Raw genomic sequence first — 264,758 nt, forward strand, 5'->3', positions numbered from 1 at the left:
CATCCTTTAAGCAACATCGACTACGTAAAACAGAAGGGAGAAGAAGGGGAGGTGGGAAAGAAAAACCGAAAGAAACGCCTTAATATAAACAGTTACACTATGGTTAGGCTCTTGCTAGATACACAAAGAATTAGAACTACGTGGCTACGAGACTATGTCAAAACGCTACGAAAAAACGTGGTTTGGAGAGGTTTAAAAAGAGGGGTGGGGGGAAACCCATCGAGAAAATAAAACGAACAAGAAATGGATTTTATATACATACTTTTAAAAGCTGTTGTTTTTATAGTACAGCAGATTCATGAGATGATGAGAGAGATTTTTAAACAACCCAAGTCCGTCGAGTGCCACCTCCAGTTTGCCTGCGTTCTCGGTGATGATGTAGTGCTCAAAGTCTGATGAGATCACCCAAAGCTGGGCCCGTTCAGAAACTTCGCCCCGTCTTGCCCGGACATCCAGAGAGACTCTGCGGGGAGGAGGAGGAGGCGGGGAAGGACACGGAGGAGAGCGGGAGTTAACGGAGGTCACTTGGATTCGGAACAACCCCCCCCCAAGCGTTTACAAAGCCGCGGCGTGCCCTGGCCTGCACCGGGGTGAATCCAGAGTGGTGAAAGGCAGCGGCATTCCTGGGACTGGCCGTGGGAGAGTGTTTAATGGATTTACTGCTCGCTCTTCCCAGCTCCGTCCCCGTGGATGCAGCCTGCCAGCGAAGCCTGGGCTTTGGGCGGGCTGGGGTTAGCCACGGGCTACTGTGGTTGAGGGACGACAAAATGCGACTCGATATATCAAAAGGACAAAATCTGTTCCTCAGGCATCTGTTACGCCAGGACTTTGCAAGGCTTCAGTAAAAGGAGTTTTTTTCTAAAGGCACTGCTAAAGGTAACAACTTTTACAGGGGCACACTGCAGTGGTGGGGATTTATTTTATAACGGAGGCTTCAGCTTCTAACGCTGCTCCTGCCGGTGCTCACTGTTGAGATGGAGAGCAGTGCGAGGGGACTGGCTCTGCGGCCTGGGCACACGTTGTTGGGGGTGACCTCCAAACCCCATCCCCAAACGGCCGTGCCCGAGGTGACGTCCCACCGGCACCCCAGTCTGCAGGAATGGCCGGTCCCCACCCCAGGGACCCACAGCTCGGCCAAATCCATCCTCTACGGCCGCATCCTGCCCTGGGAAGTGGGGGCAGCCGGGGCGGGCGAGGGGCCAGACGCCTCGGGACGTGCCACCGCAATGAAGAGTTCAATCTCAGCGGTCCTTGAGGAATTAATAATAAGGCTCATTTCCTCCTCTCCAAATCTATTTTAATTAGTAATGAGCAACATTAAAAGCACTTTCTGTTTTTAAGTCGTTAATGGTTTGAGTCTTAACACTGGCCAGTAAATGATGGTTACGGTTTGATGTGTTGTGGTGAGGGTAAAATGATTACAAGGCATTAATCTGACGAACGCCGCGGCGTCGTGAGCGTGAATTACGATGTCCTGCTCCGCTCTGCGGCCGCCGTCGTGCACCACCTCGTTACTACAGAGGCCGACGGCCCAGGAAACGTGAAGGGTTCTGACAAATTGATCTGTGAACGCACACCGATACGTGCAAATAACAACTGGGATTAAAGCAGGAGTGCTTATGCTACTTTGTTCTTTCTCATAAAAAATACTACTTGGTGGAGCAAATCAATCGACGGGACAATTTCAGGTAATCGTGGGTGTACGTGGGTAGATGAAGAGTAAATAGAAAACCCCTTTATCCACTGGTATTTAGGTATAAATCTATTTTTGTATTATTTAAAGCCTCCAAATGTTTTCCACAGTTCCCAGCCCCTTGACTAACTGTAATTCTAATTTCATACACTGATTTTGAACGTAAAACATGTGACATGGATCAGATAGTGCTGGGCAAAAGGCAGAGAAATAAAATCTGTCACATCCATTACGTCTGTCTGCATGGACTGAGAGCTCTAGAGGTAAACGTGTGCCATTTAATGGGGGTAACTTCAGTTTTTCATTGACTGACTTTTCTAATCTCTCTGTTCTCGGTGTAAGAATATTTGTTTGCAAAGATGAATGTGCCAAAGGCCAAAAAAATAAAAAAAAATTTAAACATTTAATTAACTTGAGCTTAGTTCAAAGGGTAGGAAACTGGCAGCGATCCAAGGATGCATTACTCAGGTAATGTCTTTAATTTAATTTGCTTAGGTTTAATTTTTTTTTAATCTTGATAATTGCTCTATGGTTACTAGTTACAATGTTATCTTTTAGCTGTAATATTTGGTACAGCACTTAATTAAGAATGATGGTTTCTCCGTAATAAAGCAGTGGGGCTCGTCTGTTTTTAGACGGGTGCCTTGGTGGCAGATCTATAGTCCCCATCAGGATGCTGCCGGACGGCACTTGCTCGTTTCCCCACAGGTTTCTGGGATCACTGGTTTTTCTGTGGGGTTTTTCGCTCTCCAAATTACTGCACCAAGTGTCATGAACATGAAAATGTGACTTTTTGGGGGTTCAGCTCCTGATCTGTCTGCCAGTTTCCAACCCGTGCGATTGATTTGAATAACATAAATCACAGAAAGGAATGATTAAAGGCCAAGGAAAGACGAAATGGAGATTAAAAATTGTTCACTTAAAGTAAATATAGGGGAGATGGCAGTTTAGCACAAAGTACAAATGGTATATACTGTAATACCTCCAAGTGAGATGGCAACCAACCATGTGTAACGTTTCAATGGTATCCATTTGTAAAAGCCGTTGCAATCAAAGGGCCCTAAAATTGCACAATTGTTAAGTTCATCAGTGCTCTATACATGGGAACAGATGATTCTTAATTTTGGCAAGAAATTATCAAAGGACTTGAAAGACTGTGTTGCCAGCATGAATAGGTATTTCCGAGCGCTGTCGTGGTCACCAGCGACTCGGTGTGCTGAACCCTACCGTTACCTTTCCAAGACCATAATCTTCTCATTCCCCCAGTTGCAAAAATCAGCTTTGGGGTTTTCCCTTCTTTATTTGTAAATCAGGGTTAGTAAATTGAGAGTGTTAAATAAATATATATGTAAAAAAAAGCTACGGGATTCTTTGCAGTTATTGGGGGAAATTAAGAGGCTGCCAATCTGCAAGTCAAATAGAAAATCGCTCTTTGGAGAGGTGTTAGTGCAGACAAATGCGGACACCCAGGCTTGTACCTCATATCCTGTTGCTTGAAAAATCAGGATGTTGCTGAGGCCAAAGCGCCCAAGTTTTCAAGAACAAACAGGTCTTTAGGTGAAAAATGGAAATAAGAGGTGTCGTAACTGGTGAGAGGTGGCAGTTTAAATTGATGTAGCTCTTAGGAGAGCAATAATATCCCATGTTTGGTGCTAGAATTGATCCGAAGGGATTGGCAAGTCCCTGGTGTGACCACGGGAGAGGCAGGACCGGGCCGCGAATGGAGCACAAGGGCACGAACGGAGGCAGCAGGGGGTTTTTGTCTTATGCAATAAAAATAACAGCATTTCAGGAACTTTGTCTGCACTACACTCCCGCTCCCCCACTCATCCCGGTCGATCAGAGAGCGACGTTACCCGCTCAGCCTGCGGGACCCGGGGGAAGCCCTCTGTACTGTGCCGTGTCCATCGTACAAGAGGAAACAACATCCCAGCGTTTTAGCACAAAAAAGGGAAACAACTTGGGTTGCAGTTGTTCTGTTTGGGAGACTGACAGCCACCGGAGAGGTCCAACCCCATTCATGCTAACACACACAGGTCAGACAGCGCGCTCTGAACGCAGCATGCAGCTTCGTTAAGCAAATCTCCATCGCCCGTCATTAGTGAGCCTGCGGCCCCTCGCGGCATTACTTTTCCAATGACTTGACGGCAAAGCAGAAGCGACTCGCTTGTAGCCTGCAGATTTGAAGGGCTGTTTGCCCAGGGGGTCCGCAAACGCCAGCACCCACCCCAGCCCAGGGGGACGCTGCATTACAGGGACGGGTGGTGGGCAGCAGGACACCCCTCCTGGGGGGGCTGTGGGCAGCCCTGGGGTCCCGCCGGCCAAATTAATGAGCTGCTTTTTGCTCGTTTAGGCAGGAGCAGGGACTGGTGCATTGTCTGCAATGGGCGCATCAGCCGGGACGCGTGGTTGGGATGATACAAAGCCTGTACAGGTAAGCAGAAATTTTAAAGCCCGTAATTATTAAGTATTTCCTTTTGAAACGTGTCAGGTCTGGGCTGCAGAAGGCACCAGATGAGCGTTTCCAGCCGAGCTGGTAGCTGGAGCAGTAGCTCAGCAGGCCGGGCACAGCTCTCGCAGGCTACGGCAGCAAGGCGCCACGCTCGCCGTCAGGACATAATTAACAAAAAACCCAACATAACCCGCCCACCCAAAGTCATTAAACAATGAACCCCCCCCCCCACCAACCGAGAAACGGGGCGTCGCGCGCGGTACTTACGGCGATGCCGTGGCCGAAGCCCGAGCCCGGCTGCGGGCTGGCGGCGCTTATGTAGTTACCCACGGCGGAGTCCTGGCTGGCCGTGCCGTAGAGGTCCGCGACGGGCCCCGGGCTGTTGGCCCCGGGGAAGCCTCCGGGTCGGGCTGGGTTGGAGCCTGCCGGGGAAGCGGGTGCGCCAAAATTCGGTTGAGCACTGTAGCTATTCAAGACTGGTGTGCAGAGAATAAAGCTGGGTATGAGGCCAGACGCCGGGCATGCACCGTTATTACAAAGCCAAACACCAGAATAAACAGCCTAGGCCCAACTTCTAACACTTAACCAAGGCCATGCGATAGGAGAGCAAGTACTGGAGAAGAGTCAGCCCGTACTACTACGAAGCTTAGAGCTCCAAAAATATATATATGGAGATATATAAAAAAAAAAAAAAGAACAATCATTCAACACACTACTGCAACCAGAGACTGGAGGTGCTCATTTTCACCAAATTATCACAAAATATAATAGATATTTTTCAACATCTGACTTGATGCTCATGCAGTAGTAACAAGTTCTCTAGGTCTGGGCACGCCGAGACAGCATTCACATCCCATGCAAACTACAAAGGAACTAGTTTGAGACTACACATTGTGGTAATATTGATATTAAAATGTTGACAGCAAATAACTTCAATCACGTCTAGGAAAAAATCGTTTTTGGATCCATTCGATACTTTTGAAAAAAAAACCCGCCCTTTTAAATCAGTAAGCTACAATAATTCAATAGTTGATTTTTTTTTTTCCTTTAAATGGTATGGAATGGAACAGTTTGGAAAGGTTTTTTTTAAATATAACCAAGGAGAGTGTTGTTTTATTTATTTTTTTTTTTCCTTTTGATTTGGAGAGCGAAGACCTACCTTCGTCTCCAAAACCATGCTTGGGACATCAACCAAAATTAAACAAATAAATAAAGATCAAAAGCAAAAAAGAATTCCAGAGGGTGTATGACAACTCACCTCCTAATGTGGAAGTAAAAGAAAATTTTACTTTTTTTTCCTTTTTTTTTTTTTTTTGAGACAGAAAAACAAATGTAAATAAGAATGATACTAAAGAATAAATTTAGATATTAAAGCATGTTAGATGATCAGGCTTCTGGCATTTCTCACGGTTGCTCTTGGATGTAAAAATTTATGAGTAAGAAGTTTCAATGCAAAAGAAAAGTTAGCGGACTGGGAGGAGCTGGATGGAAATGGCTTGCGGGAAGCTGGAGCTACACCTGGGTGGCACCTGCAAGGCCCTTGGGGAGCCCACGGAGACTCGCCTGCCCGCCCCGCGATGCCCAACGAGCGCCTCGCCGCATCCCGGTACCGGCAGCACCGCGACACACACCGCAGCCCTCCCCGGGAGCCCCGCGGGCGCCGCAGGTAGAGCCCAGCCAGGCTCCCGGCCCGCGGCTCAGCCCACCCCCTCCCAAGAGGTCCCCGTTTTTAAAACGTATTAATTAACTAGTCAAAAAACAGTCAACCCGGCAGCTCTGCAATGACAGGAAAGTAAATTTTACAAAAGAAATGATTTAATGCAGCTCTGAACTGGTAGCAGGGGAAAGTAAGTAGGACATCTAAGCTAGCAAGTTAAAAGAAATAAGGCATGAGAGAGTAAACAGATTTTGGAATTCGCTGGCAAACAAAGCGCCTGTTTTATTATTAAAGATTAAATGTCAAGATAACATTTGGCCTTCTCGCTCATGAAGAAAAATATCCAGCTGAGATGTTCAAAATCCCTTTATTACTATATGCTAGCACTTTTTTCCCCTTTTCTTCCTTCTGGTTCAATAAAATGGATGTGAGTTTCACTGTCAAGTCCCACAGACAGCCCAGCTGGCCGGTGTGAGCAAAGGCAGGAGCGCGGCAGAGGGACGCGGCAAGGCGAGGGGGGATCCTGCTAGTAAAATACTCCTGCAAACCCCCGCGGCAGCACCAGGAGAGCCCATCACCCTGCCACCGCATCGGGGCCCGGAGCAGGGACCGGCCTCGCTCCCCAGAGCCACCCGCCGCCGCGTCCACCGCGGGAGGAGCCGCACACGCCACGCGCTGCCGTGTCCTCAAACCTTGCAAAGAGAGCAGCAAACGGAGACCGAGGAGCCACAGAGACGCTCTGTCCCCCCAGACATCCCACCCAGCCACTGCCATTTACACCTGTAAGGAGGCTGGGGACACCTGCTTTCATACAGGCAGGAACAGCTGGCGACCAGTTATTCAGAAGTCCTTCGGATGGCGGGTACGTAATGTAAGAAAAAGGTAATTTTCTATCTCCTGAACATCAGCTGAGCTGCTTCCCATGCCTATGGAGATCAAGTGACAGCAGCCAAGAGACGTGGCAGCGAAGAGAACAAGGAATTTAATGTAGGGTTTGCTTCACTTTGAATTTGCTCTGTTTTTTCTTATGGAAAAGGCTCCAAGCCTGTGAATTTTGATCAGTAAGTGAACGTTTGCCTGCTGGCCGGAGGGACAGGCTTTGGGGAGCCTCGAACTCTACCCTGCCCAGCACCACGGTGGTCTGGGGAGCCCTGAAAGCGAGATGGGGCACTAGACACTGAAGCAAATGTGGGTTCATAAACCAGCCCTAGAACAGGGTTTTTTTTTTACTGCAAAGTGGAGCTGTGATCTGCCACGCACACCAAGAGTCGGACCTTGTCCGAAGGGGTGGCTGGGAGAGCTACGGCAGACATCAGCGCTGCCTCCACCTTCCAGAGGCGATGGGAGCAGACAGAGAAATGCCATCGCTGCGGGGCTGGAAACGGATCAAAGGACTCGGTGCCTTGTCACAAACCGCTGCCAGGGTTTGGCACTCACAGCGGTGAGGGTTGGCTGTCTCTGTGCAGACGCGGCAGAGCCAGGCTTTGCTGCCTGCAGTGGGGGCTTGTCTTGGGGATGTGTTTGGTGCAACTGTGCATGTCACATTCACTGCGCCCTCTCCTCAAAGGAGAATCTACTCAAAGACTTTCTGCCAAAATAAATATGAATTTGGAGCGAATTTTAAAACTCATCCATAACCTCAAGACAGTGCTCCAATGAGCAGGGCCGTTTTGTTACTAACTCATCCCTTTAGCAGAGCCGCCTTTATCCACATTTAACGTGCGTGTAAAACGCTTCTCAACGCAACGTTCAGACAAGTGATTTATGTCGAGGAGCCGAGAGCTGGAGCCTGACATGCAGCCTGGGTTCACGCCGAGGCAGGAGGCTCAGGGCTACGAGCTCTGCCGGGAGCGGGGCCGGAGCGCGCTCACCAACCGCCGTGTTAACACAGACCCTGCTCGTACGTTAATCCGTGTTCAACAAGAAAGGTCATCGTGGAAAGATAAGCTCTCTTTCAATGAACTCTTGAGAAATTTCTAAATCAGGATTCATTATGACATTTGCCTTAGTGAACGGCGTATTACGCTAATGAGGATCCAAACGCCTCGCTCCGGGGGTGGAGAGGGCAGCTGGGTAAAGCCCAACAAGTCGGATGCTGAAATCTGGATGCTGAAATCCCACCCAAATAAACACAATTCAGCCATGAACAATGAAGGGAAAGAGGCAGGGAAAGGGAGAAGAAATGTAAGGATTTTGACATTACTGTCCTACAAGGAGGACCTGCAGGGTACCGGGCCGATGGTCAGTCCCTCAGGGCCCAGTGAATCAGCTGTGATGACAAAGCAATGCTTTTAAGCACTACTGAAGTGTGTTGTATTTCAAAGGAAACAAACCAGGTGAAATATGTGCGGAGGTGTAAGGCAGGCGCTGCATCGGGACTGCTGTGCCCTGCACACAGCCCACGGGGAGCCTTCGGTGACAACTCCGTTTAACTCCATTAAAGGCTTAAACACCATTGCTGGGGGAGGACTGGCTCCTACAGTAGTCTCTTCACTGTTAACTACTGTGTTTTTTCTTTTTTTAAACATATAACAAATACGAATACTTCCGAAGTAAAAAGAAAGGTGAAGAATGGTGCAAAACGTGGTTAGAGAAACTCGTGGCTGCCCTCCCAGCCACCGTGCATAGGCAAGAAAAACCTCACGTTTTAAACAAGCCACATGATTTACTGGAGTTCTTCTTTGAGAAGAGGCAGGATACTTCAGGATGAAATATACTGCCCTGTTATCACAGCCAGAAATACATTTCAAGCTTGAGAGAGCAGCTGCGAGCAGAACGGAGCCGGCTGGAGCCGCCCCAGCTTCTCCCCATCCACAGGCACCCACGTCCCCCTCCTGCACCCTGCAGAGATGCGTCTGCGGGACCCCACGCCCCAAAGTGTGCATTGGTCAGTGCTGAAGCAACGCTCCCAGAGACCCATCTAACGACACTCAATCGCTGCCTGCACCTCCCAGTGATCCCCAGGCTCCTGGTCCCTGAGCAACGAGTCGCACTTCTTCCCTCCCAGGTCCTCCTGCATTGGCCCACCGGCCCCGGGGTGGTTCCCGTACAAACAGGCTCCTTCACAACTTGTTGATCCAGAGCTCTAATTTCTGGATGACTCTCTTATCCACCATAAACAGCCACGCACAATTTGGCAGGCATTTCTACCATCAGTGTTTATGATAATAACTACACGTGCTTGAAAGCAGCAGGAAATTTTCAATATAACTATCATTAAGACAAAATGCTTTAAATCAAAGCCATTACCCACCACCAAGACTCAAAGCTCACAAGATTAGGCTGTTTTTCTGTCTTTATGAAAAATTCATTTAACATGCTGCAAACATCATCTTCCAGCTCCAAGGAGTAAATGATACAATAACAGCGAACGCTGCTGGTGGGGATGGGAAGGGGCCGGGGGCATTGGGCAGGGGGTGCCGCTCGGCTCCAGCCCGGTGGGGTGGGCTGTTGGGGAGCAGGTACCCCAGCCCCCTCGGCAGCAGCAATGAGTATTTATCCACATGCACTGCCCATCCCTCTGCCCACGATGGGTTCAGCAGAGCTGCAAAGCAGGGTCCCAAGCAGCCCTGCTGGGACAGGGAACTACACCACAGCTTGGAGACATCTGAGTCACTTGGGATTTACCGCTGGATTTTAAGAGAAGAGTTCCATGGAAGGAATAAGACAGGATGAGAGAGTTGGGGCTGTTCAGTCTGGAGAAGAGAAGGCTCTGGGGAGACCTTCTAGCACCTTTCAGTGCCTGAAGGGGCTACAGGAAAGCTGGAGAGGGACTGTTTACAAGGGCATGGAGTGGTAGGACGAGGGACAATTTAGATGAGATAGTAAGAAGAAATTCTTTGCTGTGAGGGTGGTGAGACCCTGGCCCAGGTTGCCCAGAGAAGCTGTGGCTGCCCCCTCCCTGGCAGTGATCAAGGCCAGGTTGGATGGGGCTGGGAGCAACCTGGTCTGGTGGAAGGTGTCCCTGCCCATGGAAGAGGGTTGGAACTAGATGGGCTTTAAGGTCCCTTCCAACGCAAACCAGTCTGTGATTCTATGACTCTATAATATCACCTGCTACCCAAGCGTTCAAGCCTGCTGTACTGCCTCTGCCACAACCTAGGCACAACCGCTGCAGCGGACATCACAGTGAAACCACGGTGACTGGTGCAGGGGAGATCATGACCCTCCTTGGGGATCCCGTGTGTCCTGAAGCCTGAGCACTAATGGCCACGCTGCAGCGTCCGTGACTAACAGAGCCGCAGTCACAGTGTGATGCTGATACTTTAAATAACCAGCCACGGTATGGACTGTCGGGAAAACTTGAGCACTGCACGCCAATCTTACATCATTAGTGCTTAGAGCCTTCTAAATATCATTAGCTAGCGCTGCACCCGTGTTCCAGATAGCCTGGGCAAAGCTAATTCTTCATGCATTCACGGCTGAACTTAATGGGAGCCTGTACCTTGCTTTTCAGAGGTGCTAACAACCAAGATGTGATTTACCCGAGACTGCATGTACAAATTAATGCCAGTCTGAAATAAGACGTCAGCGCTCCTGGTTCTCCGCTGCCTGTTCAGGCTGCAAAAGCACACAGGCACAGCACTGAGAATTAAATGCTCACATTCAGGCTCTTTTTTCCATACCAATCACCGCGTACAGCTCCAGCTAGAGGCACAAACACGTTTGTTTGTGGTCAGGCTGAGCTATCAGAAGCATCACTTTCTTGTATCTGCGCTTTTACATACAGTGTTGTGGTGTATCTGAGGCAGCACCCGGCACACCTCCAACTCAGATCAATGCTCAAGCTCAAAAATATCTCAGAAATAATGAGCTGGAAACACACAGATATTCTGGAGAGTAACAACGTACAAACAGCTCCCAACTAGCTGAGCCAGAAAGCGGGAGACAAACCAGAAAAACAAACCACCCCAAATCAGAGGTGCCATTTAGCACGTCTCTCGTGGGGACCCGCGAGGCGCAGCGCTCTGCTCTGGCTCTTCCCAAGCAGGCTTGAAAAGCAAACCCCTCTCTGTAAGAAGCCTGTGGCAGACAGAGCTCCTCCGAAGTATTAAGAGCCGCAGATATTTTGCTTATGACAGTCCTGACTCCGGAAAATCAAACCGCGAGCTGTGTGCCTGCCCTGTCGCCCCGACACGGCTCTGTAGCGGGGAGCAGCCAGCCATGGTTAGTGGCAGTGGTTGTCCCTCCCCTGCAGCTATATTGGCCCTGCAGGGAAAAAAAACCAGAAAATAAACCAACTGTCGGGCTCATCAGGAAAATAAGTGGTGATGAGGCCGAGAGACCCTGAGAGCAGCTATCTGCCATAACAAGGTGCTATTTGTACGTTATTTTCTATCCGCAGTCACACTTTAAAAGGCTGTTCTGCCTCCGCAGCCCCTTTGGAAACGGCTTCACACACGAAAATATCGCAGGGCTAACGGCAGGAGCAGCGGGTGGTGAGCAGGTTCCCGGCTCGGCAATTACCGCTGGCAGCGAGCAGAGGCGAGGAGGGAGCAGCGCCCAGGGCCGTCCCTGCCGCCGGCACCGGCCCCGCGCGGGGCGGTGACAGCCGTTCGCACCCCGCAGCACCCTGAGCTGCCAGGAACCGAGCGGGACGCGTCCGGGTGATAATGGCAATTGGGATCTTGGGGCTCTGCAGTGCAGCATGGGACTGCTGCTGTGGCACCAGCACGGACGCTGAGCACGCGGCACGGACACAAAAACAACCGCAAAACCACCTTAGAGGAGCAGAGAGCAAGAGCCGGGTGGTTTGCACAAGCTTGGGCAAGCTAAAAATTCACCTCGTGCACGCTGCAAGCGGCACCTGCTTCTGCTGAACACTGTGGTCAACGCATCCGAAGCACCAGCCACGTCTGGAAGCTGCCAACATGCACCAATTCGCAGCAGAAAAGACACAAAATTCAACATATTCAAGGCCGGCTCTTCTAAGTCCTGCAGTTATGCAGCAGGACAAATAAATGCACTTTCCAGCTTGACTGTAATTTTTCGCGAGCGATCAATATTTATTGCCTAATCACATATTCCACGCGGTGAGTTAGCGGTGTCACTCTCGTGCCGGGCTGAGGGCTACACGGAGGCCACACGAAGCCGCGCTTGTCGAAGCCGCAATCAGGGAGCCAGCTCTTGTCACAGCCTCACAAAAGGATTTCCTCTCGAGCGGCTCATCTTTAATCATTATAAAAGCACAGAAGTTTAATCCATTTTTGATGTAAGCGCTAATAGCTTTGTGTCCTTGAAGTTCAAAGTGGTCTTCGTGCATGTCGCTAATTAGCCGAGCAAGCAGCCATTCCGCTCCCTCTCATGTTTCTAATTAGATCCTTAACAACAAACAAATGTCGACCTTACAAAGGCTCTGCTGCGTTTCCCTCCATTAGTTAAACAGTTCGGGAGGGACGCGGCTCCCACCCAGCCCAGCACCGGAGGGTTTTGGGCTGGGGGCGCTCAGGCACCTCTGTGAGGTGGAACCTCTCCGACGGTGTTTCCTGGGGTGCCGAGCACCCCAGGGCCGCGGGGAGGGGGTGACCACCCCCCAGCCCCCCGTGCCGGCCGTGGCCCAGCGCTGCGCTGCTCCGCTGGCCCTCCCCGCCAGCAAGGGATGCTCGCCGGCTGCACTGAGACAAGCAAATAAAACAGAGGGGTAAATAAACTCTGTCCCGTTAGCCATCTTTCTAACAGGTTGCTTTGGCGACTTAACTGGTTTTACAGTTAATTTAATATCTGGTGGGCTTTAATATTTACATACTTCACACCAAACGCTTGGCACTGCTTTCTTCTGCTCTTTTTTGGTGCGTGATGTCTGGAACGGGCTGCGCCGGAGCCGTTTCAGCAGCACCACGCTCGCACGCTCGTGTGCTCAGGTTTTCGGGTGAGCTCTTCGCTCAAGCCCTGGCTCTGCAGCGGAGCAGCCCCTGCCCTGGGGCACCCCGGAGAAGGCACTGGCACGGCCCTGCACCCTCCCTCGGGCAACACCGGGCTAGGGGGGATAAACAAGGAGATTTCTGCACCAGGGAACCGCGGCCGTTGTGTTTCTCTCACACGTATCTCAGGGCTGCGGCTGCTCGCTGTTCGGCAGGACCTGACCCCAGCGCTGCACCCACTGTCAGTGTCTGCACGTTAAGCTTTAACACTTATTACCATCCATCCCACTGGCGAGTAAGGGCTGAAGCTGGTGATGCTGTGCTAACGCAGACCTCTCACAAATAATTTTTCTATTTAAAATGAGGGAAGAGCTGAGCCAGGCGACGCTGGCGCTCTCACCTCGCGCTGGGTAACACGAAAGCTGTTGCTACTTTTACCGTGGGCAACCACATCTGCATTAATTGTTTACTGCAGCCGGACAGGTCTTTTATTAATATTAATGAGTAACAGGGAACAAAAGGCTCCTTTATTTTTAGCCTACTCTAATTGCGTAGTAATTACTCATCTACAAAACAAATGAGCCGAACTCCATTGCCATAGCAACAGAAACTCTGGCCTCCCACTGTACCACATTAACTGGCTATCACTCCTGTTAATTTTAAATTGAAGCCTTTTGTACAGTAACAGACAATACAGGAGGAAAATTAAACCAAAAACGGGTCTTTGTGTCTGTGCATATTTTAAGTCGCCATAGCAGGAGGGCATTGCCCAGGGGCAGCCTCCCGCCGCCGATAGACCCCCGTGGGCTGGATGGATGCCGGGAGCATAGTGGGGTTATCCAGGTAAGGGAAGAGGAATCCAGCCCACAAACCCTGGTGCTTTCTGTGCCATGAGCCTCTTCTGCAGGAGCACCAACCAACACCCCAGCCCCTCGGCAGGCGAGCGTGTGGGCACAGGCACCTGAGAGTCCTCATAGCACAGAGCTCTGGTCTCTGGTCTCTTTTTTTAACTACCAGGAAATACCCTTAAAAAACCCAGCTGTGTGAGTTTATTATTTTTAAATAGCTCAAGTTTATATACCTGCAGACCAATTTTGCATTCTCTGGCAACTACTAATCCACCAGGCTCCTCAAGCTAACCCAGAGCCAGATGCATGCTAACATCTGCTGCAAGGAAAAACTCCACTGCTTCTTTTTCAGCTTTCTATTTCAGAAAGGAGAGAGAGAGAAAAAAATAACTGTAATTATGTATTTACTGTTAAAGCATTTGGGGAGAGAATCAGCATGAAAATACTCACAATAGTATGTCAGTAAAACGTGCGCTGTGTCCCATTTAGTAGTTGTTCCACTAATGGGTAACAGCCTGCGACTGCTGCCAGACAGGCGAGTTACCCCTCAGCTCAGTGAGTACTTTATGCCTTTAGTGATTAAAATGCATGAGACGTGCTCAAGTATCTCATTGCACTGGAGAGCTCACGCTGAAGGCCCCCGTTTCAAACTCCACAATGGCTCATCTGCATCTTGCGTGGAACAAAGCCTAATTACAACGGCCAAGAGCCCTGTCCCTCTGTTCCCGCTGGGAGAAAGGGAAGCAAACACCGATAATTGGCTCTTGCAGGGCTTTGGGGGGCTGGAGGGTGGCTGCCCGGCGAGGGTGGCGTGGTGCTGTGCACCGGTGAGCTGGTCCCTGCGCGGGCAATGAGCTGGCACGAGGCAGCGGCCGCACCGGCACTGCTCGCCGTGTGTCAAGAGTGGCAGCCGGGACGAGCTCTGCCGAGGAGTATTTTCCCATTCAAAATAATTCTCCTGATTGAAAAGACTATTAAAAGTTAGCCGGTAAATTTGCTAAAGATTAACTTCCACTGTACTTAAGCCTGCACTTCAGAGGTGGTCGCTAATTGCACTGGAGATGATTTATCAAGTGCACAAGATTTTCTATTACAAAATTATTGATTAAAGCTGATGTATTTTAACCACAATGGACTTCAGCCAGGAGCCCTGTAAAACAACGCTGCTGTCTGTGGTCAACAGCAGCAGCACCAAATTGTTGTAGTTCTACTGAATTTCCTGCTCAGCACTGCAGGAACCTCAGAGATCGAAAAAATCAAGAAGTGGCATCCTATGGTAAAATAAGACAAACCGTTTTTGCGCGTAACCTGCGTTCTGGAAAGGACCTGCGTGACTCCCACCCTGGACCAGCACGGCACTTCTGAACTGAAACAGAAATGACTCCCCTTTCATTATTTTTTTCTTAATTTGGGGTAGTAGCCAGGAAAGTAACTGCAGCGCTCACAAAAGAGTAAGAGGACATTATATTTGCCGTTGTGACCACCCCTCACCGCAGCCCCATGCCGCGCGGGGACCCCTCCGCCTCGCCCTCCCCGCCGGGCCGCCCGCGATGCTCTCCAGCGCAGAGTGCCTCTGCTACGAAGACAAGCAAAGCATAAAATCTGATGCAGCCATTAATTTCCCGATGCACCAGCCACCAGGCTCTGGCACGTAATTACCGGCGGTTCCAGCGGAGTGAGAAATTTCAGCCCGCTTGCTGCTCCCAAGTGGTCCACTTGTTAGGTTCTGGCTTTTGAGATTACATAGCTCGGATTAAAACTTTATGTACTTTTATATAGTAGAATAAAAGAGGGAGAGCAGTTCCATCAGAGCCGCTGTGCCACGGGGGAGTCCCCTCAACGGGCCCTATAAATCCCAAATTGGCTCATTGCTGGCGCTCTGAAATGCTCCTCCTTACTGCATTTCTCTGAGCCAGCTCCTCTCCCTCCGCACACACAGACCAACCCTTGTCCCACGTTTTACGGCCGCAATTTGCTAACACTATGGGTGCCTAACGACAAGATTAAATTTTTAGAGCCCCTTCTTTAAGTGTAAGACAAGGCTTCCTAAACCCCATGCAATTTGTCGCTCCGCTGACTTTTAGACACACTCCTCGCTTCATCATACGCCTGGCGCATTAAACAGTGGGTCCCCCCGTCTCCCTGGCAGACTGAGATCTAAGGAGGAATTATTCTCCCTCTTGATGCACAAGTGTTTCAGCTCCCTGGCAGCAATGAGGGAAGCACTAGGGGTGGCTCAGATGCCTTGCACAGGCTCGCGTTGCGTCAGCCCCGTCCCTGCAGCTGTTTGGGTGATTTACTTTATGTTCTATTAGAGGTAAGGAGCGGATACAAATCCTTAATTACATTTTGAAAGCCCATTCTGGATATTTTATTTCCTTTGAAAGCGCGTGCTGGAATAAGTGTGCTGAAGACTGCCCCGGCTATCCCCAGAGGAGCAGGAAGATGCTCCAGCTCGGCACATCTGGTTTGTGGGGACGGCCGGTGGGCGCGGGAGGAGGGAAGGTGTGACCATGCCGTACAGTATCTTTTCTGCTCCCAGCAGGATGCTTTCTGACAAGCAACAAACTAAACAAATAAATAAAAGCCTAATTCCGGATCTCGATTACTATCTGTTAAATTTACTGACTGCAGCTTCATCTGTGAAAGAATTTTAGAAGCTTAGCACAGAAATCTGGGCACGAGAAGCAAAGACACTCGCTGGCTCAATGGCAAAGATGATGAACTTGCCTCAGACTCCTCATGTTGATATTTATGACATGTTAAATCTTCAATTAAAAATGTTCCCTTAAGCTGGGTGACATGGCAATGAGTACGACCCACCACGAGCTCAGAGTCTCTGTTGCATAACAAGATTGAAGGTTTATGACCTAAAAACAATCGCTTTGTGTCTCAGGACAGGCTGCAGGAAGCTGCTTCAGGCACACGGTATTGTTGAGATACCCAAATGGAGTGATTTGCGTTTGGCACATCTGGTCTATGGCCGCCAACGAATGATTCTATGGGCTAATATGGACGAGTAACAGGCTGATGAAGAAACCATGATTGTAAAATGATTTTAAAAATATCTTAAGTTCTTTTTAATACAAAATAAAAATAAGAGAATATAGTTATAGTCAAGTGGTTTAATTCCTAGGGAGTTTAATTTGAGAAAAGAATTTGGCAAATTTACTATCAACATAACAGCATGTGCGGGTTGTTGTACAGAGGGTGTAGGTTGCCTACAGCCGGCTTCAATTTAAACTTCCAGATAATGGGATTTAGCAAATACGGTACTATGGATCCAAGCCGTCAGCAGCTCGCTGCTGCATTGATAGCCCTACGCTTTCAATCAGACCAAGGCTCTGCTTTTAACTGCCACGCTAGTTCACGTTGATGATACCTATAATATCAACTCAACAATGCATGTTCTACAACTACATCTACTGCTACCAGTACGACTACTACAGGGCATGCATTTAGTTCAGTCCCACAGATACATACACTCTAAGAACAGGCAAGGGGAGATGTGAAATGTTGTACGGGACGACAGGTGTTTTGTTTTTTAAGTAAGGGAAATTAATAAAAAACATCAAAAGAAAGAAAGTGTACAAAAAAATAGAGACATTTCTCAAGAGTTGATATGAGTCGTTTCTTGAACCGTTTCGTCCGAACAAGCAAAAAACATGCAACCAGCTGCTACTAACAAGAAGCTGGACACTGAGAGAGGATTAATAGGTGTGGACAAACCTTCCCGCTGAGAGCGCTCAGAAGAGTGTTTGAGAGGAGGTGTGCACGTCCGAGTGTAAGAGAGGCCGGAAAGTATGCCTCAGAGACACCCTCTCTCACAGCAGCCCCAACCAAGCAAGAGAGAAAACAACAAAACATAACTGCTCACACTCACCATCAAGGTCAGTAGCTCACGTTACGAGATTTGTTATAGCTGGCAAGTATAAAGTCCAGTAAGGGGTTGTCGGGGCGCAGGGCTCAAAGGCAGCACTGGCAAGCCGGGACTGGCGCCCACAATCCAGATGTGCCAGGGGTCAGGGTCGGGGTGGGGGGGAGCAGCTCCTGGCACCGCGGCACCGCGCTGTCCCACCGTGCCAACAGCCAGCTCGGCGAGCAAAGCGTGCCCGTGGCAGCCTGCGCCGCTCACCTGGGACAGGCACGGTGCCGGGCAGCGGGAATCGGGCTGGATTACGGACGGCCTTATGGGTTTTGTTTCCAGTCCTCAGGGAGGAACAGTTGGTGGCAACAGGTTGGGAAGTGGAAAAATCTCAGACTTGTCAATGAACCAAAGAGGAAGGAACGAAAACCCTCTCCTGCCAAATTGTCCTTGTCTCACTCTCCTGCCAAATTAATCCCTCCCATGTCAAATGCAAGATAAAGATGTGTGTCCCCCCCCCGCCCCATGATTGTATTTTAAAATAAGCATTTACACGACAAAAATGTTTTACACGTGAAATATGTCAGGTGAATTCAAAAGAAACGTGACATTGATAGTGAAGTTGTCTAGGAGGAGTTTGCAGCATTCAGACTTTTAAGTTTGCTCATTTTCTGTGGCTCAGGTCCCAATTCATTAACAAAAAATACAGGAGGTTGTCAAAACCAGCTGAGGGATTCGGGAGCACAGTCCCACCCAGCGTGAACGGATGTGGCCAGACCCCCCCGTCTGCTCGAGGGACCTCAGCCTTCGCCTCACCACTGGGATGTCGATTGGGCACGTGATTTATAAAGAGCAGCATCGCCACGTTCACCCTGCTGGCACGTGACCAGCTAAGCTAGACCTGGATTTGTGAGTGGCACTGAGCACGAGCAGGGGGAAACGTCCCTTTCTGCTCTGCCAGAGAAGAGACGTTGTTGATGTAGCATGGTAAACTGGTGACTGCATCCTCACACGCTGCAACAGAAAAAGAAGGGGTGCAGGTAGAAGCGGAGCTGGGCGCTGCCCCTGTGCAGGGAACTGGCTGTGAAGCAAACACGCAGATTTCCTAAGAGGAGGAACATCACCCCGGGGAGAAATCGAGCTGCTCAGTGCCCACGCACCGCAGCCCAGGGGGTTGGAGTGGAAGGGCTGCGGCTTCCTTGGAAGACCACGATGCACGCCCGAAGGCGAATGCTCTCCACGGGAGCTCAGCCCCACCGGTGCCTGAGCTCCGGCACTGCAGAGCCACCGTGCTGGCAGTGATGCCAGGAAGGTGGGCAAGTGCCGGCAGGATGGGGCCAGAGAGCAGAGGAGGCCAATTTGGAGTGAGCTGGTGGGGCGGGAGCGCGGAGAAGGGGCAGCAGCGATGGGGAACTCTCCCGCAGCCTCTGGGCTGAGGCTCCCCAGTGAGCAGAGGGGCGGTGGGATGAGCCTGCCCATGTGTTTTCCAGCTCTTTTCCGTTTACTGGCAGAAAGGGGCCAGCAAGGGCCAACTGTGCTGTGCTCCGTGCTTTTGGATTAGGCATGCATGAAGGAGGACTGTGCAAATTTGCAAAGGAAAAAGAAAAACCCAACCGAAAAGAAGAAAAAAAAAACCAAACCCAACCATTTTTCTTGTAATGAATCGGGCCCATAAACTGTAGCACAAGATCGATCGTACTCGACTGCTCCTGAATACAATTCACTACCATTGCTGGATGGACGAGGCGAACCCAGGATGTCCCTTCTGAAAACCGTCTGTGGATGGAAATGACTCTACATAAAACACCACTGTTCCCACAGCACGTCTGGCTGCAAATGCAAGCGGCCATCGGGCCGGGCCGGTGACAAACCCATCTTCCTCCTTGAGATCTTGGGGCTGGGGAGGCAGGGGGGGGGTGGTCTCTTTTGATTCAGTTTTGGGGTTTTGCCAGTTTTGTGCACACAGGCAATTTTGAGGCTTGAAAGACATTTCCAAACACCATACTGCTCTTTAAACTTGCCAGAAAGGGTGTTGTTAATTTTGGGGTTAGATTTAGTTTCGTATTGCAAGTTCAAATAAAAAACAAAAACGAAAAAAACCAAAACAAAACAGAAAACCCAACAAAAGGAAAACCAAAGAACACTCAAATTAAAGACAAATGATTTTCAGGCACAGAATTGATCAATGCTCAGTTCAGTTGTAATGGGCACCAAAAGCACTCCGATTAAAAAAAATAACAATAATAATCAGGGAAGCAACGTTAATCCAGCCAAACCCTCTGTGCCTTGCTAAGGGGCAACTCACCAGGTCTGTTTGCACGTAAAACAAAACCTGAAGGGCAAAACATCAGGAAGAAGCAGAAACAATGAAGTCTGTTTTCCTGAAATCATATGCAAAATCAATCTCTTTTTTGTTTGTTTTTTTTTCCCCTCTTTGGGTTTGTTTTTCCCCCTCCATGAAGGGGTGGGTAGGAGAAGCCGGGAGACGGGGAATCCCCACAACCAGGCTGGCAAGTCACCCCTTAGGCGCTCTCTACATGCCACGAGATGGAACTGGTACAGATAATCCTTTGTAGCCTGCAAGCAGTGCCAGTTTGCATGGAACGGAGTTCTCCTGGTGTCTTTCTTTGGCCTCCATGGCATCAGGCTCGCACTCGAGACACACCTGGGCCTGCACCCTCCTCGTAACCCCTCACGCAGCGGTTTGGTCAGGTCTTTTCGGGAGCCCAGTTAACCCACCAGGGCTGCCCGAAAAGCCACCGAGAAACCCCCACGTCAGGACTGTGCCATGAGTGAGCTGGAAAGCTGCTGCCGCCGCCGCCCCGGCCCCTCCGCCGTGCAGGCCGGCGAGCCGGGCCTGGCGAGGGGCTGGCGGCCATGCCGGAGGCGCGGGGCGGCAGCGGCTCCGTCCCGGCGCGACCAGGGCAGGCCGGGGAGCCGAGGCGGTGGCGGGTGCTGCCGAGCCAACAGCTCACTCATGTCTGAACGCTTAATTACCTGAGCAAAGCACTAATTCACGTGTTGAGCTAAATTTAAAACCTGAGGCAATAACGCTAATTGGCAACAGTTTATTTATTTCCCTTAAGGGGGAAAAAAATAAAAAGTTTTCAGAAGGACAGGAAGAAAAGCGTTGACGTTCCTCAGGAGAGCAGGCCGGGCCGGCAAACTGCCAGCCACGCTTCGGTGCCGGCAACGAGACGCCATCCCCAAGGGGACAGGGGGGACAGGGCCCCCTTGCCGCGGGATGCCCCGCGAAAGCCGACCCTCGCGCTGGCCGTGGCGGAGGAGGCGAGAGCGGTGCCGGGCATGGCGGGAGCGCCCGGGGCCGCCGCCACCACCTCACCCCAACACCAGCTTTCCACGAGAAACGAAAGCTTTTTTTTTTTCAAAACCACAAATTAATTTTTTTGGGGGGTGTCCTTTATAACCTCGAATTTAAACCAAAGAAACAAAGAAACCAACATAATAAAGGAATAAATAGAGAAACAAATCCAAATATCTACCCTGGTTTTGGCAGTTCTTACGCCAATCTCCTGCAAGGTGCTCCAGGCCCCGTGGCCTCTGCTTGTAGTTTGGGTTTGGGATTGGTTATTTATTTTTCATATAATTCCTTTTTTTTTTTTTTTTCCCGATCGTCTGTTTTCAGGTCCCCAGGATAAGTGTGAGGAAAAATCAGAGAAATGATGGAGAGCTGCAGCCACACAGAATACCGACAGAGCTTTTACCTGACCCTGCACTCTGAGGGTTTGCTCTTCCGCGGGCCCCCCTACCTGATCCTCTTGCTGCCGCCACGGCTGCCGCTGCTACTGGTCCATAAGCCGCTGCCGGAAAACCTGGCCGTGGAGAAAAGGAGAAGGGTAAAGAAAGAAGCCAGCGGGTACCGCGAGTGTCTGCGGGGCGGCCGCCGAGGGCTCGGCGTTTCCAGAGGGGCCGTCCCGGCTCCCCGTGCCATTAACAGGCGCTGTTTTTAGAAGAGCCGAGCCCTCGCCAGGTGCCTGCTGCCGGTGGGCTCTGCCGGCACAAAAGCGGCCCAAATCCCCTTGCAGAAGAGGAACGTGGCAGCTGATGGGGCGCCTGGCCACGGCACACCACAAACGCCGAGGTGCCGGGGCGGACAGAGCAGTGGCAGAGCCTGCAGCGCTCGGCTGACGTCTCCGTCCTCTCAAAGGGCTGGGGTCAGCCCCTTCGCAAAACAACGAGGGAATTCTCTCCTTTGCTTATTTGCAAGTGATAATAACGTGCTGATCTACAGACATAGCGGTAATGGAAAATACGAGGAGGTCCTCATGTCAAGATCACAGATTCGCTGGGATCAAGCAGAAAAAACTCACTGGAATGTAATTTTAAAAAGAAAGAAAGAAAAAAAAAAGCTTTTGAAAGCAAAACAGCCGCAGATCAAGGAGCTCTAAGCCATACATACATCCTGCTACGGGGGGACCAAGCCCTTACAGATGAATAAAATGCTGCTAGCAAGAGTGCAGATTTAGTTTCTTTACTGAATTAACATTCAAAAGATCTGCCAGAGGCTCTGACTTTAAATATATGTATTTTAAGAGGTCCAGGTGATCAGCAAGAACCCCAAACCCCCTCGCTGCAATGCCAACAAACCCCTCGGAGGTCCCTGTCCCTGGGGAGCTCCGACCGCTCCTGGCGCCCGACAGGACAACGCCGGGGCAGACGCCACCACAGGACCTGCCCCTTGAGCGGGCTCCAGGGCTTTGATCACAGCTGCTTTGCAATGCTGAAGAATGACAGAAAAACAACTGAGGCAACAGAAAAGAGAACAGCGAGCCAGAGAAACGGAGAGAGACCCAGAGAAACCAGCAGACTACGAGCCCGCTACCTCTAGCACTATCGTCTCAGCTACAGGTAATCTACCAGGGTGAAAGGAGCAGAGAACAACTAGGCTAGAGTGACTTGAAGCTACTTAAAACATCAATTAAAAAAAGACATACTTGCATTTAAATATGGTAATAGGGCTGCTGGGGGAAAAAAGAAATAGCATAGGTAAATGTATGCACAGCTACCCCAGGCTGTGTCTGCTGCTGCTCCCCATGCGTGGGGCCCGCGCACCGCACAGCAAATCCTGCTCCTTAACGCCGACGTGAATCTGTTTGATTTTATTATGTTGATGAACTGCTACAATTTCTGTGGAGTGGGATGCAAGAGGAAGCACATCCAGGCTGGGGGATATTATAACCAAATACCCAAGCACTAAATTCACTCTTGCTGGCGATGGAGCCATTAATCCTGGCTGGGTCCCCCGACTTACGTTTAGGGCTGGAGCTGCGATATCCTGGAGTGAGAAATCTCTGTGTTAAGAGTCAAACCAACCTCCAACCAGCAGGGAAGGCATCTGCAGGCCAAGAGCTGAGCCGTTCTCATGCAGAGCCATGCCTGGGCCAAGCCCCGAGCCCTCTCGCTGTGGGTTAGGAGGGAGCAGAGCTGGCACCATCCCTACAGCCTCTCCTCCTCCGCTCCCTGCCCACCACAGCACACCTCCCGAGAGCAGCGTCCTCAGCGTTCCCATGGCACAGCCAGGACCAGCTGGCCACCAGCACATCTCTCCTTTGGAGGCTCCAGGGGCTCCCTAAACCATCCGTAAGGGATCAGAGGAGCCATGGATTTTCCACAGAATAAAACGCCTCTGCCAAAAACAATCAAATACCCTTCAAATCACCAAGCATCCCCTGGACGCAGCATAAAAAACAGGTCTGTAAAGTTTGTTTCTCTTGTTCAACTGCCAGGGACGCTCAGTATCTATTTGAAATGCAGGACAAAAAGTTTTGCCATGCGAAAGAAGAATGAAATAACAAGGGTGGAGAAGGCACTCCACAGAAAGAGCCTGAACAAAGGATCTGTTATTGCATTCCAGCGGACAGATGTGTGAAAAATTAATCCCTCCACCCCCAAAGAAAGCTATTATCCCAATTCTGAGATAAAAGTGTCTGCGTTATGGCACTCCAAACAACTCAAGTGTGATGGGCTGCTCGTGCTCTGCCCGGGAACGCTGTGGCCAGGCGGAGGTGAGCGGCAGCGGGGCCCTACGGCTGCAGGGAGGTGGGAGCAGGGATTGATTATCACGATCGGCAAAAACCTGCTTACCGATACAGACTCACAGGCTGGCTCCATCACTGGAGGATCCCTAAATCAATCCAACGTACTGAAAGTAATCAGTCCCCCACACTGAAATTACATTTGCCAGGCACTGCATTAATCAGCTCGGTCAGCTGAGAACAGATTTCCCCGTCATCCCGCTGCTGAGTGCATTAGTGCTGCGCGGCAGCTCGCAACCGGGCTAACCCACTCTTGTACTGATGTGCTGGTTTGCTCCCGAACCTCTCAGGAGCTGATGCCATCCCCACGTCACAGATGGGATAAAACGAGGCACAAAGAAGCAAAGTGACTTGAGAAAGACATTTGCAGACAGGCAAGGGTGCAGCCGGGCTCTCACGGGTTCTGGTCTCAAGCTCCACCGCTAATCTCTGTAATTCCCCTCGTACCAACCCCACAGCGTTATTTAAGCACTTTGGTCACACTATATTATTCCCTCCCATTGTTTACAAACGTTTACACCAGTCAAGACTTCAAAGAATGTCACTACAGTGACAGTGCAATTAATACTGAACCTATTCTGTGGACTGCAAGAAACTTCTGCCTCTCTCACCCTCCTGCCTGCGCTGTCACACTGTTTTATTAAAATTTGAGAGCTGAGGTGTCTGCAGCTCTTCAGTGAAGAGGAAGGCATGAGCAGGCACTTTTGCTGGTTTCCAGGCCCCCAGAAGGACCTGCCTCTTGCTGGTCCCCCAGCCCACGCTGACGCTTCCCCTGGCAGCAGGGTTTAAAACAGGGTGAAATGCAGCTGCTGAGTCCCAGCGGCACCTTCCCGGGTGCTGTTCCCTGGGCAGCGGCAAAGGTGGACGCGATCCATCCTGCTCTGACCAACGGGGACCGTGGCACAGGGCTCTGGGGACACCTCCAAGGGCCTGAGCAGGGGGCAAGGAGAAGGGTTAACCTGCAGAGCCCAGCGTCACCTCAGCGATGCCTGGGAAGCGCAGGCTTCTCTGGGAGACAGAGCAGTGGCTTTGGGGATGCCGGGCTGCCGGGCGCAGGGGGACCCCAGGGGCCACGGAGGGATGCAGGGTATCAGCAGGCTCTTTGCACCCTGCAGCCAGCCGCCGAGGGGCTTGCACGCTCCGGGGTCATTTTAACTTGGCGGTAACCGGGTCCCAGGAAGGGGCGCCTGGACCAGCGCGCCTTGAAGCCAACAGGACCATTGGCCACCACGTTCTCTGGATTGCATCGCCGGCCAGGCAGGAGCGCGGCCGGCACCAGCTCCCTCCCTCCGAGCCCTCTGCTCCCTGAAGGCAACTGGAAAATCAAAAGGGGTGGAGAGAGAGATCAATTCATTCCTCATGTTTAAGGCGCTCCGACTCCTGCCGAAGGATCCCTGTCCTCCTTTGTGTATATAACTGCCTGGAGAAAACAAGATACCAAAGCTCTTCAAAAGGAGCAAAGTGCCCACTTCAGGCATTGCAATTAGAAGATATTTTACAATAAATGTTTCGCAACGGGCTCACACACTGTCCAGGAAAGCCCTGAGGATTCACATCAATTTCACGCTCTCTTATTGCTCTGGACCAGCCAAAGCCAGTATTTGGAGTTCAATTTTTCACAGATAAATTTTTCTGCTTCCTGCATCAATAGTTTCACTTTAAATACTGAAGCAGCCTCGTGCGAGGGAAGATGGACACATCTGGTTTTAAACGCTTTGCCCTAAGGTCAGAGATTTCATCGATGGCTGGCTGCAAGCAACTGCCTGCTCCGAGGCACAAGTCAGTCTGGGAAAGTCTCACTCACCACAGCCCTGGCTTTCTCCAGGAGAAACCACTGACTGCTGCGGACCTGCTCCACTCCGTTCAGCCCCTGCAGACCCCACTGTCTTGCATCCCCAAAGGACGCAAGACCCTGTCCTCTACAAACAGCCAGACAACAGGAATCAAACCGAGAAGTCACAAAGATCATGAAATTAGTTCTTACATCAAAAAATACTACGCAAAGAATTTTCTCTGCTTCTAATGGCTAAAGCACTTGGGGCACACGAGGTCGTTATGTTTAGACTGTAGCAATAAGCACAGGGATTTAAAACAAGAATAAAAACGGAAGCTGAGCTGCTCAAATCATCACCTGACTCCAGCAACGGACTTCAGAAAATAACCAAAATTATGGGACACGCATGGAGAATAAAATAAACACCACCATAAAACTACGCCTAGCAAGCAAAATCCTTCCTCTCTCTTTACGGATCGTTGGGAGTATTTGCACGCGTTGGCAGCAGAGCTGAATCCTGCAGAGTCACGTCTCTGCGGGGCGTTTCGGAGGGCCCTACGCACGAGGGGATCGCGCTCTGAGGCCATGTCCCCCCCAAAACACTTCGCCTCTTACGCCGACGGTGCTCCCCAGCGCGCTGATCTGAACACCGGTCATTTAGGAGGTTCACTTGATCTCCCAGGAAAAAAAGCGCCAAGTCTGGAATATAAAATCATCAGCAGGTTGAGTGGGAACAGGAGAGGGGGAAACTGATATCCTCTTTTCAAACAATGTTACCAGCAGCTTTGATCAGCACAGAAAAGCTTCGCGAGGCTCACAGCTGTCATTCCAAATGGGTTCTCGCTTGCATTATTCTTTCCATTAGGCAGCGTTATCCTCTTTGTAGGATCTTTAGGCTTCATTTCAAAAGTATCAGAGACTCAAAACCATGAAGCAGAAGAGCCTGGTAGCTTTTTTTTTTTTGAAGGCAGGCAGGCGTGGGTCCAATTTACTGGGCAAAAATGTAGTCTTTAATGGTGAGCACACACAAGGGAAAGCTCCATCCCCAAACAATCCCTTTATGTTTAAAACCTTCATCTTTCAGGCCTCTCTGTTTCACACTCCCCCTCCCTTTCTATAAGAAAACAAGAATGAGACAGAAAAAAAACGCTACCATTTCAAGCTTTCGATTAACAACTAGAAGCTCAGCGTTTAGAGAGGAAAATATACCCAGAGAAATCAAATTTTCAAAGAATCATAGAATAGTTTGGGTTGGAAGGGACCTTAAAGATCATCTAGTTCCAACCCCCTGCCACAGGAAGGGACACCTTTCCTCTAGACCAGGTTGCTCCAAGCCCCATCCAGCCTGGCCTTGAACACTGCCAGGGAGGGGGCAGCCACAGCCTCTCTGGGCAATTTTATCTAGAAGTGGTTTAAGATTGGGATTCTACCAAATCATTTACATCACGTTATCATCGTTTAGTAGCAATTAACTCTTTGGGCTTTGATTGAAGACTCTACCGAAGCTCTCCCAAAGTCCGCAGGAAGCGAATGCGGAGGCAGCTACAAGCCCTGCTTGAGATGTCTCGTGTTCCCCACCAGTGACCGTGGTTTGTCTTTAAAGAAATGGGATAGCAGCATCCACGCAGCAGGGAAGGGAAGAGCAAGGTGCAGGGCAGACCTCCGTGGAATGAAGAATTCCTTCCCTAAGCTTCTCATCAATTCTACTAACGCTTTCAGCATCTCCAAGCCCGCTCAGAGCCCTTCACTGCGACAGCCCCGTTAAGTGTTTCCCTTTGTCTTTATACGCTGTGTTACATCAAGCTTATTAAAATCTATTTCACCGGGTCAGAAAATTAGCGAACTTCAGATACAGCCCATCATGCATAACGGAAACCTCATTAAGCAGTCCACTGCTTATCCGAGGCACAGTCATCTGCTGCTCGAAATGTACGTGGTGCGGGGCAAGGTTCTGTAGGAGAATTCTCAACGTCAGACACCCGTACTGCGCTCCGCACCCGCGGCATGTTTGCAGATGGATGTTATTATGAACAAATACTTCTGCTTTGGAATTTCAACAAAGCAATAAAAACCCAAATATAGTTAATTTAAAATTTGGCACTTCCTCTTTATGTACAGCAAACGACCCATTTTTCAGCTGTTTACCACTCTCAGGCCACGGTTTTTAAACGAGAATGATGCACTTTTGCCCAGTGATTGCTTTATGCATCAGTGAGACAAAGCCTTGTTTGTCTCCAAATTATCCTTCTGTGTCATTTGAAGTGTAATAACCCTTCCGCAGTTATCTCACTGTACAGAAAACTGGAAAACTTCTCAAAGGCAAATAGTTTATTCTAAGAAAACTATTTATTCAAAAAGACCCAAGCCACAAAGCAAAAGCTGGGAGCTGATTTAGGTTATTTACTCTACTTAAAAACTGCTCCTATTCTATAGCAGCTTCAAGGCATTTGCTATACTTCTCCTATGTGTCCTATGAAAACCATACCTCCCACCATCCAACCCTCAAACTCCAGAGGTAATTTGGATTCTCCCTAATTTAACTGGTGAAACACGGAGAATTATGAGCTTCAAGTGAATGCAGCTGATGTGGATGAAAGAGAACCTCAACCAAATCGCTTCCTAAAAGCAAGTAGTTCTGTTTAATACTAAGTTGATCGCTCCGATGAAAGCATTGCGCATTTTAAAGCCTGAAGCCAAACATCTACCATCGATTTTCAATAAACAAGGTAAGTATAAACGGAATGATCACCACAGGGGGAGAAATACCTGTGAATTCCCCGCGCCAGAGCTGTCACGCAGCACAGAAGCTCTGAATTTCAGTCACCTGCTGCTGAATGCACAAGGGCAGGTTAGGTGGAACCGCATTAGGGGATATATTTAAAGATCAGCAAAGTGGCACTGATTTGCTTCAAGCCTCATTTCAGTTGCTTCGATGGTATAGAAAATGAGCTACTTGGTTAAACCGCTTGCTTAAATTTTTATGAACGATCGAAACTACCTGGATAAGGATTATTAAAAGACAGATCCTTGACAGTGAACAAAGGTATAAGAATAACTCATGTCTGGAGGCTGAAGCTGGAAAAATTCAATGCAGACAAGAGGGAACTATGTAGAAGAGAAGATAATTAATCAGAGGACAAGGTTATCAGAGGGTAGGAAGTTCTCCACAACCTACGTGTGTGGAAGCGGCGAGCGAATGCCGCTCTCCGAGAGACGCTGCAGCTCCCCGAGCGCAGCAGCCGGCACTGGCAGAGACTGGGAACTTCCCACTGCCTCACTGGAGGAACCACCACTGGGTATTTCATCATCCACGTGATAAAAAAGGTCAGAGGATTGTGATGCTGAGCCCAGAAACCTTTAGGGCATCACTGCAGCGACCACATATTACTGCTCTGGGCAAAGGAGGACTTGGAAGCTACTTAATTATCAACTTGAAATCCTACTACTAAATGTGACTGAGAAACATTCATACTTTAGTGGTTTTGTGCTTTAAGGAGACTAATCTCTTCAAGTTCTTTGCAACCCTCAGCTTCCAATTTTTAACAGCTTTACAGGTAAAAATTGTATCTACAGAGGCACAAGGCACAAGCGGGCTAGCCGCCGTGCTCTGGCTATATGGCACAACTGGGCATTAGCAGCCCATGTTCTTCTTTCTATAGGGTTATTCATGTTTTCTTCCATACATGTGTGTTTACGTTATGCCTCTTTACTCCTGTGAATAATTATTCTCATTACACTTCCCAGTCGCTGCAGCTGTGGCCTGTTCACAGCAGAAGCCATCGCTCAGGAGCTCTGTTGCCGCAGTATCACCCCAAAATGCAACGAGCTCCTGGGAGACTGGTAGGTTTGGGTTTTTTTTTTCCTTTTCTCTCCTCTCTGTCCCTTTATGATCACTCATTTTCAGGGCAATGACCCTGAAGTTTTAAAGCCTGTCTCAAACTCCACGCATGGATCAGCGAGCAGGTGAGAACAGGACAATCAGCATTTAAAGTTCAAGATGTTCTTATTGCTCAAGTTATTCAAGGCATCAGTAGAAAAAAACCTAATAGAGGATGTGGGCAGCTCTGGTCCTTTGCCAGACGTGCCATTTGGGGAACCCTCCAGAGCAGCCTCACCCACAGGAGATAAAAAGGGAATTTTACTCAATTCTCTGCAATATTAAAAAAATGCAACTCTTCTCAGAAAAAATGTGCCTAAGAGGCAAAGGTGCTTAAGCTCTGCTCGCACTCAGGGAACAGCTCTAGACACCATTCCTGCGACAAAAAACAAGCTCCTGTCACCTAAGCAGAACGTGAAGGAGTACCTTCTGGCTGGAAATTTACGGGCTTTGCTATATTAAGTTCTCAGTTTGCTGCCTGCAGCTCCAGCTGCTCCTCACTCCACAGATGCACCTGCAATGTGAACGGTCCTGCCCTCCGCCAGCAGAAGAAACCCAAAACCTTAATTTTAAAACAGGTCCAGTCTACAGTCTTTGCTTTCACTGATGGAGCCTGAAACAGAAAGGTTTGAGGAGTGGTAATTAAGGTGGTTTTAGCAGATTTCAAATGCACTTTGTAAACCATTTTATGCCATGCAGATGCAGTGATGTGTTTTAGGTGAAAGAAAGCATGCAGTGCAGGGCGATTAGACAGATTTTAAGCAGTGAATAAAGGGTTAGATAAAGGAGTGAGAAACATTTCCAGCTTTGTTCCACATCTCTTACTCTTACAAAACTTAACTAGCAAAACAGACAATTTAAAATATATTTTGTATTTCCTATTTTGCAGCTGCCAGCAATTTCTCCTTCTTAATCTTAAGTTTGATCATTAAAGTATCATGATGAGACAAACTTTGCTTCCATTATTAAGCGTCTTAGTCTTGTGAAACAGTGCTTTAAAAGAGTGTTTTACAGAGTTGACTCTTATTCATACCAACTTCATTACTCCCTACTGGTGAAGAAACCATGTGTAGGTGGCATCTCCACTTCAAAACCTCTTTACACCACCAGAGTAGTCGGGTGCTTGTGTACATGGGCACGTGGCTCGGGGTCATTGGGAGCCAGACCTTGGCTGATCCCAACTGGCAGAATTACACCCAAGTCCTTCGTGGGGATTTGGTTTATGCTGCTTCTTGTGGGCTGAACGTACCAACTCCCAGACCCTGCCAGACCGCACTCAACACGGTAAAGCTGCACCTCCCGAGTAGGGCCACCGCGTTGTACCCCCACGAGCGGTCAGCTCTGCAGTGTGTTGATGCTACAACCACACTCTTTTCCTCCCGTTCCCACCGTGCTCCCCTCAGCAGGTTATCAACCAGGGGTGAGACCTGCAGGAGCAACGCAACTTGCAGCTTCCAAATATTGCTGAGTGTCCTAAATAACAGAGACAGGAACTTCCTTACCTCACCTCCTGCGCTCAGACACTATGAAAAAGAAGCTTTAAGCAAGTCATTATTATAATAATTACCCTTGTCTTTAGTCCCAGCTCCTTTTCCTGGCTCAGAAAATAACTATTAGACCTACCAGGCAAACATCACAAATAACTTTTACCCAGGAACACCTTCCTTCCCAGCACTGACGGCCAATAAGTGAACAGTTTGTGACTGGTATCAGGAAAGAAACTAAATTAAGCTCTACAGATTAACAGAAAGTTGGTTTTAAATGCTCTCATAATAATGAAAAACATCAGTTTAGACTTTGAACTGATCTTGTGTTGCATTTTCACAGCACCGGGCACTGCAGGAGCATGACCCAAGGCTGGGCTTTGCAGACTATGGAGTACCACTATTAATAAGCCAGTGTATTTCCCTGAGCTCTGAGAAGTTTGTGAAAACATTTGTTTTTCCCACCTCTCCCCATATACAAAGGTTTTAATAAGCTTTAACAAACACAGAAGCAAACAAACCCTTAATTAAAAAAAAAAAATTAAATTCCTGAGCTGGAGGCTTTCAAGTAACTTTGGCAATCGCCAACCACCCAGGTAACGATGGAAGAAAATATAACCGAGATCAGCAGAGTGCTGGCACCGTCCCCATCCCACCATGGGGTCTGCCCCGGCCAGGGCCCTCCTCGCAGCCACACCAGTTACCTGATTTTCCTCTCAATTTCCAAACAGCAGAAAGAGATTCCTGCACGTTAGCGCTGGCCAGTTTGCAACAAGGGTTTTCTAACACGCTCGTGGGTTTGGTGCTTAAGCCCAGCTCGGTGGCTGGCACGGACAGCACTGACCGCAGCGGGGGGAGATCACACTGGGGGATACTCCAATTTTAACAGGGACTCGCTCCTCTCCCCCCAGTTACAAACGCATTGTCGTCTTTTTTGGGGTTTAATTTTTGCTGTAAACACACCTCGTATGTAACCGTTCATCTGCAGGTTCTTCAAACAGCGGGTCACACACTTTGAGTGATGGTTGTTTTATTCTTTTATTACATTGTCATTGGTACTGGTTATTTGGTGCGTCCAAACCGAAATATTTAAAACTGCAAGCTAAGAGAGCAGCAACACAGCATATCCGTTGTAAACAATTTATTATTATTTTCTACCTCAGTTACTTACAAGGAAAAAGTCATAAAAAAGAAAAAAAAGAAAAGCACAGATGGACTATTTACAAAAAATGAGAAAATTCACAATAGCTGAAATGTTTGCAAATCATGCACACTAAGACAAGTTCACAAAAGCAAAGCAATTCATAGCAAAAAAACCCAAACAAAATAATAAGAAGCCATACAGATTAAAAAAAGCTATTGCCTGCAGAAAAGTAAAAAGAAAACTAACCAATTATTACATCAAGCATCTTTAATGAAATGAACAGCATAGCCGTGTATCGTAGAGCCTTTGACACTGACATTTTAAACAAGTGGATTAACAAACATTAAAATGCATTACAGTCCTACTGTAAGCATGCAAGTTACTTCTCACAAACTTATAAAATGGGTAGAAACGCTTGTAAGAAAAACACAATTTAAATATGACGCGCGTTTGCTACCCAAAAGGCCAGAATCTGGTCGTGTTAAAAACCAAGCCCATGGATGGAGGCTTTGTCAGGGGGGTGCGGCTCTCCTGCCATCAGGGTGGGGACCAGGAGGCGCGACCCAGCTCAGGCTGGCAGGGGCAGCTCGGCCTCCTGCCACGATTTCGGTGATTTGCCCATGATTTGTCTGGAAGTGGAAGTGTGAGAGCATGGCTGGCTGCGAGATGGGGTGGCCAGTGGCCGGGAGCCGGGGCAGGGATGGCTGCCCAAGGTGCAGAGGCTGCCCAAGCCCTTCGGTGGCTCCTGGCCGTGGCTACGTGGCTACGGCAGCTCCGAGCGAGCCAAACGGGAGACAACGCGCGTGGGTCTGCTACGCCCACGGCCGCAGGGTCACACCCGGGGTTTGGCATAATTAAACCCTGTGCTGCTAACGATCCTGGGGATGGGGGATGCCAGCCTCGCTCCACCGAGCTGCGCGGCGGCTCTACGTTACAAACCACCAGCGTCCCTCCTTGGGGCTGCTCGTGAGACCCAATCATCGCTTTTTTGCTTCCTTGATAAAATTATTTCTAAAAAGTTTGTGAGAAGTCATGCTGTCATAACGCCCCTAACCCCGATCCTTGTGAGTTACATTCCAAGTGGGCATTAAAAACTCATAACAAAGCAGAGGAAAAAAAATAAAAAATAAAAAATAAAAAAGCAAACTCAAAGCAGTGAGGATATGGAGCCTTTTAAAAAATAAAAATAAAATAAAAAGTCCAGTCAATCAAACCAGCCAGTAAGAGCAGCAATTTTTCAGTGGACTTTGATATTAAACATGGACCACCCAGGCTTTTTCTGTCTCTCTCTCTCATTAGCACTGTAGTAAACCCCGATTAATTTGTTATGCATCTTTAAGAACTAGTTGATAAAAATTATGTCTTGTGAAATCGGCAAATAGTCTGCAAAGTGAAATAAGAACAGAAATTAATAGATTAAACTGAAAAGATAAGTCCCAGAAATTAAAAAAAAAAGAAAGGATACAGAAAGGGAGTGATTGCAATTAAAAAAAAAAAAAAGGCTACGTACTGAGCTGGGCTCCAGCTGCAGCGCGGGAGAACGGGCTTCCCAACAGGGGTGTGCTGCAGGGGAGAGCTCTGCCAGCTCCCCTCCAACCCCCCCAGGACACGGCTCTGTATTTACGTGTATTGTATGTACAGTTACACACACGCGGTGCGGCCGCAACCCGGGGGCAGCCGCAGCTCAGTCGCTGCCCGGGATGCTCCCGCAGGAACGGGCAAGGGTTTTTCTTCCTGAATCACGACACGGAGCATTTGGGCAGGACAACTTATGAGAAAAGCACATCTCAGATTCCTCCCCACCGGGTTCGCACGTGCTCCCATCTCTTGCTCCAAGCCACCTCGTACCACGCGCCCCACGGGCACCTCCGCAAGCGTCAAAGCACGCGAAGGGAAGGGCTGGGGGGTTCGGGCTCTTTTGAGGAGCAGCACTATGTGCTGGAACCACACGTATGCTATTTGCCCCGTGGCACTGAACGCCTTTCCCCACGGCTGGTCGCTCAGGCTGCCCACTCAGCTCCTTCCCAGGGGTGTCCGGAGGAGGAGCGAGCCCTGAGACACGGCAGGACGCAACTCTGTGAGCGGCACCTACTGCACCGCTGTTCCCCTGGCACTGCTGGCACAGCCCCGTCCTCACACCCCAACCCGCTCCCGACTGGTGCTTTTAGTGGTGACGATCCACTTTGGTTTGCTGCTGCATATTCAACCTCTGCAACAGACTGGAAACAACCAGCACATAACTGGGAGGCTTGTTCTGAAAAAACACGCCCTTAATAAAAATATATATAACGAGGGCTGGAGTCAAAGGGTACCTCTGCTGGCAGCCGTGTTCATTTTAGCCACGTTTCTCATTAAAGCCACCTAAGCTCTGCTGACTCCCATCATTTAACTCATCAAAGGTGCCTCCCGTTCAGGGGGCTTCATATGAATCCGCTGGTACAAGGAGTCGCGAGGACCCGGGAGGAAAGTGTGAGACAACACGCAAACGCCTTCTGAAGCCTCCTGCTTACACACAACCAACGCCTGCAGCCCTGCCGGCCCGGACCCCCGCCAGCCCGGACCCCTGCCCACCGGCAGTGCCACGGTGGCACAGCTCCCTGTCACCCCCCGCAGCCAGGTCACCCGTCGCTGCTGCCCCCTGCCCGGCACGCTGCCCTGGCAGCCCCGCTGTCAGCCCCGACACCCGGGTTGTTTGGGACCTGGCTCGGTTTGGGGGGTGCAGCACGGGTGGGAAAGAGGCAGGTGAGCTTCAAGTAGAGCCCCAGCGTTTGTGAACTGAAACTGAAGCCCAGCCCTAACAGCACCGCTTCCCTTGGCGTTACCAGCCCTGCAAAAACCAGCCGCACACAAACCACCGCCCCAAGGACACCGCTTGCCCACAGATGTCACTAACACTTGTGCTTCCAACGCAACGGCCCATCCTCACGCCCCAGTGCCACACACGAGGCCGTGTCCTCGCCCCAGCGTGCCGCTGGCAGAGCCCAACATCCCTCCGCACCCGCACCCCTCCCCAAGCCCTTCCCAGGGGGGTGTTTGCCCTTCCTCCCCGCCCGTCCCGCTCCCTGCGGGGGCTTTGCTGGGTTCCCCCGTTGCCCCGCGCAGAGCTGCGCTCCCACCCCTCCCTCCCCAAGGCACCGAGGAGCGCGGCAGCGGGACCGCTCGTGTGTGGCCCCCACGATGATCACGGCTTTAACACGCAGCACACGGGGCTTGCTGGCCGCCGTGGCCGGGTGGGCTCCAGCGGTTGGGAAGCCACAAACTCGCCAGAGCTGCCCTGTCCCACCGCTGGCAGCTGCCAGCCACGCCGAGGAGAGGGGGGGAACCAAACCGGAGCCAAACCGAACCATCGACACATGGCTGGAAACTATTGCTGTGAAGGTCACCAGAGACACCGACACCGAGCACAGGAAGGTTGGGCTTCTCACCCCAAGACTGTGCTCGCAATGAACACACACTTACCGCAGGACAGTGTGGGAAGGTGTGTGCGAGCCTCTGTGTGCGTGTCTGTGTAGAGCTCTATAATATATATGAAAGGAAAAACCCATCAAAGCGAGGGTAACAGCTCTTAAATTCTCTCTGTCGCTTTATGTTTTAATTTAAGTTTGTTTTCAAATAACCAGTACCAATTTCCATGTTAGCAAAAATGTATTTAAAGTATGTATATATAAGTATCTATTTTAAAATAGTAAAAAAATAATTTGTTGTTGTGTGAGATGCTCCCTGCAGACTTGCCTGTCTCAGCTTGCAGCTATGGATTTAAAAAAAAAAGGAAAAAAAAAATAAAGAAGGAAAGAGGGGGGAAAAATGTAAATCTGCAAATGAAATGTACGTACCTGGGAACTGATAGCTGTAACTGGGGGCAAATCCAGGATATCCTCGGCCATACGTTGCAACAAAATTCGGGTAACCTTGATCACAGAAACATGGGGGGAAAAAAGAGAGAAAGAGAGAGAAGTTTGAAGATTAATAAGGGCTTTTTGTTCGTAAATACAACGCAAAATGATAAAGAGGACGGGGGAGACCTCATTTTATGGAAGGTGTTAAAACCCCAAGATTTATCCCGCTCGTGCCAAACCGCAGGAAGGTTTCGGTCTCACCCTGAACAGCAGCCCCTCGCGCTCGCCTGCCCCAGCGCAGGAGCCCTGTCACCCCGTAATTAACATGCACTTCGGCGTGCGGAGCCCAAGCGCTGTGCACACTTGTTAGCTGGAAGAGTAAATGCCAAACGCCGAGGCTGAACACATAGCCCGGGTTTGCTCTGACATTTGGAGAGCTCACGATGAATGTACTTTGCTTCAGAGCTATTGACAGTTGGAGATTAAGGCAGTAGTAATTCTTTATCCCGGGAGTGTGAAGGACAACAGTTAACACATCAAAGAGTCAGAGGCAGCAACAGCAACGAGCCACGGAGTCAAAGAGCTTTTAATTTTTCAGGAAAGTAAAACCCAGGTATGAGAACCGCTTCCTACAGCAACTCCTGAGACACGCGCCCCACCGCAGGCAGCTTTGAGGGTTTATTACGAGGAAAACACCACTCGAGACCCCGCTGTTAATAAAGATGCCCAAGTACGTGCGCTGATGGCACCTCTGCCCGCTCTAACGCGGCGGCTGGGAGGGACCCATGGGTGCCCAGCCGAGGGCTGTGGTGCTGGCACGGCACGTGCCTACGTCCTGCGCGGGCTGGCAGCAGCCACAGGGTCACACGCGCCCTCGCACCCACCCACAGCTGTCCCCTCCGGTCCCATCGCCGCTGTTTGCTGCGACCTATACAGCCGATGCCACAAGCCGTCCTGCACACTAAGATCTCCTAAAATCGTAACCTCCCTTCCCATCCCCAGCATGTCCTCGCTCAGTTTTCTTACAAACAGGAACGACCCTTTGTGGTTCCAGTGCGATAAACGCTGCGTAACGTTCCCGCTGTCAGCGTCAGCCCGGGCTCCTCCAGCCCCCAGAGCAAGAAACCATCCTGAGAAGTTTGTTCTCACTCCGCCTGCAGTCAGTGGGAATCTCAGCAGTAGCAGGGCTGGACCCCAGGACAGGTTTAGCAGCCGAATGCTCCTTCTGGGGGTCTCCCACCTCCCCTTTTATTTACCCTTTCATATACTCAGCTATCGTACAGCTATTTTTCTGCTCTGTTTCCAATTAGATTTATACATACATATAACGTACTATTAATCATAATCTCAAACTGGAAGATAAAAACGCTCGGATGAATTTTGATCACGGGATTAAGCCGTGCCAGGGGAAGCAGCCCTGCGATCCCCGGGCAGCACGCCGCGGCTCTCAGCGGTATGTACACACCGCTTAGCCCTTGTGTATTTATTTCACGGCTCAACAGCCAGATTCCCTTAGAAATTAATCACCTCTGTCATTAAATCAGATCTTTCAGAGTTAAGCTTTACAAACCTTTTTTCCCCCTTTTTTTTTAAAGAACAACAATACTGATAAATGGATTGTTTGCTAAGTAGCCTCGTTAACACCACGGCGAGCTCCACCATGGAAAACCGCTCTGCGGCGTCCAGCCACAGCCCCTCTCCTCACCAAGGGGAAAAAATAAGTTTTATTCTGATTCAAATGACTCTGAAGCAGATCTGTCAGCTCACGACGGTCAGGGCTTCAGGGGACTGATGTGCAGGGCAGCGCCTGGGGTCTGCGCTGGGGACCCGCAGGGTGGTGGGTGGCAGCCGCCCGTGTGCCCGCGGTGGTTTTGGAGCTGCCAGCATCCATTCGGCTGCCCTGCCCCGGGACGCTCTGCGGGGCCGGGGATGCTCCTGCCCCGGGGGATTTGCCTCCAAGGCACCGGCGGAGCTGCCTGGGGGGATCTCGCCTGCATCGCCAGCGCTCAACGCTCTCCGGGTCAGGCAGATGAAATCATAAATTTATAATACAACATTACTTCAATTTTCCTCTTCATTTGCCGCTGCAGTGCCCGGCTCTGCTCTAACGAGTCAGAGCCCGATCCGCGCGGGGGAAATTGCCTGGCTGAATATCAATAGCGCATTAACACCGTGCCCGTGTGGATGCTTCATCAAGCCGAATTATGGCCACGCTGACCTACCCACCATTTCCATTAGATGCCATTCTCATCCTGCACTGGGCACCAAACAGTTTATTTGCTTCAGCAGTCCTGGGGAATGACCCATCTCTCCAATTATCCCTTGTTGCTAACCCAGAAACCCAGGTTTTGCCTGATCACCTCCTCCCAAGCGCGACCCTCCTGCTCACGGAAGCAGAACTCAAACCAACAACCTTGACACCACCACTGCCACCCAGCCCCTGTGCAACACCAACAGCAGCAGGTCCGACGCACCCACCCCGCGGGCTGGGTGACCTTCCAGGGACGAAGCAAAGGCTCCGCTTCCAGGAGAACCACTGCAAACAGCTAACACCGACCTTTTTACTGCCAGCGTACCTGAGGGCATCACAGCGTCCCTGGTGCTTGAAGCCCATCCTGGTGGGCCCATGGTACAGCTCAGGGCATTCTACAGAAGGGGAGACCAGGCAAAGTGCCCTACCTTCTACTCTGCACAGGAGAACCGTGGCCCTGGAGACCCAGCAGCTTGCCACGGTGCAAGCCCAAGGTCACTGGAGAGGCAGGAGACCCAAGCTGGACTCTTGACTCCCCTCCATCCCACCAGCACCTCCAGAGGGAGAAACAGCTTCTCTGCTCCAAGCGGGGAAGTGTCCACAACCACTGAACCAGGCTATGGAAACATCTTCTCGTTCTTAAAGTTGACAATCTGAGATGGACAAAGCTCATGGTTAATATGTGGGAACACTGAGCACAGTGGGGCCTGGGGACTTCGGCTTTCAAAATTAATTCTAATGTTCCAGTAAACGCAAAAAAAAATATTGTCTCCCAGTGTTGCTCGGAGCAAGGAATGTGAGGTCCTTCACAGGGAAAGGTACACTCCTTCTGCCAAAGCACAGCCCCATGCTGCAACAAAAACAGCTAGGGCCCTTCTCAGAAGAAACGTGCTGTGACCTTGACATCAGCACCTGTGGCACGAGGGAATGCAAACCAAAAATCACCTCCTACAGACCCGGGGGGTGGGCACATACCAGGGAGCAGCTACGGAGAAGAAACACATCTGCTGTAGAAGTTTCTCCCTTGGTCCAGCGAAGCTGACCTGTGTCCTCCTCCTGCGTAGGAGCCCGGGGGGCCGGGAAGCGGTGCCAGCCCGTGCTGACGAAGGGCTCCCCTTCCTGGACCCCGTCTCAGAGGCAGCTGCTGCTCTATTAAACAGAGTCTGATGGAAAAAAGGAATGACTTTCTCTGAAGGGCACGGGCTTCTTTCACGCCTGGGTTCAGCCCACCTAGGCTGAACGCGTGCAGTGACGCAGAGCTGGGACCACTGCGATGTCCCAGACACAGAGAGCTGCTCCAGAGGGGAGGGGAGACAGAGATGACCTCCTGTTAATGCTGTTCCTCATCAGTTGCTTTCTTCTTTTCTCTCTTTTTTTCACGTTTTCAGGTACAGACCTGAACGGAGGGCAAACAGCCGTGGGGCAACACAGCAACACCCACACGCCCCTGGGTGACAGGGCTCCTGGCGTGCACACCAGGACCAGGGGACAGCGGTGAGGCTTCTGGGCTCATGGCAAGCTTCTGGGCCACCAACCTGCTCCCACTCGGCCGCAGCCATGTGCCTTGCCTGCTCAGGGGGACGGGGTGCCTGTTCACGAGCATCCCCGGGGCTGGGGAGCAGCTCCTCCTGCCAGGTGGGCTGCCAGGGAGAGAGGTCACCAAACTGAAACCACTCCGGAGTGGCTAATTAATGTCCCTGATCTCCCCCGGTCACCAAACTGAAACCACTCCGGAGGGGCTAATTAATGTCCCTGATCTCCTCCAGGACTACACGTGTCCCGTCACCAGACCAAGCTCCAGACAGCCCAGAAGCAGCCCTGGCAAAAGGCTCAGCTTGCCCGTGCTCTCGGAGTCAAAGAATCCTTTCAGAAGAACACTTTAATTTTGTTCCAATCAACCAAATCATCACAGAAGCGGCTGCCTACGCACCTTTAGACCCCGGCTGCTGCAGGCTCCTCGGGGAGGCTGTGATTAATGAAAAAGACCAACTTCCCTAATAGCTTTGGAGGGAGCCGCTCCCCGCTCTTCCCTTTGGCTTGTCTCGCGTGTTCATTCCTCTGCCCATGCACCGCATCTGGAGAAGGTGACCTTGAACAAGGGCTTCTGGAAACAGGTATAAAACCCCTCCAAGAGCAGCCCCAACCGCTCTGTTTCAGTCCAGCTTGGCGTCTAGAAGCAGGAACGGGGCAGGGCTGACACCGGCCTCCTGGGATCCCAGCACAGCGCTCGGCCACCGCAGACGCTGCCTCCGGCACGTCGCTGTGTGCGCCTCGTCGTGGGGTGGGTTAATTACGCCGAGCAGCTCCTGGGGGCTTGGGAAGGAGAGACTGGGGCTCCCCAGTGAGCCGCTGCCCACCAGCCCCCTTGAAGCCAACTCTTACAGGCCGCCTTTGAAAGCAGGGATCCATCCAGCCTTGCTCTCGGGTGTTGCAATCCCTTTGTTTAGCGCTTCGTTATTGAACACGGTGCCACTGTAGCGAGCAGGAACTTGGAAGGTGAAAAAAACAGCTGGAGCAGATAATGAAGCATCTGGCCTTCAACACGAATCAATCACTAATTCTGAGCAAGGCACCCTGATTTGAAATCTAGTAAGAGCACGTTGCGAGGCCGGCCGGAGCAGAGCCGGTCAGGGTGACCCGACCCACCCCACCGCGGCAGGACGGGGATTTGCCGACAGGCACCCACAGATCCGTGCACTGGGGGCTTCTTCCCTTACTCCTTACGGCTGGAAATGGTCTTTTTCCAGAGGTGGCCCTGGTGGGAGCGACTCACGCCAGGCTGAATTTTCCTTTCAGGTCACTGGGGTGGACTCCAGCTCCGTTCACTCCTTGCCCGGCTGCGAGGAGAAGGGTTGAGGCAACTCTGCCCTGAGCAGAAGAGGGATGCTCGGGGTGACCTGGGCTCTCTCCTCCAGCAGCCGTGTGGGACCAGCCAAGCAAGGTGGCACGTGCCACCTCCCCACCCCAAACCTCAGGCACCACACGCGGAAAAGAGAGAGAGAAACAACAGGAATAACGTACATGTGCCCGAGCACGCTGGGAACACATAGGTAACGAAATCACAGCCTGACTAGAAGAAGATAAATATTTTAACCATGAAATGTAATTTCCAAACACTCCGGGGCAGGGTGGCGGTGGAGTGCGGGGACAGAGAAATAGATGATCAGCTGGAATAACCGAATTACGCATCCCAGAAATGGATTGCTCCGGCCACACGAGCAGAAGTACTATTAATTCAGAGATAAAGCAAACGTGGCAGGGAAGTTTTCCCTATCAAATCAAGCGGTGCCTGAAGTCAGACACCGCAGCGTGACAGCCTGGCACTCACGGGAACCGAGCCCTCTGCCCTGACGCCCACCCTCCAGGAGCCCCGGGGTCCTCCAGCATCTCACACAGCCCGTGGACCTGCTCAGCCCAGCTCAGGACAAGCGAGCACCAGCTCTCCAGGCTGGGTTTTGAGACCAGCTTCCAGGATCATCTAAAGCCAGGATGGAAACCCAAAGCATCCCAGAGAGGCCGTGTACTGGGGACGCTGGCCCAGGAAAGGCTCATCCCTGCCTGGGAACACCTCCAGGTGCCCACAGAGGGAAAGTCCCATGATACAAAGGGAGCAGAAAGTCGAAAATACGTGGGGTTTTACAAAAACACGTTGGCAATGGATTAGCAGCGTTTTGGCTTAGTAAATCTGAGGACAGAGTATCAAGAGGTTGTCGTGTTATATAGAAAGAAGAACTATCTATGCAGAAACAAATGAGAGCCAATTGTAACTAAACAGACCTCATGCACAAGTAGAATTTTGCCATTAAATATCATTTATCCCATTTAATTTGTATTTTCTGGACACAATACTCTGGACTAAAATACCGTTCCATCTCCTTGAAACTTGTAATTATTGTTGTGACCTACGCAGTTACGCATCTCCCCTCTTCCTCCATCTCGCATGCCATTTAAGAACCAGCAAGATTTTCAATTATCTATGCTGAACTGTCAAAGATACCTTTAAAAGAAGGGGAATAATGTGTGACTCAATTCCTCTAAAAAAGGGGAGAGATCATTTTTAGTCAGAATGAACACACTGCGTCTTTCATCATTCTATTTTTGCGAGTAAGAGTAAAACAGGCTATTTAAAACATCCATTTAAATGCAAATTTTTATATTCCAGGAAGTGTGCGTGTGGGGGGGTTAATCATTTACCACAGACAGGGTTATTTTCCCCACTCCACCCCTGCTAAAGTTTGAGACTCGCACCCACACGGGCGCAGGGATTTGCTCACCCCTAAGGCTTAAGCGTTGGGAAAGGAGGGAGGTGACAGGGGAGCGGCTGGCTCCGGGGGACGGGGGGCTCCGGCACTTACCCAACATTCCCATCCCTAGCATAAAAGCGTCCATGGTATACGGTAATCCACGTGCCCTTCCTCTCGTCCCTGGTGGAAACATCACTTCTTTAGGTTGTGCTTTCTTACATTCTACCTATTGAGCAGAAACATGTACAAATGAGATGCAAATGAATTCCATGTAAATGTCAAATGCAGAACTGATCTACTTAAGGGGGAGTTTTATTTTTAGCGCTCGCCTCCCCGCACCGCCTCCCCCTCGCAGGTGAACTTTCAGAACAGCGTAAACGGATTTAAAAGAGCAAACGTGTATGTCTCTTTAAGCACACATAGCGGAACCCCGCTGGGGAGATGACAGAAACGCTGATTTAAGAAGTTTAAGAAGGAAAACGGGGGCCGCGTTCCCTCTCCGTGGGATGGAGGGAGGTCTCCGGCACAGCCCTATTGCAATTGATAACAGAAAATGACTCTAGGTGATCATTACAAAAAGCTCCTTTTAAAATAGGAATAAAGAATCAATATTTCTACCCAGCAGAAAATTTCTGTAAACCCTATTAATAAAGGACCTGCATTCTTTCACTTCCAGTCACTCCTGCCGCCTTTTGAAGTTGCTGAATGCCACTCGAACCACGCTGCGAGCCTCCGCCAGCCCCCTGGGACAGGCGGGGACCCAGCCCCGCAGGACCCCAGGACCGCTGGGTGCTGGTTCCCACCCTCTTTTTGGTTGGGAAAAGGGAGAAATAAACCACTTTTCCCTGTTCTCCGGCTCTGGCACTGCCAACCTGCCCCCCCAGCAGACTGCCCCACGCTCCCCTTGGTGCCGGTAAGCCAATGTGGAGCCAGCCGGAGCTGTCCCAGCCCATCCCCATGGCTTCACACCTTCGTCCGTGCTCCGAGTGAAAGGAACACGTGCGGATACGAGGTGCAGCCCTGCACAGGGTGGGGGAAGCTCTGAGCTGTGCCACCGTCTGCACGACAAGAATTGCTAAGGGTAAAGGTCTTGGGCTGAACCTAGAGCTTTGAGCTTTATGCTTCTAACTTTGCTCTTCAACCAGTTCCTTGTCCTCTTTGCACATTTACGCTCCCCCAGCCCTTGCCTGGCCAGACCCGAGTGGGAGCAGGGGTGCCCCAAGCTGGGACCATGCTCCCGGCAGACACGGTGGCATGGCCACGCGCAGCCCCGCTGCCCTCCGTGCCCACCGCCCTCCGTGCCCACCGCCAGCAGCTCAGGACCGGGGCTGCTGGCCATGGCAGACCAGGAGGGTGGGCTCTGAGCAGGGTTGTGTCCCCCGCGTCACCTCCATCGCTGGCACAAGCAGGCACGTGCCCCGGGCACACCCGGGTGTGCAGGATAACGCGGCTGAACGTCCCGGTGCCTAATAGCCCGATCAGTGCCTGTGTGTTCATTGTCTTATGAAAACCAACCGCCTGTTCCTAGGCAACCCCATCAGCGAGGATTTCAGGTTTATACGATTTCCATTCAGGTAACAGGAAGGTTAACTGGCTGCAATAGGAGTGTTTTAAACAAACCCACCTACTTCTCCCCGTTCTGCTGCAAACCTCCGCAGACCGGAGTTACTCCACTTGCTCACAACGCTCAGACGCTGCCGACCTGCGCGCAGCACCTCAGCAATACCCTCTCAAACTGTCTTTTGATCATTTTTAGTCCGAGGGGCGTTTAACAGGAGTAGCCAGCCTCATTCCCCCAGCCCAGGGACTGGCGTCACTCCATTTCACGCCCACGTTTTTCGGGTTCACCACCACTCCGAGTGTCGCGGCGGTGGCATTGGTTACACCTCACAGCCACTTGTGCTGCAAGCAGTCAGGATGATAAAAACAATCTAACGGACAATTAACAGGAAAATGAAGTTTGGATTAGCACCGTTAGAAACAATAACCCAGTAATTAGCTTTTGCAACCACAAACAGCCTACTGCTGCTCTCCGAAAGACTCGCGTAATTTACGATTTTCACAGCACACGAGGATACAAAGGGGATGGCAGCGAGCTGCAGAGCAGTTTTAACTGGGATTTAAAGGGGAAGAAAAAGTCACCGGTAGGAAAGCAAAATAATTCCTAAGCCTTTGTAAACAAACATACCCCAATATCGAAGGCTAAACCGTTCTCTGTTATCCAGCAAAGACTCTTTCCCCGTGGCAAGGATGATGTGTAGGGGACGTGACCAGGAGCCCAGCTCTGCGCCAGCCACCCCCAAGAGCTGCCCGACGCGGGGGCTTTGTACGTACATCTGGGTCTGGCACAAAGTTTCAGTTCAGCATTTCTGTACATCTTAATATTTTCCAGATTTTTTCCACCTCCCCTGTATAAGGGATGTGCTTCACTTTCAGCAGCCTAACAAAGAGAGTTTTAACTCTAAGGCTAAAAAAAAAAAAGAAAAAAAAAGCAGGGAAACTAAAATTCCCTATTTTTGTTTAGTCTAGTTTGGAGAATTAACATTACACTGGGGTACTCTGGGGTGAAGGTGAGCAGTCAAAGCCATCAGAACCCCGGACGGCGGCGATGGGGAGTGAAAAGCCTCTTATACCCAGCGCAACAAACCCGGCTGTCAGCTCTCAGCACCAGGATGTCCCCAAACCCCACGGCTCAGCCTTCCAGGGAAACCAGCGCTCTGCTGAGGAAAGCAGAACGCGCACACATTCACAATGCACAAAACCCCATTTTACCACCCAAAGACAAGGCAACTTTGTCTTGCCAGCACCGTGCGATTGACGGTTGAGATTCGATTACCTTGGGGACGCCGTGTCCTTCGTGCCACGGCAAGCCAAAACCACCGCTCCTCTAACAGAGAAACCTGTATTCACAGGCACGACCTGCACCACCCTGCACTACGCTCCGGGTATCACAGAATCAATGAGGTTGGAAGAGCCCTCGGGGATCATCGAGTCCAATCATTGCCCTGACACCACCCTGGCAACTAGACCATGGCACTAAGTGCCACGTCCAGTCTTTTCTTAAACCCCTCCAGAGATGGTGACTCCACCACCTCCCTGGGCAGCCCCTTCCAATGGCTAATGACCCTTGCTGAGAAGAAATGCTTCCTAATGTCCAACCTGAACCTCCCCTGGCGAAGCTTGAGGCTGAGTCCTCTTGTCCTATCGCCCCAACGCAGCCAGCAAACCCATTGCCACCACCAGTAAGACACCAGGTGAAGAGGCAGCAGGATCACGCATGAGGCCCAGCACCGCATCTCCCTTCCGTGGCGTCTAGCTGGCAAAGGACCCAGTGGCTTCCCAGAGTGTCCATGCCAGGAGGTGGTTTGGTGGTTGCATGTTGTGCTTCCTCCGCTCCCGGTTACTGCAGGGACCTCGGGCACGGGTGGTCTTGTGCTCCCTCCTGCCTTCTGCATGTGGTGCACAGCTTAAGTCTTTCCAGGGCTGGAGGTGCCTTAGACCATGAAATATTTGGATGAAAACCCAAAGGCACGTGGTGTGTGATACACACATCTAGAACGTCACCACACAGCGCAGGCTGCCAGGGCGGGGAGAAGCCTGAAGAGTGCTGATACATTAAAAAACCCCACAATAAAAAAAAACACAAAACCCCACCGTGAGAAAGAGAAACAGCCGCAGGTGCTACGCAGCGTCCAAGCCTATTTTAAACCAGCCCAACATTTTTGTCAGCTGTTCCAGGGTCTGACTTGGGCTCTGGCTGCAGCGCAAAGTGCCCGGGCTGGGCTCGGCTCATCCCACCACACCGTGATGGGAACGGCTCTGTCACAGCGGGACCTACAGGCAAATAAATGACTTCATCACATTCTTTCCCAGTTCCTTCTGCACCCCCTTAGAAAACCAGGTTTCTCTTTGTAAAGCAGCCTGCTTGTGTCAAAGGAACAATATTCCGGGAGTAGCTTGTTTGGGTTTCATTTGTCCCCCCCCGCGATGTTTGGAGAGCATCTTTGGCCTCCCACGTAAATTCCAAGTTTCATTTATTAAATACCTCACTGGCATTTTCTTTCTGCTTTCACGCTGCTCGTTTAATATTACATTTGACATTCTAAGCTTTACGGATGGCAACAGAAGCAGAACGGGTGGGCTAAAAATAGCCTGCCAGGGAGACGGGAGGCTGGAAATAGGCTCGTGAACAGCAGCAGCCCCGGTACCCTCTGCCTGCCCCTGCGTTTGGGGAGATGACAGCACTGAGGAGATGAGAAAGAGCGAGCTCGGGGTGGGTTAGGGCCCGCAGAGCCACGGATGCCCCAGCCAAGCAGCCTGGGGATGGGGATGGGGACGGGGCGTCCCGGTCCCAGCTCACCGAGCAGCTGCAAACCCCATCGCCTGGAGCCGGGGCTGAGAGCCCGTCCCCTTCGCAGCTCAACGCTAGAGGGGACATGGTAAAAACGAAGAGGAGCGGTCAGCACTGCGGGAAGCACCTCGGTGCCCAACGCTGGCCCCCAGCCCGCTGCTGTGGGTCACCCCCGGCACCAGCTCGCTGTCCCACACGCCTGCACAAGCTCTCCGGCCCCTGCAGGGGTTTGGTAATTCATCAGCAACGCGATGAGTCCGTCCCAAGACAGGATCGTGTCTCAGCTTCTCCCTCGTGGGCTGCTTTTAAAACTCATGCTGTAGAAGTGACAAGAGGATGCTCAAAGCATCGCGGCACCCGGACCATGCCCCAAGCAGGCGCAGAGAGCCGGAAGAATATACTTTAATTACCCACAACAACAAACCACCAACAGCCTACGCTGTTTCTCATGCTCTTTGTGATGTTCCCGGAGTGTTTTCGCCCTGTCCACCCTCCACATCCCCTGCACTGCTGTCACCTCCCCGTGCAGCCTTTCACCTGGGAAGAAACCCTCCCAACGCCTCGCAGGGTGAGATTTGCTCAGCACAGGAGCACAGACCCTGCCAGGACACACCAAACCACGCGCTCGGCCCCGCTGCCGGGTCTGGGGGACACCCCAGCACCAGGGCTGCCCGGCCCTGCCCTGCCAGCCCACCGCTCCGTTTGCCAAGGGGACCCTCGCTTTTAGTTCAGATCCATATTGCAGTGAGGAACAATATGAGGAATATAATTTCAGTGCCCTGGGAAAAATTAGCAAGTCAAATATTGAATCAGGCTTACAGCATATGCCAAAGAGATTGCTTTGATCTTATCCACACTAAAAGCTCTATTATTGAATTTAAAGTCTGTGAACACATATCAGACCAATATACAATGCATATCTGAATACACATTTGAGAAGCAAAAGGTGTTTTGACAAAGGGAAAAAGAATATTTTAGCTGAAAATATCAAAGTTGCTGCATCGATTGAAATACAAATGCCCTTTTTCATCTGGCTCAGTGGCTTTACTGACAGGGCAACCCGCAACCTGGGACCTGACTGTCATTTAGGAGAAACCTCAGCCCAGGTCTGGCTCCTGCGTTGGGCTGGGTGGAAAGCGATTGCGGCTCGATGGCGGGGAGCCACAACACCCTGGGGCCACGGTCCAGCAGGCAGCTGTCATCAGTGGCAGACTCGGGAGCTCGACCAGGACGGCTATTTCGGGAGCACAGGGTCACGATGGCTACGCCAGCCCACCTCTCTCCTGAAACCCCTCACGCAGCCGGTCAGCCACGGCTCCTCCCCGGAGCAGGGGGACAAGGAGGAGGAGGGCTCCTCCACGGCAGGGCAAGATGCTGGGCAGGTTCCTTCACACCTCGTCAGCCCTTTGGCTTCCCACCCCACAGCGTGCCCCAGGGCGGCCGCCTGAGCCTGCAGATGCCACCTGTGCTCAGTGGAGGACAGGAGTGGGGTCCCAGCAAGCCACGGTCAAGGCTCAGCACCCTGTCCCCATGACACCTCCGCCAGGCACAGTGTGCCCAGCACCCAGTTAACCTCACGGAGAAGGCTGTCCCAAAGGGCCACCACCCCGGCATGGCATGTGTCAGTGACAAAGAGCTCGCCACCGCTGCGGAACAAAACCAACTTACCATTTTATTATTGATTTCGTGGAAATGAATTTCACAGACTTTTTCCACCACGTCTTCATTTTCAAAAGTTACGAAGCCAAATCCTGTTTAATAAAGAAACAAACAAGGGAGGGGGGAAAGGAAGATATTAGTTAAGTTAAACGGATTTCATTTTAATAAAGCACTACTGAGCCATTTGGACTCTGGAAAACTTTCATAAAAATACGCACGTATAAATACACCTGCTGCCCATGAAGCTGCTGCTGAACTTATTACAGACTAATGGAGGGAAGAAGCATTGTCTCAGGGAAAATTAATACGGTTCTGTTCCAGCTCTTCCATAGGATTTAATGGAGAATTAAAACCTCCTTATGGATTTTTTGATCCATCCTGCAGAATTTAATGGATAGTTACACCCCGGTTACACGATGGCTCAGAAACTACAATAAGGCTGTATTTCCTTTTACACCTTATAGGTTTTTAAGAGCAATCTTTACAAAACCCAATTATATTTCTATGGAACCGTATTGATTTTATCTCTTGTTTAATTCCACAGCACTTCTCCATTAGGGCTGACTCATTACATGACCCAAAAAAATAAAAATCTGGGGGGACGGAAGATGATTCCTCATTTACCCCCGGTGAGGAAGACCACACAACGCTGCCCCACACGCAGCACGTTGCGTTGCCATTCGCCGTGAGCACAAACGAACCATGAGCACACACGTGCGGCCACCGCAGCTCCGTCGGGCTCCGGAGGTGGTTATTTGTCCCTTTCTTCCTGAATTACTTCCTCTAATACCTCATCAGGACATCCTGAGGCCTCCAATAACCGCCACGTTAAAGCCTCTGATCTAATCATTCCTCTCTCCTCTGCTGCCGCTTCAAAGGAGCCGTGGGTCTGGGCTGGTTCAGGGTCGTTTGATGCCTGCTGCCTGCCCGTAGCTGTACACTGGGTCTGCTCTGCTGGGGCCACGCAGCAAGCTGGCAGCCCACCACGGTTATTCACATCCATGTTCCCTGCTCCTTCCTTCAAAATAAATAAAAATATCAAGCTAACAAACAAAACCCAACCTAATGTGCTAAACGGGGTTTTCGGCAACCTACAGGTACAAGATACATTTTGCAGCCTACAGTATTTGCAGCTGTAAACTGCATTTCAAGGGGAGGTCTGAGCAGCTCCCAGGAATGCACAGTACACGTAGCAATAGGGAATGCTCCCATCCCTCTTTGGACCCTCTTACTGGGGGAAAACCCACCAGAAATGGTTTCTAGACCTCCTCCGAGGCGTTACACACCACCCGACAGCACATCTCGCTCAAACCCAGCACTCACAACACTATTGTACTTTGCATTTAAAGCAGCTCGAAGAGTTTTTTAAGTCTTTCATTTGCCTTCTAAATCACTCCGTCTAAAGCTACCTTAAACAGACCTGCAGTTAAAACTAAAATTCTTGTGGTTAACTGGTGGCATACGGCATCCCAGGCATCCCGGCGCAGCGTGCTGCGGGGACCCGCTCTGCCCAGCACAGCGGGACGGCCGGGTCTGCGAGTCATTAATTGTTTGAGCACCAGCAACGTCTTCATCGTCAGTAACTCATTAGCACTGCAGTTGAGGGGTTTCTCTTTCAACTTCTGTCAGGTCTCACTGCCAGGATGGAGGAGAGGGAGGGAATTTAGAGGAGATGAGCCTTAATACGCATCGCACCGCGGGAACGCCCGCTGCAGTCATCACACATTTGGACTCGGGAACAAGTTTCCCGTTCTCATCCCCCTCCATATGGATTAAACACAGGTTTGTCAAGAAGTTATTTGTCCGATTAAATCAGATAGTCACCCAGCTTCCTGTATTTACGGATTCTATAACAAGAATAAAATAACAATCCATAGGTGTCAACGCTCATTTGCAGGTTTTTACACGATCTACGCCATTTCGCACAGGCTGGTCCAGCTGGCTTGGCAGGAAGAAACAGTCCTGATGGGGTCTGTAAGGAAAACCACCACCAGCTTTTATCCCTCCTCTCCGGAGCCGGCAGACGGGCAGGGTGGGCAGCTCCGGCGCGCGGGGGGCTGCAGGTTCAGGCCCAGAGCCCACGCAGGGCGCTCGATCCGGAGCTGAAGGCTCACAATATTTACCTTTACGATGACCGACATCTTCAACTGACTGGGAAGCAACCAGGGGATTTTACTCTGCACACATCCAGGCACTTAAAACCCATAGGATGCTATTCAAGAGATGCCATCGCTCCTTAAATGAACAATCCCCAAGAGATCACATGCCCCAGAATTAAAAACTTCACAAAAGTGATGGGTAATTGGTCCTTTTTTTTTTTGTTTCACTTCTTGAATATCAGATTCCAACTTTTAATAATTGCACATACAAAAAATATTACTGCGTGCATGCCTTATTAGTTAGCATAATGAATATATGCTCATTTTTAAATTACCAAAACTCTTAGAAAACCTTCCTGGACTAAATAGACAATTATTTCTTCTGAGAGGCACTAAGAGTCAACAAAAAAAATGGTTCTCAGAAAGTGCATGAAAAAGATTAACACAAAACAAAGAAGGGCTGTTTAAAATGGTGACATAAATAGGATTCCGGTTGTCAAGGAGCACACATTTTAAAATGAAATTATACCGCTTCCTTCTGAATGAAGCTATTATTGGAAGCTAACAAGCTCTATTTAAGAGATAAGCATTTAACAGAGTCAAACGGTTTGGGTTTTTTATTCAAATGAATAAAACTGAATATTCATTTGAATAATCTTTTCTGTAAAAGAAAAGACAAAGAAGAGGGGAAAAATAAAATAAGAGGCAAACAGATGCCCCCAAACGAGGGGCTCCGAGCCAAGAGCGATCACTGAAGGAAGCTGAGATGTGTTCACGACCTTCAGGTGGAAACCCCTCCTTCAGCACCTGCTCAGGAAAAGGAGCCGTTTCACGCCATTCACCCACAGGTTAACGGGCACCAAAACGGTGCATGAGGGTCTCCCGTGTCTGACCAGAGGCCGGGTTTTTGCCCTGGGCCTGCGATTTCAGAGAAATGGCTGAAGGTCGCTCACCCCATCACCAAACCACCTTCCTTCCTACCTCCCCAAGTGCACAGCCACAAGGAGACACTCAGGGCATCCAGAAAACCACCCTGGTTTATCTTCTGCTACCCACGACTGCGCTCATAGCTGCTTTACAGCTTCCAGTCGTCCTGTCCATGAAGATGTGGAGATGCCAACGCTTCATCTCAGAGGGGTGAGGATGAAGGCTGGGGCTTACATTGGATATCAGGAACAATTTCTTCCCCGAAAGGGTTGTCAAGCGCTGGCACAGGCTGCCCAGGGCAGTGGTGGAGTCCCCATCCCTGGGGGGATTTAAAAGACGAGTAGATGTGGTGCTGAGGGACATGGGCTAGTGGCGGCCTTGGCAGTGCTGGGGAGAGAAAATCTGGCAAAATACGTTTCTTAGTGCAAGGCAAGATAAGTCTCAAGTACCAAATAACTCCAAGTTCCCCTGGAAACATTTCCAACGTGCCTGCAGATGCCAGCCCAGGTGCTTGGTGTCCGACGGCACTGGATGCAACCCCCAACACACCTTCGTCACAGCTAAAAGCCTCCGCTGATCCCGAGCCTCGTTAGCCAAGCAAGCTGCCCAGGCCCGGGGGTGGACGGCTCCGTGCAGCAGAGCTCAGCTGCAGCACTTTCTGCCACAGTATTCCGCAAAGAGAAATGCTGTTCAGAGAAAGTGACTGAAACCATAAAAAGATTAAAACAATTTAAAAAAAAAAATCGGTAGAAGCCATAAATAATATTAAGCAGTTGTACTGAAGATGCCAAATGTCAGTGCTCCGATGTTCTGCATTTTGCTTTTTTCCACACTCAAACCAACTATATTTCACACCTTTGTCGTCACTTGAGAGGTTTTATGTCAACTTTGGTAAAATACAGCCGAGATGACGACACCATTGCTATGAAATATATCTACTTTCTCTTGCTAGTTGGCAGCAACGGGTTTTATCTGTGCACAGCGATCTATATTGCAGCTGCGTCCGCACACGCAGAGGACGTCACTCAGCAGCAGAATCACACAGAAGCAGCTCACCGGGTTAAAGGACTCGCTCTTTCAAGCCTGTGCGTGCACAAAACCAAACAAAACCAGGTGACGCATCCAGCGCCAGGAAGGTTTCACCTGGGCTCACGCTGGGGTCAGGCCCCGGCGGGCTCCGAGGGGCACACGGGACCCCGGCCGCAGCGGGTGCCTCGCCCCCGGGAAGGATGCTCTGGTGGATGAAGGCACTGGAACGAGAGCTGGAGGAGCCTGGTCCTATTCCTGGTCTCAGCACCTGACCTGCTCATTTGTGCTTCCCTCTTCTCTTATCCCCATTTTTAAGTCACTTCAGCTTTGAAACAGAGAAAGGTCCAGTCCTGCTGTGGCATTATTTATGCACCTGCTTCCTTGTTTGTACCAGTAGTCCTGGCAGCTGGTCCTGTAAACTGTAATAAAACGCCTTTCAAAAAGTAAAAAAAATTAAAAATGAAGAAATGTGACCAGACAAGCCAGGCATAATAACATTAAAGCCCGTGTCAATTAATTTTTCCTCTTCTTGATAAACGAGCCCCATTCCATCCATTAATAATGATGGAAGAAACAAGAAAAGTTGACACTAGTTTAATTTATTTTCTCAACTTGCCTGGTCATATTTCTCCCTGTTGCAAAGCTTTCTGGTGCTGCTGGGAATTGCAAGTGGCTCCCACACAGTCGATGCACAGATTGGTGTGAATCAATACCGCTCTGCTTTATTCGCACATCCCTTGTAATCAGAGGGGAAAAAGTTACTTAAGAAGCTACCGCGCATCCCAGACTGCCAAGTCACATAATAAATAATAAAAATAATAATAATAATACCACCTGCAGGGGAGGGGTGGAGAGGGGGACCTGAAACCAAGTCCTGTCATCGCTGTCACCAGATCTCCACTTTCCAGACACCCAGAACGAGCCGAGCGGAGGGGCCAGGACATTTTAATTGCTCAGACAACGAACCACAGATGTTTCTAGTTTCTTGCTGTCTGCAAAGGTAATTCAAGTCATTACCCTGAGAGCTGGGAATGGGGACCTGTGGGTTTAATCCTGCCTCTAGGAAAAGCCACTCATTTGTTAGCACCAGAACCCAGCAGCCAGCACTCGAAAGCTCAGCCCCGATTCTGCTGCCTTCTTACGTTTGGACAAGTTGCTTAAATCTTCCTTGTGGTCCAGGTCCCATGCTTCTTCCCTCCAACGTTCTAGTCCCTTCCACAAAGTTTTCACCTGACATACTGCAGCTCAGCTCGTTAAAGCTCAAAATCATCTAGAACAAAAGCTGTCAATTCTAACTCATTATTTCCTCTTATTCCAATTTCCTCTGCTGCAAACACACCCAAGGAGAGGTTTTTGTTTCCCAAGAAGTAACTCCCTCCAGATTCACAGAACACAGCCGTAGTCTGAGACACACACTGCTCAGATTTTACCTCCTTACCTCTCTGGAGGGGTTTGCTGGGAAGAGCGATGGCCATGCCTGAAGGTACCGCCTGAAGGCACCTCCTGCTCCATGAAGAACAAGATCTCACCCCACCCTTGTAACAACCAGCCTGGGAGAGGGATGCACCAGGAGGTGGAAAGGGAAAGAGAAAGTTAACACCTACGGTCTAGGGTAGAAAATACCCTCCTCGTTTAACTGTAAAGCGTGCTCTCTAGCCGTGCCCCCGTGATCGACGCTCATCAAGACGGATGATCAGCCCGCACGCCCGTTTGGTGTTCACATGCATCATGGGTTGGGCACGGAAAACAGTCAGGCTCTCCCAGCAGACACAGGCAGGTATTGCTGCAGTTTAAAGGGTCAATATATACTCCATGACACGAGAGTAAATTCTCAAAATTAAATCAGCAGACAACCGCCTCAGATCAAACCCTCCACACAAGGTGCCGGCGTTTCAATACCGGCGCGGCAGGAGAGCGAAGAGCTGAGGTCAGCCACGCAGCTGGATAAAGGGCACCAGCAAGAGGCTCCTTTGCTTTTGTTCCGGAAAACTGCAAGGCTCAGGCTCCTCGCTCCGTCCTCCCACGACTGCGTGGCATTTGCAAAGGAAGAACTGCTCAAAAAAGAATAATAAGAAAAGGGCACCTTGGGCTGAGCAGCTGCTGCGCCACGCAGCCGCCTGCCCCTCCGAACCGGCGAGAACGACCCGGCTGCTTTTGGGGAACAATTCTCCCCCAAGGAAGGACCAAGGGGACAGCGACTTGTCCCTCTCTCAAATGGCCCATTTTAACCAACGGGGCACTGGCACTGGGTCACGGCGTGTCATGGCCCCGCCACATGTCACCAACCACGCTAATGTAAGCGGCACCTGAACTTTTCGTCATAAATTTTTCATAACAACAAACCTTCATTAAAATTTTATTCTATTAACATTCTGAAATCAAACCAAAGCGCCGAGTACATAATGACGGCAACGCACGCTACACGGCAACTTACTAAATGCCAGTTTTATCATCTTGTTAATTAACAGAAACCATTAATGCATTCACAGATCATTTAGAAGCATTAGCGGTGACCTAAGAAAAATTGCACGTACGTGTGATACACTTACGTCTGCATTTTTTTGCATCTGAATTTTCTACGCAGGAGGCCCCAAAGTTTGCTCCCGACTCGGCTTCTTTCCGTTGGAGACGTCATGTCTCAACGGGAGCATTTTTGTCAGCAGCTTGAGAATTAATGCACAGGGCTGAGATATGAGATACTGAAGGGGAAAGTTATCTCGGGCAGCGTTTGCTTTTTTGTTGGTATTTAACCAGAGCTCCTCCAGCGCTGGGAGCGGACCCACCCGTGCTCCCCACGGGTCCCCCTGCTCCTGCCTGCCAGCCCCGCGGGGCAGAGGACAAGGCCAAGAGGAGCAGGAGTGGCCGCGAGAAGGCAGGTCTCGGCAGCAAGGGCAGGGGCGAAGGGCCAGCACTAACCAGCTAACCCAGTTAGGCTCCCCCGTCAGAAACGAACGCTGCTCCTCACGCTGCCCGCCGAGCACAGAGCCCTGCCACCTTCACCCGTGTGCCTACAGGCGTCAAATCCTCCCTGCCTGTCAATTCCTCCACAGTTTATTACCGAATTTCTAAAATATTACATTTTTTATTATATCCAAATTCACTTTATTGCATTTGACAATACAGATAATCACATACCATATGCTCTAATGTTTTGAACCCAATGCATGTTGACAGCAGTTTTTATTCATGATGCATAATTCTATGCAGGGCTGACAAAGGCGGCGCAGCACCGAGCCTGGCGTTACGGTTTGGTTGGTGGGGGAGCCTTTTTTCCATTTCCTTTTCTTCATTTTGACAACAGATTTACAATACTGGGAGGGAAGATGCTTTGCTTTCCGTAGAAATAGGAAATTAGCTGAAAAGATGGGCTTATCACAGAGATGTCTTCAAAATATTAATAACGGGTGGGGGTTGGTTATTATAATTACTCGCATTTGAAACTTGCTGCTAATGGGGTTAGGGAAGCACGACGGCTCATCTGCGAGCGAGCAGAGGCTGGGGCGGCACGGTGGGCACAAGGCTGGACCCCGTTGCCGCACACCAGCAATGAAACCAGCTCCTGCTCCCGAGGGAAACGCCTGGCGTGTCCTGGGAGCTCTGTCCGCGCGAGCTGCCAGCGCAGCAGCCCCGTGGCAGGGCCAGGGGAGGGTCCCCACGCGAAGGGGACGCCTGTGTGAGTCCTGCTTAAGAGACTGAAAGCCAAAGGTTCCCTAAAACATCACACCAACAGGGCAAAGCCGCCGTTTAAACCCCATGGACTGGAACAAGATGTGAATTAAACACACGTTTAAGAGCTTTTCCAACCAGGGTCATCCGTTCCCATCACTTCTTCCTGCCCTCCCTCGAAAACCACGAGCTGCCAGCAGAGCTGAGGTGAGGAGCGGAGAAGCGCCTCGTCCTCCCCCTGCCCGAGCACATCCCCACCTCCCCGAGCAGTCGAGCTGCGGGGCCGTCGACGCCAAGCGAACGCTCAGCTCCTCGTTAAGCTGCCGGGAGAGGACAAACCCAAGCGAACGCCAGCCCCCAACCGCGGCGTTCAGGCCGTAGATTCCCCAACTTGAAAGATGGCAACGCCGCGCAAACCAAACAGGACGCTATGTCTAAATTAAGCTGTAATGACCTGCTCCGAGGTCTTTATTAGCCAGGTAATGATCATTTAAGAGGAGGTTACTATCTTGAGCCAAGGGCACCTAATACCATTACTGAACTTGTTAAAACCTGCCAAGCAAGTCATTATTTCCAACATTATTTCTTTTCCTCTTTCTGCCTTTCCCCTTGTGATGCTCGGCCATAAATCACAGGAGGTGGCGATCCTGCGGACGTGGTCACCCCTCCCCAGGAGGCTGGAATTAGCTCCCACTCACCGAGACCAGGCTGAATACAAGACAAATACCCTACAAGAATAAAAAGCGCACACTGAAACACTCCGACTCTAAAGGGCCCGCGGAGACAGGCCGCAGCACAGCAGCAGCACATCGCAGCAGGGGGCTTCAGGTGGCCCCAGAGCGCCCATGGCCCTTTGGAAGTCGTTTGCAGCTGGTGTCTGATGAGGTGCCACTCGGCCCTGCACGCGATTCACATGCTGCGTGGAGAGGAGCTGAAACACCACCCCAGCCCTGGCGGATTCTGGGGCTGGTGAGAGAAACAGCAGCCTCAGAGCCCATGTGGGAGCTTGGGGCGAACTCCCCTGGGGACAACCACGTGAGAGGACACTGCTCAGACCTACTGCTTCCCCGGGCCGTGAGCTAGCAGGCAGCGAGGCCAAGGGCAGATCCACTGCTGACTTTGAGGACAAGACATTGAGATGTTTTCCTACTCACCCCAGTTATGCCCCCCAGGAAAATAATACTTAATCCCCTCCATCCCCCCCTTGCCTATTTTCAGCCCTACAGAGGCTCACATAAGGGAAAGAAAAAAAGAAAAAAATTTAAAAAAAAAAGAAAATAAAAGAAAGAGCCCAAAGCAAGCACACAGCTGCTCTGCACTTTGCAAAAAACATCACAGCACGCTCGCACGCGTCTCGAGGCACGGGCAGCTCCCGCGGGCTGACCTCCACCACCCGCAGACACGCCAGGTCTGCCCCAGGGACCGTCCCCAGCGCCGCGGTCTCTGCAGAGGGAGGGAGAGGATCCGGCGCCCCGACCCCGGTGACCCCGGCTGGAAGCAGCGGAGGTGGTTTACAGTAACCCAGCGTGGACGATATCGCGAATGACACCCGCAAGCTGCCAGCTCGGGAGCTCATTACTGTCAAGGTACAACATGGCTGGCTGCCAGGCCCCCAGCTTTCACACTCGCTATGCCAGAACATCCACACACAATTTAATTGCATTATAATTTCAAAAGTGCTTTTCAAACTGGAAAAAGGCATTCACTGATTAACCAGCGAAGAGCAAAATTGTTTATGAAATTGAATACAAAAAGCTACAGAAATGTAATTGGGTCGTTCTAGCACCTAATTTTCAAGCCATTTTCCCACTTATTTAATCACGAGATACAAAAGGAACTAGTGAATTGACTTCATACTAATTAGATTACTCCCCGCGATACTCCAGGCCTATATTCCAACTGGTTGATAGTGCTGCTTTAAAACGAAACAAAAAATGTAGCAACAGCTTGTCTGGGGCCATAACGCATTTGTTTCCCATCAACCCGCTCTTACCGGAGGGCCATAAAATCCCGGGCAGATTCCCCTAACCTGCTGTAGCCAGTCACCCAGAAACCACCAACCTTCCCGCAAAGGAATGAGAAACGTTTGCCAAACGTGGTGCGGGGCCAAGGCGGGGTGCCAGCCCGGGGCTCCCTGCTACGCCGAGCATCCCCGGCCAGCCCCTGTGTGCTCGCAGCTGGGATCAGGGCGAGGGGAACCGTCGGGGGTGATGGAGGAGCTGGTGGGATGCACTGGTCTGGGCAGGGACGAGGTGGTGATGGGTGGCCCTGCTCCCGCTGATGGGTGCAGGAAAGCCCCAATCCACAGAGCTGAACCCTGGGTCTGGCCAAGGGAGAACATCCCTTCTGCTGCCAGGGATATCTAAGCTGTTTTAACAACGTGGTGCGAGCTCATCTCTCCTTGTATCATTGAAGATACACGCACGCACGGTCCCTCAGAGCGTACGGTGGCAGAAGTTTCTCTAAAGCTGCCCAAGACCCACTCTGCACCTGATACAATCTGCTCGCAGCTTTTTCACTGATTTTATTGCAATGCAATTGATTATATAATCAAACGCAAACGTACGTTATCAAGATATTGTAGCACTTCACAGGCCATTTAATCAGCATATCTGGGACTGTGCCAAAATGAATTAGCCTGCATTAAATTTCAAGTACATATTATTGGTTGTATTTGTCTCTATGTTTAAGCAGGCTCTTGCTCTTACAAAAGAAAACTGAAATCCTTCAATTATAGAAATAGATTATTAAAAAAATGGAAGCACACTTCCCCAGAGTTGTTTCTTCTGCAACCAAGAGCCCAGAAAAGCTCCCTCCCTTCCAGAAAATCACTGTGACTGACCAAGGCAGCCGAAGTTTTGAGTACTTATCAACTTGGCAAACGTAGAGCATAAAACTGTGAAGGGCCTTTGTGTTTTGAGGATGCAGTTAGCAAATGCAGCGAAAACAGAGAGTGGGAAGGGCAGGAGGAATGGGATGGTTTCTGCTCTGCTTGTGGTGAGAGAAGGGACAACCAGAGGGTCCCTAGCGCCGAGCCGGGCAGCCCCTGCTTGGTTCCCACGTCCTCGGAGCCGACCAGTCCCTCCACACAAAAAAAAGGGATTTGCAAAGACAGGGGTTTCTGCTTGAGTTCAGCGAGTGGAGAAGAAGCGCGAGGCAGCTCCAGCGTTCGAAGGAACGAAGCCAAAACCCATCACCAACGCTGCTCCTCTCCAACGTACCAGCCAAACCCAGAAACATCTCCTCGTTCCTGCCTCCGAAATTTAATTACCACCGCCGGAGAGGCCAGGGGCACAGCGGCTGCCAGAGGCGCCCCGAGAGAAATGACACGTCTCCAGAATTGACTTCGCAGGGGGAAATTTTTCAAGCGGCTGCGAGGCTGCACTCAAGGTGACTCCTGCCTACCTGGTTACTGCGGCGGCACCGCGCCAGCCCGGGGCCGGGGGGACAGACCCCCCCGCGCCAGGCGTGTATCCCCCCAAAAAAACACAGCGAAGGACATCTCACGGCAAACACGCCGGCATCGTCTGTCCTCACATTAGCACACGCTAAGATAAATGGGAAGGCAAACGGCCGGGCTTTGCCACGGCGCTCCAAAAGCCGGCTGCGGTGATGCTGCTGGCAGCCGTCGCTGAACCCTCAGGCAGAGCACCCGCGTGGGGAAAAGCCCCCCATCTTCATCGGTCTCTATTTCACAGCTGTGGTTTACCCGCTGTATTTGTGTCTCACCTCCAGTCAAACGTTGCTGCGTGCAAATACCGATGCGATACTCGCTGGCGCGCTCTCTCACAGGTCTGCGCGGAGGTTTTACCCACCCAGGGCTGCATCCCAAAGCGCTGCAAGCCCTGGCTAGGGAGGAAAGCATGGACTCCCCACTGCCCTGCTGACTCTATACATCATAATGTGAAAGAATAAAGAATTAGGCACCAAACAACAAAAAACTATTCAAGGAATTAAAATAAATACTGACTGGGGTCAAGGGAAATACCAGCAAAAATGAGCAGCTCAGCCTCAGGTTAAAATAATCCCTTTGAGCTGTGCAGCATGACCCCTCCAGGCTACCGCCTCAGGCAGCACACAACATTCTTGGACGTTATTAATACCCTTGGCCAGGGCTCCATCCCTGCTGCTCACGCACCGTATCAGTATTTGCCTAAGCAAACAACACACACTACCGCAAGACAGAGTGTCTGGCTATGACAGATGCTTTGTACATACGCACCATTTGTTCCTCTGGATACACGTGTAAAGAGCAAAGTATTTGCTGAGCTATTCCTGGGAACCAGCTCCCACCACCAGCACGCTGCTGTCTGGCCCAGGGGCTGCGGGATGCAGCCTCAAACATCCCTGCACGTGCTGAAATACCCGAGTTTTCCCCCTGTGTGCACGGGTTAAAAACAAAAGTTCAAACCCCTCTGGTGTGCCGTTCGCAGGAAAGCTCTGATCAGAAGAAACAGAGGAGAGGGGGGAAAAATGGCCCTTTTTTAATATAAGCTCTGCTTTTCTGTTCAAGACCATGGCCAAAGAGAGATAACATCAATTCCTCCATACATAAATGCTTATCAGAGCGCACAGGTTCGGGTTTAGCACGTGCTCCAAGCAAATGATGAATTACATTAAGATAATCACTTTCTTACATATATATTTAGCGTTGGTATATGGGGGAAAAGCCCTCATCAATTATGTTAATGCCATTTAGAAACTCATGTCAGCTTTTACTTGACACCTTGGGAATGGCCTGTAGGTCTGACTGACAGGGCCTTGTCCCAGAGGCACCTTTAAGGCCCAGGGCAGCGCGGGGTGGCCGTGCAGAGGGTGCCTTTGCTCCCAGCCCCGGGTGACGTCTCATCACTCCACCAAAGCACCAGCATCTCTGCGGGGTGACAGTGTTGAGAGCTGAGACACACGTAAACCTGCCAGCGGTGCCGGCAGAGCGGGCAGGCTGCTCCTCGGGACTTACACACAGCGCTCACCTGTTTACTCCTCCGAGCACCAGCAACCTTATTTCTCCCTTTTCTTTTCCCCTGGCAATATGTGTATCAAAAGGAGACAGACTTCTCTGAGAGACCCTGCGGTCAACTTGCGGGGCCCTCTATTGCAGAAAGCCTGGCTTTCATTTCAGTGGCACTACACTTGTTTTTTTAAAGGCACTATATAAAGAAGAAATCTTCAATCACCGTATACAGACTCTTTTCTTTCCCAGTAAGCCAGACGCAACCTGCTGTGGAAATGCACAGTTTACAAGTGGAAGGCAGGCGAGCAAAGGGCTGTAACAAGCACCTGACATCTGAAGAAAAACAAAGGCCACGTAATACCCCCTTCAAAAGAACTGACAAGTAAATAAAAATATTACACAGCACAAGCACTCACAGAATTAAAACCTGTATGTTCCCCGAGGCTGGAAAATACACTCTTCTGCCAAGTGAATGAAGCCTAAACACAACTGCGCTCTCATAATGCCATATAGGAGGTCCCCTTAATTAGTGTTACCTATCGCAGCACAGCACCCCAGCCACGCGGTGCTGGTGGCCGTCACAGCGTCCCCTCGTTAACGCCACAGACGCTCTCAGCCCCAAAGCTCCGCACTCCTCTCCTGCAACAGGGCACGCAGCTTCGGTCTACAGCAACAGCCCCAGACAGTCAGGAGTCAGCAGATTTCGCACGTGTCCAGGGGCAAAAGCTGACAGTGGCCATGAAAATATATACATACACGTTTTTAATATGGCTTTTTTTATGGCAGACACACTTACCCTGACGTCCATTCACGTGGAAAACCCAAAGCCAGCACCGAGACGCTAAGGGAAGCCTGGAACCACGGACGCTTTCTGCTTTTTCAGCTGTCTGTCTCTCAGAAAGAGCATGGACAGGGCAAACACGCATCGCTCCAGCCTTGCTGGAGAAGAGGGGCTAATCCATTTGCTGGAATCGTTTGTTGGTATTACCAGTCTCCCATTGAACTGACCAGAGTAAACCTAACATATCTTAATCATTTTTTCCACTGTTGGAAGCCAGGTATAAAAAAAAGCCTAGAGTGTGTTTTGGGAGCACCGTTGGAAAGATCCCATTGTTCTTTGCCGCATCAACAAAAGCAGTTTTGCTGTTTGATAGCACAAAGTGTTCAAGAACCAGATGCAACAAAGGAGCAGAACCACCCTGGGAAATGAACTTTTAATAGGGACCACACAGAGCTGAACAGCTCTATAAAACCGATCTGCTGGTAACGGGAAAGGAAAACAAGACTGAGACAGGCACAAAACCCAGAGCCCTTTGCTAACGATGACATCTATCATTTCAGTACGCTTCCTAACGTTCCTCAGGTATGCATAGATGGATGAGGCAAGAGAGATACTTGCTTTGCTGAACATCAGACCTCAACCCACCACGACTTTGTCCTCATCGAGTGCCTTAATGCCATCTTCTAACCCCCCCGACAGCCCGCTCAGGGTGGCTACAGCCAAGTCCTTCCCCGCTGCGGATGCTTCCCTTGAGGTTTGCTCACCTCCATCTCCCCCTGCCCCGATTCAAGCACAAGCACCTTCCCCAGGGCGGCTGCTCTGCTGAGCCCCAGGGAACTGCACGCCCAAGGACAGGCCAACCACACACCTACGGGCTGACGGGCTTCTGCCAAAGCCCCCCGAGGAGCGCAGGCCATGCTGCTGCTTTTTCATGTGCCGCCTTCAGAGGTGACCTTCTCCGGCAGCCTCCCCCCATCCGGACTCCTCCAAGCCCCGTTCCCAGGTGCGTACGCCCAGCAGTGCTTTATTAAAAGCTTTCTTCTCCTCCTCGCAGTTCTGGTGACATTGTTTTATGGATTTCCCCACGCACTCAACCTTTGTTCAAACCGTTGGGGAAAACGCCGAAATCTTTATGCTTAAAAACAAAAAGCGTCGCCAACAGCAGTCACAGGCGAAGGAAAAGGTGAACTAATTATACCCACACCAGAGCAGTCCCTCAAGTGCTTTCACAGCCCGGGCGCTGCTGGCCCAGACCTCAAGCTCTTGCCAGCTGCATCACACCCAGCCCACCGCGCTCCATCCTGGCACCGGGGACAAACACGTGCCACCGACCAGCAGCCAAACCCACACAGACCAAGTGTGCTTCTGCGGCGCATGGAAGGCTCCTGACCTGAAAACGTGGGGGGAGGCACTCGCGGTACTGCTGCGACGGCAGAGCAGTTCAAGTCAGAATACCCTTTGCTTCCTGGCGTTCAAAACGGAGGAAGAAATTGCCTTCGGAGGAGCGGTGTTTGTGCGATGACCTTTTCCTATTGTGTCTGCAGGCACTTGAGAACAAAGCTGCGGCAGCATCTCCCCGCGACTCCTGGGCGATGGGAAACGCGGCCATTTAATCGCTGCTGAGGAGCTGGGGGGTCGGTGCAGGGTCCGAGGGCATCGCGTTGGTGGTATTTTGCTGGGATGCGCAGCCAGTGCTGAGGACTAGAAACCCACCAACAGCTCAGCCTGACCCCCCCCCGAGCCTCACATGCTGCTTCCAGCAATCGGCTCAGGGAGTTAGTGGCACTCAGAGCTTTTAAGTGCTGCTCTCCGACTCCTCGGCTAGTTCAAATCACATCTGTAAAGGGTAAAGCAATCTTCGGGGCGCCGGGATCTGTGTGCACTCACAGGGAACAGGAACTGTTCACGATGCAGCTCAAGCACAGGGAAACGCACCGGCCAGGCTTCATGCCGACTGCTCCTCTACACAGACTTACCCATGCTCGGGGATTTACTGTGCCAGGGCAGGGCACGGCCAGGACCAGGGCTTCAGCAGACCAAGCCCTCACTGCTTCCAGCTCCTCGGTGGCAGGAAAGAAGCGCAGCTCCTGCTGCTGCCTCGGCAGGATGCAGCCCCTGAGCTCGCAAAGCCCCGTCTCCAAACTCACCTCCACAAACCCAGTTATATTTCAACCTGAGAGAGAACAAGGAAACTTTTGGGGCACAGCACACACAGAAGCTGCCTGTCCTACCAGCAAAGTGAAGGCTGGCTGTTCCCAGAAGACTACCCAGTGGGGCACAGGAGAGGTGGGGAGCCCCAGAGAAGCCCATCCCCATCCTGGTCCCCGGGCAAGGACGGAGCTGCCAGTCCCCCGCCCTGGTCATCCACTAACCCCCCACGCGACCTTGGGCAAATCCCTGCTCTGCAGGACCTTCATTTCCCGAGGCAGAAAGGGAGAGGTGCCATTTGTGAAGGGATTAAAGGACCTACAGTATATATAGAGGGAAAAAAGAAAACCCAACAAGTTCAGGAAAGCCTCGCAGCTCTGCGCGGCGCAGCACAAAACCCTTCCTGCCAGTCAATGGGAGCAGACTATTTATAGCCGAGGATCATTAACTGTATTAAAAAAGTTTGATGTTCTCTAACAATCTGTCATTTTACAGCGCTGGCCTTCCCCCCTGGCCGGCTGATAACCGGGTCGGCGGCGCTGAACAGAGGTAATTACACGCCAGTTCAATAGGCTGAGCCCGCAACCACGCCGAGCCCCGCGCTGAACGCCAGCGCGTCCTTTCCCCAGGGCTCTTATTTAAATATTATGCCAGCTCCCACAGCCTACCACGGGGAGAATACTGCTATGTATACTCTCATAAAACTGCATAATTATGAATAATGCCTTGGTTTTTAATAAAATAAATCACCGCGCGCCAAAAAAGTGCTTACTCCAGCCTAGTGCTGGAAGAGATTAAAAGGCCAAGTGAAGCGAAGCATCCCTCTTCTGAAACAGCGACGCTCATCGTTCCTTATTTATTTCTGCTGGCCACAGCAGGTACCTGGCTGGGGAGCGAGGGCAGGACCACCGAAATGCCCAGTACCCACCCCGTTAGAGGGAGGACCCGGACCAGAGGTGCTGAGCACCATCCAGAACAGCGGTTCCTGGGCTCCTCCGTTATCAACCCCCAGACACGCTCTTCCAGCCCCGATCAAGACATTAACAATCAGGCTGGCTCTGAGCAGCCAGCTCAAAGTTTATCAGCTTGTAAGAAACATACGAGCGAGAAACCACAGATAACGCATTGCCGATCGTTATCACCGAGAATATAAAGCTCTGGTGATATGACACATTGAACACACGGTTTTACAGACGTACTGTTTCTATCCACTACACGATGCCACGGCCATTTCAGCCTGGCAGGACTGACAGCCGCCTGACGCCGTCCCTCACCCACCCCAGGATGCACGCTTGACCCTTCGCCAGGGCGCGCAGGACTCGGACATCCCGCAGCCACCGCGGCGGTTTCTGCAAGCCCCGCAGCTCGAGGCAAGCTGCCACCATCACCTCCTTCAACGGGCTGCGCGACCGAGGGAACCACTATAAAACAAACCTCTCGATTGTTCTGACTGTCTCAACATCTCCCAAGCCCAGGTGATGCCATCTCCGTTCAGCCAGACCCACCTAATCCCATGAGCCGCCCCCAGCGCCGTCAATCCAACCGCCCGGTGAGGCTGCAGGAACACCCTGACCCACCACGGCTGGTGGCACCAGCCCTCGCCACGGTGCTCCCTCACCAGAAAAGGGGATGTTTCACCATGGCCAGCCCGAACCCGTCCCGAGCCGCTGGCCATGGGAAGCAGTCACCATCCGAACGCTGCTGGCAGCTGGTGTGACGAGCTGGGTTTCACACGGGTGTCACAGACACCCCAGGCAGGGAGGTAATCGGCCACCTCGTCAGACGCTGGCAGAAGGGAGCTGGAGGCTGAACGGGCAGGAGGGCTGAGGGCTGGCTGATGATCCGTACTGAGAAAAAACGAGATTTCCCCCCCAAAGCAGCAGAGGTGGCATCTACAGCCACCCTGGGAGACGGGCTGGCAGCAGCGGGCAGCCCGCTGGCGCAGGGCATCCGTCAGGTAAGAGCATAAACCAGCAGCTCCGTGGCAGAAATCCCACTGGTGTCGGCACCACCCCAGCCCGGGGTCTGACATGCTTTCTGCCGAATGGTTCTGTATTTTCTTGGTTCTTTATTTTCTTGGTGAGAGGCCAGACACACCAGTAACGCTTCGTGAAGCCGTACACTTACTCCGAGAGCAGCAAGTCTAATTACCCTGCCAAGCCTCTCCGCGTTGTTAAGCACCTTCCCTTTAAACTCTGGATAACAAGGGCTCTCCTTCCAAATCCTCGGCGCAGCTCTTGCTTCTCGAGTTGCCATAGCCACAGAGCACCGCGTGCGGGTCCCTCCAGCCTGGGAGCTGGCTCGTGGCATGTCCTCCCGAAGGCACAGAAAGTTCCCGACCCATCGCCGCGGCTGGCCGGGGGCTCCTGCCTCACCACGCTCCTCTCTCCAGATAAACGTGGTGCTTTTTAAAATTATCTTCTGCCCACAAGCGAGACACACACAAAAGCAGCCTTTCTGCTCGTCAACAGTGGGAACTTTCAATAGATCAGGAGCAGAGATATTTTCAGCATGTTTCGAATCAAGTTCAGGAGGACAGCTGGGGGAAGAGGGGAAAACATTCAGGTGTTTGGAGGTTTTCTGGCATTTTGGCAATTTTTCCATCTTCAGTGTACGAATAAAAGGTTTGTTGGGTTTTTTTAGGTTCTGTATTTTTTCCTCCCCAGAAAACTTTCCCCCAAAGAAGAATTAAGTCTGACCAGAACATCAAGGGAAGTTGCTGTTACCTGTTATTGGGAGGTCAGTACTTCATTCATTTCCACACACGTACCAAATACATCTACCCTGGCTATCCAGGTCCTCCAACTGGAAAAAACTCAGAACTCAGAAAAGAAAATAAAAAAATAATATAAATGAATGCAAAAACGCTGAGTGATTTAAACAACCAGGCAGCCAGGGCGTGCAAATGCTGCCGCCTACGTGCAGCCAGCAGCCGTACCCCACGCATCCTCTCCGGGCTCCCGACCCGGCCGTGCAGGGAACACGGCGTCGGGGAGAACCCCATCCTCTTCCTCGCTTGCAACAGCACCCCGAGCCCCACCAAACTCTGCCGCTCGGTGCTACCAGCCTGAGACTTTGCAGGAGATAATTTGATGCTCAAGGCCAACATTAGCAATGCCTGTCTCTCGGCTAATCAGCAGGCAATTAGCTGGAAGAATTCAGGATGAAGCTTCAGCCGAAGAGTAAACCTTCAGCCACTAAATTCCATCCTCAAATAATGAGACTTTATTCTAATTTCACAGTGATAATACTGCATAACATCTCCTCCCCTTATTTACCTCCAGAAAGTAACATGAGCACTGAAAAAAAAAAAATATCCAGCAACCAGCTTTCACCTATTCCTATATCTCAGTCATCATTTAATCTGAGAATTAAGCTCTGTTAATGGACGCAAACCATCCTTTTGAGCACGCAGGCAGTGTTAATATTTGAACAAGCTAACAACAACAACAAAACACAGAGCACTAATACATGCACGGTCATTCTTTCTAACAGGAAGGATTCAGGTTTAATTTTCACAGAATATTAAAACAAATTTTAATTAGAGTATACTAGTGCCTCCCTAATAAGTGCTTGCAAGGGGAACTCCACCGTGCAGAAATACGCTCCGCAGCAGAAGGGGAAAAACTTGCCAATAAGTAGTTTAATCACTGAAGAGCTTTGAGGTGGCTCTTTTTTTTTTCATTGTACCCTTCTCACACTCTGCAAAGAGGTTGTCAGAGATGTTTAGTCATAATCATTTCTCTGGAAAATGAGAAGTGAGCTTGACAAACAGGAGTGAGATTAGAAAAGAGAAGCGAAGGAAAAAAACCTGTCGATATGTGAAAGACATCCTGTTCCTTCCAGTGACCCAAAACGCCAAGGTTTGCTACTTTAAAAAAATAAAAAGGGAACAATCTCCAAGGAACAGCTTGTACGCGACAGACGCCAGCGCTGCCTCCATTGTTTTCCTTTAACAGCTAATGAATCCACTTGTGCGCTTTTGCTATGAAGGAGAATTTAAAAACGAAACAAGAAAAGCAAAGAAGGTTAAATATTAGCTAAAGCATCCCCCTTCCGTAAGCCAGCGATGCTCACGCTGCGCAGGACGGCCCAGCTCAGCCGCACACAACGTTGCCCCGAGACAGCTCCTGGGTTTATCCCGATGAACTTACGGGTACGACTCGCTCATCCTCTGTCCATCCTTCCCAGGCTGTCTCGCAGCTGAGCCCCGCCGACGGCCCGGCACGGCCTGACGCTGCCTGGCACGAGGACGAGCCCGTCCGAGACGGGGACGCCCAGCACCGCCTCGAGGAGTCGGGTCCTGCGCTGCGCAGAGCATCGTTTACTGCCCCTGGGAAAACTGAGATTCCCACCCACCCGCCCTTCTACATCATACGGGGTAACCGGGAAAACAGTTTAAAAATAATCTCGATTTAATCCAATTCTAATTAACAAAGTCTCACCAGGACGGGGCTGGGGGGAAGGAGCAATCACACCAAGTCCTGTGTTGACACAGCCCTGTGATTAGAGGAGTGGTGGTTCTCAAACACACGCAGTGACTGGAGATCTCCCTCTCCTGCGCATCCCCTTCCAAAGCAAGGCCTTGAAGCCGTGTAACAATGGGGAATTAGGGCAAAAATACAATTATTTTGCCAACTACACTCACACAGCTGCTCCTCTAACACCGCTTCTGCTGCCTGAAGCTGCGAAGGGCAACGTGAGCAAACCCAAACCCAGCCCGTGCTGGACCACGGGCAACCGGCACCGTGGCCACAGGGACCCGGCCAGGGCCAGGACCCGGTGTTGGCACGTGCCAACGTTGGCTGTGAGTGACGTGGCACAGCGGCAGGTCCAGCTCTACGGGCCAGGCACAGGCTGCCCTAAATAAAGTGCATCTCCCCCCTCCATCGTACGTACTTGTGACCAGTGCTCTTTTCCATATATTTTTCTCCCCTTGTTTTTCATTCTTCCCACTTTTTACTCACCCGGCCCCCGTATTTACAGCTCACTACACCACAAATCCTTATTTCATGTCAGCCACTGCCCAAGCTGTCCCCACTCCCTGTTTCTCCCAGACAAGTTAATAAGATGGAAGGCTCCCCGGAGGCCTCGAGCCAGCAAACATTATCACTTGGAAGCAAGGCAGAAATACTGACACATCGGAAATGACTTCAAGCCTATTAATTACCCTTTCTTCTCTGGCAGATCTTTGAGAGAGAGCTTGACAAACTGAGAGGCAGGAGAGATCATCCTTGAGCCCCCACCCACATCAACAAAAGCAAAACGCACACCCCCATCAAAGAAAAAAAAAAAACACATTGTTTTGTTATCAATTAATTCATCACAAATTAGCTGAAACAGAGGCTGCCTGCGAGTGACAGACCTGCCCTTCCTCTCCGTGTCCCCAGGGTGGCTGGGAGCCCCGCAGGCACACGGGCACAGCTCCCCTCCGTTGGGAAAGTGGGTCTTAGCTTGGAGCTTCCCATCACTGAACATCAATAATTTCCTTTAACACGATCAAACCTGGTACCCCAGACACACTTTAAAACCTCAGTGAATACCCCATTCTTCCCCTCCCTCAAAATGTACTTTAAAATCCTTGCCGGCATAATTGATCCTAATTATTATAAGCATTAGATATTAAATGCATTCCTACATGCAACATTGCTTCAACTGCGGGCTTTCACCGCAGTCTATTGTATAAATAAATGACTGGATTCCTTGTTCAAGAGCTTCAGATTTGACACTATTAATTCTGATGCAAAGTAGCCACGCAAGTCTAGATAAAGTCACTACCTTCCACTACGGCTTTATTTTTAAGGTGATTTTCATAATTTCTGGTTTAAAAAAAACCTCTACAAAATAACCCGAACAAAAATCTTCAAGCCATTACCTAGAAAACTATCATTAAATCATTTGTTCATTTTTTTATTGCTATCATTGTAATTAAAGAGAATCATATTTCAAAAACGTATCTTCAACAGCACTTATCAAAACCCATCCCCGCAGCCTATCAATTAGTATTACAATAACCTCGCTCCCTTGTTGCCTTTGCTATTAGCATTTTGATTGAATGTCTGTTGAAAAGTGACTGGTAACAGAAGATTGTGCTCAGAAAGTAATGTTTCTTTATTCGCTTTCATTGAAGCTTGTCTAGTTGTCTCCAGTTCCTACTCAAAAGAGACAAGACAGTTCCAAAAGCAGTAATTTTGATGCAGGATTATTTTTTTTTCTTCTCTGCAAGGTGAGATAGATTGGGTTAGGCTGGACACAAATGCTATTAAACCACTTGACAGCGGATCTGGGGTCTGCTGTCGGCTCCGACCTGAACACGCACAAGCTCCCAGCGACGTGTCATGGCCATAACAGCCCATAAACGTGCCCCCGATAAGCTGAGAAAACACAAACCGTAGGTCTTTGCAAATGACCTTTCAAGAGATTTAATAATAATAATAATTAATAATGCATGAACTTCTCAGGGAAGTTTTTGGCTGCATTTATTACTATTAGTACTGAATTTAAAAGGCAACAATTTATTAGATAACCCTTTGCACTCCGGGAACGTATCACTGCAACTTGAAGAGAGTTGAGTTGAATAAAGCCTCTAACGAAGGACAGATCCGTAATGAACATCATTATGGAGGGGAAGTGGATGCATTCAGCAAGCACCATGAATTATAAAGACAAGAGTTCATTAAATCTACTATATTAAAATAAAAATGACCTGCCACGTCAGACAGTTCTATTTACTGATAGTCCCGCTGCTGATGCCCTCCCCGGATAAATCACACTCAGCAGGCACAACCAACGGTTACCCAAAAACATTTCATCTACTCGGACGTGCTGGAAACTCACAACCAACGTTGGGTCACCCTCTAAAAACACCACGATCCTGAGGTTTGCTTTTAGGCCTTCGAGGGGAAAACAAACCAACCCCACAGCTGAGTCACCCTCCTGCTCTCCCCCGACGCGCTCCCTCTGCTTCCAGCACGGCAGTGACGACAGTTAATTAGATTAATAAGCAATTTAGCAGGGAGGAAAGAGAGGGAAATGTTCAGCATCGCTAGGACGGGGCTGGTACCGACCCCTGCTAAAGAACGGCTCTAAGGCAACGCCGGGCTGGGCGAGGGGGGGACCCCGGCTGCAGCAGGCAGAGGGTCCCGCTGTGCTTCCTCCCCTCCCTCAGCCTCCTCCACCCCACCTGCAGCCAGCCCAGCTCCCTGCGAAGGCTTCTCGAAGCCGCTCTCCCCCTCGGCAGCTCCCGTCGCCGCTGGCAGCCAGCCAGGAGCGTGTAACGGTGTCAGGTAGCAATTTCATTTTTAAAATGCTCTTATCAAAGATTTAAGGTGAAAGATAAGAGCGTACTAAATCATCATAAAGGAAACCCTGGATGAGGCACGGTATTTTGCAAATCAAAACAGTTATCGAAATGAAAAGGGTTGAATATAAAAACAAACGGAGCCAGCGCGGAGCAGGGAGACATCGGTCACATTTCAGGTTTTCTTGGCGAGTCTCAGAGCCTGCGAAGAACGGGAGCAGCGACACTTTCACTGTCATTTTAGAACAGAAATAAAACGCCAGGTACGTTTATACGTGAGCACGCACACACACACATCTGTACACAAACCCGCGCTTATTCATACGCCTTTTCATATAGATAGATCTATAAATATAGACACGTATTTTTCATGCCGTTACCCACGGCTGTTGGGTGCTTTTATCAAAGCCATCTGACCTGGAAAGCATCTGTTGTTAATACCACTGTTTTATTATTTATCAAACCCATTTCTTCACAGAATGACTAATTTCATACCTACAGCTGCTCCCCTCCTCCCTCCGCAGCTGCTCCTTCCCCGCGCAGCCGGGCAGGTTACGAGCCCCCCTCCACCTCCCACCGCCGCCGTGCCGCTCCTGAGCCCCCCCGAGCCCCCGCGCTGGGTTCAGAACCAGCACTTGGTGCTCCTGCCCTGCGAGGGACAGAGCAAACGGAGCCGAAGGGCCGGGAGCGAACCTGCGCAGCCCCGCCGGGGCGGGAGGGGGACGGGCTGCTGGTTTGTAAGAAAACAAACCCCACACTGGTGTCATCTGATTTTTTTGTTTTCCTGCAATTGCAGGGAACTTCCAGAGACTGGAGGAAAACAAATGTTTGTACGTCTCCGTGCCCGCAGGACGGAGCTGGAGGGAAGGCAGCCCTCCGCTCCAGGGACGGGCCGGCAGCGAGAGCAGAGACCTGAGCAGAGGGGAAGGGGCTGGCAGAAACGGAGACATCAGCAAAAGCCAAACCCGCCTCCAGCACCTCTGAGCCATTTTAGCTCATCCGAACTTCCTCGGAGCTGACGGGGGAATATTTGTGGCTACAGTGACGCTCACAGCGTATTCTCCTGCCAGTCTTCTCCCGACGGATCCTGCCCCAATTTTGAGCGCGCCGCTGAACACGTGTGTTCACGTGTGACTTGTGCAACAGACGAGGAGGAGGGTTTCCATCGCCAGAGCCTTGCTGTGACCAAAGCCAACCACACACCTCCCAAAGGACTTACACCGGGGCCGGCGGCGGTCCCACTAGGAGTAAACACGGAGAGACGGTGCCACGGTCAACGCAGGAGCCGCGGAGTCAGACCTGGCTCCGCTCACCGCCCCGCGCCCCCCGTCCCCACACCTTCTCGGGGACAACGCAAGGCTTGACTCACTGTGTGCCCACGGAGAGCTCTGCAGCCCCTCGAGGGAGGGCTGTGCTGGGCTAGTAGGGCTGTACTTGCTCGCTCCTGGCCTTCCTCCAACGCGGAGAAATGCGGAAGCCGTTAGCATCGATAGGTGTTTTAAAGTGAAGAACAATCTGCGAATTATTACACCAGTTGAAGGTACTCTTTCTGGTCCAGAAAACACCCAATAAATTAAAAGAAAAAAAAAACCCCACAACCCAGATCTGCCAACCTGCAGTTTTCTGAAAGCAGCTCTTTTTCAACTTACTTTTCTATTGGAACCAGCGAAAAAAGTGCCAGATGTTCTTACTTCAGCTTACATATACAAAAAACATACAGAACAAGCAAAATCACTCCTTGCCAGTATATATTAATCAACTTGATTAAAGAAATCTTCAGTCAAAACTTAATGTTTTGGGAAAACTGCTACCAAGCACAGGTGAGAGGGCTGCAGAGAACCGCGCTGACCGGTGCCCAGCACACAGCAGGCTCCCCGGGAGCACCCACACCCGCAGAGCCTTGCTCCGGCGCGGCACGAAGCCAGAGCTGATCAGAGGAAACCAGAGAGAAGCCAGGAGGATATTTTTCACCTGTGAAACCCTGGGCAGCCTCCCACGCGAAGCCCCTGCCTGCGCTGGCAGGAGGCGAGGGCGGCTCCGCGGGACCTGCCCTGCGACCAGACACAGTGCTCCTGCAGCACACACTTCACACATCTAACCCAGTAATTTTAACAGCTTCTAATTTGCTAATACAAGAGGATTGATTAGGTGGAACGTATCCACGCAAGAGCTGTAAACCGTTAATTGCAGGGTAGCAATGTCTCCACTTACACACCCCGCTGCCAAGCCCTCCGCTGGCAGCAGAGTCACTTGAAGCTTTTGCCTCGCAAAAACGACCCCGGGAGCAATTCCTGCTCCGCGGGCACGAGCGGGGCCTGGCTCAGCCACTTGCTCGAGCATCCCGCGTGTCTGCGTACCTGCGCAGATGCACCCCGCAGCTCGGACCAGCATCCCCCGCCTCAACCACCAACCCTGCGAAATAAACGCCCAGAAAAGCAGAACTGCAGCCGGGGAGGGGCTCAAACAGGAGGCTCGGGGGTAAAAGCCTTCCCTTACGCTACCAGCATTATTTGTGTAACCCATATTTCTGCTGAATCTTGAGATTCTGGGGATAGGGGACATGTTATCTGTTTGTTTAAACAGATCACCGGGAGGCTTTGCATATGGCAATGACCTTGTGGAACTAAAGGCTTCAGCAGCACCCGGGGCTGGGCATGAGTGAGGTGGCAGCTGATGGAGGAGATTTACTCCGGGGACTGCGCTGGGCACGGGGAGGCAAACCAGCCCCTCTTCTGGGACACCAAACGGCTTCACTCACTGTCTCAGCCTCCCCCGGCTGCTGGGAACATCCTCCCCACCCTCAGTAAAAGCGCTCTAAAAGCCTTATTATCAAAACCAGCAGATATAAAAAAAAAAATACAAAGCACCCCGCAATGCGTATGTGTGGGGACTCACCCAGTCTGCTCTGCGATCCACTGGGAGGAGAAAATAACCCCCCAGGGAGGGAAAGCTGCGCAGTGCATCTCAGTATTCTCCTATCACATTTTTGGGCACGGGCGTGCTGTGAGTAGCTGCCTGTTTTCTCAAGGTCACCACGCTGATTTTAATTCTGCTCGTTGTATTAAGACTGCCCGTCTATGTAAATGTTGCATTTTGTTCTCCTCCTGTTCCTGGCCTTTCCTCAATTAACATTTTCAAATAGTCCCACAAGACTTGGAGCACTACCTGCTAATCACTTCGCTCCTCCGTTCCGGGAAGCAAAAGGGTTTGGGTTTCATCAGCTGAGTAGATTCATAAGCAAGAACTTATTCAAGGCGTTTAGGGCTTCTTTCCATTCACAGATCATCAGGATTTTTGCTAATTTATCTGTCACTCAAACCGGCTGCTCAGCAGTGACAATAACGATGGCAAACCGAAGTCATATTAAAATGACCTCGCTGTATTCTCAAGGCAGCTTCAGCTGGGAAGAGTCCGTTGTCTAACACAAGCGCCGTTCCCGGCAGAGCTCACGCACACCGACTGCCTGCGAGTGCAACTGAATCATCATCATCATTTTTAAAAAGTCCTTAAATATTTGCCCAACTCTTGCTTTATGTTTCCTGAAGAACCTTTCAGAGATGAGAAAGGCTCCTCTGATTTACTTTGCACTCTCCAATACGACTGCAGTCTAATTGCATTAAGTTATTGATACCGTTCAGGACTAAGTGAATGGGAAGATTTTTCTTTTTAAGACAGCGACTGGTAACTGCAGTTCCACAGGATGGAAACGCCCAGGTTCCTGCTCATGGTCCTGCGTACCTCTTGCCCTGGCCACCACGCAGATACCTTCTGCGAGACCAGCGCTGCCATCTCCCACCTTTCTGCATCTCGGCTTTCCCATCCGAGGCACCTGGAGAGCAGCCTCTGGGGACCTGTGAAGCCATCACTTATTGCATCCCCGTCATTTCAGAAAGCTTAACTGATATTTAGAACCATAGAATCGTTTTGGTTGGAAAAAACCTTCAAGATCATCGAGTCCAGCCGTTAACCCAGCACTGCCAAGGCCACCACTAACCCATGGCCCTCAGCACCACATCTACACGGCTTTTAAATCCCCCCAGGGATGGGGACTCTACCACTGCCCTGGGCAGCCTGTGCCAGCGCTTGACAACCCTTTTGGGGAAGAAATTGTCCCTGATCTCCAATCTAAACCTCCCCTGGGGCAACTTGAGGCTGTTCCCTCTTATCCTATCACTTGTTACCTGGGAGAAGAGACCGACCCCCATCGCTACACCCTCCTTTCAGGCAGTTGTAGAGAGCGAGAAGGTCTCCCCTCAGCCTCCTTTTTTCCAGGCTAAACACCCCCAGGTCCCTCAGCCGCTCCTCATAACAATTTGAGAAGCTATTTAACATCTCCTGCATACAGGTGCCACAGAAAACGCGACATTTCCTCCTGCTCGCCTCTCCCTTCCTGCAGGTTTCACGCTCTGGCTGCGATCCTCCCCTCCTGCCGCCGTTCCCACCACGGCACGAGAGCAGGACGTGTCCTCCCGTGTTCGTTAACGCCCGACACCCCCTTTGCAGAGGGGTCGGTGACCCCGACTTGTTACTACCTGCATTAAAGCTAATCGAAAGGAGGCCGGATAAATTACGAAGGTCAAAAAGGCCTGGCTGTGTAGGGCTCTCCCTCCGGGGAGAGGGAATTAAATAATTTGCTTACACGTTAGCTACGAAGACAAGATACAGATGAGTTTAACAAACCTACTGGCCTTTACAATATATTTTTAAGCTGATGTTTACCTTAAAGTCTGATTGTGTAACTGGAAACTTCCAAATTGCTGGGCTGCGTTTGCAACCTTTACTGGAGGTTGGTGGGATTTTTTTTTCTTATTATTATTGCATTTGTTTGTTAAACAAGAAAATAAAAATGTCAGGCCATCTCTGGAGTGCTGCTGGCACGCCGAGGCTCTCCCCTCCTTCCGAGGACGCATTCGCACACGTCTATCCCTCCGGCGCGGCCCGGCCAGCGCAGCTGTTCGCTCCTTCTCCTCCTCTGGATGGGATTTTCATTACTGGTATAAAATTAAGCAATAAGGTATGACAGACAGTGCGGAGCTGGGCAATTATTCCAAGCCTCAGGTGGCGTTCTCCGGCACGAGGCCGGGGGCAGAACGGCTGTAACCACCCGAGACGCTCAATAATCGCCCTGAAAAGCGTGGCCAGGAGCCTGATTCGCTGCTCTGAAACGGAGCCTGCTGGGACGCGGGGCTCACACCGGCTTCAACGCGTTTATTTTTACACCTCACGTAAGGTGCCCTGCTGCAGCAGCAATAGGCGCTGGCCAGGAAATTAAAAGACAAGGAAGACAGGTCCAAGAATTGGCAGCTTTTCTGGTTTGTTTTGTGTTTATTAGCACCGAAGTAGGGAGCAGCAAGTCTGCCGAGCCCGGGGCCACCGCACGAGAGCCACCACCCAGGCCCAGGGTCCCCATCCCCTGGCCCAGAGGCTACAGGGGAGAAACTGATGCCAAATGGGAAACTGGTGGGACGTGGCCACCCGGCCCCGAAGCCACGAGCCCCCTCCCCGTGCTCCACCCAGCAGCCGCAGCCATCCCACCTCCCAGCCCGGTTCTGCCCGGGAGGGAGGTGAACTCGCGGCACGGAGCAGGGAGATGTGAATATCGCTGTTCAGCGCCGCAGCCGTTAATGTGTTTTACGACATGAATATTTATAAGTGAGGATGTAATATTAAAACCACGCACATATGAAATATTAATATGGCACATGTCATAGCTGCAATCTAAACAGATAGGTATGACTGATGGTATTATCGCTCAGCCATCACCACTTTCACTGATAGGTCTGTAAATGGTAAATAATATTAACTAATGAATCTTCACAGCCCTCATGTGAAGCTATAAAGCAAATACTTGCTTAAAAATCACTCTCAAAACTGCTGTCTGCAGCTCCTCCTCCCTCCGATCCGCTGTGCCTTGGCAGAAGATAAACACGCCGTATCTCCAGGCACCGAGGGCTCGGGTCTCTGCAAACCCCAGGGCCCGGGGATGAACGTCACCGGCCGGGGACCAGCGAGGCTGAGCCGCTTCCCTCCAAACAACCGCGCTCTCTGGAGCCCCGTTTATGAAGTGACACAGCTGACAAGGGAATAAAAGCCCATCTCATCCAGGAAAGCAATAACAATAACACCACCTCCATTTATATCCTATGTCACACTTTTCATCCAAAGCCCTTAAAGCACTTTATGCTCTAAAAAAATACCCACACTGTGTTTTGTGGATGTTTTTCCAGAAACCTACGGGTCACACCTGGCCAAACAGCAGCAAAACTACGTGAGCAGGAGAAAGGTTCCCCCCGAGCCATCCTCAAAACGCCCCGTACTATCGCCAGACTGCTGCCAAGAAAAAAGCTAGGCTGAAAATGACCAAATTAGGCAATTATTTCTATATATTTTAAATCCTCTTTACTCAAAACTGCCTGGGAATGCATTTTTAAACGCACACGACCTTGCCTTACTTGAGGGAGATGGCGATAAACAAATAATTGCAGCGGCTCTTAATTATATTTATATCTCATCTATAAAAACGTCAGTTATAACTTCAGAGGTCAACTACAAACCTGAGGTTTTGGCAGGCGGACAGAACACAAAAGGCTGTTTTTCTCCCAAGCCAAGCACCATCCTTCGCCGAGGCGCAGCCGGTGTCTCACCAACAGCGTCGCTCCTGTCTCTTCCAATGAACACAACGCTTACACCAGCTGCTGCCACCTGGGCAATTACTTTCATAGACTGAAATCTGCTGGACGGGGCCAGCGCAAACACGAGGCGCGACCCTCCCGCCCCTCCCCAAGGACACAGCACCCCGCGGCCTCGCTGGCACGAGGCGCACAAACCTTCCCGTGTGAATTCTGTGGTTTTAGATCAAACCCAGACCCCGGGCACCCCAGTCCCATGGGGCTGCAGAGCTCCTGCATGCCCACGAGAAGGCCGCTGTGATGCCATGCGGGGATGTCCGACTCGAGGGCATGGTGGGCAGCCCCTAGGGGCTGCGGGGGCTCAGACAGCCCCCCGGGGAGCTGCCGGCTCAGCCCAGCTTCCCACCCTGAGCCGAAGGGCCGCTGACCTGCGATGCACCCACGGAGGTGCCACCCAGCCCCTGCCCGAGGCACCCTCACCCTCCTCGCAGGCACGGGGATCAACAACTGCAAAAATCCAGGTAATTTTAAAGCTCTGCCACGCTCGACGCCTGTCTTTTGGAGATGTTTTAACCCCTACACACAGGATATTGTTCACATCACACAGCCAGCCTGCCTTTCTTTAATTCTGTTTAGTTTTAAGATTAAAGCAGCCCAAATCACATGCTGTCACTTCCCTCCTCTCTCCCCTGCCATTCCTAACTCTGAAGTTAACTGAGATGAAAATAACTCTGGGGACTGTATGGCTCTGAAAAACACACAGCGTTACATTCAACACCGGCAATTACAGCTGGGGGGACTCAATCACTCAAAATCCTTATTTGCCTTTTTGCCCCTGGGAAGGGCTCAGCCCGCTCCCACACCACCCAGCTCAGGCACTCTCCTCTAACCCTCCCTGCCTCCTCTTATGGCGCTTCTTCTCAGCTCGGATGGACAGAGCAAACAACCCTCCCGCTGCCGGGTTTGGGGATCACCCCCACGGGCAAGCACAAGGGCAAGGCACCCGCCCCGGCTGCCCGACACGCTCGGCAGCATTTTGGTATGCTGGCTGGAGCTCCCTCTGTAACGAAGTCAGAAGGACATCATCATCGTGCCAGGCTCCCTCCACCCCCAAAGATCAATAACTAATGCTGAACTCCAGATTTTATCTGTGCTTTCCAAGGGTAACAAAATAACACCACCCTCTTTTTTTTTTTTTTTTCTTTCCAATTACTCAATCCTTTCAAGATTGACCCAGTAATTTTCAGCTCTATGAAATTTCAGGCAGTGAAGAAAGTGATCTTCCAGAGCGCCTGGAGAACTTCTGTGTGTGGTTTTACTTCTTGTACAGAAGTGCAGCACAGGGCACAGAAACAGAGGACTACCAGCACTTTCTTTCTAAAAAGAAACAACATCTTAACTAAGCTGATGCAGAGATATTTGCCTTCCAAGTGCCAGTTCACTGCGTGCCCACTACAAGTGGCCAAGCCAGAAAGAGAACCCTTGCAAGAAGGGGGTCACTGCACCCCAGTGAAGCTCCTACTGATTGTTTTAGCTACAACACTCCAAAAATGAGCCACTCCTTCCATTAAATACTCACAGATTTTGTAGCCTGCCGTTAACACAGCCAGACAGCCAGGAAACACAATAGCTCTGGGCCTTTTTTTCCTTACAAAACACCCAGGAATAGTTGGGCGTTAAAAAAAAGAAAAAGACACCAGCAGAGGCAACACCATGGTTAGCTCAATGGCACTTTAGTGTTATAAAAGTTACGTGCTCCCTCGCCAAGGCATTAGGTTTTATTTTGGGTGGGGTTTTCAAGCCTTCCCAAGGTATTAACGACACTGTTCAACGATGAGCAGCTTTTAAAATCCCTCTTCCTATGCCTGCTTCAATCTGTGTGTTTCAACTAACTAATCGATGCTGGCCCGGTGCCACGCGTGCAGGCGAGTCACACGCTACCCGGGTACACGCGCACGAGTAACACACACGTGCCAGAACTATGTCAACAAATATTCTCAATTTGCTTGCAAGGAAATTTATCTCACCTTCCAGCAATAGGGACTGAATTTTAATACTTTTTTCCCTTGCCTACGCTGATTATTCCAGGCACAGGCTAACCACAGCAAACCACAGCGGATATTTTACCTGCCATTTCTCCTTCCCTTTGCTAATTTGAAGATACAGATTGCAGCCCGCAAGTGGTGTTAAGAATTGCCATTAACACTGTTGCTGCACGCTGCTGCATTTTAAACACATTTCCAATGCAATCAGAGTGTCACAATTTGTAAAATCTGGGGTGATTTTATAAATGATCGATGCAGCAGAGCTTGCTTCATCACGTCAGCCCACCGGACAGTTTATTAGCCTGATTAGTGGCAGCTCCCTGTACAGAGAAGGAAAAAATGTCAGAAAAGACTGGATAAATTCAAGCGTGAAGATGAAGATGACTCTCTACTCTGCCTTTTACACTTGTTTCTTCCTTTCACCTGTACTTGGCAGGGGTAAAGCCCTTTGTGGAAAACCCAAACGGTTTCATGGCAGCTAAGGTGCCCCTTACACCTGCAGCCCTCAGCTCCGGCAGTTACAGACCTCCTCTCCAGATAAGACAGTGGAAAGATGCTTCTGAAAGAGGAACCATCCTCTGGGGCTCATCGCTCAGGTCCACACCTGATAGCAGGGCCCCCAGTGCGCTGCTCCAGCTGCCCCTGAGAGCACAGAAAAGCTGCACAGGAGCTGCGAGAGCAGAGCTGAGTGCTCACAGAGCACAAACCCCAACGCCTCCCGGTGCCCTCGCGCCTCGGGAAGTGCTGACAGCAGCACAGAGCCACCGGTGGGGACAGAGGAGGGAGGGATCACCTTGAGGTACTGGGGAAGAGACGAGCGTCTTGCTCGCAGGAAGCAAAGGAAGGACTGACACACTGCTGCTCTATTTTTAACGTCCCTGCAGAGTCTCCTGCCTGCCCTGGCAGTGGAGCCCAGCCAAGGCAGGCACAAGCTGTCAAAGAGACCCCCAGTGAGTTTGGTGGGCAGGAACAGAGCTCGCTGCAGAACAGCCAAGAGCCTCAGTGGGAACAAAACTCCAGGATTTAGGACATCTCAGGCAAATGGAGATTTTCCCCCCCTCTCTGGAGCAGAGCCCTTATCCAGGGATGAGGCAGCTGCTGGGGCCACCCAGCCCAGCCGATGGGCCGCAGTCGTGCTGCAGGACAGGCTGACGTCCCTGGGACAAGCTGTCTGCGTGGAGCCCTCTGTGCCTGAAAAACCATCATGCCCCGACCAGACAAATCATCTCTAGTAAGAAAATCCAGATGACGTGTGGCATTACAAGCCAAACAGCCCTTCCTCTGCAACAGCTGCAGGACCCAGGGACCCGTCTCAAACACCAGTGGCTCCGCTGATCTCCCACCGCTGGCTCATCGTGCTGACACTGGTTTTTGGCTGTGCTCACCAGCAGAAGCTGTCACAGAAGGTGGTGTCGGAGCTCCCGTTCTCTCTTACCTCTATGCCTGTTGGTCGTCTTGTCAAACATAAGCATGGCGTCCTCCACCTGCAAGACACAAGAGGGGAGATGCTTTAACACACCGGCTGCACGGCTTGCAAAGGCACAACATGCGGACTGGGAAGGGGAGACAGAGGCAGGAGCAGCCTCAGCTCAGGTGCAAACGATGCCTCGGATCCCCTGGCTTTTGCTCGGAGCCAGCTCTTCCCTTTGGAAATCTGCTGCTTTCAACCCCCGTCCTGGCTGACACTGGATCCTAAAGCAGAAAAGTGAACATTAAAAGTTCTGTTGCCCTAAAAAGCTGAATATCTAAGGAGCTCTTCCACCTCTCATCAGTCCCTGCCCACGCCTCATCTCAGCTTTCTTCCCTTTTGTAGGGAGATAAGGAAGGGCCAAGAGAGGAGTCGTGGATGCAAACCAAGCCCATGACTTCTCCAGATTAGAGTCACTGTCTTGGCTGAGGATTAGGAGGTTTCAAGAAGTATGAGCAGGGTAAAATCTGGTCAGCCAAGAAAGGTATTCAGAGGTTTTCAAAAGGCCTTTTGAAAAGCTAGAGGAAAGAGGGGAGAGGGAGGAGGGAGCAAGTTTAATTCGCATCAGGTTTGGCATTTCCACTTCAGAAGAGAGATGACTGATGAAATGTATTGAAGTGCAACCAAATTGCTTTCAACTTTCATTACTATTTGCATGATTTATTCCACCTCCATTTAATCTGTGCAGCCACACCTAAAATTTTACACTTATTTTAGAAGGATGGTGTGCTGGGGTTTATTTTCCAGCATTATCACACTTTAAACTGTTGCTCAGAGGCTGCAGGAGCTGGGGCTAGTCGGTGCTGCACACCCCAGGGAACTCCCAGAGCAATCTTTTTGAAAAGAAATTACAGACTTGCTATTCCCCATTTTAAACCAGAGGCTGATGAAAACCTGGATCACCGCTAAATTGCGGCAGACGTTGAGGGAAGGGAGAAGTTCTTTAAAGAAAAGGTTTTATTCTTTAAAGGACTGCACTGGTTATCTGTTGGGGTGGGTTTTGGGGGTTTTTATTTGATTGTTTGGGGTTTTTTTAGGGTTTTTTCCCCAGTAATGTTTATGATGCTTCCACGTTCTTATATTCTGGCTTTCTACAAATCATTTATTTTAGGCAAGAGACTTACAACACAGTTACGTGCTCTCTTCACCTTACACAGTGCTTGTGTTGCCTTACCCTGATCCTGGAATTACAGGAGGATTTGAAAGCTCCCACCTGGATAAAATTCATGGTTCAGTTTGACTGTAGTCCCCTCACGCAGGGGAGCACACACCCACCCTGCTTCCGTGCAGAATTACAACCTGTCTTGGCTGGGCAGAGACGTGTTTGGGGAAGGTGGTAAAAACACAGCTTGAACCTGTCTTAACTACTGGACTGAAATACGTTCCAGGATATAGTAAAAAAAAAAATACAGTGCAGTAAAACCTTACGCTATGCCTAAACTCATCTAAAAACCTGCCCTGGGTTAACTTATTCTCAACTTTTTCAGTCCCAGTGGTTTGCAAAATGTGTTAGCAACGGCCCGAGATGCAGGAGAATAGCGTGACTTGATACCCATCTTGAATGAGACCTAAAGGTGCTGATGCACTGAAAAATCCAAACCCCATTAAGCCCAGAGCCATTCGTCCTGCTGTCTGTCTTTACTGCAAGGAAGAAAACTCACAAGTATGTGTAATATCGGAAGGCAGATAAGGACAGAGCCCCCCTTCACCCCACCACCACTGCTTATCTCTGCTCCAGGGTTACGTTTGCCCAGCAATCTTTATTTTTCATTCTCAGAGGTCTTGGCCTCCCTGGAACCAGAAATTACTTGCTGCACCTCATGCTGTTTCCTCGAGCATCGCCACCTCCTCGGCCGCGGTCCACGCGAGCGTGCTGACCACCCTTCCGTCCCCACGCCAGCCGCTGTCGCAGAAGTTTTAACATGCAACTCTCCCTGCGTAGCTTCTTTGCCTCAAATCCCATCCTAGAGCCCAGAGAAGTCCCCCTCACTGCGGGTCTGAACCTCTCGGGCAGCCTCATCCTGCTCCCCCAAGTGCTGCCAGGACAGCGAAGGGACAGGCCCTGGCACGGGAGGGTCAGGGGGCCCTGGGTCCAGCTCCCAGCCATGCCGGGGGTCTGCTCTTTGGGTCGCCTCTCCCACCAGATACGCGTCCCCTGGGCAAACAACGCTGTGTGTCATCTGTACCAGGGCCCCGCTTCGCTGGAATGATGATCTTGGCAGAGAACTTCTTTATGCAAATAAATCCTTATTAGCAGTAACAAACGCAGCCTGCATGGGCTGATCCAGGAGGTTTCCATCGTGCTGGCTGGGGCCCCGGGGAGCACGGACACCCCGGCGGTGGGTGCTCCATCCCTCCAAGCAGTGGTACCTACGTCTGGGATGAGAACGGGGCACGCAGGTACCTACAAAAGGGTCAGCCCCGCCAGTTCAAACCTGAAAACCTGCAAGGGGGCAAGCGGCTCTGCAGCAGAGTTTCAGCTGTGGACCAAGAAAAAATAATCAGTGGGGTGTTCTTTAAGCCAGCTGGTGCCCTTTCAACAGCGTCTAATTGGTTATCTTTTCTGTTTCCGAAGGTCAGAACATTTTATCTCCGTCTCTGCCCTTTCTGGGTTTACCCCACCCTGCGTTATTTTTTAGGGCAGCCATTGTAACAGAAGAATAGCCTCTTTCCTCCATAGTCCGGTGACACAATGAGACTTCTTGAAACCTCCTGAATAGATAAAGTGCAACGGCAAAAGGAAAATTCTATTAACGCTTTGCAAAATAAAACATCTAAGAGCCGGTTAGACAAGCAAGAGAAGAAAATCAATATGGAGAGGGCAGCGCGCTTAGAAAAACTTTTCACCAGTTGCAAAAAGGTGGCGAGGGTATGGGAGGGAGGGGGAGAAAGAAACTTATTAATTCAGAAAACCCATCAATGGTATGGAAATCTGGCAGAACAGCAAGAACTGAAACTAGAAGAATTTGAATATACAAAGGGCTGAATAGAATGAGCAAACCACGCTGCCTCACACACACAGCCCGTTTCTCACGGTTCTCTGTGAATCAAACACAAGCGGCTTGTTCAAGTTTTCATCAAGGAGAAATAAGGGACACAGTCAAGGTAACCGGCAGTAAACCCTGTAGTAAGCAAATTGATCCCTGTTTCAGGGGAAGTGAAAAAAAACCCAACCCACAGATGAAACTCGAGGAGATTCAGTAGCTGTGACTGTCCAAGAGTTAACCCTCTCGTCCAGCCCGAGGCTCCCTTGCTGGCCCAGCATTTTAAAGATGCTCCAACAGCAAGTTTTCCAGGTCTCAACTCAAAACACACAACTAGCACCTTGCTTACAAAAGAGGAGAAACTTTTCTCCAGGGGCAGAAACAGGACTGGAAGGTGCAATCGCCATCCCCAAGCCTTGGCGGGGGCACACCCAGGACTGATCACCACCACGCTCCATCACGGCTCAATAGAGAGGCTTAAAGGAGCTGATGAAACTCAACTAATTATCAGCATCAAATGAGAGTGTATTACAAAGTGAACAGCCTTAGCACTTAAGGTAAATAAAAAAAGAAGACAAAAAGACCTGCCAGATAATACCAGCTACAAATGGACACTTAAGCCCAACAGACTTCTCCTCTGTCCCAGCATACCCCATACATATTTCCAATTTAGACCCAGTTTCTTATATAAAGCCTAACTAATGGGCTTTAGTTTATTTAACTTTTTTTTTTCCAACCCACTTGGGGCTCTGAGAAAAGGAAGAGCTGTATCACTGCTTTAATCACTGCCTGGAAGGAGGGAGAGGGGAGAACAGGAGGAAAGAAAAACCTGGAGGAGCCAAAGGCTTTAATAATCCTAACAGTTCCCAGGGTTATTTAAAATATGCCCAGCCAGTTCACAAAAGGCTCCACAGAGATAAATGTATTTGATTTTCTTCCACTTTAATGGAGGCATACATTTAAAGCAACAAAACCAGGGTGACCTAAATAAAATGACTATTAATTGTACTCAGAAAGGCTCTGAATTTAATGCAACTGATCCAGCCCGGCACAAGAACACACAATATTCTCCAAATTCTTTTTCCCATTTGAATCAAGTTTGCCCACTGAGTAAAACCTCCACAGGGAAACTACCCACTTCCATAACCATACCAAAGGGACCCACAGCAGTCTTTATGCCTCACACTCCTCCTCATCCACCCCGGGGAAGTTTTTCCCAATCCAAAAACTGAGTTTCCAACACATCCAGCACCGACGGGGACGGGGGGGCTGTTTATTTCCAACGCTCCCGAGCAGATTTGGTGCTACATTCTCCACCCCTTCAAGGGAAAGGAGAATCAGGGCAGACAAATGAAATAACGCACAGCAATCGAACGCTGTGGCATTTCACACCGGGTCCTAGGAGACAAGACATTACAGAGGGATGACATTCAGCTACGCACAGCTGGGCTGTGTTTCCACCCGCTCCGATCCCCGACTTATAAACTTTACAGGTCTATCACTTCTGCTGCTCTCCCAAGAAAAGTATGCTGGATATTCTGGTCTAATTCCTCAAATTATTCATACACACTGCACAACTCCTCCAATATTTTGCTTTCTGAAGCAGAAAAACCTCTTAGCTGCTAGTAAACTGTCAGGTGCCATTATTTTAAATGCGCATGTGAAATCTAAGCGCCAGCGACGCGCTTCTGCACATCTACAGCCTCCCCCCATATAAATTAAGACGATGCATATCGTGTGCCAGGCAGTTAGAAAAAACGGTCCCCCCACACCAGGCCTCTGGGTTTGATTACAACGGAATTAAACAAAGAAACAAATACTTCAACCTTCTCCCCTCGTTCTGCCAAGCATGCCCCACCTCGCGTCCGAAGGCACCTGAAGCACACTCACCCATTGCCACAAGGCTGGGCCCCTCCCCACCTTGGCCAGCACCATGTCCTAGCACAGATGACCACGCTGGACCACAGGCTCCTGTCCCAGAGTGTGGCTGGTCCCCGTCCCACCGCCCCACCACACTCAAGGGCTCCGCTCACCCTCGCGGCCGCTGCGTTGGCCAACGCACCAGGGAGCAAAACAGAGACCTCCAGGGCTGAAAGCACGAGCCGCTACAGCCTCGCTGGGTACCCCCGGCTGCGTGCTGAGAGCCTCCCACCCTCCATGGGTTGGGCACCATGCGTGTCGTGCTCCCTGGGGGGCTGGAAACCCATGGTGTGGTCCCTCGCTGAGCAGCGACGACTTCCCAACTGAGAGCTGACAGATTATGCACCACGATAATAATCAATGCCTTACTGTGCAAGAACAAATTCCAGCGCTAGCAATTTTTTCCCCCCAGCAGTCAAGTCTTTAAAAAGTCTTCTTCAGCAATTATAGCTAATAAAACCACGATTTTATTCAACACACACATATCATTGTAACTAATTTTGCTCCATCAGGGCTGAAATTAAAACAGGCATTCAATCACGCTAATCTCAGGGCTTGCTCGCCAGCCGTGACATGGCAAAGAGCATCCCAAATGCTTGCCAAAAGGCACAGCGGCTACTCTTGGACTTCAAAATGCTCCTGCAAACACCCAACACATTACTCAACGCTTACTCTACCAAGGGGGATGTAAGAATGACTAATGCTCTCCAGAAAAAACAGCTTTCCGCAGCAGGACAAATCAAAGATGACTCCACAGACGATTTCTCATTAATTCCTTCTCTGGCATTAATAATATGAAGCATTGATGAAAGCAAGGCTCTTCGCCACTCTCAGCTCAAGTTATAAACTATATGGGGACTCTTGGAGTTTGCCTTTGACCTGCTGTCTTGGCCGAGAACTTCCCTGGTCCCCACCAGATTTCCAGCACACATAAGCCAACACCAAAGAGGGGGAAGACAAGGCTCTTGCAAAGAAAACCCACAAAATAACTCTGAAACATAAAGACAGTTCTTCCTTCAGCATCAGGGGCTGCTGTACCACTGCAGGACCAGCAGCAGAGAAGGCAGGGAAAGCAGGAAGGAAAAGCAGCAAGGCCAGTAAGATGGTGTAAGGCCAGCTTGGGCTGGTAACAACCTCCACCCAGCAGAACAGTTGGCATTGTATGAACCCCAGGGACACTTCTCCAGAAGGTACAATACACCTGCACGGCCAGGATCACCACCGGAGAGGTGTAGGGTCCCTGCAAGAAAAAGGGACGCAGAACAAACCGCTCTAGGAGGATTAACAGCTCATCATTCATCCAGGCACCAGCAGCTCCTCTCTCCAGACGAGGTGGCCCTCACCTCCCAGTTACCTGTAACGGGGCGCTTCAGGGACGCCTTTCACAAGGGACATCAAGCTGGAAACAACAGCGACGCAGAGCCAGCAGGACCATCCCAGTGCTACCCTCCCCTGGGCCGTGGGGCGTGTAGGTGTTTGCCGTGCTTTTACAGAGCCAGAAGAGCCTGCCTCCATCAGAGCAAAGCAAGCTTGGGCTGGGGCTGAGCTCCGCAATCAAGTCCTGCAGCCAGGTCTAATTGCCCAGAACAATTCGTGCCCGCCAGCGCACAGGCAGCTGTCCTCTGGGTCTCCTTAGCTTGATGGGAAAATAGGTTCCAGTGCTGCATTTCTGAAACGGAGTAAGAAAGTCAGAGGAGCCGAAACAAGACCGCATCTCGGAGAGCTCGCGGGAGCCAGCGAGACGTCCCCGATCCTCCTGCCCTTCTCCTAATAATAACCTGGCAGCTCAGTGCTCCGAGATCCCGATGGAAAAGGGTACAGAGGGCACACACGACCACCCTGCAGCAAGAACCAGAGACTCGACTCCACACAGTCACTAGCAACACACACAAGCCCCAGAGGATGGGCTGAGAACAACTTGGGGAGGTTCAGGTTGGCCATTAGGAAGCATTTCTTCTCAGCAAGGGTCATTAGCCATTGGAAGGGGCTGCCCAGGGAGGAGGGGGAGTCACCATCTCTGGAGGGGTTTAAGAAAAGACTGGACATGGCACTTAGTGCCATGGTCTAGTTGCCATGGTGGTGTCAGGGCAATGGTTGGACTCGGTGATCCCAGAGGGCTCTTCCAACCTGGTTGATTCTGTGATTCTGTCCCCGAGAGCTGCTGTGGAGGACGGGGACGTGGGGACAGCAGTGGGAGGACCCCACGCCCCAGGGCATGGCTCCTGCCGCAGAGCTGCTCCCCGCTCTCCTCTCCAGTGTTTCAGATGTCCACCGCCACACAGTCACATCCCATCCTAGACAAGCTGCTCTCTTTAAAAAAAGCACAAGCTCACCTAACAAAGGACAGAACGCAGACACCCACGCGGGTTTCTGGAAGCAGACTGATCTAACGCCACACGTGTTTACACGAAGCTGTAGTATTTAGTTAACAAAATGTATTTGTGAATCAGAGCAGCACCTCCATCACTGTTACAACAACACTCCAATCTGCATTTCTGCCAGAAATCGGTGCCACAGGAATTTCTTCTGTGATCAAAGTTGGTCCGTGCTACAGTATGAGACAAGGAGCGATTGATAACTTTAAAATATACGTCAACAGCTAGAAACACTTCAGTAGGGGTTAAAAAGCAAGAGAAGGAGCATATTCTGCTCTCGTTCAATCTGAAGCCAGTGTTAAATCACAGAGCTCCCACCACCGCCCTGCGCTGGAGAGGCAAGAACAGAATCTGGCTCAAAACATCTGCTGGAGAGCCTCCAGACTCCCTCACAAACATTTAATTCACCCTGCCTCAAAACATCTTTGCGTTTTACCCATCTAACAGCCAAGGAAGAGGGTGGGACTAGAGGGGAAATTAAGCTACAGGGATTTTAAGTGGCCCGTATGTGGCCCCAGAGCCAACCACCATCCTGGAAATCCTTGCCTCCGGTTCCCTGCCGGCATCAGCTCCATCTCCCACATGCACCCTCGTCTATCTATTTATTCAAGACGTCCTGTCTCCCTGTACACGTGCACACCCGTATGCACACATCGTGCATGATTTTCTACAAATTTCCCCAACAACTGAGTAACTTTTGCTAAGTGTTTCCTTGCAAGATCCACAAACGAACGAAGAGCCTGAGCTCCATCCGTCCCGCCCTGTCCCCTCACCAGCTGCCCGAAGGAGTTATCACCAGATGAAAACATAAGACAAACACACACAAAGTGTACTTTTAAATGCACGCACAGTAATTTTAAAATACTCCTTTTGGCGCTCACACAGGAGCCGTCAGGGTTTACGTGTTTAAGTTTCTGCCACTGAAAGGCAGGAGAACTTTTGCTCTTCCAAAAGCAAACGCTGAGGGCTCCGTACAGCCACATCACTCGAAATGAAGCTTAAATCTATCAAACATCACAGAAGTCAGGGCATAACCACAAGACCCGACAACACTAAAGTCCACCTCAGCTCCTTTACTCGACGAGGTGCTCTCAGGCCGGGTCTCCCCACGCAGTGCAAGGCCCCACGGGTGCCACCGGGCAGGGACAGGGCCGCTCTCCTCCACGCTGGCACCACGGGGCGATGCCACCACGGGGACACCGGGCGAGCGTTGCTCCTTCAGCACTCCAGCGAGCCAGGTGCGAGGCGGTTTGTGATTTTACTTTCACGGAACATTAGCTGCCGTCAGCAGAAATAATTCTTCCTCCCTTCACGGTGCTCGTTTGCATGTTAGCACTGCGAAGTTGCAATCTGTTTTCCTTTCCAAGCGACACTGAAGAGGTGCTGCCCGTCAGGCCTGGCCGCCGCAGGGTTTGGGTACGACGAGACGGGTCCAGGCAGGGGAGACGCTGCTCCCACGAACACGTGTGTGCACACAGACAGCCGACGTGCATCCCCCTGCGCTCCTGATGGGCTGAGTAATACCACTACCTGAAAAGCCAACAAATTTAAACCTCTGTCCTCCTTTCTGGGCTGCAGCAGAAGGGACACTGTAATTTCATTTAATTACAACCTCTGCCTATCTCTGCTTGCTCTGCTGCAGCCACAGGATGCAGCTCCCAGGCCAGGAGGGCACAAGGTCCTTTACATATAAGAAACTCAGGTTTTACAGCTGCGGAGCCAGTTAAAGCCCACGCTGGCTTGGACCCGGACCCCTCCAAGTGCCACCCTCCTGCTCGAGTGCCCCACAGCCCCCCTGCCCATCCCAGCACCTCACTGCGACGCTCTTGCAGGCCCTTGGTTGAAGCGTGCTACACACAGGGTAAAACCTCGTCTCTCCCAACCCAGCATTTTCCCTATTCACGCATCACCACAACACGAGCAGCGGGTTTGTTTACTACAAACAAACATGCCAAATAACGTGATGCAGAGAGACCATTAAAAGCCACACGTCGAGAGGAGCACCAGAAACCACCTCTCTGAACACCAAAGTACAACACATCGGACTCCGAATCACACACTGACCATTTCAGGAACAACCCCCAATAAATGGAACCTGCTATAAAGTGTGGCTCAACTCCAAGCACACGGTTAAGTCCACTTAAGTCCTTCCAAGATGTGGTTTCTGAAGAAAACAGCGGCACTTTCACATTTTCCTTTTAAGCACTTTCTGAAGCCAAGACCTAAGGGACTCACTGGTCAGCACACCACGACTCGCTGCGTCCCTGTGTTATCACGTTGCTCTGAGCAGAAAAGAAGTTCCTGTTCACCCAGTGACAAAACCTACAGAGAAAGACCCTAATCACGCACCTCTCTATCACATCTGAGAGTACAAACACACAGCATTAAAGCACAGGTCTGTCTTACCCACTGAACGGACCATAACCACCTCTGGGTTTTCGTTCGGTGCCCTTAAGCCATACAGTAAAAATGAGCTCAGAGCCTTGCCTCTTACAGAGCATGCTGAGAAAAACCCTCTTCACCAGGAGCGCAGGTTCTCCAGGCGCCTTTGCAGTGCAATCCCAACGCAGGACGGACACGGGGAACCAGATCTGATGAAGAGACATCCTGAGCAGAGTAACAGGATCGAGTTTAAAGAGCTTCCTGCTGCCCTTTCGTAAACACCTGCTGAATAAGTGTGAAGATAAGACAAGTATTGCATTACTATGTTTCCTGATGCATGAAGGGCTTTTTTATTGCCCAGAGGTTTTTTTTTTTAAAAAAAAAGTATGAACAATTACCACAGTCAGCTTCAGCAAAAGGCTCAGCTGCAAAATGAAAGTGCAGTTTATTAGCAAAGAAAAACTCATCTAAGTTTCCCTTGACTGTAATGAAAAAAAGTTTCATTTTATTTCCTGCTAGATCCTTTGTCCTTTTATTGTTCTTCTCATATACTGACTTGCATATTAAAGAATATTTTTCCAGGGCTTTTTCTTCTAAGCAGAACTCTCCTCCCTTGTCCTTCAACCCCAAACCAAACACAGCTTGTATCTCTACATTTAGGGATTTTTTAATTTATAGAAAAAACACTCGCACCGCAGACCCTTGCTGTAACAAGCACTGCATGTTGCTGCACTCAAGCACGGTGCCGAACGGCCGGCTCGGGGATCCGAGTCCCCTCGGTACCCCGGGGCTTGGCAGCACGCAGGGGCAGGCAGCCGGGCGGGCTCTACCAGCGCAGTTCCCAACTCCTGACAAGGTGGGCAGTCAGAGGACTGTACTCAAACCAGACTCATTACACTGATGCTTTATCATCCCTTCCCTCTTTGAAAATATGTCAGAAAGTCTCTAGAAGAGAGAAGCCCAAAGCCGCTGTGGGGATGTGCTGTTTAAGGCTGTTCCCTACAGCAAAGCACCGTCACCGGTGGCCTGGGGCAGCAACCCTGCCCCACGGGTTTCACACAACGAGGACGTTGTGCACTGTCCATCGGGATCGCTCAGGCCCTCGCAGCAGCCTGGCCCCCTTTAATCTGAGCTCAATCAGGGAGCCCAGATTGGGCCATTACCGTGGGCTGTCAGGACGCATTGCTAAAGCACCACCTTGATTTCATCCCCCCAGCTCCAGCCCTTCCCACTCCCCGGGCAGGCTCCTAAGCAGGCTGTAATAACGCTGGGAAAGGCAATCCGCCAGCAGGACGGGCTATTAAGGCTGAATACAATATTAAAAAGAAAGCAATTAGTGGCTCGCTCCGCTCCTCTCGCGCCTCGGCCCCTCTCCGAGCCCCTCGAACGCGTCCCGCTGCGCCCCGGTGTCACGTTGTTTGGAGAGAGATTTAATGCCCACGAACGATGGTTATTGGTGGGTGAATTGAGTTTTACACGTGTCAACAACGCGAGCGCTCATCAGTTTGACAGAGCCTCACCCGGCCATTTGAAACCAAGGTTCAGCTGCGATTTTAATTACCCCTGGACAGCACAGGGATTACAGCCATAATCACCGTATCCAGATTTCTGGAACTATGTTACTACTCTTTTAAAGTGTAGTGCAGAAAAAACATTTTCTGTTGTGGGTTTTTTTTTTTGTTGTTGTTGTTTAAAACCACGTTGAAGCCATTCAACCTCCTGCAGCTGCTTGAATCACCAAAATTATTTCTGTGAAAAATAAATAATTCCCTTCAGTTTATAAATTAAAAATAAAAAAGGATCCTCCTCCACCCTTATTGTCCATACGAGGGGGATTCAAGGCACAGGCAGAGGCGACTTTCAGTACAAATGCAAGATGGCTGAATAATGCCACACACATGAAAATGGCCAAAAGCCACCGAGCGAGGGCTCGCTGGGCGGGCAGGACCACGGCGGGGCTACTGACACCGTCCTCTCTCACCAGAACCATTCCAGCGTTGGCCCAGGGGCCACAGAGGTGCTCCCAGTCCCCTCCTGCACGTGCTGCATCCTTCCAGGGTACAGGGAGACCGGTCACGTCCAGGTGAAGCTGCCCCAACGCATCACACTGAGCAGGGGTAAAACCAAAAAAAAAAACCCAAACACCCCGGGAAAACGGGACTCAAAGGCAGCTCCCACCTTTTCACTCCTTTTCCTCCCCTAAGCCCAGGGGAACAAGCGAGCCCTCCCTCCTCCTCCCGTGCAGGGCCCAGCAGCTGCCTCCCAACGTTTTGTTCGGAACCTCTTGGCTTCAAACAGCTTTTCATTTCTTGCCCAAAAGCTATTTGAATGGATTACGTCCCAGTGATGAATCTCTCCTAGAAACGGTACAAGAGACTCTTGAATCATGGCAAACAGGCTCAGTAAATCAAACAAACTGCAAAAACGGGCAAAGAGAGGATTTTGGTGTGAGAATAAGGTGACAGGTCCACGCATCAATCCCGCGTGACTGACAAGACGTCCTTCTGAGATGTGTATATGTGGGTTTTTTTAACTCTGCTTCACTGACTACACTTTGTTATACCGAAACAATGCAAGATACAATAATTAAGCTGCGATCTCAGTGGATTGCTCACAATGATAATTCCACCTTTGTAATTCAGCTTCAAATAAACCCCCTTTGTTCTGTCTTATTACACAGATTCTGGTATCATTCAAGTATATTAACTGCAGCCTATTACTGTCACACAAAAATGCTCCCTGAGCCATAGCAAAAGGCTCCCCAGACAAAACTTTATGTCATGTTAATCCAAGCTTTAATAACTATGAGGATATATAACTGTATTCTAATGGTGCTTTGTGTTTCTGCATACAAAAAAACCCAGAAGATATCAAAAGTGACAGAGGCAGCCGCCTTCAGCCCAGGCACCAGCCCCTCGCCCAGGATGCACAGAAACGCGTTCCCACGCAACACGGGCCAAATCCTGCCCCACGCCAGACCCGAGGCCCAGGCACAGAGGGAAAACTGGGCTGGAGGTGCTAAGGGCTGCGGCTGGTACTGCAACAGAAATTAATACCCTCTAAAACAGTACTTAAACAGGGATAATCAGTATTATGGAAATGGTACACATTTAATTCTTGAGTGTCTGCTGAAAACATTACATGATAAAGGAGGCAGTAAGCAGAGCATTCATTTTGCAGCCAACGCTTAAGACAGGCAAAAGAGAAAAAGGAAAAGAAAAAGAAAGAAAGAAAAATAACCTGGAAACACGCAATGAAAAGATTCACAAATTTAGAATAGTGCATTTTTAAGTACTGGCTGCAAGCTGGGAAATGCTGTGAAGAAAAAGTAGAAGGATCTGTCCCACCGCCCCGAGGCTGAGGCAAAAGTGTTCTCTATGTGTCCCGCTCGTGCTTTCGCTAACCCAGTTTTAAGTGCCCCGAGAAATGAGATTTATACCCCTTCCATAAGGGTACAGTGCTGATCTCGCAGCTCAATCCGCAGCGGGCTGGAAGTGGCCGGATTTTAACCTTGCTGCTCAGCTGTAGGACACAGGCCCTTTCCACTCCTCCTTATTCTCCCGCTCTGCTCATTTTCTACTGCAATCTTCCCCATTTTATTCCTGGACATTTTGCTTCAGTGCTGTAAATTCAAAGCTAACCCAACAAGAAAAAAAAAATGGACAAGACCAAAAAAAGCAGGAGGAGGAAAGCACGAGCAGTGACTCACAGGGCCAGAAGTAAAACGGCCCCCGACGTACAGACCTGGCGCAGGACTCTATTTCCTCCTCCCAGAGGTGCCCATTTGCTTGGCCTTTTCTGTAACACTCAGCAACAACTCGCCTCGTCACTCCCTGTTTAATAAGAGCTTGGGAGACTCTTTAGAGGAACTTACTTCTATAATCATTAGCCAAAACGCCACCAAAACTCAAGGAAACACAAGTTTTCCTTCCTGTGCACCCACCGTCGCCTCCCGAGGGCTTTCCCAGCACTTTAACGCCAGAATACACATAATAGAAATAAATATTTCACCTTATTTACTTGTTACTGATTTGTAACACTTAACTACCACAAAGGGTCATTCTGTAATGTCATAAAAGCAGAGCCCACATTTTACATTAAGCTCACTGACAACTCAAGTGAGACTTTACAGCTCTGCGCATGAGGAGCTCTGATGAGCTCTGCACAACGCCGCGCTGAAGCAAGGAAAGCTGCTGTCCGTCGGGACACAGCCCTTCCAGCTTCTCCCAGCTTCGCATCATCAAAACCTGTGAAACATTATTTCCTACTGGTTTATAAGTTATTCTGGACTTATTATTGCCTCTCCAGCAAATCATTGCAAAAAAGCTGATTTCAGGGACTGATGCGTAGAGTTGTTATTAATGGCGCCATCTTCCCAGGTTTGGTGCTGGCGCTCCCCAGTCCTAGACACAGCATTTTCTTTTAGAGTCTGGCCCATTTCATCACTCTGAAGGTCAAATCAAACCAGGAAGTTCAGAGTTTAAAATTACTGAACGACTCTGATCATCTCGTCTCGGCAGCCGGTTCTCCAAGACCTTTCCGTAGCAAAGCAGGAGAGCAGCTTTCTCACCCTCCCACCCCCGTTTGTCACTGACCCTCTCTTGTTTGATACGGGATCTGCAGCCGTTCTAGATCGACGCTGGGACCCCCAGGAGATCATAAGGATCAAACCCACGTCTGTCTCGAGCGTCAGAAATGCAAAGCCAGCTCCTCCAGCTCCCCAGACTCTAATTAGGTGGCATCTTCCAAACGTTCCCCGGAGTAAGCCCAAAAGGTATAAAGTGCTGTACGTTTTAGTGACAGGAGGATCTGTTTATCGGTGTGAAATAACCTTAGGCAAACTTGGGAAACTTCACTGAGTATGTTAAAAAACATAAAGACAAGTTCAAATGAAACTAAAGGAAACCATGAGAGAACTTTGGGTTTACTCCTGAAGAAGAGATCAGTGCGTCAGGAGATGCACTTAAAAAGCCACCACATTTTAAGTACAATACAGTGGAGGGGTTTATTGGCCTGCTGACACTAGAGCCTCTCGTTCCATATTTTGAGGCTGTTTTCTACAACATGTTTCAGAAATAAAAATGAACAGTCTTGTGTAAATCACAAGACTCCAGAAACTGGAGTATTCAGAAGAAAAAAAAATATCACTGAACAGCCTGAAATTCTTGATAAATCGTGAAATTTGGCAGCACCCATCTGACAATGTTTATTTTTTTTTCCCCAAAGTTGTACTATGCTGAACATTAGATCAAAACAGTTTTCTTTGGCAGACGCAGGTTCTGCTCTGCATTCCCCTTCTCCCCGACACGCCATATGGACCACTCTTAATGAAATATATTTAGAGAGGGATACTGAAGGAGCTCAGCACTGGGGTAAGCACTGCTGCTCTGCAAGTCAGAGACTGAAAAACATGCATTTTTGAACTACCACTTTTGATTTACAAGTCCTTAAAAGTGCAGTCAGTAAGCTCAGATTAAAATAGCAAATAAAGCGTTAGTGATATAGAACACACACACATATATAAAGCAAAATTGCTGCTATTTTTACAAAATGCCTGTAAGTAGCACGCTATAAAAAGAGCCCAATGAAACGAGAAAAACTGCCTTGGACAGCTTCAATACAGAAGAGATAACAAGACAAGCAGAAATTTATGAAAAAGTGAGAGGTGTTTTTTTCTGCAGCAAGGCAGGAAGGGTGTTTCCAAGATTTCTAATAAGCTCAGAATAGACGTACAACGCAAACATATCGCAAGCTTCAAAGGAAAGCTGCACGGTCACAGCCAGGTTATTCGGGGGGAACTGATGGACCGTTACCTTGGGGATGGTCAACAAGCCGTAGGTGCTATGGGTGCCCATGGCAAGCCCAGACCCTGCCCAGCTGTGGCACCCGTGACACGGAGCCCCCGCAGCAGAGCCCGACGTGGTGGTAGACCCAACCTCCATGGGATGCCCCGAGGCTGGCAGGGCTCCAGATGAAAGGACACTGGCCAAGATGCTGCGCACAGGGCTCCAGTGGGGACAGGGGCCAAACCCAAGGCAGCGCAGCACAGCCTCCCCCTGACCCACGGGCTGGAGGGGCCGCGTCTGTCCCCGGGAAGGAAGGCACTGTGCACCCTAACACAAAAGGCTAAAGGAAAGTCTTTTTTTTAGAATGACCAAATTATCCACCCACGAGCCCAGCAACCCCCTTGGGATTTCTATCAACTTAAAGGAAATCTGCCAGTAATCCAATCAGCAGCAACAAGGCAGGGGCCTGTGCAGCAGAACAAATCTTTTAAGGAGCAAAGTGCTTTCATTTGGGGGAAAAGATCTGTGTCAAGTTGCTTTTAGTTTTGCGTTTCCTCTCTCCCTCTTCCTTCCTCCTCCTCGAGGAAGAGGGAGGACGGATGGGCATTATCTAAAAAAAAAAATCTTGCAGCGTAATGTCAAGATCGATATGTTGACCTAACAAGTAATGCCAGCTTTAGCAGTGTCTTAATGATGTGATCATTATCTTCTTACCTGAAGTGCAGCAGCAGTTAGCACGTGTGCCAGCAGGAAGAGTTGAGACTATTCAGTGCAAAAGACCACAAATACTTCCCCATATGCACACAGATACTCTCTGCATTTGGTGTCTCGGGGAAAAAAAAAATCAGCTACCCACGCTCCCGAGCATTCACAGTGGGCTCAATTAACCAAGCGCAGCGGAAAAGCTACCGCTGTGGTGGCAGAGCTGTTGTTTCCCTCGGGGTAACGCAGCCTTACAGGCCCCTGGCCATCGGTACCAAAGGCTCCCAGACTTGCTCAGAGATGGCTGGGGACGAGCACGGTGTGCGGAGGCAGCAGGGAAGGGAAGATGCCAGTCTGGAGCGCTCCCTCTGACTGAACATACTGGGATTTTGTGACCCAGGTGGGTTCACTCTGTCCTACGCCCCATTTGTCTGGGAACACAAAGGAGGTTTGTTAAGACACAAGCACACTGTAAAACTCGTCTTGCCTGGCTGCTGTACTCAGGATAGCTCAAAGGACTCACACTTCCCAAAAACATTGGCTTTGCAATGAAATGGAGTCTCAGCCACATTTTAAAGTCCTTGACTTTGCCCTCACAAATGTTACAGACCGGTTTTGCACCTGCCCTTCCCACCCACCCTTGCCTGGGGCCAGCCCTCTCCCGGGGCGCCCGGGCGCAGCATCGCTGTCCCTGGACAGAAGCATTTTTTTCCATCCATTAATAAATTATTCCAAACCATCCCCCCAACTCAACGGAAAACAAACCCCCCTTCTTGAAACCAGCAGTTGTAGGAAAGTCCATTTGCCCCGAGCAGCTTTCGCTGGCCACCAGAACCAGCCGAGAGCGGGACTGCACGGGCGCCCCAGAAGTCAGCTTTCCAACTGTTGTGACCTGTCTCCAGAGACACACCAGAAGAGATGCTGCTAAGACAATGCCTACTTGAACAGATTTCGAGACTGAAATGTGTGATTTTTGGTCTAAGTCCAGAAAACATTAGCTGGTGTGAAACATCTCTTTCAGTTGTCTGCCTTGGATCTCCCTGGACAGCGCTAGATAAAGAGGCAATTCATCATCCGGCTGAAGGTTGTGTGCGGCGCGTTATCTGCCTTCCACAAAGATCCACGCGCTTGTGCAGCCCCGTGTGTCGCAGCCTGACCTCCCTCCTCCGCTTCGAGATGCCATAGCAACACGAAATTAGCACGCACAGGACTGTTAAATGAATAATTTACTGATTTCGTAAGAACCTGTCCTGCAATTTATAGTTCTATTATCTTTTATCTCCACGTCTTAACTCCTTCTGTAAAAAGGCTGCAATCAAGCTAAATAACATTTGAAAATCCAATAAGCACAGGCAGGCTCCCGCTCTGGGGTGAGGAACAGGCAGGGATCTGCCTGTTCCCGTGCTCACCCCGGGTCGGTCCCCCCGTCCCCCCCCATCCCCGGGGCACGGGGAGGTGGCCTCCAAGGAGCGGTGCCCCTTCCCCTCCCGCTCAGGGAGATGTTTTTCCCTTCCTGGCTGTTCAGGCCCAACCAAGGGAGCACCAAGCAGCAGTCAGAACTATCTCCATCGTCAATCTACCAATTGTCATTTTAAAACCCGCAGCCAGTGAAGGGCAACGCAGGCGGGTAGGGCACGTACGGCTGCAATGACAACTGGGGTATAAAATTTATCTGAAAAGGCTCCTCCAACACTATCAGAGATGCTCTTCTAGTGACTCAACCACATCTTGTCACTCATACTCAATTTGAAAGATTTTTATAAAGGCGGCACGATGAGAGATTTCTTTTCAGACTTATTTATTTGGGTGGAATAGGTTAGATTATTTTTGCTATACGCTCTTCAGCAGAAGGGATATCTCCACTAGATATACACTACAAGCCACAGATGAGTCTGAGAGATGCTGCGGGCTGCAACTTTCCAGCCTTCCACACCACGGAGAGGCAGCGGTTTAAAGAACCAGAGGCAGCATCCCCTGAGATCCCGCTAACCAAACCTGCCCAGAGAGCAGGACAGCCTTCCTTTGATTGCTTTGTTTTTCAGTTTCTATTCCTCCCGGAGAGCTGCTCTCGGGCTGTAAAAATTAAGAACAGTGCAGCTATTAAAAACAGTGTTTCTGAAATAGGTGGAGATTTTCAACAGGAGATTCAGAAAACTTCCCACGAGGAGGGTGGGTACGAAGCCCAGAGGGGACGGGGGGCACAAACACACGCACCCCAGAGCCTGGCCTCACCTGCACCTCCCTAGAACTGCCCCCACGTGCCCGGTACCCACCGGCACAGCGTGGCCAAGGCCGAGCCCTCCTGGGCAGCACAGCCTGCTGCCAACCTGGCCACGAACAGCATCTCCCGCGGGTCCACGGTCACCCAACAGGCACATCACTCGGAGATTAAATTTTAAAAAAAGATGAAAGGAAGGGATAGCACAATATTACTTAGTTGGTGTTTATGATCTGAAACAAAAACAGTGAGGAAATCTCCTTTTATTACACGGGAGCCCTGGGCTTTTTAATGCGAGATGGAACAAACGGGGCAAGAACCAGCGGCAGCAATTCCCAGCCTCCCTCGGCTGCCTCCCACCTGGGGATGCTCCCGAGCGCTCGGCAGAGCAAAACAAGAGACTAAAGCTCACACGGAGAAGGGTTTACGTGGGTAAGATCTACCTCAGTGTGCAACAGCAAAAGACTAAAAGCCAGCTCACGTAACAGAACTGCTGCTCTCTGCCAGGCTCCTTCATTTTCTGATCAACAGTGTAATTAGTCACCCCACCACGGGGAAAAAAACGGGGCCGAGCGGCGAGTAGAAAACAGTGATGCCTTTGGCATTTGCTGCGTGACTCGGAGACAGGATTCTCAAAGCAGCCTCAGCCAGGAAGGTGCCCAGCTTCACACCGAGCTGCGAGTGAGCAAAGTGGGTGTAAACCAGCCAGGAATAAATTCAGGTGATAAATTTGGTGAGCTTCTAGCCATCAGAGCAGCGAGGTGCCAAACAAGCTCCCAACAGTCCTGGAGAGGGTAGGAAAAGCCAAGACCTGCCAGGGCAGCACCGCAGGAGCTCTGCACCGGCCGCACGATGGGGAGAACCTTCGCTCTGAAGCCCCTTCCAGCACGGTGCTCCCAAGGGACCACGGGGGATTACGTGGTAAATACATGGCCACGAGGAGGGTTAGTCATTAAATATAATTACTTCTTTCTCAGCACCCTCAGAACATACAGACCCCCCCCATAAGCACACGTACACATGGATGGAGATCTATGCATAAAAAAGTTAAGCAACAGCCAGAATCCCACCTGCTCGGCGCCGCACTGCCCGCACCCTGCCTTGTTATTGTTACTAATGCAGCTGGGACTAAAAAGCAAAATGTGTCAGATTCCAGGAACACCGGAATAGGAAGAGAAGAAACAGTTCTGTTTAAAATCTGTCCTTCCTTTCACTGTTTATTGTTCCCCATCTCTGTTGCTGCCTCAAGCACAGTTGGACAATAGCAAACAAAGGCCTGTTAAACCCTGCTCGCAGCGTTTTATTCCCCAAATGCCCATCACCTGCAAGAGAGCAAAGATAAAAGCGAGGAGTTTGACCTGACCGCGCTCACAATGCAACTGCTTCCGAACAACATGAAAAGGATGTCAGGAGAGCAGATGGATTGGAAGGGAATTTGGAAAACAACAATAACAACAAGAAAATGAAACCCAAGACCTAAAAGCTGTCTCCGTCCAAATAAAGCTCCTCGCTCCATTCCGGCGTCGGGAGCCAGGGCTCAGGCTGTCAGACACCCCGAAGGGATTCAGGGGGGTAATGGGACCACAGCATTTGCCACAGACACTTCTGAGCACTCACGAACATCACTCACATCACCCCATGCTCCTGCCACATGGGCAGCTCGCCCGGGAGATGGGCACTACAGCGCTCGGTGCTGCCCCTGCCCCATCCCAGCTCCACCAGCCCCCGATCCCCCGGCACTAACCACTGCCCAGAAAGGCCCATGGTTATTCAGGACAAAAGCAGCTCCTTTAGGAAAGGTTTCATATAAAATGGATCTTAGCTTAATTATCTTTCTAAGAAAATACTGTAGGAATGCAAACCATCAAGAGCCTTCACAAAATCACTTCCCTTCAGGGTTTTCAACCAAAATTCTCAACCACTGGTACTAAAACATCTGCCTACTTTTTGCTGATGACTCCAGTGAGTGTTTAATACAGCTGTCACCAGGAGATAGCAGGAGCAGAGAGCGCAGCGGCTCAGGTGCTGCTCCCCCCCGAGCCTTCCCCACATCCCTGCCCCGCAGAGCACCCCGGCAGCATCCTTCTGCCCCTCCGAGAGCTCTGTCCACTCCTGGAGAAGTCTCCTACTGCTGCAGCACAAAGCTTATTAGTGCTCTTTTCTCACCAAAGTCAGCTGCTTCCCCCGGCACCTCAGCACAGACCCAGCACACGGGGTATTAAATCTGCCATCTCCAGCCCAGAAAGCAGATTCCTGTTAAGAACTCCGTTTCTTGCAGGGGTTTCATCAGAGGTGGAGAAGTGTCCTCATTAGATGCTCTTTTCATGCCAATGAAGCAACCTGCTGCACTATGTAATGGCTGAAGAGAAGATGCAAATCACAGTAGATAGCTCTATATGTTTCTGAGTGGCAAACAATTCCAGCTCGTTTGACAACTCTTCTTTGAGATGAAGCTAAACTGCCCTTTTGTGCCAATTAAAGCCTCACCAGAACACAGCCTGAACCTACACTATTGTTTAATAAAAAAAGGAAAGAAACAATTTTGCTTCCCTTTTTAAAAAAATATGAACACCTTGCTGAGGATTCTTCTGACAGGATGGTTTTTAGTTCATTAATACTCTCAAACAATAACCATGATAAAAGACAGTTGCTTCTCCAGGCAGTTCAGAAAATGATCCTCCTTTCAAGGACCCGAAGTCCACACTGTCAACATCTCCTAACAAATAAGGTTTTCCAAACCCAGCGTTGCTACCAGGTGAGGTGCCAACACACTGGAAATCAAAGCGAGACACAGCAACCAAGACAGCCCAACCCTTCCAACCACTTAGTGAAGGAACAAACATCTACCAAAAGTGAGGTGGCAGGTTTACACGGGGTTTGGGTTTTTAATTACTGCTTGTTTTCACACAGCTCTGTTTAAGATGTCGTATCAAAGCCCAGCAGATTTGAAACAATCATAAAATCATAACCAGAACAGCCCTGGAAGAAAACAAACCAAACCAACACCACAACCCCAGACCCAGACCATCAACAGCCTCTTTGCACCCCACCAGAAGTGGACGCTTGGCCGGGGGTCCTCAGATGAAGCAAATTTAAGTGTCTTTGACGCACTTAAACCATGTATGCCTTGTCGTGAGCTCAGCTGATGATGCTGATAGTGGCTTTTTTCTGCCACTTTATACGAGGTTATTTCCATTCCTTTTATTTTTTTAAATTGTTTCATTATGTTTGTCTAAAACATGTTCACGGCTTTCGAAAAACAAAGGCAAGAACAAAAACAAATCAAATCCCTCAATACGTTGTTCTGGAATTAAAAAAAAAACGGGGGGAGGGAGGAGAAAAGGATCAGAAATAAGGTGTCCAGCGCTGAGCCCTTGACAGATCTGCAATTCCCAAACCAGAGGAGATTCTCCTCCACCTTCCCTCACTTCTTGTCACCCCCGGACACCCCAGCCCTGCCCACAACAAGGGCTCAGCTCTGCGCTGGCTCAGGGCAAGCCCAGAGGGTGGTTTTGAATATCTACATGTGCACGTATACACACATCTATTGTATATATACATAAATACACAAACAAATATTATTTTCCTTCAAAGAAAGTAACTCCCACTGGCCCACAGACAGAAGTGCCCCATCTCAGGGAATGTTTGTTTTTATTTTTTGTTGCTGTCAATGAATTTTGCTCATGGCAATGGTTGAAAGCTGGACATATTCCACACAGAAGCTAACCAGAAGCATTTGTTTCTCAAATGAAAGCCTCAATTGGGAACAGGCTATATAAAACATATTTTTAAAAGAAGAAGAATAAAAAAAAAGGAGTCCTTTCTTAGTCATGGAAGACAAACACTACAAAAGAGGAATGAAATGTAAGTGTGAAAGTCATGGGAACTCATCCTGGGAAGGGACATCCTGTCTCTTGCACTCCTGCCCTGTCTGAAGCAACTCTGTATGTTATCCCTTTCACTTACTGATAGTTCAAAACTTAATTTCAACCTCCAGGCTACATCTATTAATCTTATTTCCTTGGTTCTCTTGTTGACTCTGCTCCTCGGTCAAACAACCCTCTGCTCGGGGTACACCGAGGCAGAGGCATCACCCCGCTCTGTTTTGCCAGACTAAACAACTCTTGTACCTCCATCATCTTAACAGCCCGTTGCTGTAACTGCCCAGTTCAGATTCATTTCTCTTAATGATGGGTGAGGAAGTTGAGGTCTGGTGTAATGGCACCAGCACTTCCCTTTCTCCACCAGAAATACCCGGGCATTGGCAGAGCCGGTTCCCCTTCACACTCAAACCCTCCTCACACTCTTCTCCTAAAGCTTTTTTTTTAATGAGTCCCTTACGGTGTTTTACCCCATTAATGCCTCACACTTTCCCATTTCAGTCTCGCTGTCATTTCTAGCTGGTCCTGTGGGATGGCTGGAGCCTCCTCTGCAGCTTCCAGTCACCAGAGCCACCTGCACCAGTACCCAGCAATGGCCCCACCGGCACGCCGCGAGTGCCACCAACACCGGCGGTTACTGCCCGGCCCCACAGAGCTGCCAAAAATACTGCTTTCATTAAAATGCATTTAAAAAAACCCCAAACAATTAATAAAATAACAATAAGTTTCTGGATTTGGACCCCCCCTTAGAAGCTGCGACGCAGACACTGCTCCCAGTAGCGAGGTCTGAGCTGGAAAGCAAAACCTCATGGTGAAATGGGAATGAAATGCAAAATGTAAACAAACTCACCCAATGATACAAAATAAAATTATCAAGTTTTTGGCCGTAATCCAAACTTAATAGCACAGAAGGAAGTGAAGATTGAACTTACGGATTTTTAACCTCAACTGTCTGTTTAATTTTAAAAAACAGCTGCTGGCTACATATTTGCGTGCTACACTTTCACACAACACACACCTCGCCTGCGAGAGTCTCCTGCATTTAAATAAAGTCAGAATGAAAGTGAGAATCAAAACTGCCCTTCCCGAGTCCTGGCTGCTCCCTGCCAGCGGAGAAACCCCCCCGAGGGAGGGCTGCAGCAGGGGATGTACCACCATGGACAACCCTCGACCTTCCTGCAGCTCCTTCCAGGGTACAGCCAGGGAGAGTGAGGAGGAGCGCGGCCACACAAAGCCCCAGCAACGCCTTAACCCCTCCTCACCCTCCACAGGGGACGTGGGCACGCAGAGCACCACGGGGAGAAAAATATGCTCCAAACCGGGTCATCTATTCTGTACCCTTGTTATTTGCAGCTAAGTATAATGGAAAAAATTGACTGTTTGCTTGGTGCAATAGGGCATGACTCTGTTTACACAGAAATAATAGCTAAACAGTGATGGATTCTAAATCTCCATTACAGTGAAAGATTTGAAGGAGTAAAGCAGTTAGAAAAATAATTGGTTTTCTTGTTTAGCTTTAAAAAGCCCTTACACACTGCCAAATTGAGAAGACTTCTCACTTTATTTTGTTTTTTCCTCTAGGGGGGTTACATTAACAAGGGGAGTAAAAACAAGCCCAGCCTCCTTAGGGAAAGAAGGTGAGGTGCTGGGAAGCCCAGGAGATGCGGGACCACAGCCCACACAGCCCCATCCCAGGCGTGCGAGGCACGAGATAACGAACACAGCTTAGCACTCAGGGTTGGGCTGCTGTCGTTGTGGGGATGAAGCAAGTAATTATTAGAGCAAACTGGAAACTTCTGAAGTTTTCAAGGAAAGGAGAAGAGAGAGATTTAACTCAAGCTCTCTCAACCACGCACCAAACCTGGCCAGGGCAGCAAGCGTCTCTCTGTCCTGGTGGAAGAGGTACAGTCAGAGGCCTCAGGGGACAGAACAGGGAGACTGACACAGCCAGGGCCAAGGGCAGAACGAAGCCTTCCCAGCACCTTGTATTTTAAAGCCAGGCTGGAGAACAAGCACCAGCTACCTGGAAATAGCGTAATAATAATACAAACCACGCAGGGCTGCTCTGTAATGGACAAAGGCAGACACTTACGAGCTCAGAGCCCTCTAGGATGCTTCTGAATATTTCAAACACTAGAGCAAGAGACTTTGTTTTCTGAAGGCAGAGACCTTTCCCCTACCCTTTACGTTCTTTAGCAGCACGGTGATTACGTTTGGCGCTGGAGGAGACGGTGGCACCCGCGGAGCGGGATGGGGACACAGCTGCCGGTGACATTTGCGGCACCTCGGTGGAGCGTCTCAGAGACCCACAGCCGAAGCCAGGCTGGGGTGCCGGGGGCCGAGGGGCTCCCCACACCGCTTTAGGTCATATTTACATACAAAAGAGCAGCTGCTGCGCAACTATTATGCTGCAAACTTCTCAGCGGTGACCCGTGGTGGGTGCGGGAGAGGGGGGAGCAGCGGATGCAAAGCACCTATTGAGGCCCCATTAATTTTTCAGGAATTCTCAGGCTTTGGCCTTTACAAAACGCGGCAGGAGGAGGGAAGGGGAGAAAGAGCCTCCAGCCAGGAGGAGAGTCTCCCCCCGGCAACCCTCTCCCATCAAACAGCTTTGTCAAAACAGAGAAATGAATAGAAGCTGCTCTGAACTCCTCGTGTCCCCTAATTAGAAGGGAAAAATCCCGGACGGTGATTGAAGTGCGACGCGGCCCCTCACAGGGGCACAGGCTCACCAGCACGCTGCACACACACACACACACACACAGAAAGAAGTTTCTCTCCGTGGTCCAATTTCCGGAAATTTATTCCAGTTGTAAACCATTAGGTGCCAATTTTTCAAATCAACCTTACGATTCAACAGCCCTGGCTGCCTAATAGACTCTGAAAAATCTTTTGCCGGCTCGCAGCCGAGCAAACGTTATCTAAAAACATCTTAATAAGGCTCTTGCTATTCTTTCACCTCGCTGCTTACGAGAGGAGAGACAGTTAAAGTAGTCCTTACTAAAGGGCTGGGGCAAAAAAACAAAACCAGTTTCTTTGCAGTGTGGGGAAGGGTCTGGAGGGGCACCCACTCATCCCCACTGCCACCCTGCGCTGCTGAAAGGCAGGGAGGTATTTCTCTGCGGGTTCCTTGCCCTGGAGGCACCCTGACGCAGTGGGTTATACGCCTATTTATCAACCCACCCAAGCGCAGAGCACCTATGAGGACCGGGAACCTCAGCTCCCAGCCACGGGACCTCCCTCTCCCCAGCTCTCTCCTCCTCCGAGGGGGAGCTTGGCCAAAAGGGCCCCAAAGTTTTCACTGGGACAGTTGTTTAGGAAATTTAAGAACTGCTACATACAAAAAAAAAGTGACATTATGCAGGCTGGAAAGCTGGTCAGCCGTGACCTTGGCTAACTCAAAGGCCTGTGCTCAGGATGGAGGAAAAAGTTCTAATATCCTATCTCCAGCTCTCTGAAAATTCAGATTATCTGTCTAATGCACCTCCTGATTTTTCCAGCTGTCCCTGGGGCAATCCGATAGCATGCATCTTCACAATACTCTTCTATTTAAATAAAAGCAAATATGCCTACTGGATTCCTTTACGAATTCCTGCACCAACTTAAGGAAATAAACGTCTCATTCCAAAACCCACCCCCAGGCTCAACCTCCCCTCCCTACTTTGCGCGCCGGTTGTATTTAATCGCCTCCCAAAACAATGCCAGGCGGGTCAGAGAAGGGGTTCACCTGCTTTTGTAGCAAGTTCTCAGGGCTTCACAGAACAGCACACACGCACAAAGCTGTAAAAATCAGAGCAGCCACAAGTTCCCAAATTTGTTCTTGTATGAACGCCGCGGTCGAATGCTTTTTGAAGAATGCACGGGGAGAAGAAAGCGCACTCACCGTGCTTTAAGCTCCAAACTAAGTTTTATAACCAGGATCTAAAGCCTCAAAGGGGAAAAAAAAAATTAGGCTTATAATGTTAATGCTGACAGATTTACCTTCCGTGTTAATAGAACATCTCAGTACTTAGGGAGAGACAGAGCCGTGCACTATCACCAACACTTGCACAATATCCACTTGACTGCGTGAATATCCCAACTCTGCTCATGTGAGCAGCTTATAGGAATTACAAAGGCTGAGCTCGCGAGGAGAGAAAGGATTACTGAGGGCCACAGTTCATTCTACTTCTGCATAAACAAACTATGACCTTGATTAAATTAATAATCAAACTTAACACTCCCGTTAAGCTGTTGCCGGAGAGCGGCGCAGGCCAGCGAGATAACCACGCACACTGCTCCAGCCCCAGTGGACAAATGGACATGCTCAGCCCTCCCATCTCCAAAAAGCCTAAACAACTGCTTAGCAGGATTAATTTTTAATAACTCAGCACTTTGTTTTTATGTACTTATTAAAATTTAAGACACCGAGTCATTGACCCCTGTAATTTTTCAATTGTTCCAACCATGAAGTCTGGGTTGGCTAATTACGCCTGAACAGCTGTTGGAGACGACCTTGCGATCAGTGGGGAAAAGTGATGCAATACGATCGGTTTACTGAGCTCCACAACGGTTCCTCTCCTCCTCCCTACCCCGTTATCATTTTAAATAAGTTCATGAGTTAATTACACAGCATAATTCAGAGGGTTATTTGGGAAAACAAACCCTCTTGATAGTCTAATAAATGACAGCTGCAGCTACATGCATATGGGGTACTTGCAAACTTCACCTTCACCGACACCATGAAAAATTCAGTATTTGTGTGCTGGCCTTCCTCTGTGAGCAAGCTGGAGCAGCAGTGAGGGGTCAGCCCAGCGCTCCCAGCCCCACCAAAGGCTGGTGGGTACCAAGCTGAGTAAAAACTCTTGGATCTAAAAAAGACCTATTTCGTTATTAGGTTTTGGTCAACACACCTGCAGTGGCTGAGAGCACATCAGCCCGTCCTCCTCCAGCAGCTGCACCCACAAAACGACCCCACCAGCACACATCAGACCTCACCAGCTCCCAGTTTATGCTACAGTAACCAGAGAAAGAATGAGATATACATCCTCAGGCCCATGGCACCAGCCATGAGGATTCTTCATGCTCCTGAGAGAGGTAAAAATGCCTTTGAATGTGCAAAGATGAAAGATGCCACAAACGCACACGGTGATTAAAACAGGCAGCTGTAGGTACCTGGGAGCGAACAGCAGCACCAAGCAGTGCCCAGCACCTGGCACCAAAGCACTCCAATCCCATGAAAGTTTCCTGCTATCCACAAACAAGCCACATAAAACCCAAAAATCCCCCACCAAGAGCCTGAGAGTGATGATTTTTAAAGCAATTAACAGCCAAGTACTAAGCAAGCTAAGGTAGATGGGGCTTCCTTCTGAAACACCAAACACTGCGCTTACATACGAGCGTGTTCCTGTGTACGTTCAAAGACCATTAACTCACAGCAAAACTTTTGCTGGAGCAAGCAGACAAAAACCAGGGGGGTTCTCTGTTTAAATTACTCCCACCCCCCAGCTCCTGCGCACTTAGTAGCTAAATACATTTAAAAGATGAGAAGACCAAAAGGGAACTTAATAGACAACTGCTACAATCAGTAGTCCAAACGATCAACTTTGATTTTTCCATTAAATCAGAGAGAAAAATTACTTAGTGCATCGAGACGCCGAAAAACACATTTCCTCTTTTGCAGACAGCAGCGTTTATAAACACACGGAAGCGCTGCAAGGCCTTAGGGTTTGTTCCCACCAAAAATAGCAATTGTCAACAGGGGCAGCAGACCTCAGCATCTACAGATTTCTATTAAAAATGAATATGCATTTGCTATCAGTACATACAATTTATAACTGCATATAAACCCCAACGTGCAGGGCCACACACACGTTGGGGTGTGAGCAGGGGGCTCCCAAAAGCCCGACCGCAGAGCAGCCCGGGTGCCCTTTGGTGAGCTCTTCACTGCCTTCAGCTGCAGTGAAGCGAGTGGGCTTTCCTGTGCAGCTTTTCTCTAAGCTGTGCATTAGCAGATGTTCTTTTCTTTTTCTTGGGGTTTTTTTTTGGGGGTAGGGGTGGTAATAAAGCAGAACTAAGTCCTTCCAACAGCGGCTCTGCTCAGCTCATCGCGCTGCGCACGTGCGCGTCGCGGCCGACCCGCAGCCTCCACATCTGCCACCGATCGCCACGTGTGTTTATACTGGAACAAATGTACACAAATTTTATTGTGTTTTTTTCAGATGTGCCTTGTTGAAAAGATTATATCCTTCCAGGAGGGTGGATTCTTTGGAATTCACAACACCCATCAGTGCTACCTACGGTCCTGGGGTCCCTCAAGAACTTACAGATATATGATGTGCATTTAAATTTTAGGGCGCTGAACATAAGGGTGAGGTTGTGAGAGGTTGAGAGGAGCTGAGATGAAGATACAGTCAGAAAAAATTATTTTGTTGAAACAGAATTGGTCAGTTATTTTCAAGCGCTTCCAAAAAAACATTGGCTACTTTATCTCCCATAGTTATGAGAAACTGCAGGTGTCCTGCAGAAACCCTTCTGATCACTCTTGGCCACTTTCTCCTCCACTCTAATCCCTTTTTTCTATCCAAGTGCAGCAAAGGGGCCTCAGTTATTCCCTCTCTGCTCAGCCCATGACTCCTTTGGGTGCAAGTCTGTGACTCAGGAGAGAAATCTCCAGCTTTTGCCATTCCCCTAAAACAAAACACAAGCTGTACCTGGATCGTTGGCCCAGTGTCTCCACGTAGCTTGCGCCCAGGGCTAAACAATAACCAGTTGTCCTATCATCCAATCTCCCTGCCCCGACCGAGAAAGGGAATTGGGAAAAGGAGGGAGACTCCTTTTGAAATTTAAACAGATTTAATAAAATAAGAAAACCAATATCAATACTAATACAAAAGACGAAATTATACTTAGCTCAGAGTGGTGGCAAGTTCCTCCAGGGACAGTAACTGGTGAGAAGAGAGGAGAGCAGAGCAAAGAGCCTCCATCCCCAGCAGCTTTCCCATTTATAGTGACCCTGAGGTTGATGTTATAGAACACACCTGGGCCAGCCTGGGGCAGCTGCCCTGGATTTAACTGCTAATGGCCCTGATCACCAGCCCACAGCTGGGCACACACTGAACAAAATGGAACAGAAAAGTGATTCTATAAATTTTACCCCCACAAAACCAGGACACCCATTTCCTCGACTTCTTATGGAGATTCCTTTCCTTGCCTGGCATGGAAACCACCCGGCCACAGAGCAGCTGCTGGGAATACTCTTCCCCTTCTGCAGTCTCCATCGCCCCAGGACGGTCACTGCTCTGGAAATGTTAGCCATTTCCCAGGAACCAACCACGTGGAGCAGTGCTGTCAGTGCTGTCGGAGAGGGGCTCGGGCTGCAGCGAAGCTCTGCTGTGCTGACGAATGAGGCAAAACACAAGCTACAAGATAAGCAAAAAGCACCTAAAGGCACTTAAATCCCGTCTCCAGCAACTGCCTGAGTGACAGCGGAGTGCAGGGCGGAGACCGACCGCAATCAGACTGCGAGACGCAAGGACAGAATCAGGAATTCATTTAAGCACACTAAATAGACAATTATCATTTCAAATATCGCTGTAATGAGGAGGAAGGTCCATATTTACGAGATCTCGCTGTGTCCCACCCCGCATCATGGTTTTCCCGCAGAAAAATTGATCGAAGGCAGGATATGGTTCAAACCATTTATTTTTTTCTCTCCCAAGCACCCACCACTCACCCGGCACACACACCGTAGGCTGCAGGCTCTTGGCTAGTGCTGCTGCCAAGCACAGGGCTGGCCACGGCGGCTGGAGGCAGGGAGCAGGCGTGGGCACAGCTCTTGGCTCGGCAGCACCCAAAGCAGCAAAGCTTTTCTGTTTGCTTTAGGAAGACTAGACAGATGTGACTGAGAGCAAAGAGTAGCCAAATTCTGGCTGGTGGCTCGCCCCACACGCCAGCAAACCCGCAGCCGGAGCAGCCCGTGGCGGACACGGGGACGCTTCAGCACAAGCCCTGGGAACAGGAGAACACGGTCCATGCGCTTCCCACGCCTGCTTCACCCAGGCAGGGCAGATGCTTTAGGTTATTGTAAGGGATAATCTGCTGGTCTGCTTCAAGCTGGGCCAAATTGCAAACTGTGCTGCGATGTGACAGCACCGTGCAAAGGTGCGCTGACCTCCCCCAGCCTTCTCACCCCCGCTGCTCTGAGCACAGGCCGCCTTTGGAGACCCTGCACTTGTTAAAAAAGAGGACAGGGAAGAAAGGAAAGGCCAGAGAGCATCACTCATCCCCTCTGCGGACGCAGGGCAGCTGAGCTAAGATGAAAAGCCCCTGCACATCAGTCAAACACATGAATAACAAAGGCTGCTCAGGTGACAGAAACAAAAACACTCCCCAGAAAAAGGAGTGGGATGTCACTGCCTGGGAATCCTGAATGCCTATTCCAGGCTTGCCAACCCCAAACCTGTGTGATCCATTTTAAAACAATACTTTAAAAGAAAATAGTGACATTTCTAACAAAAGCAAATTATTTGGGGAGCTTTTCAGACACCCCTAGGCTGAAATCTGTTAGTATATTCAAGGTGCTACTCGGTACCCTCTGTAATGGGGTCTGAATGCGGCTGTGTGGAAGAGGAGGCATCGCTACCACCTCTGGGAAACGGGGCTTCACCAGCTACACCCACTACCTCTAAGTCTCAAAATACATTGCAAGACTCTATCTACCCATAGTTAATATGCAATCCCGCTCACACCTAAGTACTTCACAGTCTCTAATGAACTTTGCTACGATAAAGGCAGTAACACTTCAACCAGATTTTACAGATGGGAAACCGAGGCACAGAAGAAATAAGTGACTTGCTCAAAGTCCCCAAGAAAATCCGTAACAGTGCTGAGACTTGAATCCAAATATTTTTTCCTAACTCCCAGGCACCGCCAAGCTCTCAGCGAGCCCTTGGGACCATTCCTCTTACCATCCGCACAAGTGAGGACAAACAAGTAAGCACCTGTTTTGCTTTGAGGCCATCTAACAATGATGCATTACTCCCCAAAGAACGCTTCCCAACCTTGAAATGACCAAAAAGCTCCTTACCAGCTGCCTCACGTACTTGTTCTTGCTTCCATTTATTCTGCAAAAAAAGTTGTATTTAAAAGACTTTTTTTTTAAAATGCACTTGAAGACGACAGCTTAACTGTCAAAGGGATCATGAGCAAAAGCTCCTGTACCTCCATTAAACTCTAACTGCTCAACAATTCTGGCAATCTGCTCTGAGGACTCCTGACAAGGGGGCACACATAAAACACTCCATCCCATATGCTTTTAAATCACCCAGAAGAAGCATGTTTCTGTGACGCTACTCCTCCTCCTCTACTAACCAGATTTAAGCGGTAATTCCATAGGAAGGGTGATTATCACTAAAGTTTTAATGAGTTGCCATCTGTACCCTGCACTTCATAAACGGAGAGCGTTCCACTACCATGCTGTCCAGGAACATAAAATGTGGCAACAAAGCATTACAAGGTGATCTAAAATAATAGTTCCCTCCTCTCAAAATTAATGGCTTTAACTGGGCAAAGCGATACGCAGCAGAGAAGAAAATGAGGACTGCATTTGGAGTCCTAGGAAACGTACGAGAAAGCTTTATTTAGCATCATCAAGACTCATGGCTCTTATTTGGCTGGAGCCAAACTTCAAAATAAAATTATTAAGCATTAAGAAACATGATAAATCTCATATGCCATCTGAGATGGAAACTGTGTACTAAGTTATCAAAATATGTTCAGCAAACTGGCTACAGAAAATGTAATAATGACGTGGATAAGAGCCTCTCTTGGTTTTATGGCCAAGAAAAGCCTACCCTTTTGTTCCTCGAAAGTTCACAAAGTCATACATCACCCGGGCTGGCACGTTTGCTCCTGAAGTATCTAAACTGTTGCAGCTGTCTCAAAGGTTTTACACAACTAGGAGCCAACGAGGAATTTTTCATTAACAACGTGGAGAGCAGAAATCAATGGTCCCCCGGTGCCACGTCATTTCAATGGGGAAGGGGAGGAGATGGAGGGAGAAGAAATTCTAACAATACCCGTCCTGCCGGCAGGCTGCCAAGCCGCGGCGCACACCATCTCCTGCTCATTTCAGCTCACAAATGATGTGCAGAGTAATTGTTCCCGATAAATCACCTACCTGCATATGGGATATCGCAGTAGCTTTGTGCGTTTATTCGTACTTTCACACGTGCCCACTGTTACCAGGAGGACGGTAGGGAAAAAAGGACCAGTAGTGACGTTTCCTTTTCAAGAGAGCTGGCCCAGAACTCAGTCTGGCAACAGCCCAGGAGGCTTTAAGCCACCTTGTGTCCGTTGGAATGACGGCAGGTCCCCCTCACCAGGCACCAGCAAGAGGAGCAGTGGAGCAGCCGAAGTCAAGTCTCTTCACAGGCTTTTAAAGCCCAACCGATAGAAAACTGCCAATTAGCGTTTGCCATAAAAGTCATTCCTGCTTTCAAGGAAAAATTAAAAGCTATTTTGATTACTATTTCCACAGAAGAGAACTCCAAACCGGAGCTCACACCTTTGAGTCGATGTCAAAGCCACAGCAAGAGCAGGAGTTTTGGAAGCTTCTCACCGAGGAGGAGCAGAGCTCCAGAGCATCCAGCATTGCTCCGCACCCGCTGTTTGATTTAATGGACCACACCTTGCGTAACAGCCAGGTCCCCAAGTCAGCCCCATGGCACTGCCACAAAGCAGAGGCAGGATTGTGTCCCCTTCCATGCCAGGAGGAAAGGCAGAGGAAGGGGAGGAGAGCAGAGGACTAAGCTTGTAGAAGAAATACTGGAGGCAGCCCAAACGCATCCAAGTGAGCAAGAGTCAATCCGGTTAGGATTACATAAAACTTGTTGAATGTTAACATGCGCTGCCTCCATTCTCCAAACAGTTTATGAACACTATAATTTTCGTCACTAAAACACTGTCTAATAGCACCAATCCCCCCTTCTAATTATACACATCTCTTATGCACAATAATCTTTATACAATTAAGCCCACTTAAAAAGAATAACTCATTAAATAAAAAAATGTTTAAATAACACATAAGGTTGTGATTAAAAAAATGACAAAAGCTCAAGAGATTGAAAACTAAAGCAGAAATTCTACCCTTAAGTGTGCACTGGTGAGTGAAACAGCAGCCCCAACTTTCAAACCTGAACTGGCAGCCCAAAGTTGAAACATTAATATAAAATCACTCTTCCATTAAAAAAACCCCACCAAACAAAAGGAACCTACAACTGTCCTTGTATGAATTGTGTACGGAAAGACATTAATCTCCCCTCAATATGCTCTTTGGAATAAAACCAGCTGGTTTCATTTCAAGCGCAAAAAGCTCCCTCGCAAAATGTTACTGAAACTTCATGTCTAATTTAGGCAAAGGGTCCTCTAGGTAAAAATATATTTAGGCAGAGAGTCAACATTTGCTGGAAAGGCCAGAGTGCTACCGCTCTGCAAGCGAGCCTGTGTTCTGCGACCGCACCGGCCCAGCCACCCCAGTCCCACAGAAGCAGGAGGAGCAAGAGGAGCTCACCCCGGTGCAGCGGGAACACAGCCCCTCTGCCCCCTCCGCACACCAGCTCCCAGCCCGTCCGCTTTGCGATGGGAAAACTGGAGCTTAGCCCAGGTACTGGATCATCCTCTCTATTCAAATCTCTCCTAAAAACCACTTTTATTCTCATGGGTGCTAAATTTTATGAGTAAAAGTGCCATCCATCAAAAGCTCATACTATTCTGCTGGTTATTTCCATTGCAGAAGTACCAGTTATAGGTCAGAACTGAATATGCAAGTGACTGTACCCATAAAAACCAAAAACATCACCCCTGCCTGACAGGTCTGAGAATTAAAGTGATTATAAACATCCTGATAATGAACAGAACATTCCCCTCTCTACTCAGCCGCCATCTTCGCTCTTCCCAGGTAGGTTAAAAAGGTCTCAACTTTCTGCTTACATTCAAAAAAACCAAAGTCAGATCAGAAAATATCAATAACAAAAATACCTGGCGGGGACCAAAAGGCAGGAAGGGATGAAACAGGAGCACACACAACAGCAGGTTCGCAGTGCCAGGGCTGGGGGAGCAGGGGGGCGAGCAGCGTGCCCAGCCCTGGCACACCGAGCCCTTGCGCTGGGATCTCCCCCCGGTCCTGTCCGCTGCTGGGCCAACACCTCCTGGCCACGAAGAAACAAGTGGAGTTCAGGGAGAAACACGGCTCTGCCCCGCTGGACAGAAAGGCAGCGCGAAGGCACGCGTGGCGATCCGCGCGGCCCCTCTGCAGCATGTCATCCCCGCCCCGGCTCTCCCTCCTCTCCGGGGCTGGTTAACCGCGACCGAGCCAAGGCCGGCCTCTGGCGTCGCCTCCGTCTATAAAGTGGAAGACTGGCCTGCGATCGACATGTGGCGATTAAACGGGTGTTTGCATGACGCCTCCCTCCCAGCCGGCAGCGGCAGAGCACGAGGCCGCCCACACGTCGGCGCGGCCTCGCACAGTGCGGGCACGAAGGAAGCAGGCCCCAAACCGCTCGCAGCGGGGAGCAGGCCGCCAGCGCTCTGGCCCCGCGGCACGTGGCCCCGCGCCAGCGGGTCACACCAGTACCCTCACACATGAAGCGCCCAGTGAGGCGCCTGGACAAGGCAGAAGTCACTGCACAGAGCTTGTGCTTGAGAGGAACGAGCGAGGGGCTGGAGAAGAGCAATGGAGAACCACCCCCAGCACCGCCGTCCCGTGGGCAGGGCTCCTCCCTCGCAGCAGAGCCTGTGTTTAGGCACACACACCATCTCCTCTGCCCAGCCTTTGCCCACACGCGTGTGTACACAAGGTGCAACTGCAGGCAGGCTGTGCCGCTCACTGCGGGGCAGCAGCGTGCTGCCAGCGCTATAAATAGACAGGTCTATTTTTAAGTTGACCATCACTTAGCGCGGTCAAACTTCCTCCCCTTCTGCTCCCACTGTCATTGCTGCGGTTTGTGTCCTTGCTCAGCTGCGCACACAGGGCCGAGCAGACAAGGCAAACACCTCCGCATTCGCTGTCTGGGTATCGAGTTTGCGTTGCCTTCGGTACCTAACGCTGCATCCTCGTGCAGCTCCCCTTGCCGCAAGCTTTTCACTCAACACCGGCCTGCAAGAGCCCCAGCACAGCGCAGTGCTGGGCTTGTGTCTGGAGGTGCCGCAGCCTCGCGCAGCAGCAGAGGCTGCAATGAACACGCCAGAGCTCCCTCCTCTGTAACACCCACTTAACAAAAAGAGAGGTTCAGATTTATTTTTTGGTAGAACTACTCATAAGAGGGATTTCCCCCCTCCTCCATTCCACATTGTAACAAATATTATATAAAACTTGAAAGAAATTCAACCACAGCTTTTATTTACCATTGTGCATACGGGCCGATGGCTGTGGCAGGCTACCAACTTTGCCGTCAAGCTGGCCAAGTTTGCTTCCATTACGACACTCCTCCTGTGTGCCTCGCTGAAGAACACCGGCTGCTCCTAATGGCACCCCCGGGTGACCGCAGCAGTCGGATGGAGGGCTGTGCTGCTCTGCCTGGTCCAGCTGGATGGCACCAGGGAGGCTTCCCTCCGACGGACAGCACTGCATCACTGCTGAGTTATTAATCGCCACCGAAGACGTGACAGTCTCACCTACGCCCCGCAGCAGCCACCTGGGTAAGAGCTGTGTGGGGAACTGTTAAAGATCCTCCTGAAATGCCACCCGGGGCTGGTGCTCAGGCTGACGCCCCTGAGGTTTCTCTTGGGAGGACTGGATGTCTGTAGGAGATGAATCCAACACCAACAGCTCACCTGGGTGAGTCCTGGGCACCTCTCCTTCACAGGAGTTTCACCCCCGGGATCAGTGGGATTGCAATAGTATCTGAAAGCCGCAGGCGCAGAGAAGGCCGTACCCCAGGTGGGGGCTGGACAGGCACCCGCACAGCCCGCGCTCTGCAGAGCCACGACAAGACCGCTGCCAACAAACCCTTCGGTTTGGACTCCGTATGAAACAGGTACGCTGTAATTGCAACAGCTACCAGGAAAAGCAGGGCCTTATTTCAAAAGAAGGCTCACAGACTGCTCCATTTCCAATTAAATCCTTCCATTCTCTGAGCAAGACTGTGCCGCAGCAGGTAACTGAAGCCTCCCAAAGAGATCTGGCACCACCCGAGAGCCCCGCAGCTCAGCACTCGCCGCCTCGGCAGAGATGCTCCAAGGCAAACACACATGACACCAAGACGCTCGGATACCACGCGCACGTCAGACGTTTGCAGCCCAACGAACAAAGCGGGGGTGGCATCAGCCTCATTTCCCCACGGGGTGTGATCCCGTGGCTCTGCAGACCTCACACGCCAGTAAATGGCCTCTCCCCGCCCTGCAGAGCGCAGTGTTTCCCACTTCCTACGGCTGCTGTATTTCTTGGCCTGGGCAGCTTTAAAAAAAAACAAACCCCAAAGACTGACCTATTGGTTATGTTTCTAAGCCAAGTTGTTGCCTGCTAAATTGTTATGACCTTCCTCCTCCCCTCTCTCCCCTCCCAGTCATGAGCAATATGAATTAAATTGATTCAGTCTATCAGTGTTCTGCATCTAAGTGATTAAATTCAGCCACTAGAAAAATCTGTTTTGTGCTGCACCGGAGGAAGAGCCGCGCTGTCATTGCATCCAGCCCCGGCCCCCGAGGGAGGGAGGCAGCAGCGCGCGGAGGAGAGGCACAGAAGGTAAAGTACAGACTTGGTCATTGTGCTGGTATCACAGGCATCATCTTTTTTTTTTCCCCTTTTTAAGCCGGATCAGTTATTACATGTACCATTGAAAGTAGGTTCACAGTCAGAGACTCCTGGGGCAGACCAAGGAGAAGGAAGCGCTGCTAGGGCAGCGGCACCTCCACAGCATCACCACACCAGGGTTTAGCCCTGCCATGACCACAATCAGGGAATTACTGATTCCCAGGCAGATGTCAGAGGACTGGAGCAAGCCAGCCTCGCTGACGTGTAGGGCAGCTCCCCGTCCTCAGTACAGTCAGGCTCTCGCACACACACAGACCAGGACTAGTCCTGATTTATCCGGCCTGATGACCAGGCAGCATTCCTGTGAGACAGATGCCATGCTCTCCGGGCTAGTTCCAGCCCTCCCAACCAGCTGACCATCTATTTTAAGCTGCTGAGCTGGGATTTTACTTTGGGACATCCAAGCTGAGAGGAGCATTCTTCTTCCTTCCTTTTCTTCCACAAAGCAATTAGAGAAACTAAAAAGGCTGGAGGATTTAACACATCTGCGTAGCCCCCTTCTTCAGATAACGAGCTGTAAGGAAGCACACAGACCCGATGGGTCTGGGAAGGAGTTGCTGGGGAGGCAGGGTTGCAATTTGTATGCATCTGCGCAAGCGCTGCGCGAGCCACCGAATGGGTATCGGAGCCAGAGAGAGCCCAGCTCCGTGTCCTCACCCCCAGCCCCTTCCCTCCCCCGACGCTGTCCGTGGGGACTCCTCACCCACCCGCCTGCGAAGAGCAGAGGCGTTACGGCTGCTCTCTGCCCCGCAGAGGATCCGGCCCTCTCTGCTTCAGGAGTTTAGTACAAGAACAAACGCGCACACAGAGAAAGAACACAGTGAAATAACTGCCTGTTCAACCCGCAGCCTCCAGAAGTTCCTCGCTTCCTGCATCTGTGGGGTTTCTGGCACGGCCAGTGCTCTGCCCTCACCTGACCTCCCCAACCGCATCAAAGGGCCTCATCTAAATAGGTCACTCCTCGCACAGAGAGTAAAGTTCAGAGAGAGCTAAGAGACTTACCGGCTGCCTTAATCAGCACAACCCCCTCCACCACCTCTGCTGGGAAAAAAGAGAAAAAAGAAAAAAATATCCACAGTGGCAGAGACAAAACGCTACAGAGAAGAAAATTCGGATCTACGTACTGTGGTGGCTGAATTTTAAGCAGTACAAAGTCTAAGAATACATCTGGAAACACACATGCAAATTCTTCACAGCTAAAAATAAATGTCTCTGCTGTATATTGCTCTCCAGAGTAAAACAGAAGTGCTAATATTAATTGAAGGGGTTTGTTTCATTTGTTTTATTTTTATTCAAGATCAGAGCTGATAAATTATTTCTTTAAAATCACATAGATTAAATTATCCAGATAATTTTAAGCATTACACACTTATTATCACTTATAGCAAACTACCAATTTGCACCAGGCAAACGACACTACCAACAGTTTCACTTCCTTTTTGAAGTCCTTCGCTTTGGAATCAAGTGTCCTTCACGTCACCTCTGCAAAACGCCACATCCTCTTTCCCCGTGTATTTTCAAGGTTTATGACTAGCAAATATAAAACGAACCAGACTCACAAGCCAGAGCTCTTCAGCCATGGACTCGATGCCGATTTACATCAGCACAAGCTGTTGCCGTATTTTCCCCATCAGTTCCTCAGAGGAAAGCTTACAAACTTAATTCCCTCTTTACATTTGCTTATTCAAGTTCCAGCTGCATCTCCCCCTAACGTCCCATTAGGGCTTTCCTTTTAATTACTTTTTCATGTTGCCTGCGCATTCCTTGCGAGATCCTCTTTCGAGGAACTTGGCTCTCTCCCCTGGCCCCTTCCCTTACGGATGTTTCTCCCTTCCCACGAGCCATCGCCCAGCATCGTGTCCCCACACTCTGTTTCTTGCCCACGCCAGCCCCGGCACCGCTCGGTTCTGACACCCTGGGCTCATACCTGCAAGAGGAGCAGGAGCACAGGAGGCACTGAGCAAGCGGGAAGCAGGGCTGGGCGTGGAGCATTCGTGAGCATTATGCTCTTGGCTTAATGACAATTTTGCATTACACAGACTGTCCTCGCGACTGTCATAAAAGATTAAGGAGCATAAAAACAAACTACTTAATTGCAGGCAGGTGTGCAAACCTATTCCCTCTGCCTGCACCTAACGCTCTTTGGAAACGCCTTTAAAGAACAGCAAACCCTCGCAGAGAGGACGTGAGAGCAGCAGAGCCGCAGCGGCTGTCCGTGTGCCACAGCCACGGCTGGCAGTTGGAGAGGTCAGTCCACATTTATATGTTATAGAGGCTGAAAAAAAGAACATCCTTTTTCTGTAAAGCTGTGCTCATCTTTTTTGCAGTGTAACAGGCAGAAAGACATCTCTCTTCTCCATTCTGCTTAAAGATCATCTTCTTCACTACCAAGATGAAAGGCTGGAATCAATGTCAAGATACACAGGAGAAATCAGTTTACTCTCATACTACAAAACAGCAGAAAAGTAAATTCACCCACAGAGGTGGCTGATAAACTGCTACGAATTCAAACCAATATCCTTCAAGTTTAACTACACACCACTACAGAAGACAAGACAGAGCAGCTACTTGGACAGCACTTTGAAAATGTGAAGTGCCCTGGAAGTATTATCATTCCTAGCAGGCTGCTGAGGGTGTCTCCTGTATTTACCATCTGGGAAAAAGACCTAAACAGTCTGTTCGAAAAAGTCCCGAGAGCAGTTAACATTTTCCAAATATCCTCCCAATCAGCCACAGATGATACAAAATAGCGAAGCTCCTTTTCCCACCTCACCTTAGCGCCCAGGAACCCGGGGAAGGGTTCAAGACCAAAACTGTCACCACCTGCACGCCCCGGCTACCGAAGCTCCTCCTGCCCGGTGCCACAGGGCACTGTGCCAGGGATCCAGCCGCAGCCGAGGCACGCTGCCCCGTACAGACCACGGAGAGCATCACACACCATTTCTCTCTCCCCGGCCTGATGTTCGTTTTAGACTGGATGATTTGTTCTGCATTAATATTTCAGCAGCACTATAAGCAAACGAAGGGATTTCTTCCTGGGCTGTGAGCAAACCAGCACAGGCGCTCGGGAGGCACCACGTGTGGCTGCTGCCGCCTCCGCGTGCCCACGCCGATGCCTCACCGCCAACTCCTGCTTGTCGAGGCCACAAGACTACAGAGAAGAACGAGACATGGAAGAGCACAGGCTGATCCTTCACTCCATGGGAGCGTTTTTCCCAGCCGTGTACCATTCAAAACACGCAGCCCGTGTAAACCAGCGCAGCCCCCGGGGCTGCTGACATCTGGATTGCCTTCGTTCGCACCCCATGGGTGTACATCAGCACAGCTCCTCTCACCTCCAGGAGTTTTGCCAGTTCGCATCCACAAACAATCGGGCTGAAATCATCAATTACCTCTAATTCGTTTAATTTTAGAGCACTTCCCTGATCACCAAAGGCCATGGCAAAACTGTACTGCACATTAGCATTTTACACAGCATTATTACCATGATCACCTGAACAGCCCCTGATGCAGGAGCTGGCCTGTCCTATCTCCACAACTCCACTCCAGTTTGATTTACAGCATGTAAATAGAGGTCGAAAGCAAGCCTCCAGTCCCTAAAGATGCATCATCTCAGACTGCACCTTCTGTACATTTTACAGAGCAAATTTTCAGGTCAAGGAATAGCATATAAACCTACCCACTTAAACAGAGAAGAGGGAATGGAAAATATGACCTATGAGTCAACCAAGCACAAAGCTTACATTTCACCAGGAACCCGTATCCTCATTATTGCTGAACAAGGTGCAGTTCTGGCATTACAGAGGTTCTCATTACCCTCCTCAGCCATTCTGGGGGTGGGGAACAGCCAACATTTACTACTCATTTACTTCAGAAACGCCACCGCAAACTGCTAAAGACGCATCTGCTGAGGCCACTAAGGCATTTAAGTGAGCAGCACTTGAGGCTTGTTTGCCCACTAACCCAAGCCCCGAAGCCTCCCTCCTCGCGTCGGCCAGCTGCCAGCAGCCGTGGCGTCAGAGGAAGGGAGCCTGAAGCCACCCAAACTGCCTCGCGCGGCCCGAGCACTCCCACGTCCAACCCAGTTACTCAGCAGTGTCACAGCCGCTCACGTGCGTGTTCCCGAGTTCCATTTCCAGCAAAGGGAATGCTGAGGTTATAATATCAAACGCTCGTGAGGCAACGTTAGCTCCCCGATTCACCGACAGGGAAGTAAAACGTGCTACCCAGTGTGCTTTGAAACATCAAACGGCAGCAAAGGAGAGGACATCTCTCCTGCAGGTACGATTCTAACTGCCAATTCTTGCTTCACTGGTAAAAATCCCACACACATCCTCAGCCAACCTGCAGGGAACAGAAGCTGAATGCTTCCCTAAAAGAACCCCCTTCTCTCTCCGCAGAGAGCTTGTCCTGCAGACACAGACCCCTGGCAGCTTGCAGCAAGCCGGGACACAAGGTCACGGCAGCGGTGGGACGCTCTTCCCCACACGGCCGGCACCGGGGACCCCGCAGCAAAGGACAAGGTCACATTCCAGGGAGGCAGAGCGCGAAGACTGAGCAATGTTTGTGTTGATTCGCTTGCTTTCACGATCGCTGGGTATTTAATCTCTGCAGCTCTTTGACACGATGGGCTCCTCTGGAGTCATCACAGCCTGAAGAGTCCATCAAGTAAATGAAGCCAGATTTCAGAAACAGCCAGCACAGCTCGCTCCCCCGTCACCAACTCCTGAGAGCTCACGGCCATTCTGACAGGCGGGCTTTCCGAGCTCCAAACAAGAATAAGACATTTCAAGCAGCCAGTAAATAAATAAATACCAGGAAAGCTCGATGAACTTAGCAGCACACCCAAGGTGCAGCATGTGGGGCTGGCAGGGGTGCGAGCACGGCATGCCGGGGAGCCCCAGCCCCACGCGCAGGCCACTACGGCTCAGTGGATCCCTCAGACAGCAGGCAAGGGTCTGCTCTCCTCACTCCTTTTCCTTCTCCCAGCCCGAGAATCTGTTGCTGGGCTTGGAAGTGATGCAACCTGGTCTTTACTGGGTATTTTTACTTACTTAAAATCAAAATACAGTCAGAAGGTCAAATAAAATACAGCTTTTCCATAGCACCTCACTGATTTTGTGAACTTCAGAGCATAAATCTAACTGAAGACAATAGTGGGGGAATAAAAAAGAAAACAAAAAAATCAATAGCTGTTACTTCTAGAATTTTACTGCCGTCCTCCTTTTTGATTGTTTTCAGAAAGTACAGGAGGGAGACGAGGAGAGTTTCAAACCATCCAAAAATGGTAGAATTTGTGTTACGCTTAAACAAACCTCTGGTTCAAGTTGCCTCGCACTCAAGATCAGTATCTGCTCTGTATTATCAGACAACGTCTGATTTTTGTTCCTTCTCTTTTTGTTTTCCTTTTTAGAGGTTTATTTTTGAAAGAGGACTCTGTAACAGGGCCTCTTCCATTTCAGGAAAAGTAAACAAAATCCTTTGCAGGGAGGATGAGGGATGAAGGAACACAGCCAGCTAGACTAAACCGTACGAAGGTGAATTTATTTGTCATCCCTTGGTATCACAGCAGCACTATGACTTTGATCAAGGTCATGGCAAGGTGCTGCACACAGACACGCTCGCTCCCCCTCAGAAAAGCCTGCAGTTACGGCAGCGGTAGGAAAGCCACACTATTAGCCCCAGATTTTGGGTGGGGACCTGAATGAGACAAAAACAGCACAGGAAATCAGTGCCACGTCCGCAGAGCCAAGTTCCTAACCCGCGGTCCCAGCACGGCCATAAGTCCGTCTCTCTCCTCTTTGCCCCTGGACTCATCTGGCAGACCACACCATCATCTTTCCTCGGTACTAGCTTATCTAAACTCAGCTAAAACTCTCACCATCAGCAGTGCAAAGCCCTGCAAGACGTCTTTCCAGGGCAAAAAGCAACCAAGTCACCATGGAGGATCCACCAAGTCCTGGGTAATTAGTGCTAAAACTGCTCAAGTGCAAACAAACCACAGGTACACAGGATTTGGTGGGATCTCTAGGACTTCTTGGGATAGCTTGGCTGTCTTATTTGGGATAGCTAAGGGCTATGTGCTGCTGCTGAGACCAAGGCCCCTGCAACAGTTTAGGTACTGCACCAAGGCTAACACTCAGGGTGCAGACATGCTCTTAAACACAAGAAATATTGGGGTGGACTCTTAAAACCACAGTAGGAGAACCCTAAGAAAGTCCTCTCAGCAAGAGGCCTGGACTCTGCCAGAGCTGGGTTTTGTCCAGAGCATTCAGGAATAGCAAATTAAACAGACAGGAGAGAGGCCAACAACTTCTTTGGCCTGGTGGGGACAGGAGGCAAGCATGAGAAATATTTAAGTTCCTGCTTATTAGGAAATGCTTGGCAAATAACGTGAAGGCTGAAGGGGGTGTTAAAGAGAAGTATACTCAGTGTTATGGGAAAGTTAATGAGAAGCTGTAACCGTTATGTATGTATCATATATGGAAAACTAGGTGAGGCCCCTATGGACTATTATATACTGCATGAAACTTTATGGACACAGTAATGCATTATTTTTAATGATTCCCTTGCCTCCTTCAGGCCCTGGAAACCAAGAAGAGCTTGCCTAGCTTCCTGGTGGTGTCTTAGCAATGACACCTTGCTTGTTGCTAGATTTCTGGGTTATTTTAATGAGAAATAATTGGGTTACTTTCCAAGATTCCACAAAGCCGATACGCACTGAACAAAAACTCTGAGAAAGTTGCTGCTGTGTTGCAGAGCTCTTCACATCCTCCACCTTCCAGAGGGTTACCTCCCCTGGTAAACTATTTATCTATAAATATGCCCGCAAAAACGTTGGCACTTCTGCTAGTTCAAGTTTGCACTGTCATCATCCATCTCCAGGGAGAGCCCGGCCACAGAAATAACCAGCTGCAACATCACAACGATTGCCCCTGCAGGAGATGTATATAATGAAAATTGAAAGCTGCAGGATGAACTTCTTACATACTTGTCCTTTTGGTTTATTCATCAGAAATAATTATCTGTGCTCACATTCACAGGAGCACATACTTTATGATGTACATTAAAATTTAATGGATTTTTAATAATACTGTAACTACAGCAGAAGCCAAAAAAAAAGACAGACATTAAACCATATGTGCTGTGTTGGTGGGTAAACGGTGTTGAGCAAACACCAACAACATGTAACCAGTTTAATGTCAGCAATGGGAAGAAGAAACTGTTACTTCCAGTATCTGAAAATCACTGTGATCTCTAATGCTGAACGTTTAGCTTAAAATCTCCCTCAGGAACAGCAATTAGTGTATGCACGAAATGACCAAACGTGAGTTTCTGAATTTCAGGACCCTGCAGGTGACACCCTCGGCCTTTGACGAGCGCCCAAACTGCCCACCTTGGTCTCTCCACCTCTGCAATGGAGAGAAGCGATACGAACACACCCCACGACAGCGGCATGGGAACGTGTCTGAATTCTGATTTCCGCTGTGCCAATTAAAGTACTCTCAGTATCTTACGAAGCTATTGATGTCTATTCCTTAAGCATCAGCAGAGATTATTGCTCCAGCAGGAGAGACTGACACTCTAAACACTGTCCTCAGAAGCCACTCCGCAGCTAACGAGTCAGTGCAAAGCGTCACCATGTCACCAACACTTGGACTGACATTATTTATAGACTAAGAAATTATATACGTGGTGTTCCCACCAGCAGTGACACATCTTCATTCAGGCATGAGTCACCTATTCACAAGCATGTTTCCAAAAATAAATCCTATTTACCAGAATTAAATTCTACACGCTCAGGAGAAAACGTGTCCTTAAAAGCAAAACAACAGGAAAAAAAGGCATGTTAGAGAACCAAACAACAGCAAACAAGCACTGAAGCCTCCCTCCATCCTGCAGGCCTCCATGTTTCGTACGATCAGGCTGAGGCTGGAAACGTTTAAGATACAACAATGAAGATGGTCGTACGTTGTCATTACAAACCCCTGCCAAGGTCACCAGAGTGCTGCCGTCCAAAAGGAAGTATCCAGAATATTCTTGGCGCCTCGCACTTTGCAGAAATAGTAAGTATATTGCAGTTATTAGAACAGACAGAGCGAGCGCCAAGTAATCCCAGAAAATGTAGTGTTAAATAGAGGGTTCAAACCACAAAGCTGTTGATGGGGAATGTTAAAAATGTCAGCGTGGCTGAAAGACATTCGCCAGCGGTGAATGTCAAGTAGCGAGCTACTGTTCAGCAGATGCAATAAAAAAAAATGTAAGGGTACTTGGGTAATGGGACCAACATTACAGTTGTTGATACAAATTATATCCAGAAAGCAAAGAAATAAATGGATAAATAAATAAATAATGCAAAAATGGAACAAGTTCAAACTTCTTTTATAGTAATAGTCTCCAGTTGAGCATAATCACCAAAGCTATAGTGATAAGATTGCCAAAACTAGACAAACATCTGTGAGATGAATTCATCTCCGAGGGGAAGCCAACAGCTTGTTATCATTAAAGAGGCAATGCTCTCTCTGCGTTTGAACTGCAGGCCGCCTTGTTACTGCGTTCGCTGAGGCAATTGCACCAGATGTTGGCAGCTATCTTCAGATGGATGACAAGCACCTGCTGTTGGGGAAATTAAATGCTCGTCGGCCTCCTATCCTTCAGGGGAGGGTGGGCCAGGAGGGGAAGCGGGGGAGTGGTGACGGCTGACCCTCTGAAATAAACCTCTTTATGCAAAGTGACAGTAAGTGCTGGTTTGCCAAGCAGGGAAACAGAGTGGAAATTCATTGGATCCCTTCCATTGCCCCCGGTGAAATCTGCTCCCACCCTCCCAGTCCTGACAATTAACGTGGCACCGATCCGAACTCGCCAAACCTCTCATCAGAGTAACAGAGTCAACAGAGGGACCTCCTTCTGAAAAGCCACCGCTCGCCCAGCAGCTTCCCCAGCCCCGCAGCATCCCCGCGGTGGGCTCTGCTGCACGCCCTCTTCCCCCACAGACACCACTAGGACAAGCTTACACTTGCTGTGAAAAGAAAAACTGCAAAACGTGAGCTCCTTTTAGACGAGCAGTCATTTCTTTATGATATATCCAATGCTCTCACTTCTTCAAACTTCCGCAGTGATGACATTACAGCAAAGAAATAAATCTATTCTGTGATATCTTCTGCCAGCAGGACCCATCAGAGCCTGGATCGCTGTTTCAACAACATTTTGCCCCGGACATTAAGGTGCAAACACCACCGTTAATTCCGATTCACCCCAAACCCCTTGGGAGTGTCCCTGACAGACAACGTACGTTTGATCTAAACTGGCCACATGCATTTTAGGTATCCTTCAGATTACCAGGCAGTTAATCCTCATTCTGCTTAGATTATCTTAATTGGCTCTTCATTTGAGCTACTTTGCCCTTGTCCCCATTTCTGAAGTTATATTTATAAAGACACACACGGTACCACACACCCAGAGCACACCTACACACCCCCCTCCCTCCCGGGGCTGGCACACACGACCCAGCACGGGGGGATTACGGGTAGGACTGACGCTGGCCAACCCGCCACGCTCGCCTACCACCCCACTTCTATCAAAATACGCTCAGGGACATTTTTTCCTCAGCAAATACCACACTAAGTTCTCCTAAGAGAGATATACATGGGTAAGATGGACGTCAAACAAATTTCATATTCTACCTCTGCAGAATTAGCGTAAGTTTAATTAAACTGGTGGCACCTCAGTATTGCAAGTGTGAGCCAAGCTCAGTTATTTCACCTCTAGGCCTGACTGAAAATAGTCTTGTGGATTTTTAGCACCCTGATGGAAAATCATAGGAATAAAGAAAAAGAACAAGCACACAAACAAAACAAGAACCACCAGGCTCTGCACAGAACCCTCCGCTTCAAAAACAAATTTTCCATCAGAAAAATGTCATTTTTTAAAAATCCACCTGCAGATCAAAGCAGGATGGGCACGGGGTCAGCAGCTCCCGGGGACGGAGGGCAGGGAGCGCCCGGCCCCCCTCTGCTCACCAGCACCGTGCCCTGTGCCGCGCCAGCTGAGCGGGTGACGAGTGACCCAGCATGGCCATTCATTTCCATGTGGAAAAAACATTATCACACCACCTGCCACTCACGTGCGCTCTTTTTTCCACATTTGGAACAATTTATATGAAGTTTCTCACGGATACTTTTTAAAGCCCTTTTCTTAAGGGCCCAGACTCAGAGCTGCATTTAAAAAATCCTCACATTTCACATCCTACCACTCAATACCGGCGTATTTATTACGTAGTATGGTGACAATGTTCAAACGCTTACTCTCCAAGCAATTATGTTTTAACTAACTCACTTCAGCTGATGAGCCTACCCCAACTTTGCGAGCACCACAGTCCAACCCTCAATTGCACCACATACAGTTTTAAATAACTGCTGCTATTTTTTCATTAAAGAACCAATGTTAAAACATGAGTTTTCCCAAGGCAAAGCCTTGGCACCCTCAACTGTAGCTACTCAAAGAACAGAAGTAATGCTCTGGGCGCAGGGTATTGCTTCCAGGGATGTCAGGAGCAGTGCCTACATTTATAAATAAGTTCCTGGAGAGTCCAAGAGGCTGCACTTCACGGCAAGTGCCAAAGTGGAATCTGATGCAATTTCTCAGCATATATTGGAAATACCCACCAGAAAATCTTACCGCACTCCTATTGCTGTGGTTTAACACCACTATCTTTTGCTTTCGACGCAGCTCGCTGGGGCAGAGTTCATCTTGCTGTTGTCTTTCTGCACAGCAGCCAGCCCCACGGGCCCTGCTCCAAACGGGGGGCACGGAGACGCTGCCACAGCACAACGAAAACAAACCAATTCCTTCCAGAGAAGTTCTGCATCTACAACCCCGCTCATCCACGCTGGGGCTGAATCCAAGACCACTCCAGGGATGATTTAAAGATGTTAGCAAACATGATTAACTTAATTTCTTAGGTATTTTATATGGCCTACTGGGTTTGTATAAAATAAAAGCTGGGTGAAAAACAAAATTGACTTTCTTGGGGTCTCAGAAAAAATACAGGTCATTTTCATGCCTTTGGCTCAGCTGCAAAACTCCTACAAAGACACTACAAACAAACATTCACACAGGTGTTGGAGGAGCAAACATAAACGTTTTCTTACAACTTTTTCCTCCCCAAACACAGCCCCTGACTAATCACTGATTTCATGTGGGCTCTTGGTCTGCTTCTGGGTCGCCAGTGGTGTACCAGGCCCTGCAAGCTCAGGATCGACACTGCTCCCCTACTATTACTGAAGTATGAGACAGAATACAGCGCATCCATCATAACTTTATGCCAAAAAAAAATAATCAAAGGATATAGCAGAGTTGCCTTAAAATAAATACATTTTAAACAAAGGGCGCAAGCCCTGCCCTGTGGCTCCCAGGAGCTGGGGGTGCTGAAGCTGTACCCAGGGCAGAGCTGCCAAGCACGGCCCCCAGAACCAGCTCTGTGAGCACCAGCCCAGCCTCAGCCCACGCACGCTGCTACCAGGGCGACTTCTGCAGCCCGCAGCGAGTCCACCCCGACGCAGGCTGCGAGTGACACTTGCTGGCATATTTACATTTCCCGTGCCCCTCAGAGCTTGCTAAGTAAGGAAGGCAAGGAAATGTAAGGCAAGGTAAAACAGCTTGCCCAGAGCCAGGCAGCAAGTGGGTGGCACAGCGGGAAACAGCAGACAGATGCTCGGGGCCCCGACTCTCCACCACAATCACTAATCTCACACGGGTTATGGCGCTCCAGCACGAAAGCTTCCTTGCCATTTCATTTAACCAGAGTAGAAGAGGAAATAAAGTTGTACTTCAAGCTTCTGCTGAGTTCTGATACCGCCTTCGTGCCCACAAATCCTGCCTTAACATTTCCTCTTTTCATAAAATCCAGGTAGAAACCAACATCTAATTTATAACAAAACCACTTTCATAAAGCGTGTGTCTTATTACAGACCACCTAAAAACTGACTTCCTGTGTACAACTTTTCATTGACAGAATGAAAACACTGGCTTCTTTTCAAGCAACGATTGAGTTTCCCAGTTTAAAAAAAAAAAAGAGCATGTGTAGGAGGGAGAATAAATAATAAAAAGTGATTTAGGCCACAAGGGACCACTATATCCCAGATCCCTTTGTCACATGCCAAAGCAAAAATTTAAAGGAATATTCATTACCCTTTGGAGTATCATGGACATAACAATCAAATAAGGAAATCCAGAAATACTGGGACTTTAAAGCACAAGCAGAGGGCAGAGGCAGCGGCGTGAACAAGGCCGAACGCTGTTCCGTGTTACTGTAACAGACTCGCCCCCACAAACTGTGTTTTTCATTGTCCCAAACTTACCAGAAGCTGCAAACAATGACGTAGTTGTCTATTGCTCGTTCTGTTTTAAGGAGGTGCAATGATTCAAGTTAAGCAACTTCTCCCCAGGTTCACCCAGGTAGCTTAGACAGAAAGAATATAACGAGCTACAAGCTCTTTCACGCCACGTCTGAAGCTCACAATCGCTTTGGAAGGGAACAGCCAGGTTAGCAGCAGTTTAAAAATGCCAACACATTCTCAATTTTACTGCATATTACAAATGTTTCGGGAACTCAGGCTATTACAGACTAGAATGTAAACAAGAGGCCAAATCTGTCGCTTCATTTCATAAAATGTAACCAATTCACAAATATTGAATCTGGAAATAGAGTGCTGAAAAATGTGAAGGGCTAACAACTTGTCAAACCAAAAAAATGACTTTGCTGCAAAGCAAATACTTTAAGAATAGACCGTCCATGTATGCTATTGACCATTAAATCTACATATCAATGTCCAACAGATGTAACAATACAATTCACACTGTATGCCAAGTCTAAATTAACTAAGCTTTCACTTTCATACAAGAAAAATTCCTTGCACCTCCTGACTCTGGCCTCAGCCCCAGCTCCACACAGACTTCCAAATCCCCCCAAAATGAACCCATGGCGAGAAAACCACCTTTTCTCATGCTAACAACTCTATTGTAATAACATCTTCAGAGGCCATACTCAAGGTCTCAGGGAAAAGTAAACCACTGGAGTGCTTAATACTACAACGGCGCATTAACTCGTTCACACCCAGACAGCCTTGCCAAACAAGGAGGAGTTTTCTCTCATGTTTTCTTGATTTATATTTTCACAGCTGTCAGAGAGGAACGCACGCAGGAAGCAAGTTATGTAAACCACCCCATCAGGCTCAAATCTTCGGTGTGGATCACACCTCCCTCCCTCTGCCCCCTCCCAGCACAGTTACACCGAGAAAGCAGAGGGACTTTTTGTCTAGACTCACAAAATATTATATTATGTTATAATCCATGACACTGTACAACCAAGGGAGGAAATTCTCCCTCTCACATTTTGCTGCCCGCAGCCTCGCTGCTTCCAGCTTTAGTTCCCGTGCAAGACAGCCCCACAGCTCTGCCAAGGTGTGCCTGGAGCAGAGACACGGCTCGAGAAGTTACTCTCGCTTGTTGAACTGCCACTAGACAGTAAGTCTTGGCTACAGAAGGAAGAGATGAGAAAATTACAATCTTTCAAAAGCTCAACAGTTGCACAGAAAAAAACAACATCATAAACTAGACTTTATTATTCCACTGGTCTGGTTTGCATCTCACAGGAAATAACAAGTGAGTGTACAGAACGTTTCGGATCCAGAGAGGCAATTCAGAAATCCTGTCTTGTTTCAAAATTTCCGAATCTTAAAAGCCATTCTTGAGGAAACAGCATATTCCAAGCAAAGTTGAAACATGCCTATAATTTGTCTGAGGGACCTCGTGGCAAGTCAGAACAGAAAACAAAATTAATGCATTCTGGTGTCTGTTCCAATTCCATCTGAAAATTTGAAATAAAAAGCAAATGCCATAGCACCCTTCCAAAAAGTCACTTTAGGATTGCTGTGAAAGAAAAAAAACGTAGAGCCAATGCTCCCACTTCGAGATTTTTAGAAGTAAAACAGCTGAGGCCACCAACACCAGTGCTGCTTTTCTAGCAGTTTGAAATAACAACATGTAAAAATATTGTTTGTCCACAAAACTATTTCACACACCTCCTTTAAAAACCACCATTCTTTTTCAAAAGAAGTATAAATGTAAATGTATTCTCTCCCAGAAAAGAAAACATTATTTTTCTACAAGAACAGTCATACGTGGGCTGATCTAATAGCTCAAGACAACTGAAACGTACCTTTAACGTAACTGTTCCCATCGTGCTGGAAGGACACAGTAGCCTTTTCATTCAAAGGACTGCTCCCACCAAGACGGATTACAGTATTTTCAGTAAGAAGATTTTTGTTTTACTCAGAATTCTCTTTCAATAATTGGGTCAAAAAGTGTACCTGGAGCCCAACCACATTAACGTATCAATTAGTGACCGCACGCAACCCTAAGCTCATCGGGGGGGTCCCTCCGACCGCGGGGACTGGCAGCCGCTGCACGGCGAGGGTTAAAATCCCATGTCAAACAGCAAGGCCTGGCTCCAGACCAGGAGGGACATGGGAACCAGGGCAGCCGAGTTATAAAGGCCTTATTGTAGCAGCCCACTGGATTGGAAATGACTTGTAGGCCTAATGAAACAAAACTTTGGCAGTAAAACAGAATGAAAGGAATGAGACAATAAAAGAGAGGAACAAAGGGAGCGGAGTTGTTTCAGCTTAGGAAAATAAGCTCACTTTGTTGTTGGGAAAAGCCAAAGCCGATTAGGGTAAACCAATGACTAGGCATAAGTCTTCCAAACTAATTACACAGTTCGCCATGTGAAGTATAATTGCAAGTCGCAAAATAAGGACTACACTACTTTCACAGGAGCTCTACCTAGTGAAAACTGAACCCTCAGAAGTCCCTTATCACCAGCCGCTTGCAGCTTAAAGGGTGCAGAACGTGCACGTCCTGAGGGGAGTGCAGCTCATCAGCACTGGAGGGCTTGCTTCTGCCGGCCTTCTCCACAGTCAGGCTTTACGAGGCTGTGGCCTATTTTTTTCTTTTTTAAATCATACCAGAAGCCGTAAATGCTCCGACCTGTCCTCATCTCGGAGAGCACCGTTTTGCTTAGCTTTCAGAAAGCCATAAACCGGGCAGATCCGCAGCCACGGCCCTGCTGATGGCCCCGGGCACCTGCGGCCTCTCCAGAGAGGAGGAACATGGCGGAGAAAAGCGCAGCCCCACTGCACATCCCCTCCCATCTCCTCACTTTAAACACTTTTTTCATTTAAATTCTTCTAAAACGTGGTCTTAGCAGCCAGCTTTTCACACGTCAGCACAAGGGCAATGCTGCAGGCCCTGGATGAGTTAACATGGCCAGTGAATTTATTTCGTTTGCAAGAATCTTTGAAACATCTTTGGCTGAAATAACAGAGGATCATGGAAACAACTGCGTTAGACTATCAGGATTAGGTGGTAAGACAATGGCTTTTTTTTTTTTTTTTTCTTCTGATTGTAAGTGGTTATGGCTTACTTTGGAGCTCTGCTTTCCTGGCTTGGCCTCCTGTGGATCATGCTCCCTGAAACCACTGGCAGGAGCAGCCTCAACCTCAAGCACTCTCCTGGGTACGCCTGCCACGGCTGCAGGCCCCAGGCCCGCGCTGCCCGCACCTTACAGCGGCCAGGGATGCCCATTTTCACACAATGAAAGGTGGGACTCCTGCAGACCCCAGACTTTACAGATAGCAAGAGTAATCACTACCAGCAATTTCATGACCAAAGGCTCAGGAGTTCATTACACGTATTCTGGTGCTCTAACAGGCCGGCATTTTCACTGGTGAAGTCAGGAAAGACGGTTTATTAAAGCAGTCTTGTTTTTATTGGAGAAAAAGGTTCCGGCATTTACTTTTCAAAAAGCTGCAGTTTCAAATTCAACACTTCAGGCCCTCGCCTGCCAACTCCAGTTAAATGAGCGAGTCTGCCTGGCCCCAAAGCCAGGAGCTGTTCTAACCACATCGTGCATTTTGAGCGCTACCTCCAGTTACCAAAACAACCTCCCCTGGTTGCAAAGCTCTTCTCCACAGCAAGTACAAACAGGATTTCAAGAATCACAGCAGTAGGTAAGCAATTTTTTCCACACCAATAAAATAAGCTCAGCATTTCAAAGAGCAAGTCACCTGAGATGCTCTTATCAAATATGGGCGGCTCCTCTACACCTTAATTATGTAATGCAATTTTATTTTAAGAAAGAGCTAAGCAAATGCAAACCTTGCCAGTCGATCATGATGCGCTGTCTGCATTGTAATGGCTTGACTGGAGAGCGAGGCTTGTGTGCTGAGCAGTGCACAGGCTCATCACCAGCCCCTGCCCAGAGCTCGCAATCTGAGCACACGGGTCAAGGAAAGGTGGGGAAGTGGAATGGACACGGAGAAGGAAGCAGCTCCTACGAGGTCCCACAGGGCCAGTCCTGGGTCATTACATCTGAATGCAGCATCCCACCCACTGCAGCGTATTAACAAGTCTTCTAATTTAGTTGAACCACCAGTCCCCACTTCCTAGAGTCATTAACTAGCTCTGCACCTTCTCACAACCACAGCTTTGGGGAGAATCACCTCAAAACACCCCACAAACCAAACCGTCTGAACTGAGAAACAGCAAGACGCAGCGGAGAGAACCTGAATGCCAGTACGCAAGGTCAAGTCATGGTGACACAGCCAAGAAGCCTCCTCCAAAACACCACCGACTTCACCAAACTCACCTCTTTTTCACAATCTACAACAGGAAAGCGTGAAACAGGGATGTAACTGGAAAAGGTCACCTGGTAGGACAGGGGCCAAGCCCTGTGAGCCCGAGTCCCACAGGAGCTGAGCTCTAACAACGGGACCACACGGCCTCAGCACGACACACGCCAGCTCTACTGCCAGAGGAGTGGGTTCCAGCCTTGATTGCTGCTTGTGCAATTACTGTCAGTGGCTTAATTTTTTTAGCCTTCAAATTAAGATACTTAAAATATTTGATTTTCCAAAAGGGTTGCCTGTGGAAAGCCAGACCTCTTCTAAGCCATCTCAAGAAAGGCAGAGCGTGAAAGCAGAACTGAAGCGTCCCGAATCACTAGTCACTACTGAAAAACACAGCCTAGTCGTCTGCATTCTCAGGGACTGTAAAATTGCAAGCATGAAACTACCAGATGGTGAAATTAAAAAGACTATATTAAGACAGCATCCAGACAGTATGCAAAGCACTTATATTGAAACTATTATTAACTTAAAAAATACAGGTTAGAGGAGTTCTGCAATTAGAAGTAACTACAGAAGAAACATCCAAAAGCTCATGTAATCCTTTAATAAAAGGCTCAGCAGGCTGTAAACATCCTGCCGGAATCGAAGATTATTATTGAAAATAAAATGAATGGTTTGCAAAACAACTATCAATCCAGCACAGGAACAATTTATAAACTCCCCTCCTCAGTCCTCAACAAAATACTGCCTGGCCAAGGGTTTTCAGGGCAGATAAAAGAACTGCTTTCAAAGCAGACGGCTCCGCAAGCTCTTCACCTCGTCAGACTCCTGACCAAGCATCCAGAAGCCGTGGGGATCCAGTAAGCTCCACTGAAGCTGGTGGCACTACACTCCAGCTAGACAGAGTCTGGATTGTGGGGTTTGAGCTGTTCCATCACTGTGAAGACTATTCTGGCAAGGTTCAGGTTTCCTTCCTTGCATAAACTTTTTTTTTTTTTAAAAAAAAAATCAGGATTCTACATATATTTCCACAGGATCTTGCATAGGGATTTTTTAATAAGAAATTAAATGGATATTCTAGTGACTTCCATATTATTCTTGCTATTCACGTGGTTCCTTCAGGCATTTTCACAACTTAATGAGCTCTCTCAAATATGTCTATCTGCTCCTTTTGCCACTGGAATCAAGGGTAAACAGAAGGTTGATTTTATGAAGTAGACAACTGTGTAATCATGCAGCTAAGGGTCAAGTTCTTCCTGAACATACACAAATTCACCTCCCAATGGTTCTTTTTAATTTAATGAAGGTAAACAGTGTTGGCAATGATGTACACATACCCATGCAACAAACACAAAAGGAATTCCAGAAGCAATTCCAGAGGCTTCGAGAAATTATACTGAAAGGCAAAAAATGTGGCCCCCCTTTGAGCATAGGCTTCATGGCACTTTTGTTTTTCAAAACACACTTTAAAAAGAAAGAAAAAAAAAAAAAGAATTCAAAATATGTAGTGTTCAGTTGGGCAGGAACTTACCTTGCCAAACTGTTCAAAGTATTGCTTTACGTCTTCAACTACTGTATTAGCCGATAATCCACCTACAAATATTTTCTTTGTTCTTGTGACCATCTGTAAGAAATTACAAGACAAGCATACAGTTTAACCAGATTATTTCAAACAATATGTGGAAAAAAAGAAATATTCTTCAGATGCCATCCCTAACCCAGTTAATGAGGGTATTTCTTTACAAAAGCAATTCAGATTCTACTTGATTAGATACTTCTTTATTTCTTTGTCTTGTTTTGTTTTTATTCGAGAAATGGCTGAGTAAAGGCACTCAATAACAACTCTAGCCCCCGGATATTTTTTTTTAATAAATGATTTTTATTGTGCTTCTCAATGCAAATATAAGTGAAAAGGAGTCCAAGTGTTGTATCCTCATAGCTACTGTCTCAGAAAGACAGGCCGTACTCCCCCCTTTTTCTCCTAAAGACAGAGTGCATGCTCTTTGGCAGACAAAAGGTAATTACACCAAATCGAAGCCATGTGTTATTAAGTTTCCATAGGTCAGTTTAAAAGCAACTTGCAGAGTTACTTTAAAAATAATCAAATTACAAAAGACAGCAAGAGCTACCGATGCCACAAACCACGTTTCAGCTCAAATGCTCACAGTGTCACCATCCATCGGGGTTGGATCAGGCCCTTCAGAACCCCCTTTGTGCTCCCCAAGACCCCCGCTGAGAACCCAGCTCTTCCTGCGGACCCACACATGCCTGAGTTTGGTCCATACAAGGTGATGGGATGATGCTGGACGCCCTACGGAGAAGGTACTATCAGATAACCCATAACGGGTTATCTGCCAGGGGAAGCTGGTGTCTTTGGTGGGCTGATCCCAAACCACTTGTGGGCCACCTGAAATTCAGGCAGATCCAGGCCAATGCTGTCTGCGTGCTCCGAAGGGACGGGCATCACCCCCGTATGCTTGGACAGAGGGGAAACACCCCAGCTTACAGCAGGCAGTGCCCTTACTACTGGAGACAACAACTAATTAGCAGCCTACCCCACCTTATAAAGACGTTTTAAAGTCAATGTTGCACGTTAACTCAAGAAACCAACGAACACATCAATAGAAATTCATGCATTAAAACGCTTGAGCTTGTTTTCTGTACGACAGGAACTGGATGAAGCAGCCAACTTACAAAGACTGAAGGGAAAAACCTCCCCGTAACTCCCGAACCAGGCCCTGCTTGGTTAACTAACGGCCAGCCAGCGCTGAAGCAACGCAGAGAGAACAACGCCGGGCAGCTGGCCGGAGGCACGGCTGCCGCAGCTGCTCAGCGCACAGCCCGGATCCTTCCTCACTTTGTTATTTTTCCACTACAGACGAGATGCGTTGTACGATGGCTGCGGAGGGTCGCACGGTCGCAGGCTGCCGCCAACCCGGCCGGGCTTTGCTCCATGAGCAGGGCCACAGCGACCAGCCGTGCTGGCGGCTGCGGGCAAAGCCTCCGCAGAACTGAGGCACCAAACAAAAAGCCTGGAGGAGCCCCAAATTCTCCCAGCGCAGAACAAATTAAACATCGCTCCCGTCTCCGCTGCCATTCAAATTACCCAGGGTAGATATTTCCCTCAGTCGGCCCCTAACCATGCCTTACAGAGCTCCACTTTTTTTTTAAGTTAGGAAGAAAAGAGAGGGAAAAAACAGTGTAAAAATTCAATTATTTTTTCCTGGCTGCAATCTAGGCCTCCGAAATTGAAGCCCAAGCATATATTTTTCTGTAGAAAATTGTCATTTACAAATAAAGAATTGGCTAAAGCCGACTTGTAACTAAAGGATTTTGCAGGGCTGTCAAGAGCCCTCTGCCTGCCAGCATCTGATTTAAGATCGGGCCAAGCTTCTGTTGTCATACAAAAGAGAGAGGAAAGCAATTATTCTAAAGCAATATTTGAAATTATCATCATTTTTATATTTGACCAAGAAGGAAAGAAAGAAAAAGAGAGCTACTTCTTTTAGAAGCAAGATGGAAGGTTAAAGGGAAAAAAAAAAAAAAACTACGTTGTTTCAATAGCTTCAGTCAAAGAAAATATTGGTAATGACAAGCAAATTCACAACATTTTAATGCCTAGAGATGGGTAGCGAGCTGGGAAATGGTTTCAGAAATCAGCTCTTTGGTACAAAAGTGAAGCACAAAATTAAGTCTGCTTTTACAATCTACATTTTCCTGAAGAGACGGTGCGATTGCTTTGCTGTACGTGTCCCCTCAGCCAACGAGCAGAAGTAACGTGCAGCCTCAGCAATCCCTCCTGCCCTGCGGTGCCTCCACAGGAGATGCCATCGCCTTCCTTTCACCCGCGGCACGACGTACCCACGTGCCCCCCGACTCGCCACGGGCTCAGCCAGGAGCCACCTTCTCACCCCACCTCCCACAGCCCCAAGATCACCAGCAGCCCAGGAGACGCGGTCGTGAGACACGCGCGGGTTTGGGAACCAGCCGTTTCCCCGTGCAGATCAGGATGTGCTCGGCGGCGGTGAGCGAACGGAGCCCGCTCACCGCGGTGCCATGACGGGGCCAGCACCGCGCTCGGCTCGGATTTAACCCAGGGCACCTGGGAGAGCCCCAGCAGATGAGAGAAGGCACCGTTTGTGCTGGAAGCAGCCATTTCTTCCTCAAACATCACTGCCAGGTAAGTGCTGTACACAGCTGACTTGTCTGTGCTGGTACAGCCTCCCCAATTTTCCATTATTAGACTGTGGTGGGACTCGGACCAACTGGAAGCAAAGCCTCCAGCTCCTGCTCTAACCTGCAAATCCTCGCTCATCAGCCAAACAGACGAGTTATGAGGCAAGGCTTCATCAGGGTAAAAACCACAGAGAGCCACGGTCCTGCTCTGTGCGGGGCTCCTGAGCAGAGCTTTGCACCAGATCCAGAGCCCACAGACCAGAGCGCACACCACCAGCGTAACAGCTAAAAGACATCAAACAACTACAAAAAAAAAAAAGTATTCACTCACTCAGGTATTTTACTATACCCGGGACACCTTCTGTGTAAATCAGCCACTGAATCACCAATAAAACAGATTTTAAAGCGCATGAAATGGCCAGGACCAGGCAGAGTCACATACGAGTGCTAAGAAAACTCAAGAGTCCCAACATCTCTCATCGCTAACGGCTGCGAGGACACACGAGGAGACCACCTTATTCCTCACTGAGTACCCACAGCTGACCACAGGCAGAGACAGGCCACCGACACCGACGGGCCTCTGGTTCATCCCAGTAAGGGATGTTCTTACTATCCCATGTGGTATTCTCCACCATCACCTCCCCACGCCTGTGCTTGTTTCAGGGAGGAGAAACAAAGGGTTAAAAAGTATTTAATGAAGAACACTTAGTGCTGATTAGGAAACATTAAAGATGACAAACGATCAGAGGCACAAGCGTTTGGGTCATAGGGAGCGATCTGGAGAGCCCAGCACAGATCCGGGTTTTAGGAATGACTCCAGGAGGTCTCGGTCACTCAGAAACCACAATACCTCCAGCTTTGTGTCTTTGTTTTTAATTTGCAATATAATATATCTCTCACCCACTACTGCAGGGCTCTGCAAAATGTAGATATTACATGTTTGTGGAGCTTTTGTACGCTGAAGGTGTCTCTCGCTGCAGAAGGAATCAACAGGAGAGGCAGATCTAAGGCTGGTTGTGAAGTCCGTTAATTGTCAGTACCTGCAGAATCCTTTGTTTGTACACTGTGTCGGTGTTGCAGCTAATCAAAACGCACGTGACGACTACTGCGAAGAATCATTCAAGGTTACAATCTCTTTATTGGCTTTGCTTTTGAAAAATACCTTTGCCTTTGCGTCCTGAAACTGAGCAAACACTTCAGGTGGTGCAGAAGCAGGAAAAAACCACTCTGCTTTAGCAAGACGAGTAATCTCATTTTATTGTAACCTTAACCTTGCAAAAAAATGGCAACAGATCGGTTTGGGGCATATCAGGTAAATCTCTGAAGAACAGGCTGAAGATGCAGTCTCTGGAAACAAAAATCCTGTCCCACTCAAGTACATCAATACGCTACGTGAGCTCAAACCAACGGCCTCGGGTAAAATGCAGGAGCTGCAGTTTTGTGAAGGTAGAGCCTCCAGTTCAGTGTCCGTTGATGTCCTTGCACACTCACGTACCCACTCTGTTCTTAGTGTTCTTTGGATTTTCCCCCCCACTGAAACTGTCTTATTATCATAACTATTAAAAATGAATAAAGGGGTTTTTAAGCTGATGAAATATTTTACAGAATTCCCAGAATTTCAAAATCTCAAGCAATAAGTACCCACTCCTCCTTTCAGACGAGCCAAGGCCCAGCCTATGTTTAGCACAGGACTTACACACTTGACTTCAGGGCAACGGTTTTAAGTGTCATGTCCCCACTGCTCCTTCCACAGCCTTTTTTTGCTGTTTCCCCCCAGCTGCAGTGAAGAGCTCCTGGCTTACGAGGCACGGCTGATGAGGCTGGGAAGGATGAGCACTTACATCCAGCTAACACAGAGAGGAGACCGAGTGAGTCACTGGCAGGTCTTGTGGCAAAGTAAAATGTACGTGCTTTGAAATGGGGTTATCCAAAGGTGCAGGTGCAGCTAAGAACGACCTGGGCAAACGTACATGGCAGCAGAGCCAGAATCGCTGGGGTACTGTGCATGCCACCACATCTCTGCTTGAAACAGGGCCATGGTCTAAACAAGCAGCCACTGAACAGCCCAACACACACGAGGCTCAGAACGCCCTGGGAACCGGCACGTGAACCCAGCTCTGGAGCACACCAGGGTGGAGCTCATCACAGCTCTGCAGCCTCAGCTTCTCAATCCAGTGGAAGAGGGCTAGAGTGCTAATAGTGAATCTGCATCGCAAATTGCTGAAATTAGCATTAATTTCAGATTAAACTAATTATGCATATATAACTGTTTTCCAGAGCTCTTTCCTCTTTCCCGTACGACAGCACATATGCGTGGGTGCACGCGCATTCCAGCTTGCTCACCTAATCTGCAGTTTGACATTCCATCATTTCTAGTGTACCCGCCTTCTAAATAGGTTTATAATTGGAAAAATCATCTTTGGTATATATGCTGAACTGCATTTTATACCCCATTGTGTTGTACACATTCAAATTACAGCATTACCTCTAATTAAAAACAACAATAACTCATGTAATGGGGGAAGTGATCTTGTTAACTAAATTGCTAGGCTTCTTTGGCAGAGCACAAACCATAAGCAAGAATTCTCCAGGTTTTTTTTTTGGCCTCCGGGATCCTCACAGCAAGTTCCAAAAAGCTATTAAAAAACAAACTGGAACATGATGCAAAGCCCACGACGAAAAAGGCAACATCTATTGAAAGCTGCCAACCTTCCTCCATTCACCAAGTAAGAGAACACCCCAGGAACCATCCCCTTCCCCAGCACTACTGCACGGCTGACAGATGATGGACATGTTTTGCCGAGCACTGTGCACCATCGCCTAGCAAATATTAGGCTCTCAAGCTCTGCAACAGCCAAAGAAACTCAATCCTGTGCAAAGGCAGCGTGGCTTTATGTGCCACGTACAACACGCTTAAGTATTCAAAATAGGATTTCAGCAAGACTTGAACAGTGCAAATACCTCCTCCTGACCCCTGAGTAAGCTAATGTCATCCTGTGAGAACTGACTCAAGCTACAGAAAGGTATGCGGGAATGAAAGAGCTCTTTAATCCAAACAAGCGGCACAGATTCCCAGCGGGGTAAATCAGTTCCCTCGATTTCTGTGGAAAATACAGACGGGTTGTATTCTCCCAATCCGTTCATAAATGAAACCGTTAACTCAGTCCCTGCTGTATCCCTAGTTTTTTGCTGTCTTTGGTTTTGCTGTTAACTTTGGGAGGGTCAGATTTTGGCTGGTGGTTTTTTTCCTCCCTCGAAAACCACGGTATCAGCAGGAGGCAGAACACACAAAGTGATTTTTGTACGACAGATTGAATCGGCAGCAATCGCCAAAGCCGTCCCTGGAGCTTCACAAGCAGATCTGGCCGGGGTCCAGCAGAGCCCTTCCTGGCCATCTTCCTGCCTACAACCAAACCTAACTCTCTCACACGCCCCCCAGGAGGGCCAGCCCCTTATTAAGCAATGTTAATTAAGCAAAGTTAAGCAATGGCAGCCCCTCACAGGCCACAGCCATCCCTGAAAGAAGGGGCCCCCCCAGGAGAAGGGCTCACTGGGGGCAGGAGCATCCTGCAGCCCAGCCCCTGCTCTCCAGGCACAGCAATGCATTCCCGTGCACCACCACCAAGAGCTCCCCTCATGGGAGAGCCAAACTCCTCAAAACCAGCCCCAGCTGCGAGAGCTCAGCATTTTTCTGAGCAAAATCTGGCTTCAAGCTTCGTATCAAAAGATACAGTAAAATTCACCAGAGCCAGACTTGACACCCTCCGGAGAACAGGAATAGTTGACAGCCCCACAGCCTCGCTATAACCCGTTATATCACATCCCTGAGGGCTGCTCCCTTCCACTGTGCTCTAGTTAACTCTTTTATGGGTTACAGAAGCAAGGAACAGAGGCAGGAAGAGGGGAGCAGAGAGAAAATCTATTTAAATCCCCCTGGTTGCTTTAGCTTCTCATGCACAATACAGCAAGGAAGGTAACTCTGAACATTCACTGAGTGCAGACAACTTATCCAACGTGCCTGCCTGATTACTGTTCAGCAGTGCTGAATTAAATAAAGATAAGTATTTTTAAAGGAATATATCTCAGGACCACAAATTGAGATCACTGCCCAATGTGACCATGGACTGAGGGTGGGATTTTTGCAATGCCCATGTAACGTAGGGACAAAGGTCCCAGTGGGAAGCAATTAAGACTGCTCCTGAATCTACAGGCTACTGGCAAAACTTTGCCTTGGAGAGAGAGACAGAGATGGCATTCTGCCCAGGGAGCTCACATTCACAGGCACGGCAGCAATATTTGATGGGAACACGGCATTAACTGACCATTACAATGTTCATCAATTCCTCTATTTATATTACACTGTATTCTGGAAAGAAACACCCTGTGCCACATCCAAAATACAACCAGAAAACTTTTATCCTCCAACAGGACACACAACTGTGAAAGAACATGTTTCAAGGGCATGTTCAAGGTCAATTCAGAGTAAAGCTCTACAGGTAAAGCACGGTGGGCTAAAGTGGGTCCAAGTGGGAAATCAAACTAAGCAGCTTCCCAAAACATAACCAAGTCATCGTTTTTTAATCTGGAACCATACTAGAAGGCAACCGGCTGTCCCTGCTAAGCTCAGGCAGAGTCACAGAATCAATCAGGTTGGAAGAGACCTCTGGGATCATCGAGTCCAACCATTGCCCTGACACCACCATGTCAACTAGACCATGTTCAACCGAGTTCCAACTAGAGTCACGTTCAACCGAGAGCTGCTGCCTGCTAAGCAGGTGGGTTGCCCAAGCCCATGAGGTCACATCGCCACACCACGGCTGTCACCCAGGAGCCAAACACGGATCCTGCACAGACCTCTTCCACCGGCGGGCACTGCTGCTGTACCAACGGCCACAGGGCAAGGCATCAACCAATTTGCAGAGGACGCGCTCGCATCCTGTTGGCAAAAACTACCACTTTTCCTTCCTTGGCTGCTCCACGCTTCCCTCTGAAGTTAGGAGAGCACACACAAGCAGTCACACGGTCCAGCCAGCCATACCTTTTAGCATGCAAGCAGCTTGCTCTATCAACACGCCCAGAAGCGTGTGGTTCTGCGGCTTGAGTGGCTTTTATGGTGCTGCCAATGAACCTTCCTTTAAGCATGCACTTACAAAAGGAGAAGGAAGAAATGCAATTGGAGGTTTAACACAGTGCTTAACAAAACCCAACAGCACAGTCCAGTTCGGAGACTAAGAAATGTGCGCACTCTGTAAGAGTTTATAAATTCTTCCAGCTCCTAACACGGAGGTCACTCCAAAAAAAAACCCACCACATTTATTGCCTCTACAGTGCAGAAAGCAGACATAATTTAAATACTTCGAAGTTAGTAGCAACTAATTTTTCATTATAACCCTGTCAAATCAGTGATGAGAGCTCTCTGTTAAGATTCTAGATAATGCCCTGCTAAAACAAGAAAAATTCACAGGAAGGGAACTGTGTAAAGTAATTTACCTCCCTCCCAACATACTCCAGATGATTTCTCTGAAAAGAACAAATGGAAAACTTTAACCCTTAGCCTTGATTAATTTCATCTACATAATATAGATGCACATGGCAATCAGTTACTGATGAGCAAGTTTTACCTCATCTGCTGAGTCAAGCTAATGTCTATGCAACACGCTGCTTGGCTTTCTCGTAAGGGTGATCTTTTCCTCTGATGCGAGACCACTGAAATCTTGCAAAATGTCCAGATTTGCTTATTACCGCTGTTGAAATACTTCCACAATTTTATGAAATGTCGCATTTTCTTTTATCCTCTTCTCCCCACACAAATGGGCTGGTGAATTGCAAGAATTACAGTACTCCCACCTTCATCTCACAAAAGAAAGATGTTTCCCTCGCCGAGGAGGGAACCCACCAGCCATTATGAAAGCAACATAGTTGTCGCTCTAAAGCAGATCAAATAACCCTTGACTAGGAATAAAAGGGCCCCCGAGGAGCAGCATCGAGAATGAAGAGTGGAAGCAAGACAAGAGAAAACATTCATACTTTTTCCAAAGGAAGGCAGCACCTCGCAGCTACAAGAGCTTGCCTCCCTTGTGTGATGTTTACTCACTTATTGACCACGGGGCAAGTCATTTGAGTCTCCATAGGGCTGAGATATCAAAGAGTCCTGGGAGAAACTCAGCTGGAGTCTGCAGGGCTCAGCATTTAAGCATACATTTTAAGTCGCAGCATTTCTGGAAGCCTCATTAGGTTGAGTACGTTGCACAATTGAGTGCTATGTGCCTTGATTTCCGCAAAAAGAACAAAAACATATCCCCGCCGCTCACTGGAGCCTGTGAGGCTTCACTCATTAAATGTCTAACCTGCTCAAAGACTGATTTGAAGATGCTGAAATAGTGCAAGACATTGTTACTGACATTATTGTTATTAAAGGAAGAATAAAAAAATATTATTCCTAGCTAGGAAGGTCATAGCAAACTACCAAGCAAGAGATAAATCAGCCAAGGTCTACAAAAAAAGACATTATTTCTCCTTTACTCCAACATCTTAATGTGCATGACTTTTTTTGCGCTGGAAATATATTTCTATAAATCCTCCTCTACAGAAAGCTTTGCTCTCAGAAGGGGAAAAGTAGCAGATAAAATACTACCCATCAAAATGAACTCAAGTCTCTAGTAACATAACTAAATGTGTAATGTTACAGATGTTTTATAGCCAGGATGTCGGATCCATTTAGATCATTTTTAGCAAGAAATATCTCCCCGACGCTGGAAACCATGCTAACAGGTCTTGGACCAATTGTTTATCCAAAGATGCCATCAGGAAACAACAGTAAGTACCGACCCAAACTTGGAGGGCTCGCTGCTCAGCCGCGTACCATCAGGGCTGAGAGCCAGAGGAGGATGCCAGGCTGAGAGGAGCGAGCATCAAGACACAGGGGCAGGAAAGGGGGTAAGTGTGAGAACACGTAGCAAAGGAGTAGGGGCGGATTACCAGTAAAAACAAAAGCAGTAAGGGCTGAGGACAGTTGCTACAGCCTGGAGAGCACAGGAGAAAGAGCACGTATCTGCAGCTGGAGCCATCCCCTGCCTCCACTCATCTCCATTTCCATGCTCTGAGTCCCCCGAGAGCACCCTGAGTAACCGTTCCGGAGCTGACAGGGGACCAGACAGACACAACCAGCAAACAGATCCCTGGTTTCTACACCCGTGGGTCCTGCCGAGGCCAAGGCGCGCAGACACCTCCTAGAACCACTCCTACGTGCGGCACAGCCCAGCGCACCCACCAACACCAGCGCTGGGGCAAGGAAGGACCTCGGGACACAAACCCACCATCCACCTCCAACACACGCCTGGGGACGCAAATGGCAATCATTAGTGTGCCACGTTAATAGCCACGACGTTACAGGCACACACGCTGCCTGCCCAGGCTGAAGGCACACTTTGACTGACGGGTAGTTGTAATTTCAAAGCCCATTAGCAAATGGTACCCAATGCTGAAAGATTTATTACCCAGAATGATAACTGCCTCACGCTGTTTTGTTTGTTAATTGTGACTAGCTTTGCCTTCAGAAGGGTAGGAGCCCAATAAATCAGTTATCTCCGGGAAGAATTTATTTAAAGTTGTTAACATTGTAAACCCGAGTACTTGGCAAGAGATTCTACGAAAACGGATGTGTTTATACATTGGCATTTGGATGGCAGAACACACAGCGTGACTCAGCACCCGGGCTTCAACAAGGCTGTCTCTAAGCAAGACTTTGACGGGTCTAGGCAGGCTTTTGCCCACCAGAACAGGCCAACTCTCGCGCTTGTTTCTCACCTCCCACGTGGGGCTGTGCGGGGCAGCTGTGCACCACGGGGCTCAGGCTCACAGCACCCCAACTGCCCACAGCAGCTCAGGGGATTCACAAAAGCAAGAGGGAACCAAGCCCGTCCCAGCTTCAGGCACACGTAACTGAGCTGGGGCTCGCCCTCCGCCCTCGGCCCTCCAGCACACCCAGCGAGGCACGCTGCCCAGCTCTGTGCTACCAACCACGCTGCAACCATGGTGCAGTTCATCCTCCGCACAGGCCCATCACAGCTCCCTGTCCAAAGTGGGGATTCAGGGAAAAGAAGTGCATGACACGGAAATGGAGGCTCCAGAACAAGAGGCAGAGAGCCAGCAAACCACAGCAGAGCTCCAAGGCTCCCCGCTCCCTCTCAGCCGTGCGTGCAGACAGTCTGCACGTCGCACCCAGCAACGCCTCCAGCTCTGAGCCCACCCGACCCCAGGAGGTCTCACTTCAGAGACGTGCTCGTCCACTCTCCAGTAAGATCAGCAAGAATGAACTCCCTGCACATCATGACAGCAAAGCCACGGGTATTCCTGCACTGCACCTCTCTCTGTTCCCAAACGCGAGGCTCACCTTGTTCCAGCACTCTTAATCCACTATCTGTGCCAAATTTTAAGAAAATTGTTGTCATGTTGACAGTCCTGTCATTTCTTTTTCTCCCTAGGGCTGCAAGACTTGCAGAGCTCGAAGAAATCACTGAATTGTGGCATTTCGGTCACTAGCTCAGCCTCCTGCCTACTGAAGGATAAGGAGAGGGGCTCCTGGTTTCTTCCTTCCCCACCAAGGCTCAGAGGCACAGTGCTGTGCTGCGTGTCTTACTGGCTCCCAGAGCAACGCCTGCTACCATGAAGGGACTCATTCTTACCCCATCTATAATACCAACAGGTCTCTAATAATAACGATGTTACTGAAAATAAGCATTTGGCTGGAAATACACTCCTTCCCCCTCTTCCCCAGCACAACAACTCTGCCAATATCAGAGACTATCACATCTCAATACATTTACAGACTTGAAAGATCATTACAACACTGCCAAAAATCTCACAGAAAAAGGCCAAGTCACTGAGATGACTGGATTGCCAGGTCTGGCAGGACATGAAAAGTGGGGACAACTTCCCATGAACAGCCACTTGAGTAGTTTGACTCAAGCCAAATCCGAATGCCATTAACATCTGCCTCCTGCCCGATGTGTGGGGATTGAGCTGAAGATGTCTAAAGCTACCTTCTGCAATTGGAGCTTAAACTCTACCGCAGGAGAAGAGATATTCAGAGGATACAGTACTGGGAGGAAAGCAGCAACAAAGGTGGCAGGAGGTTTCATTCCTCCCAAGGAATCACGAGGTCTACAACTCTGCTGGAAATTTTAACATAAGACTAGGAGCTCCATGCCTCAACTTGCCTAGCTGGACACAGGGCTAAAGACCACCCCAATATTTGTAAGAAACAACCTATGAACCACGTGAGCATCTATAAGCTACACATGCGATGCCGTATATCAAAATAGTTCATACAGGCTCAACAACGAAATCTTTCATAGAGGGTTACATCCCACCTCTCCAGCCTCGTACCTTTAAAGCGATATAAAGCACAGAAGTGAGCTGCCCAGACTGAACTGATGCATGGGAAATGTTTTCCTTTCACGTGACGGCTAACACCATCAAAAGGAGGCCAGCACAAGCTGCACCCACAGCCACACGAAGCTCGCAGTAAGTCAGGACCAACTCCCTCCCATCCTCCAAGAGGACTTACAGCCCTAACGCAACACCCAAGAACAGCGTGGCAGCCAGACACCTTTCTTGCCTCTTTTTGATAGTGATTTGCTTTCCATTTTTATGAACCGCAGTCTGCCAGTCTTTCCAGCTCCAAAGTTCTGCCCTGAAGGCAAATACGCCGCCAGTTGTGGCAAGGTTTTGATGGATCTTCTCCAGGAAGAAGGGGAGAGGAGAAAGCAAAGGGGCTGCAGGTTTGAAAATTTGAGGTTATACATTCAGCTCAAGTTCAGCAATCCTTCATCCATTGTTAAATCACAGACCACGCGCTGAGAGTTAAAGACCTATATAGGACTCCAGGGACTAATCGAGGAATGATTTCAGCTTCTAACTGTGCTCTAACCAGGCGCTTAGGATGCAAAGCACAAGTTTGTGATACTATTGTACACTGCATCAAAATGACTATTTGATACATTTCTGCAAATAACTAATAAGGAAAAAAAAAAACATCACCTTGGCATTTAACATAATTCTCCCCCTCCGTCTCCCATCCTTATGTTCACATTTGCAACAAACAGCCTGTGTCTCCAATTAGGTAAACTTTATGCATGCGTGAAGCCCCCAACGTATGAAAGAGCTTTTATGCAACACCAGATTATCTAATGGGCACATATTTTGCAGAAGAGCACTTTTAACATACCTAGTCACAGAGAAGGGGAAAAAAATGCATTCCATTCAGTAAGAGAGAAAGGGGAAAAAAAAAACACATAGAAGCTGCAAAAAAGGAACTGAATGCATTTTTATATTAAGCAATCAAGTGCTGTCACACATTGAAAACACAAAGCACTGGAAGTTTAAGTGGGCATACACTCAGGGCCTTACCATGGGACACACTTTTTCAGCAATACAGAAAGCACTCCCTTATCAACGGAGCACAGTGAGAAGCAGGGTCTCTGCCTAGTTAAAAAAAAAAACCCAGAGAAATAACTTCTCCTGACAGCTGACATTCTTAACTGAAAAAGCTATGTGCCAAGAATTATCAGGCCTGGCTTTTCTCTCCCTGATAGATGACAGAGCAAAAAACAACAGCGGCCACACACATCTCATAAATCACAACTTTTATTGAATGCCTCGCCACATAATAGCAACAGTCAAACCGAATAAAGACGCTTTTCAGTGCTCATCTGTAAAATACTGGGGGAGAATAGAGATCATTTCCAGCACTAACAGCCTATCCCAGATAGAACAGGTATTAATATCAAGGCTGCCATATTTCTTATGGAGTTTGGAGGGTTTTTTTATCTTTCATTGTTTTTCTAAGCAGCACAAAAGAGAAGAAAAAGAGAAATTACATGCATGAGGGACAGAGGCAGACGGAAAGACCAGAAGCTCTGGACAGGTAAAGAGAGGAAGTCCTGCTGCTGACAGTGATGTCCACACTGAGAAATAAAACCTCACCTTCAGGATAAAGTCAGTCCACAGAGGCACAGCCACTTGTTGCAGGAACTGCTATCACGTGCCTGGGTTCTTCTCTCTGAAGCACAAGGAATCTGTCTACAGACCTTCAGGAGCTGAAGGAACAGGGTATGTGCGTGCTACATGAGGAGAAAGCAAAGGTGGCAGCTCCAATCAAGAAAAATTAGCATGATCTCCCAAGTCAATTAACTGGGAGGAAGACTGAAATGACAGCAAAAGGAGTGGGACTGGAGATGAATACTAGATGGGCCAGGAAAGAGGACGGGGGAGGCAAAGGATAATTTACTGAAACAGAACTTTGTTTGTGACAGGTCCTGATTCAGGAGAGCAGCCCCCCGACTCCCACCCCAGCCTGCCAGAGCACAGTCCCGCTGACACGAGCTGTCAGGGCGGCTCCCCTGTGAAAGAGCTCTCCAGGACCAGCGCCATCCCTCAAACCATCAAAGACAACACACCTCCTGATCCCAAAAGGGACTTTCTGGGCACTCTGGAACACAAGCAGCTTAATTAATGGCCCTTCATAAAAACACATGGGCTAGAGCAGGTCAGATTCCTTTCTGGCAAGGCCCCAAGGTGGGCTTGGGGCTTTTCTGATTTTTGATGTTTTCTTTTTTTCCAAGAAAAAATGCCATTCTTTACAAGAAATTTTGTTGGGAAGTAACAATAAAAGCAAATCCCGTAATGTTTTGAAGGAGGAAAAAGGGAAGAGGATGATTAACTTCTGCAACTAGTTGCAGGTTAAACACATGTCAGCTTTGGGATCTTCCTGCAGACGACAGCTGAGCAGCGTCGCGCTGGGCACCATGCGAAGGAGGACAACGCACCAAACAAGATGACAGCTAAAGCTAACTCCCCTTCAAAAGCGATGTACGTTGGCTACAGGAGCCCTTTACAACACACACAAAATAGCTCCAGGTTTAAAGATATGAAATACAGGTGGTGGGTTTTTTTACTGTTTTAGTACCAGCTCTGAAACGTCCATTCCTGGAGCAGTTCAATTTTGCTCTCTGACAACAGTCTGACTTTTTTAAGTTTCCACATTTGATGGTGAAAGCACCTTATCAGAAACCACAAAGACTCACTCTGTTACCCTGTGCACTGTCCCTCGAGGGACACAGGGCATAAAACCCGGTAAATATATTAACTACCAGCAAAACCACCCAGCAACACATGACCGTAGTGACACTAGCACCGTCTGGTCATTCTGGATGTCCCTCAGAAGACACATTATTGACAGCACCAACACCTACTTCGATCACTTTTCAGCAGTCACTCTAGACATCACCAGGAGAGCCGTGCTCCTGCGTGGCTCTCGGGCACGGGGAACGGCTGCGGCAGTCAGGCTGCATTTCACAAACAGGACGCTACAGCCATTAACTCCTGTTGCATGCAGAAGATGATAACGCTTTATATCCCTCTCTAATAAAACACGAGCTGTAACTTTCATGGCAAGAGGATTGTGCTTTGCGACTGGCTGAACCAAAGAGCACTCGGATTTGTTGAGTCACCTCCGACTGCGTGAATTCCACCACCAGTGACTGGTTCCATTAAGCTAATAAAAATAATAATATTTTTCTCTTTTTATCTGAAATAGTGAAATATCAATCGTACCTTTCATCTGAATAGTTTAGAGGCACTTAACTTTTTGATTTCAAGGAAATCCTAAAAATGCATTTTAATCTCCCCCGTAATAGAAAATTTCTAATACAATCTTTCCAGCACATAAACCAAAGAAAGCAGAGGGGCATTTGTATATTAAATCAATTACCAGAACCTCCCTTCCCTTCACCCGAGCTAATTAAAATTTCATGTGATCCATACCAATAATAGTATAGAGGATCACAGCTGGTGTTTTCAAAGTCAAATAAAATAAAAATACAAGGGGATCTTGGTCCACAACCCTACTGCTAGAAGACAAAAATAGACACCGAGCTCCTGCTGAAATTCAAGTCAGTGTAAGTTTGACACCCAACTCCTTTGAAACTTTAAACTTGAGCATAATTTGAGAGTCCCTCAACCCACTAGACCAGAGTCCACAATTCCCACCACAACAAGGAGCCTCCGAGGACCCATGGCCAGGTTTACGCAAGTAATCTGGGCTGCAGGACTCTCCAAGTCTTGTTTCTTTCCTGTATCTGCATTTAAGTGGCTGTAATACACACAAGTACAAAATATTTTCCAGTAAGAGAAAGCCTGACAGAAGAGCCTGCTCAAGGCTTTGCAGGAACAACGAGAATCAGCGAGATCACTGAGGTTTACCTGTCTTCTCCTCACGGCTTCAACACGGAGCACAAAGACCACTTGTCTGGTTTTGTCCTGCGCCCCAGCTTTATCTGCTGCCTGTCCACCCCACGGTGACTTCTGCGACCTGCCCAGGGAGCCTTCAAACTGGGCCGCTGAACCAGTTCTGTGTTTTTCAAACCACACGCCCTCACCTCAAAGTTTATTAAGTTCAAACCCCCTCCTGTGTCTGTTTCCAATATTATCTTTTCTGAGAAAGCACGCTGAGCATATGTTCCTGAAGCTTTTGCCCACACAGTGGGTGGGTGTTATGATAAACATCTACGCAACATGGCTACCAAATGTGCCTACATACATGAGGTGAGGGTCTGCTTGCTTGTTAGCTTTGTTAAACTCAGGATTAATAGAATTAGGCCGCTACCAAAGTTAATAAAACAACTTCCAGGCTAAATCTGAGCCCAAATTCCCAAGCGAGCCCATTTTCCCTGCATCAGCCCCGAAGTTACACAAAGGCCCCGCGCTCCTCCCCATGCCCGTTCCTGCCCCCTGACATCGTCCAGGCCGTGCTGCCACGCGCGCCCACCACGCTGCACCCCAGCAGCTGCTGCTTCCCAACGGCAGGAACAATTCCTGCAGGTTACGCTGGAAGATTTGCAAAGAGGAACGCTGCGAGAAGTGCTTTTATTTCTTTCAGAAGCGCAAGAAGGCCAAGGGAGGGGGCGGGGATTTTGTTTCCAATATCCATCTGCTCCTGCTGCTGTTCTGCATGTAAAATCTCACTTCTGAATTCGTGACATCCTGCCTGGTTGCTGTGGAAATAGCTATGCCGTCACCAAAGGCCAGTGCCTTCAGTTTGGGAAGGAGCACTAACAAAGATAATGTGTTCACTTAAGTGCTGCTCTTAAACAGCCAACCAGCCAACAAGCCTAGATAAGGAGGAAAAAAAAATAAGAAAGAAAATGACAACCACAGCAGATTTGCCTCTAAACCAAATGTTTTCTAAGTTTCCCATGAAAGCATTAGCATTTCTTGAATTTCTTTAATTTCCACTGTTTTCTTCTTTGTTCCATTAAGAACTACAAAATCCACCATTAATGAAAATTCAAAAACGTCTCTGTTCACTAAGCGTGCAGCCATGAACACCAGCATGTATTGTATTATTTCTAATCTGCTTCATGGGAAGGAGGCATGTATTTGTCTAAAGTGCTGCATCATTCTTTCTATACAAGGGCCCCGTTACCAGACTGTACTTATTTGCAAGTCAAATTATGATGCCACTATTTGAATACATTTTCAAGCCCCCAAAAAAACAAGCCAGTAGTTTAGGCCATCCACAGCTAACTCAACCTGACAGCCATAGCATCGATGCCTGCCAGTGCTGATTGACTGCTTGGATATATTTAGGCACAGGAGGGGAGACGGGGGGGAAGGGAGCAGTCGAGTTACTGAATTCACGTATACTGTTAGTAACCAAAATAACAAGCACTGATTCAGCTCCATCACTCAGACAGATTCAGCTCTATCACGCAGAATCAGGGTAACGGTGAATTTACTATCACAAGGGCAATGCCAAAAACGACACATAACGCATTCAGAAGAGCAATTAGGGACTCTGCGCCCTGGGTTAACAATGTATATAATGAAATGGTCATTTCCCTCTTGCACCCATCTTCTAACATTGCCTAAATAAAGTATGAAGTTGGAAGATCAAAAATTTTCTTCTTTTTTTTAGCAAGGGACAAATGAATATTGTATATACAGGTATGTATATACATATATACTACATGTATCTGTTATGTAGTCTGATGCTCTTTCTCTCTCTCAACTCCCATCCTTGTTCAAAACACTTACTTTGAGAGGGAAAGTGCCACTAGCTTAGGGAAAAGGCCCTCTCCAGCATTAAAGGACAACAGGCAGAGCGTATCTGAAGAGCTGGATTCAATCTTTTCTGCCCTCTTCTCTGAAGTGCTGTGCTAAACCTTGGGAAGTGAACTGTATTTACACATGGAAATCAAAAACACACACAGACAAAATATCCCTGATACATCTTCAGTGTAAAAAGGGGGGACACAGGGCCTGTTTGTTTGCTTTACTAAACTCTACAGGCACCTGGAATGTCACATGAAGCTTTTCTCAGGTCTGCTGCAGGAGCCCTGGGTTCCCTCACACCAACGCAAAGTGGTGGGGAGCTCTTGGCAACACCCAAGCAAGGGGGCAAACATAAAACCAGCCCAGAACCACCTAAAATGGAGGAAAAAAAAAAAAAAAAAAAAGGAAAAAAAAGAAGAGACTTGCACTTGCAATGCATGCAAGTGACCACATCAATGAGATGTTAGTCTCTGTCCTTCCAGGCTTGGTCCCCTAGGTTGGCCAGCCTAGTGCTAGAGAGGACCTGCAAAGCAGGGTATCAAGCTCTGCGGGATTTGTATTTGCTGATAATGAGGTCCAGAAGTGGACAGACAGCTTTAAGGTATAGAGAAGCAAGCTGAAAAGCTTTTAAAAGCTGAGAGAGATTACTTGACTACCTGCCCCAGCACATCGGGGAGGTCCACGGGCGCTGAGCATTAAATACCCGAGATTCCGGTTAAGTTCCTTACCAACAACACACCACAGCTTTCCTGGAAAGACAGACAAGGAAAATATAAACCAAACACCTTCTCCTTTTAACACAAAAAGTGTGCATTTCTCAATCCAAAAAACACAGGGCAGCTCGTTATGTTTCCAGAACAGTGATGCAGCCTTAAAATGTTAAGGTTTTGTTTAAGAAAAGAGAACCTTTAAATGTAAGTGGAATCAGGCACCAGAACCTTAATTTATCAATTAGATGCCATCTGTGGATTGTGTTCCTTGAAATAATTGTTGAATTTGACAATGCACTGCTGCTTTACAAAGTTTCTGCCAGCCTTGCTACCATTTAATTAAATTTCTGCACTTAACTTTGATTGCAGTGAAAGCACTGCTGGTTTCTGCCGATCGAGTCCCTTAGCCACCTGCTGTGTTAGAACTAACCATGTTTCCACAGTTATATCAAAAATTATGGGGTTTTTATTTTTAGCCTTCGTCTTTTTTCAGTCTTCACCAAAAGGAAAAATAATAATAATAAAACCTCCAATGATTCCAGCATGCTAAAGCCATAACACCCCATACGCAAAGAAGCGGCAACTTTCCTGTCTCCCAACAACACCCAGACGCTTCCCTTTTTGTTTTCCACTTTGGAACAAATGTCAGGGCATGACGGCTTAATGTGCTGTGTTTTGCTTAAACAAAACGAGCTTCCTGTGCCTCCTCATTGTATTTGTATACATCTCTTGTATTTATATCTAGAGATAAAGGCAAACATACTAGTAATTTACATACATAAATATTGCACACACAAATAAAGATCAAGCTGCCATTCTCTCCTTAACCCACAGCACAGTTTGGGAAACAGAACTTCAATAGTGTCCAATTAGCAGAATGAAGAGCCCTGAAAGCCCACAAGTACCACACGGCCTGCTGCGGGATCTGGATCTGTGCTTCGAGGCTGTAACAAACCCGTGACTTCAGCCACTGCCCGAGGGGGTTCAGGCCTAAGGACATGCGGGCAGCCCTGCCGTGGTACAGCAACGTGAGGCACCCCCCGGGGATAAAAGGGGATTTACGTGTATTTAATTGGTGTAGGTTCACTCTGGGGAAAAAAAAATTGTAGGGAATTAATGGCATGCTTGCCCATTCTCTCAGCTATGACGATTGCTGTGTCAGCCTCTCGCTCTTCCCCGTCTAATTTCTTATTTGTTGTGTCAATGGGAGGGATAAAACACACTGCAAGAATTGAGGCAGGTGGAAACCCGGGTTCTCCTCCCACCCTTCTGACTGTTAAAATGAGAAAAGCATTTCCTCAGCTCTGCTGAAGGAGTTCATGCTAAATTAATGCACGCTAGATATTTTTAAATCCATCACTGTAAATGTTGTGGAAGTACAAATATGTATTTTACCACTGTTAAAAAAAAAAAAAAAATCTGATTTAATGGCAGGAGAAACTCAAAGCCAATAAGAAAAAGCCAGGTTTATGTAGGGTCTACACTTTAGGGCATTCTAGTGGCATGCCAAGAGATACCACAGAAATGAACCAAAGCGCGCTTCTGGGCTTTGCTTGGGCCAAGGAGAGCCAGTCATTTAGATATTTCAATTATTTTAATAATCCTTCATAGAAGGTTATGAAATATTTATTAGCAACCTGTGGGGCTGATCAGCATTGCTCCAAGAAAAACACAGATTTAGGCTATTTCCTAAAGTGTGCATTCTACAGCTGGAGAGGCTGGAATAACTCTTTCAAGCCAATATAAGGCATGAATAGGTTTTATGACGCATTTTATAGAAAATTACAATTGCATAATTAAGCCTCAGTAGCAACCCTCCAGTTGCCACCTCTGATTAAGACCACGCAGCTAATGTAGCGCTGAGGGACGCAGCCAGGTGCCTTCTCTAGAGCCTCAGCTCTAACTTGGAGGGATGGAGGATGCCCGTGACTCCTTCGGCCCAGTGCTTGCAGAAAGACTTTGGAGAGACATTCCAGTTAATGCTGCCGGGGAGGAAGGGAACTGTGAGGAATATGGCAAAGTTGTATTTTCTCTTCCACAAGGCTGAGACCATCCCGGATCTCTCCTACCTATGTATTTATACAAACCTATTCTCCTCTCCAGCTCCACGGTACCAAAGGCTTTCATCAATCTCAGCAGCGACAAGAGCTGTCCTAGGGAAAATCTTGTTTCCATGACCACAATCTGAATTAATTTGTCATTTTTAACAGTCTGCTATGCCTAAAGTCAGCACGAGACCAGAGTACTCCTGTAAGTGACGAGGACACAAACAAACTCAGGGCTAAGACCTGGCACCAGCACGAGTTATGCCTTCCAAATCCCACCTCATCCCACGTGGCCAAAGGCACTGCCACGGTGCCAAACGCACCCTTCCCCGTCACCTCCGGCTGTTCACTTGCTGCCCAAGTCTGGTACCACAAGCCTGGCTTTAGACTAGAACGTGCTTTAACAGATCTCCTCCAAAACCCTTGAACACACCAAGTTTAATTCCGGTCGGGCAAACATTAGCCCTGTGCCCTGGGCAGTCAGTTTGCACTGCCCGAGTGCCACGTCTTGCAGAGGTATTAGGGGTCAATCACATTACAAGGAGGTACAGGAAAAGACAAGACACTTTTCTTGGTCTTCAGTTCTGCCCTAAATTAACTTTTAATACAGAACAGAATGTCACATTTGCTTCTCCCCATAATCTAAAAATTTCTCCTAATGCAGCAGCAATAAGGAGGGCTTTTAAAAAATTAAAAAGACCTGAAAATCACACAAGGGTGTATTTCATGGCTATAAAAAAGCATTTAAAACGTAGAGTTAAAAAGGTGTTTCAAGTGTTTGCATCAAAGGAGGGCGAAAATGGAAGGAAAATAGGATTTTAAAATTGCCCATTTTCTTTAAAATCGGCTTCCTGAGTCAGAGCACGCAGAAACCTTTTTGCTGCTGTGAGGATGCTGTATTTAAATCCAGCCAGCACTGCATCCAGTTTGTTTGTTGAGACTAACACGGCAATTATCAGCGATGCGCTGCTCCTGGCACAGCCCTGCCTGCTGCGTTTGCCACGGGTCAGCAGTGGAAACCTCTTCCGTGGGCTGGCTCACCTGGGCAGGTCTCAGTTTGACATTTTCCAAGAACCTTCCGCAGGAGTGAGACTGCACAGAGCAAACGCTCGGGGAAGGTGATGGTCCAGTGCAAAGCAGAAAGGCTTTATATTACATACTGCCTGGACACTGCCTCGGTGTCCAACCCTCCAAGCTCAGACACGACTCCTCTGTCAACCAGTAGCTGGGAAACAGCAGACTGGAATTTATTAATCTCCTCTCCCAGTATCTTTCCCCCTCCAATCTTGATTTTGTTATAAAACACAAAGACTAACCAGCACGATCCCATACCTGGAAACATGTACATTTAAAACAAACAGACCTCTGGGATCTGATGGCAAGCCTTCATCGCTGGCCACCACAGGCACGGGTTGCCATGCAGGGGAGCTCTGGAGATGTCTGCTAAAGGCTGAAACACCAAATGACACATCATGCTGCCACTCAACAGTGCCCTGCAGTGTTTCTTCCCTTTATTATTTTCAGTTAGCGAACCGCAAAGTTTATTTTCCTAAGTTTTTGCAACAACTCTTAAAGTAATCCCCTTCAGCTCACCGTTTTTTGATCACACCCTCCAAGCATCTCAGAGCTTTACCACCAAACCTCAAACCAAGATTCCAGCTGTAAATCAAGCAGAGCAAGCTCCGATTTACCTCTCACCTTAAACCAACAGGATATTACAACAACAATATCCTGGTTGGTTGCCTGAAGGAAGCCAAGCATCCACGTTACAATTAGCTAGTACTGGCAACGTATGCAAATCAGCATATGCTACCACATGGACCTTCCCTCCCTTGAACTGAGCAAAGTGCAGCTGAGCAGTGCTGAAATGCAAATTACCCATAAGAGAGTTTGGGGACATGACGGAAACAGAAGGACTTGGCGTCTGGATGCATTCCAGTTCGAGTAGCTGCAATCTAAAACAACACTCAAGAATGCGTTTGAGGAAGCTTTTATTAAAAAAAGAATCTGCTCTCTTAATAGTGGGAGTGATGCAATTACAAGAGGGAGCCAGGATACCCCCAGGCCCCAAATTCTATTCTAACTACAGAGAGAGGAGAACGGAGGAAGCAGAATTGTTCTGGTCGTTCCTGAGCACCGCATGGACCGAGTCCAGCAGCCGCTCGGGCTCTGGGCACGGAGGGAAGCGACACTCACACACGCCGAAAGTGCAGGGCAAACAGAAGAGCTCCGTTGTGCGAACGACCATGAAGAAACTCCACCAGCCAACACCCATCAGACCCCATAAATCCACGCACCGCAGCCCAACGCCACACGGATGCTCAGAGCTCGGACGCGCTAACGTGATTCCAAACGTCTCCCCTACCAGTTAACTGCGTAAACGGGGTTATCTGTGGTTCCACAGCCCAGATTTCTTCATCAGCAAGTGGCCACCAAACTACGTAGGGATGGATTAAGAACAGGAGGGACTGTGATGAACTCTACTGCTTTTGAAAGCAATCCGGTAACGATTGCAGCAGCAGGGCTGTCCAAGGGAAGGGTGAATCAGGAACGCTTCACGCATTAAATATAATGGTAACCGTAATTTCTGACCTACACTGAAATGAATTTGCAAATGATTAGTAACACACGAAATGGAAAGACAGGGCCTCAACTGACTGCTAATCTTCACTAAATAATTACATTTACATATAAATGTAAACAAATCTACACCAATAAAAAGCTTTTAACAATATAACTGGAAAGCTCTGTCATTCCTTTTAAAAAATGAAGTCAAATTCCTCGTTAAAGGAACAACTAAATACTGCAGCATATCTAATACAAACAGTGCAAAGTGACTTCAGCGCAGGGTATCACTCGCTGGACATTAACACGTGCTTTTTTTCCCTTTATAAATCATTTGTGTATTGAGACACGCAGCTCAATCAGTTAAAGCACAGACCTAATTAAAGAACCTGGAAACTGATTACTGAACTATGTAACACATCCAGGGGTTTTTTCTTCTTTTTTTTTTTCTTTAAAAGAGATCTGGCCTGAAATCTTATCAATCCCACACACGCCAGAATTAGCCCCTGCCTTTGTGTCAGACGGAAGCTCTATCTACAAATCGTCAAGCAGAACTCATGCTTGAGAGGAACAAAATGCAGCTGTCTTAATCTGTTAGATTATATTCTGTGCCTGCCACTATCAGGAGACAGGCTGCAGGTGTAGTGCTCTTCAAAGGCAGATACTAAGAACTAAAATAGAAATACAAGTGGTTAAACTGAAAAATGTTACGTGCCTGTTTCTCTAGGCCAGGTGTGAAGACATGGGAGCCTCGCTGACGGCGCGGCAGGAGCACAGAGCCAGACCGCGGCTGTAGGACACCGGAGGCAGCTCGCCCTGCCTCCCTGCTCTGCTGGCTCCCCAGGCTTCACAAGGCTGCAGCAGAGCAGAGGTCTTCTGCCCGTGTGCCACCGCACCCCTGGCTCTAGCCTTTGACAGCCCTCACCCTGGGCAAGCGCTAAATAAAGTTCCAGTCACACTGGCCTCACCTTAAAAGAAGGTGAAGACAGGCTGAGAGAGCTGGGGCTGTTCAGCCTGGAGAAGAGAAGGCTCCGGGCAGACCTTCTAGCACCTTCCAGTACCTGAAGGGGCTACAGGAAAGCTGGAGAGGGGCTTTACAAGGGCCTGGAGTGACAGGACGAGGGGGAATGGTTTTGAACTGAAAGAGGGGAGATGTAGACTAGATAGTAGGAAGAAATTCTTCCCTGTGAGCGTGATGAGACACCGGAACAGAGAAGCTGTGGCTGCCCCACATAAATACAATAAATAAATAAATATATTTGCCATAACATCAATTTGTCCTGAAGGACCGAAAAGAAATACTAAAGCAAAGCTCCTTTCATAGCCACATGCACTCTGTTTCCACTTCTCCCTGTGCTGGAACCACCCAGGGGTGACAGAGGAGGTTTGGCAGCAGCATCTGCAAGCCCAGCACCAGAGATCAACAGGATCCAAATCCCTCCCAGATAAAACCCCTCCTTCATCCGGCTGCTGCTCTTAACTACAGCACCGGGGTAAAGAACCTGTTCGCTTCTGATCAAGGAAAAAATCAATGGGTTTATGGCCCCTCTTCTTCTCAATTAGATACTTTTGATTCATCTGCTCCAGGCTGGCTGAGCACAAAAGCTGACGATGACGGCCGTTAGGTCAGACACACTTTAACACCATATATTGCTATTTTAAAACATGTTGATGCTGCTCTGAAATAACATTTTATACTTACACCCTAATCATCATTATGGTTTCTGACAGGTTTTAAATACAATAGTGTTAACTGCAATTAATTCGTTTGAAATTAACGCGGATATTGCAAGCACTTCAGCAAGGTCTCCACTGCAATCCACCATTCATTACTGCACTATTATTTTTTAAGTGTTATCCATAAAGCAGGCTGCCAGTGCATTTGCATTTAGGTGACAGAAGTAGGAATACAGAGGAGCAATGAATTAGCAGAAAAATTAAGCAGAAGGAGGCAGGAGAATTACCACAGCCCTTTGTCTGAAGTTTTAATATTCCCGAGCCCAAAGCCGTTACAGTCATGAGCAGGCAGAAAATAAACAGGTTTTTTCCAACACGGCCATTAAAAAAGCTAGCATATCCGGCAGGTAAGGCAGAAATAAAACGTGTTAGACCATTAAATATGGTGCACAGCAGCATTCCTCCCTGGGCAAAAAAAAAAATGTCTTTAGTGCAGTTAACAGCCATTTTTAGAGCATTAATGACCTCAGGTGAAAACAAACTGGTCATTAAAAACATGTTTTAAGGGGATTAGTTATCATCAGAACATACAAGTTACTTAAACTGAAGTAGTTCCATATGGTTAATTTATAATTTCCAAGGTATTAATCAGCGAACAAGTTCTGATGGCTCCTAGATAAAGCGCAGAAAGGGGAGATTCACACGGCTTCCTCGGAGCACTCCTGACTGGAAGTAGCACTGGCAGAACAGTTTCATTTTTCAATTTGCTGGCTAAACTGAAAACAAAACAGAACCAAAAAAGACAGGAGGATAAATTTGCCTATGATTAAACAAACATGTTTTCAGTTTGTTGGCAAAACTTAAAAGAAAAAAAAAAAGAAAAATTTCATTTTGAGTCAATCCACAACATCTTGTTTTAACTCTGAACGGAAATACACTGTGGGGTTTTTTCGGTTTATTTAACCCCTTAAAACCTTTTGTCTTTCAGGCCCACTTCTAAATAAGGAGAACCCATAAGAAAAAAAAAAAAAGGAAGTTTGTTTTAGAAAATATCAACATTGTGGCCTCCAATTTACATCTGGTCTTTCAAGTTTCTCTTCCTACCCTTTTCCTCCGAGCTCCAGCTTATGGAGATCCTATTTATTTTATTATGGTCCCCGAGCAGGGTTAGCTGTACGGACCGAGCGAAATGCTGAACAGCGGAGCTCCAAGGGACACCAGTAAAACACCACTCTGAGCAGTGGAGCTCACTGGGACACAGATGCAGCCAGGCCTCAGGGGCCATCAGTCCTCACCCAGGATTTTAAGACTTGCACCACAGTTCAGTGTCACCTACTGATATCTAAAGATCAGAGATCTAAGACATCTAGATGCCTACGGTACCTTGAGATGCTGAAGGGCACTGAAGTTGTAGTACAATAAACACACAAACAAATCTCAAAGCAGGATCCCAACTTTAATATTGACTTGACACACACTTGTAAGCAGCCAAACAAAAACACTGAGAAAAGGGACGTGCCTACCCACCACGAGAAGGGAGAAAAGACGTACCTGAAAAGTAAAGCAAAGCAAACCTTTGTTCATCGCAAGACTGAACCCATTTAAATAACAAACACACTGCTAAATACACACTCCCTAGAACCTAAAGTCATTTTTAGAAGTGTTTTTATCACTGAAACCTCGGGGCAAATTTTAGAAGTTCACTTCACCGTCATAAAATAACAACTCCACCAGACTGTAATACTTTATTAAGATGATTTTATAGGGCTCTGCAGAGAACCAACAACAGGTTTGAAACTTCAATTTGCACCACAAAACAGCAGCATTATCAAATAAAACACAAATTCTGTACAGCTGAATCTTCACTGGTAAGTTCCTCTCTCGGTCTAAGAAATGTTATCTTCCTTCTCTGAATTTCCTAGTACCTCCAGCCCTCCCAAATCCATCGCACACATGCAGGATACAGATCAAGAGGCCATCCAGTGGGCTGGTCCAAAGCAAAGACTCCCTCAGCAACCCAAGAGATCCAAAAAATGCTTCTGAAGTTTCAAAGTTTTCAGATTAAAGCGACTCCATTTCAGAATCCAAGGAAGGGATCTACAGAAGCAAACGTTATCTCCCTAACGTCTTCACCATCAGAGACAGGTCTAAAGATGAGCACAAACACTGCCCCAAGAAAGCCTCCTGCATGTTTCCAGACCTGTCTTTTATTCCGGTCTGCTCAAAAACTACACTTGTTTTAATCTTTTTGTCAAAACAAAAGAACAACAACCAACGAACCAACAACAAAACCTTCCCAAGAATGCAGAAAGGCAGAAATCCAAAACCAGTTTAGCTCAAATCTCTGCTTTACTAAGGTCTGAACCAAGCACTTACTTGGGAAAAGAGAAGCTCATCTCTTTGCAAGGTCATTTCAAGGTTTTCCTACCAATGAGCTTATTTACATGTGGCAATGTCTCCTGGGTATTCAATGGGGAAGGTAAATATGGCTTTAATAAACTAAAAAAACCCTAAAAGACAAATCCCTGCCTCAAAGTACCTCTTTCTGCAGTCAAATGGGAGTACAGGATGTCCATGTCCCAAGAAGGTGTTGTGCCAACATCCCTTAGAGCTACATCAAATATAATTTTCAAACCAATTAGCTCAAAAAGCATCAACACCAAAGCAATGCCTTCCACATTCTAATTACTAGGCCATCCTATTCAATTCTTAATGAGAGAAGAGACAAAGGCAGTATATGTATTAGGGTCTACTTCAAGAATTCTTTCTCTTTTAGCAAACAGATCCTCTTTTGTTCTGGTTAAACACCAATTACTTCGTTCTCTCTAACATGCAAATCAGCTGAAAATAGGGCATGATGTATCTCGATCCTGCACCGCTACAAGTTTGAATGAAGGGGGAAAATAAAGCAACCCTCTAGGGCCTTTCAATTCCAAGTACTTTGTACTCTGATAAAGCTCTTTTCAAAGAGCTTTTTGTATTATCTACGGCAGTTCCCATAAGCAGCGATTTTGCCATTATTCCAAAAGAAATAGCACATTTAAGGTGTACAATATAAGCAAGGAAAGTAAAAGTAGCCAACAAAGCTGTTTACATGTAGCTTTTAGTTGTCACGTCCCCACTGCAAACAGCAAAACTCGGCAGCATTATGAGCTTTACTCCACCTAGGGAAAGAGTTATAGCAGAGAGGAAAATAAACGTGAGAGTGGGAGCCCAGCCCTACAGCGCGTTGCTCTGTACAACGCGGAGCACCACGAAGATGCCGCCCCGACAGCCCTGGGAAGGGGGGGCCGTTTTGGTCAGACCCCAGGCTCAACCCCAGCCTTCCCTCTGCCACCTCCTCCCCACGGCACCTGGCCTCGCAGGTATTAACCGCTCTGCTTACGTTCTACCGGAGAAGTTTTAAGTTAAGTCGCTGCTATTTTGGCGTCCGTTCGTTTACCACGCTGGATGGTTTCCAGAGAGTCCGCGCTGACCTGCTGACACCCCGAAGCCTCTGCAGGCAGCAGGTGGGAGGCTTCATCTTCTGCAGAGCCGTCGCTTCCAAACCCAACAGCCGTGCCCGGAGGGTCAGCCTGAAGATTTACTTTGGAAACCAAACCCAAAACTGTTCTCTCATCTCTTGTCATTGCTCTAGTCATTTCTAATTCACAGTTTGTAAGCGTTGCCCTCTCTTTGTAAACACTTGAAGCAGCGTCAATAACAATTTAGGAACTGTTACATACACAGCCACGCGAGCACTTCTACATGGAAAGATGTACTTCTAAAAATGAAAATCTGTGATCTCTCTAAGAAGACCTGAGCTCTAAGTTTGCAGTTGAGTTTAGAAGCGCAAACTGTGCCAGACAGCGTCACTGAAGTGACCAGGGTCTGAGGGTTCAAATCTCTTCCCCTGCAAAACTTCAGTCTCCTTTTAGGGAGAAGAAGGGAAAAAGGGTATCCGTGTTGTAAAACGTGTAGCACAGCGTGTATCACGGGGCACTGACCGTACCAGGCTCCCAGCCTAGGAGGAAGGGTTACAGAAACTTTTGAATCGAAACAACCTCCCTAGATCAAAAGTAAACTGGCACGAGCAGTCCAGAGGGTGACAGCCCTTGCTTAAAGAGTCAGAAACATCCTAGAAATCAGAGGCAGAAGGGCCAGAGCATCAGAGGAGGAAGCAGTGGCTTTAACTGATCATCCCACACTACGTCCTTTGCGGTGTGGCTTGGTTACACAGAACACAACCACATAACTAAATTTAAAAACGCATTAAAAGGGGAAGAAACATGTCATAAAAAAGTTTACTGAAGAGCAAACACACACAAAGCCAACTCATTCTGATCCTCTTGGCCTGATTGCTTCCATCCGGCTGCTACGAGACGCAAGGCAAGCCTCAAAACCTCCTCACGAGTCTGCAAATACTGGATGGTGCAGTCCATCACAGAAGGGCTGAGCACATACATGCAGTAACCTACTTGTAATAAAGCATATCTACAGATGTGTGTACATGTATCGGAGAGAAATTAATCTACACTAAAAAATTATGTTCTGCCAGCCCTGCAGTCAACAAGAGGGCACAGAATTTCTTGGCTAAGATATCTAGTGAGTGTTTGCACTACAAAAGTAATTTTATAATTCAATATTCTATATAGAGTTGTAATTGTATTTATAGAATGTAGTATATATACTTAACATAAATTACACACGCGGTAGTACATACATTATATACACACACACACAAGTCACCTCTGCTGGGTTTTTTACATAGATGGATAAAATACATAAAAATAGCTCATTCCAAGGAGATGGACCCTAGAGTATTTCACATTTATAAACCCAGCCAAAAACCACAGCACATTACTCTCTTCTGCCAAATATTATAGACAATCTTCCAAAAAAGTTTTCATCTGTTTTGTTGGCCTTTAATATATTTTTGATTTATGTCATTTTGGAATTTTTTCCCTTCTGCAGCTTAAGAGGAAAAAAAGCATTCTTCTGATTCCAGATTCAGGATTTCTTTAAAGAGAAACCAAAAGTAATAAATCTGAAGTGTCACGCTGCTACTGTATCACACGAGCGAGAAGTACTACAGCATGTGTTGACTATAGCTTCCAAGCAAAAAAATGTATTAAGTAACAGTGGTTTTTTACATTACACATTCTTTTTCTTGCCTGAAGAGTCTATTTCTTCAACTTTTCACCCAGCTGTTCTTCATACACCAATATTATACACATGCAGCAAGTTGCTAACGCTCAGGCTGTCTTCCATCTCCTCCTTTCCCCATAAACAAGTGGGAAAGCTCAGGGGCAAGACGTGGTAGCCTTGACTTGGGAAGCACCAACAGCCACGCTCTTACCTGTTTCTTGGTTGCCACAACCAAAACAAGCTCCTCGGCGTGCTACTCTCTGTACGGTTTCTACCCTAAACTTACTGCAAGTTACAGTCCAAGACAAAGTGTGGGAGAGCAATGCGGTATAATTCGTACCTTTTAAACGGGAAAGAAACTAAACTGGCATTAATGCTTTTACAAGTCCCAAGAAAGTCAGTTTCTTACTGAAAATTATTATGCCAGTCCAAACCTGTATACGTATGTACTAATATCACAGAGCTACCTCATCCTTCTGAGTGGGGCACAGCGTGCTGCTATAAACAGATTTATTTGTACCATCAAGTGGGACAATCCCCTCATTGAAGGAAGACTTGGGACATAGTGAGATGAAGACCTGACCAAGTGCATGAGCAGCTCCAACAAAGCTAGTAGAACTCCCCTGAGCTCAAAGCAAGACACGCACTTAGACACTTGTGAGCCAGTGAACTCTCTGCAAACCACACCTTTTACCCCTCCAAGGGAACAGGCTCTCAGCCACCTCCAGTCCCTGCAGCAGGGTAATATGGTCAAACGCCGAGTTGTACCGACTGTGTACAAGAACTCAGCGGTGTCAAAAATCAGCTGCACTAACTATATTCTTCTTCTTTGGGGGTCACTACGAAAGGGGAAGGAGAGTAGCCTGAGAGAAGCCTGGAAATGGAAGAAAAAATGAGCAATAAACCATGTAATGTAATAAAAATGGCAGTTAGTCTAGTGAGTGCATAGATACCAGGCTTATTTCAGTTTACCACTGAGGACTAAGCATAACTGCAGGGCACTGTAAAATGTTCATTCCTTTGCGTTAATTGCTGTTGGAGTCATGGTTTAGTCTATTATACCAGCCTCAGCTTGCTTTAATTCCTTATCCTATTTGCTTTGGCCAGGATACTTAAAAAAAAAAAAAAGAAAAAAAAAGGAGAAAATGCTTTTAATGATTATTCAAGGAGGTACGTGAAAAGGTATTACTAAGATGTTCTGCAAGACACAAGGACACTCCTAAAGGCATCCTCCTTTCACTCTGTAAGACATACAGCCAACAGCACAGCTTTCACGTGCTCGCAGCGAAGTGAGAAGAGCTGTCTCCCACCCACCACAGGTAAAGACACGTCGGGCAAACGACCCGCAAACGGCACACAAGCAAGCGCCCGTCCCACGGCAGTGCCAGAGGAGCAGAGCACCGTGCCTGGGCCCCTGGGACACGCTGCTGCACCGACGGTTTCCGCTACCCTTGAAAATGTGCGCAAGCCTGTACCCGCACACCTACAGCCGAGCAGAACGGCCACGTTCCGGGTCCCCCTGGGGCTGAGCACCGCGGAGGGTTTGCCTCTCAGAAGCAGCTCTGCAGAGCTACCAAACTCCTTGACACAGATCCAGGATACAGAAAGAAACAATGGCAATTAGGCCTCAAAATGAGTATTTGAATTTTAAAACAAACAAACAAACTAGTCCACACAACAACAAACCACACACGCACACACAGAAAACCCCATCTGGAAAATCAGATCTAGGCAGCGCCGATCGTATCATCCCTGGCTTCGTGATTGACACCCATCAAGTCTCTCCGTGTTCCTGGAGAGGAAATACTTGAGAAGAGAAAACCTAGACACACAAACGCCAAGGAACCTGCTTTAAAAGAGAAGGCAGAGGCAAAAGCCAGCCCCATTTCAATCACGAGTTATTAATACCCAATACAATACATAAGAGCTGGCACGGCTTCCTCAAATCCGTGCTGCCAAACTCCAGCAAGAGCCTCATTACCAAATAATCAAAAAACAAAGCTCTGCCATCTCCTCCTCCTCCGAGGGCAGCCCCCGGCACTAGCTCACCTGCCTCCCCGGAGGGCACGGCTTTGCTGCGTGGTTTTATTTGCATCAGTTTTCAGCAGAGCAGGAACCCTCTGACCACAGGTCAGGGCACACACGTGGGGCCGTGCCAGCGTGTAGCAACCCAGTTCAGCACGCTGCCTGCTGCTGAGCGCGTGGAAGGGAAAATAACTGACGTTGTCAATACAACTTCAAACCTATATTAATTTAATGTACATAATTATACAATTACTTAATAACTGCATTATATTTACCTACACACAAATCATTAAGAATCAGAAAAGCACTAACTAAAAAAAAGTAAGTAAAAGCTTTTACAAAGCCATAAAAGTTAAGTCACAACTCCACAGAGAAGTTTGCTACCTCGAGACTAGAATTACAATGCACATTCATTTTGTGTCCTTTTATACGAAGGATATCTCTGAACACTTTATGATGTTAAATAACACACAGCTGCAAAATTTAATGAGCTACAGCAAGAGGGAAAAGCTGTACAAGGAAGTAAAAAGAAAAGATAGGGAAGCATCTGATTTTCAAGTGAAAGTTAGTGAAATGAAACAGCACTGAAGCAAGCATTATGCAGGGAAATTGTTCAAGATGGCAGGGTCTTCTAAGGTAAAAGCTCTGGGAAAACAGAGCAACAAAGGAAGCAGATTCACTCCCTGGGTGGTTAAAACCAAGAGGGTTTTTGAACTTCCAGTAAAGGATGACATCTCAGTTAAAGGACTGGATGCTGAAAAACAAGAGTTTCAGACCCCGGCTTCGTCGCAGACCTCCTGGGTGACCTCAGGCAGATTTCTTCACCTTTCCCTAGATTTCACCTCTCCCTTTTCTAAGGAAATATGATCTTGTTGATCCCTTTCCCCAAAACATCTCCTGCCCATTCTATGTACCTCCAAAATCTCTCCAGCTCTACAAGTAGCCATATGGACAGCAAGGTCCCATGCCTGGCAGCTGACACGTACCAGGCAAAAAGGGAATGAAAAGGCACTACATCCCAAGGGCAAAAATGAGCCTGAGGTTTCATCTTAGGGAGCTTTTAACGACAGACTTTCAACAGAATATTCTACAAATAAATCAACAAGTAAATTGTGTCAGTGCTCAGCACTATCAACTGGACTGAATGTCCATTACAGGTCTCATTTAGAGTATATAGCTCCTGCACTGCTCACGCCCTGCGAGGAGCTGGAAACTCTAGCATCCACCCTCTAAAGTTATTATTCAACAACAAACGAGTACTATATTTAGAACTTTTTCCATGAAGTAGCAGTATCCAAGGGCCATTGAGCCAAGAGGCATTCAAAGGTTAAACAAGTCTATCAGGCTCTCCTCCCAGCCCCAAGTTTCTGTAAGCAGGTTACGCTTCAGTTCTCTCTTACACACGTATCTCAGTTTTATAAAATATCTTTGATACAAGGAGTGAGATACTGCACCAAAAATTATCCTCTCTGGTGCCTGTATCTGGCTAGCGACCTTACCATTACAGGAGCACATATACACAATTACTTTGGCTTAATTTAAAAGGCTTTGCTAGCAGAGATAAATTTAACACATTAAACAGTCTAGAAAAAACCCATTAAAAATCCCTACTTTCTTTTCTCTCAGCTACTTCAGTCAATATTTCAGCTTCTCAAGCTGCTCTGAACAACAAACATTCTTCATTCTTTGATTTTGTTCACATTTTAGGAAACAACTGTTAGATCATGTAGAGATTTAGATTTCCTTCTCTGCAAGGAAGTGTGGCCTGGCTACAGAAACAAGTGGAGAACAACTCTTAGGCCCACTGGAGTTATATGTAGTCTTCAGGAAATTAAAACTACCTCCAGCACCAGTCATCAGCAGGGTTTGAAAACTGGGACTTGCAGCTCCTTAACACAACACCCCACCACTTGAGCTAAAAGAGCAGCATGACTCCATCGCCGTAGGAGTGTGCTGCTGTCCGTGTACAGAAGCCACGTGGGAGGAAGGGGCATAACGCAACACATTTCACAAGTGTGCTACAAGGACAACTCCTCTGTGCATCATTCCTCCACCTCCCCCTGCCTTCAAAAGGATAAGGCGCTGTTACTTGTCTTCCAAAGACGACACAAGGCTTGAACTGGGTTTGTAAAGCTCTTTTGCATCCTGCAATAACCAACACAAAGACATCTAAAAGCTCAAAACAAACACACAGAAGTGCAACAACAGCTGTGGTCTGCTAAACTGAAGGAACAGATAAACCACTCCCATCACGTTAATAACCCACCTTGCTAAGCAGACCAAGCTAGGAAAGCAGTCTTGACCAATCAGTAACATCAGTGTCTTACAACTGTTGATTACGTTTCCTCCCAAGCTCTCAGGAAGCACGACCAGCGTGGCTGGAAGACTCAGCATCCAAGGACAAAGAATCAGCAGGCATGTAAGCACCAATATTTATGTAATGGCCGTCATGTTCACGGCCACAATGAAATCATTGTCTTCCAAGGGGGTTGGTATGTTTGGAGCATTTGTCTGTTATTTCTAAAGATGCAGGAGGCAAAGCAGTTAAAGAGGTCGCTGCATGCAAAATTAATCTTTAACTGCCTACACTGCTTTAAATGACTTGCAAGGATTACAGTGCACTCCCCAAGCTGAGAGCACCTTTGTTAACAAACAACTCCTCAAGAGGTGGTGGAGGGCAGGCCACTAATAAAAGCCAGCTGGCAAGTTCCATCAGCTTTGTGCACTCCCAGTGGCTACTCCTTCACTGGGGTCATTTGGTGGGAGCTCTGCCCCCACACACCGCAGAGAGCACGAGGACAGGTGCGCCCTGGGAGAGCCCCTCAACGCTGGCACAAGCGGCGGTGCTTGAGGGGCAGACAAGGCACAGCCTTACCTGGTCTCACAGCCTTGCCTAAGCTCATGCTTAAAATGGAAGGAACTGAGTTTTAGATTAATCTCATTCCTCCCGTGAGGAGACAGCAGAGGATTCCTTTAAAAAGGAACCTGTGGCAATGAGAGTTGTTAAATGCTTAACATGATGTTATGTGCAACACGACTTTAATGCTACATGCGTAACCCAGCCCTGAAGAAAAGCAAGAAGAGGCACAGAGCAGAGATGTTGTTTTTTCCCCATATAGCAGCGGATGGCTGTTTAGCACTTGGCTATTGGCAAAGAAACTTCAGCATTAGTTATGAAGGTTTATTACAAAAAAAAATTTTCACTTAAAAGAAGAACTAAAAAACTGAACCTACACTTGGCACCTCCAAAGAGGATTCACCCAGCTCAGATTCACGACCTGCAGTATAAATCCACAGTGGACAGCCTAGAGAACCCTCTTAAAGGGAGGTATTATAAATATATGTTAATATAAACACAGAAGTCTGTCTTTAGTCTAGGAGGCGATCCCTGGATGGCCTCTGGCAGTTTTGCCCCAGTCGCAGTGCCACGTCTCAGTTTACCTATCTGAGAAACAGGAACAGCACCTTCCTATCTCCCCGCACCTTCTGAAGATTCATGTTTCTAGAAGCACTTCTAAATCAGGACAACCCTCTTCACGTCACCTTCTCGAGCAGGGAGAGACAAAGCAGATAACTGCTGCAAAATTCACCAATTCAAAGCAGCCTCGTCACAGATTCAACAGTTGGAAACTGATTTTTCTGAGACACGGACTAAGGATACAGCTACCCATTTTGTTCACTAAAGTGCCTAAACCATGTCAGCTGTACGCGAAGTGGCTTGCTGCACTCCAGACAACTGGCAGGGTAACAAACTGTCACCTAGGTGACAAAATAATGACCCTTCTGCGAAGCTCTTGCAGCGTCTCCTGGCCATAATTGGACACCGCTGTTCAAAACGCTAAGTGTGGGAGGGAACGAGACGGTACGGTCATGGATTTGGAGAGGCCGCAAGCTAACCTTTGGCTCAGCAGGCTGAAAGGGACTGCTGCACCATGCTGTACTCAAGACCGTGACGAGGGCAACGGAGAGTCTTGCTGCATTGGCAGGTCTGGAAAGTGCTGGGCAGAATCAGATGGCGCAAACAGGGCAGGTCTTGCCTCTACCAATTCTCAGTCATCAGCTCGGCCTCCTTCTACACCAATGCTGCCCATTGACACACCTGCTACGTTTGTCCCTAAAACCAACGAAAGCATTAAACATGAGACACCACTAAGTATTTTTCCTGCTCTGTAAAACACTCTTCACATATTTAGCATCTTGTAAGCGTTATATCCATCTGGGAATGGCCTACACGAGCTCCACAGCAACAGGAATGTTGCTCTGCAAGATCTCAGAAGCTATACAGGCCTATCTCTAAACACAACAGCGTGAAGGAGGGGGCTAGAGAATTTGAAGAAGGCAACAGAAGCCTTTGAACTCCATAAATTTTTAATTTTCCAGCATACAGTCCTCTAAAAACAGCACAGCTTTAGCTGGCATGGCATATGCTACATTGATTTCCATCTAAAGAACGAAGGGCTTTGCCAGTCCAGCAACATTGCAAGGAATAAAAGAGCAAGTATGCCCTAAAGGCTCCTGCCTAGGGCAAGAGGGGTGTATCCGGTGTCAGCAGGGTGAACAAAATTGAGCTCTTCAAGAACTTGGAGGAAAAGTATTCAAGAAAGCAGAGACAGATATAGATGACATATCCATGCTCAAAAAAATCAGTGTAGGTGAAACACAAGTTGCAGCCCAGTGTGTGGTGGCAGAGGGTCTCATGCCTCTGGCCCCAAAGGCGAACAATCAACAAGACAGAAGAAAGCTGGCTCAATTTAATGGATCCTAATTCACGGTAAAACAAACAGCGGTAAGACTTCACGGGTTTTGTTATCAAATGAGCCTTACGCACACACACACACAGTCTTCCTGAGGAATAGGCAAATTCAATCAAGAAATCAAGAGGCATTACTGTCCTCTGATGGAGAGGCCACAGCCTGCCAAAGCCAAGGACCAAGGCCACCAAGTCTTGCATGGATAACCAGTTGCAGATGAAAAGTCATTCCCAACAGGTCTGGCCTGGAAAGGATTACAGACCACGTAGCTGCTGTTCGAGAGGCTGCACAGAATGAACTTACCAGCTACCTATGAATTCCCTGATGCAATGAGAGGAGGAAAACACAGTATACAATTCATGTGTTTGAAAGAATCGGGTTTACATACAGGTTGGCTGTACCAGCAGACTTGCTACAACTTCACGTCAAGTATGTCTTCACGTCAGGTCCATTAAATTGGTTGTAACAATTTAAAGTGCTGCAATACATTTGCTAAGGCCATGTAATGCACATACTTGAACCTCTACTTTCTCCAGCTCCCTTCCAGCAGCTGGTGCCTGAACTCGTCACGCTTCATTAGAGTTAACTTAAGAAGATAAGCAACCTGGCTGTAAAGACAGCTTGGTCAAGCAGGCCAGGCATTGCTACCCTCATCTGAGGAAGAGAGACAAAATGAAAGCCCAAGAACACAAGTCTGGGCTCATTAACCTGGAATGCAGCGGAGCAGCCATCACACTGGACTCTGCCTGCCCCAGAGAGCACAGGAACACACACGGGCCTCGAGCCAGCGGTGGTACACAGCCATGTCAGGTGAGGAGGAAAGTGAAAAGCAATAAAATAACACTAGATGATAAAATAATTTAGAATAAAAGTGTTGCTTTCTGTGGCCCCACTAAAGCAGCACTTCACAAGAAGTAGGGCCGTTGCTTTTCACACCCCTTGGCGGCACATCACACATCCATAGTAAATATCAGACACATGCAAAGAAAAAGCATTTGCTTAGTCGAAACTCACTGCAGTTCAGGACCAGGAAAGGCCTAGAAGTCTGACTAAAGAAGAAAAAGTGAACTGAGTACACTCACTTGTGTTCCTCTTGGCTTACTCCTGTACATCAGCTTCTACACAGCCAGGAATAGTTTCCATTGTATTTCCCCATAAATTCTGCTTTGATCATTCAGATAAACGCTTGTTGCCTTTCCCCTGAAACAAGAATAAACTTTTCCATTCGTGCTCATACCAAACCCAAATGTCTGACAAATGAAGGCAAAGAATAGAAAATATTTACATACCCAGGAGTAGGTACGGCTCCTCGCTGCCGTCGGGGTAATGCAGTAATAGGGTTACATCAGGAGTTTAAGGAGGCAAGCTATGTCTTGAAATGAGCCATAGAAGCCCAATATAAATCAAGATGAAATGGAAATCACCTTCTGACTAAGAAGTTTAACCAAGATTAAAATGGCAAAATAGAAAAAAAAAAAACATTGCTCAGCTAACCTTGCAACTCTTCAAGTCCTACCACACCTGCACTGGCACACTTGTACATACCATTACACCGGCTCAAGCCAGGTGAGCTAAAGCAAGATAAAAGCAGATGCAGGAGGTAAAAAAAAGAGTCCATGTGTGTAAGGGCTTCCTGCGCTCAGGTCAAGCGAAGATGAGACACACAATGCTGGGAGGACTACGCTCCTTTCTGTAAAGGGGATATTTCCATAACTAACATTTGAGAAGAGTGTTTGGCTTGTTAGGAGATGACAAATGGTTGGTTCCTTCTGATCCTTCCCTTTATCCTCCCTCAACAGAATCTTTGAAGTCATTTTCTTTGGTGAGCTACAGATCTAGCTGTGAACTACATTCCTAGGCGCTAGCATATGAACTCATACCCTCAACAGGGCTACATAACATCCCAGGTGGGTACGGCGGAGACAGACACTCTATGATGCACAGCGTTTCTAATCCAGGTTGTAGGTAAAAATAATAATAGATGCCTTGGGTTTCCTGTACCTGTAATGCATGACATGCCACTAACGAAGAGACACGTTTACACAGATCTCCTGCCTACCTCCTGTGACAACTCAGTAAACATTAGAAAATTTACATTTAACAAATCAGCATCTAAATTTTAACCAGAGCAGGTGTTCCAGCCTGTAAGCACCCTCTTGAAAGCCTCACTGAAGTCTTAATCCTCCACGTCATGCTCTCCTGAGGTGATGAGACAGAAGCTTGTGGAGTTGGCAGCTCGAAGGTGTGGCTGCAGACGGGGTTAGCGAAACAACCCTCCGACCGCAGCAGCGATGCACAGGCACAGGTACGCCACGGAACGGGTGATGTTCTGCACCGGGTTCACGGCACCTCCTTGCTGCCAGTAATTTATTCACATGCCCCAGCTCTTAATTTCTAACGAGGCACCTTTCAAAAAGATTTAGCAACGCCTCGGTTATTTTGAGGCTCCAAAAAGGAGACTCACTAAAGCAGATAAGCCGCCTTTGTTTATTTTTAAAAAGCTGTTTTCTTAACCTTGGATTTGAGTGGAAGATTTGACTCCTGGAAAGCCCATGAAATGAACAAACACACACACCCCACCCAATGCTACAACCAGCCTCGGAGAGCAATAGCTACAATCAGGCCACCTTCCGATGGAAAGCCACAGCTTCTGCATCCCTTGTTCTTGCAAACCCCTGCAGTTAACTACCGAAATACAGACATCATTATTGTCTCTGGACTCATGGCAAAGACTTAGCTCTGACAGAGCCCAACTGGCAGAGTTAGCCAAGTCCTCCGAGTGCCAGAAATCTAATTAGATAGACTAGAAATCACAAAAGCCTCAAAATACTCCAAGCAAAGGAATTTTAGAAAAACTGCAGTGAAGTAAATGCTGTATAACCTTTTGGACCCAAACTGTATACCCAAAACTGGATTTATTTTTTCTTTTTAACAATCACCAATTAGAAACCCAACATCCAAGGGTAGGTAGCAGAAAACATCTTCAGAATGTTATCAGACTACAAACTTTTATTGCACATCTAATGGAGAACCTTCAAATTATGAGGATGCTGATAGAAGTCAGAAGGACACATCTCTAAAATCCCATTTAGGTGCAACATTCACAGCAAGCTGCAGACTTGATCAAAATTTTTCTACTCTGCTTTTTGGACATACACTCAGGTTCTAGAACACAGAGGGACAATTCTGTCTCCAAGGGCTTGGCGGTCAGAGGGTGACATTTCTCAGAAACTGTTCTACCAGCCAACCGCCCAGCCAAGCTCACCTTGCCATCCACACACTCCTTGTGAGTTTTTCTTAACTCCTCCTGCCCCAAGTTTTCTGATCTTGTCCTAGGGCAGGAGACGCAGGGGATGAGAATCCCACGTGCTTGGGGACACAGAGCAGAGGGATCAACGTCTGCTGCTGCTGCGGGCTGTTTTGTTTCTCCACAGCTAGTGAAGAACTGAGCCTTGCCTCAAACCCAGAGCCGTTCCTCTCAGGAACCACATCAGGGTTAACTGGGAATGGAAACAAGATGGTGGCAGTACCTCAAGACACTAGTTTAAAAGGTTTCATTATCTTTCAAATCAAGTTTACACAGGAAACCTGACTTTCAGTTTCTTTGGAGACCCCTGCCACCCTCTTTAAGAGACGAAAAACAATTCTCTACGTCTACTGACCCATCCTCCATTCATTTACGCAAGTGTGGATTTTCTCTCCCCTGCATTCTGGAGAGGATCCAAGTCAACAGGGTTTTCATACACTCCCCTCCCCGCGTGCCAGAACCTCCCAGGGTGCGCAGAAGGGAGAACTGAACACACAGCAGGGCTGCTCGGAGGGTCTCTGGGGCTTGTCATCGCCGACCACAGCCAACATAGCTTTCCTCGCCGGCGAAGGATTGGCTCAGATGTTCGTTACTTTACAGCCAATTAACGAACCAGGATTTACAGGAACATAAAAATTCACAAGGAAACTTGACAAATCTCAGATAGTGTGTAAATTTACATCAATATGTTTGGAACATGTCAATAAAATATTTGTCATTACATTGTGCCTCTCCCAACTGTTGTGTTTTCCTCTTGGCAGAGGTTAAAACGACTCCCCCTCACCATCCTGTGTGTATGTTATAGACACGCTTTCAAAACCGACTGCCAGGGGGGAACAGCAAATTTGGTTCAGGAGCATACTCCTTAAAATTAAACTTGCACAGAACAATTCAGATTAGGAGAGCAAGACTAAGTGTTTAATCTTCCTCTGCAATTCTCGACAATGTTCCTTCAGGGGGAAGAGAAGTGCACAGCAAATGACTTTTTCTAGTAAGCATTTCCTATCACCAAAACCAATTCAGGACATGGAAACCCGACCGCTGAAATCAGAATCCAGCTTAAGAGTAATGGAAATACGTATCAATAGAAACCACCTGCACCTCTGTGAGCGTTCCAGGTTTGGCTGGTAACACTCACCCACAACAGCTTGCTACTTGAATGCTAAAAACCACTCAGAGAAGAAACAGGGCATACACACCAGCACCACGCTCCCAGCACCAGCCTCATTCTCTGAAAGGCCCCTTAAAAAACCTTGAAACCACAATGTATGCATTTGTTAAAAAAAAAGTACAAATATACACACAGGCTTACACGCACAAGTACACACACATGCACAAAACCAGCAAATCCCATTCGTTCACGCAGACTTTTAACCCTAAAGGATCCCAGTTGCTTTCCAAAGTGAGTAAATGTATCAGCTGCAGCACGATCAGATCTACACAATCATCTCCAGAGCAAAACACAACCACTGCTTTAATCACACACCAAACAACCAGAAGCCAAGAAAGAAAAGACAATAAGGAGGAATTTCAGGTAGGCAGATTATTTTATTGAAAAAATAAAATGAAAGAAGGCCTGAGCTTTAACTGCCAGGGAACCCTCGGCAGCTGGGAGCTTACATCTTAACCTCGCACTTCAGTAGCACCAGAATTAATATTCTTCACTTATCTCCTCTGGCTAATGTTATCAGAGGATGTACAAAACAAAGAGGAGGGCAAATAGCCTCTTTCACCATCACTGTTTTCCAGACACTGTTGTTTGTGGGAAGAGACAGATCTCCTGATTCACTTCTCTCTTAAATAAGGCTTATGCCTCTCCTCCTTCCCCCCAAGTGCCCTGTTCAGAAGGAATTCCCCTTATGGGCTTAAAAAAACAAAAAAAAATCTGCTTGATACGACTTGAACTTAATTTTCTTTGGGCAATTTTCCTGAAAGAAAATAATAGTAATATGGGAGTGTCCTGCTGAGGTTAACCACTAACGCAGTAAAATAAGATGGAAGGCAAATGGTGTAAACCTACTTTGAATTCTGATCAGAAGCTGGGGGAGTATTAGCTGTCAAGCAGCCTGTGGCACTTACATTGCTCCTTCCCTTTTTTAACTGCTACCATAAGAGAGCAACAAGCTTTTACTATTCTGCATACGGCTTCAAATACATACGTAACAAAGCCTGAAAAATGAGAGGCAGATGAGCCGTCTTAGCCCAGAGGTAGGAGGTTAAAATGACCTCAAATCATAAAGTCCAGTACAATATTTAATCTTTGAAACTAGAAATGCTCTAAAAAAAGTCAGTATTGATCGGTTCTTCCTGCCAGCTGCCCTCCTGCTGCCACGGAAGTGCTCTGCTCCAAAGCGAAACCAATGATCAAAGGCTTATCTATGGAAGAGGAGGAGACCGCTGCTTATGGAGACATGATTTATAAAAGTCAACAGAAGAGAAACACCATCCAAGTTTTCACGATAGAAAAGAAAATATTAGTTTTATGGGGCAGGTAGGAAGACTTGCTTTAATCTCTTCCATTTCACGCTGGTTAGACTTGGATCTCCCCTTCGCTAACAAACGCGTGCGATATGCCATGTTCTGGCAGCGCACGATCTCTGTCACTGAGACTTTGGTGCTGAGCACAGCTGAAGCGAGAAGAGTACAACCACCAAGCTCCTGCATTTTCACTGGTGATCCCATCTAAAGAAAGCACTAAAGTTGCTCCTCACATTTCATTAAAAGCAGCTCAAGAGATTCCTTTCCGTGAGAACTCCCCTTCAGATTTCATTAACAGGAGATTGCCTTTATGCTGCAACATGTTTAACAACATTCCCCTCCCCATCCAGGAAGCAAACTTTTCCTCTTTTGGACTACACAGCTCGTACATCAAGGAACACCCTTAAAAAGTGAGGCAGGATCCTAAAGCTCGTGCTACAAAGAGCTCCGACAGTGCCTGCTGCTGCACGCTCTGCTGTGCGCAGCCACAGCCAACAGCTCAGCACAGACCTTGTCCTCCCTGGCTCCTCGAATACGGGCTCCAAATCCCAACGTCACTGATGTTTGTATTTTGGCAAATATTCAGATCTCCCAGCAAACCAGGATTTCAGTAAATATTTAGTTCATGTATCCATTCTTAACCAAGGAAAAAGCCACAAAAAGCAGCAAGCAGAAGAGAAGTCATTTGCTTACCATCATACATACAAACAGCAAGCCTCAGCATCGGTGCAGCCCTGCCTTCCCCCAGGAGCCCACCCTCCAGCACTGCCCAGCTAAGCTCGCAGGTCTGGGAGTTGCCTTTTTATTTGTATGCTTCAAACCTGAAATTCTGTCTTCGGGTTCAGACCGTTACGGAACAAAGTCTCTGAACTTTCTAAACATCAGGGCACATTTGAAACTTCCCAGGTTGAGCTTCCAAAATTACAGCCACTTGAAAGAGCCTGCCCACAGCCCTCAGCAGCTCTGAAATGGGGACCACAAGCTACGCCCAGCCCAGGCAGCAGCCAGGCAAGGCCCTCACCTTGCATCACCAGCATCCAGCACGACTTCAGGGGACTGACTCCGCCATGGAGTCAAAATGCATCCTCCCCCTCACCGAGGGACTTGGTCTTTGCTCTTTTTCTGGAGATTGCCCTTAACAGTAAGCACTTGCCCCTGCTCTTCCCAAGACACGACTCTTACATGAAATACTTCACCATGCCAAGGGCACTACACAAACACACGCAGAACAGGCCCCCTACCCACCATCACCACTCCTCAGGGTACCCCCAGGGTCCTCGGACCTCACCCCCAGGGACAGAGGCATTCTCAGCACCTGGAAAAGGGAACACGTTTTCCAACAGCAGTTCTGCTGGCTCAGGAAACAAGTTTTTACCTGTAGGATGGCAGCTGCAAGCAATGTTTCAAGATGCCATCACTGTCATTCCTTTGCATTAAAGCTACTTTGCCCCACAAACTTTAAACTCTGTCAGGGAGGAGACTGGAAGGACAGAAAACAACATTAACATGCGCTTCAGATTCATTTTTCAGGGAAAGCAAGCTTCCTCTCCCTTCAGTATCACCCAAATATATCAAAGTGATGGAAATCGTATTATGATAGATAGATCAGTCACTATGATATATATGTTTATCATGTAAGTAGCTAATTGCAAACATTCCCTTCTCTACCCTTAACTTCCTCTCCTGGATCAAGACGACTCTGCTAAACCTGAAATGACATCAGCAGGTGACCTAAGCAAAACCCCAAAAATAAACAAATAAACAAACAAAAAAGATGTGAATCAAACTACACACAACTCCTCTCAATCCCAACGTTTCCACACATCTGGAACCAGGGGCTCTTCATTGCAATATTTTTAAAACTCCCTGCCATTTCCCTGCGTTATGGATTAAATTGCCTACAATATCTTCCTTTGGCGTAAGTGGAATCTGAGTCACAGGCGTGTCAAAAGGCATTTAAGGACGCTTTCATCACCACTTATTCTCCTCGTGTTACGCCAGCACCACGGAGGTCCAGGGGAGAGCAGGGCCCTGCCCCATTAAGGCACCGCACGTAGACAGAACAAGACTCTGCTCCAGAAAGCTCACGACGAGAGCAGACAAGATAAACAGCGACAGGGAAGAACTGGAGGCACCGAGAGGGCACATGACAAGCCCAAACCCCTGCAGAGGAAGGAGCTGAGCGCAGGTTGGACACGCAGCACAGCAGGCTGACCACTGCCTGCTTTTTCTTGCTTAGGCTCCTTTGACAGCTGAGTCTTGTTGGCAAAGGAGCCTGAAAGCCCCAGAATCCGAGGTGCTGTACACAGGAAAGGAAAAACTCCAAAGTGGAAAGCCACGACTATCAATACACACAAAAAAACACAGCAGCTATTCAGCGTGACGGAGAGCATGCCACGTGTTTCTTCCACCATCAGGAAGTTTCAGCACAACCCAAAGCATGTCAATGCACACAGCTGTCACAGCCAGGTCTTCCCCAAGATTTAAAAACACCTATCAAAGATACAGGATTGCACAAACATACTCCCACGTCCAATTTTTTCCCCTTGCATACCAATTATATAAAATTTTGAATCTCAACAACTGAAGGTAACGGGCAGCAGAACACAAGTATTTTTTTATTGTCTAAAATCCTGCTTTGGTCAGTAGAAGCTTAAAATAACCGCTGCCTTCTACCCTGCTCAGTGCCCTTGCAAATGGAGTCTGAACAACCTAACGCTTTTCCCAAGGGATGGGTGAGGCCGGCCAGAAACACCAGCTGGAACCTTCAAAGACACCAAAGACAAAATAGTCTGCAAAGCAGCATTTCTGTGTTGACTTCAAGGCTCTGCCATTCCCTCAGCTATCGAGCTGCCAGAAAAAGTAAGGTCAAACTGGGGATGCCCAGGTTATTCCCACCCTGTCAATAAAATGAAAGGTCTTTGGGAAAGGAGACCACCTTTCATTTCTGGGCATGTTCCTCCTCTAGTGCCGAGTCCGTAACAGCAGCTCCTCGCCACTACCACAGCACGAGTAAATGACATAAAACTTCCTCCTAGCTTCCCACCCTACTAACCAGTGCACTCAGCATTCGTTTCCATGACCGATTTCACATGGCTTCCTGTGCACAGAGGACCTCAATGTCTTCTGACCCCATGAAAGCGTGAAAAGGAACACAGAAAAGAGAAAAGTACCAAAACATCAGGCGTTGGGGAAGTATGCAGCTGTCTGCAGTCCTCCGAGAGAGGATGGGAAGAGGGCTGTATCATGCTTCATTAGCATACTAAGACATCTGAATCATCTACCCCTTACTTGTTGCCTTCAACTCTGACCAAAAAATCATTGCTTCAAAAAAGGCAACTGAAGTTTCATATATGCACCTACACAATACCCATTAATCCATTTCTGCAAGAAGCTCTTCCTGTTTTCTGCTGTGGATTAGCACATTTCAGCTTCAACTCTGCATGTTGGACTTTTAGCAAATAATGTTAGGGAACATGAATTTATACATGACTGGGAGGGAGAGAAGATGGTTTGAGCTCAGCACTGGTCTCAAGCTCTCACAGCAATAACTTTCAGCCTGTCCCTCTCTGAGCAAAGAGCAGGTCTTTGGTTTCAATTTTACTATTCTTGAACTTCAAAGTATTTTCCTGCTGTCATCTTCAGTTACAGATCTGAAAAGAAAACAAGAAACCCCTGCGCGGTTTTCAGTAGGCCTGCCATAGTTTTGATTAGCTCAAGTCAGTAATCACGATGAAGTCTAGTTAACACAACTCAGGTTTCAAGACCATGCGTTCATTTAAGCACGGCTCCAGCACAGACTGTCACCCATCTCTCAGCCTCCGTGCCTTCGCTTCCTACATCTGTGGAACATGTAGTGATATTTCCCAATAGAGGACTAAATGATTGCATGTTGCTTTGGAAATTTAAGATGCTAAATGTGCACTCACCATTTTTTAATCCCCCCCCACCCCGATTATTCTAGTCTTCACAACATCCACCCCAGCGACAATCACAACTCTGACTTCCCAATGGACCCTGTACCTCCGCGGCAAGGCAGGCACAACCGTTGTCTCATAACACAAAGCTTCTGACTCCAAATGTTGTTTTTTTTTTCTCATGCTTTTGTAATGACCGCAGGAGGGTGAGGCAGGGACCATCAGCGTACCAACATCCCTGGGTTCCAGGGCTCTTACTCTTCAACAGCTTAATCAACACTGTCATATGTAAATGGCTGCAACTCTGGCCTAGCAACTTCTTGTCAAAGCTGCCTCCCTTCATCGCCCTCAATGAGCAAACAGCCTATCTAGATGAAGAAGTTGCAGCAGACACCCTGCATTATGGAGCACCAACCTCTGAAATTGTAACAGCGACCTGAAGTTAAATATGCTCACACACCGCCAATTAATTATTGCCCCTGCCTGAGGTGACTCCAGACAGGCCACAGGGACACCAGAAGAACCTGACCACATCTGCCTAGCAGGACATCTCCCGATAGATTAATTTACCAAATCCTCCAGGTGACTCCTTAGAGAGCTCTGAAACCACCTCCAGGTGAGCATGTTCCTAGGGAAAACCACACAGCACCATCATTTACCCACCAGTAAGCATCATTCCTGCCTTTCCCACAAAACCTAGTAACAGTCCAAAGACTAGAAAGTAAGACGACAGCATTCCTCAGACATGAAAGGCTACACTGAGAGCAGGAGTCAAAAGAGAGAGCAAGAGGGCAAGCTTAAAGCACCCAAAACTCTCACTGTAGCAACTGGATAATACAAAAAAAAAATATACCAAACCTCACTGAAACATTTTTAGAAGCAGAATTGGTTCAGTCAAGTAAAGATTAAAAAAAAAACAAACACCACAACAAAACCCCAAAACACACCACCCCATGAGACCAAACCTCTTCTACTTTCAAGACCCCTAAAAGAAATTTTACTTTGCAGATAAGCAGTCATTACTCAGACCTATAACAAGTAAACTCCTTTTTAAACAGAAAAACAGCGAGAACAAAAAAATACGTGAATTATTTGTATAGTTTTCTCCCTTTTTCAACTATAGTCTTCCTCTCTCGTCCCCTATCCTTTCAAAACAGCTGAAAAAATTAAAACCATGGCTTTGCATAACACTGCTCCCTCACTAAGCAGAGCTGGCAGCGCTTCCCTCCGGAGCTCGCCATGAAAATTCAGGTTGCAAAGAGCAGAGCACTGTTCACGGCGTGTCCCTGCCACGCGCCCTCCGAAAAAACAAACCCTCCAAGCACGCGCAAAGCAGCGGCCCCTGCCGCCTCGGGCAGCCCCGCCGGCCCCACATCACCAGCCGTGACCGCGAGCGACGCGGTACCCACCGAGCCCGGCACGAGCCGTGAGCAGGAGCCCCCGGCCCCCCAGCCCACCGGTGACCGCCCAGGGAGGCTGCCCACACCCACGCAGGAGAACCGTGGGCTCTTGGGCCCCAGCGGGAAGGCTGCAGGGAGGTGACCAGGATGCAGAGCCCTCCAGCACAGCCCCACGCTTTTTTTGCTTTTTCTATTTTAATTTTTATTTTAAGAGGAAACATTCATGGTCAGTATATTGCTCTCAATCACAATGGGAAAAGACTCCAGCTGGCAGGAACCCAAGAGCTGCGCCGTTAAAGAACACCACAGCCGCTCGTGCTGGCAGCGAAGCACACCCACACCACGGGCTGGAGGATGAGAACATCTGAGCGGGGCTGAGGATGCCTGCCCAGCTGACGAGCGGTGGCAGCCCTGGAGAGCCTGTTGGCTTCCTGTGCCCTCACCTGCAGGACCAGCCCCAGCGCATGCACGGACAGCAGGAGCCCCCGCACCTCCATGGGCGCGGGCTGCCGGACCTCAGCACCCCAGCAGAGAGGGTCTGCCTGCCACCGGGAAAGGCGCCTGGCCACCACCACACAGCATGGCACAACGCTGCCCGGGTTCACACGCCTGCACTGCCTGCAGCTGGAAACCCATCCCTTCTCTAGACAACGCTCTGACACAAACTATGATTAATTGAACAGCTGTCCAACAAAGTCTGCTTTAAACAACCCAGATGGAAGCTTGTAGAGATGATAAATTAAGAATAATCATCTATCCCTCTGTGGTGTGCACAGACAATGCGTGCCCACCTTTCCTTCACACCCCTCTGCACGCCTGTGCACACACCCACAGCCCAGCTCCTACCATCTCAGCAACAGGCCCTTACTTGGCAGGGAAGCATCACAATCTGATTCTTGATAGTCAGGACTCAATAGGTAGCCTTGAAAGAAAGCCACGTTATTCAGGTGGATCTGCCCCAAATGGCCATTTTTAAGCTGTGGAAATAAAGAGACATCTAAAAGAGCTGGTAATTGTCCCCAGAACTCAAAAGACCACTACAGCTGAAAGAAATTCAACCACTGCAACAGCATAATCACCAGCCCCAAGTCAAATTGTTATTCTCTTCCCCTACAACGTGCATGCTAACTGCCCCCACAAGAGCATTTACCAGAGGCTTGTATTTGGCAAGTCAGCGAGCAGCCTTGCTACAGTTCGTTAGCTTTCCTCTTCAGATGGGTTTGGAAAGGTTCTCTTACTCATTTTGGTGCATGTGGCCATCCCATCCAAACCCAGATCTTCAGCAAAAAGACGTCCTCCCTTTCATGGTATGCTTCACTACCTTAACTTCATCATCACACCATCTTGAAAAAGAGAATTTGCAAACAATCATTTTGCAGGTTGTTTTCCCCTTGGAGGAAAAGCAAGAACTGGAAAGGGTGGGAAGAGAGCGGATCCTCATTCCAAATCGCTATAATTTAGTTTAAAACCCTGCCATCACCTCCCCCCGGGACATACAGAGCCCGTCTGTGTTGCACTTGAGGGTTCATCTGCCAGAGGGGTGTGCACTCCCAGCACCTCCCAGGGTAAGGCTGCCACCTCGCCCTGGGCAAACCCGCTTCGCTTCAGGCCACAAGCAGCACAGCCGAGGACTGCAATACTCCTGGCAGGAGCTGAACCGGCTTCTGTCACTGATGGCTTTGGACAAAAGACAGACAAACACAGCAGAAAACGTCTGTGACGAAGGTCCCAGTCCATCAAAGCAACAGAAGTTTAAGCACATGGTTGGACCGACTTCACTGGAACAGCCCAAGCGCTCGACTGCCGCGCACACAAACCCTGGCAAAACCGGGTCTGATTTACACTGGGGGGCGGGCGGGAGGAGCAGCTCCCATCGCTGCCAACAGAAGTGCTGTTATTTCTGTCAGTGCCATCAGAATGGAGTCAAATATCCAAAAAGGCATATTTACATGAAATGAATGGACTGAAAGAAGAATAATTCAAATGCCATTTTAAATAAGCTCCCGAAGTACCTATGCAAAGATTTCAAGACTCCATCACGACACTATCCAACAGAGACAAGGGAACAAATGTTAATCTACCACAAGATGTACGCACAGCATAAATCTCCACATTCATTGTGCAGAGACAATAACATCTTCCCACAGCTTATAACTGTATTTAAAATTCATTTATGTAAATCACAATAGCACACATATGATAAAATTGTTAAAGCAAAATGTGCCCTTTGCTCAGAACAAAAGGACTGACAAAAAAAGGTATTTTTAATAGTAATAAAAAATATCTATTTCTAGTTCAACTTATTTTAAAGTATATGCTCTCAATCATGCACGATTAATTTCCCCAATTTATTATGAAGCCAAAGGCAACAAATTGCTGTTATGGAAGCAATGACAAAAACCCCCATGTCAGAAAAAATAAAAGACAAAAGGCATTAAGCAGGCAGTCAAGTTTGATGAACAACGAGAATGAAGGAAAAGCCTGTGATCGTGTGAACTAGGAAGTGAGAGTTACAGCACTGAAGACAGAAAGCAGAGCAAGTGTTTAAAGCCTTCCCGTAAGAACAGGCACTGTAAGAGAGTGTCTGGGCTTAGGGAAAAAGATCATTTTAAAACTAACATATTGGCCACTTTGTGGTTAGAGCACAGGAAAGCAGAACCCTTACATGAACCAGAGAAGAAAGAATGGACTTTATCGTGGGAGATTTCATTCAACCGTGTTTAAAAATGAAAACGCACCAAGCTCGGGAGATAATGCCAAACTGTATCTGGTTCCAATGAATCTCTGACTCTGAACTCTAAAGCAAGATATTAACGTACAACACACTCACCCACAACATCGAAAATAGAAGCATTACCTAATTAGAACGTGGTCGCATTGGCTAACGATGCCCGAATGCAGGCAGGACACTGATTCCAGCCACTTTTGCAATTAACTCTTCCCTTAGAGCCACAAAAGCTGGCTTGGAACTGAGCAGAGCAGTGGCTTCCTAAGAGCCTGACAGGCTTATCCAAAAACTAAGTAGCTTTTAGGAAAACCCAGTGGGATCCAGTAAACCCCACCGCAGTTTCTGAAGAGACGGTGTGCGTGTGCGACTGCTCACGCCAACGTCCTCCCACTGCGGTCCAATCAGCAAGAGTAGCAGCGTACACGAAAAACGACTCTTACAATATTCCATCCACATGGAGCTGCTTCCCTTCAGACTCTGATTTCAATTACTCTGCATACCATCATGCCGTAAACGCAATTTAAAAACCCCAAGTCAACAATGCCCATCAAGCACTAACTGCTCATTTCTGACGGTACTGGAGGCAGTGACGGGAAGGGAAAGAACATCAGCCAAGCCCAGGCTTCTCGCTAACCTCTTCTCCAAAGTCACATCTCGCTGCAGAACAAGACACGGGGACGTACGCCCCATCACGCAACACCTTCCCTTCCTCCCACCGCTACTCTGAAGACAGACTGGCATGGGGCAGATTAATAATGACAATTACGCTCACCAGATGCTAAGGAGACGCGTATCTGAGTCACCAGACACGCTCCAAGACGAACACGTTTCCTGCAGTACCAGCGGAGGGAACATAATCAGAACTATGAGTACATGAAGAATTAGTACAGCACAGAAGGGCAAGTACTGGACCTAGTTAGAACACAGTGTTAATTTTCCATGGGAAATTAAAATATAAAGTTAATATTTTTCACTCTCAGGAAAATTTTCAGACAATTCTCCCCTCCTGCCCAAACCATAAAAGTACAGGCTTCAAAGTCAAAAAATGCTCCAGTTTTGGCTCCGTGTTCCCAGTTCCCACACCATAACAAAAAAAGTGAATGCAGAGGAGAGCAAAAGACAGAGGGAAACAATACCTTTTGCAATATTTTATCATCAAACATAATGTGGATTAAAAGTAGGTTTTATGGAAGTTCTCAAGCAGGTTTATCAAACGTGACATTTCAGCCCAGATTTCTCAGAAGTACTTCACAGCAGAATCCTTGAGAAGTGAGATGAATTGTTACTCTATCCATTAAACAGATAAGAAACTGAGGCACAGAGACCCCTCCTCCAGAAAGCACACAGAAAAACAGAAATAATAAAAAGAAAAAATAAATAAGGAGTTCTCTTTATGATGGAACCACCACATTACCACCAAAGCGGTTGCTTTCGTATACCCAGGCTGTTGGTACTTGCCACCAGCTGACACTAAAGTTTTGACAACCATGTGAAAACACAATTTCTAGCCATTTGAAATAAAAATCTGTTTGCATTTACATATCTCTCCCCATGCAAGCACCACACAAATACCAGAGGTACAAGACTAGGGGAATTTTCTGTGACACATCCTGGAAGACACATAGGAGAGAGGTTTTTGTTTCCTTTTGCTCAGGGATTTTATTCATTTTGGAAAAGGTTTTAAAATAGCCCATTTTGCCAATCTGCAGAACAGGTATCTCTAGGGCTTTTCTTCCTCCTACACCTTAATTCACACTACCTGACTCCAGAAGCACAGCCATGAGTAACTCACTCTCCACCACCACCAAGCACCGTCGCTGCTCTGCCCACTACCAGGTGGCTGCAGGTACTCGGAGTCCCGTGGAACCCCAACCCGTTCCTCTCCCAACCTCGGCACACGCATTGGTGATCCTGCATCTCTCCACACTTCCCCCACCAGCTTCTGACAACAAGTATCTGTCTAAACCTAAAACCGGAACCCTGTGACTAACCGAAGTGTTGGACCAAAGCAAACAGACTGCAAAGATTTATGACAAAGAGTTGCTGGATTTCTTCCCAGCAGTGAGAGATAAAAAGGTCAAGTAGGTATTTGCTTTGTGCTAGGAGATACCAAGCTTTGCACACCCCCATCTCCAGTCGTGCCCATGGACGCTCCTCATACTCCCCAAGGAGCTTGAACAGCAGCTGCTGCAGAACAGAGAAACTATAGCGCTGAAGAAGAAAACCACAAACTCCCTCATCTGTCTCCAGCAAGCGCTGGAAGAGGTTTGTTTAGCACAGCATGCATCAGGATACATGTGCCCACACACACGCCTGAATTAGAAAAAATTAAGCATTCATATGCATACCCATCTATGCCTAATACGTTTTCCCTCGCTGATTACATATTCCAAATGAAGGCAACAGAGGGAAGAAAAACTTAAAGAGAAAAATTAATCAATCAGCTACTTGAGCCTTTTACGCTTTCACAAATAATCAAGTAATGGTGGCAAAGTATCGCAGAGCATCTTCCCCATCGTATGCAGGGAAAAGTATTCAACCCCGCATCACGACGAGCTGAGAGAGGTGGCATTGCTGGGCAAGCTCACCATGCCCTGCTCACGGGAGAACCACAACCGTGGGGAGCAGAGGGAACTGCGTGAAGCCAGGCTGAAGCTGTATTTTTATGCATACACACACACACACAGAGATACCCACTTCAACTTTTTCTACATTTTTCATTCGAAAAAAGGAGCAGAAGGGGATTTAAAAAAAAAAAACAAACAGAAAAGCAAACCTGCAGACTAGCTAACCCAGAGCACTGCCTGCGTACGGGCTCTTCTACGAGAGTTTCTTTTCACACCGTCCCCTTTTTCAGTCTCGGATGAGGGATGAATAGAAGACAACCCATGAGCAAGCGCAGAGGCTCCAGGGAGCTATGACTTCTGGTTTGTTATTTGCTCGCCTCCCCAGGGTGAGATCCCACACCCCCAGAGCTCCAGCCCTCATCCCTGCACAGCACCCTCCCGTTAGCCAAGGAAATAACAAGCTACACGTGCTGTTTTATGGGAGCTGCCGTTCCACCATAAAGCTGAGACGGGATAACTGGCATCAGTGTATTAAATTGGACTTTGTTATGGCGTAAGTTGACTTAAAGTGGCACTAATGGTTATGGAAAAATACTCCCTCCCCCAAATACATGAGAGGCTGATCAGAGCTACTAGAGCTCTGCTTGTAATGCTGCTTATTTCACTTAAAGCCTTATTACAGTACCACAGTGCTGCTTCGCTTTTAGAGAGGGGGACGCCTTTACAGCATTAAAAAGGTCTTGTGTTTAATTAAATTAGCTGCACCTGTATATATTATGTGCAATAAATCAACTATAATTTGCTACCATAGGCGGCTATTAATCTTCCCTGTGTTATTTATTGCTCAGCATCATTAGCACAAAGGCTCTTCCAGGATACAGTAAGAAATAGCAGTTTAGGGACCAAAAGCTATAACTCATTTTGCTTTACCCTCTCCCTTTTTCAGTGGTGTCAGTCACATTTCTTGCACACTTGAACAAACATGAATATGTAAGAGACTCTGGCATCCATTACGTGTGTGTGTTCATACATATATTATATATAAAATAAAATTAATGTTCCCCACACATCTCGGTCTTAACTTCTGTTTGCACATATCTACCAACAAAATGGCACAGACCAAAATGTTAAGCACATAAATTAAAAATAAAAAAAAAAAAACAAAATAAAACAACAGTCCTGGATTCTTGCTCCTTCATGATACGCAGTGACATGACGCAGTAGTACTCCAGCCATGCCATATACCATCTCTGAATACAATTTAGAGACTTACTCACCTAGGGATCGCAGACTGCAAGCCACCACTTTAGCAAATGGCAGCAGCTGACTGTATTACCAGCACTTTGCAGTTTATTTGGGGTTTTTTAGACATACAGACACACCACTGGATTTTGCACAATTTAGCTCACAGTCAAGATCACGATGGCGTCATCGGTTTTGCTTCATAATTTACTCACAACCAGAGTTTAGGAAGCACTCTCTGGGTACTGCTCTCTGCTTTTCACATTTTTACTGGTTTTTTAAACAGCTGCTACAATGCACTGATGTTCACAACACATTAAATACTTTCCTTGCAATATTTTTTCAACTGCTTTAACTGACACGAGAATGTTACACAACAGCTCATGTAAGAGAAGCCGTCTCAGTGAATGCAAAAGTATCCTGAGTGCCTGAGGTTGCTGCTAAATCACAAGTCAGCTCTAAACACACATATTTTGCGGTTTCTATTTGATTCCTAGACTTAGATCTGAAATAACATCTCAGTTCCTCTTCCCCTCTGCAAACGTATATATACAAGTATGCATACATTTTTTAATTATGTTTTTCTTTCAAATAAAAATAATGGCTGACATGGACATAATCACTGCTAGGGCTTTCAGAAAAACCCCAGCCATCAGGACACACAGAGGATATCAGTGACAATCCCAGCAGGAGCGGAGAATAACTGCAAAAGCACCTACTTATGGAGTTGGAAAAGGGGGAAGAAGCACTGGCATCCTGAATCACACAACCCTTTAGCATCCAAAACCACTGCTGCTGTCGCCACAGAATTGCTGGGTTTTATTACATGCAAGCAATCAGAGAAAAACAATGATGAGCCTGAACTTTATTTACAAAAATGTAAGACTCAATACAGAAACAAAACAGTCCTTTTAGATATGAGCAAGCTAAATTTCAAAAAAATTTAGCCCAGCTAATAGATCTGCGGTTGCAGAGAGCAGGACTCCATCCAGGTGGAGCCAGAGCTGGCCAGCTGCGGTCTCTCCAGTCTCACCTTCACCATCAGCTCCGTTACTTTACCACCACTGCGCTGGTCTCCTCTACCCGGGCCTCCGTCCTCCCACACAGCCTCACCAGCTTCGTTCATGCATGAAAACAGCCAACCCATGGTGCAAGCTCTGTCCCTGGTCAGCCCTCCTGCTTCCCTCCCCACAACATTTCTTCACACGCGCCTCCGAAACCAGCAAAGCAAACACGTGTGGGAGGCCCCAGGCTGGTGGAGGAGCAGGACGCACAGGCAGTGGAGACCTTGGGCGGTGGAGACCTCGGAGAGCAGAGGAATGAACCCTGAGGCACGCATACCACACAGAGCCAGGGAGAGAGCACACTACAGTAAGAGAACTATTAATAAAGAGAAAAATTAACAGGACATTCAGGAGTATTATGAGCCAGATTGGAAGCTGGCACTGGATTGGGCTCAGGGAGTCCTGACATTAAACTCCACAGAGATTATGTAACTAACCTAAGCCGCCCAGCGATCATCTGCTCCTCCGGGCCGGCTTTAAAGCGGCAGCGTGGCCGACAAGGGCAGGGACCCGGGCTGGGGACCGCTCGCTCAGCGTCCCCGTGCGCTCCCGAGACTCGGGCAACCGTCATCCTCTTTGTGCACCACGAACACACGACGCATTATTCCCTTCCCCGCTGCAAGATCTGCTAACACACGTTTTATGCAGCAGAGCGACCAAAGAGCACGCGTGCAGGGCTGAAGCTGGTTCTGCTCTCCCATTTAAACACCGCATCCTGCTTGTCAACCCCTGCAGCAAGCACTGGAAAAGCAAACCTGTTTCTCCCTCTCTGAGGCACACACTGCCCTGCACACAGCGTCAGCTCCCATCCAGATGGACAAAACGAAAAACCCTCATTATTTTTGCAAAATGCTTCAGCCAAGGCAATATGCTCGGTTTCTCCACCTGCAAAGCAAAGCAAGGGGAGTTTAAGAGGATTTGCCCTGCTCTCCTTGACCCCAAAGACCAACACCTACACAAAGAAGGCATGCCCACTAGCTAATGGGGTCTTCCTCAGAAACTCTTCTCTCCTCCTGTTTTTTCATGGTCTGGGATCAACTCCTTGTTTATCAAGCCCGAATACCAATAACTTTGTCACCTCTGAGAATGAGCAACACGAGAGCTCAAAACCGACTTTATTGGTTATATCAAAGGCTGGAAGACGCTGCCCGAATCCTGGCGGAATGGCAGAAAACAAACATAGCCTCAGCGTGAGCAGGGACTTGGTTATCTGCAATTAGCAAATCGATGATTCTCCAAGCACTGATTTAGGCCAGCACTTCTTATTAGCAACAGTCAAGGAAAGCACAAGGGCAAACCGCATCAGAGTCAAGCCCAGCTCCCATACACTGTCTTGTTTAAAAATTAATACATAATTTTGCAAGGACTCAAATACATACGCACAACAGCATCGCTCAGACCAGCCTGCCAGGTACAAGCTGGACCTAACCCTCAGACAGGTAGCCCTGGTCACTACCACCATAGAAACAAGTCATTTTATTATTCTGCTCCGAATACATCGGTGTCTGGGGTAGTCAGATGTTAACAGCCCGCTCCTGAGGCCACACGCACACGTAAGTCACTTCGCTGGTGTTACCCTCGCTGCAGGGTGGAAAAGGCCGAAGGCGAAGCTCGGCGAAGTCCCTGGGAAGACACCCGCTGCTTTTGGACGAGGCCCTTCTGTTTTTAAATACTTGATCTAATTTTGTCTTGTAACATTACACAAGAACACAGCTGTATATTTAATCTCAGAGTTAAACCATTAATTTGCAAATTACAATTTAGTAATACTCCCTGTTAATAATGCCATGACATGGGTTATGTTCATTTTCTATCTGGAAGTTTAAACACAACAGGTCTCTCTCAAACAGCTTAAAATTAAACCATTACATCCATTTGAGATCAGGCACAAAGACAGGTATGGTGTAAAATATACAACAGCAGACAGCTTGAATATACATTTTACTTTCATTTGTCTGAGGCGTTTGTGCCAAGAATCCACTTGAGCCTGCTCTTCACTCTCTTTTAATGCAATCAAGGAGAAAAATTTGTTTTTAAAATGATTAAAAGCATAACACTGCCCAGTGTCATGTACCCTCCAATAATCTTCAATTTGTGTGACTGTCTTTGAAACTGTATCAGAGCAGTTTTATCACTCACAGCGTGTATTTTTGGTTTACTAATCCCTACGCTTCCAGAGGGGTTACTGGAGGGAAAGGAAAAAAAAACCTTGACTCATTTATTTTAAAATAAAAACAAACAAAAAAAAGCCCCAACAGTTAGATGCTTTAAGTAAGAATCAGGCAGGCTTGAACCCTGCGGCACAGCAGCAAGAGAAGTTCTGATTTATACACTAACGTGATAAAAATTAAAAAGGCCGAGTCGGACTTCAACGCCGTTACTTAACGGGCTTTCTGCACAAACACCTCCAGAACAATGCGGCGATTTACAGCCCGCCCCGACCAGCTCCGGTGCGGACCCAACAGGCCACGCTGCACACAAAGTTGCTTAGTTATGCTTTTACGGAGACAAAAGGACGGGCGCCTTCGTTCTTTCCCTTCGCAAGGCCAGATAAATTCCAGCCCTGAAGTACAGGAAATTAAACCAGAATAATAAACGAAGGAGAAACGCTTCCACCGGGGAAGGAAATCCCGATCCAGTGCCCGTGCCCTGCAAAGAGTTAAAGGCCGCAGCCCCAGCCATGCCTGCCCAGTCTGCCCAGTCCCCCCAGCCCCGGGCCCTGCTGATTTTAGCACAGCTGCTACCTGCAGCCACGTCCTTGGTAGCAACACACAAGGGGAAAGTGCAATTTTGAGCTTCTCTTTTCATCTCTATGGTGACAAAAAGCTCCATGGAGGGAAATCAGGGTGCCTTCCACTCAAAAGGTTTCTCATTTTCAATGACTGCCTTTCACAATATTTTAATTAAATCTCTGGTGGGGAAGCTTTAAATAAAAAAATCTTTTTTTGTAGATCGTGGGGCTCATTTACAACAACAGTTATAGTAAAAAGGGGGGAAAAAAGGCACTTTAAGCATTTTGAAAATAGAAAGATTCTCTGGTTGAAGACATAAGAATACATCTACCAGCTGCAAAGTTTTACGAAACCAGCATGTGGAGGGGCCAAAAAGTCTTCCGATAACAAAAACGTTCTGTTGCACGTAACACATCTCTGGAATTTTAGCAGAGGTCGAAGGATGGCACAGGAAAGTGCCCTTTCCCACGGGGGCTGAGCACAGGCCAGGCTCGAGGGAGGCCCCACCGGGAGGGCGGGTGCTGGAGAAGCCCCTTTGCTCCCCTGAAGCAGGACCAGCATCGCACCGCGCCGGGCGACTCAGAAGGTGCAGTGGTACGTTGAACCGATGGCGTTTGAAGGATGCAGTATAGAAGCAAGGTCGTGGCATTTATCTTTGTTTTTGAAAGTCTCGGTTGACTGGTACTAACAACAGCCCAAGACACCCCCAACCTCAAAGGAAGGGGCAAGGCCATTCCGCAAGCCTGCGCGCACCACCGCCAGAGGACAGCACGCGTAACGCGCTTCCAGTTTCTCCTAACACAACACACGTATCAGTATCTTCTCCCAGCAGGACACCCTCGAGAAAGCAGTATGCCCCCAGTCCCCAGGCTGAGACCCATCCCTTCTGCAACCTGTCCCACGGTGCGTACCCTCAGCCCGCATGAGCTGGGGACGCCGGCAGAGCTCAGTGCCCTCCCACCGTACCAGCCCCGGAGATGGCAGGGCTACCACGGGCACTGCCACAGGCCGGCAGCCCTTCCTCCCTCTTGGCACCGAGACACCTGCCAGACACAGCACTGCTGCTCCAAGCCCAGGCCACCGAGCAGGCAGTGCCCTTTGCAGAGCAGACCTGCAGCCCTGACACGAGGAGCCCGCACCCAAAGCAAAAGCAGGTGAGTGCTCCCCAGGCCAAGAGTAACAGCGTTCTGACACGGCCTGTGGAAAAGCCCATCTAATGCAGACAGGATGGAACCGCTGAAGAGGCGCTGGAAAGTTTGGATAAAAATAACTGAACACATCCAGAAAATCAGAACGTGGTAGAAGGCAGGAAGATCAGCTTGGGAGACCGTGGGTCTGGAGGACAGCCCTGACAAAGGTCACTAAAAGCCTCACAGACCAAAATACTTTCCCTAGGATGCCCGTTTCAACAGCAGGGCAGAAGCAGTTTAGCATGCTAACGAGGCATAGTGGAGAAAAATGGATGACTCTGCAATTAAAGCCTACAAACAGCGCCAAGATCCAAGTGTGTTAACAAACGTAAAGCTCTGGACAAAGCACTGTAACTCTCATCCAAGCCACTCTTGTATAATGTGGCAATAATACCACCTCTTTATCTAACATAACTGCTGAAAGAACATATTTGTACTGCAAGGCATGGTGAACTCCTTGGAAAGCAGGCTCTGCGACAGTGCAAAGTTTTAAGTAAGACACAAACCAGGACAAGCGTGTCGCCAATTATTTTTTTAAAGTTTAACAGTCTGCTGAAGCAAAAAGCAGAGTCTAACCAGACATGGGAAAAGAAATATTCTCATTCTCTTTTTAAAATAAAAATTTAGGAAGTGACACAACAGCCCGTACCAGACCAGCCCAGAGCCCCTGAATCCCAGACCGGCGCCTTTGTCACCACGCTCAATAGAAAATACAAGTTATTCAGCCAGGCTGGCCACTTATCCAGCATTCCCGCTTGTTCGCTGCAAATTGCTATTCTAGGAGCTATCCAATCTTTAACGGCTTCTGGACTAGTCTGCATTTGATTTCAGGGCAAAGGCCAAGCCAAGAGGGAGACCCTGCAAGGAACTCCTCCCTCCAGCTCTCAGCTCATTTTTAAGGCCGTCTCAAAGATGAAAACAAAATGTTTTAGTGCTCACAGGGGCTAAATATCTAGAGCTCCAAAATGAAATACAACCTCCTTTCAAAGCCACTGATGAGCAAAAAGTATAGTTTTTAAAATGAAACACTGGGGCAGGGGTGGGAGTCATTCAAGACTAAAGGTTTCTTTTAAATCGACACAAACAGAACTGCCTATTTTTCTTGTAAATTATTATTTATTTTTTTTAATCATAATCACTGCTGCAAGTCCAGCTACCCCTGTACGTAAAACCCTTTCCACATACATATTTTCCTGGGGGAAAAAAGGCTTATCCCCACAAAGGAGTATGAAATAAATTGCTTTACTGAAGGTTAATAATATCCTGTCGCCGTGGTAAAAGACTCAATTACAAAACCTTCAGAAGAGCTCCCAAGGAACTCATCTGCCTGCAGTGACAGAGGCTTAAATAGCCAAAATACACAGAAAGGCTAAGCACTTCCCAAAAGAGAGGGAAAGGGGAAAAAGATGGGGGGGTTAAGTAAAAAACCTGGAAACTGGACACTCAAGGTTATTAAAAAAAACTCAAACACACACACACAACCACAATTCCTCTCTGCACACACAACTCTCTATAATCTCAGCAAGAATTATGGCCTAGGGAGACCGGCACTAATTTTAGTATCAGATTTATTATGCAGCAGGGAGCAGAAATCAGTCAGGCCCGTCTCTCCCACCTAATGGGTAGAACTAGATCACGCTCCGGGAAGGCTCGACTGCAGCTCCGGCCTGGTGAAAAACAAAGCCCCCGGGGCTCCCCGAAGCACAAACACACTGCGTTCTCAGAAGCCACAATAAAACACAATGATACTCCTCATTTCTACGGCGCTGCCTGCCAGAGGATCCCAAAGCACATGAGTTACATCTTCCAGCACGCCAGGCAGAGGGGCCTGCAGCAGGAGGGCAGGGCACTCGGGCCTGCGGGGCACTCGGGCCTGCGGGGACCCCGAAGCCCACGCTGCCATTTTTGCTCCCCTACAGAGGTGCCACACAGGTGAGTCCCTGCGTGCTGAAGGGCAGCACTGTGTCACAGACAGAGGGCTGCCAAGTGCGTGCGGGGTGCTCAGAGCTACCGCAGCAGTGGTGGCCATACAAGCAGTGTTTTGCAGCAATGGAGGCAGACAGAGAGGTTAAGCGCTGCTCAGGAACAGGAGCACTGACTCCCGCCACCTCCCGCATGGCCTCCCTGTACCACACATGGCAAAACTCTTCAGCACTCAAGTTCACCTTCGTACAGTGAGCCCTGGGCTTCAGCACTGCTTTGTGCTGCTACATCTCCACACACACACACAGAGCCTCCCCAGAAACGAATCAAACCCTGGCAGGGAGCAGTTCTATATTTGTCCCTTCCCTTTCTGGCCCCACACTTCAGTAGCTGACCACAGGTTCTGAAGCATCAGTCAGCCATCGGGTGGGCACGCTGCATTCAGTCCGTTCTTCGGGGTGCTCACCCCTCCATCTGGAACACTTTATAGCTTACCCTCGCATCTGCTTGTGCCTCCCTCAGGCTTTGAGCACCGCTAGCATCATTCTTAACATGCTTCAAATGCCCAGTGAAACCAGGCCCATTCTCAACAACTGTTTCTAATAAGCCACTATTAGCCACAAAAGCCTTTTGCAGGGGGTTTTCATGACTGACTCATGCCCGTCTGCAATGATGCAACACTAAGGCAACCTTCGCACACAGCCTCGTCACCTTGTGGGGACTGAGGAAAACAGAGAGTTACTCCCACAGCGCTGACCACGGCACAAAACCCCACGTCTCCTCTCTTCACAAACACCTGGAAACACGCGGCACCCGCCCCAGCACCGCGTCGGGTTTGGAATAACCCTCTCCCGAGGCACCAGCGGTTCCCACTGTTTCGAGTAGCGCAGAACACGTGAGCAACACTTATGTTTTCCCCATCCATAAAACAAGGGCGATGACAATCACTTACCTCATCTCCATAAGATAAGAATAAGGGTCAGATGTAAACTAGTTTAAGTCATTTCAGCACATAAGTCTAGATTTAATCACTCAATTGTACCAGCAGCGCAAGCCCCCCATCTGCGGAGCAGCACCACGTCACGCACACAGCCCTCTGAAGCACCCAGCGAGCCCACCAAAAACTACCAGGTACTTAATACTGAGAATTTCAGATCTTTAGGCCTGCCAAGCAGCACGAAAAGAATCTTGCACAAAACCACCAAATCACCTCTTCCTCTTTACAGCCCAGAGCACATTTTCACCTCCATAACCAGCACCAATAATCAGGCCAAGCAATTCAGGACTTGCTCTCTGATCTCTGTTCCACCTCAAGAAGCGCTTGGCAGCACCCATTTATCTGCCTTGATCCAACGATCTCCAGTTCCCAGGAACACAAGACAAACAGGTGCTGTTGTCCTTCTCTCAGCTGCAGGAAATTCAGAACATTTCAAGGAAACAAAGGGAGGCACCCTCCAAAGATGAAGGACTGCACCTGCCGAAGACCTCTAAAAACAGTAAGAAACAGTGAAATTTCTTTTGGCCACGTCCATATAAGATGCTTACCCTGTCAACTGCATTCCTTCAGCTGCAAGCTGGATGAAATAAGGTTATGTCTTCTGCAAGGGTACTTGTCCTCTCCCACCTTTTTCCTTCCCCATCATTTTCAAGTGAACTGACACTTTATTTTACTTTCCACATATTGCAAGAGATCAGGATTACACAGCATCAGCTGAATAATGTTCTGCACACACTCTCATCAGCTTCATGTGTTCAGATGACAGTGATGGGGACTATAAAAGCATGAAGACAGATAATCACTGCTTATGTCTGCAATTACAGTTCCAATAAAGTTTCTTCATGGCTCTTTAGCATTAAAGCCTTCGGACTGGTAGCTAAATTGCTTTAATTTTTCTTCTATTCTATATTTTGTTCTTTTCCTATTACATACATGTCTCCTTTTAGCCCACACCCAGGGCTAAACAATAACCAGTTGTTCTATCACCCATTCTCCCCACCCTGACCGAGAAAGGGAATTGGGAAAAGGAGGGAGACTTGTGGGTTGAAATATAAACAGATTTAATAAAATAAAAGAACCAATATCAATACTAATATAAAAGACAAAATTATACTTAGCTCACAAAGTGGTGGCAAGTTCCTCCAGGGACAGTAACTGTTGAGAAGACAGGAGAGCAGAGCAAAGAGCCCTCCACGCCCCAAAGCTTTCCCATTTATAGTGACCCTGAGGTTGAAGTTACAACACACACCTGTGGGCCAGCCTGGGGCAGCTGCCCTGGATTTAACTGCTAATGGCCCTGATCACCAGCCCACAGCTGGGCACACACTGAACAAAATGGAACAGAAAAGCGATTCTATAAATTTTATCTCCGCAAAACCAGGACAATACACATACCTGATTGACAAAACAGAAATGCCCCTACTAAAATATCCACTGGAGATACCTACAAATCAGAGGTCCAGAAATCTAAACTGACTTCTAATAGCTACAACGAAATCAAAGCCATGCTCACAAAACTTTGGGGGAATCCTAACTGTGGAGGACTTTCAACTATCATTTTATTTGATCTGGAAGATTAATGACATTGAGGATGTGACCAGACAAAAAAAAAGAGGGGAATAAAAATAAAAATCACGCAAGATGCTCACAACTCCCTCTTCATCCATAAATTGCTGGGCACATTGCATGCATAACCTGCTGCTTTGATCACAGTTCATGGGATTAGGTGAGTCAGGAACTTAAAGCACAAAGTACTGTGGCAGGAGACTCTCTCCAGGTGCTTTCACCACCACCCACCCACCCCTGGGATCCCAGGCCAGCTAGGGCAGGAAACCCCCGCTCGGCAGGCGAGGGGGAACAGGCTCACCAGTCACGGTGTAGCCCGTCTCCGGCGCTGCGCTGCGCAGTGGAAGCACGTCAGGACACGCTCCTCGTCTGCGTAAGACAGAGGAACCACCACAGCCACCCCTCCAAGCTCCATCAGGGATGGACGATGGGCCACACAGAGAGCATCGGGTACAGCCCTGCAGCAGAAAGGAGAAAGCCAGCTCCCAGGAGCCGGACCATGGGGGCGGAGGAGCGTCCGGCATGGCTGAGCGCCCAGCTCTGCGGGGAAGAGAGGAGCCAGCGCTCATCTGGAGGCAGAGGGACTCCAGGACACCTGCAGCCTAGCACGCTTCCTCCTCTCCTCTCGTTACCGAGGGCACCAGGATCAACCCTGCATTGCAACGCGCCGCTGAGCCCATTTAAGCCCACTGCCAGTCTCCCCCCTTGCCTCCCAGCACACCAGCACTGCGCCCCAGCCCCCACACTGGTCTGTAACCACCATGTGACCGGCATTAGCCATAATTCATACCACAAACTACCTTTCACATGCTGTGGCCTCGCGTCCTTATCTCGCTTCCCCCTCGCTGCCGCTGTTCGGAAACCCCAGCCTACGCCGGGAACGTCAGGACTCAGCAGTTACAGCCTCCGCCGCGCACCAAAGCGCTGGCACTCCGGTCAGGGCCTCCCTTATAAATTTTCCAATCAAAAGTCAATAAAAACAAAAAATACCCTCAGTTTAACCCCTCAAAGACAAGTCACGTAAAGAACCGTCAGCGTACGACACTGCTTCACTTCACACACTTCCTCCCCAACGTCCAGGGACGCTGCCAACATCTTTCAGGCAGAGGCAGTCGTTTACCTCGTGGTCCCGAACCTGGGTGTCAGGAAACGCCTGTGCTCTCTGCCACGCTGTGGCTAATCCCCTGTTGCCCTTTCTTCCTCCAACGCTTGCCTCTCCAGGCTCAACGGCAGCATCAGTACCAGCATCAGGGCCTTAATTTGGGTTCCCACACCCAATCTCTTACCAACAGCAACACTGTGCTTGCCTAAGTGGTCAAACCCAGCTAACAGTCGTCCTGGGACATTATCAGAGCAGGTTTTGCAAGGGTCAGTTTTCACCGAGTGCTATTTGAACAGGGCAGAGTTCAGCTGTGAGGTGTGCTGCGTATTCAGCAGGCCACCCATCCGGGACAGGAGTTAGAAAGCTGAGCGACAGAAAGCGACTGGAGAGGAAGGTGAGCTGTCTAGTACAAACACATCAACCAAAAAAAAAAACCCAAACACCTTATACTAGAGGCTTTTCGAGGAGAGGGAGCCCCAGCCACAAGAAGCCAACATCTTTCACCGTAGTTGGCTCAGCAGGGCTTGTTCAAGACTCACATGAGGGATCTCCCAGGGATCCTCAGGACATGGCAGAGAGCAATGGCCTGACGCCATCCAGCACAATGGTCGGTAGCAGCCCCTGTGTCCTCACAAAATTCCTATCATATTTCACATCTCTGCATTAACTTCAGATTTCTTTTCAATGTTTTCTGTTCCCTTCCACAATTCAGTGAGCACACGGCACTGCTATAGGCTTTGAAGGTCTGCCAAACACAACACCAGAAGTGGGCGAATTTCACCAGCAAATGAACATCTTTATACTCATTTACAACACTTTGCAAATCTTTGGCAAAAGGATAAATGCTCAGTGTATGTAACAGGCTCTGTGCACAGCTCAGGCTCGGAGCAGAGAACAGCACCGACGCATCTCTGAACAGAGATGATTGATAACGTGGCCAAATGGAAAACTATACAGAAGTTTCACTCTTTCAGCAAGCACTGCAGAAAAATCACTAGCAGTGTCTCCTTCAGCAACACCTTTTTCCAGCAGTGCAACAAACAGCAAACCCTCTGCCAGCACTCAGGGTTCGCAGCTGACAAACTTTGGCCACAAACCAAGCCTCCAACTTGAACGATACCTCTCAGTCCAGTGGGATTTATGGATGCTGGGGACAAACGCTCAGCTCCTTGCAACCTCTTTACACACCACACCGAATTACTGGGAAGATTCCTGAACAATGTTTCTTCAGCAATTGTGACAAACACCTCTACTGACTCTCTATCGACCAGGCATTCTGTTTCCACCAGCGTTCAAGAAGCTGAAAGTCTTACCAGCACTTCACAGTCCCTATTTTAAATAAATCAAGTTTTCAAAACACTTCTTCACCCTGTGCTCCTCACCTTCTCTTTGATGTAAAACTGACCCACAGAACAACATAAAGATGAGCTCAGAGTCAGGAAGACTAAAACACAAATTAAAACAGCACATTGCAGGTTTGGGGACACTACAGAAGAATTTCTTATCCTTTGGGCAACACCAGCACTCCCAGTGCTGAACCACGAGGACAGGAGCTGCACCAGGACCCTGCGCACATTGTCGGCCAAGGAGGCCTCGCCCCAGCCATCCCTCGTAGTTGTATGGCACATAGAGAGGAAAATAAAACCAACAGGACTTAACAACTTCAAACCCTGGGAACTACTTAATTCACCAGATATTAGTTTCTTTACCCCACCCCTCCGTTCTCCCTCCCACCTGCCAGGCCACCTCATTACTGTCACTCTGCATCAGCTCTTGCTACAGTAGTTTTCTTGGACCTTTGCCCCTCCAGTCAGCTTGAAACCTCTTCCCTATTGTACATCAGTCAATGGGAAATTAATGCAAGTCTTTGCTGGGGGAGGGAAGGGCAGAGGGAACGACGCTTTCTGCTGCTGTCAATACTTCTTTTCCTTCACCCTTCTTGCCACGTACACTTCACCAACAGATTAAGAAGCCTCATCTGCATTTAACTGTGCTTGCCGGGGTCTCTGGAGCTATTCCTCATGTGTAGAATTGCACAAGTCTTAGCAGGGTAGGGTCCTTCTTTATATTACAAAGTTCCCGAAGTACAATCTTAATATTTAATTTAAGCCTGCTCAGTCACAACAATACACCAGCTGCAGATGTCCCAGCATGAGGAATGACTGAGCAGGGGAGAAGACCTTGCTAACATTCTTCAGATTTTCTCTGCACTCAAAAAATAAAGGAAGTATTTTCAACAGGAGAGCAGCAAAATGCCAAAGTTTAGAAGTAACTTATTAATACCGCATGCTGATCTGACTACAGAGAGTCACATTAACTTTCAAATTACTCAGCAAACCACAATTTCTACAGCAATAATACCTTAGAAACCTAAGCCATGTTGAACACTACTCACATAGTTTACCAAATTATTCCGGTGACTAAGGCAAATAGAATGTGTGATTGCAGGGCTAGAGACTAAATTAAGCTTAGACAATGATTTTTTTATTTAAAGGCTGATACTACAGTGACCTTGCAATCACATTTTTGAAGAAACAGCAGATTAGTATTTTCTTGTGAGAGAGATCTTCTGGTGGAGGGGGGAAAATGAGGGAGATGAAACCGACTACCTCTGGAAGAGAAGTGATGGGACTGACCATATACAAAGTACTGTCAAATACATAAAGTAATCTTTTAATCTTTTTCTGCTACAGGCTCCACAGTTCAACAAAGCATTTAATAATGTGCTTTTAGTCCATCCTGATTCAGCAAAGCACTCACCCACATGCTTATGCCAACTTAAGTATATGCTTAAGCGCTTCTGCACAATAGGGACAGAGAAGAGTCAGGCCCTGCAGACGAACCATTTTCTGAAACAAGCCATTTTTCCCTTAGATGACTGGCTCTATTTACAGCTTCTCCTCCCTTTACAGCATGACCCAAAATGTGCTTAAAGAGAACACTAAAATACAACTCAAAAGTCAAACAACTATTAGGAACAGTAAAGACATCTATGTATAGCTTAATAAAATAGAGTTGTTGTTCTTTTTCCTTCTCAACATAACACGTACCTTGATCTACACACACCACGTTACCCTGTCTCAAGAGCTCTCCTTTAAAAATAAGTTACAAGTTCCCTTAATGCTTTGGATTTCACAACATTTATGAGACCATCACCAGAGTCAACAGGCTAAAAAAAGAATCCATTAGCATTAACTGGCCTGTCACTGGCAGTGACAAATAAATGAATTTGATGGTTTTAGATCAGTCATTAGCAGACCTACCCCCGGGCTGATAAAGGCTCAGCACTTTGCAGACGAGATGTACTCAATCTGGAAGCAGAGAGGAACGCACAAGGGTGTCAGCGTGCTGCTCTTCCATTTCCCTGACCTCCCTCATTTCAGACCCTTTCCTGGCACATCCAAGCAGCAAGGTCTCGGTGCAGAAAAGTTACCTGGTAGATGCCATTAAAAATAATCCAACAATACAGAAAAGCACAGGGAATGCAGAATCCCCTTAAAAAAAAAAATGAAAACAGAAAAATCCCAAGTTAGATGATGTTCAATTTTAATTTTTAGTTAGCAGTAAGCCAAAGGGAAGGAAAGTACATTAGGACTATTCTTAACATGAAAGCCATCCTTAGGCAATGATAATGGAAACACATCCATTTTACACGAGTACAAGACAGCCTGTGGGGATTAAGGACAACGTGAGCAATCCACCTGAGTGGCTGGGGAGAAGAAATAAATGTTTACATCTCCAAAACCAACAAAATTACAAAAGTCCATCTCAGCTCTTGCTTCTGACAAAACTCACTGCACTCCACAGAATGCCTTGCACCGCCACTTTTTCCTCTGGCTGCCAGCATCCAAGAACAGAGGTCATGCTCCACCTCAAACAGATCGCAGAGAGCAAGAATCGGAGCCCAAGAATAATGCGTTTAAAAACCCTGATCCTGAGAAGACCTGGGTTGATTAGCCAAGACTCAGACTCATCAACTTCTACATTTGATCATCTGATGCCAGAGGGAGATAAACTCTAGGAGCAGCTTACCCTGGACAAGGGATCTACGTCAATGCTGGTTGAACAAGATACCTGAACACTGGCCATTAACCACAAAAAGAAATCCCTCATTCCGTCTGTAAGGACTTCGTATTACTCTGTATGCAGAAGATACAGCGATATTATTAAGGTACAACGCCCAATGCCAAGAGCAGGAAATACTTCCTCTCTTACTCCAGACAGACCTGCAGGGGAATTTTAAAAAAGAAAAAAGAAAAAAAGAAAAACCACAGGGAAAAGGCCTGACCTTGCTGCTCTTTACAGCCTCGTGGGGCAGGAAGGGTGGCGGGAAAGGAATCCTGAGTTCTGCTACTGTGTTCAGTTCACATTCTTTTAAAAAACACTTCAAAGTCTACCCAATACTTAAAATAAGATGGGAAGTAGTGGGACTAACCTGGAGGAGTTTACAGGCAGAAGCAGGGGAGGAAACAAAGAGAGCTCTGGATTTTCAAAGTCCATCATTTGCTTTGGAATAAAATCTCTCTCTGCTACTCTGGCTCATGCTTATCAGGCAGCCAAGGGACACAGACACCCCACCCACAGGTCACTTAATTGGAATCAGACATCCCAATCCACTGGTTAGCTTTAAAAAAAAAAAAAATCCCAGGTTAGCCTGGGTGTTATTCCAAAAGGGCATGCCCTCCATTTGCCGCTCTGGAACAGCCAGCTTCACGTGGGTTTAACCAGGGGCGACTCAAATGAAAGGAGAGTTGTTGACGCTCCGTTTTTCGCCGGAGAAGGAGGAACAGATGTGCACAACTGCACCTCTTAGAGTCCGTGCGCCCCGCCAGACAGGAAACCAGCTACTCCACAGACAAGGGACGCACAGTTTGCAGATACGCTGACTGACTGGAGCACAGAGAGGCCAGAACCAGTTATCGGTTCCACACTGTCCTCCGTTAGAATAAAATACATCTGATGAAGACATCGGTATTCAGCATCACCATCTGATTACCAGACACAAGGCTTCCCTCACCGAATAAAGCCCTTTTGCCATTTTGTGACCAAACGGTCGCCAGAATACTGTACCCAACCCATGTAGATTAGGTCCCAAAATACAACACGCAACCTTGACAACAACCACCTCTCCTCTGGGTCATCAGCAGACAGGACACTGGACACCAGCACCCAGAGCACAGCCCACGCCACCGAGCTCCAGGAGCAGCTCCAGCAGCAGCAGTTGGCTCGCCCTTTTTATTCAACAGCCGCTGAAGAGGAAGGATACAGACTATAGTCAGCAGGTCACACACACAACGCTAACGAACACCGATGAATGCTATAAGTTGTTCCAGCTTTTTGACTTGCCAGAGCAATTCCCAACCATATGCAGCATTATACCCCTGGAGCAAGTGCTGGGAAGAACAGGCACCTCGGTCCCATCCTGGAGGAACCTGACCACAAAACACAGCTCAGTGCGTAGCCTCACTAACTGTAAACTTTGACTGAAGTTTTATCTGCCTCTGTTTCATACATGGCTTTGCAAAACAAAGCATCCAAATGTCTATACCAGTAAGTCACACAAAGGTATTTTCATGGCCAAGGAACTTCTTCATGGAGTGAGGCTGCTGTTCTTTTGCTCTTCAGGTTTGTTTTGTTTTTTAAATAGATCCCTAACGCAGAGGGGGTGAGGATGGAAATTGCTTACATTTGAAATGTCTAATCAACATGCTAAATTTGATAAGGCTTCTCCAACCTAATATAGCAGGTAATGTCAGAACTGACAGGCTATGTATATTAAAAAGTCAAATTATTGTAGTCTTCAGTATTCAAAAGGGGGTACAAAACTACTACCCCCTCCATCAGTGCTGCTTTTTAAGGATTTTTAAGTCAGCAGAGTTATAAATGATCAACTGTTAGAGAGCACCTTCCAGTACTTGGAAGCAAGACAGATTTTTATCAAGGAACAGCAGCCACAAGAAAGCATACGTACATTCCCTTCATCTCGCTGTTAGCCATATACCAGAACCTCAACACGTTAAACCCCTGCAGCAAATTTCCTAAAACAATGGCTTCAAGCTGTCCTGGACTTCACAAGGAGAGCAGGATAACACATCATGGCGTCATCCACTGGAGGCAATCACCGAGGATTTTCTGCGAGGGTCATTCTAAGAAAATCAGGGAAGAATGCTCCGCTGTTACAACCTGCCACTTCTTGCTCAGTAAACAATTTGCATCACCAGAGAGGTGTCAAATCACGGAGATGCAGCTTAAAAAGCCCAAAAGAAAGCATTCTGCTGGGCTGTGGTTTGAAAGGGGAAGACTGGCCAATTAAAGTGAACGAGAAAGGGGGAAGGAACGAGCAGGAATTATTGTGTGCGCACAAATAAGCGAGCGTGACCCCACAGACCACAGCGAGCGTGTGATCCAGCGAAGGGGGCGAAGGGGAACCCACGCAGGCGCTGCCCACTGAGGAGTTCATCGTGCAGAGGCAGGTCAAAAGGGCTCCCAAGGAAGGGGAGCACTGCCAGGAGGTCTGCCTGCACCAGGGTGAATGCGCCCGTGGCCTTGCTCCCACCTCAGCACCGGGCACTGCCAGGAAGATCACTGAGAAAAGCCCAATCCCCACTTGGCTAAACGTACCAGGAAGGAAGACTGTGCAGGGGGGAAAAAAAAAAAATCTCCCCTCGCACCTACAGACAGAGACGTTTCATTAAATGCCATTAATCTCCACAGACCCAAGCATTAGCTAGTTAATTAGACTAAAGTACAGTCACATTTTAACGCTGAGCATTCACTATTCAACTGGGATAAATGAACGACTAAAGTCCAAAACCTTAATTCAGTATCTAATTAAAAAACAGAAAACAAAAATCAAGCTTATGAAATGCTGTCAAGGATAATATGTCATAGCTGATGTAAAATCTGTTCTTTATTGCATCTGATTTTTTCCAATTTCCTAATAAGGCTCCTTTCAATCTTGAGATTTTTTTTTTAAGTGCCTTGTAGAAATCCCAACACTTTAGAAAGGACAAGTGTGTAAAAAGCAGAAACAGACACTGCTGACCTCTCCAGAGAGAGCGAGTTCCTGCTAAGAGTGGAATCCGGCGTACGTTCCAGGATTTGCCCCACGCTTGAAAGATGTCTGTTACCAAAAACAACAACAAAAAAACCTACATGGAGGTAAACAAAATCCCCTTTGTAAAAATGACCTGATTTTGCGTTCTTTAACACAAGTTTAACTCGCTAATATCCTCGGCATAAGACATGCCCTGTTTTTTTTAATTGTTACGGAAGAAATCACATGGGACAGCTTAACAGCTCTGTTGTAAGCATTATAAACTTTTACAAATAACACTGTAGAAACAGATAACTGGTAATTGAAGACAGTTTAAAATGTAAATAAGCCTTTAAAAGGTATTGGGAAGGGGGAAAGGAACATCAGTCACAAAGCAAGAACATCTTCATACTTTAATTATGAAACCCTTCAAAATTCCGATAACTTTAAATTGTATCTTAGAGACAGCATTAATCCAACAACATAATCCAGAAGCCACAAGCCCTACAAACTGTAAACTCTTTGCTCAGTGCAGAAGCAAGCCAGGCACGCCATTATCCACGAATGAGTTATTAGATATGTCCTAGGAAGAAAAGAACCTCTAAATATTTGACTACATTAGTGTGGTTTAAAATTCTGCAAGTAGGCTGTTAGGTTTTGTTCTCTTTTTTTTTTTTCTTTTAAAGAAATCATTAGCACCTCTCCTGCTATATGCCTGGGGGTTTTAAATTACACATCGTTTTTCCTAGATGCATGTTTTGTACGATATTTAACATTATGGTTCCACACGCTATTAAACCGCTTGCTTTCATGAGGAGCTATATGCAGTAAAATTATTAGGTTGAACTTGTTCAGGTAGTCTCCTGCCACCAACTTTAATCCACTTTTGCTTATTACTGACTTGCAGCCACAACTTTGCAGCCTTGTCCTTCCATTTTTCAGCAGAACACTGAAGTAACCCAACACGATCAGAGCGCATACAAGTGGCATACACCAGCTACATTAAGTTCTCCCAACAGACCCTCAAAAACAAACAAACAAAGAAAAAAAAGTCAATTACAAAAGTTTTCCTTCAGACTCTGGCTTTCAAAATTCAAATACAAGGGACTGCACATTTGGATTTTAAACTATCTGTTGTTTTCGTAAGGCACAGCCTAAACAGCAACAACCACTTCCATCCCATAAGCAACTCCTCCAGAAGAAATGGCACCCAGCGACATTTCAGAGCACGCAGGCAGGCAGAAGATCCTCTGCACATGGCTGCAGCGTCTTTGTCCCACCGTGGAAACCGGCCGCGCTACAGCCAGAGTGCCCTGGAAGCAGGAGGTCACTTCTCCAGCCAGCCTCATCGGCTACGAGACTTAAAGCTCATTGTTCCACTGTTCTTGCAAAAGAATACCCCGTGGCCTGAAGAGTTCAGAGCTTCATCAGAAACTTGCTACCCCATGCTTATTAGTCTCCAAACACATCTCTGAAGTTATACAAAAGAAAATTTGCAAACAATGAGGGCAGAGATATATTCCCATCCATCACAACCGCAGAACTGAAAGCTCAGCTCAAAACAAGCCTGAAGTCTGCACTTAATCCAAACGCTCTTCATAAACACCATGCAAAACATATTGCGTAAAATAGCGTAACAAACACAAGCAACGCAGCAACAATCTCCCGCTACAACCGGAGGAGTCTCCGCTTTCCAGCCAGCCGTGAGTGGCCGGCACTCTGCAAGGAGACGGTTAAAGTGGAGACACGCAATACCGCACAAAGCAGCTCTCCTGGAGTTTCACAGCCATACGCTGATACCCTTAAGACGCCATGCACTCCGGCTTTAAAAGCTTTCATTGCCAATTCCCTGTTTGAAACCTGAACTGCCTGGCAACAATGATTCTCTGTGTGCCTAAAATCCTATTATCGATCCTCCTACTTACCTTAGGCTGTGCTCGTCGGGGAAATGCAACTTTAGGGTCAATCTGAGGAAAAAGAAAGGGGAAATCAACAAGATAGCTTTTGTTGTCAATTTTTTTTTTTTTTTTTTTTTTTAAATCACTGAATTATTAATCCCTCATTTCTCAGGCTTATAATTCAGCACAGGGGTCATCTAGAACTACTCTGGGAACTGATGGATCACAGTCTGGGTTTGTCTGGGGAGGTTTTGGCAGGGGGAAGAAGATGGGAAGAGAGGAAGAAAACATCTCTTCTGTACACCTCCTACATCATCTTCTGGGCAACAATCTCGGCTGGTGCTCAGGGAGCTCTGCTTTAGTCTCTGGGTGCTGCCTCTACAACCAGAACTGCGTGCTAAACGTTACCTGCACGCTCTGTAGGTTGCACAGAACGACAGCCAGCATTCCTGAGCAAGATCTTAACCTGGTGGTTTTGCCACCTGCACCTTCCTTCAGTTGGGTTTGGGGTTACTCTGTTTTTCTTTCATTTTTTCTGCTTTGTTTTGGCAACTGACTATCAACACCACACAAAAAAGAAATGCAAAACACCAAGACAGACTATTCACATTTCAATTATTAAAACTAAAACATTAGAAGGACTACAAGATTATCCTTCACCACAATATGCCAAATTGATCTGGTTTGCTCACCCTCAAAGAATATATGTGAGCAATTAAAGACTACAAAGGGGCATTTATGGGAAGGGGAGGAAGAGGGGAGAGCAAGGCACAAATGAAACACACAGGCATTTTAAACCAAGTTCTTAAAAAAGATTCTCCATGAAGGAGTTACCTAAAGTATTCTTCAATGAAGCACGCCACCACAGAGACAAAAAGGAAGAAAAAAAAAATATCTTTGTTTTACCCCATGCTCCCGTGTTTTAAGAGGCAGCACCGACTCCCATCGCGCTGCATAAATTAGAAAGCGTGTCCACTCTGCAATTCCAAAATGCTAATTCTGCAATTTTAAAAACAACTTCCACACGGGTCATCTTTAAAAAGCGACTCCTCTCCACCATTCAAAAAACACTTCAAAACAAAAAGACACCACCGGGGGTGCACGGCTGGATGGAAATAAAAATCAGACCTTTTAAACAACTGCCCATCTTACATTGTCATCTTTAAAAATGATCGCAATAAAATGTCTACACGTGCCCTGATCTCACCTCTGTTTTTTAGCAGCATCTGCACGCAGACATGTTCTACATAAAGAGTCTGGAAAAGGATTTTTTAAGGGACTAAATCCCACCTTAACTGTGCAACTTGTGACTGCTTTCGGTGTCGTCTCTGACTGCATAACAAACCGATGAAGCTAATCCTGATCATGTTACGGCATATTTAGAAGTAGAGGCTTTCTTTAATAGTTTGGGGTTGGTTTTTGTTGGGTTTTTCCCCCCCTCAAGCTAACCTTGATTAGGAAAAGGAGATGCTTCCACTTGGTATTGTTATTCCTGTGGTGATAAATATTCCTGTCACTGACAAAAAACCACGGGCCTCTCCTAAAAGGCAGTTTTACTCAATTAATTTGTCAAAATTGGAAATAGCACAAACATTTGATGTGTGACTGATAAACTGATTTGCCTACATCAGATACAAACGTAGTATCTTTTTTAGGACATACCTGAGAAATGAGCGATTACATGCCACTTTATTGTTCAAAAAGCATAAAAAGTAAAATTCTTTATCTAGAAAGCTAACCTTTTCATAGAGATTAACGTGATCTACAAATGTATTCAGCACTGACTAGGCATTTGTCTACTGGGGAAATACAACAGGTATGGATTTTCCACAGCCATACTCAAAGGTGGAGGCAAATATGCACATTTCTACATTTGCTTCCAAAGGGAAAGTTCTCTCAAAGAACACCAGTCCCACCAGAAGGACATCACTGCAAAGCCCCACTGGTGAAAAGCTGGAAGAGCCATTAAACTCGAAAGCAACACATTCATTTTTGAAGGTCAGTTCAAAGAGCATGGAGTGCTTTGCACCACAGCAACAGCCCTTCTTAAACAACTGAATTTTCCTTCACAAAACCTTTTGGATAAACACCGTCAGCGTTTGAAGACGAACGCTAGCAACCAGCGTGGCAAATCCATACCTTTTGCATATCCCTGTCAACTATTTAAACAACCAAAAAAAAAAATACTTCTACCAAAAAAAAAAATTAGTTAGTTAGGTACAATTCTACTTACTGTATCTACAAGTCCTCTAGGAAATGACTATAATACTATTTCTGATATGAATGGCCATTACCTAAACAAAGCTTTTAACGTAACTGTAAACAAGAGCGACGTTTCCATGCCAATACCCAACCGATCTGCCTCCTGTGCTGAACGTTGAAACAGAGTCAAATGCTATGTTATACTAAAGAACAGTCACTACAATACGTCTACAAATAAACGGCTGAGGGGGAGCCTGGCTAGTTTTGTTTTACTTTTAAGCTGTGGTACTGATTCTAAGGTCGATCTCTTATTTAGATTGATTCAATCATTATCACGCAATCAAAACTGAGGCAAATTCGTCCTGCTCAAGCTTTTCACCCCTCCCCCAGAGAAGAGCAAATTAATACATTGCAGGGACTAGACTGTGATACAGGAAAAAAGCTGGGGGAGGACCTAATTATAGTCAGAAATATGACAGGGTGTCCTCCCAGGATTTTTTTTTTTTTTTTAAAATCTCGTTCAAGATACTGTCTGCCTTTGTTCTTCTTATCTAAATTTATCTTTAAAAACACATAGAGAATATAGCTGTACATGAAAAGTCTGGTGAGTTTAATCTCAGGAGCGCAGTTGAATCAGTTATCTTACCATATCTGATTAAACCTAAAATCAAATTATTAAGGCATGTGAAAGCATGGGCTACGTGTTCAGACAAGCCCAGCAGAATTTGTAGGTCGAATTAAAACACTAGATTCCACCTGCTTCTATGATAGCTTTGGGCTTTTTGTTTTCATATAAATTACATTTAAAAAAAAAAAACATACACTCATGTTTGCTCCCTGCCTTTTCTATTCTTCATTTAACTATCATCTCATCCACACAAGCACACACAGGATGTTCCAGCACCGAGACAGGATTCCTCCTAACACCACGCTCATGCTAAAACAAAACCTTTAAGATGCAGAATACATACTATAAAAGACAGTTACAGCCACGAGCACACACGATACATTCAGCAGCAGCTTCTGCCAAACAGCGAAACCAACACGACACGACCCTCTTCAAACCGATCAGCACCAAAGCAATAATGACCTCTACCAGTGTCCTTCCCCCTCCCTTTCCAGGTTTGCTGAGGCTTAACATTGCAAGAAAGTAAAACGCATGAAAACTTCATCCTTTTGCATGGCCTCGATCGCAGGCAGCGAAACAGGGCCTAAAGCTACACACACTTGATACCTTTTGTTTGACCCAATACTGAAAACACTGTAGCAGGTCAAGGGGCAAACGTACATGGGTTTTTTTTTTTTAAAAAAAAAAAAAAAGCAAATGCCACATTTATTTAAAAAAAAAAATAGATCAGCTGAATGTCATGAGCATTTTCCTTACATTATCCACCAGAGACTGAGCGTAGCAAAAAGCTCTGGAGAAACAACAACAAATTAGGACTTGTGCTTCTCTCCCACATCGACTCTCAAGCTCTTGTATAGCTCTCCATAAATTAAGGCGTACGTTTCATAAGGGCCCTGACATCACAGGTGAGGGGGACCTCTCCAAAAAATGACTTTGGGAAGTGACACTAGGAGCAGCTTTTACGATCTGCCAGTAAGTCACTCCCCCCATGAAACACACGCACCAATAAATAAATAATCAATCAAGAGAAGTAGAAAGTTCCCTGCAGAAAGCATTCTGCAGCCGAACACCAAAAAAAGTTGGATTTTACTCTACAGTTTTCTCAATGTCACCGCTCAATAAAATACAAGGCTGGGGGAGGAGCCAGCGGTCGGTGAGGATAAATTCCGACTTAAAAAAAAAAAGAAAGTTACCGCTTTTTGTAAGTTAAGGGCAGACTCTAGGAAAAAAAAAAGGAAAAACCCAACCATGCAAAGTCCCGGTTCAATGACAGCCTGACACCGCCCCGCAAAAAACAAGCCCAGCAGCCGCAGCCGAGCGCGGGGCGAGGGCACGGTGCCCCGCACGACGCCTGTCCCCGCCGCAGCAGACCAAGGGCAGCCCCACGCAGGATCTTACCGTCTTGGAGTCCAGCTCGTGGTGGGGCTGAGCCAGGACTTTGTCTACACTCGCCGGATCCGCGAACGTAACGAACCCGAAGCCTCTGCGAGAGACAAAGAGCGAGGGGATGGGGGGGGGGGGAGGGGGGGGGGGGAATGATGAGAACTAGAGACAAGGAGAAAAGTCATAAAAATAAACCGCTGTTTCCTCCCCACTCCCCTTCCCCAAAGCCTCCGGCTCCGAGGGCCGGCGGGCAGCCCCGACCCGGCCGCCCCTGCCCCTCTCCGCCTTCACCGGCCGCTTTGTTTCCTCCTCTCGGCTAGAGGGATGCGGCGCCGGGAGCCGGCCCCGGGAGCCCCACCGGCCACGCGTGGGGTGGGACGGGACGGGGTGGGATGGACGGGGGGTGTGTGCGGGGTCCCCCCGCCCCAGCCGCAACTCGTGAAGTTTGTCAACCCGACTCGGGTGGGCGGCGGTTTTACCTGGAGCGCTTGGTGGTGGGGTCCCGCATGACCATACACTCTCTAATTTCTCCGAATTTGCTAAAATAGTCTCTAAGGCTGTCTGCGGAGAGAGAGAGAGAAGCAGAGAGGCAGAAGAGGAGAAGGGGGGGGGGGTGCGGGCAGGCCCCGGCGCGGCGGGACGCGGCCCACGCGGGGCGGGACGCGTGGGGAAAGGGGAGGACGGGGTGGGGGGGGAGCCGCGATGGAGAGGGGTGGGGGGGCCGGCGGCGCTTACCTGGTGAGGTTTGCCAGCTGAGGCCGCCGATGAACATCTTGCTGGAGGGAGAGAAGAGAGCGGAGTTGAACGCCGGTGCGGGATCGGCCATTTTGACGGGGCACCTCACGGCGGCGCGGAGAGGCGCGGAGCGGAGCGGCGAGGAGCGGGGCGGGGGGGGCCGGCCGACCGGCCGGCCCCCCCCGCCCCGCTCCTCGCCGCTCCGCTCCGCGCCCCGCCGCCCGCCGACTTACCCGGGGTCGTGCTGCGCCTCGCCGGGGCTCCCCGAGGTAGCCTGGCTCCCGTCCGCCTCCATGGCCGCGCGGAGCCCGCAGCGATCCGCGCCGAACCGAGAGCCCCCTGAGAGGACCCCCCCCGCCCGCCCGCCCAACCCGCCCCCCCCCCCGGCCCGGCTGCGGTTGCGCTCCGGTTGCTTTTTCCCCTTTCCCTTCCCCCCTCCTCCTCCTCCTCCTCCTCCTCCTCCTCCCTCCGCTACCGGAGGATCTCACTGGAGAGGCGCTGGGGAAGCAGCCAGATCCGTCACACGTGGGATCGGCTTAGCTCAGCGCCGCGCCGCGCCGGCCCTCCCTCCCCCCGCCGCCATCCTCTCCTCCCTCCATCCCGCACCGCCCCTCTCCCTCTCTCCCCCCCCGCCCCTTCCCTTCCCCGCCCTCCTTCCCGCCCCCGCGCCACGGGGCGGGGCCCGCCGCCGGCGCGTGGCCCCTGCCGTGACGTCACCGCCGCGCGCGCACGGCGGCGCCGAGCACCCCCGCGCGTGCGGCCGCCGGTACGAGCCCTGCTCTGAGCGCGGCTCCGCCGGTGTGTCCCCCCCCACACACCCCGGGGCCTCCACGTGTGTCCGTGGGCCGTCAGAGCAGACCCCCGAGGGGTGTGCGGAGGGTCCCTTGCGGTGAAGGCGGCGTTCCCGCCATCGCCCCTGCCCCGCATCCCCCGCGGCGCCGCCGCCGCGCTGACGGCAAATGAACGGTTGGAGGGTCTGCGGGACGGGGCGGGTCGGGCAAAGGGGACCCGCCGTGGTGGAGGGACAGCGAAACGCGGGGTGTCACGGATCCCTTCGCCTGGGTGCCGCACACAGCCCGGGTCTGACCTACAGCTTCCCAGGGCTGCTCGAGGAGAGCGGCTGGTGCCTGGTGCCCCCGTGTCCCGGGGCTCCTGCACCCCGGTCCCCGCATCCCGGGGCTCCTGCACCCCGGTGTCCCCCCATCCCGGGGCTCCTGCACCCTGGTTCTCCCACGTCCCGGGGCTCCGGCAGCACCGCAGCAGCCTTCGGCCCCAGAAGGGCCCTGCCCAGCGCGAGAGGCAGCGTTTACCCTCAGCTCCTACGCCTTACGCTCAGCGTTTGAACAGCACTTTGCAGCGTCAGACAGAAGCAGCAATGGGGCTGCCAAGTATTGTTGTAATTATAGAAGGTGAAAGCAATCAGTTTCACCTAAATTAAGAAGCGCTGAGCGGGAGTGCGGGCCGCCTGCCCAACGGGACTGAGCCACGTTGCCCTACATTTTCAGAAACATCCATTGATTTTGAGTACCGAGACCAAGTGCCTCCTAACTGAAGCCCTCCCGCCTCAGCGGCCGTGCCTGTAAGAGCTGTTTTGGGGTCAACAACTATTTCAAGCTCAGGGACTATTATATTTTTTGTTGGCAGGGGTGGGGGCAGCGTGTAAATGTACTTTCCGGCAGTGACTAATGAACAAGGCGTGAATTAGAGGACGTGCACAGGTCTGGTAGGTCAGGCCTACCAGAGAAACAATCATCTCCACGTTTTGATGCAGACCACTGTAAAAAAAATCTGATAAAATGCCCTTTACTGGGTTTGTTTTGTCATGAAGTGCTGAATTCTGGCTCACAGCATGGCAGGCACCCGCACAGGTCTCTGTGCCCCTCGTCAGAGGGGCTGCACCAGCGGGCAGGGCAGACCCCGGCAGGGTGAGCAGCACCAGCAAAGTAAACGGATGGGGGGGGATTGAAGAACAGTCTTTTTCTCCCCCCCTCTCAGCCTCCTTTATATCCTAGCTATTTCTCGTAATAATCACCAGGAAATGACTTGTCAGGAGTGGGGTTCCTGGAGTTGTATTACCCCTTTAATCTTTAATGCAGAATTTTAAAGGGGTTCCAGAAAGAACAAGCACGAGGCAGATGTTGCTGATGGACAGAGGGAACTTCAGAGGAGCTGATTGCAGCTCAGGAGAAAAAATTTGGATTTCTATATATTAAAACGAAATCTCCACTGTTATCCCTTACATCACTGAAAATTGCAGGTCAAATGGCTTTTGAAAGACTTTATCAGTACTTTCTCTTTTCCGCCTTTCCCGGAGCCGTGGCCAGGTTCAGGCAGGTGACCAGTTTCAATCTATTCAGGCATTTTTGCTATTTCTCCTGCACACGCTGCTGAGATTTACAAGTTCAGCTCAATTCCAGCCAGCCCTCCATTGCTGTGTTTGTTTTGCCCTTGCTGAGGTTTACAAACCTGAGCAGTTAATGTGTGTACATTAAGCTAGAAGCTCACAGTCCTTACTCCAGGCGTGTCGGCAACGGCCATTTGATGGCTCTTGCAGGAGGAAAATCTCATTAATGACTGATTTTGCAGAAGCACAGGACAGCGCAGGTGGGGAAGTGGTGCAGGGCTTTCCCTGCTCTCCGAGGCTGCCCTCGCACCTCCCCACGTGCCCCGAAGCAGTCCTGCTGCCCCCGGCGCAGAGCCCCGTCCCCTGAGCACGGGGTGCCCGAGGGAAGCGGTGGGTGCTGCAGCATTAGAGAACAGCCCAATGCAAACGGCCGCCCGGTTGTGTCTGCAGAGCACGCCCAGCCCAGCCGCCTGCGATCCTCGGGAACGTCACCAAACTCCAGTGAGCCCATTTACCCTGCCTGCCACCTCCACTTACCTCCCAGTCAGCACACACCCGTGACAGGTAATTACACCCCGGTGTTCCGAGGAGCAAATTGTTCTAACATCACCTAGGGCAGAATTTGGCCCAGGGAGTCAGTAAAATTAGTCAAATGTCTGGACTATATCCAGAGGAAACACGTTTCCCTGCTGTCTCCTCCGAGTGCAGAGCACCCAGGCACCCCGCTTCTCTGCCCTGGATGCAGACATAGAGAAGAAAGGCTCGGGAGAGGGGTCAGCACTGCCGTGTCTCTGTCCCCAGACCCTCCGCAGTCAGTGTAACCCTAAAAAAGGGACTGACCACTTCACTGCCCCATGTTACAGTGAACAAAAGCCACAACAACTTCACCAGGGACGCTCCGGGGGTGCATTCAGCACCTGCAGCCCACGGGTGACAAACCAGGACCCGCTGTCCTGCTCCCCGCAGCAGGCAGCACCCAGCTCCAAGGGTGCTGTTCCAGCCCCAGTCCCCAGCCTTTTCTCCAAACCAGGGAGGATTTGCAGGCTTGCTCTTTGCTCTCCTCTCCGACCTCTGACGCTCATGCTAAAAACCTGAACTCCCAGCAGACTTTCGGAAGTCGCTAATGAACTGCAAGGCTGACACCTGTAACTGCTGGTCAGTGGTAACGTTCTCCCTAGCTGCACAATTAAAAGTTGGAGCATTTATTCCAATAACAAGGAAAGTTACTGCTATTGATACAAAACAACCCAAATTCTAGACAGGAGCTCTGTGGACAGCCGAATTCGGGAAGACCACGTCTGTCCATGTACTCATACAGCACCTACTGCTCATTAACTGGTTTTAGCGTTACTGATTTCAATATATGGCAACTCTGTCTCACAGATCAGAGATTGAGATGCTGAGTTTAAGATAAACATTTATAGGGCTGCGCTGGGTGTAGGTCCTGATCGCCCGCGTTGCGATGCCGAAGGGCTGCAGCTAACGCGCGCTGCCTGGAGAATGAGTTCATCTATCTGGTGCTGGAGAAATCTGCATTTATGTTGTGTATGCTCTATAAATTCAGTGTCATAATAAAAAGGGTCTAAATCTTTACTGAATAATTCATTTTCATGCATAGGGAAGAAATAATGACCTATATTATATTCCATCTATCATTTAGTAAGTTCTCGAGATTGATCGGCCGGTGGGTTTTGGAAGTCCCCGATGAGTAACAGCGCGCTGCGGACTGGCCTGCCTGCTACCCAGCTGTGGCTTCACCTGACAAACGGTATTTACGGAGGGGCGAGACACTGGGGAGCTGCCAGGAAATCAAAGATCATTTAAAATGCAGAATATGTCATTGCAAACAATTGGTCTTCTTGATGCCTCTCTGCATTACCCCCGGTGTCTGCAGCGATCTGCAGAAGCACACGGGGAGATAAGCTTTGCCAACCCTGTCTCGGAGGAGATACAGCACGGGGGAAGGAAGCGACGTCTTCGGGGCCGTGGTTTCAGAGCAGGGGGGTCAGGGAGGGCTGGCCAGAGACACGCCACCTCTCCCAAGGGCTGGAGAAGGCTTTCAGCCCATCCCTGGCATTCGTAACAGCGGATGGGCTTCCATATGCACGGCACCCAGCAGCTTCGTTGTCATAGTTGTATGCAACATTTCAAGAGTGCAGACTTAGCGGGTTAGATATTTTTTATTGTGTTTTTTTTTAGGCTGCCCATCCTTTAACATCCACCTGGCTTTCCTAGCAGTGAGCTCTCCGCGGCCTCCCAGGTTGCCCATCCCTCTCTTTGTTACCAGCTGCTGACCCACGTGAAGCGAAACCACAAACCACAACACCCGAACGCTGCCCGGCCACGAGATTTGCAGGTACCCAAGACCAGGCGCTGCTGCTCGCCAGGGAAAAACTGACAAAAGCCACTTGAGTTTGGCTGCGCAGCCAGGAGTTATTTAAAACACGGCGACAGGTCCCTAAACCAAAATAGGTCACCCCAGCAGCAGTAATTTTAGGGAAGCGATGCTGGTTCACACCTAGTGCAAATGTGGCTCTAGACTGTTTGGGTAGACACTGAATTTTTTCCTGGTGGAAGTTCCAGTTCTGCATCGAGTTATTTCAGCATCTCGCTAATGAAGACATTACACTGACCTTATGAAAAACATCAGGATTTTCATCGTAATTGAGAAAACAGCATTCTTCAACTGTTTCAAAAGAATAAAACCCAAATATTATCAGGCCCATCTTTTAGATGATAAGGGCAGGGGGGGGGAAGCTCTGGGAGGAAAGATTTCAAAGCCTGCTTTGTTTTCATCGGCTTTGAAATCAACAGACAGCCCTGAGAATTTTGTTTTTCAGAACTCTATTTACTACTTCCAGGCAATTCTCTATACATACACTGAAAAACCCAAACAAATCACTTTAAACAAATCCTCCTGCTTTTTTTCAGATGTGTCATTTCGCCTGTGGGTAGGATTGCAGGATACAGATCAATTAAGTTAAAAACAAAAACAAAACGGGGAGGAGAGGGGGAAGAAGAGGTTTTGTTTTGTCCCTGCGCAGCTCTCCCTGCTTGATCTGTCTCAGGTGACCATCTCGCAGACGCCTTTACTTCATCTTAAGGAGGGTTTTAGTGCGGATTTTTTCAAGGACCTTTCCTTAACTATGCCAGTTGGTAGCAGCTGGAAATTCAGCCACTCATTTCTGTGCTTAGAAATATTGGACCAACCTGAGCTATCCCTTGCCCTGCCTCTCCCCACGGGACACTTGGGCAGCAGTTTCCAGCAGACTCAGCTCGCTCTGCCCCGTCCGTGGCCGCGCTGGGGCAAGGCCAAGGGCAGCAGCAGGACGGGGGCTCCAGCACCCATCCAGCCAGCACCGTGCCCCGGCGTGAGCACCAGGCAGCACAGGACATCCTGCACCCCGGAGCCTGGGCAGTGCCACCGCCTCTTGCCGGTGCTGCACCGTGGGGAGATGCACTTTTTGGGCCACGAATACTTGTGGTGAGAGTTACACCAGGAATCCCAGTTCCTTCCCTCTCCCAAAACAACCCATCTACCTTATTTTTCTACCTGATTCATTCTTACCAAAGGCCTTTAAGATCCTCTGATAAACTGTTCCCAAAGTCCAAACTAATCTTATTAACTATGAATCTTCTCCTATAAATAATTCCCAGAAGATGATCAATGCTACAACTGAGTCAATGGATTCACTGGAATCATTTCTTCCTGTTACTCCTGGATTTTTTTTTTCCCTGTTGCCACTAATCAATTATGATGATAAAACTACCCTGGAACACCCCCAAAATAAAGATAAACAGTGTGTATTATCAGAGGCTGGGAATGTGTGCAGCATTGAAGATGCGTTACCTTCTCCGTGGCACATTTGTTTTCCTCTACAGACAGTTAAGGGAAAAAAAAAAAGAGGCACAGTAAATGAATGGTCTGGATGTAACACAGCATTAATTCCCTGACCTTCTGCATTGAGTGACTAGGAATCTCAATCTCAATTATTCCTTTCATGATGGAATCTAAAATAGACACAGCAAGTCCTCGCATTCTTGCTCAAAACCAGGAGAGGTGGAATGAGATGAGCCAGCCTGATCATTCGGTACTGAAACCACATTCATTATCAGTCCCATGTCATTCAAAAAAATTGACTGCAGGAGAAAGCAAGAGCATCCAAGGAGAATTACTGCAAAACGTGCACTGGCAGGATCTGTATAAACACAGACACACAGTTACATATGCATATGCACTTAAAATTCACACGTCTGAAGCTGAATTGGGGGTGGGTAGGAAAAACAAGTCACTCCCCAGAGGGCACCATCGCTAAACATTGCCAACAGGCAGATCAAAATTGATGAAAACACCCTGAAAGGTTGATCAGCAAAACCGACTCTCTGTAGATGGGGGAGATCCTTGCAATTAACACGAGTTCACCCCAACTGACAGGGACAACCTGGGGGACCCTGTTACAAGGTCTGGACACACCACGCGACCTGGCGAGGCTCAGGGATGGGAGACCATGTGTGATGGGGCCCAAGAGGAGACACAAGCACGAAAGTTTCCATGAAGCTTTAGACTATCTCAGCACAGATCGTCAACGGGTATAAAATTGTCATAGTTGCACTAGCAATGTATATTGGCTAAAGGTCAACCACTCACATGAGCACCTTTGAAGGTACTTTCCTGCAGCTGAAAATCAAGGATAAAAAGGCCCCAGACCCAACTGTGTGACCCTCTCCAAGCACAGGGCTGTGTGCTCAGCTACGCGTGGCCCTGGCACAGCACCATGGGGCGGCGGTGTGCAGGCAGGAGCCTCGCTCACCCAACACACTGGCTATTACCAATCCTTGTCCTGGATTTGCCTCTAACGTAATTCACCGGCTTTCCAGCAGCAGATGTGAGTTGGGCTCTTTAAGTTTGCCCTTCTGGCCAGGGCCTGGTGGAGCACGTGGGAAGGCTGCAGCAAGCCTGGGAGACAAGAAGTCATATGCAGCCTCTGGCCGTATTTTGAATTCCAGCATTGTACGTCAGGAAGAAACGTGCCTGGTAAATGTAGCTGTAACTACATTAAAACACCATAATTTAATTCTAACCACATCATTACGGAGGCGCAGATCAGATAAGCACGAAGAGCTCAGGAGAGGTGAAGCCGGTGCTGGCCCGCTGCGCTGGGCTCGCATGAGCTGTGCCCCACCGATACCCCGCCAGCCCCGCACACCGCCGCACCCACAAGATCGAGCAGATTTTGGGCTGGGAGAGCATCAGGGCTCCTCCTCACAGGATGTCACATGCATTTAAACTGCAAACCCACCTCCGCGCCCTCCCTCAGCTCCGACCCGCCGTCCGGTGACACCGCTGCACCCAAAACGGGCAGATCTCGGCACCCCTCACCTGGGAGGGTATTGTGGTCCACACCGACCCTTACCAGTCATACACAGTCCTGCTCACATCCGAGAGGCTTCGTCAGTGCATTCCTGCTGGGGTGGATGACAGCAGTGCTTGCTGAGCAGGGGGAGCACTGGCAGCCCCTCGCTGGGCTGCTGCCCCGACACCCCACCACGCTCTCCAGCCCTTCACCACCTCCCCAGGGACCTCCAGCATCCCCGCCCGGAGCTCAGCGAGGGGATGTGGGTGAGGAGGAGTCGCTGGGCTCCACGACAGCCTCCTCTGGGCTCGTTCATCCTCACACGCTGCCACCCAAATGTCTTCCTCCCTGAGGGCATCAGTGCCTTGGCCAAAATCAGACCAGAGCACCACGTCTGGCCATGGACCAAAAACCAATCTTTGAGATGTTACCGAGAAATGTCCTCATACCAGGGAGCATTCTTGTCCCATATTTAAGAAATTCCTCATCTTTGAACACCCTTTCCCCTTAGATTTAGAACAGTGATGCGCCAACTGTCAAGGTCCAGGATTCCTGGTCTGACTTTTGGGCAGCCATGGCATTAACTCTTCTGTTCCAAATCATCTGAAGCAGAAGTTAATGCTGAACTTGTGCTCGTGCCTTTGCTGAATCAGGGCTTTGCTGACTCCCTGCTTTATTTATTTGGCTTTCTGTGATTGCTGAGCCAAGGTGGCAAGGATCCTACCTTGAACCTCCCCTGGGACTTCTTGTGATAAAAAGTAGAGGCTGCAAACACTGCGGAGTCTCTGCTGCATTTGTAGTTTCATGAAGATTCATTTCTTTCATATTGTTCTATGAAATTAAAGAGCAGAAGAAAATCACTTCCGAGGAAGTGAGGATCTACTGCAGCAATTTAGATGTAAACATAATTAAGCAACCGGTCCTGACGTACCTGTCCCTTCTTAGCCAAAGTTCAGCTGGAGTCTTCATTGACATTAAGATCAAGCCATGCAAATAATTTGAACAGGCTTTGTCAGGAGAGTAAGATCCAAAAGAGATTTTGCGTGACAAGATCTATAGTAATGCTCCCCTCGGCCCTTCTGAGCTGGATCCAGATCTTTGGGTCCTTCATTTCTCTTCTTGCATCACCCACCTCCCACATGGCAGCTAAATATTCACACTTAAACCTAAAAGCCTGTGCAAGCCGCCGCTGACAACACAGCAAACCTGGTTTTCAGGCTCCAGATACCAAATCAAGAAATGCTGCAATCACACTGGAGCACGGCGCTGTAATGAAGTCACTCTGCCACTTCATACTCCTTCAAATGACGTTGATGGGTTAATTTCACATCGAAGGCTCTTGAGACAACGTCCCTCCATCCTGCCCGGCGCGGTTTGTGGTACAGCGGGATGATGGGGTGGTGCAGAGCCTGGAGCTGGGGCGAGTCTGTGCACAGACCCCCCGCGAGGAGCTGGAGGATCAGCTCCAGGCCAGGCCTGCAGAGTTGCACTTACTGAAGCAAAAGTGACTCAAACCCAGGTCAGCCACGGGATTTTCTGTGCAAGCTTTACTGAATTCGTTTAAACCTGGCTGGCACAGGGTGAGGTGTACATTTAACGAACTGAAGTAAGAACTGGGGTTTAACAGTTGGTTTTGATAACTTGTTTTTGAATAGGCAGAACTACAAATGTGCAATTTATAAGTGTAAATACACTTATGAACTGGCTACAGCTAAGCAAAATCAAGCTGCTCTTAAGCTGAGCTGGGAGCATCGAGCTTTGGCGGTGATATTTAGAGCCTTCCCGAGTCCCTGGGTGTGGAGTGGTTTTCGAAAATTGCTGGGTTTTTTCTTTTCTTTTTGCTTAAAGTAAATGTGTAGCCTTTGAAGCTCCAAGGGAAGAACTTGAAAAATGTGACCTTTAGAGCTTTGATACTAGATGACAAATAAGAAGAACCCAAAGAACAATCCCTTTAAAAATACACGTGGCTGTTATCGAGCGAGCAGAGAAAGGACATAAAGATGACAGGTTTTGCTTGGAGGCCAAAATTGACAGCAGCCTCTTATGTCATCCTTAAAATACTGGTGGGATTACATGGTACTGGCAAATGTCTGCTGCATGCGACGCTGCCTGCCCCGTTTCGCAGGACCAGGTGCTGTCTGGGTTCGGGGCTCGCTGGGCCTTGGCGTTTCCAGCAGAGCTGGTGCAAAGGTGCTCGAGGAGGCCACTCTGGAAGGTGACATTTGCTCAGCTGGCACTTGAGACCATTTCAGCTTCACCTTCTCAAATCAAACCCTCCGCATCATTTGGGAACCACGCCTGGAACCCCAACAGGGCCCTCAGCAGCTATTCTTCATGCTATTTCTTTCAAGGAAAAGAAAAATCTGGGAAAATTTGGGCAATACTTAGCTAGGGTGGACAGAGTCTCCTGGACTTGTTCTTCCTGACTGAGGCCATTTTGGAGTAATACATCATTAAAGCCCTGTCGCTCTCATGATGTATTAGGGCAATGCATCATCAGAGCAGCGTTGCCCCAGTGATGCATTACTCGTCACGTAACGTTAGCCTCTCAAACCCCAACATCCACCAGCAAGAACACGTTCAGGACAGCCAGTACATTTTAATTGATTATTTTCAAAACTTTTGGAAACTTTCATTGTTTATTTTGAAACTCTGTTTTCTTTAGTACAAGCCACTCGAAGAAGCAGGCAATGGGCAGCAATAATTATCAAAGCTTTATCTCTTTTAAAGCTTTTTCTTTTTTAAAAATGCATGGAAGTTTTTAAAACTTTTTTACAGTTATTCCTTCGTCCCCTTTTTGCTCACCTCCCTGTGTTGCTGCAGTTTACCATAGAAATAACACAGCTGGTTCGAATCAATACGGGGACAATACTTAACTGTTCTGTATCAACAACAACAAAAAAATAATATTAAAAGCAACACAAACTTAGCCGAGAAAGTAATAAGAAGGCAAACTCAATTACTGTTTCATCTGGCATTATTGTAGCTTTGCTGCTCTTTGTCAGGGACTTCTTCAAGGCAAAACTGGAGAGATTATCTTGTCTGGATGTTATGAAGTAGCTCATCCCTTCCGCGCGTGGAGAAGAGCCAAGTGCTTTACGTTGGGCCTGTAGAAGTGTAAATATGGTCACAAAGTGCTGCCACCAGCTCCTTGGCTGACCCTGCCCTCGCCTCCCACTGCAGCCTTTGGCCAGGGCTTTGCATCATCCGCATCTTTCCAAGACACCACGATGTCTCCAAGACACCAAGACGTCTCCACGACAGCCGTTCCCACACCAGGCTGCTGCCGAGCGCCGGCACAGCCGCCCCTGCCAAAGGCTGCCCCTGCAGGCTGCGGCGGCTCCCGCTCCTCACTGAGCAGAGATGAGGATGAGGATGTTCCTGCCTTCCTCCATCCAACCAGCTACAGGACACCCTGCGGCAGGCCGTGGAGTAGAGACCTCCGAAAGCAACATCAGGAAAAAACCTACCCACCTACTTTGCATTCACTAGATTTTATATGGCATATATAAAACCACCTGCATGGCCCTTATTGCCAGTAAAGACAAAGTCTTATTTTCATGTAAGAGTGGCCATTTTTTGTCACTTCATGCTTTAACATAACCAGGGTAAGGTCGCCTTAAATAGAAATTCATAAAGGTCTAATCTTTAATCACACTGTACATTAACCCAGAGCAACATATTTACGTAAACAGCACCGACACAACTAACACCTCCCGGCTCAGCGAGAGATCTCAATTACAGCCCTGAGAAAAAGACAATCACGAGCCCTCCCAGATCACCATCTCCAGGATGAAGCCCGCTTGCCCTCCCTCTTCCGTAGCGATAACAGAGACAAAACAGCATCTCACTCACCCACCCGCCACCCGCTCCCCTCCAAACCCCGCAGCTCAGGTAAAACGTATTTGCAAAGCTGGGGAAACGCAGAGGTTGCTCAGCTGGAAAAGTGACCAACATCTGGATGTGTCTGTGTATACACACGTGGAAATTTAATGATAATTACTTCTTTTCAGCAGCAAGCAATGTGCCCGTTACAACCAAAAATGATTTTGCTATTTTGACGTCGGGAAATCTGCAAGTCAAAGGTGAGGGAACGACAGCGCAGAGCAGGCAATATTAAAAAATCACAATCTGGCAGGCGGCAGCAGGCTGCGATGCCGGGAGAGCCGGGCTGCCAATCATCTTTATACCTCTGCGCTTTAAATAGCAATAATGTGTTGAATGTGAAATTGCCTGTGCTGATGTGGTTTGCTTCGCGCTATTAAAATACCAGCGTTGGGACACACATTACACATTTGTGATTCTTCAGAGACGTTGTTGGGGGAAAAATACAAACCCCAGCAGAGATTTGGGAGAGGGGGGACCCCAGAGGTAAAAGGGGAGGGAGAAGGGGACAGTCAGGTCTCTGAAAGATCACAAGTACACAAGAGGGAACAGGGAGCACACTGTTTAGCTCATCTGGGTATGCCCAGGAAACAGCCAATTATTTCGAAGTCATAGAACAGAATCACAGAATCGTTTAGGTTGGAAAAGGACCTTTAAGATTGAGTCCAGCCGTTAACCCAGCACTGCCAAGCCCAACTAACCCATGTCCCTCAGCACCACATCTACATGGCTTTTAAATCCCCGCAGGGATGGGGATTCCACCACTGCCCTGGGCAGCCTGTGCCAGCGCTTGACAACCCTTTTGGGGAAGAAATTGTTCCCAATATCCAATCTAAACCTCCCCTGGCGCAACTTGAGGCTCTTTCCTCTTGTCCTAAAGTCATTGGAGTACATTAAATGATGGAGGTTATTTCCTACAACGTTTATTCCCTATTCCATTTCCATTGGGTTTGCTCTGGTCTGGCCCATTCCAGATCAACACTTGGCTCAACACGGAGCCCTGTTTTGGAGCTCGACTGCTGCTGTGCTTCCCTACAGCATTTGTCCCTTTACAGAGACAAAAGCAGCAGCCAGAGGTGCCTGCTATCATTGCCCCACTTACCAGAGGCACGGAGCAGTTAAGTGATGTGCCTGAGGAACAGCGAGCACGGCCGTGGAGAAGGTGAGGGCAGAAACCAGCTCCAGTGGTTGCTCTCTGGAAGGCAACTGGTTGTGCCAGGAAGCCAACCAGTGTCCCGTGTTACACGATCCCAAGGAGCCTCCGAAGGAGCGGAGGTGCCACCTGCACTGCAGCATCCCTCCGTGCCGAGGCATCGCAGCTCTGTCTGCTCCCAGGTAACTCCAGCCAGGCCCGTGTGAGCGCAGCCATCCCACCGTGCAGGCACCTGCTGCCAGGGGAGCTGTGCAGCCCGCTCAAGAGCGAAACCCAGGGTAGGATGGAGCATTGGACAGTGCCAGGACTCCCCAAGACTATCAGTAACGCGCTGGCAGCTTTGCCTGGGCAAGGACACGCAGTGCCAAACCCTCACCAAACATGGTGCTCTGCATCTTCAGAGGAGCATTTTTTTCCTCCTGGATCAGGTAGTCATTATGCACTCTGACAGCCACAGAACTCTTTTTGGATTAATAGATCCCTTAATCTATGATTTTAGAGCCTTGCTTATATACAAGCACCCTCATATAATGCATATCTGCATTAAGAAGTACGCAAGCCCTCTCTGCAGGAACAGCTGCACTCCTGAAAGAGGAAAAAACTGTGATGTATGCACAGTGTTATTTCTGTCCAAGAAGTTATTGCACGATTCATTAATCTCCACCCTGCTTTCTCCTCTCTACCAGCACCCTTCTCTGCCAACATATAAAGAGCCACTTTGCAGTCAGACCTTCCAGGTACCAAACTTCTGCAAAGCCTTTCAAGACCAGGACATTCCTCGCTCAGGTCTATAAAGACCATGGGTTGAGGGTGAATAAAATAAAATAAAAAAACCCACACACCTTCAATATTCTCAGGATTAGTTTTGCTCCAGCATCCTCTCTGGCCCTGGGCCAGGCAGGGTGGCCACTGTGCCAGGAGGTGCCTGGAGGAGCAGCAGGATGGGGGTCCTGTGTCAGGAGCACAACAGGCAGGCGAGGCACGGGGCCGGGAGGTGGAGAACTGGGGTGTGTTTTACAGGTGGGGAACAAAGCAAAGAGATTTAAGGTCCTGTCATACTCGAGAGTTTTATTAGTCCATCTGCAGCAGATATAGGGCTGATTTTTTCATGAATATTTTTTAAGAGAATAGGCATACCGGTAAAGTCCTAGTAATAAAAGGTGCCAGAACGGAATAAAACCTGAAGTATCTCTGTTCATCATTCTCATGGACCCCGTGCTCCTTGAACAAGGTCACACAAAACCAGTACTCGAACCCGTGTTTCTGCAGCCCCCTCCCTCCGCCCCGCGCACGGCTCCTCGCCTCGCCACGCTCCAACTTTGCCGTAGTTTGTCACCAGCAGCGACTTCACCTTGATGGCAACATCCTCCATCCATCCTGCGGCACATCGCTGCCCGCCCGCTCGGGAGGAGCGCCTCAAACCCAGACAGCCAGAGAGTACAACATAATCAAAATAAAAAGGCTGAGAAAATTAACTTTTAAAAGTTAAATGAGAAGAACAAAGACTTTAGATGCGAGCTCCAAGACAAATTGTGCTCAGAGGAGAAAGCAGCCCGGGTGGTTGGGTGCAAAGGTGCTGTGTTCACAGCGGCTGCGATGCAGAGGAGATGGCAAGTGAGATATTGATCTGATAAGCAGATGAGCTGAAATTCTGAATGCATTGGAGATGCTGATAGGAAAACAAGAGGTAGACAGAGAGACAGGGGAACGCGAGAGAAACAGCTGTGTACACCGAGATGCACGACATGTTATGGAAAATAGAAGGTCATCATGATCCATGAAATTCTCAAAAGAAATAGGAGAAGTGGAGATCGCAGGGAGACAGCAGATGTTTTCATGCCAAGACAATGATGGAACCGTAATTACAGCGAGATAGAGCATCCTGCATAGTCACAGCAACAACGAAACAAAACCAAACCCCAAAGCAGACACGTTTGATTGGCAATTGGAAAAGGCTACGAAAAAGTAATAAGCATTTAGCCCTTCTATTACCCAGGAGTCAGACAAATGGAAGAAGGAGGGCACCTCTTCAGCGCAGAGCAGGAACACTGCCCAAGAGGTCAAGCTGCTGACAAGAATCCACGTGTTTATGCGTCTCATACACGACAGAGCTGCTGAGGCCCCGTGCACCTCGGGGGGTCTCGTCCCATCTCAGCTGCCGCTGGCAAGTCTCCCAAGGGTCCAGGGGAGGACAAGCATGGTCTGAATCTGGGCTCAAGGCTTGTGTGCTTGAAGGCTGGGCTGTCCTTGCAAACTGCCAGCCCTGCGGTGTAGTGACAGCCTTGCAAGTGGCAGCAGCAGCACTGGGACACCGAGGGGACCATCCCCTGTGAGAGCGAGAGGAGCCAAAGCTCTTTGGGCAGTGGGACCTCCGGCCCAGCACGCACCGTGAGCCCCCGTCCCGGAGGCTTCAAAAGCATCACTGGGAACACAACAGCCCAGGTACTGAGTTTACACTAAGCAAAGGCAACTAAGGGAGGAAAATTAGAATTTCATGGGGAGTGGAGCAGCGCAGAGCACCACAGGAGGTAAAAAGTGACCTCAGATACGTGTGTCTGCATGTACCTCACCACAGGTTCCCAGTTTCTGACTCAGACCTGCACAAGGGCCAGACTTCTTAGTTTGTGAGGTGGTTTATCCTCCAGTTTGCCCCACTCTGCTCCTGTTAGCACAAAGCTCACAAGGTCTGTCCGAGCAGAGTACATGGTGCTCGCTGCCTTCGGGAGGAGGAAGAGGAGGAAAAGGAGAGGGCCCTGGGATCACACTGTTTTTAGCAGGTGCCAAGATACAGTAAATGTGCAATGTGCATTAAAATCCTGCGCTGAGGCAGCAGCCGGGACAAGCCATCACAGCGCCGCTGACTTCATTTGCTCCACATGACTTTATACCGGCAACGTCTGAGCCGTCGTCTGTGAGATGGGTCTCCAAGGACAACTTTCCCCTTTCCCTCTGCTCCCCTGGGCAGCACCATGCCGCCCAGCTCGCAGGCGGCATTTGCCTGCAAAAAGGCTCCTGAAAGAGCCAGTTTTGTCTATGTCGGAATAACGACACGTTCAGGTTGTGATCTGTCTCTAAAATACAAATGGGTTTGGAAATACGAAAATAAGGTTTGAATTTATTGCTAATTAAACAAAACAAAAACACCTTCCTGCACTATATTTGCAGCATCTCAACAGGGACATTTTTTCCTGACTCATTCGTACTTGTCAGGCTGTTGCCTCTTTGCAACAAGCACACTGAACTGTGGTTTTCAGTGCCCACATCTACAAGTCCATTTTTCAGTGGGAGCACAACAAGCTCACTTCATTTTGGCTAAGGGAGAAAAAAATTATCTGATTTGAAAAAAAAAAAATCTTGCTTCTGTGCAGAAAGGCACATCACAATCACGGAAAAAAAATCCAAGCAAATTAGGGGTCAGCCTCTGCAAGTGAAAAGTAACATTTTTTCTTTATCATCTCAAGTCCAGACACTGTGTAAGGACAAATCTGCACAAGCAAAGATACAATCTGGACCTGCGAGCAGGGAGGAACAGCCAGAGCATGTAAATCAAGGTCCTATAGATGCATCTTACAGCTCAAGATGATACATCTTCCTTCAAGGACTGAGCGCCTGAACAGCTACGCTGCTTCCGCACCGCTCAGGCAGGAATAACTCAGCCTGGCTGCTGGGCTCAGCTTAGGCTCGAGTGCCATCTGCTGCTGTCCCTCGCAGGGCCTCGGCGACGGGACAGGACCCAGCCACAGCTTCGCTGGGAGCTGAGCCCTGTTTTTAAGTCAGCAGAGCTCCAGACACGGCCAGACCCTGGGCTGTCTGGCAGGGACCACACGGCAGCGGGCGGAGAGAAAAATGGCTCCTGGAGAGGAGTCCGGGCAGGAGGGCAAAGCCCAAGGGCAGGAGGGCAAAGCCCAAGGGCAGGAGGGCAAAGCCCAAGGGCAGGAGGGCAAAGCCCAAGGGCAGGAGGGCAAAGCCCAAGGGCAGGAGCCAGCTGGCCCAAGCTCAGCCCAGCTCCTGGCCCTCTGCGTGTGTGTGGGGGGACCTGTGAGCACGTGGGAAATGCAAAAGATCTGACATATTTCCTAGTGGGATTTTGCCATCTTCTCTGGGCACTAACTTCCAGCAAGCGTCTAGATGCCTACAGCAAACCTTAGGGTCAGCGCTCCTGCAGCCCTACGCAGAGGGTAGTAGGGGACCGGGGTATAACCAAGAGATGCTTAAGTTGCTATCTGCTGCTACAGCTGAAAGCAGCTCTTGAGAGGGCCAGAAAAGTGGCTTAGGCGCACTCAGAGAGAGACACAGACACGCTAGACCCAGACAGCACACAGGAGAGAAACCCAGATCCACAAATTACTTTGGAAGTGCTGTTTCGCAGAAATGAGGGCACCACTTGAAACAGTACAAAACGCCTCACCAGCGTTCTTGAATCTCAACTGCGGCGTTCAGGGAGGAAAAAAGAACATCACACACACACAACACAGAGGTTTGAAGCTGGGACGTGAACTGCACAAACCAGTGAGTCCCTTCGATCCCATCTCCCCTCTCCCAGGGGAAGGCTGAAACCTCCATGCAGTCACGGCCACAGCACAACTCCTGTCACTCCCTCCTGCTCTCAGCGAGGGTGGAGAATACCTCCATGAACATCCAAGCCCATTTTTAGGCACCAAAACACACACCTGGGAATCTGCAGCAGCTCTTCTATGTTCTTGATTCAGCAAAAGAAGGAGAGCTTCTGGCATGTGGGCGCCTCAGAAAAGGCACTGTAGGGCTAGAAGAGGCCCAGGGCTGGGCGTCAGGGAGGATACGTGGTACCCACCAGCTCCCACGTAAGGAGCTAAATAGACCTTGGACGCTTCAGCCTGGAACAGAGACGGGTGACAGAAGAGAAGTCTATAAACTCGCCAGCAGTATAGACAAGCCAAAGCAAGGGCCATTACTCACCTTTCCACGGTATCAGGATGATGGATTAGCCAGGGATGCTTTCAGGCAATTTAGAAAACAAACAGGAAGCCCTTTTTTCCCCCACACATAATTAAGTTGCAGGACATATTGCCACAGGATGTCGTGAAGGTCAGAAGGACAAATGGACTCAAAGCACCATTACACAAACTCACCAGAGGCAGTTCATACGTGTCTGTTAAGTGCAACGCTGCATGCAGCAGCTGGCTCAGAAGTCCCTGCGCTGCTCGTAGCTGGAAGCCGAGAGCGTGCTGGGGCAAAACTGCTCGGGAGGGGACCCCTCTTTTGTACCTTTTGCCTGAATTACGTGGACTGCCAGAGCGGGTGTGGGCCAGGCAGACCTTGGGGCCGATTGCTGCGATGACCACGCAGCCCAGCCCCATCACCCACCACTTCTGTCTCACCAGAACCCTTCACATGCCCCCTGGCAGAAAGCCCAAGCCCTGAGACTCTCCCCCAATACCATCCTCCCCCCTGTTGCCCAGTGCAGCCAGAATGTTTTCCTCTTGCTTTGCAGTGTTGCTGTTTTTTCTTTTGAAGGCGATAGGGAAGGAAGGGGAGAGGAAGCAGAGGTGACTGAAGCCAAAACACAGCCCTTGAGGCAATAAACTAAATGCAAGACACGTGTTCTTTCATTCTAGCTCAGCAGCCTCCGACACGCAGGCGTCCTAGGGACCGCACCGAGACGGGACTCAGTAGATCTGAGTGACACAGTAGAACGAAAGTAAAAATAAAGTTTGCATCTGATTTTTTCTTTTTAGTAAAAACCCACTGCCAGCAATGTTTCCACCACAGAACTGCAGAGCCAGGTTCCCCGCCGTGCCGCCACCAGGCTGCTTACGTGGCATGAGAGGTAAGGAGCTGAACTGCTCGTCGTGTCAGTGCTCCGAGAGCCAGTGTCAGACAGGGGCACCATTATTCTCCGTCTGCTCCAAAAACACTCTCTTCGCTCCTCCCCTTAACTCGGGAGCCTTTAAGTCAATGTGCCAAAGGAAAATCATCTCAGGGCTTTGCCTAAGGACTGGCCCAAGATGGTCTGGCAAGAAGGTGCCGCTGGCCCCAGGGACAAGCTCCTGCTCCGCTGCCCAGGGCAGGAGGATGGGGCAGAGGCTGTGGAGTGAGGAGGCCTCGTAGGAAGCACCCCTCATCCTAGGAGAGGGCCCGCAGAGGGGAGGGCTGGGCTGCTGGGGGGGGGGGGAACGCCGCGGCGTGCCTCGCGGCCAGCGGGAAGCTCTCCAGGCAGAAGTTATAAATTAGGCATCTCCAGAGACCTCATTCATTTTACCCGTAATAAAATTACCACTTTTCAAAGGGTAAAGCCCCTTTGAATGGCTTTAGTCAAACTAACCCCGTGGGACGGCTTAGCTCAGACGCACGTATGCTCAACCCCAGGTTTGCAGCCAAGAATTATCCAGCCGCTTCAGTGGACGTGGCTGGTCTGACGAGCGGCGTGACCCCTTCAAAACCCACCCCAGCCACGTTCCTGAGGTCTCACGGGGCACAAAGCACCACCACTGCACCTCAGAAAGGAAGATGCAAATACAACTAACTTGTTTCAACCCCCCCTGCTCCTTTCTTGACCTGTGCCTTTTCCCCTGCTCTTTTCCAAGCAGTCCATATTCACCTCCCCCCAACACAGCAAAGCCATTCACCATTGTCCATAATGTAAAAAAAAGGCAAAACAAAAACACCCCCACACCTCTGGGGTGCTACTGAAGCTATTTATGTATCTATACAGGCTGCGACTTTTGATTTTAAAGCCTTGAGCACCAGTGCTCAGACTAAGGCTTTCTAATAAGTAATTCATCATAAAAATAAACCTAGCTTTCAGCTGGAAGTACAAGGAACCCCAGGAGATTTCAAGCTTGACTTTTCTGCATCTGTTGAAAAGCCATCAGGCTTTTCTCTCACCTGCTTACCCCACTGAGCTCCCTTCCCAACCCTGTATCGCAAGAGGTCAGGAAATGAAGGCTCTTAGTCATCACAGTTTGATTAAGACAGCTTAAAATTTGAGCTTTAATTTAAATGGACAGAAACATTCCAAGAGGATAAATGTTTTATAGATTTAACTGAGTTACCAAATTTAGTTTTCATTGGATGTTACTGCAAACATGAACATTAAATCATAAGCACCGAATAGGAGAGAACTCAAAAAAAAAAGGATATAACCATACCGTATCAGAAGGGATTGGACCAAATGCTTTTGTAGGCAACTATCCAAATGTGTGATGCACTGATCTGTTAGCTCATAGGATGTAATGACATCCTTGAATCCAACTGAAAAAACTTCCGAGGACTGACTACATCAACACCTTCCTGGCAAGTATATTCTCTGCCAGTGATAAATCCCAGCTCAATACATATCTAAAATGATATACATTAGAGGGCACGTGTTTAAGAGTAGTAAGTCAGCTTAAATTATTTGAGCAAAATTTTAAATACATGATAGAAATCTAAAAAGGAGCAAAAAAAAAAAAATTGAGAGAACACCACTGCAATATAAATGCCATTGTTACTTTTTTTTTTTTTAAACAAATCTGTACAGCAACATAGCAAAAAATGCAGTGATCACAATTCAAACCAGACAGCAATCTAAGGGAATGCTAATCCTGTATACAGCAGAGCTGAAACACTCCCAACATTCAGATGCTCCAAATATGTCGGCTACCCTAATGCACTCCAAACCAGTTCTACCTACATAGGACATTTTGGTGTGAAAAAGTTTCTGTAAAGTTCCCTTTGTTTCCAGTGTTTTTCTTGTACAAAATATTACATTTTTTTTTTATATATATTTACAGACTTGCACAACTAGAAAAATATAAACTACAATTGGGCTTGGCAATCAGTTCTTTTCTTTAAATATATGACATTTCAGAACAAAAATTGTAGTGGTAACGTATCCTGCACTTCAAGCATCTGCACAGAGCAGCTTTCTTCCTTAAGCATATCAAGCCTAAAAACCATGATTGCAGCAAGACATGTGCCACAGTAAGTGCAACGAATGCAATTCATCTACCTCCCTGCATAAGGAAGACACAAGATGAATGTTGTTTGTGCAGGTTAGTGGCACAATATAGAAAAATCCATAACTGAACATTAAATTCCTTAATAACATTCATTAATTTCATAGGCAGAGCCTGTTAAAAAAGGACAACCAATGTAATTTTTAGGAAAAGCAGACACTAAGTTCATGGGGAATTACACATCTTGAACAAAAAATGCAACCACAGGTAACGTTTCAGGGCTAGCTTCAAGCAAGCCCCAAGGTTTTCAGGTTTTTTCCATTCAAATTTTGAGTAGAGGCCAAGGAGGATTTTTTGCTTTAAAGCTACAGTATCTGTCATTATGGCTTTTAACACCCCGCCTTTCACCAAGATGAGGTATGTGTTTCTACTGAAATGGTAACAGTTGAGCAAAACGAGTTTCAATGGACCACAAAACTCCGCACGCAGGTGTAAACAGGTTTTCTCGTGAGAGGTTGCCAAACCGAATTGTAACAGTGCAACACAGGATTTCTTCTTTCGTTTTTCTCTGGAGAAAGAGCTGTTGAGGCATCTAGGACATTGCTAGTAGTCAAGCCACTGAGCAAATCCTCTTTCCACCAGAGTTCTGTTTATTGACACCACCTAAAGAGAGGTGAAAAACAAAAAAAGTAGAAAGAAGAACAAACAGGTAGCAAGAAACATCAGCAAGTTTCTAATCAACAACGAAAGGTCTCCATAATCATATACTCTAAGTGTTAAAAAAATAAGTATGTCAACAAACACACCTCATCTCCCATCACGTTCCACAGCTGTATCAGCGGCAGACCTGTTGCACTGTCATAATTTGTGACCTGGAAACACAGAAAAACATTAGCGTGCAGCAGTTCTGGTCTGAGCCATGGAGGATGCAAGGCTGGCATCATTCACTGCATATCAGATTCTCCATACTTAAACATATGCGTAGGCGAAAGGAAACGTAGCTACTGCCACCAGGCAGCTGGGACACCCTGCTGGCAAGTTTGCTCTAGTTATAGAATCACAGAATCGTTTTGGTTGGAAAAGACCTTTAAGATCATTGAGCCCAACAGTTAGCCCAGCACTGCCAAGCCCACCACTAACCCATGGCCCTCAGCACCACATCTACATGGCTTTTAAATCCCCCCAGGGATGGGGACTCCACCACTGCCCTGGGCAGCCTGTGCCAGCGCTTGACAGCCCTTTCGGGGAAGAAATTGTTCCTGATCTCCAATCTAAACCTCCCCTGGCACAATTTGAGACTGTTTCCTCTCGTCCTATCACTTGTTACCTGGGAGAATAGACTGACCCCCACCCTGCTACACCCTCCTTTCAGGCAGTTGTAGAGAGCGAGAAGGTCTCCCCTCAGCCTCCTTTTCTCCAGGCTAAACACCCCAGGTTCCTCAGCCTCCTCATCACACTTGTGCTCCAGACCCTTCCCCAGCCCCACTGCCCTTCTCTGGACTCGCTCTGGCACCTCAAGGTCTTTCTTGTAGTGAGGGGCCCAGAACTGAACACAGGATTCGAGGTGCGGCCTAGTCACTCAAATCTGTGCCCTTGTGCCACTAGTGACACATCTGAGCACTGCACTAAACCAAAGGAAGCTGTGAGACTGAGCGCCACAAATGCTATCAGCTTCCCACTCGCTCCAATTAACTGAGGCAGAGAGCTACAGCCACTGTTGGAAGCCCTTCGAGAGAGGGAATCGCCTCTTCCCTGGGCTCAGGCACTGCACGCAGAGGCCTTCGGGACGCTGCCAGAAGCCTTACTTCTCCCTCTGGCCAGCCAGGGGCCAGATCCTGATGTCAGTGTTGCAAAGGCAGTTGAGACTGGCAAAGCAGCGCAGACCCAGGCGAACACTTGATCCACTGGAGAAAGGCCACTTTGTGCTCCCTAAACCCATCCAGGTGCCCTTCCTCCCTGCCCACATCTGCACCAGGAGGGAATACTCATCCCGTGCCAGCCACGCAGTCCTGAGCAGTGCTGATGCTACACAAAGAAGTTCTCAGCACCAAGATTTCTCAACAAGAGCCCTGCCCAGCAGCTGGGCTTACGAGCCCTGGCTCTGGTTTTGATTTTAACACACACAGTATGCGAGGGGGCACAACAGTCAAATCAGCAACAAGGCTTTTCCAGACAGCTCTCGTACCTGCGCCACTAAGACTGCACCTCTGGTCATCTCACTAACGGCGGCGTCAGCTTCGGATGAAAAGTGATCCTCATCTTTGGAAATAAAAGAGCAGGAGAAAACAAATGAGATATTCACAGGCTTTAAAGGCCAGAAGGGACTATTAAGCTAATCTTGTCTGACCTCCTACATAAGTCAGGCCAGAGAATCCCCACCTACTGCTGCTGCAGGCATTTGCTGAAACCATCTATTGAGCTGGAGATCACACAAGTATGCCTGCTGTGTTGCTGAAGGGAAGGATGAAGTGCTTTCTAAAGCCACTAGCTAAGTTACTGTGAACATAAGTGGCTGATGAATTAGGAGACTTTAAAGACAGAAAAGTAGACTTCTGCAGTACCTTCGAGTTGCCATTAGTATTTTGATGCTTAATAAACTAAGCTCAGGGGCCTCAGGACTTCACTGACCCTGCACAGAGTGCAATACTGTAAAGGGGAACTCAAAAGCCTTTGCAGCGCAGGCTGGCTGGCGCCTGGACAGTGCCAAAGGCAAGCACTGGCAGCGCAAAGCTCGAGTAAGCACAGCTTATGTGGGTGCTGTTGCTAACTCCACACCTGCAATGCAGCAGGAAACCCTTGTGTCCCAGGCAGCACAGTTACAATCTAGACTGTAGACCAGACATAAGTGTTTTCATTCTGGAGGAAAGTTGCTTATTTCCTACCAAATTGCTGCGAAATAAAGTTTCTCCTTTGTGCTCCCCGCCCTGAGACCATCTCCAGCAGCAAGTGAACCCCTTACAACCCCACAAATACTGAAGGAGGTTGACTACCTCGGGGAACGTGCAAAACATCGACTTCTGCTAGAAGTAGCTTAAACTTTGCCATCCATCTACAGCCTTGGCAGGGCCTGTACCTCCTGGAGTCCTGCCAGCCATAAACGCCAGTGGTGAAACCTGGCCTGACCCCCAGCTCCTACAGCCACCCCTTCTGCACCCAGAAGGGCAGCTTTTTAGAGATGCAGGTTGTATTGGTGTCCAATACCACCAGTAAAGGAAAAAAAAAAAGGCAAACCAGAAAGCATTTCTAGGCATTAACTGATGTTCTTCCAGTGCTTGCATGGTAGTCTTTGGAACACAGAATTATACCCATCAGTCATTTTAGTAGGAAAATGTCAGATATTTGTCCAGCAGATTAAAAACTAAGTTTGCATTTACAGTTACTCTATGACAGAAGAAGGCACAGTAGTTACAGCTACTTCACCTATACCCTGCCATTCCTGCCAACTTGCTCTTTAGGAGAGTAATTCATTCTCTCCTCCATGCAGGAAAAAGCCTGGACTTTTATCATCTTTCCCCTGGAGTCTGACAGGTTCTGCTACGCTGGCACATTTAGAAGAATAAAATACAATTTTTCCAATCCTTGCTCTAGTCACATCAGAGACTGTGCTTGCGACAGGAGGGAGAAAGTTTAGACAGAATCATTGCTCGTACACAGTCGGTATCCATTTAAACCTGCAGGAGGAGCGCCAACGGTACATCGAGAGCTCCATTACCTGGAAGTGGCACCACGTTGTCTAGTAAAACTTCGGCTCCTTGGAAAGGTAGTGATAAAAAATCAGACCTGAAAGAAAAGAGAATCAATCAGAATAAGAACATGGCTTTAAGTTACTCTTGTGTTCTTTAAGGTGACATTGATTAATCAATTGCTGTAACAGGAATTCAGTTTAAAATTGATGACAGTCAAAAAAAAAAAAAACCCAGACTATTCTCCCAGCAATCTAAGCAGCAGCAATAAATTGCCTGATTAGCATGCTGGGTTGGACTGGGCTCTGAACAAAAACCACCTCCATAACGGAGGCTGTACTGCTTTTCTCCCACCTCTGGGACACAATCAAGTATTTAATGGGCTTGTGTAAAAAAAACCCTCATCCAATGCAGCTCTCCCAGCCTATGGCGCTGGGACACAGAGAATCTGAATCCTACTCCTAGCTCACCAAGTAACTACACTTCGGGGCCTCCTGAAGGCATCCTTTTGCTCAGCTTCCACGCTGAAGTGGCAGAAGTTGCAATTTTCTGTCCCCTCCCCTTCAAAAGAGCCTTGCAAGAGCTTGCTGTGCTCCCAAGGAATCCACACCCACGGCTGAGACAAACATTTCTACCATTTCCCACCTCAGCTGTGGAAAAATCTATAAGCAATTCAAACAGTATCGGTGCCTCTGATGAAGGTTCAAGCCAGATATAGCCTCAGGCCATGGAAGAGAAGCTAGAGACCTGATTTGTCTGACTGTGTCGATCTTCACTTTGTCGTATCCTCCGTAGTCCACGTATCTGAGCTCCACTTCACCGGTCTCTTCAAAGTAGCTAATAACTTGAGCCCGTAACCATGCCCGATCCGGACCTGGAGCCGCACAGATAATACCAACTGCAAGAGTACAGAGAAGAAAGGCTTGGTGTAAGTGGATTTCCAGCAATCAGCACTTCAAGCACCAGTAGTGCTGCACAGTTATCTACTGAGAATCAACAGCATTTCTTATGCTTCTCCCATCTTCTTTCAACATCGCCCATACCCCTGTCAGACAAGGCCTGCAGCTGGGACACAGGAGAGGGGGGTTTTACTCTCAAGTCTGTCTGCCACTACCATGCTGTTCTACCCAGCTATCCAGTTCCCTTCCAGCCTTTGGTCACTGACAGGGAGGTCTGTCCCCAAAAAAGGAAAGTAAGTGCTAATAACCCATTCCACGAGATGCACCCTCCACTTTACACCATGTGCAGACAGTGATGCTATGAAGATTTGGGAGTAGTTCCACACTTTGTCAGCAAAAATACACCAGATGCCAAGTTGATTAGAAATAACCTGAGAGGGACTTTATCTCATTCTGAATTTCAACATGCAATTAAGTGGCTGGGGAGGTACTCCAGGGATGAGTGGGGTAAGGAAGAGTACAGCAACATCTGGCAGCAGCTTAAAAAAAAAAATGAAACGACAAGTGAACTATCACCCAGCTCATCCACTGGGAAACTTCCTACGCCTAACTCAGCGGTGTCAGGCTTTTGCATGACCCTAGAAGAAGTTTCTCAACTGAACAATTTGTGAGCAACCAAGTTACTTGCCTTCTACTGGAGTTGGCAGGGTCGGAATTCCAGGTTGAGAATAGCAGGCATACATCTGCTGGTCCAGGCTTCGCAGGACGTGGAAAGTGGGGTGTGTATACTGCTGTAGAAACATGTGCCCTGCATCAACTTGGTTTGCCACAACCACCTCTACAGTGACTCCATCTGGGAGGAACAGCTGCCATGGGGAGGAAAGAAATTCTCATTAGTGTTCTTTGCAACACAAGCTTCATTCACAGCAACTCCATGTTCCACCAGCAACTCCTGAGGCTTCCAGCCATGGGTGGAAAAGCCTTGGAGCTCTGGTATTTCACTTCCAAAGGCTGCTTTGGATCAGGAGCAGAAAGCTACTCACTGTCACTTCATGCTGTTCTAAAGGAAATCAGACTTGGGGTGGGGCCCACTTTGTACGTAAAAAGACTCTCGGCTCAGAGAACAACAGACAGTCACACAAAACCAAACTGTCTTTGAGAGCATCTATGAACCAGCCACATGGATACAGCATACAAGACAGCAGTGACCACCAACAGCCTTCCACCCTGACATCAGCAGGGCCGGCAAGCTGGGACTTACCCAGGCAGTCATAAGTAGGGAATGAAGCGTCATCGGTGTTGGTGGAGGTAGAGCGTGGATGTTGGTGAGACACAGCTCTTTGAACCTCTTGCCAATCAGGCTCAGTACTTTTTCTACTTGATGTGGGGATCCTGGAAGACAAAAATCCCACATAAAGTCTGTAGCACAGATATGCTGAGGACACTCTCACTCCCAACTTGTGAAGCAATATAGCTACCAAAAGCCTTCTGAGCTACACCAACAACTTGAGTTTTAATAGATTGGCCATTTAACCTGGTATCAGACCAACACAAGCAACTCAGCCTGCCAGGCCCCAGTTTCAACAGCTTTAGCTTCCAGTATGAACCCAATGCACTGGCAGATATTTTTCAGCCACAATTAATCTAACATCCTTCACAGTCAAGACTGCATTTGCTGACACACATCCCATCACTGCTCCTTCAAGCCTGAAGCAATCCTGCAAAAGGTGTTCGCTGAACTACAGCAGCTGAAGATGTTAAAATGCATTCTCACCCCTAGAAGAGAGGGTTCACATGCCAAGGCACAGGTGACTTGGCATACACCTCTACTGTAATAGCACTGAGGAGAAAAGTTTTGTAAAGCACTGGACTCACAAAGCCACTAAATCTGTTTAAATTCCTTGCCCATCTAATTCAGGCCCCCAAGCTACACATTAGACCATGAATAAAGAGACATTCTACTTACCTTCGATGTGACAAACTTGGGAGTCACGGAAATAAGGTAGCGTTGCGACATAAATTTTGGCACCAGACGCTTGCCTCAAGCTCCTCATATATTTTCCTTGTTTGCCAATCAAGCGGCCAACTAATTCCTTTACGAAAGAGACAAGAAAGCAACAGTCAGGAAGAGAAATGTAGATCAAACAACACTCTTCTCTGTGGCTTATTTCACCCACATTCCCAGTTCCTGTAGCATAGGGCCAGGCAGGATAAATATAAGGCAATGCTGGACCAGTGCAGAGTTCGGCTGCTCTGCGGTACGACCAGGTAGATACAGATCAGTAAGCACAGCTCGTTTTGATAGATCCATCTTCGTGTCTTGTAGAACGACACAAAGGCACAACAGGACAAAGCCAGGCCTGGTAAAGGCTACTGTCTTCCTACAGCCAAGCAAAGTCACATCCTCTCCCAGTCTCCTACCACTTCTTTTTAAAAAGCATGCTACATGCATTTGCCATTCAAATACGAAACACTAAGTTTTAGCAAGTTTTAAACACGCTAATGAGATTAGAAAGGGAGTAGACAAATTCACAGGAGAGTAAACCAGGCTACCATGCCCATTAGACTACAGAGTCCCTGGACAGCTGTGCAGGGTGATGAAGACGGTGTCTCTGCAAGCCCTGTCACTTCTACTCTTCCACTGGCACCTGCCACCACTTACTGTCAGAGAGCAGACACCAGAGCAGAAGTGTTGGGCCCGAGGCAGCGTGGATAACCCTACACAATGTGAAGTTAGCCACTTTAAGAAAACTGACAGCCTGTCTTCACCAGCCACTGAAAACTATTTTTCTGCTGTAGAACTGCTTCCTTAGCCTGCGTTTTACTGATCAATTGAAATGCGAGTTACATGTCTTCACTGGGCTCACAGCGTCCAAGCACTCAAGGCAACACGCTCATCCTGCTGGGAGCTGCTGGATTCGGGTGTGCTGAGAAGCAGAACTGCAAGAGCAGTGCTGTGCAGGACAGCCAAAGGAGACTTTGCATATAAAAAGCAGGGGAGAAGGTATGAACATAGTCCTAAAAAGCATGATCTCTCTCTCAACCCAAAAGAAAGCTCACTATAAAGACACAGCAGCTCCACAGAATAGCTCAGATGAGCATTCAGCTTGTGAGGGAGGGTTTGGAGAGGCAGCTGAAACATAACCCGCCTACATAGTGGAAAGAAGAAAAAATTCATCACCTGCTCTTAACTGTGTACCCTTAAAGCCTTCTGAATGCTTTCAAAGCATCAGACTAACAGATTGGGGTGGACGATAATGGGGAACCACGAGTCCAACAACCAATGTTACCCTGACATGCCTCTTGTTTACAGTTGTGTACTGGATCTTCACTCCTGTTGAGTCCTAATGGGAGCTAAATGCTTAAATCCCCCTTGACTTGTTGTTGATCTCCCTGGGATGGCACTGAGCCAGTACCAGACTGGATGAACCAGAAGATGGCTATGTAGAGTAGGGCAGGATGCACGAGCAGGCCTGCAGCTGGTTACCTTTGGGACCTCTATTTCCCAGATAATGGAGTCGGACTTGCTGGCTTCTCCTCCTAGTTTAGAGTTCTGGCGAGTCACTGCTTTCCCCATGGCACAGCCACTGTCCACAAAATCCATTCTCTTTGTATCCGAACCTACAAGACATGCACACGTGTTAGCACTCAGACGACCCACACAATCCAGTGACCAGACACAAGGCCATGAAAATACATCATTTCATAGAGAGGTTACACTGAGCTCATCCTGTGCATTCAGTTGTGATGTTCCTGTGTCAGGTTCTCCAGTACTTCAGAAAGGGTAAAGTCCCATCACACACAGCCTACTGCAAGTTTCCTTTTATTCCTGGAGAAAAACCTGCACACCTCTGAGAACGCAACGGAAGGAGACCTGAGTTCAGCAGGCGTCCTTCAAACATGGTGACACCTTACACAGCAGCAGAGACAAGACACTACAAGTCAAAGTTACCAGCTGAATGAGAGCTATGCTAACATCAACACCGAGCTGCTGCTGCTGCAAGGTATTTTGCATTTTCCCCATGGCTTAAACAGGGCCCTTCACAGGAAGTTCAGCACGCAGGGAGTGCCCTGCAACCTGTTCATCTGCTCTTTGCACTGACATTCTGCTCCTGCCCCAAGAGGGGTTGCAGTGACCTGAGTGCCAGGTGTGCCCACTACTAGCTGTGGTGGGGGATTGCCTCTTGCCCAGATTTGTCATATGCTTGAAGAAACCAGGTGCTAGCGCTGAGCTATGTTTTGTTCCCAAATCATCAGTCAATACCAGGAACATTTCTGCTTGGGAAGGGGACAAACTCAAACAGCTTCCTCCTGGTCAGATCCCAGATACAGTCAGTGTAACACAAGGTTGATCCTACCTCCAGATTAACAAGCAGGAGCATGAAGATCCTCACTTGCTTGCAAATATTCAGACTATCCAATGCAAGACCAAAGAGAAAGATAAACCCAACAGCTGCTTCACATTTGCCACATCTTCACTAGAAACACAGCACAGATGCCTAGAAAGTCAAAGGTAAACAGTGCAGCTGTTTGCCATAGACTTCATCGACAAGGATGACAATTTAAGTCTCACAGCCTGGGTGCAAAGGTCAGCTGTAGGACCTCTTATCCAGCATAGCCACATTATCAACTTTATCTGCTATACCCCCTCTCCCTACCCTTCAGCTGTCTCAGTGCAGAGCTTTCAGCCCTTGTCATCACCAGACTCCACAACACTCTTGTACCTTCTTGTCACACTAGCATTCATAACAAGGCAAAACCATTTTCTTCCTATGGCTAACTCTCACTACTGAAAATGTTTTGTGGGTTTAATCCTTAATTGTTGGCAAACTCAATCCCCATGTCTCCCAACAAGCAGTGTTCCAACCACTTTGTAGCAATTACAAAACACATCCTGTCATTAAGGGCTGTTGGCACCACAGGGTCTAAGAAAGGATTTTAACATCCATCCCCAAGGTCACACAGGTTAACATTTGCTCAGACAGCTTTGTATTCTGCCAGGCGCACATCATCCAGGATCTAGAAGTCAAAAGCAACACAGAGACAGATGGAGGAACTCCATGAACATTGCTCCCTGTTGGGATTTATTGGCATGCACCTACCCATCCAAGCAAAAAGGCTTCAGGGTAATTGGTCTGTAACCAACTGATTTTATCACAATTCATCAGAGCACTTCCCTGGCTCATCCAGCAGCACCTCAGAAACCACCTTACAGCTTCCTTTCAGCAGCAGCCCATAAACACAGAGAAGAGCCCAGTGCTTACTAGAGGCTGCCTGAACCGAAGCAGAAATCATTTGTATTAGCAGGTCTCAAAGCAACAAGGTGTTCAACAGCCTGGCCTACATCCAAACATGGTCCATTTCACTGGGCTCTTCAAGCACATGCTTAGCTTTAGACAATAAGCTTTGTGCTGAAAGGGGACCAGCCTGTTCACCCCTTTGCAGTATATCCTGAAGATCACCCAGCTAACCCTGGATCCGAGAGAGGTGGGAATCCTGGGAGCAAATTCTGTTTAGCCTGGAGAAGAGAAGACTGAGGGTGGATCCCATCAATACTTACAAATACCTTAGGGGCAGGTGTCAATGCGATGGGGCCAGACTCTTCTCAGCGGTGCCCAGTGACAGGACAAGGAGCAATGGGCACAAACTGAAACATGGGAAGTTCTATCTGAATGTGAGGAAGAACTTCTTTACTTTGAGGGTGAAAGAGCACTGGAACAGGCTGCCCAGCGAGGGTGGGGAGTCTCCTTCTCTGGAGATATTCAAAACCCGCATGGACACGACCCTGTGCAACGTGCTCTGGGTGAACCTGATTTGGCAGGGGGTTGGAGTAGATATCTCCAGAGGTCCCTTCCAACCCCAACCATTCTGTGATTCTGTGAAATGCACGCCCACCTGCACATGAGGGCTAAATATTCATCTGCTGGGGGAGTTAAACATGAAGAGGATTAATCTGAAAATGTTCTGAAGCAGAAGGGTTACAGCACATAAAATGCTTGTTCACCACGTTGTTGTAGGAAGATTTTCAAACCCCTTACCTCCTGAGTGATCTTCATCCATCCCTGGCGCCCTGCTACACTCATGATGCAAGTCTGGATCGTCCTCTTTCAGTACTCCATTACTGTACGGCACTTTGCTATCTTCAGGTAGCTTCAGAGTAGGAGGCTTTTCGCTTGGTACTGAGCTCTGCTCAGTAGATGTGTCTTGGGTTGCAGATATGCTCAGTGAGTCCGAATGCTGGCCTGATGCGACAGACAGCGTTGTGATCTGCAATGGGTCCTCCACACTTGTCCCACCTTCAGATGCATATGTGCTGCACCCAGAGTCCTCCATAACCAAAGGCGACTTTTCCAGTGACCCTCCATGGCTTTCCACAGGAGTCCAGTCAACTCCTTGGGACTCACTGCGTACAAGGTTCTTCATCTCACAGTCTTTTGTGTCTCCCCCAACAGGGCAGGACAAACGTCTGTGTGTTAAACAGCTGGAATCTGTCACACTCTGATCCCGTTCCTCTGTCCGCGGGGACGTCAGTACCGCAGCATCACCCGCCGCAGCAATGTTCTCCTTGGCTGCTGTAGCTTTCTCCACAGGCATCTGATGTGAGGGAACAACTCTTGCCGTCTCCAGAGGTGTCTCAACTCGGCTGGCTGCAGCCTGGCAGATTCGAGCAGACGCAGCACTTGCGGCACCAGACAGCACTTCCTCAGCTGCTGCCAAAATGACCTTGGAAATAATCTGTATTGCTGCTTGCTCAATTTTCTCAACTTCTTCCTTGTCCAAACTCGCTCCTCCAATCTTCTGTCTTTCCAATTCATCTCCTTTGGGCTGTGTGTCCTCCTCCTGACCCACAGGTACAGTACTGGCAATTGACTCTGACATCTCTTCTTCCCTGGACTGCTCCAAACAGGCAGACTCCAAACCATCCAGTAACATGCTCACTGCAGAATCCTTGTGACTTGATACAACTTCAACTTCATCATTGAGAAAGGCTTGTGGGGTATTGGCTTCCTTCTCCAATCCCAAGCAAAGGGCTGTCACAGAGCCAGTATCTGACAGCACAACTTCTGGCATCTGGCTTTCCTTAGGGGGCTTAAATGAAGAATCATCTGACTGCTCTGCATTGCTGATCTTCTCCACGATTCCCAAAGACTCTTGTGTCAGTGTCATTGATGCTGATGGCCACGGATCTTGGTTTGCACTGGTGCTTAAATTAAGGCTCACTGCAGCATTGTCATGACACTCTGTGTTCTTTGAGATCAGAGGGAGAGAAACACAAGCAGGGACACTGCTTTCATCTTGAGATCCTATTGTTTCTAGTTTTTCACTGTCGTCCTCAAGGTTGCTGGGCTGAAATGTCGTTACTGACAGGTCTAGAAGGTCCTGTGAGAGATCTAGCCTCTCATGAGTTTGACGTAGAAGAGAGGGCGTCGTCGACCCTGCTGACAGCAGGGAGGTCGAGGTTTCATTCTCTGGACATTCCTCTTCCAACAAGAGAGGCAATCTTTGAGAACATACTTCTGTTTTGGGTGATGAATCATTCTCTGGCACTTCTTCATGCTGCTCTTCTTCAATGGCTATTGCTTGTTTGTCATGACAGCTTGCATGCTTTTTTCTATGCGAATAGATCCACCAGCAGCTAACAAGTGCCAGCACTCCAGGTATGACATATGGGACGGCACTGTGGAAGCGTAAAGCCATTTTACAGACCCTCAGCAATTATCTAGGAGAAACAGAAACAATGTTAAAATAGCCCCAGGGAAGGTAACAGGAAGGCTAAAGTTTCATAAAGAGGAGTCAGAGACATGCACATGCCTGCAGGGCTATGATCTTACTGGCTACAGACAGATAGGTGTAGCCTCACATTCACAAGTCCTGGTCCTCATGGGGGACTTCAACCACCCTGATGTCTGTTGAAGGGATGACACAGCAGGGCATAAGCAATCCAAGAGGTTCCTGGAATGCATTGATGATAACTTCCTTCTCCAAGTGACGGAGGAGCCAACGAGGAGAGGTGCCATGCTGGACCTTGTTCTCACCAACAAGTTGGGGCTGGTGGGGAATGTGAAGCTCAAGGGCAGCCTTGAATACAGTGACCATGAAATGGTGGAGTTCAAGATCCTTAGGGCAGTGAGGAGGGCACACAGCAAGCTCACTACCCTGGGCTTCAGGAGAGCAGACTCTGGCCTCTTCAGGGACCTGCTTGGTAGAGTACCATGGGATAAAGCCCAGGAAGGAAGATGGGCCCAAGAAAGCTGGTTAATATTCAAGGACCACCTCCTCCAAGCTCAGAAGTGATGTATCCCAACAAAGAGGAAGGCAGGCAAAAACGCCAGGAGGCCTGCATGGATGAACAAGCAGCTCCTGGACAAACTCAGGGACAAAAAGGAAGCCTACAGAGGGTGGAAGCAAGGGCAGGCAGCCTGGGAAGAATGAAGAGAAATTCTCTGAGCAGCCACAGATCAGGCTAAAGCCTGATCACAGCCTGATGAAGCAAGTGTCTCCCAATAACCAGAAGTCCCGCTAAAAGATTTTGCAGTAGTGAAGATGGGAAATATGCTATAACACCCTTATGACAGCGGTATTTATCTAGCAAAGTCAGCCTGTATAGAGATGCTACTACTTAGGAATCCAGCTCCGAAGTTTCTTCTACATCTAAATTTACTATGTTGACAGCTGCTACTCCTCTGACTTTCTGGAGTTGAAAGCTCTCTCTTTTACTCTAGAAAGCGTGTGAACTCTTCCCTGCCTGGACACCACTGAGACTCATGTCCCTGTCACGCTCCTCCGTTTACAGGCCTCACCTGGGTTATATGAGGCAGGGCTGAAGTGCCTTTCCTTTTCCTTAAGGAACGTCTACAGCTGGGACACAAAGTTAAACAGTTACCCACATCCCCACAACAGCCTTGCTGCAAAGCACTTACAGTTTATATTTTCACTGAGCAGGAGGAATCAAAGCAGAACATCACGTCTCTGATGATGCTTACACACGACAGACTTTTCTCCAAACATGCCTCAAGACTTTTGCTGATAAGCAACAAAAATAAAAGACTGTTTTCAGGAGATAGAAGAGTCCTAGAAATGGGAACCACCCACTGCAAAAGAATATTATCTAGTTCCTCCTCAGAAGCATAATATTTCTTAGCCAAGAGAAGTCAATCACATCAGCCTGTCAACTCTGCTTAGTCTGTCTCAATGGAAAAAAGCTTTTGCTATCAGAGCAAGCGTACTGACCACAGCTTCCGAATACAACTCTCCTTCGGGGCCCCGATTTTCACGAGGAGCTGATTACATTCTAGCTGGGGGACAAAACCATGCCTCCCTCGGGCTCAAACTGAGCATCGAAAGCCTCAGATAACTTAAGATTCACTCCAGATTTCTCACCTCCTCCAGCCACTCCCTCCCATCCCACAGGAGCAAACACAGAACTTGATCCAGGCTAGCTCAGACGCCAGCCTTGCTTCTGTACTGCCTACCGCAGAGTCCTAATGACTGAAGCAAGTAGATAAATGAATGGCAAAACAGGGACTAGAAAGTGTCTTGCTCAATCCCAAATCAAAGGTGAGCTGCAGACATGATTTCAGAAATCCAGTAACATCTCCAGAATATCACCAGTGATGTATTTATGTTGCTCTACACAGGAAACTTGAGTCTGTGTTCACTGGGCATTTCTCTCTGATACCTTCTAAATCCAAGTTACTTCCAGCTGGCTTTATCCAGTCAGGTCGCAGGGCTCACCGCTGAGGATGAACTTTCGGTTAATGGCAACATCTGAGATTTGGAATTAAAAAAAACAACAAACCTATGCAATAATTTGAATGTTTGTTTTTTTGGAACTGGGTAAATGGAAAGGGTGAAATCTGTACGTTCCTAAGACACAAGGTTCACATTTATGCTCTCCAGCACAATGGCACGTTGTGAACCACGGCAAGTGCTCATCTGCTATCTGCTTAAGTTGTAATTAATGCAGAACCACCCTACAAGCTGTCTCATAGGCGTACCACAAACTCCAATTAAAGTAGCTCACATAAGTCCATTCCCAGCAAGCCTTCCTAATTAAACAGACAGCCCTATTATTACCCGATTCCCTACGAAGCTGCACCAACTGTACGAACAATAGTCCCACACAGTTCTGCAGCGCAGGGAGACAGTAGCAGGATGCCCCACAGAGGGACAGGCCTGTCCCGAAGCCTGGCAGACAAAACAGTTCTAAGAGGCATTTTAAACATTAATACCACTTAAGATAAAGACCTTCACTCTTCTGTGATATTTAGATCAGTGGGGACTGGTGGATTAGCTGACTGCTCCTTGCAAAGCTCATTTCATGTCCCGTTTTTAATTTGACTAGTTTTAGCATGAGCTGCATTATACTATCAGTGATTGTTAAATGGGAATTCCACATCCTTCCATCAACCAGAAAGGGACAAAAGGCAGTGGCTCTGCACAAGATGCCAGCAGACATCCTAAAGCACTGGGCTGGCTAGGGGACAGCTAACACCAACAAACATCTCCTTACGCAAACACGACAGGAAGACTTCGGTGGCCTGATTTTGATATGCTGGTCACAATGTCACTTTTTATGCGATGCCTGGAAGACAGCTGATTTTTAACCTGCTCAACCGAACGGCTGTAAGATGCAGCACACACTTCTCTTTCATTTCCTCCACAGGAGAGCTCCTAAAGCCCACATCCACTTTCTAACACATTTAGGAGCAACAAAACGCTCCCTCCATTGCCAATCTGACAGTCAGTTCAGGACTGCAGGGGCCATGGGATCATTTAAGCACATGGTGGGAAGAAAGCCTGGGATTTTCCTGCCAGCAGCAGAACAGAAACTGGCAACTTGTCAAATCCCATGGCCTTAAACACTGCCAAACCGGAGGGAGCCTGGCCCCACAGTCCTTGCACTCTCCAGGCAGGAGGAGCCAGCTGGGGAGCCCAGCAGCTCCAGAGGCTTTGGACCGGAGACGATCAGTTTGCAAAAGCCAGAACCAGCGTGAAGCGCTGGATGCCCCAGTGCTGTTTCCCAGCGTGCAGGGCCCCACACAGTCCCGCACCAAAAATAGTGCGGAGCTCACACACTGTACGCGCTCGCCCCGTGCCACCAGCCGCTTCCTTCTGGCATGTCAGGAATCCCGTCTAAATGTCACACCTTGTATCAAGGCACGGCCGGAGAGCTGCAGCTAGGATATCAGACTTTTCCAACTTGCTAAATAATCCCCACAGTAGGTCAGGATGGGATTAAGACACCAAGGGGAGAGCAGGGGTCAGTCAGCTCTCCAGATCTGTATCCTGACTTGATTTATGGAAAGCTCCTGGTAAAGATCAGAGAGATGAGGACAAGAATGAACACACACACTCATCTACTTAAAAAAAAAAAAGCCAAGGACAGTCAGCTTATTCTACATGTTCACATTAGGGTCCCAGAGCAGTTTTAAGCCACCTTGTTTCTCTAGCCAGGACAAACAACCCTTCAGTATACACATCCTTATAAGGCTAGAAATGTTTGCAGCACGAGTTCACAGAGAAGCCAGATAATTCATTCTCAAGGTCCGAGAGGAGAGTTCAGCAAGCACTCGCTCCAGATTTTCAGGGTCTACACACAAGAAGGTCTATTCTGGGGGCAAGCTGCTTCAAGTCTCCACAAGAAGAGTGACCAGGACAACTCCCAAGTGACTGAGCCCCCGTGCTCTGCAGGGACGTACCCTACAGCGCTGCCGGTCCCTGCCTCCTCCACTTCCCTTCTGCCCCCGCACCTGAGAGGTTCTGCTTCCAGACCCCAAAAGCAGTGGAAATCAAGGCTGGAATTAAAGTCTGCCCTGAAGGATCACAGAGCAAACAAGCAGGCAGCTAAACTGGAAATGTAGCTTCAACAGCAAGGCCAGGATGACTCCCTACAGTTAGTGATACAGCACTTGGGAAATAAATACTATCTGGGTGAAAAAAAGCTGGACAAGGCTGGCACAGTTAAAGCTAAATGGGACCACGTGGGCTCTTAAAATTTTCCATGCTAAAAATAACCAGTAGCACATGCTCTGCCTTATAGGAGGCATAAGAACAGGACTTGACAAAATCCTAAAGAACTGGAGGCCCTACAATTAAGATTAAAGTAAGAGAAATTACTGCACAGAAACAGACACAGAAAGACTTACTTGACCTACCCTTAGCATAAAGCGTATTTTCATCAAAAGCTGAATTGGCACATGGCATTGATATCTAAACTGCAGCTTTTTTGTTCTTTGTTTTTCATACAAAGATAAAGGAAACAGTCCACAACGGAGGGAACCACCTGCTTCTTCCAGATCTGGCTGGAAAGCCTCTCTGGAGTGTGGTTCAAACTGAAGAGCAAAGAGGTTTTCTACCCACACAGGTTAGCATCACATCGGCTGACCTCACAGGATGGCTCTGCAAGCCCTGGCATCACAAGCTCCTGATCACCAGAGTGTCAGTCGGCCACAAGACCTCGCAGCTTTTCCCACACTCTTCTCCCAGGCCAGCCTGGTGTGCCACCATCAAAACAAACATCACCTAGAGGTGAGACCTCAGAAAACATGACTCAGTAGCTACAAACATCCAAAGACAGGTAGGATCCAGGCAAGCAAGATCACAAGATGGATGGCACTTATTTTAAAATAAGAGGGGAACGGGTACATTTCTCTATACTTAAATAATTAAAAGTGTTCTGCAGCAATTTCTACTTCAAGCACAAGTACTGAAAGACAAGAACAGCAAGAGATACCACTTAAGCAATACCACCTTTTCACAGCCCAGTTAACATGGGCTACAGAGCTCATGAAAGAGTCTCCTCTGTGAATGAAAACTACTAATGAAGCCACTCCACAACCTTAAAATATTTAACAACCAATAGTCCTATTTGCAGAGGGATAAATTATGACATAAGTAAAAGGCTGGAAAAGGTGGTGGTTGTAGAGCTAAACTAGAGCTCTGGAACAAGAAACACCATCACCACCAAGCTGTCTTTTATCTCTAAGATAAAAACTGCTTTTCAGTGTAATCAGCTTCACTGATGTACCTACAACAGCTCACTCCCCTCCTTTGCAGCTGAAGCTGCTACACCAGTGTCCCAGGCTTTTTTAATATTACAGTCACTGCTTCTGTGTATTTTCTCCCACTCAGGAGCCAAATAGTGGCCCAGCACAGCTCCAGCAGTATCACTTCTAGGCCAAAGCAGGACTCAGGACAGTTTCTATTTACACATTTGAACACAGAGGTTTACAATAAAAGTACCAGCCTAGCCAAACAGCAGGGTGTTTTTACAGATGTTTTGGAAATCACCAAGAAGCTCATATATATGCAAACACCCACCACCAGCAACCCTCACCACCTGCACTGCCTCTTGGATCAACACAAGGCCCCGAGCTGATCACTCCTGCTATGCAATAAGGCACAGGTTGTACTTTTTAATCAATGTTAACCCTATCAGATTATCAAACTCCTTACTGCACTTTATATCTTATTACCTTCCTGCTCCAATCATTTAATTATTTATAGTATCCTCAACCAAGCTAGTGTCTTCCTGTGAATCCTCTGTTACAGAGGAAGGCAAGATCAACTTTTCACTGCTTTGCCAGAAAGGTGTCTCAGATACAGAAGCAAACTTCAGAAACTGCTTCCGCACCACTCTACCAATACCACCTTTATCTTTCTTGGCTATTCCTCAAAATTTGGTGGAGGTTTGGGGGCTTTTTTTTTGCCAGTTTTGGAGTCTGCTCCAGAAACAGAGCCAGACCAAGTGTTCTGCTTCTTCAAGCTGGCCAAAAGAGTTTAGGCAAATAAGCCAGAGGCCACGCAACCCTTCTATTATCCCCTGGCTTTAAACTGCAGAGAAAGCCCTCTGATGTAGGCTATCCCACTCTGTGCACACGCATTCCTGACCAGGGAACAGCCACCACTTTTACAGCCTAGATGCTAAGACATCAGTTCATTGGGATTCTTTCTCAACAGTTTCGAAAGAAACTCCTCAACACACCTACAAATAGAAGACTAACGAGAATCAGTCCTCCACGGTACAGACAAAGCAGCTTTTATTACTTTTATAATCTACCAACACATTACAAACGTTTTCCCCAAATCCAGGTTTTATAATCTTTCGTTATTTCCACCCAGGTTGGAGAATAGAACAAACTATTTTCCACAATTTCAGAAAAAAATACATCCAATAATTAGCATTTTGTCTTTGCTTCTGTACCAATGAAGCTAATGCAGCCCTTGCTATGGGCAACATAGTGCAGGGTCCACTACAGGTGCAGCTTATAAATTAAAATTTAAAAGCAACCAGCTAAGTCAAATGCCTAAGTCAAATGCCTGGCATCTTTATCAATTTTCACAAAACAGGCATGCACAACACACAGGAGCAGAGACTAAACTAACCAAGAGCTTCCAATATACTCTGCACACAAGACAAAAGACAGACTTACATTTTCAAGGAGACAGAATGGTGAGGTTTACATCACAACATACTGATACTGCTGTAAGAGACAGCGAGAAAAGAGGCAGCACCGAGACCAAACAGGTATCTGGAGAACAGTGCCCAGACCTGCTCACTCAGAGGTTTGCTGTGCGCAGCAGCGAGGCCTTGATAAACAGCTTCTCAAAACAAAAGCTAGACGAGACTTAAACAGAAAAGCAAAAAGCAGTGCTGTTCAGTTGGAAGCCTTGTGCCCAGAGCTTGGCTTGCTGAGAATAAGCTGCAGAAGCACACGGAGAGGAAGAATATCAAACATTTGTGAAAAAGGCACTCTATATGCATCTATGCTAGGAAGGAACAGCAAAGGTTTCACTAAGAGTCATTTAGACTGAACAAGCAGGAAGATAACTAGTATGCATTAATAAGCTTCCTACAAGAAGTTACACAACACACTTCAGACCTAATCAGAGAGACACGTTTCACTGTGATCTGTGTTACAGGAGCATCTACAAGCCCTCGCCCACACTATGCTACGGGCTGTTCTCATACACAGAAAGGCTTCCCCCAAAGATTGCTGTCTGCCTCCTTTGCAGTCCTTTTTTTAAAGAGCAAAGCCAAGACACAGATTAAGTGACCTTCCTACAGTCACATCGAGTTGGAGGAAACACCAGAAAACAGGTACTCCAGCTCCAGAGATGGGAGCCCATTCTCTTCACCAGGCAGCAAACAGAACACTACACTCCATTCAACTCTAAATATTTTAGGGAAGTGATGTGCAAATTTCTTTCCTGCACCCTTGAACACCAGAAAATTCTTCCTAACCCTGCATTTTAATGAGAAATGAGGTGCAAGTCCAAGCTCATAACAAAAGAGGCTCCTCCTTAAGGAAGGGGAAACTGCAGGGTCACAGCCCTAAGATTTAAGGGGATACATACTCCAACCCTTGTTCCAGAGACTTCAAGTTTCCAATTCACGGTTCTCTCCCCATGCAAAGCTAATGCCCTCGATACAAGAGACACAGGCAGATCGTGAGCTTTTGCCAGGAACTGCTGCTATTTATACACAGGGAGTCAAAAGCAGCTATAGCACATGGTAAGTTTCTCACCCTCATTGCCAGGTGGCAGCAGAGGTCAAAGGCAATCAGGACCTCTTCGGGTCTACAAGCAGTGATTTGTTTGCTGAAGAGTGATTTAAAATGATCTTTTAAGAAATACTCAACTCTGCTAATAGTAATGGACAGGGCCCATAAATTCAGAGTCAGCTTCCAGCCAGGGTACGAAATGCAGAAGCAGTAAAGTTAAACAAAATCCATGTAGTGGACAATAAAAAAAAACCTCACAATAAAACAACTGAAGGCAGATTATTTGCAAAAGCACAGAGTGACATGCAAACATATCACCTTCAGCAATCCCCATGAGAAGCAAACTCAACAGCCTTAATTTCCAGGAAATATTAAGCACCTGCTGAATAACATAGCTTCTTCCAAGTATCTGAAAGTGGCTGCCCAAAGTTAATCATCACTTCATGAAGTTTAACCAGCCCTCTGCGTTAAGAGTTCCACAGAAGCACTGTAGTTAGAAATCAGGATTTTTAAAAGGCTAGTCATTAGATCTGAAACATTAAACAACTAAAAGTAATTAATGTTTTAATTAATGTTTTTTACTACTTCTAGATGTTGCTAAAGGCACCTGGGATACAAGCCCTGATCTTATTACCTTCTCCCTGGACACTAGAAACACCTTAAATAATTTCTTCACATCACTTAAATGCATATGAAAGATGAAAGCCGTAGAAACAGTGTATGTTGCTTTTAAATCATTATACTCTTCAGATAACTCAACCACTGCAAAAGTATACTTGCTCTCATACCCCTGAAGTCAGCATGCAATGTTTTCAAAATGAACACAAGAGTCTCAAGGTAGCAAATCAGCTGCTTCTGGCTCTGAACAGCTTTGGCTGCAATCCTCAAACAAACTCCTGCCACAGTCCACTCCCAAGAGAATCTGCAGGAACTGGAAACCCACGTACCTTGGTGGATCTGAACTGCAGACACCTTCATCTCTGTGATGTCACACCCTGGGTGGTGAGGGGAATTCCTGTTGTCTAATTTCAGGCATTGTGGAACATCTAGGTTAAAGCCAAGGCTTTCTAGGCAGCTGAGGATTTTCAGTATTAGTATCTGTGCCGGTTTTTTCATCATTCAGTATTTGACGGGTATCTAAACTCAGTGCGACTAAGGAGAGCAAGTAGTAGTAACTAAGTAGCAGCTATCACAACACAAAGCAACTGGGTTCCTGCAGCACCATCCATGCAGACCCTTCAAACCTAACAATATTATTTGTTTCACATCTGAGAGCAAACAGCCTGTAGCCCTGTTGTACAAGATACTGTTACAGTCATGGTGAGATTCACCTGCCTAAATCCCCCAGCACTGGTGTCCCAGGAGCATTTTTAAAAGTCCTTCAAGAGCTCAATGAAAGACTGAGACAGAGCTGGGAGGCTGTCAGATCAGTGGTACCAGGACAGTGAGCGATGCAATAAGAAGGTGGGTTCTAGCAAGCTTCAAGCCCAGCTCAAGTTCTACAGGCTTCTTGCTCTTTTAACTTACTTAAAAGTTGTCATTTCCTTCAGCGCACTGGGCAGCACATGCAAGCAAACCAATTAATCAAGAACTAAACTGTGCCATCAAGATACATGTAGTGAAGCTGTACTATCCTTTTCCAGAATCACAGGTACAATGAGATTACTAGATGACAGGTGGATGCCTGCACACTGTTTCACCCTTCACACAGGAAGCTCGTTAAAGAATGAAGAGGTTAAGTGACTTGAACTGGGTCACACAGTGACCCCCCCAGCAGAGGAGCAAGCTCAGCTCAGTCGCTCTGACAGCTCTGGTCCATGTGCTACCAAGAAAAAGCCCCACCTCTCTCACAAGCAGTTGTGCTGCACTCCAGCACGCCACGTGCTCCTCCTTGGCTATACCGCGCACACGCATAGGGCCATAACTCAGTAGATCATTCACAGGCACAAAGCAAACAGGAGAAAAGTAAAGTTACCATCTCCTGCTACTACTTTCCCCAGTAACAAGCCATTTCCTTTCACCTGAGACAAAGTCCACAGAGGCTCTGATAACACTCAGCAGGTGCTAGCACAACAGCCGACCTGCCCAAGGCAGCACACGACCCTGGAAACACAGAAAGTCAGAATTTCTTCCATCCTGCAGCCCCTTACTTTTCTGTAACAGACAGACTGTGGTCAAAGGCAGCTTTTGTTGTAGTTTCCTACTATTACAGATAACTTTCATGAAAAGGATGCCTTTACTGAGATGCCTCTTCATTTTGTGTTCCCTGCTTCATGGTATAACTTACTAGACTGCGATAAAGAACTTAGCCAGACGTAGATCAAGTTGCCCAATTCTGGAACGTGAGTAACTCAGATCTTACTTGCTTCAAGGAGGGGGAAGAAGGAAAAAGAAAAAAAAAAGCATGAAACAACAAGGATTCTTCCAAGAAAGCCAGGCTACTGAAACACGACTTCCTCAGTAGCAATACTATTTAGTTCCTTTGCTCCTGATTATAATCCATGCTGGCTTACAAACAGAAGCCACTACAATGTATTAAAACTTTGCTAATAACAGTTTTTATCGGCTATTACCATAACATAAGCAAGCCTTGCCATACCAGACATACAAGAGACAACACAAGGCACCCTTAATCTTTACTACCACGTCTGCAACACTCTGTCATCTCTGGCTTTCATTTCTAAGTAGCTACATGTAGCACGGTTTGCAGCAGGAATGAATCACATCTAATACCAACTCACACAATTCCTCTGGCCTGCACAGCTGTTTCTCCCATGAGCGTACTAATTGACTTTGCTATTGTCGAGTGGGAAATAAGTAGTAAAACACACATAAAGCCACCGAAAAACTCCGAACTGTCACTGCGCCGAGACCTCGGGGAGCCTTCACGCCCCGCTGCCAGGCTACGGCGGCCGCTGCCCCCCTCACCTGAGCAGCCCACCGGCCCCGGAGCCACGGCCGTGCCTGCGGGCAGCCCCGCGCCCTCCGCCCCGCACCGCGCCGGGCGCTCCAGCCTGGACGGCAGCACGACCCCCCCCGCAGCCCCACCGGGGACCGGGCGTGACCTCGGGGCTGAGCCGGGGGCCGAGCGCGGCGGCGCTGACCTTGGCCGCAGCCCGGGCTGTGCGGGACCGCTCCCGCTGCGGCCACGTCGCGGCCGGCACCCCCCCACCCCGCAGCCCCCCGGCCGGGACCGGCGGCCCCGCCAGACCCCCGGCGCCGCGCCGAGGGGAGCTGGCCGGCTGACAGCCCGGCGCGGAGGGCGCCGCCGCTCCCCGAGGGGCCGGCCGACGGCCCGCCGCAGTACTTACGGACGGTCCGGCGCGGCGGCGCCGCCCTCCCCGCGCCGGTGCCCGGTGCCGGTGCCAGTCCCCCCCCCCGCCGCGGCCGCGCCGAGCCCACGTGCAGCCCGGCCGGGCCGCCGGGCTGGGACATGCAGCGGCTCCCGCCGCCCCGCCCTCCCGCCACGCCCCTCTCGCCACGCCCCTCTCGCGAGAGCACCGCCTCCCGCGAGGCCCGGCCGCCCCCGGCGCTGCGCATGCGCACGGCGCTTCCCGCCGCCCGTACCTGAGGGAGCGTCCCGACGGGTCATGTTCGTGCTCGTTGCCGTGGCTGGGGGAGGGCGTTCGGCCTGCCGCCGCCCGCCTCCTCCCCCCCGTCCGTGTTCGGTACTCGCGGGGGTTCGGCGCAGAGGGGCCCCCGCTCTGCGTGAGGCGAGCGAGGAGGCGAGGTGCCGCCGAGGCCCAGTCAGCCCTGGCCGCGGTAGCGGCTGTGCCGGCTACTGGGACGTCCATCTCATCACAGGCGGGGAGCGGCCCCGCGCGTTGCCAGGCGACAGGCCGGGCCTGTGACAGCACCCGGGAGCTGCCGGCATAGAGGGTTTCCCGCTGCCGGGTCCCCTCCCGCCCGGCGGCGGGGCGAGCGCTTCCCCCTCCCGGCCCGGCTGGTCGCGGCGCTGTGGCCCGAGGCTCCTGCGAGCTGCCTCCGCCCTTACTGGCAGGACCTGCTGTGACTTCTGCTTCGGCCGGTCCTCGAGTATTTGATTCACCTCTTCAAAGGGCTACGAATGGCGCTTTGCTCCTCTTTCCTCTCACAGTCCTTAAAGGAGCACCCTCATCCGCTCGAACTGCTCAACCCTGTTCTCTGCTGGGATCGTCAGGCTCGTCTCAGCCCCGGAGCCAAAGCACTTGATTGTCTCCTAACACAGCCAGACACTGCTAGCCCCCCCGTGCTGATCAGAAAACTAAACAGAGGTGAATCTGTGCTTTATACAAAGTTTTAGACAAACGCTGCAAGCACTTAACTGATGAGGAAATGTTAGACAGTAAGCAAACCTATTAGCTAGCAGCTACAGCAGTGTGGGAGTGGAGCTGCTGTCTGCCAAGGCCAAACCGGAATGAGAAATTAAAATCTGTGTTTGGGCAAGGTTACTGCTTAGCTGCAATAGCACAAAGTTGGAATTAATGGAGACTTGTTTTAATTTTATTGTTAAACACTCGTGACATTCCCCGCCCCCCCGAGATTTTTGCATACTTAAAGAAAATACAGTGTGTAAATGATCTCTGTGTCCCATGGAACCTCTGAGTCTTTGCGGGGGGATACACAGGAGAAAAGTGTGGCTTGGCAGTGCTGCCACTGGAGCGCTCTGGGTCGTAGGGGCTTGTTCAACAGCTTTCAGGACAGCTCTGGGCAAGTCACTTGGAGGAGACTGTGGGAAATAATAGCTGTAGTTATTCTAAGGAGCTGGGAAGTGTGCACAGCGGGCTGGTATGAAAGAGGAAAAGGATATGGGGTGTGGCTGGAGCAGTCTGAGAAGCAGCCATGCCTTGGGAAAAGTTCTGCCCTGACCTTTATGGGGCATCATTGTTAATTTCTGTGTTAATAACACTCTAACACCTGGGAGGGAAGGAGTTTGGCCTCCACGCTGGGTCTGTGTGGGAAGAGCAGATTGGGAGAGGTGTATCCTCTCTGCAAATAATCCAGCATAGTTGCATGGAAAGGCATGGAGTCACAGGAGTCAGCTTTTCCTGGGTGCTTCTCCTTCCTATGCAGCCTGGCACTGTATTTGTGCCTGCTGCAAACCAGAGGGCACCTGCTGCACCTGGGCATGGGGTTGCCCCTGGGATGCTGCTGTACCTGCACTTTTTAAGGATTTGGTTCGGCGTGGTGTACAACAAAGAGGAAACTGTCCTTGGTTTGTCACTGGACATGTCTTTGTGGTAACAGAGATGGCTCTGGCTCATGCAAGCGTACTTTGGGGCAAGAAGAGGTAGCAGGGAACAGCAGAGCAAGGAGGTGAGACACTAAACCAGAGTAATTCCTGGTGGTAACCAGTGGGAGCTGTGGCAGTGTAGGAAAGCAGCAGTCTTCTTACAGCTGTGAAAGCCTGATCTTCCTTTTCATCTAGAAGTAATAGATTACTCCAAAATTAGCCTCCTTCTTTTTTCCAGTAACCAAGTCTTTCATTCTGCAGAGCCTTTTCTGTTCTTCGAGCTTGTCTGGCTGTAAACAGCATGCTCTGTGCTATGTAATGATGCAGGAAATCTGTTGTAAACACCTTAACAGCAGGACACCAGGGTAGTTTTATTGGCCTAACCAGGCTGGCTGGAGTGAAACCCGCTCAGTTGTTTATTGTATGCAGCACGCAGTTAGTACATTAGAGGGTATAAATGAGTAACAGAAAAATCACGGAATCATGTTTGAGCAGGATTTTCCTTCCCAAATTACTAATTTGTGTAAGAATTTTTCTGAGAAAAGTTCCTGATTTGCCTCAGCCTTTTTGTTTACAGCAATCAGAAATTAATAATAAATATCTGCTTAAAGACTACAAATTGTGCCACAAATGAAGCGGAAAAAAATACAACAGTGCTAAGACTTTGCCCTTTTAATGTCTTTAAGCTTGTTCTGTGTGCAGGGCATAGCTGAGCGCTCATAGCAGTCAAAGTCCATAAGCTTTACTACAGTGAAAAGAAAAATATATTCTGTCAAGTAATAATAAAATTATACTGATGTCAAATAAAACAAGCACTGCCAACAGAACGATTAACTGCTTCTGTGCCTGACAAGTCACGTTCTTCTTACAGAAACAGTTCATGTCTCTGAATTTTCATGAGTGGGAAAGAGTTTTCTATCCTGCTAGTTCAATTTTCATTATGATTTAAAAAGCAAAATAAGGTGCCGCTAGCATCCTGCTCCAGGGCCGTGGCAGAGCCCTCTCCCAACAGCAGGGAGAGAGCTGCCGTGGGCGAGCGGCTGGGTGGCTCCTGAGAGCAGCGTGTGCGCTGCAGCTGATGGAGGGAGTAGCAGTAATTTTTCCCTCTTTCAGGAACTGCGTGAGACCAGGAGTTAAACACAAGGACGGGCCTGGCTGGAGGGAGAGCAAAGGAGAATCAGCCCTGGAGAACAAGAGCCAGTGCAGCCTTCAGGAGGATGGAGTGCACAGAGCTGGCGATGGCCTCTCCTTTCCGTGAGCATCTCTTCACGTGAGTGATTCAATGTACAGCAGGATTCAGCAGCACAGAGGCAGCCTTTGCTCTTTGATCCCTACTGCATGGAGACTTAGCTGCAAAGTGTTTTGGGCACATGCAGAAATTCCTTCCCGTGTTTTGTTGTGCTGCCTCAGCCACCCCAGTGGTCTCATTTGGATTTGTACTGTGGGGCCTTTAAGCCCTTCCATGTTTTGCATTGCTCTGAACCAGCCTCCTCTTTGGCTCGGAGCCACTGTTTCTGCGCTGTCTCTGGCCCGTGTTCAGTCATGCCTGTTTATGGACACTTGGGTGGGTCTCTCACACGCTGCACAGAACTTTTCATTGCACCCTTGTTGCATGTGCTTGCTACTGTGAGGAGAGCTGAAAGCTGCCTCTTTAACTTGCCTGATACTGCACTAAGTGCACTCCAGGCCTCTCAGAAACGAGCAGGGCTGTCTTGCAGTGAGCTCCAGGAGGGGTAGGGGGCCATTAGTAAAGGGAAAGGGAATCACCAAGAAAGGGGAAAAAAACCCACAAACCCATGGCTGATACTGCAAGGGGCTGGGGAGCACAGCCAGCAAGTGGAGGAACTTCACAGAAAGCAAATCAGGGCGAAGGGAACGGAGTCCAGAACAGGTGAGGCAGAGGCACCCACTGCCCCGCCTGGCATCTTGTATCTTAAACATAAGTACCCTCAGGAAGCAGAGCTGATAGGCTAGACCTTGGAAAACCCCCTCCCAGTCAGGCCTGCCCCTGATCCACCTCTTCTGGACCCAACCATTTCATTTACCTGTGTCTTCACAGGCTGGGGAGGAGGTCTGGGTGAGCAGTTCTTGGGTTTATGCGATGTGTTCTATTGAGCACCCGGATCTCCTGGGCAGACCTCGTTCTCTAAGTACACTAACTGGGGGAGAAGCAGTGGAACAGATATTTCTAGTTTTTCTGAAGGACAGTATGCTATGAGAAAAAAAAATTTAAATACAATTTAATAGTTCAGTGGTATTTTCTTGAACCTTAGTTACTCATCTCTGTTTCTAGCTCTATGATTTGAATATCCCTAAAGATGCAGTCATCAGACTTTTTTTTCATTACTTCTTTGAAGAACAAACCCGTACTTGTTTTAACAAGTCACATCACAGGAGATGTTATTCTACACTCTCCACCCACACAACCCTGGGATTTATTTTCATTTGAGAGCTTGTTAAACATAGCAGCAGTCAACTGAAGAAACCCATGTTTCAAGACACAAAGGATTCACACCTATAAATCATGAATATGAGTAGTAGTAAAGGACTATCATTGCTTTGAAGTGGAACAGTCAGTAGCACTCTTCATAGCTATAGTTCTCTGACACTGAGTGACTAATCACGTTGTATCTGTTTAGGTTTGTGTGTTCTCTGTCCACCTTTCCTATACAGATGGGCCTAAGAGGAGGGTAGAAAAGTAAAAGGCATTTGATGGTCACAGAAGTGACCAACTTGCAGTAGAATTCAATCCTCTGGTAGGACGTAAGGGACCAGATTTCAGTTTCACCCCATCCCATGCGCAGGGGTGTTTGTGTCCCTGTAGCAGCAGTTAACCCAGGGCGGCGTGTGGTCACCGCCACAGCTGGCTCCAAGCCATTCTCGGCTCAGCCAGCTGCAGCGAAGGACAGGGGGCACTTCTGTCCCCCCCCCCCCCTCGCAGCAGCTCCCTGTGGCAGAAGGGGCAGCTGTTTCCCGCAGCACCTGAAGCATTTTCTGAAGCCAGCCGCAGTCGTGAAGCAGCCAGGGAGGAGCTGACGCCTCGCAGTGGCGTTGGCATTCAGCGAGATCCAATTCACCACAGGCTTCCTGCCATGGTTTCCCCTGGGGGCAGCATCCACCAGCCTTGGGAGAGGGCTTTTAATTTCAATGTTTGTGCACGTTTCTTTGCGGGTTTTTTTTTTTTTCAGTGTGCTTAAGAAAGGCTCATATTAAGGGAATTACAAGTTTAGTATGAAACTTCTGGGATATCTAAAATATGAATATTGTGAAGAATTCTTATTCCAAGTCAGAGGTATTTGGAACTAGTTATGCCCATCAGAGAGACAGCTTAATATTTAGGAATTAGGCATTCACACTATGGGTCAGTCTTATTCCCCCTGAGTAACAACTTGCTTTTCTGTTCCTCCTCATACAGTTTAGCCCTACTTGGCTCTAGAACAGAATTCATACCCCCACTTCAAGAAAGTTCTGAATTTTTACTTTGCTCATTTTTTTCCTTTGTAAAGTATTTTTGCAGCAGCAGCATCAGCTGGGCAGGGATGGTGAAGCAATTTCCTAAGACAGAACTGCTTGCTCCAAGGGTGCAATTTCTCCCCTAAATATAGTTTTTCCAACTGCATAAAGACATAACTAAAAATTCTTTCTCCTTTCCTTCCCTCACTGTGGCTACAGTGTATTTTGTGATCTCGAGTAGCAG

The 264,758-nt window shown here is 48.4% G+C and overlaps 2 protein-coding genes across 19 annotated transcripts; both read right to left on the minus strand.

Moving 5' to 3' along the window:
* Positions 1-244: 244 nt before the first annotated feature.
* On the minus strand, positions 245-215,481 carry MSI2 (musashi RNA binding protein 2). Of its 18 annotated transcripts, XM_068415918.1 has the most exons (15): positions 215,343-215,481; positions 215,110-215,150; positions 214,854-214,935; positions 214,390-214,474; positions 210,189-210,230; positions 136,356-136,448; positions 81,065-81,113; positions 48,061-48,143; positions 42,153-42,267; positions 35,544-35,618; positions 21,146-21,208; positions 19,681-19,707; positions 4,413-4,567; positions 2,676-2,753; positions 245-463 (listed from the first exon to the last, which is right to left on the minus strand). In XM_068415918.1, the coding sequence occupies exons 1-14, from the start codon at positions 215,402-215,404 to the stop codon at positions 2,712-2,714; spliced, it is 1,014 nt and encodes a 337-aa protein (XP_068272019.1). In that variant the 5' UTR covers positions 215,405-215,481; the 3' UTR covers positions 245-463; positions 2,676-2,711. The 18 variants fall into 18 exon arrangements, with proteins under 18 accessions (XP_068272019.1, XP_068272022.1, XP_068272013.1 ...); XM_068415921.1 differs by lacking the exon at positions 19,681-19,707; XM_068415912.1 differs by lacking the exon at positions 19,681-19,707 and having other exon boundaries at positions 4,413-4,621.
* A 19,304-nt stretch (positions 215,482-234,785) lies between these two features.
* On the minus strand, positions 234,786-259,248 carry AKAP1 (A-kinase anchoring protein 1). Its single transcript, XM_068415817.1, has 11 exons — positions 259,161-259,248; positions 246,382-248,063; positions 243,831-243,964; positions 242,310-242,436; positions 241,605-241,735; positions 241,032-241,209; positions 240,192-240,342; positions 239,474-239,541; positions 237,947-238,020; positions 236,568-236,633; positions 234,786-236,424 (listed from the first exon to the last, which is right to left on the minus strand). Exons 2-11 carry the CDS (start codon positions 248,039-248,041, stop codon positions 236,365-236,367), a joined length of 2,649 nt encoding a protein of 882 aa, XP_068271918.1. The 5' UTR covers positions 248,042-248,063; positions 259,161-259,248; the 3' UTR covers positions 234,786-236,364.
* Positions 259,249-264,758: the final 5,510 nt, after the last annotated feature.

This window comes from Nyctibius grandis, chromosome 18 (assembly GCF_013368605.1).
Source record: "Nyctibius grandis isolate bNycGra1 chromosome 18, bNycGra1.pri, whole genome shotgun sequence".
In the NCBI taxonomy this organism is placed as follows: domain Eukaryota; kingdom Metazoa; phylum Chordata; class Aves; order Nyctibiiformes; family Nyctibiidae; genus Nyctibius; species Nyctibius grandis.

Excerpts from the sequence above, each read along its gene's own strand:
- MSI2 (XM_068415911.1), bottom strand. The coding sequence starts at position 215,404 with ATGGAGGCGGACGGGAGCCAGGCTACCTCGGGGAGCCCCGGCGAGGCG. Across the intron at positions 48,144-81,064 it reads GACGACCAACAGGCATAGAG|GATTTGGCTTCGTAACTTTT; the intron begins GTAAGAGAGAAC and ends TTTATTAAACAG. Across the intron at positions 21,209-35,543 it reads TTACAGCTATCAGTTCCCAG|GTTTTCCGGCAGCGGCTTAT; the intron begins GTACGTACATTT and ends CTCCACGGCCAG.
- AKAP1 (XM_068415817.1), bottom strand. The coding sequence starts at position 248,041 with ATGGCTTTACGCTTCCACAGTGCCGTCCCATATGTCATACCTGGAGTG. Across the intron at positions 242,437-243,830 it reads GGGAAATAGAGGTCCCAAAG|GAATTAGTTGGCCGCTTGAT; the intron begins GTAACCAGCTGC and ends TCTTTCGTAAAG. Across the intron at positions 238,021-239,473 it reads CAACGTGGTGCCACTTCCAG|ATGAGGATCACTTTTCATCC; the intron begins GTAATGGAGCTC and ends TTATTTCCAAAG.